A 244,249-nucleotide genomic window follows, 5' to 3' on the forward strand; every position below is an offset into this window, starting at 1 on the left:
AGGATAACAGTCCTCCTCAGTTGACCACTCCCGGGCGGAGGAGAGAGGGGGGTGAGGGAGGTCGGACTGACACCTATTCCCCCCCGCACCTGCTGTCAACCACATCGGAGGGGCGCACTCAGCGGAGGCGTACTTTCGCCTCGGCCAGCTGTCGACCACCGCGTAGCAGCACTTACACGCAGAGCGCCGCCCATTTTGACGACTCGCGCGCGTCCCGCGAAGACCTCCTTAGCGTCACGCAGCGCTCACCGCGCTGGCGTGATTACGAAACTATCGCAGCGAGCGTCAGCCAAGCCGCCGCGAACCCGCGTACGGGTACCGCACCCCGCGACACGGCGTGATCCGACGTGCTGAGTGCGGAGTTGACTGCGAGGGGCATTCCCGCCGTATACGCGGCTGTCAACGAGCGAACGTTGTTGGACGTGTGTTCTGGAGAAGGAAGAAAACAAAATGTACGTGAAGGACGACGTACAGCGCTTCACAGAACGTGCTTGCAAGCTGTGAAACGATGACGTCATTGGTTTGCTGCGTTATTATATATATTATATTATGGGGTTTTACGTGCCAAAACCACTTTCTGATTATGAGGCACGCCGTAGTGGAGGACTCCGGAAATTTTGACCACTTGGGGTTCTTTAGTTAACGTGCACCTAAATCTAAGTACACGGGTGTTTTCGCATTTCGCCCCCATCGAAATGCGGCCGCCGTGGCCGGGATTCGATCCCGCGACCTCGTGCTCAGCAGCCTAACACCAAAGCCACTGAGCAACCACGGCGGGTCGTTATTATATAGAAGACATGCATACGCTTATATATACGCTTATATAGCGCTTATGTATACGCTTATAAGCCTCCTGCACTATGCGTAATCCAAGTATGACGAGCCACGAGGGACGGTAACTGCGATAATCACTCACTTGGCCAAAGCAGTATTTTTATGTCGACGCGCATCAACGCTGAACGAGAATTCGATGACCGCTCCAGGACAAGCCACTCCGTTTCTTTGGACATCTCAGATGGAAACCGACATTTAAAGATAATGCTAAAGAGGAAAGAGGAGAAGTTAATGCGCCTTCAGCGGCCGCCGTAAATTGACGTTGCCGAGCTTAAGCGGCGTTTCCGCATACAAGTAGCAGCGCTCGACCGTTAGTGCTATAGTTGATTGACCACTTGTGTTTTTGATGGAGTCGGACATTCTGGAAATGACTTACTCACTGGCTGTTCCACAGAGTGGGGAATTTCGTTCAGCGCTTTCGTAAGCCTTCATTTCTATGCGTAATTGTCGCGAAGCAGGCTGTATCGTTACGGAGTGCAACAGTTGCTGAAATACGCTGCGCCCACGAGGCAGTTTAGACAGCCGCCGAACATAGGCACTTGTGCATGTGCTGTCGCGAACAAAACGATGTCGACAAAGAAGGACGATATATGCAAGAAACAAATCTGGCACAACGAATCGCATGATTAATGTCGACGTTATTGCGATTAACATTGAAGCAACACGGTGAAGCACCCTAATGCCGCCACTGAAACGCGTCATGCACGAGGCGTATACAGATGCAGCCTGCCTCCTCTCTCCCGCATCCCTCTGGGCACGCTGCGCCACCTAGCGGCGCCGCCACGAAGTCCGCGCGTGGCGCGTGTCTGAATACACTTTCAACGAAGATTGTCTAAACATATACGACATGAGTGCATCTTCCCTGCTGTCTCCGCGAAGCTGGCTCCTTTCTCGGCTTTGTCAGAATTGGAACGAGACTTAAAATGGCCACTGTCCGCTTAGCTACCTATTTATTTATTTATTTATTTCAAAGTACCTTACAGGCCCCAAAGGGAGCATTGAGTAAGGGGGGCGTCATTGAACAAATGACAAGAGAAAACATATATATGAGCGCTAAAAAATGTGAGAGCTAAAAATGTTTGTAATGATCACATGCTTCCAAACAGTGTTAAAAAAAACGCTAAATCAATACAAAGAGTTATCGGGAAAGGAATGAAAAAGGCAAATCACTCTAACATAAAAGGCAATGTAACACTTGCGCGAAATAACGTACATATCGCGAGTACATTAAGCAAACAAAATTGAAACCACAATAACAAGAAAGTCACGTATTATATGACATGACATATGTACAGATGAATATATTTGTTATGATGAAGACTGCAGGTTCAGTAGTTGTCTGAATTTATCATTGCTCATTTGAGCGACAGTGCTATTAGGAAGCGAATTCCATAACCGAATCGCTCATGGTAAAGCCGAGAAATTAAATGCGTTAGTGTTGCCATAAATGCGAGTGAGGCTTAAATCATTATAAAGTCGTCGTGATGTATATATATATATATACCATATAACCATATATACAGTGACTATCGAAGCACATTCAAGATAACTGTCACGTGCGCACCTGACAAAGAAGTACGCGGACTATAAGTGCAGCGCGAAACCTAAATTTGTCCGTATTTTAAACGCACAGACGAAGACTTATCTGTGTACTGTGGCGCTCGCACGGTCAACATTAGACTACGGTACGAAATGTAAAGCTGCATGTCTTCGCGACCTTGGCTGGCGTGCCTCTATACACGTTGTATAGATGCAGCACGTGAGTAGGACGCAGACAACGGACGACCCGCGCAAGCTACGCTTCGCAATGGCAACAAACATCTCCAAAAGTGATAGCGGTTCGATTACGCCACCGGAATGTCCCAAGCGGCGCACAGCCTCAAAAGAAGATGGCTTCCCTTGTGACCATGGCCGCCATCTTCCGTCGATCCGGCTTACCGGCACCTCATCCAAACACCGCGAGGTCAGGGAGTCATACGCGCAAGTCCGTGCTAGTACACACGTACGCGCTCGAGTGTCGTAAACAAACACGAGGTCCCAAGCGCGAGGTTTGGTCGCGAAATCGTGCGCGAGACTTCGACGCGGCAAACGCACAGGGCGTACCGTTTTAAGTGGCAGCGAAGTGGGCGGTGAGAGCTGGGCAATAGCCGGACGTTCGGCAAATTGAACAGCGTGCGCACACAGTGTTGGCATTCGCATGTCTTCTTTCACGTGATCGGTGAATTTGCTTGCGACAGCGCTGCACGAGTGCTACCGCAAATGATTGTAGAGTTCGGGAATCATCTGCACGGGCCGAGAGACCTTTCTGCCTCTTTCGCTTTGCAACTGTAGTCTGTAACTGCGCGCATAAGCGTGCCACGTACGAGTTGCGCCGGCTGTAATGAACGAAGAAAAGAAAGAACGCCGGCCTCTACGCAAATGGATTGATGGCGTTTAAGTCCTGAAGTTACCCACGGAGGCTCTCAGAGAAGCTGTATTGGGGGACCCCAGCTCACGTGTTAGATCACGTGGGGGATGTTTGCACTGGCACAGAAAGGGTGACACACGAACGCTCTTAAATTCCAATCCCTGTCGGAATTGAACCCACGACCTCGAGCTCAGCGGAAGGTTAACGCCAGAGCCATTGAGTCACCGAGGCTTGAGCTACGCAAATGAAACTTGCTTTCACATCGGTGTGTCCAAGTCGTCGATGAAATAGAAAAAAAAGTTACCATAATACGTGCCAAGGATAATTGACTTGTGCTAAGGCAGACGCCTTATAGAGAAGATCTGCGGATAGTTTAGTGGGCGACCTTTAGCGTGCTCGAGAATTTGACGTTCGGATGTTTTGTTTTCGCTTTCCAGAGTCCCAGTTCACTCTTTGTAGTCGATATATACTTTCGGGAGACCTAAATGTGGCATTATGGAATTTTTTGGTTCAGCACAATATGAGCGAGGCTGAAGGTGAAAGGTTGTAGGGAACGTTCAGAAACGTCCCTTCAAAGTAGTTTTGGCGATGAACCTTAACACAGTTCTTTCGCTCATCCAGTATTGCAGGCTGAACGTGGCGTTTGAAAGCGTTGTTGGGTGGCATCCTTTTTATTTGACAGTTTACTTTCATGGCCTTCAAAAACTATTACGAAATTTCGTGACTGAGCCATCGATGTAACCATGTACGCGGCCATTGTGCACCTCATGTAAAAGTCCTAATGTGGCCTTTTTGAGGGCAAACGACGGCATGTTAGCTTTCTTCGTGATTCCTGGGATGGTGAGGCGCATTTCAAGTTCAATTGCCGTGGTGGTGTGATTCCAGCAATATCCGTCAAAATACGTCTAAAAACTTTACATCTATGATCAACGACAGCTGCTGAACTGGTTGCCCTCCGTGCGGCTCTTCAGCTCATTCAGAAGGAACCACCCCATCCATGGTCAATCTTCTGTGATTCCAAGGCAGCCCTCCAGAGTTTGCTCTCAGCACTGCGCCATGGATCACATGAACAGCTCGTCGCAGAAATCACACAAGTCCACCATCACATAGTTGATGAAGTACACGATATATCAGTGGCTGCCTAGTCACTGTGGCACACGTAGCAATGACCGAGTGGATGCAGCTGCCCGATCTGCCCATGACGGCGTCAACTGCATTGCCATTCCTCTTTCGAGAGCCGAGGCATCGCAAAAACTTTCCGCACTTGCGCGTCACCTAACATTAGTTCAATGGAATTCATCCGACTTCACAAGTGTACGCCTTCATACCGCGCACTCTAATTTACAGCTATGTATTGCGTCCGACCTTCCACGACGTGACTGCACCCTTCTAGTCCATCTATGGCTTGGAGTAGCATCTCCAAATGTGCACTCATTTCATATCCGAATGGGCAATAGCCCACTTTGCGACTTCTGCTAGTGCAACGAAACAATTGCGCACCTTCTTTGTGAGTGTCCTCATTTCAACCCACAAAGAGCAGCGCTAGACCAACTGGACAAGCGCCGAATAACGGGAAACATCCTTGGAAACTGGTCTGCACGAACACCAGCACGAGCCGCTATGAAGGCCCTGCTGCGTTATTTAAAAGACACCGGACTTTGTGAGAAATTGTGACTGTACACTGTGTGACGTAGCATGGGACGCTGACACTGTGTAACCTAGGAGCACCCTCACAGACTGCGTGACAGTGCGCACAAAAACAGCTTTGTAGTGTGTGTGTGTGTGTGTGTGTGCGTGTGTGCGTGTGTGTGTGTGTGTGTGTGTGTGTGAGAGAGAGAGAGTGTGTGTGTGTGTGTGTGTGCGTGCGTGTGTGTGTGTGTGTGTGCGTGTGTGTGTGTGTGTTTTCTTTTTTTTTCTCTCTCACCTATCGCATCCCTTTGCCTGTGGTGGTGGTGGTGGTGGTGGTGAATTGTAGCAACAGGCGGGTTTAGCCTGGCGAACAAGGCCGGCAATTGCTCCGCCCGAGCGTCTCGCACAATACCGCTGAAGGGTTTCACCATATGTCCATCAGACCGGTCTCCCTTAAAAAGTCGATGAGGAGACGTGAAGTTTCTTTGCGGGCTATAACTGATCCCTCGGGAAATATAAGGTCTTGCAGGCGTGCATGCGGAAGGTCCTTGTTTTGCAGATTTTTCAGGAGAGTGTCTCTTTCATCTTGGAATTGCTGGCAGGACCACAAAAAGTGCTCAATGTCTCCTGTCTCGTTGCATGCCGTACAGTTCGGAGAATTGATTCGCCCCGTTTTAAATAACCAGGCCGGTGTATAAGCAGATCCTGTCCTTATTCTATATAGAAGTGTGGCTTCCTCTCGGTGCAATCTCTTGGTTACGCAGGGCATATGCGGTGGAATCCAAAGCGACGCAAAGTGATTTCGAACGTCAGATTTTTGCACTTGATTACTCTTTGGAGCCTTGATTTTGGGAGGATGATAGAGTGCTGCGTATGCAAGCGCATCAGCTTTTTCGTTTCCTGAGATGCCAATGTAGGAAGGAATCCACTGAAACTTTACGGTGAAGCCTTTGTTGTTGAGTTCTCTCACGATGGCTAGTGATTTGCGTGGGAACTTGACGGATGGCAAACCACGGCATATTTGCTGTAATGCGGCCTTTGAGTCCGTAAGGACCACCACATTCTGTGGAGGCAAAGTCTTTAGTTTGCGCAGAGCAGAAGCGATTGCTACGCCTTCCACAACTGTCGACGAGGCTATACAGTCCAGACGGCCAGACCACGTATATCTTAGAGAGGGAATACAGAATGCAGCTGCACAGCGGTCTTCGTCTGCCTTGACAGAGCCATCTGTGTATACTTGTAGGTGATTCGGGTAAATCGTGCTCAGGTACTCCAGGACCAATGACTTGGCTTCTGCAGATGGAATGCAGCTCTTTGATTGCAATCGTGGTACACCTAAGTTGCATGTGATGTCCTCGAATGTCCAGGGTGGTTCTATCCTTTCCCTCTGTCTCGAGCAGCGCAATCCTAATACGCGAAGCGTGTTCAATGCTGCATAAAAATGTGAGCGTGGCCTGTTACCTATACGTCTTAAGAGGGCTCTACCGGGCGTAGACTCACTCAATCGTAGGAGCTGGATCATCAGAGCCTGGGAAGCCTGAAGTCGTAGAGGGCGTGTCTCAGCTTCGTAGAGCACTTTCTCGTTTGACGCTGGCTGAGGGACTCCAAGGCAAAGTCGGATACCTTTTCTGTGGATGGCTTCTAAGCGCTCGTATTGGCTGTCTGAGGGTGACATCAGAGGTAGCTGATACAGGATTCGACTGGTAACCAACGCTGTATGTAGTCGTAGCATCGACGTCGGGTGGTTGCCCCAGCGTATGCCAGCGACTCGCTTGAGCACGTGTAGCCTGGGTGACGATGACGCCACAACGTGGTCAACACCGCGGCGCCAGAGTAGCCTGTGGTCTAAGGTAACGCCCAGAAATCGGACGTTGGTGACTTGTCGAATCTGGTATCCGTCCAAATTCAGCGTCAAGCGTGTAGATTTTCTTTTCACTCCAGGAAACAGTACGAATGATGATTTCTCTGCTGATAGTGATAACCCAATCGTTGCCAAGTGGCCCTGAATGGCTTTTACTGCTCCCTGGGCTATTCGTGCAAGGCGGCGATGCTGGTAGCCGGAGACCCATATGCAGATATCATCGGCATATATGGATATCTTCACTGGTGTTCGATGGTTTAGTACTCTTGGGAGGCTACTCATGGCAATGTTAAATAATAAGGGAGATAAAACACTCCCCTGTGGCACACCGCGAAATATACGTATTTCATCACTCAAAGTGTCGCCAAGACGAACTCTGATGCGACGGTCATTGAGGAACGTATGTATAAAGTGCAAGAGATGCCCCGTGACGCCTATAACTTGCAACTCGCTGATGATGGCTCCTTGGGACACGTAGTCGTAAGCCTTAGAAACATCCATGAAAACAGCAAGTGTCGACAGGCCATCCGCACTGTAATGTTCTATGTGGCTTAGCAGGTCCAGCACATTGTCTTGAGCGCTTAGACGCTGCCGAAACCCAGTCATGCACGATGGTAGTTTTCGACCCTGCTCGACATACCAAGTGAGTCTTGTGCACGCCATCTTCTCCATTAGCTTCGCTGCACACGAGGTCAGTGATACCGGTCTGTATGAGTCCAGAGCTGCAGGATTCTTTCCAGGCTTCAGAACCGGTACCACCCATGCTACCTTCCATAAATGTGGAATAGCCCCACTGGCCCAGACTTGGTTAAAAAATGCCAGCAAATCACGCCGTCTCTCAACCGGTAGATTAGTCAGCATCTGATTACTGATAAGGTCAGGTCCCACCGCACAGCGACGTCGTAGGCTGCTCATAGCTAGTTCCAGCTCTCTGAGTGTGAAAGGAGCATCCATTAGAGACGACGATAGCAGCGGGGGTGGGTTGGTTGTGCCGGCTGACCTTCCGGAAGAGTATATTTCAGCGAAGGCATTCGCAAGACAAGCGAGTGTCTTGCCTAACTTCAATGCTAGGGCTTCAAATGGCTTGTTTGGTCGAAAGGTGCCAGCAAGGTTATTAACGACCCACCATATCCGTGGAACTGGCGTGAAGACAGATAAGCTTGCACAAAATGATGCCCATTGATCTCTTCTTAGTTTCCTTGTATAACGTCGAATTACTGCGTTAATCCTGTTATATATAGTCTTCATTGGTGGGTCGCCCTTCGTCCTCATCAGCCTCCGTTCCGCTCTTCTACGGGCAGCGCATAGATTTTTGAGCTTTAGATCCGGAGCGGGGAAGTGGTCGGGTAGCTTCAGATCAGCGGTAGCCAATCTTTTGCTACGTAACATGTCCGCGAACAGGTCTCCAGATGATTCGCTTAGGCCGTCCCTGTACGTAACCCAATGCGTCACAGGACAGGATCTGCGGCCGTTGGTTCTATATCCAGCAATGTTAACGAAGACAGGAAAATGATCACTGCCCATTCTATCTTTACTAGTCGTTGACGATGCGAGGATGTCCGTTGAGTGTAACGTCAAGTCAATGACACTGTAAGAGGCCGGTGGTCGAAAAAACGTTGGCTGTTTGTCATTTGCCACGCAGAGTCCCTCGGTGTTTAAAGCACTAACAATTTGCTTTCCACGTGCATCAATCGCCTTGTCGCCCCAGAGAGTATGGTGCGCGTTGAAGTCGCCACATATAATCCTAGGAGCTGGGCAGCGGCTGCAGAGGTCTCTTATAAGTTCTCGCATCGAGACCTTCAGGCGAGAGCTCACATACACGGAGGCCACGCTGAGGCTTCGGTTTCCGAGCCGCACTTGTACAGCAGTGACTTCCAAAGCACTGCTGCAAAGGTCTTGCACTGGTAGAACGTAGTGTGGTATTTCGCGTCTCACATATAGCATGGCGCTTCCGTTCGGAAATGTCGGAATACTTTGGTTTCCATGTGCGACATAACCAGCAATTGATCTGGAACTTGGAAGACCAGCCTCGGACAGAGCCAATATCGGCACAGGCATGTTACGCAAGAAAAGCGACAGTTCAGGTAAATGGCATGCAAGACCCGCACAGTTCCATTGTATAATAAGTGGCACCTGTGGACGAGATGGTGAACATTGTGTCCTGACCGCATCCATATTGATAGGTGATTTAAAGAGAGGCAGAGCTGAGAATCACTGACTTGAGAGCCAGGACTACTTCGAGCATTTCCTTCATCGAGCTCGCCGGCATCTTCTCTATGTGTGATCGCAAGGCCTTGAAGAGAGCACGTAGCACCTGCTGACAGTCCATCTGTGGTGTGTTTTCATCGCAACGCGATTGGGGTCGCTGCAGTACAGACACATAACTTCGCTGTTCCGGTTGTTCAGCAGTCTTCTCGTCTACGGGGCCTCTGTTCATTGATTTGTCTGTTTTACCCGGTCCGCTGCGCGATGGCACCACTGTGTCCTGGATTCCTGGAGAAGGCTTCAGGCTTGGAAAATCAGTTTCACTCTTTGAGCTCCATCTCATTTCGTCTGACTCTCTTTTACTTTCTGTCTTTTTCTTCGTCGTATTTTTCTCATCGTTTCCTGTTGGCCCCAAGATAAACGTTTTTTTACGCTTTATTGCCGCTGCCCGCATAGGACACTTGCTATAGCTAGCTGGATGACCACCACTACAGTTTGCACATAGAAAGTTCTCTCTGCACGCGCATGTTTTGAAATCGTGGGGTCCTCCACATCTCTTACACCGCTGCTCACCACGGCAGTACTTGGCCACATGTCCATAGCGCTGACACTTGAAGCACCGAGGTGGTGTCTCAACGTAGTCAATGGTCTCGTGTCTTGTGAAGCCCAAGTTGATCTTCTCTGGGCGGTCTGTATTTGGAGCGAACGTAAGAACCACGGAGCTGGTTCGCCTGGACTCCCAATCAGTTTCGGAAATTTGGACGCGTCGCGTGACTCTCCTTGCATGGTAGACTCCTTGTGGTTTTAGGTATAGCAGCAGTTCCTCGTCAGTGTACCACTTCGGTACTCCTCTAATAATGCACGTGTTTTGCAGGTACGAATTGGGCACTCGTGCTGAGATTGCAGTCCCTGAGATTGACTTGCAGCTGAGAAGGGAATTCACATGCTCTTCTGTCTGTACATCTAGAAGCAGGGCTCCTTGAGCAGTAAATCGGCTCCTAACTGGCGATGCGCCAAGAATTTTTTCAATTTCTGTAGACAGAACAATCGGATTTACTTTTTTCAGGTCGGCTCCTTCTGTGGCAGGCGTAACAATCACTGGGATTCCGACGGTCCTCTTCTTGCGGTGACGCACAAGCCTGAAGCCTTCATCGTCCAGATCTGTGATGTCAGCTATGTCACAATCGTCAATAAGCGTAGACTAGTCGTCTGTTTCTGCAGCCTTGTATCGCTTACAGTTACGGTTGCTCTCGGGGTCAGTCGGTGGCCGCTGTCCCGGTGTCAGGTCAGGCGTAGTCATGACGGAGCTCTCGCCGCTACCAGATCGGGCTCTTCTGCAGGCTCCTATCGAAGCGGCGGGAGGCGAAGGTCCCCCCGGCCTCCGGTAGGGAAGGTACCTTGGCGAGTCGTCCGACGTCTTCGACAAAGCTATTTGACAAAACGTCGAAAAAATTTAAAAACACTAGGGAGCGAGACAGCAGTGCGACTGTGTCGAACCAAACTTCTTCTTCCTCTCATCCCTTTGCCTCTCCCCCGGTACAGGGGGAGAGGAAGCTTAACAGGAAGGAAGCTTAACCAGAGGTTATCTCCGGTTGGCATCCCTTTGCCTCTCCCCCGGTACAGGGCAGCCAACCGGAGATAACCTCTGGTTAAGCTTCCTGTCTTTCGTTTTGCCTTTCTCTCTTCCTCTCGAAATTTCGTGACATCTTTGGCATTATTATTTTCATTTTTGTTACACTGTATGTGTGCAAGGTGGGTAACATTGGCGGTAATTTGGCGGCACCTTCATGCAAAAATAACCTGGCATGCGCTGTAGTAGATCTCACTCACTCACTCACTCACTCACTCACTCACTCACTCACTCACTCACTCACTCACTCACTCACTCACTCACTCACTCACTCACTCACTCACTCACTCACTCACTCACTCACTCACTCACTCACTCACTCACTGGATCAATGTTTTTTTATTGAAATGAATATTAGGAGAGGCTGGCGCCTTTATGGTGGCGCCGGCTACTCCTTGTCACTTGGCAAAGGAAACAAATTTGCGTAAAAAGGAAGAATAGCGACACAAAGTATGACACTCAGTAGAACACTGGATGAATAAAAAATATACAGTCCAGCAGTACATGAATCGCAAAGTTTTGTGCATGAGTTCAATACTCGTACGCATATATAAAGCCAGATATTTTGAACAGCCAAAACACACAACACATGTAATACACTGCCAGTACAGAGCAGAGTTATACATATTGCGTAAAAGTTGCGACCACCACATAAACCAGTTCTGAACCACGAACAACATTTATGTTACTCGTTTAGCGTATTCGGATCATCTGAAACTTAATATTTTCCCAAAATGTTAGTGCTCTCTAAAAACTTTTTCAGAGCAAGAAGTGCTTTTTTCCGAAGGATCGCAGTTGGCCATGCGCCAAGTATCTTTTTTAGAGTGAGTGGTATTCTGTCTAATATCAACAAGTTTGCTTGCAGTACCCTTCTTTGTGGATCGTATTTCGTGCACTCGAGGAGATGATAATGCACATCTTCGTCTGGATGGCCACAAGAACACTGCACAAGAAGTGTTTCGTAAATGCAGTACCAAGACGCAGGCGGAGTACCAATTAATATTTCAAATTTTCTGTTGTCTCTTGAATTTTCCGGCATTGATAAGATTATACATGGGTCTATAAAGTCTAACTCCGAGTTCTTATTTTGCTAATCAAACCAGTTAGTTTTGCTGAGGCGACAGGAAATCTGTCTCAGGATCACACGGACTTCACTACGCAATAGGGGAAGATTCGTTGTCTCTGCGTTATTGTGCGCCCGATTCGCAGCTGCGTCCGCTGCAGTATTACCAGGAGTATTGCACTGCCCAGGTATCCACTGAAATGCAATGAAGTGGTTCATTGCGCTTGCTTTTGTAAGTTCTTTGAGCGTCTCATACAATAGCGAAGTGTTCAAAGAATTTTTCTTATTGCTGTGTAGTAATGTGAGCGCGGCTTGCGAACCGATAGAGATAAACCATTTTTTCGAATGCTTTTCTGATGTTATGAAACGCAAAGCACACAGGATTGAAAACAGTTCTACCACGGTGGAAGATGTCTCTCGGGATCCACGTGGCTCGGCAACTTTACATCAGCCATGTCACGTCGAATACGCCTGTTTTAGTCAGGCCCGAGAAATGTCAATCCGGGCCGAGAACGAGCCGGAAGAGCTACCGCACCCGGTTACCAGCTTTCGGGACATTACCCGGATGTACCGAGAGGAAAGGTGCAGACTGCCAGAACCGCACGCCAAACTCACCAGGCAACAACAGACGATCCTTCGCCGAGCGCAGGCTGGATCACTTGCGCATCCCGTACTGATGGACCACATGTACCCTGCGGAATACGATATGCTCTGCCCTTTTTGCGGAAGAGAAAAGGGCACCATGCCTCACGTCTTGGCAGAGTGCACAGAACTCATGACCCCCCTCCTCCCCTTTCCACCAACAACGCCAATCCCCAACCCCTTGAGCGATGGGAAACCTTGTTATCCAGCCCCGCCCTACCGATTCAGCTCGCACTGACGGACAGGGGCCAGGAGCTGCTGGAAACATATGGGTCCCGTAACTAGGGAACCACCCCGTCTGGTGCCTGCGTGCACCACCGATTTATTTCGGGCCCAGTAAATGTTGCTTCATCATCATCATCAGAGAGAGAGAGAAAGAGAGAAAGAGAGAAAGACATTCTTTAACGATGCTGCAGTAAATGCTTCCTAGGCAATGCGCCTAGCATACTACTCGATATGACGAGGGCACCCGCGGTGGTTGCTTAGTGGCTTTGGTGTTGCGCTGCTAAGCACGTAGCCGCAGGATCAAATCCCGACCACTGCGTCCGCATTTCGTGTGCTTCGATTCGGGTGCACGTTAAGAACCCCAGGTGAACAAAACTGATCCGGCGTCCCCCACTACAGCGTGTTTCATAATCGTATCGTGGTTTTGGAACGTAAAATCCCGTAACCCAGAGACGACGAGGGTGACGCGCGAAATAAACAGTCCGTACACAGTACGCCTGCACACAGCGCACGCAAGCATGCGCAGAAACGGACAACTCTAGTGTTTGTTAGAAGCCAGTGTCGCGTACAGGAAAGCTAATACAGCATTCGTTGCGGGCAAAGCACCCTACCAGAGCGGCTTATCAACCACCCTACCAACGCATTTCACTGAGGAAAAGGAGAGAGAGCTGGAGGCGGCATTCCGGGGCACGGAAATTAAGATGGTAGTAGGGGGGGGGGGGGGGGAGGAGTAGGTTACATCGTTCAAAGCTCTTGGTTTTAAATGAAAGGGACAATAGTACAGTGCCATGTAGCCATGAGCCATGTAGCCATGAAGCATATATATATATATATATATATATATATATATATATATATATATATATATATATATATATATGTAGCCGTTGCCTGCGTAGCTCGTCGTAACTCTGGCACAATTCTATCACTTCAGCGACAGGGTGAGGACTCTTCGATAATAACATTTGAAACGCGTCGTCCTGAATACACTTCATTATGTGTTTGATCTTCTCCTCCTCTGACATCGACGCATTGACCCGTTTGCAAAAGTCAACAATGTCTTCAATGTAGCTTTTGAAGTTCTCTCAGGCCTCTTGGGATCGTGTGCGCAAACGTTGTTCTGCACGAAGCTTTCTTACTGCTGGCCGACCGAAAATTTGGGTAACGTTGGTCTTGAAGACCAACCACGAAGTGAGGTCAGCTTCATGGTTTAGAAACGATAGTTTCGCAACGTCCTTAAGATAGAATGCGACGTTTCTTAAATTGGTAACATCGTCCCACTGGTTATGGGCACTCACTCGTTCATAAGACGAAATCCAATCTTCAACGTCTTTGTCACCTGTGCCGGAGAAGATAGGGGGATCTCGATGACGCAAGGCACCGGCACAAACCAAGGTGGCCGGCGCCGTTGGAGGAGCTGGAGGAGTGCGTGTGTCGTCGGGCATGATGGGGGGTAGAGCGCGACTCCGAAGTTCCAGGGTGGTCGAAACCCAGCACCTCCTGCTCCAGACCGGATCGCTACCGAGCCCGAAACTGATGAATCGCATGTACCCCGAGACATATCCGACAGATATGTGCAGAGTCTGCCGGAGGGAGACCGCAGACTACACGCACATCTTGTGGGACTGCGTTAAATATCCAGAAGACGCTAAATCGAGAACACTCCCACCGCGGCTCGAGGCAGCCGCGAAGAGCTACGACCGAGACGATCAGCTCTGGGCCGTCCAGCAGGTCCTCGAGGCGCTCGAAAGGCACGGACCCAGCGAGCCGGCAACGGCGAGCGGAGACCCGCGCCGAGTAACGGCGACTTCGAGGATGACGTAGGCCCTCGTCGGGGCGCGCGAGCGCCCAACTGCAGGCATAAATAATGTTTTCTCCAATCCAATCCAATCCACCACTTGCTAAGAGATTTATTAGCAACGGGCGCGAATAGGGAGCAGTCACAAGCGTTCAGCGAAGAACAGCAAGCACGAGCTCATGCCGGTAGCGATGCTGCTGTGGCGTAGGCAGGCTACTCTGCTCCTTTCTGTGTCCGTGTTCATTTCGCACTTCAAGCCAAGATCACGATACCGTATCAACTCGCCCAACTGTCTATCCTTTTGCATTACATACTCTTCTTCGTTACAATATATATATATATATATATATATATATATATATATATATATATATATATATATATATATATATATATATATAACTAAATGAAATTAATGGGAGTTTCTTGTCAGATAAACACAGGACAAGTATTTAACAAACGATATTTGGACCGTTAGTCAATATGGATATTTGTCGGTGCGCTCTAATACACATGTTTACTTAAGGCAAGTTTATGAGCAGGGCTGTAATGAATAGCTTATACGCAAGCGTGCATGAGCATACCAGCAATGTAACTGTACAATCACACGGAAAAGAGAAATCACAATCAATACAAACACAAATAAAAAATCACTACAAATACAAAACGATATATGCGTACTAAAGAGAATAGAAATGCCTAACATTTAACACAATGTCACACACACAAACGAAACTACAATGTGCCCATGCATTTAGTACTACAAAGCGTCCCAGTGGAAAACATTTTAATTAACGCGCTAGAAATAGGACACGAAGGACATAGACTTAGTATTCACAGTAGTAATTTAATTGCTACACGACTCACTTAAGATATACCGGATATGATAACTTAAAGTTGCATGCAAGTGTCATTTCTAGTGTAAGTCCCAATTTTAGTGCCATTGGATTGATTTAACCTTTTTCCGTACACACTTCTGCAGGTAGGAGGATTGCATTCCTTGTGTTACGGTGCGGTAAACAAAGCATACTTAATGGTAATGGAAAAAAAAACCGCTGTTTTATAATTTTGCTGTGAGATGAACGCTAATATCCGAGTATATTCAAACCATTCGGTGCTTGGACAATGAGTAAGTGAAAGCGTTATAATCCTCAAGGTGCGTTTTTGAAAACGTACAATGGGTGCTATGTATGTACATTAACTAAGTAAGGCAACATATTTCGCTACAATAATTAATTGTGAGTGAAACAAAGAAAAACTAAAGAACGAAGTACGTTATATTGAAAGTAACCTCTGGCCTTAATAGGCGTAAAACACGCAAAAAGTGTTTAGATTCATTGTTAACTTTTTATTTCCAATGCAAGCTTTCATTCATTACGACATCCAATATTTGAACGCGAAAATGCGATCAATGGGCTTGTTATCAACATTCAAGTACAGCAAGCTAAAATCTACACTTTTTCTGGAATGAAAAATAACGCATTAAGTTGTTTTCTTTTTTTATAGTATTTAATATTAGCTTGTTACGAGATAACCACGTGGTAATCGCAGCTAACTCTGTCGTAATTTGTACTCGTATTGAAGGCGAGTTAGCTTGAAATAATAATTCGGTGTCTCCTGCGTATCTCAGAGTTTTGCAGAAAGATAAGGCCCGTGGGAAGTCATTTATGTACAAGGAAAGCAATACAGAGAACCATAATGGTTCTCGAGGTACCCCACAGGTAACACTTTCATAATGAAAAGTTAGGAGATGGATTCACTTATGGGGTTTTACGTGCCGAAACCAGGATTCGATTATGAGACACGCCGTAGTGGGGGAGTCGGCATTAATTTTGACCACCAGGGAATACTTAACGTGCCCCCAGCGCACGGGATACGTTCTTTTTTTTTGCATTTCGTCCCAATCGAAATGCGGCCGCCGCGGCCGGGATTTGATCTCACGACGTCGTGCTCAGCAGTGCAACACCATAGCCGCAAACCACTGAGGAGTTAGGAGATCAATTACTAAAGAGTTAGGAGATCAATTACTATGCGTTGATTCTGGTTTTTAAGCTGAAAATAAAAGCCTAAATATCTTGTTAGTAAAACCATGAGATTCCACCTTTTTTATTGAGATGAAATTCGAGACCGTATCAAATGTTTTTTTTGTGCGTGCGTGTGTGTGTGTGTGCGCGTGCGTGCGCGCGTGTGTGTGTGTGTGTGTGTGCGCGCGCGTGTGTGTGTGTGTATGTGCGTCTGTGTGTGTGTGTGGGTGCGTGCGTGCGCGCGCGCGCGCGCGCGCACGTGTGTGTGTGTGACTATTACATTGTTATGGAGGACTGAGTTAACTGTGCCAGTGTAAAGACTATAATAATAATAATAATAATATTTGGGGTTTTACGTGCCAAAACCACTTTCTGATTATGAGGCACGCCGTAGTGGAGGACTCCGGAAATTTTGACCACCTGGGGTTCTTTAACGTGCACCTAAATCTAAGCACGCGGGTGTTTTCGCATTTCGCCCCCATCGAAATGCGGCCGCCGTGGCCGGGATTCGATCCCGCGACCTCGTGCTCAGCAGCCCAACACCATAGCCACTGAGCAACCACGGCGGGTCCCAGTGTAAAGACAGCTGTGGATGCTGATCTATTGGCAATAAAGGCGAGTTGCTCCGGATAGATTAATCCGTTCTCAGTAAGAGATTGGCTAAGAGGAGACCTAATTATTCTTTGAATAAAAGCGTATTGAGAATGCTAAATACTGAGATTGGTTGACAACTTCTCGGGTTGTCTCAGTTCCTAGATTTGTATACATGGACTGGTCACGTAACATTGAGTATGCATGGGTCAGAGCCACTGTCCAGTCCACAGATATATTATTTTTTTTATAAGTACTGCAATCACCGCGCGGTAATTTTAGCAGGGTGGTACAAACTTAATTAATACAACGGTATGTACAAGAAATTTACAGGTTAATAATACAAAAAAGCTATGATATATATAAATGCAAAGCACACAGGCTAGACAACCACTAGGTTACACCAAAGACCTAAAACACTGTCACTTATAACATGACACAAATAAAACAATGTCACTGTAAACATGATAAGAAAGAATTCAATGTTGTCGCATAGATGGCGTTATTTTTTAGGGGTTCCAGTCCACTATTTTGCGTGGGAATAATGAATACTTGAAAGAGTTGCTACGTGAAGAAAAGGGAGTTTAGTGAAATTCTGTCTTTGCCGAAGCCGATAAGGTGGGGGTTATCTTCTGTTTCTTTTCTTTTCTCTTTTCTTTTTGATATGCAAGGATGGAAAGGATCTGACTCCCGGGAATTGAGCGGAAATGCTATTGCCGATATTAGTCGAAAAAAATTGAAATCGTCCGCCGTGTGCACTGAAGGGTTTTTAGGAGTAATGTACTCTCTGTTACATATACCCGTTACTGCACACACAAGCTTCCATATGCATGGATTGATGGATGTTATGAGTGTCCCCTTTGGAACGGGGCGGTGGCTTGCGCCACCAAACTCTTGCCGTACTTGGTTGACATCAGCGCCCCTGTTGGACAATCCTAGCACTGTAATACTGTTTCATAGCTTTCCTTAGCAACCCAAATGACTTAATTCTGAAATACTTAAGTTGCAATTTATAGTAGGTGTTTGTTTTGTTCCCATCTATTGTAGAACAAATCTTGTTTTTTCTTTGATATTTCCGGAATGTCACGTGTTATTCACGGACGCATTGCTGCCTTGTAATTGCGGCCTGGATACTCGTGCGTTGCGTGACTAACTACTTTCATTGTACAGTCACCAAACTTTTCTCATAGAATGCTCACATATCTTCGCATAAACCTTCAAAATATATACAATTGAGTAATTTGCGCGCAGTACCATTCGAATGAGCATGACAAAAAGGATATAAATAAGTACGTGGTATGAACATAAAAATGGGAAAGTGGTCAGCAATGGTGACGCCGTACACTCCATTGGAGATAGTGATGTTAATTTCACGAATCATGTGGTCAGGCAGAGAAAAACAGTTGTCACTTATTCGCATAGACGGCGTGATCACGTTCATTAGGTTACCTGCATGACTGAAGCAGCAAACCATAGTCGGGGCATTCCTGCATGGTAAAATCACCACAGGAAAGTAATGGAAGATAACTGATGAAAGATAACTAATGGATGATAACTAATGGAAGCTGTCCATGACAGATAGCTTCCATTACAGAAATGAAGCCTTCTACAGTAGCGCTAGGCAGGCAATAAACTACGTCTTGAATAACGCCACATTTCAAATGTGCAAATAGAGCTTAGCATTCAGGCTGGCTTCTGGACTTTTAGTGATACAATAATACTTAGCACCTTTCTTTAAGAGCAGACCAACGCCACCGCTAAGTGAAAGACTGCTTCTAGGATAGCGATAACGATGGGTATCCTGGTATATGCATGTGCAAATTCACCCACTTTCAGCCATGTTTCAGTAATAGCGATTACATCACATAAAATAATGACGCGACAGACAAATACGCAGTTGGTCCAGGTTTCTTCGTGCACTTCTAACGTTACAATGTTCCACTGACACGTTTTCGCGCTCAAGTCATGCCTGATCGATTCTGGCAACATCAAGCATCATTGCTCAGGTAATTTGTGATAATTCTTCTGCACATTTTATGTGCAACACCAGCGAATTTTCTGTCTTTCTCACGAGTATTTAACCCAGACACACGTGAGCTTTCAGTTATTTTCACGCTTCGCATTCAGTGCTTTGCCAGCAGTACTTTGGTAGCTGGACATATGCGGTCATTGATATGGATAGGAGTGGCATCGTCAATGCCTAGGATTGATTAAATCAGTCTGTGTTTCATCGTTGCACGCATGAACTTATTTCTGGAGATACGGGAGATAAACTTTGCGATTGCGTTTCATTGCGCGTTGTTCCTGGTTGGAAATCCGTGTACAACCTATAGGTCAGATCCGTTAACAACAGCTTCCAGGTGAGCAGAAATCGTCTTGATCACTGACGCAAGGTTTGCTCTTTCTTGTATTCGAATCCCCTTGATTTCACATTGTTATAGCGGCTGTATTGTCGTAACTCTGTCAGTTCTTTCCTTGCTTCTCAGCCATGAGCCGACCTATTATCTTTCTTGACTTCTTTGTTTTCAGTTTCGTTGATTCCGAACTCGTTTCTCAATATTCCTCTGAACTTCGTAATCATCAATCCCACAAATACTTTAATGGATTTCAGTTCATCTTCCATCGATTTAGACAAGTATTTTTTTTTGAGCGCGTCATGCTTACGTTCAGTCGACTGTCTCATCGGTTGTAGCTCTGTTTCTATTATTGCCCTTAAGTCATCCTTAAGTTCGTCATTTTTAGCTTCACCACGAACACTTAAGTACTCCAACGCTAGGCTAAGTTGTTTTATTGTTATACGAGGTTTGTCACTGATGTTTCTGGCAAGGCACACTGACGTGAAAGCACACGCGGAGCAGTTCAGTCAGCGCTAACACTCGGCTTCTAAATATGACAAAACGAAGCCGTATCGCATAAGCAGGCACAGAAGTGACGTTTAGTTGCTGCTCGACCAAGCGACTGCCTGGACTGCTCCGAAAAAATATTAATAAAAAAACAAGGTATACTAATTTACTTCATAAATAACTTAGTGCATCGTAATCTCAATTAACAACCAACCCGCCAATCGGTGGGCAATATTCTGCGATTCGAAGGTGGCCTTACAATGCCTTCTGTCATCTCTTCGTCGCGGGTCGTGTGAACAACTAGTGTCGGAGATACGAGAAATGCACCATCGTATGATAGCGAAAGGACACGACGTCGTGTTTCAGTGGCTGCCTGGCCATTGCGGTGTTTCCGGCAACGACCTCGCTGACGAAGCTGCTAAGAAAGCCCACGAAGGAGCAACTCTTGTTTCTGTACCTTTATCGCGGACCGACGTAGCCCAACACCTGAGCAAGGTAGCTCACCGTATGACATTGGAGAAGTGGCACACACCTGAATTCACCCAAGAACGTTTGCATTCCCTCGACCCCTCTATGCAACTGCGGCTGTTACCAGGGCTTCTGCGAAATGAGGAAACAATGCTGTGCCGCTTACGCTTGGGCGTCGCATTCACCAATGCATATACGTTTTTGATTGGAATGACTGATAGCGCCGACTGTAATGCCTGCGGTATCGAGGAAACTATAGAACATCTACTGTGCTACCGCCCATCTTTTCAAAACGAAAGACATGACCTCTGCACAGCTCTCAGTCAGCTAGATAGAACACCGTTCACCTTGAAGAAGATCTTGGGTCCATGGCCTCGCATATCGTAGCTACAAAAGGCCACAAAAGCTCTGCTGCGATATTTGAAAGCTACTGGATTGAGTCAGCGTCTGCGATCCGGACTGAGTGACCAAACGATATACCCAGTAGACTTTCTCTTCTTCTTTTAATCGTTCCGTCCCCTTTTCCCTTTCCCCAGTGTAGGGTAGCCAACCGGGCTCAGTCCTGGTTAACCTCCCTACCTTTCCTTTATCATTTGCTCCCTCTCTCTCTCTCTCTCTCTCTCTAGTGCATCGTAGTGGCAACTAGTGATTAAACCTGCCATTTTATCCTTAAATCTCGCTGTACGGTCCACGTGAACGACGTTTCACGAAAGCGCATTCATTTGCTCTCAACAAACCAGCCATCAACGTGTTCGATCAAGTCTTCTCTCATCAGGACGTAACAGCGTTGGAGGTGGCCTCCTAAGGGGCGAAAAGGAAATACGATACGGGCTGCATATATGCAGAAAGTAGGCCGCCGGTATGAGTCCTTGGAGCGAAAGCGAAGTCATTGTGACCTTCGCACTTCTTCTTGGCGCGCGAGTTCAATAGCTTTGACCTCCGCCTCGAGAGAAACCCTATCTCCGTGCTAACAGCGTGCGCGAAGGAGTCTTCACACTTTCGCTCAAAGCCAATTGGCTTTCGCACATCGCTATATTTCGCTCTCTGTACAGAATTTGGTGAACAGAATAGTCGGGGTAGAACTACATGGGAAACTTATTTGCAGCCTCCAAGCTACAGTACGATAAACCATTAAACGAATCAACCTCTAATAAAGGCAATGTAACTGGCAGATCTCTGTCTCCTTTATCGAAAAGAAGTGGCAGATATTATGCATATCCAAGCTACAATCTGTGGCAGGATAACGCAGGTCCAGGGCCCGCATTCACAAAGGTTTGCATTCGTAAGTGTTCTTGGCCGTTGGCCGGTCTTCTTCGCTAATAACATGTCCATCGTCAGGATTGGCTAGAATTTTCCCTTACGAACAATTCTAGAGTAACAGCTTTTCGTGAACACAGGCCCAGGAATAGCACTCAACGCAAAAAAAAAAAAATGAAAGGTGGAGATTGTCAAGGGATAGAGAGAGGGAGAAATTTTTATTGAGTGCCAGGGATGTTTGCCTGGCCTGAAGATTTGAAGACCGCTCTTGTGGCCGCAATGAGTGTGTCGACGCGCAAAACATGGCTTAAGTCTTCGCGCACATTGTACACATTATATTAAGAAGTAGTTGGTATTATCGGCGACGTTCACACGAATGCGGTTTAGACATCTGCGGTCGTTTCTTGAAAGGCCACTCGGCATGTGAATATCACATTTTGGGTCTACAATTCTAATGCGTCCGTGCTGTCACCGCGCATAACACCAGCGTGCAAGTAGAGAGTGCCATGCAGCGGCACTCACGAAGGTTGATCCTTCCCTTTTAGAGCGTGGCACGGGTGCCAGTTTCGATGAGTCGCCATGCGCCCCTCTAGAAGCCCGACCGGCTTCAACGTTGCCCGCTATGTTGAAATGGGCAGGTACCACTGTAACACGATGCTGCAGTACAGCCTGCAAGCCTCTGTATGTAGCCTAACAAACATATGTCAGTAAGTCCAGGCGGCAGTGATGCAAGGGCTGTGAAACAGGGCCTGTATTCACAAAACGTTCTCAAACTACAACTGTTCAGTAACATAAAATTACGGCCAATCCTGGCGCTGGACATAACGTTATCAAAGACGGTGAGCCAATGGCAAAGAACCCTTATGAACGAAAAGCTTTGTGAATTCAACCCCACAATCCGAATTCACAAACAGCTCGTGAGGTGTACTGCACTTGGTCGTAACAAGTAAAATTTTCGCAGCAAGCATATTATTGGCGATAGCGGCCCGTCCACGAAGAACACTTTGAAATCAAAAGCATTAGTAGTACGGCCGTAAGGTCCTCACAATTTTTGCGGTTCCTTCAGCTATGGAAGAAGCAGACCGTTTCTGCAACAGCGTTTGCAGAGTCGTAGTTAGGAAAACTTCGAAGGAAGAAATCGTGATCTTGGCACAGCTTCAAGCAATGGCACCGGTTGGCTTAAGGGATGATGCAGTTTAGCGAACACCCCCATGGTATGCTTAATATCAATCGAAATTGCACCGACGCTTCTTAATAGGGTGTATGCCAAGTACTGGAAGTAAGCTTTTCCACAGTATTCTCCACATTTACATTTGGTTGCCACACAAAAAATCGCCGACCTCCCGTTCACGGCATAATTTAGCCGCAGTTGGCTTACAAACAGTGAGGGTGTAGTAAGGAAGGGATGGTGGAAAGAACAGCGGCAACGGCTCGTACGCTCGGTTTTTATTTCTACGTCTAGATCAATGTCCGCCATATTGTGCGGGTCAAACAATGCGTGCGTGTGGGGAAGCGCACTCACAGAATTTCGAACGCCGGGCCATTGCGAAGTTGCGTCGCAACAGCTTTGCAACCTAAAGACGGCGGAAGTTATAGCCTACAGAGCTGCGGACGTTCTTGGTATGCATATGCAACAACGATGGTCAAAATTTTGCAGACATTTGCGGCATACTTGAAAAAAAAATGTCGGCGGAAGCCATCTCACGATGATTGTCGACGTTAATGCGATTAGCAATCAGGCAGTGCAGCGACACAACTTCTTTCCAACGCCGAAACGCGTCATGTATGAGGCATGTACTGCAACCGCGCTCCTCTCTCGTGGTGCCCACTGGACATGCTGCCATCTGGCGGCGCCGCCGCGAAGCACGCGCGAAGTCTGGAACAGCGTGCTAAAGCGTCGGGCTGCTGAGCTTGAAGAGCCCGTGTGACGCGGCTTCGATTCCGCCCAGAACCGGATACATTTTAAAGGATTCTTTTATTAAAATTATTGAAGAGGGCCCCGCGAAAGATGTGCTAGTACGTATACACGTACCACAAAATGAGTAAATTTCCCAAAGACTACTAATCGCATTAATAATTTAACTGGTGTGGCTGACGCAACACCCAACAGTAAAAAAAAAACAGCTTTTTCTTTATGTTTGTTGCTTCTGTTTGAGTTGGTTCACAAGCTTCTGCCCCATGTACTTCATGTTTCTTCAGGAGGCGCCTAAATGTGGACTTGGCAGGACAAAACAGTATGTCAACGCAGTTGACAACAAACAGCGCCGAGGATTACCGCCTGCGAGTGGTCTATCTGCAGAATGCGAAAAGATTCTTCGTTCATTTGATTATAGCCCACCCCTTCATCCTTTTTTTTGTGCTAATTTGTTGACCGTTTTCCGGGTGCAAAGTGCCGCCCAATGAATGTGCGACGCTCATCGAAGTTTTATTCTTGTGTTGTTCTCCCCCCCACCTCCCTTTGTTTTTTATTATTTGATCTCCTTCTTAATCTCTCTCTTGTTCTTCGCTCACTATTATTTTTCTATCTACCTTCTCTCTTGTAGAGCCGGCAGGTACAGCGTCCCTCCTGGTGACGGTTGCCAGCTAATTTCCTTTCTCTCTTCGCTGTGTTTGTTTTTATCTGTGCAATAATAATAATAATAATAATAATAATAATAATAATAATAATAATAATAATAATAATAATAATAATAATTGGACACTGGGATAGAGGAAGGCGACTGTAGAGAGTGATGTGGAATATATTGCGGAAGTTTCGAGCTAATTCAGAAATGCTTGCGTTCTTCTGTGCGTAGTCAGTAAATATTTAGGGTGCCTCGATGCCAGCGCCGCCGCTGGCATCGAGGCACCCTATAAATATTTGCTTCTCAGAGACCTCAGCGTCACGGTCGGGATCAAAGGCAGCGATCGCTTCGCAAAATCGGGTTCCCGGTTGTCGATAACATCGCACACATGCTCACGCATCCAATCTGTTGACACTGGAACGGTGACACGCATCGTAAGTGCGTGCGTGTTCAAAAACTTTCCCTCGAATTTCGAAGAAATGGCTAGAAATGAGGTCAAGTCGACTAGGGCGGCGAAGCAAATAAGGGGCTAAAAAAAAATGCAATTGACCCCTTTCTCTCTCTCTCTCTCTCTCTCTCTCTTTTTTTGTAGGCTGAACAACTTTCTCCAGCGAGACCTCTTGTAGAATAGCGGCCTGGAGAGTCCGCTTATATTCTTCCTACGGAAGCACGGAAAGGAACCCGAATGTGGAAAGCCACTCACTCCCAGGAGCTCTTTTACAAGCACGGCTGTCGTACCGTTGTTTAGTGTCGGAGGTCAGAGGTCGCGATTCGACTGCCGATTGCCGATATAGGCGCGCACCACTGGTTCAGTGTTGACACTGCCGTCACGGCGGTGACACCTCGTCAATCCACGACGCTGCGGGCGATTTCTTTTTTTTTCCTTCGAATTTCGAAAGAAACGGGTAGAGTCGTACGAGGCTGGAAGTCGACTGGCGACGAAACGAAAACATACAGCTAAAGAAAAAAAAAGCACGCAAGAAACAAAAAAAAGGCGTCCCTTCTCTAAGTGCGGAACACACTTTCTCCGGCGAAACCTCCTGAATACGGAGACCGTTTACTTCCTCGTACACGGAAGCGAAGAAAAAAGTAAGGAAGGGGAACGAGGGTGGGCTACTCCGGGGGGGGTTTCTTCCGCAGCAAAGCGGCTTTCGTGGAGGTCCGCGCGTTGTGGGGGGTCAAGGCGTGGCGTCCTTGAAGGGGGGGGGGGTATACTACGGGGTGGGGGGAAGCGGGGGAGGTTGCACCTTTCCAGCCGCCACTGCCGCTTCCGAGCCGCACAATCCGTCGTCACCGCCGCCGCCGCTCCAGCGCCTGCCGCCGCCGCCGCCGCTCACTCGAAACCGCTCTCGTCTCGACGAACGACGACGACGAACGACGACGCCGCAAACCGGCTTGGCGCGTCGAGGGGGAGGGCGGCGTGTCGTCGTTCCGCTAACCCAATTCCAGCGGCTCGACTCCGACGCTACTCGGCCGAATACTCTCACTGTGTGCGCCGGCCCCTTGGATAGCCGCCGTTCGACGACGGGCGAGAGACCGTCTCGCCGCAGCCACGCGCTTCGCCGACCACGACGACTGAGGACGACACGAGAAACACCTCGCAAGGTGAGCAGCGCACAGTGGTGGCCGCGGTCGTGCCCCCCCGCCTGGCGTGGCCATCTTTTTTTACTTTCCTTTCACCACGACACTGGGAGGACCGACGATGGAGCGCGCGCCGAGCTTCTTCTACGCTTGGAGCTCTTGCGTGAGATGCGCGCGCGCGTGGATGATGTGTGGATGTGGATCCTGCCCTGGCCCCCCGTGGTTCCGAGGAGCGCGAACCCGGAGGTTCTATAGTGCTTTGTGGGCGGAGTGCTCCGGTGATTGTTCGCGACACTTCTGTAGATATCTCGTGTTTCGCGCGTTACTATAGATAGAGAGAGAAGAGGCCAGTTTTCGTGTTGCATTCCAGTGCTAGACGAGTGATGCTCAGTCCTTGGACTCGGGAGCGAAGGAGGAGCGCGAGGCCAGCGTTGTGCGCTTTTATCGGAGTTCTGCGGGAATGGTTCGCAACTAAAGGTGTTATCTTTCGCGGTTCTTGCGGAAATATCAAGAGAGTCTTTAAGTTATGCGTGCGCGATATGCAAGATGGCTCTGTTGTAGACTGCTCCACCGGGGCTCGACAGTGACGCACGAATGCGAGCGTGGCATAAAGACGTACGGGCTTTGCCGGAAAGCTTCAACGGCGATATAGCGTAGCTTTCGGAAATGTCTGGCGTTGCGGCTAGAGAGAAAAGAAGTCCCGATATCTTCGCTTTACTCGTACGGCCAGTTTATTTTCTTTCGCGCGGGTCGCCGGTGGTAAGACAGCGCTGCGGAATATCCGGCGTTGTGTAGAGCTGTTCTTCGTTCCTAAGAACACCGTACACAGTGTAAGGCGGAAGAGGGATCGTGCTATAGGAGGAAGGTGTGCAGACCGAAAGCCGTCGAGATACGAATGACGACGATTTTGTCCAACGACGCGAAGGTTGTACATTGTTGGCGCTATCGCCGGAAAGTGGCGCTGGTGTCATCGGCGGTGGGATAGCCTTCCGGAAGGCCGTTTAATCCACGCAGTGCGCGTGGCATAAAGGGGGACAAGGATGGAATCGATATGGCAGAGCACAACGAGCTCGCGCTTCCAACTGTTATACGGAAGGAACGTGCTTTTCCGAGAGGTACGTACACGGTGCGCGTACAGCTTTGTCGCTGGCTAATCGAGCCGAACGACGACGAGCTAAAATGGGACAAGGATGGGGCGATCGCGCGTCCGTATGCGCAAATAGCTGTGAGATCTTGCACGCGCTGTAGAGAAGCTCGGAGGGTAGTCGTGAGGGAGTAGCGTGCAACCTATGGTGAACCACGGCCGGTTAGTTGGACGCCGGAAAGAAAGAACCATTCTGTAAGGAAAATAAGCGCTGGTTAGAAGGCGCGCACAGGTTGCCGATGGGGGCGAACACCAAGAGGACATCTGCTTTCTTGGGATGTAGCATCTAATATTACCGCTTGAGGGTTATTGACGTTGGTATCCGCACAGGCATGAATACGATGGGTGAGGGAGTGAAACTCGTGCCAGCAAGAAACTTGTGGGCCATGGGGACAAGAGTCGCTTCCTAAACGTCACGGATTGCCTGAAGTTATGCCGCGCACTCCTTTTTTGTTTCATCGTGAGAATAGAATATTTCTTCCATTCACAGCTTTCTTCAAGAAGGAGAAGAGAGGGGGGGGGGGGGGGAAGGCAAGCACCCATGGCTTTAACTACCGGACCATGCAGAGCGAGTAAACATCGGAACAAATACAAAGTACCTACTGTATATAGACGATTGTAAACCAAGGCGGAAATAGAAAGGCTACGAGGGGTGCATTCTTAACTGAGCTGGTTTATTGGTCATTGGTACAGTATGTATAAAAGGACAGCGTAGAGAAAATTTTACGTTGTCTATATGTTGAAACTTCGTTGGATAGCAGATCCCAAGCTAGCGCACGAAAGGAACGGTTCCAAGGGGTCGTCCAGACAACTGAAACCGAGTTATTAAGCTGGAAGCCTCCACGGAGCATACGTAAGAACAATTTAGACAGGGTGCCACACGTTGTCCTCGTCCGAATTGACTTCAGCTTCGCGGCCCATTTGTTGGTGCGAAGCATGCGCTCAGCTGACCAAGGCTGAGCTCGTTAACTGCAAAATTGCTTAACAATAGCGGACAGACGTAAACGTTTAACAATGGCAGACAGACGTCAATGTACACGGGGTCAATACGACCGACGGGCACTTTATACGACATTATCGTCGCCATGGAATGGACTCCGGCATTTGTAGACCAGCTTGTCCGAGGAAAGCTGGTCCCGCAGTTGCAAGGGCACGATGCCTTGAGGCATCACGTTTGTGTCCCCGCGGATGAACAGTGTGAACGTCGCAGCAGCAGCAGCAGCACCGTTTAAGGAAGTCAAGGGAGGGAATGACTGATACCGTCGCGAGGGCGCGCGTGTTCCTACCTGCACCGGTGCGTGTACGTCGTGCTGCCCACGCAGTGTGGGTTTGTAACACGCGTACCCGCTCCGAAGGTCGCCATCGTGTGCGACCGAGCCGGGCTCCATGGGGCGGCAGTTTCGTCTTTCGCACTCGTATCTCGCGCTCAGCGAAGTATCCGGCGGGTCTAATTATCACCCGGTTTCGATCGAGTCATTAGCGAGAAATATCAAATTAGTTCGCGCTGGTAAAGTAGCCCTTCAGAACACCGCTTTCGCCTAATGCAAGAAAACGTTGGTTGGCATAGAGGAGAGAACTGAAGGCCGAAAAACTTTCTCTTCCTCAGTTTTATGCCCGAGCCCCAGCTTCGGTACGCCAGTGTGGTGCCAGAAATTTCGGATTGTTATTATGTTTTTTTTCATATTTGGCTTGTTTTAGGATTTGCGAAGCTTCCCAGATGCTGTCTTTGGTTCGATTACAACGACATGTCATCTTTCTTCACCGATAAACAATTAACTAAACTGGAGGAGTTGCTACCAAAATTCATGTGACCTCATGAGTAGCTGGCGCGGAAACTTCAAGATGACGTTGCCACCCATCTTTCGCTGTTTTGTTTTGCTCCCGTTTTTTTTTCTCTTGTTATTGGGTTCCCCAAGCCATTGCTTATAGTAAACGTGGGCTTAGTTACCGCATTTGGTCCTGGCCGTGGGAGATGTCGAATAAGAAAAACGTGAAATGGTTTTACGGTTGGTCAAGAAGAAAAAAAATATATATGCATAATACATATATCGGCATAACTCTGAAGAAAGAAAACAGACCTTGCGTTTGCTCTTCGTCTGGACTTTTTTGTATACAGTGCTTATCTGCATGCACCCGGCATTGCCGGCGAACTAATATAGACGTATAACAGGTAATCTCGGGTCGTAATAAAAGGTTGTTCCCATTCTCCGTCCTCCCCGACACCTCAGCCTACCATTTCTAAAATCAATCCAACGAGTTTTGGGGCTTAAGGCAAAATTAGAGCAATTTTAAAAGACTCTGCGTATATGAAACCCCGAGTCATCGTGTCGAACGTCGTCGCCTTACGAGATCAAGCAAACAGAGTGTGTTGCTGTTAAATACTTTACTCATCGTGCGAAATATTAATCGGGACTCCCCGGGGAGCCTTTGCTTACACACAATTGCTTTCGTGAGCTTCCGTACGGCACACAACGGTTGAGTGCCAGCATGCGCGACTTCATACCAGAAGTGTTCTGCTCGAACTATCAAGCCACATGGCACGAAGAACCGTACATGCACCGTCGACATCAAAGAGATGGCAAAGCGATATCAAGCATGCGACGCGACATATTTTTGAGATGCTCGGATTTGGTCAATTTGTCTTTCTCCAACGCAACTGGTTGCTCGGAGTACGGCCGTACAATAATTGTTTATTTATTACAATACTGACGAGCGTTCGTGACGGCAGTCCCGAGACTGAATGCTCTGCTCTGCTGCTGTTTGTTGCTTTTAGTGCCTTCTCTATTGAAACGGTCAATTAAAGAGGTGTTGACCATCAGGAGATCGTGCCGACTATACTTCTTTTTATGCGAGAAATATTGAAATTTATATCACATGTCGCCGGTCATCAAAAAGGTAAAAGAAACACATCGTAGCTTCTCATACTTTGCACTTTCTGAGGTGATAGTTTGTTCGAAGGGCACAAAACACTTTTATCCTTAAGGTTGCAAAAACTACTTTTAACTGTAGACGATAACGAACTGTCACTATGCACCTGCAGTAAGAGAAACAATAGTCGAAAACAGTGTGCACTTTCTATCCAGCTGGTGTGCACCGATGTATGTTTGACACGAGAGTTTGAGAGCGATATGACTATTGAGCCTGGTTCACAAAGCCTTCAAACGCCCCATCCCGTCACGTCACGTCGCCGTCACGTCGCCGTCACGTCACTGGCATCCGTCACAAGATAGCGTTTCCTTGACGGATTCGCCTCCAACAATGGGACGCCGGCGACGTGGAGGGCACCGGCTAATGTCACCGGCATGCTAGTTTGGATGAGAAGCCAGCAGGCAAACGCTGTCTCGTGACGTACGCCGACGTGACGGTGACGTGACGGCGACGTGACGGTGACGTGAGGATGACGGGACAGGGCGTTTGACGGGTGTGTGCACAGGCCTTACAGTATATTGCGTGCAGTCTTTGCGTGCGGTCACGTCCACTGTTTCGTGCAGCTTTCGCGCTGACCGTCGTCGCGTTTACTTGCCGAAAAAAATGTCGTCGAAAAAGGAAAACCCAAAAGAATACAGAAGCGGGCGAGTTGGAAGGTGTACATATTGAGTAACTCACAAATTGACAATGACAGTAACAAAATGTGCGCAGTCAAGCTGTGCTTCTTCCGTCGTCGTTTCTTTCTTTCCTTGTTTTGCCGTTGTCAGGTTGTGCGCTGCTCAAAATGTAAAGAAAATTTGATTAGACCCCGTCAACGGCTCGATCTCACCCCTTAAGAGTCTCATGTCTTGTCTCACGTTGACAATCTTTGTCTCACGTCCAACATGAGACAAATCAGCACGCGCTTAATCGTGTATACATTTTAACTTTGTTGGTGACGCCTTCCACATAGCGCGCTCGCATTTTATTGGGGCGCCGAATCCCGTTGATATTCACTGAACGGAGAACACGTCGATCTAAGAAAATGCCCAAGGCTGCTTCGTGTCACTGCAGTAAGAGCGCGCGAAACCGCGCCGCGCTTCCCGAATCGTCACACTCACCGTGCGCTCGAGACACGCGAGCGAGCAATTCCGATTCTTCCGCAGAAGGCGTGCCCGCGCGCCTTATACATATCGAGGGCAAAGGAGAGCTTCGATGGCGCTCCGCAAAGCTCGTTAAGGAGAGAGACCTGTCGAAGTCGACTCGACCGTAATGAGGAAGCGAACGAACGTAATCGCCGAGCGATGCGCAACGTTCCTCTTCCGGCATCGAACCGGGCTGAGCAAGCGCGTATATAGATTGGTGTCGCAACTTACCCCTAGCGGCAGCCAGACGAAGCACGTTTATGACGTACAAAGTGGCGTCGCCCGGCGTCGGCGCGCACGTTTGGCTCCACGCGACGACCATGTTGCGATGCCGCAGCATACACGAAGTTTGCTTCGTGAGGCTACCGAATTGAGCGAACGCCTCAAGGGTATGCGTTTCGGTTTGGAAACCAGCGTGGTGGACCGCGCGTCCTGAAATAGACGCGCCGACGTCTGGCGACGCTATAAATGTCCCGTTAGAAATGCCGTCCCGAGTGGTTCCCGCTTTGTGTTTTTACTCCGTCAAGTGACGCAAGCACGCCCAAGACTCCTTGGCCTATACAAAGAAGCACGTTAGGTTAGTTTAGTTGTCGCTTGTGTCTCCTCGTTATGCATTCGTGGCGCGGGAAGCGACGGCTCCATCCTTCACCGGCAATATATCATCTGTCAATGTATCGGCGCCGGCAGCAACGGTGAACAGGTTTTTCGTGCATACATAAGCGTGGCCACGGATACATATATGCGTATGATGTGTGAACTCGGTTTGGATTGGGTTGCACAATTATAAGAGCGAGAAGGAAATGTTCCATTCGGACGTAATTTGCATCAAGATGTAGAGTCGCCCACAAATGTTTACGGGACGCGGGTTACGCGACAAATGCAAACTTCTGTTCCCTTGAGGGGCGCCGTCTTTAATTTGAGGCATCACTTTCTAGATCGCAAAAAAATTACAACCGATTGAATAACCGAATTTCAGTCTCTGTATCGAGGCTGTGCGGAAGTTTGATTCTTACGCGAACCCCATGCAGTGTAAACGTATGTTCCCGAATCTACACTGAATAACAGATGCTGACCGAGAGGAATTATGAAACATCAATTTCCGTTCAATTAAAGAAACGCGCTCTATAACGAAATGCTCTCGCCACGTAATACCTCATCAGTGCAACGGGAAGTTACCGCACCCGTTCCTGTAATGGAACCGCACATAGATAGATAGATAGATAGATAGATAGATAGATAGATAGATAGATAGATAGATAGATAGATAGATAGATAGATAGATAGATAGATAGATAGATAGATAGATAGATAGATAGATAGATAGATAGATAGATAGATAGATAGATTTTATTGGAAGGCAGATGTTTTTGCCGGCGTACATACCACCGCTGATATGCTACTCAGCGAGGCCGCAATTTTTTGTTGTAGTCCTTTGACACTCAAGTTTATTGTGTAGTATTTTCTTTTTTTTTTTTGCTTTCTCGGTTTCTTCGTTGCTTGAGAGTAATGTTTTCTTAATGTTTCACTTTCTATACGCTGATGCAACTTTCCGTTCGTCTTGACTTAACCTTGCTGCCTTAGTGAAGTCTTTTGGGGGTCCCTCGGGCTCTACTTCATGAACACTTGCGGGCGATGTTGCACAGTTATTTGCTTTCCTATTATGTTTTTTCTTAATCTCTCTCATAAGCAACTTAAAGAGCGCACTCGTTAGTGAAACCGCCCTTATTGCGGGGATGTGTTGCATTGCATTGCTTCATGCGTCATTATGTTTTAGTCACACAATGATGTATTGTTGCGGAAAACACCGTGACCTGTCCATTGCTCAGATTTGAAATATCACCTGAATATGTCAGTCAATTGCTTCTGCGCCACCTGATGACGTAGGCCTGCTTGGCTGCATGCGTACAGCGTTTCTTGTAAAACTGCGAATGGCAAGATTAGCGTAGTGAACGTTGTCTGAGCTGTTCTTTATGGACAGCCTAATATTCGTGTCACATGTGTAGCTCCCAAAGTCCCGTTGAATATAAGGACTCTTAACGCCTTTACCGAACGCTGCTACAAGAGTGGTTTTAAGTATTGTTTGACTGAAAGTTTGACGGAGGTCCGAGAAACGCGGCTTGAGCGTACAACTGTCGAAACATTGTCACACGCTGTGTTTTTATTTTGTTCGTAGTTTTCTTTGCGAATGCCTGGAACGCTAGTGTGTGAAAGTTGCTTTCGGCATGTGACGCATCAATTAAGACATTGAACACTTCGATATGTAATTGCGTTAGTTTGCTTTAATTTTATTTTTCGTGGCAAGTTCGTATATTTTATATACTAAAGCTTGAGCACATTCGTGTATGTGTTGTACCGAAGGGCCCCAGCTATCATTAAGGAAGTTCGCGTGTCGGCCAAAGGCGACTGAGAGTAGAGAGAGAGAGAGAGAGAGAAAGAGAGGGAGGGAGAGAGGGAAAGGCAAGGGAAAGACAAGGAGGTTAACCATAGATTATCTCAGGTTTGCCATCCTGTAGCGGGGGAGAGACAAAGGGATGCCATAGGTGAGAGAGACATTATGACATTCTATATGTGAAGCTGTAATCTATGCGTATCTGTCAACCGTCGTCAATTTCGATAATGGTTAAAGATGTGCAAGGCTCCATATGGTGTATGCTGCAAGATAGTTATCAACTATTTATACTCCGATTATCACAATGCCGTGCTAAGGAGTGACCTGAGCTGAAATGAACATGGTTTAACGTTATTTCCAAAGCTGACAAGGTAATCTGAGGAGGCACGGCACTGTCTAAAAGCTGCTACAAGCAGCTTGACGAGGCAGAGGAGCCGTACTACAGTCATGGCAAAAAAGAAAAGGCAAAAAATATTTCGAAGTAAAATGCATACAAAATTAAGTTTCCTTCTACGTCAGCGCACGCGTGAGCGAAGGGCTCTGTGCATATGGAAACACGACGGTAAATGGCTTGTTGGCATTCTGCCAATGTGTTCTGCACTGCTTTCCGTAGCTGGATGCACTCCGTGAGGTAGCCGCCAAGGGTCTCGAGAACGGCTTATCAGCAGCAGCCCTACCCTCCTCTCCCCCGCCTCCCGCATCTGCCTACATTTCATCCGGAGAGCTAATAGCCATAAATGTCTCGCTCGTCCCCAGTACGAGGAAACCTCTTCAGCTGCGCTCATCTGGAGCAGATCGTAGATGGGAGAGAGGACGTCGCGCGCGGCTTGCGTTTCTATCTGCCTTCCGGTAAACCAGTTTGCGTAGTGCGCGAAGGCATTCGCTCTGCACGAGGAATTTCAATATGAGGAACGCGACAGCTTCCGTCCGCGCCAAGAGCACTTCTTCGATAAGCGAACGCGATTCCAACACTGTCAATAATTCTTAGCGGCATTTTTTTTTTTTTGGCGACCCTGGTATTTCCTGCACAGCTTTCAAGAGCAAACGAAATCTCTTCGAACGCGGAGACTGCGCCTTCCTCTCACCCTCCGCCAACCCTCTCCTGCTGTTTCCATCGCTTTTCCATCGCCGAGTAAGAAGCTGGATGTACGTCACTGGCTGCACGTCTGAAGCATCAGTCTTCGCGGGTAAGGAGGTGTCTGCCTGGAGACTCGTACAGCGAATATACCACTCGTCAACGCTACGAGTCGTTTTCCTTTAGCTAACGCTGTCTGACGCCGAATGAGTGCGCCAGTATTAACTCTACAGCCTTGTGGTGTTTACAGGAGAGCAAAATGTTCTGTGCGAATGTCAAGCACACATCGATGATAGGAAAGGTTCCGCAACTTTCCATAATTTGCTGCAGCAAGATGAATCGAGCCTTTTGTGCAGATAACTTTAAGGCAACCGATACTCTACGACCTCGGTCTTGCGCGCCGCAGGCTTACAAAGCAACACAAGCAGTTACCGCAGTTACTGGAATCAAATGGCCTCAGCGACCGATCGCGTAGGCGCATTCGGCAGCATAGCGTCCGTCCCCCTTTGTTTCCATCTTTCCTTTTACTGCCCCCAACCCATTTCCGCTGTGGCCTCAAGCCATTCAAGCACAAAAGCATGGTTGATACGCCTACCTTTCTTTCCTCCCCATGTGTTGTGTAGCGCGTTTTAAATGCCGGAACGTAACGGATCGCATGCTCCCTCTCCAATACCCTTCTCCACCCTTTCCCAGCTTTCCTTTGTTTCGGTGCTACGTCACTGGCTGCGTGCCTCTGACGTCAGTGCCGCACGGCCTTGGTGGCGAATCGGTGTCTGTATATGCTACTTATATTCGAAAAGCAGACAGACTTCCCAGACTTCAGACTTCTGTCAGATTTCTGTCAAATCAACATTCAACAGACTTCTGTCAAATCCAGAAGCATATGCGTGCCCCTTTGTCTCCGCTTTTCTTCGCGCTGCGGCTCTTTGTACCAAGCACATATATCGAAATGGATAATGTGGTTTCCTCACTCCCAATAACTCGTTGCAGCCAGGTGACACCGGTTCTTTTTTCTTCGCGCTCTGCATTCTTAAAACGCCAAAAAACGTTCGGATGCAGACAGTGTGCCTCGCTGTGTTCCTTTTCTCGCCGCCCCTTTCCTTTCGTTGCCCCCGCATCGCCGATTGCAGATGCCGAACCGCGTCAGCAGAACCCTTGCTTCACGCTGTTCAGCGGCGCGAACTGTTCGAATGCGTGGACCGGCGTCCGTTCGTGCCAACCGGAACGGGACAGAACTGCCTCCGCGACACGGGAGCACACCGAGCAGCCTTCGCAATTCAAGGCGAGATCTCGAGCCGGCAGGCGGGCGGGCGGGCAGAGGCATCTCTCGCGAGCAGCAACCGTGTATGCACTGGAAGAAGTCGGGAGTGCATATACCGGACGTCCTTGGAAGGGGGAAGGAAGAGCGCACGCTCTGCGGCGTCGGATCAGTATTCCGGTCAGCCTCCCCCAGCCACCGCCGCCGCTTTTGTCGTCCCCTCGCTGTATGTACGGTCCCCCTCAGCGTTGACACGTCCAGCTCAGCGGACGCGTTTGCCTCCGCAGAGTTGAGCGTCCACTGCGCGGCTGTCACGCGCACGGGCTCGTTCTGCGCACCTCGAGGAATGACCGCGCGTACCGCTCCGTGCGCGTTGTGTGTGCGTGTGAATGCGTCCGCCTTGCGTCGTCGTCGTCGTCGGCTGCGACGAGTCTCGAAGGCGATGCGCGCAGCCCCCGGCGCTATAAACTCGCCCGAGGTCATCAGCCGGCCTCCGACATACCCTTCTCCCTCGATTTCTTTCCTTTTATGCGAAGCATACCAGCCGCACAACCGCGCTCTTCCTTGCTGCGCCGCGCGCGGCCGCGTATAGCTACCATATGACGTCATAACAGCTGCAAAAGCGGAGGCTCAACTCGTGCGCTCGCTTGCGGCCGCGTAGCTACATAGCCGGGTCTCAGCTCGTGCGCTCGCCTGCATGAGTTGTTTCTTCGTCTAGCGCCGAACCAAGTATAGCCAAGCAACAGCAGTTCACCAGGCTAAACAGTCGTTCAACAACTAAAATAAAGGCTAGTATGCTTCGCATCCTGGCCTTAACCTTAGCTAAGCCACAGCCATATTTTTTTTAGTTTGCGCTTTTTGCTAGCGGTCCTTTGCACTTTGCGGAAAGCTGTCTGCAGTTGTAGAAATGTACGATGCAAAAGTGTATTCTCCTAGTTCAATGTAGCACTCGAATTTAGGGGATGTACGACACCGCGGGAAGTATTCAAAACAGTAAGCGAAGTCCCCCCTTCCTCCTGCGGCATTCAAGAGACTGAGGAGACTAATGGTTTTGCCAACTGAAACAACTCCGTGCTGGTTTTCTTTTCTTTTTTTTGGGGGGGGGGAGGGGGACACATTTCTAGTGCGGACGTTGAAGAGTCAGTATGCGCATGATTCTCGGAGGTATCGCTTCAAGGATCAGAAAGCACGCTTAGCCACATCGCTTTGCGGTAGCTGTTCTCGTGCGCTGATACAATAGTCCAGCAGAGATCGTAGTGGTGCCGAGCGAGCCGCCAAATAAATCCGTTAATCTAATCGTAACGAGATGGAAGTGTTAGCCTGCCTGGCACACAATCACGACGCTGTCTCCGCGTCGGTGTCGAAAGGACCGTCGCCAACGTCACAGCAGTCGTACCTGCGACCGTCAGGGCTGAAAAAAGAAGCGTTGCCTCCTAAAATGTTTTTACCGCTACCATTCGCTCGTAACCACCCGTGGTCCACCATCCACCTCCGGTGAGATGGTCCGTGACGGCATCGCCTCGCCGTCAGGAGGGCTGCGGTGCCACGCACTTTGTCCGCGCACGCGGTGTTAATAATAATATACGGGGGTTTTACGTGCCAAAACCACTTTCTGGTTATGAGGCGCGCCGTAGTGGGGTGACTCCGGAAAATTTCGACCACCTGGGGTTCTTTAACGTGCACCTAAATCTAAGCACACAGGCGTTTTCGCATTTCGCCCCCATCTAAATGCGGCCACCGTGGCCGCAGGATTCGATCCCGAGACCTCGTGCTCAGCAGCCTAACACCATAGCCACTGAGCAACCACGGGCGCACGCGGTGTTGGAGGTCAAGCACAGTACGCACTCAGTTCACGCGCCGGGCTCATCCCAAAGGCAACGGTCATTGCGAGGGCAGCCCGCGACGGCCGTACTCTTCTCCTCCCACCCGCCTCATGTCTTATTTACATTGTCGTGCTTCAAGTCCGGCGGCATCGTTAACCCAAAGCATGGACGGCGGCGGAAAGCTCGCTGAAGAACGAGCCGCTGCGGTCTGGCACCATAGTAGTGTATCCTTCGCAAGATACGTGTCCGGACTCCGTAGCGTCTCTACACCCGCGCCCGGAGAGGGAAAGCTGACGTAGCGAGAAAAAAACAAAAAAAAAAGCAACGAAACGAAGAAAGGAACGCGACAAACCGGACTCTCACTGCGAGTCCCACTGCTTGGTGTCGTGCCCCGCGGTGAGAAGAATGCAACCCCGTCGCCGCCTCTGCGATGCCAATAAGCTGCGACAGCGAAGCGAGCGGAGGGGCCTTTCAAAGCGGTGCAATAGATAACTGTATCGGTGGGAAGCGGAGAGAGAGAGAGACTGGTTTTTTGTTCGCGCCGTCGAAGTTCTCTTTCATCTGCCGCGCCGGTTTGAGCTCGATCCCGCGCTCTTTTCTTCGCGCTCGGTTATCGCAACGCCGTGGTGTACACGCGTGCTGTACAGTGCGGTACACTTGCCGAGACGACGACGTTGCACGAATATTCTCGATTTCGTTGACTGAAATCGCGCGCGCGGTTCGTTCGGGGAGCTCCTCCGAAACACTTCTACGTTGCGTAACTCTTCAATCGCGAGCGTATAGCAGCTTTAACGCGTGTTTCGCGAAGTCGTGTGCAAACCCGCGCGAGACGAAACGTATACAATGGCGACGAACCCCGTCTGTGCCGCAACTCGTCCTCTCCAGTTTAGATAAGGTTGTGAACAGGCGCATTGCAAAAAAAAAAAAAAAGACAGCTACCGTCGAGAAATTTCGAAATAACGTTGCCAAGAGCGTTCGAAATGAAACTTCAGCCATTCGCAGGGATCGTACAGAAGAAAGACGCTGCCTCGAACCAACTTCACTTCGCAAAGTGTTGCACGTGTAACCATGGAGGGTCCTTCAACAAATATTGAAGGAAACCCCTGATACATAACCGAGTCTCGCAGTTTCCGTATCAGAGGACAAAAATCCCAGAGGATGCGGGCCGCTTCGTGGAACGAAGGGGGCTGGACTGGTTCTCGATAGGCGACCTGGGGTTTCCTTAAATCGTGCTGAAATCTCTACCGCGCGCGCAAGATCCCTTCCCGCCGTTTTTATTTCTTCTTCCTCTTCCTCTTCCCTTTGCATTTCACACCCACACTCTTAAAACGGTTGCACCCTTTGGGGTGTATATTTGTCCCACAACGATAATCGTCATCTGCCTTGCTTGCCTTTCCTTTCTTGAAAACTTTCCTGTCGAGAATGCTGCGTCACACTGATAACGCGCATGCCGTTCGTGACTGGGAAGTACCAGGCTCGCAGCGTTAAAGAAAGGAAACGCGGGCAGCACGTATGGCGATTTTTGTTGTGGGACAAGACACGCCCCAAAGGGTGTAATTTTTTCTAAGAGTGCAGGGAAATTCGGTCGCACTGCACTGCATGCAGCTGATGGAATCGAACCCGCGATCTCGTGCCTCGCGGCACCGTAAGCCACGTGTTTCGGCCACGCTGCGACGGTGGCCACGCAGGCGCTGCCAGAGCACTATCGTGTAAAGTTTCGTCACGACATCGCATCTCCGCCACCGGACGTAACTTTTCTGCTCGTCCAGTCGCAAAGCCAACCGGCCGCAGTCATCGTTTTGCATCAACTGTTGGGCGCCCGTAGGGCCCGATGCGATCTATACATACATTCAGGGTGCACTGCCCTTCAGGGTGCGTTGAGAACAGAGGAACTGGCTTACTAAATAAAGCACCAGGTGGTGCTGCGCGAGCCGCAGTTTCCTAAAAAGATGTACTAGAGAGAGAGAGAGAGAGAGAGAGGTGGTTGGTGGTGGTACAAACTTTATTTAGAGAGAGAGAGAGAGAGAGAACTCTGGAGCTATAGCGTCCGGGGTATATATAGTTAATAAGCACGGCGTTTTCGGTCAGTATGAAATCATTGCTAGTACGTGGATTTCGCCTAAACTCCGTCCTACCGGATTCAAACGGCTCTGCGACTCTCTAAACTGATCACTTCCAGCAAAAAGATGCTGCGCTGTAAACGCGACACCTCGCAGTGATTATGCATGCACCCAGAGTCTTATTGCCTCCTGCGTTTAGACATGTAAAAAAAGAAGGGGGGGGGGCGGATTTCTTCAAAATTTAGGCAAGTAAAGGCAGCTGAAAGGAAGTAAAGACAACGTCACAAGAACCTCTGAAGCCACAAGCATGAAGATCAGACAAATCCATGTATGCAGCATTGCCATTTGTTGGGCGTGTTGGTAAACTGAAAGCATATGTAGCGCCAGCAAACAAGGACGGAAGAGAGACGACACCACAATGCGCTCCATGTATACACTAGCCGCTATTCCAACGTCAGCTGATCGATTCGCAGAGACAGGGTTCCCTCTATAGAATAATTTCGGTATAAAACTCTGTGTTACGAATTACATGCATGTATACGGGGCCTTCGCATTGGGGCCGTCCGGAGAAGGCGAGTGTATACACCGGAGCTATAGGGATGCAGCGTGCGTATCTATCGCACCGTATCCAGCGTTCTCAATGCGGTGGTCCTTCGGGAGATACGCGCGGCAACTTCGCGGTATAAATGCCTCGTGAACGAGAGAGATAGCGCGCCGCTGAAGAAAAGGAAACCTAGACGACGAGTCGGGCGCTGTCGGACCAGATCTGCCCTTATAGCTAGCACCATCCTTCCCCTTCCTCCTGTCGGACCATGCACGCTGTAGTTCCGTGCAGCGTGTACATCTATAGCGCGCGCTGAGAAGCCGGAGACGCCGAGGGCACGGGACAAACTACTGCGCTGCTCCGAGCAGCCCTGCGGTATTTCGCTTTCTTTTTTCGAACTCGGCATCTGTAACCGAAGCGGTGCCGTATCGGCATGCCTTACCCCAAGACACGTAGCTCATCGAGGTGGCGAGTGTATTTTAAACCGAAAGTGGGTCATCATAATTATGCAGGCAGCGTCGTCCTTTGAGGCCCTTTTGGGTTGCCGCGTCGGTCGTCGGTCCAGTCTTGCCTTACGCGCTACCTTGATGCTGGGGCGACGCTGCATTTAACTGTGGCCAGAGACCAACGCTAACGCTCTTCCTTGCTGCACGGGGATTATACATCGTCGAAGGTGTCGAACATATATGCGTTAATAACTCATAACTAGGTCATTTTCCCGTTACTTATCGCGAAGTCGTGCTTCGAGCATTACCGAGGCGAGAAACGACTCGCGCTGGTCAGTCCCGCCGCATACGTTACACGCGCTGTCTCGGGCGCTTTACGCGTCGTTTTCACTCGACAACTGTGATACGGGACCGAGCGAGGGAGAGAGATGCGTGACGCATTTGATCACTTCGCATACCCCCCCGGAAAGCGTTCGTATATACATCGAAGGTGACAAACGTCTTAATAACTCGCAACTGGGTCATTTCTCGCGCATTAGCGCGCTAAGTCGTCCTTAGGCTCCCGGCCGGTCGTGTCGAGTCCGCCCCTACAGTTTGACGGCCTCAGCGTTACGCTGCACTTAACTGTCGAGAGAGGGAGAGGAGGCCGCGGGCGCATGGCGGTGCGCGTTCGCGCGCGCCTATGCGCGAGGCCTCGCGTCCTTGCTCCGCTTACGGCGACTGTCTCGACTGCATCGCTGAGCGCTCCTTCGAGCCGCCGCCGCCCGAGAAGTCGACGCAGACGTCGTGCCTCGCCTTAAGCCTAACCGGCGGCAGCGCGACGACTTTGCGTCGCTCGGTGTATATCGGCGACGTCGCGCCGAGGAGAAGGGGGTGAGCCTCCCAGCTTTAGCAGCACACCGCCTTCGATTACGGCGTCGCGGAGAGCTCGGCAGAACCCGCCGCGCCGGCGTCCTTGCGACTCCGGCGTGAAGGTTGGCTCGAACCGGAGAAACGGTCGTGGTGCGGTAACGCTCGTGCCCTCCTCTTGTGTGTAGCGATCGGGCGGGCGCTGTACAGAGCCGCGATGCTGGCGGCGGCACCAATCGCCTCGTCTCTTTCTTTTTTTATATTGAGAGGCAGCGTGCCAACGACGACGCGCTCGAGCCGAAGCGAGCGAGGACTCATCACAATCTAAGCACGTGGCGACGTCAAACGCTCTTCTTCTTGGTGTTCGGTTTTTCTCCGGCTTGTTTCCTTCCCATTGCAAGCGCCGTGCCGCTAAAGCGATCTGTGGAGGAGCGGGAAAGCAGCGGCGAGGCCTCGTTCGTGGTCGGAATTATAGTGACGTCACGGGCACTATCGGCGATGACATCGCGGACTTAAGATGGAACTCGATCGAGCAGACGGCATTCGGTAACTAACTCGCAATGCCGGTACACACGCTTCGTACCTTTGCGACGAAGTCGTCTGCTGCATTCCTTCTGCTTGAGACGCGCTCGAAGACCGTCGCGATTCTTCTCAACGCCCGCTGTGAACGCTGCTATGGACTACGCAGCGAATGCATTATTCAAAGATCTCTTTCATCCCTCCTTGCTCTTCTTCCTTCTTTCTCTCGCCTTTGTGAGGACGCAAAGACGAGCGTATCGTTTCTCCTTGGGCGTTACCTCCGGGAAAGATACGTGATCATTTTACGAGCTCAAGCGCACGGCGTGCCGCCTGGAAAACAGTGAGCCCTTGTGTCTCTATTTTTTACAATGCGTTTGCCTGCATAAAGGGCTGCGAGTAGCCTTCTTTGTTTGCCGCAACGTGCTGGTTCCGCGAGGCTTAGGCGCTGTGGAATGCTTCCGTTCGGCAGACAGAAGGCAGTCGCCAGACGGAAAACAGCCAGTGTATAGACTTACTATAACTTCACTCTTCGCCATTCTGTTCGCTTCCCTTTCCCCCTTACGGTAGAAGATTAAGAACTGATAATGCCGGTGACGCGAACAAAACGAGCAGTCATTATCTGGCTGCTCTGAAAGTAGAAAGAAAAAAAGAACAGAAAAAGAAAGTATATGCAAATCAGCACATGAAATGCTAATCGACGTCGATCGCTTTCACGGAAAGCGTGTCACAGGAACCGGAAGTGAAGTGCTAAGTTTACGAGTGCACAGCGGCGTTATCTCAACGAAATGTTCGCGATTGTGCATTTTATATAGCGTACGCGGTCGCCCGTATGTGTATATATGCGGTTCACCTTGAAACAGATGCGTGTACATGACACAAAACGAAGAAGCGACAACAAAATAGAGACGATAAACAACCGCTGCGCTTGTCTCGACACTTATACAGACTACTCACTTATAGTGGATTTCACTTACATCGCCTCTTTAGAGCTTCCTACGAAAATCGCTAGGGCAAACAGTGGCGCTAGTGTCTACGGGAGTCGCAAGTATACGGGGGTTAAGCCAGTTTTCCACTAGTGGTTAGTACTCGCTTTTTTGCCTAAACTTCGTGCTTTCGGCTTCAAACGGCGGCTTTGCGATTTCGCAAATCGATCGCTTTAAACAATGCGCTTCATAAATGCAACCATTTGCAATGATTACGCGTGTACGCAAAAATTTATTGCCTTCACGCATTTCGAAAAGAACGTGATCTCTTGCGAAACTTGTAAGGGCAAAGCGTCATAAACGAAGCCACGCGAACGTTTCGAGCAACGAGCACGAACATTAAACATGTCCCCCTGTATTGCTGTCATCCAAGCATGGTAGCCGAATCGATCTCAGCGCCCTCTCTAGTAATTGTTCTATAGTAAACTCTACGCTCCTGTCCGACGGCGTTTATTAAAGGCCGTCAAATTAGGTTCGCCGCTCGTCGCAAGTTCTTACTTTCGTAGTGTATCACGTAGACAGCGACGTACAACTGTCCATACAGTCGTGCGTTCTGTTCTATCTAACGAGGGGACAAAACCGACGCGTCGGCTATCTCGAGCGAAACTGGCCGGAAGGGCCGCGTCCCGCAGCGGAAGTCTGCTTGACGCCTTGCCAGAAGACTATCGCAAAGAGAACCAGAAGTACGACGACTTTCCCTTGTGGGGTGTGAGACTCGCCGTGTGTATACGCTAAACTGGCCAGGTCGCCGCGTAACTCATGCGTCTGCAAGGCCGGACGCTGGGCAAAGTCGTGCCAAGGTCCGAATTGCGCGATACACGGGGGAGTCGATCATTTACAGGCTCCGGTCAGGAGCGGCGCGCTGGGTGAGGCTCGCGGTGATTAGCGTACGGCCGCGCGCCCTTTCTGGCAGCGGTACGGAAGCTAAATGACAGAACTCGCTCGAGTATCGCGCCGTTAATTCTATACGGCGCAGACAACAAAGGCGAAGGGGAGAAACGAAACTATACGGGAGCGGTCACGAGCTGACTATCAAATGACCCTTCGTGTTGCGTGGGTCGGTAAATCCACTTGGAAAATCTTTTGGGCGCGGGCAGGCAGGGGACTCGAGGAATACGTGCAGACACCGTGGTGCACCGACTTAATTCTCTAGAAATTCACGCACTCGTATGCTGTGTTCATTAATCCGGCACTCGTGCTGGAAACGTCAGACTATTTGTTAGCGCCTAACAGCGGCGGCTACGTCGGCCTCTTGTGCCACTCCGCCGGCGCTAAGATGCCTGCCGAGACCGAAGTAAAGAACCATCGTACACTTTCAAGCATAGCCTCCGAGCTCCAAGTTCACCACCCGATTACACAGGGCATGTTCTGAACCATTCAGTTTCATGCTCTATCAGAAGTGGAGGAAGAAACAATGCAACAAGGGAGCATCACGTCAGAAATTCGAAGCCTAAACTATATGTATATATATAAGCGAAATGCTCATAGGAAATAGGTCCTTACCACGTGATTGGCAAGCGGTAATTTCTAGGCGCTGAGCGCGCCGAGGGCACGGATGAGCTGCTTGTAAAGGGGGGATTGGATGGCGAAGGTCCATTGTGATGAGGGCTCTACTAAGCGCCCCCACGAACCTAAACAATGCCTTGAAAGATTGGTCAATTGCGTGGGGCCTAATTGCCAAGAGTCGAGGCGCAAGGTGGACCCCGAAGAAAAGGTGGAGATGCGTCAGAGGAGGTTGGCTTGTCGTAGATATATATAACTGTCTGACGTCGCGCTCGCTCTCATAGTATTTCCTCTCTCCACGCTCTGTGATCCGATCGACAAAGCAGTGCGTAGGCGTGTTCGATTTTTTTTTCTCATTTCGCTCCTTATTGTGTCACGTCTTGTTAGGTTAACGCGCTCTCCCCGAGTTAAAAAAAGCTTCCGCACGAATGATTTGACGTTTGTAGATTGACAGCATATAACGCAAAGCGTGCTGCAAGGTTGTAAGTCCCCAGTGTTTATAAATGCAACGTAGACATATTCTGGAACAGTAGTCAAACATTACCTCGGTCACTCTTTAAGTGGCACTCTACATCAGTGTTAGTTCCATCCCAGTTACGTATATTGCAGCTGTCATGTGGGACAGAGAAGTCGTCAAACGTCGGCTGCCTAAAAGTTACTTCGCTCAGAGCATTTTGTATGCAGTATGTCTGCGTCCTTGACTTTGTTGTGAGTCCTCTAGTGGGGCGAGGCCAAGGCGCAGAGGATCTTGCCTACGCAGCCATAAGTCACTCCATCAAATGAAGGGCGGGCAGAGTAGGCGTCGTCGCGCGTAATGCCTCAAAGGACGACAGGCGCCACATTGCTAAGGTATCTCCCAACGTGGAACTCATTATGCAAATAAAGTGGCCTTCGGGCGTCTCACTGCGATGGTATGTTCTAGCTGTTGACTTCGCCACCTCCCGCATTACTGTAAACAGTCAAGGCCATTCGTTAAGTTTTTTTTTCGCCTTCGCCTTGGCTCTTAGTACAGGATGACTCAGCAGGAAGACAGGCGGTGCTATGCGAAGCGAAAAGCAACCGATTCGTTACATTTCTTCACTACGTGTTTTTATAGCATACCGATCACTTTGCAGCTGTAGGGGACAGCTCAAAATAAAGCACTACCGTGACATGCGAAGAGCGGCATGGTGTACTCACGGAGTCGCAATTGCTCGAGTTGTGCAAACTAAACGCTCTTCAGGTGAAACCATATGTTTCACAGTCCTCTGATATATGCCTGTCTCCATACGACGCGAACTCTCCCACCAGCCTGACCCGCCACTGTGGCATAGGGGATGTGGATTCGGTTACTAAAAACCGACGTCATGAGTTCGACTCCCACCTGCTACCGTATTCCGAAGCCGGAATGTATAGTAACGCTCACTGTCACACTGTACGTTGATTTGATGAGAACTAATAATTCAGAATAGCGTGCATCAGAACGAGTTGAAATTCAATCTCGAAGCAAGGTTCGACAAGCGGCAACGACATGACGCAGTGAAGTTGCCCCAACCCTCCCTCCCTCCCTCTTAGATAAATAAGCTAAATGCTCGTGACATATATCGTCCGGCTGCGTAAAACACGTCTTACGTTTTCCCGTATTCGGTATTCGGTACTTCGTTTACCGAAAACCGAAAGAAAAGAAAAACGAACACTTCAATCATCCCGCCTCCCGCTCCCTCGCCTTTTCACTCTCTCTCTCTCTCACTCCCTCCGAAATTTTATCGGTAACATGTTACGTACTTCGCTATTTATTATAACGTTTCAGCCAAGCCATTTCACGCTTGTAGAACAAATTTTCCTCGATCGTCTATTAGCTCTGCGACTGAAGAAAGAAAAGAAAAGCAAGACGAGTGGAATAGAATTCAAAGTTTGCACTCTCGCTTTCAGTTCCCGAATCTGCCGCGTAGCTCTTTGCACAAACCGGATAGCGCTAGGCTATCTCCTTACGAAGCCGTCCCCTGCGCGACAGCGTTTCATACCATAGAGAGAGAGAGAGAGAAAGAGAGAACACAGAAATGAAAAAAGAAAAAAAGAAAACGAGGATGAAGAAGGCGCCAAATGGCATCGCCGTTTCTCCGTGCGTCGCTGCAGCCGTCTTGGCAAACAAAAGGTTCCTCTCCTTCGATTAACTTTTTGAAGGAAGACGCTCGGCGACCAGGATGTTCTCGGAACCAGGCGTTGACGAAGCCTTCTGCGCTGCCTCAGGTCGGCCGCTGCTATGCATAGCGCAAAGGTCGTGCCAGATGCGGCGACGCGGTATCCAGCGCCCCGCCGGTGTAAACACTTTACGTTTTTTTTTTTCCTCTTCCGGCTTGGCGTCGGGATCCGAACGGAGGATGGCCCGGCCATCTTCGTCGCTGTCGACAAACTCCGCGGAGCTCCCTGTTATGTACATCCGGCAAATCGCACGCGCGCATGCGCATTTGGCTCCGGGAGCGACCGAAAAACGTGACGTTAGCGTCGCGCCAAGAAAAAAATACGAGAGAAAGAGAGGGAAAAAGAAAGAACGATGCGCGTCTAGAGGGGCTTCGAAGGCACTCTTGGAAACAAATCGAAATTGAATTACGTCGCGCGCGCATTTGCATAGTTTATGCATGCACGCGGTCCTCCAAGCCTCACGAAGTGACTCCCAGTGATGTGCCCTGGGAAGAGTGTGCCAAGGCGGAGCGTGAAACGTCGAAGTTTTTGCCAGTTGCAAGTACGGTGAAATGCGAAGTCTGCATATACAGTGAAAGCTCGTTAATTCGAACTTCAATAATTCGAATTTATGGATAATTCGAACTGTACGATTTGGTCCGGCCAAGCTCCGTAGAAGTCTATGTATAAAAAAGTCCGTTAATTCGAACGCGAGAAGGTTCCCTCACGGATAATTCGAACTACGCTCGCCTGGCACACGGCCAGAGAAACGCGCCTACTGCCTACACACAAGGCTATATTGCCTCCGAAACGGAGAGAACGGCGAGAGAAGGCAAAATCGTACAAAAATCGAACTGACGCGGGGTCAGCTAGAAGGCGGCGGCGGCGGCCGCCTCTCCGTTCTACGTAGCCTCCGAGACTTCTTACCCGTTGCGAATCTCGGTGTGCCAGGCTTTGCAAATCTTGTACAGCTGTTAATGTTGTGCGGAGATGGCACGGCAAGCTCCAAAACACAGCCAATCAAGTACGTCGCAGCTGCGCTTGCAATCAAGAACCAACGAATCAGGGCCTTCGCCACGTTCACATGTTCAGCGTCTTTGTCTCGGCAGCCTTCATCGGTTGTGCACCTCTGTTTTCTGCTTAGGAGGTATCGGCCGTCGCTACTCATTGTGATGGTGTTAAGCCTCGGCTAACGTTCGTTTCGGTGGACATCGGTGGTGTGGCACAGTCGGACCCAGAGCATCGACTTGAAGATGGCGTGTGCCCGCGACACACGCCATCACTTTCTGACACGCCAAATTTCTGACATGCCCTCCTGCTTCCAAATCGCAGTGTACTGTTGCCCTCCTTCACTTTCGTTAGTTCGAACTTTCGTTAATTCGAACTGAAGCGGCTTCCCCTTGCGGTTCGAATTAACGAGCTTTTACTGTATACTTTCCAAGTATAGTGTCCGTGTGGGTCATATTGCAGTGATCTGGGTGGTTGCGCTTTGCATTTATGTGGCGCCTTCTTCTTTTATTTCGCAGTATTGCCAAGCTCAACTTAAGCACCAGCGCGTTCTTCGGCGTTCTCGGCGTAACGTCAATTGTAATAGCACAAATGGTAAAAACAGTCTCACGGCCTTAAATTTAAGAGAGCCGAAGAAAGCGCCGCGACGCAATGGCATTTTTAGCGAGTTCTCATTATCGTGTCGCATTGCATTTCTGCTTCAAACAACACTGCAGTTCAGCGTATGCAGCTGAACATCCACAGAAATGTGTAGTTCGACGTAACCTATGCAACATTGTATGGAAAGTCAATGTGTCGATGCTGTATCCTTCTTCGTGACGTCATGAGGACGAATTCGAAAAGCATACTTCACCGGTTGCTTTTTCTGTCGGTGACAACACCACGGCTTCGCAAAAAAAATTAGTGTCAGTTCTCTCGAAAGGTGGCGGCCACAATGGGACTCGTGACAGATGATTCTGCATTCATCAGGCTCAGTATTTGGTTGTTATCTATCTATCTATCTATCTATCTATCTATCTATCTATCTATCTATCTATCTATCTATCTATCTATCTATCTATCTATCTATCTATCTATCTATCTATCTATCTATCTATCTATCTATCTATCTATCTATCTATCTATCTATCTATCTATCTATCTATCTATCTATCTATCTATCTATCTATCTATCTATCTATCTATCTATCTATCTATCTATCTATCTATCTATCTATCTATCTATCTATCTATCTATCTATCTATCTATCTATCTATCTATCTATCTATCTATCTATCTATCTATCTATCTATCTATCTATCTATCTTTGATACTATATACCTTAGGGGCAGTATTCTCGAGCGATAGTTTCCGGGCACGAGATCATCTTCGCGAGATTTCGCGTGACTCGGAACCAAGCTCGTCGTCGAAGTGTTCGGTCGACGCCGTTCCTGGCGCTGCGCAAAGCGATCGCCCGAGAACACCGCACCCGATTTAGGTTCGACAAGAATTAAAGACGAGGTCCGTTTAAACGCACGTTGGGCGTCGTCAACGCGCTAAGCGTTATGACAAAGGAGCGCTTGGCATCTCTTCCGAGAACTCGTGACACTTAAGAAGTGTTGCAGAAATTGCGCCCACTCCACACCATCATCATCATCATCATCATCATCATCATCGTCAGCCTGGTTACGCCCACTGCAGGGCAAAGGCCTCTCCCATACTTCTCCAACAACCCCGGTCATGTACTAATTGTGGCCATGCCGTCCCTGCAAACTTCTTAATCTCATCCGCCCACCTAACTTTCTGCCGCCCCCTGCTACGCTTCCCTTCCCTTGGAATCCATTCCGTAACCCTTAATGACCATCGGTTATCTTCCCTCCCCTTAAGAAGTGTCGCAGAAACTATAATTAATTCGAGGTCGCTGCTATACAGCGTCTGCAGATGGTGCAATCCCGACCAGCGAACGCTGACCTTAGGGAGATAAGCTGGTATACTTTTAACGCGGTTCCGGCTCGGCTGCGATCGGCTCACAATGCCTTTATGAACACTCTATTCACGTCACGCGCGCCCGAGCTGTGACTGGATGAAAGGTCGAGCAAGTTGCGTGATGTCCCGTATAACCGAGTAAAACGACGCGTTCCGAGCCGGTTAGTCAGCTCCGTCTGGCTGGAACAAACCGAATGACGCACGGTACCAGATGCATGGATAAGCTGGAAATATAGTAAGCACACTTCGAAGCCCTTCTCGTATACTGCGAACATTGTCAAGCTTATACTATCCTCAGACTTGAGGACGCATCAGAAACGAAAATGGCTTTTTTAATGTCGGCGCTTGGCACATCGAGCGCTGCGCTACGAACTTTAGAAACCCGTTTTTTTTTAAGCATCGCGGTTAGATGCGGGACGCAGGATGTGCGTATGTGGCGTGAAAGTAATCGTCTCCTAAAGTATTTCTTGTTGTAAAAACTTATTTTTTGTTTCTTGGCCTAAGCACGGAGGTGAAGGCGTAACATCGTCTGGTAGTACGGCGTGTTGATTTTAAATCGCGGATTTTCAGGTCAACTCGCGGGGGATGCTTGAAACAAAACTAATCACGACTCGTTCTCGTTTGTATGTGACGACTCAACGGTCTATATCAAACTGGTGTCGATCTTCACGAAAGCTGACGGGAAGAACATGTTTAAACCACTTCCGTATAGTTCCGCATCGCACTCGACCTTTATATCCGGGATCGATAAGATGCCAATCCCGGATATATCCGGGACGAATATTTCACCTAATCGATCACGGGTTAAATCTTGAAAAGTATTGAAGGCACTGCGCGGTATGATACATAAGGGGCCACGCGAAGATGTAAACTTCGCGTGTGCTTTTTTAAACCAAAATCATTCATTTTCGTTATCGGCCGCAAATCTCTCAGAGCTTCGCGGTCTTTCTTTTCGTCGCCATTACTACCCGGCCTAACGTGGCTTCTTTGGAAATTCAAATGTCCCAACACTTCCGAGAAGCGAAATAAACAGCCACAGTTCGACCCTTCACGGCTGTAGTGACGGCGTCGAGGCACTGCGAAAGGCATCACGTAAAAAAAGGCGGGTGTTGGCATGAGGAACGGTTTTGGAGCGTGCCACTGTGGCGCGAGGGCCTCCCAGTGTTGCTCAACGCTGCGGCAAAAAAGAAAGAAAGAAAGAAAGAAAGAAAGAAAGAAAGAAAGAAAGAAAGAAAGAAAGAAAGAAAGAAAATATTGCCGGCGCCCGACAGGTCCGGGTGGGGCGTCGTGAGAAAGCATAAAGCGGCCAATATATATGCGCTTGATTTAGCCGCGTTGTCGTAGCGTAGACAAAGGCTACGAAGGCCGACGCTCTTTACAAGGGAGGGGCGGGGGGGGGAGGGGGGGGGGCGATTCCGGAGCCAGTGCATGCCGGGCCGTGTCCGTTGAAGGCGTGTGAGAGGCGAATCAACCCTTCCTCGGGCAATGCGCCACGACGCGACGTATATATGTTCGCCGGGACAGCGGTCACAGGCAGGGTTTCTTTATGCAAGGTCCGTGTGGGCGTATGTGTGTGTGTGTGTTTACGTTTGTGAAGCCTCAAATGGCGACAGCAGCTGCTCCTAGGGTGGTGCGCCACTGTATAGCTGTACCACCGATGAGGGGCAGTGCAAAACAAGCACCAGAGGGGGGGCTTTAAGCGCTGCAGCTTTCCGTGGCTATTTTAGGGAAGAGAACGTTGAGCCGGATACAAAGACCGGCGCGTCCTGGCAGCAGTTTGGCAACAGTTTGAGGAAGAGGCGGGAAACGCTAAGATGGAGGAGCCGCTTGGATACTTCGGGCGGGGGTTGTAATAGTTGTAAAATCCTGAAGAGGCTATATCTCGCGTCGCTCGCACGATAGCAACGGCAGCGATAGGTTAAGCGAAAATTTGCGCCTCTAAATATCTGGCCAGCGACACGCTGCAGCCATTGTTCAGAGAAACTTAATTCATTCACTAGAGTATATGAACGTGTGAGAGTTTAGGAGTCACGTGACAGTTTACGCGTTGTGACGACGCTAATAGATACGCTGTCAAGTTAGGCATAACTTGAACGTACGAAGAGTTAAGTAATTATCTAAGTAAGGAAATAGATATGGAATAAATTGGGAAACTGAATGCTGTAGAGCCTATAGATGATAGGGGAGGGGGTGGGGGGGGGGGGGTAGGTGTTCGGATGGCAGTTCGAAAATTGAGAATGTATACGAAGGAATCTTACGTTGTCGTCGGACCAGAGAGCTAAGTCAATCTGAGAGACACGAAAATCCACGTCATCCATCGCCAATTACGCGAAAGAAAAAAAAATTACCTTCCGAAGTCTTCTCGACAGGGTTAAATGCGTACAAAACCCACAAAAAACACCGCGTGCTACAAGACGAAGAGACTACAAGATGAAGTAAAGTTTACCGTCGCTTACGAAACTGCACCACCTCGCAAACACATGCGGACAAGGGAGTTTTGTTTTTCCTTATTCTTTTCTTTTTCGGCAAATATTTACGCGCACGCGAACGTAAGCTATCCACGCTTGCCCGTCTGTATGGGAGTCTTCTCTTTCTTTCTTTCTTTCTTTCTTTCTTTCTTTCTTTCTTTCTTTCTTTCTTTCTTTCTTTCTTTCTTTCTTTCTTTCTTTCTTTCTTTCTTTCTTTCTTTCTTACGCGATGGAGTTGGGCCTGTTCATCCAAGCGGCAAAAGTGCCTCCACACGGTGAGTTTCAACACAACACTAAAACGCGGCTGCCGTGATCGTAAGAAGGAGACGTTTCAATATCTTTATCCTCCGCCCTCTCTTTCGCCCGTCTTGGTGACACTATTTACCTTTGCACAACATTCCGGGAGAAAGTGATGGTGACCATGCATGCGAGGCAGAACGTGTTTACTTACTTGGCTGCCTCGTCGGCCTCAGCACTTTTCCAACATCGCCAGATCCCCTCTCAAACGGCGACTGGCCAAGGTTTGAAGTTTGTGCTAAAAAAGAAAAAAAGAAAAACTGCATGTTACAGCGATATCTCACGATACGTCGCTGCACAGACTCGTTTCGTCATACCTTTCGTGTACATACTTGGCATGCCACGCTGAAGGAAACACGTTATATCTCCAGGATGTCGCCGAGATAGACGTACCCTACTTGAGGGCTTATTTGACGGAGCGACCGTCACCCTTTGTGGACAGAAGCTTGGCTGGCTATATATATATATATATATATATATATATATATATATATATATATATATATATATAGACAAATACTATGGTATTTGTCTACAAGCATTGTATAGAATGCTTCGTGCACCAAGGAGTGTATAATGTTTAGAGGAATTGCAAAAACTGCTAGACCGGTTGCTAAATCTTTTGGGTAAGCTTCACGTAACGTAAGCGTTTTTGGAACACTCTAATATATGCTATATCATGGCGCAAATAATTTACCGACGACGCCACACCTTTGCCTGGGTCTGTGTGAGTGAGGAATAAAAAACAAATTTACCAGCAGTGTGTAAAAGGTATCTACTGTAGGTATACTTAGATAACAAAGGACTATGAATGCTGTCGTTTGGCGTTTACCCTCAGATGAAGTTCCAAATTAAAAGATCCTGCTGAACAGACAAAAAACGTCGCTAAATCTAGTGACAAAATCGCTAAAATGACAACGCTGGCTATTGCCAGATGGGCGCGTAATCGCTATGCTTCAAAACGCGGGGCGCCGAGTACGTATAGTCTTGGGGTATTTAATTAACCGCTTCACAAAAGCTTCGTTTCACGAAGGCACCAACACGCGCGTTAGATGTTCATGATTTCCGTCTTCTTCTTGGCCCCATGACAAGGGTGAGGCCGAGGTCAAACAGCTTAGCCCGAAGGCGACGGCAAAGCGGGAACAATACGGATCCAGTTTAGGGCTCACAACTGCCGTCGCTGCAATAGCATCCTCTGATTAGTCTCGACCGTACAAACATACCGTTTAGACGCCCAATCTCAACGACGCATTCAGCATTGGCTCCGCCTTCTCCGCCCGTCAACCTTGTGCCTGTTAGCGGGCGCTGCAGCTGCGGCAAATGCTCGCCGAGAAGCGCAGGTCCTTTGTGTTCCGTGAGCCCATTCCAACACGCGCCATGATGGATCAGTACGCGTCATTCGCACCGTGAAATTCTTCCCTTTGTTGCCCGACGCCCTTGGCCACAGAATCAACGCCACGAGCGCGAACACTATGGGTCTTAATGTATATTCGCAGCATTCATCGGCTTCGTGCTCTCAGCGTCACTCTTATTATAGGCACGATCAAACACGTGATTTCTGTGCTCTTCAAGGGGAGTATGGTAGCGCGATTCAAAGACGGGACAAGAGAAGACACAAAGGGACACACACAGCGCTAACTTCCAACACTGCCGAGCAGATTGATGCCCTAGGGGATACATGTATCAGCAAACCATCATTGGCTCTCTCTGAAAAAGAACTGAAATTTCTGCGCATGGCCTAACTAATCACAAAATGTATCGCTATGATTGTTAATCTGTTCACGTGGCTGTGATTCATGTTCTCTGAGTGTATAAGTACGACCTGGTTTTCGACAATAAACAGTGCTGGAAGTTAGCGCTGTGTGTGTCCCTTTGTGTCTTCTCTTGTCCCGTCTTTGAATCGCTCTACCATACTCCCCTTGAAGATGCATTACCAACACATTGCAACCCTCTTGTTCTGTGCTCTATAGGAAGCCCTTCGCATCCAAAGAGCGCCTTCCTCGGCTTTCATCTCCGGCATGCCGCATGGTACCGCTCGCGCTATATAGCGTAAGATTGCGAGCAAGGCCTCGCTGCAGCGCTGTCTCGTCCTCGAAGTTGTCCTTGACTCTGTTTCCTTAAAGTTCTGTTCAGTCTGCCTCGGGGCCCGGCCGCCATGACGCTTTGAGGCACAAAAGACACGGCGCGGATGAAACGCCTGTAGCGACATTCCCGCGCGTAACGCTCATTACGCGCCCGCCTCACCTGCCCCCCCCCCCCCCCCCCGACAACCGGACAAGGCGCAATGTTTTCGTGACCTCCTTTTCGTTGCGGGCTCAACGCGTAATTACGATCGTAACCCGAGATGCCTATGTTGCCGTCGACTATACTCGAATGCCCGGTTGTCGCAGGTGTTTGACGGTGTTTTTTTGGTGAGGCTTGCTCAGCGTCTTGACAGAGGTGTCCCACATGGTACCGTATTTGCTCTATGGCTGCACCGCAAAGTTATGTTTGTCTTCTGTTTCTTTGTTTGTTGTGCTTCATCTGAGCTGATTTGTAGCAGTTTTGCATGAACGTGAGCGTAGGTTCCGCCTCGGCTTACATTTAACTGGCAGTGTAATCGGCGCATTTTACCGGTTCTTTGAGCGTGATTCAGGCTTACAATGGGCTAGAATATCGGTCTGCTGTTTCTACAGGACAAAAAGGTTCCTTGGCTTGATTTATCGTGCGTCCGCAGAACGGTAAAGTTGCATAGGTGATAAAGAATGCAACACTTCTCCATCTGCTTTGATAATTATGCATTTCTAACGAGAAGAAAACGCTTCTTGGCACCAACCAGCGCTGTCTGCTCTTGAATGCAGGCGAAAACGTCCCTTAGTGACCCTGAGATAACTTGGCATTCAAATAGGTTGCACGCGCATCTGTCCGGATGATCAATACAAATTACTAAAATTTCACTTTTGTTGACAAATATCCAACTACGCAGTCACAGTAATATACAGGTGGACTCGCAGGAAAAGTCGCTCTGAAAGAGCACACTTTGTCGGTAAAGAAGATAATATAATGACAACCGATTTTACGCTACGGGTTTGTGATCGATACTGTATAGTTTCTTTCTTTGTCGTTTTGCCGTGGGAATCGTAAGAAGCTTGCCTATCGGGACCGACGCCGCCGTTCCTTATAACCGGAAGTTTACTATATCCGGAGTGGCTATAGCGAGCCACTTTTGAATTTATCCTCGGCAAAAAGGGGTATCTAATAGTCTGCCCTCACGGGACCTCATCTTGCGTGATAAATCTGGCGACGTCTGTAGCCGAACATCGAACCTCAACGTGCGCCCACTAATCACGCACAAACACGGTACTCTGTTCCACCTACGGTATACTCCCTCTGGAAAAGTGCACTACGCTTGCTTTTCCACTCTCGCGGCCCCCTCCAACCCTCCTCACCCCCCCCCCCCTCGCGCGCAAGCCACACATACACGTAGACCTTGCGTCATGCCACGAGCCTGCCAGCCACGTCGCCGCATTAAGCTCGGAGCTCGCAGCGGCAAGGCGACTGCGGTTCGCGGTGGTCCGGCCCCGGCCGCAGAGACGAGGCGAAACATCGCGGCCCACGATGGCGCCGTTGACAGCGGCCCGAGGATAGGCGTCGCCGTCGGCACCGCTGTCGCCGTAATGGGTCCCGCACGCCTTGTCCCAAGAATGCGGTGGCCTGTCGCGGCTGCGGGCCGATCGGGGTCACGGAGCCGAGACGCATGGCTGCGGCTGCCGCCAATCCACGCCGCTCTCCCCTGCTACAGGCCGCGGTTCGACGCGTGCTCACTCAGCACCTCTCCTCCTCCTCCTCCCTTGTTGTCTTAGAGTCTCTAGTCCGTGTACCATCTCGATCTCCCTCTCTCCGGTCCTCCTCTTCCTCTTTCGTCTCCGTCGCCGTCCTCCCTCAGCCGGAGACGAGAAAAGCGTGTGCACGCGACCGTTGCTCCTGCTGCGTGCAGCTCGCCTTCTTCGAAGGACCTCGGAAGCTCGCCCCCCCCGTGACACGCTATCCTGAGATTCTGGGAAGACGTGACGGAAGGGAAGGACGTCTGCCATTTATGCCGAGAGGGCGCGCACCCAGCGGATCCCGGGTTGTAGCGCTGGCCGGGCTAGCGGCGCGGTCGGATCTCTCCTTAAGCGTATCGACGGTCTGCACGTGAGGGCGCTTTGATGCAAACAGTTATGGATTTAATGCCCGCGAGAAGCCAGTGACTAAACTCGTGTACAGCGCTTTTCCTGGGGGAGGGGAGTGGGGATCTCCACCAGGAGGATCTGTAGGCCAGGCTCTTGTCTACTTGTAGGCCAGGCCCTTGTCACTAGATGAGTGAGGAGGGATGGGGCAAAGGCTAGAACGCTAACCAGAGCACTGTATACGGTTGCTTACACTGCGCTGAGTGGTGGGAAAGCAGGGTGCAGAGAGTGCATGGGTTCCTGAAGACCTTCTTGGTCTAGCATTCCGTAAATGGTGATGCGCATGCGGAGTAGACAAAGCTTTAGAAGCTGGACGCAGCATCCCGTCGTGCCCATCGGCATCGTCGCTGACGGGCTTGGCAAATTTTCGTCCCGACCTTGCGTGTTCGCGCAGAAAAAAATTTGCCTCATTCGGCGTGACTGCGCTTCGAGTGATCGGTTAATTCGGCCCCGCTCTAGAGATTGGCTAGCCTCGATGCTTAGTAGCTCAGATGCTGCATAGTAGGGCGACCGATCCGGAAAGACGTCGGCCCAGGTTTCGATTCCCGGGTCATGGCAAAATAACTTTCCTTAAGCTGCGAAGCTTTCTTTTTTTTGAGAAACCCGTCTGAGAGAGAGAGAGAGAGAAAACAAGGATAGGAAAGGCAGGGAGGTCAACCAGAGCAGCATCCGGTTTGCTACCCTACACAGGAGGTGGGGGAAAGGGGAATAGAAAGAGGAAGAAAGGGAGAGAGTAAGCACTGAGTACGTGTGGGAGGGACACCATGCACAAGGACACTAATAAACGGTCTCTTAAGCCGGTGCACTTCAAGTGCCGCACTAGCGCACGAATCGCTTTTCGAGCCAGCGACGGGTGTGGCCACGGTCCGAGTATCTTTGACTCGGTGAACGGTCTCGAGTCCAGTCGGCGTGAAGTTGTCCGCAGAGAGAGGCGTTGGGCTCCCTTTGTAGCTTCGTGCTAAGCTTTCAGATAGATGCTAAAGTTCTCTTGTGTGTGTGAGACTTTCTCCACGGCTGTCATCGTTTGCCTAACAGCTGACTGCACACACGCCTCGGTAAGGCGACGAGCGCGACAGGGAGTGTTGCATTCGCCGTTACGTTGCGTGCCTCGCGGCCCGTCGGTTCCTCCAAGGCCGCGGATTCGCGCCGAACTGCCGTGACACGCAACGCGGAGAGAGATTCCCAGAAGGCGGCCCGAAGTCTGCCGCTACCGGCGGGGGAGAACAAGAAATGAAAACACGGCCTTTTTTTTCGCTTACGCCGGCCGCTTGGCTCCGATGTGCAGCAAACCGTCGGATTGCGCCTGTACGAGCTTTTTTTTTTTTTTTTTACACGTCTGGAGAGACTTTGGGAAAGGCGTCGCGGAGGCTTCCGGCACGGAAGTGCTTTTCGCCATGAATAACGGAGAACTGATTCACACCAAGCCCCGACTTCTTGTACGTCGGCCGCTTTCATCGTCAAAGCACGGCCTTCTGTAAAATAATCTACGCCCTTAAAAGTGCATAACGGTCAAATCTGTCTTTAAACTCGCACCTCTACACCAAAGAAGGGTCAAGGGTGTGAGTTATAGACCGATGTACAGTCGCCCAAATCTTTAACTGGTGTGCGGGAGCGGCGACTTTTCCGGGCGTCAGCGCCGTATGACGCGGCGAGGCTGGAAACAGCCTAGTAGACGATGGGCCCAGCTGAGCGCGCTTTGTCCGCATGCGCTTAGCCTCAGACTGTTTCCAGCCTCGCCCCGTCAAACGGCGCTGACGCACGGAAAAGTCGTCGCTCCCTCACACCAGTTAAAGATTTGGGCGCCTGTACACCCCTGTTAACATATAAAGGTACAAATTATTTTAGTTTACCGAGCTCTCCCGGCTCTGTAGGGAAATAAAAGCCAGCACCTATATCTGTCACGTCAAGAAGGAGAAAGCTAAACGTGCAGGCTAATGCGGTGAATGCGGCGATGTGTAGTGTATATGGCCTGAAATAACGACTACCTCAGGAAGGACAGGGCTAGTTTGTTCGCAGCTTGATAACCGCGCCTGCCGAGCATCAATGGAGAGCTCGTCCGACATATGTGGTGCGCATGATTAACCGCTGGCAATTGCACATTAAACACGACACGTAGGAATGAAATTCATATGGAGTAGAGTGCCGGGCCTTCAGCAAGGTTAACACGCCCGGTCTCCTTTAAATTAACGAGCTCCCTTGTCACTCCGTGAGTATACGCACACGCGTACGGATACTTTCGAAAATGCTCCGCTCCCTGGGCGACAAGGAATAATGATATGGGTGCTTTGTACTTTGTTCTTATTCCTCCCTCCCTCCCTCCCTCCCTCCCTCCCTCCCTCCCTCCCTCCCTCCCTCCCTCCCTCCCTCCCTCTCTTCAGAAAAGCGTGCGACGTGATTCGGTAAAACTCAAGAATTCGTCGCTTGCTTTATTTCGAATTGACAAAGCAAGCCGCAGGGCGAGTTGGTGTCTGAACATGTTCCCAGGGGTGGGCAGCGCAACCTGGACGAAGGACAAAAGCAAGTGGACGATACGAGCGCAGTACTGCGCTGGTGTCGTGTACTTCCCTTTGTCCTTCGTCCGCGGGTGCCTCTGCCCACCCCTGGGAACATGGTTTATTCCGTCAGGTACATAGATGCGAAGCTGCTCCGATGCTGCAGGTTAAGTGCCAGGACTGAAAAGTCTTTGGCACTCTCCCAGCTCTCCGTTTTGCAAAGACTGCAATGTCGGAGGGGGCGACGCGGAGCCCTTCTTCGTCCGTCGTAAGGAAGACGTTGCTTGCAAACTCGAAGATGGAACGGATCTCGCGTGTGACGCGTGGGAATCACCTGTAGCGTTTCCCGAAGGACACAGAGCGTAACGCATAGCATAGCGCCTTCCCTTCGCGTTTCTGCGAGTAAGCCTGCGACGATGACGCAGCCTCCGGCCTCTGAAGAGGAACCGTCTGGCGGAGCAACTGACCTTCCAGGGTGCCAACACCAGCCGAACCGATGCCACCGTAGCCGTCGTTGTGTATATAGGCAACACAAAGGCATCAGGTCGCGGGCACGAGATGAGAAAAAAAAAAAGAACGTGAAACTTTACGTGGGAAAGCTGCATGCGACTTCCATAAGCTCTGCAAGAACCGCTGCATGGGTAACAGCAGACTCGATTGATCCACATTCGCGCTGGCTATATATACCCTGTGCCGCCTGTGACAGAGATAGTATAAAGGCAAGTGGATTGGACATGACTTGAAGTGCGGTTGGACAACCTAGACTGTACGCTTTTAGTGGTGTAGATTAGTTTATGGTGTAGACTGCAGAAGGTGAAACTGAGAAAGAAAGACATAAATAGGACATAGTTTATCTATAAGCTGGAGGCGCAGATGAGCTGGAATATTCAGCGCCGCCTCCCAGGCGGCCAATCGTTTCGGTTCACTTCGAAAACCGAGGCAGTGCCCTTGTTGCCTCCTAGGGTCGCATTCGCAACCGAGCACTTTCGGGGATATTATAATCTTAGCGCTCGCCGATCGGTTAAGCCATCGGGCAGTGCGCCGGTTCTTCCACGTGAGGCGTCACGCCGAACGAAAAAGCGAAAGCGTCTCCGATGGCAGTCGACCGCGACCACGACTCCCGGAGCTTCCAAACAGCACTAACGGTTAGTTCTGGGTTTGTCGCTGCACCATTCATTAGTAAAAGCTTTTTTTTCAGACGATGTACAGGAAAGAAGACAACATGCGGTTGCAGAACAGCGTTATATGTCAGAAGAATCGAAATGCACAAGCGAGTTATTTTGAACCGTTCTTGCCTTAATTTCGCGAACAAGATAGGTTGCGGTTCCGTTTTCGTATGGTCTACGTCACGAAAAGACGGATAAATCCGCGTGTCACCGCTAACCCACGCAAGCGGTTACACGCCCGCATGGGCTCTATAGGCGCAACGAAGCGGTCGCCACACAGATCCGCAAGTTTTAGGGTCGACGCGACGCCAGCTTCAAACACAGCTTCCTCTGTCCGCCGGCCATACGCTAGGCGTAGGCGCTACATCGCCGTAACCGAGTCGAATGTGATGCACACTACAATGCATAACCACAAGGGGTCGAGCCGGGGCAGCACACGGAGCAGGGCTCTGAGTCACCGCGACGATACTTCCATTAACCCTAAACTTTCTTTTCGTCCCAGTCCACGCCGGAGGGGTCACCTCGGCACTCTCGTTGTCTGTCGTCTCGTTTGCAATTCAAAGTGTTCGCCTAACCCCTCCTCCTTATCTTTCACCGCAATTCAGAGTGTTCGTGTAAACCCCCCCCCCCCCCCCCCGCACCCCCGTTGGCCTTATCTTTCACCGCATATTCGTCTGGAGCATAGTAGGTCCGTGCCGTCGCCCATGGTTAAAACGCCTCTATAGTTTTCATTATAAGGCCCCGGCGGCGGCCGCGTCTCCCCCTATCCCTTCCTTGCCCGGTTGCGCAAGAAAGCGCTTTGTCATCCCTTCCGCGCGTCTTTTGTGCGCCTCGGCGTTCTTGAGACGTCCAGCGGGCGCGTCCGGCGAAGCAACGAGGAACTCGCGGTCGGCAAACGCGCGTCACCGCGAAGCACACGCGCGATCTTTTGTGTCGCGTTTCTTCCGGATGACGCGCGACCTCACCGAGGAAGCTCGTTCCGCCCACCCGCTTTCTTTCCTTTTTTTTTGCCGAAGGAGATCAACCGCGTAAGCGTACGGAAATACGTGTAAGCAGCGAGTGGCTACGCGATGGACACGAGCACGTCGCAGGCATTCCAGCGTCACTACTGACTCGTCCCAGGCCGCGGCAAGGACGATACTCGTGGGTTGCATGTTCTCGCGCATTCCTGAGCGCGAGAGCGACGCGTCGTAAAGAAGAACCAGGAATAACTAACGGCTCGCGCCACGTTGTACGCCTTCGTATGCGCCTTCGTATGTGCGCGTCTTGTCGCGTGCCTGACCTTACGCGAGAGATGCCACGCGGTACTGAGAGCGGTTGGACGTTTCTGTTGGCGTCGCATGCAGCGACGGTGGGGCCGCTTCTTCCTTGCGTCCCTCGGGTGGCGCGCTGTGACAACGTAATTCAAGCGACAACGAACGGGAATGACTCGGCTGCCGTTTGTGCAGCTTATGCTTGAGGTGGGGGGCGGGGGGGGGGCGAGGGCAAAGGTTTTCATGACGATTTTGGGAGCGTGGAGGCTGCGAACTAAAAGAAACGTAACTATTCATGTTTTTCGGAGCTTGTGGGCGTATCCTGTGAGTGGTGTGCTGCGCAAGTCTGTTGTATTCTGTTACAGATGGGTAGGTGTGAACCGATGCAGGCGAACAGTATAGTCGATGAGGGCAGCTATAGGGGCTTGTTGGTACGGCATATCTTACTTTGTTGTAGCGCAAGCTGAACAAGGACAGCAGAAAGGCACATCTGCCACACAGCGCTCTAACCTCGCGGTTTTTCATGCCATATACCCCGAAAGATACCCCAGTGCGGACTGCCCTGCCTGTGGACTAAGGGCAACATTGGACCATGTGTTGGGGGGGTGTGAAGCCATCGGCTCCTCCTTCAGCGAGGATAGGTGGGCTGCGCTCTTGGACAGCCCCGAACTCAACGACCAAACCCTGGCCGTCCAGAGTGCCCGCGATCGGGCCGTCAAGCTCGGCTTGGCGGTCCCTACGTGGGACTAGCCGGGTGGCGCGGAGTCTCCCCTGCGTCTTCTCTGGACCAAAATAAAGTTACTTCACTCACTCACAGCGCTGTGTGTCAGATGTACCTTTCTGTTGTCCTTGTTCAGCTTGCGCTACAACAAAATAAGATAGGACAGTATAGCTCAGCTCGTTTACGTGAGTGACGTCACAGCGGAGGCGTGTCCTGTAAAATTAGGTTGCGAAGCTCGGAAACAGAGACGGAAGATGCAGAGCAATTATGTAAGATGTACTTGTGCCGACTTTCTAGACGCCGTCGCCGATTATAGTTTGATTAAATTTACATTAAGATTGAATGGCAGATATCGCACTAAGGTATCCGCGCTGATTAAAAACTCCAAAGGTCGGCAGACTCGGTGCGTCAAGCTATATAGAAAGAAGTCTACTTATGAACATTTGACATTTTCGAACTTCAGACCTAGCCCGCGAAGTCCCCTAAAATACGTTTTTGAGCGATCTTATTCTTACGCTAGTACGCCAGCAACGTACGATCCCACCGTGTAAATCGACGCTGACCTCATTTCACGTCGTCCTTTCAGATTCGGCAAGGGCATGTTGACGCGCTATCTCCGTGCAGAAGAAATGGGCGTAGACTAGATTAGCCCAGACTTTAGTAACACCGAACATATACATGTATACAAATAAAAAAAAATATATTGCTAGAGGGAATTGAGGCTGCTTGTGCCCAGTGGGAGCAGCAAGCAGTACGGTTCAGCCAGTATGAGAATGATGGTTGGGGCATACATTTGCCTAAAATTCGCCCTTGTGGCTTTCGAACGCCTTTGTGATTTTGCAAATTGTTCGTTTACCGCAAGAACATTGCTTTATAAATTCAACAATTCGCAGTGATTCTGCATCTGCGTGTGGTTGTATAGCCTTCTGCGTTTAAAAAATATCGGACTGCTTCGAAATGTAGATAGATAAAGGCAGATAAAGTCTATGTAAACAAACCTCCAAGCCAATGCCTCCGCGCTAGCTCAAGGCCCCGTGCATTTCGATCCATGACGTCGTGCTACGTTGCCCGACTGTCATAGAATGTAACGGGGATGCTCCCAAGTAAGCCGCGGTGATTTTGACGTCACCGCTTTCGTCGCGCCAGGCCTGGCAATGGAAATTTCGCTCCATGACGTCATACTGCAGACTGCACAGGCCTGCTGTATATAGGAGGCGCTGCCCCAGCACACACCTTAGATAAATACCTGTCCTATATCCATGATTCTCGCGGTAGCTGAACTGTCCATCGGTTATCCCTCCTCCGATGGTCATCGGCATGACCATCGGTTATCTTCCCTCCTCATTGTGTGTCCTGCTCTTGCCCATTTCTTTTTCTTGGATGACCCTATGTGAACATTGCGTGATCAATCAAAGTTGACAGGTGGTTCCGAGTGAAAAAAAGGAACATAGATAGGCTTTTGCCTATTGAAGTTTAGCTCAGCAAGGTGCCCATAAATTTTCGCTGTACACCCATGTTTTATAAACGAAATACTGATACGCGAAACAGAAGATTGCCACGACAATTGTACGACATGTATGTTTTATGGCCACACCGTAGTGAATTGAAGAATGCAGTAACGTCAGAAAGACGGCGAATCGCAATGGCACGTTACCGCGGTGTTTGCGCCTATGAAGCGTGACTGTGGCAAAAGCAGCAGCAGCAGCCGCCAATCTGCGTCCCCCGTCGAGTGCACGCCGACGTGACGCTAATGCGCCAGAAGTTACGGCGTCCGCGAAGGCTGCTCTCGTAATCGGGCGCCGAGGCGCGGTTCACGCGACCCGTAATTTCCGTCGGCGTAACGAAGTGGCCGCCGGGCAGCATGTCGCGGAGACCAAGGTCCCGACTCCCCCCCGTCCTCTCTCTCTCTCTCTTTCTCTTTCTCTCTCTCTCTCTCTCTCTCTCCCTTTACTAACAGCGTTCCAGGTGTGGATATGAAAGTATCTTTGGCCGGACGCGAGGTTCGTTCAGCAGTTTGTTTGCGCCTCGCCTGCAATAAGTTCACTAGCTCGCGGAAAGGCTATAGACATCTTTCTGCAAAGTTTTTCTAACATGACCTCTATGGACAATCTACTTCGCATACGAGGGAAAATACAGGCTATAGTGACGGATTCCTTGCTGCTACACTTAGGTCAGTCAAGTCTCGTAGTCATTCTTTTAACTGTTCCCGGTCACGTGGGACTGATTTGTTTATGTATTCCTTTTTTTTTAATGCGAAAGCGTCAAACGGCTCATTGAGCGAAAAAGCCGGCATCTGTCATCTGGTGCAGCAAAATGGGTGGCAAAGTCCCATTGACGGCAACGCCACGTCACCAGCGCCTCTACCGAGCAGAGCGGCGATGATGATGATGATGAACTTAAAGCGAACACCAGAAGGGGGGGGGGTATTCTGCAAGAGTCCACCTAGTGGACTCTTCATTTCCGACGCTGCTAATCGAATGCAGCTGTACGAGAGAGGAAGAGACGAGTGGTCCTACCCAATCAGCAGCGGCCGAAATGGACAATCTAGGTGTAGCAGCACTAGGTGGACTCTTACAGAATACCCCCCTCCCCCTGCTACCTCGGTAGCGTGTTGCAAATGTGGCGCGAGGGGGAGAGGGCATCACCGCGACGCCACGTCACACTCGCCCTCGCTCTCGGAAGCCTCTGTCATCCGCGCGTTCCTCATCCGCGCATGCTCACATCTGCGTTCTAACTGCGCCTCGGTAAGGCCAAATCAAAACGCCCCAAGCGTTTCAGCGCGCTTACTTGCCCGCGAGGTAGTCGTAACACGAAGAACCGCTCAGCGGTGTTCAGTCGGGCATTAATTCTTTCGCATTTCCAACTCGTAAGAACTGCTTAGGCGTCGTCGCATTAAAAAGGATTGTTTAGAAGCTTGTGGCTGACTGCAGTCACTTTCAGCAAAGACAGGTGGTGGTGGTGGTGGTGGTAGAAACATTTTATTCAGGAAGCTAATGAGAGAGTTGCTTGCTGTGCGCCTGAGTGGCAGCCCCTATTCCGGGACGCCATTGGAGGTGGCCGCTGCCCGGATCACTTTCAGCAAAGACAGGCAGCGTAACATAAGCCGCCAACTATTTCTGACCGCGACTGCACGTGGATCGATTGGTTTATCTGGGCCAAATTTTAAACGTTGGCCGCGACTATGACGTCACCGGCTTCTCCGAAAAAAGTAAATTGCTCAATGACCAAAAAATGAAAACACGAGGTGATATGAGAAAAGGTCCAGTAATAGAGCTGTTTTCGGCGACGGGTCTAATTAATCGAGTCAATTTAGAAAAAAAGAGGAATGAAGTAACAATAGGGCGCGTTCTGCAGTTTCTGAGATTAGACGCCGAGTCAATCAACTCCGTCCATCCAATAACACAAAAAATCGTACAAGTCCATCACGATCAGCCCGTCTCGTAAACAAGCTGCAGCCTGCTCTCCACACTCGATGCCTTTTGTCTGAGGCCCGCGCCATCACCGTCCTGTTAACTTTTTTTCTTTCTCATTTTTTTCCGCTTTCGATACTTCGGTGTAACGAAGACATAAAGACTACAGCGTGTGTGTACGGAAGACCCGCAATTAGGTCTTCAGCCGCACGGAGGACCGTGCATTAAGAGCCGCGACGTCCGATGGCGTGCACAGAGGGGAGGTATACGACGCGTGGTTCGTCTGCCGTCCCACGCTCCTTGACCGCGCAGCGCACGCTGTAAGTGGTTCCGCCTACACGCTGCCGGCCCCGGCCGCTCACGCCTTCCACACACACGCAAACACATGCGAGCGCTGCCCGTGTGGCCCGGCTTCGCGCGCCGGCGCCGCTCGGCCGCGCTCCAGCGATCCTTATACAGTCGGCCCAGTGCCGCTCGTCGAGGGATAGACACACGACGGCGGGCGCCCTTGGTGTGCCGCAGCTGCTGTGCCCGCGAGGGGTTGGTTGGTCGCCGGCGCGCTCGGTCGCATCGCCCCGCGGGAGGGGAGTCGCTCTAGATGCACGGGCAAGGGTTGATCGATCTGATTTATTGATTCGTTTGGTTGAGTTGATCGATCGATCGATTGGATTGACAATCGATTGATCTATCGAGTGAGTGAGCGAGACAGAGAGACAGAGAGAGAGAGAGATGAATATAAAAATGCAGGGGTGTTAACCAGTCAAGAGTCTGGTTTGTCAAGAGTGAAGAGTCTGGTTGTGAAACACATTTCACAAAAGCGACTATAATGCTTGCGCATTCCCACACGTCAGCAGTCTTAGGTGCCTCTGCCGAATTTTTTTTCTGCCTTTTGTGTAGGCGAATGGGCAGCGCAGGAATAACGCCACCAAGCCGAACGCGGACACAAGAGAGAGAGAGAGAGGAAAGGGGAAAGGCAGGGAGGTTAACCAGAGGGGAAGATCCTGTTTGCTACCCTACGCTGGGGAGAGAGGGGAGGGGGAGGTAAAGTGGGTAACAAAGTAGAGATAAAGAAAAAAAAGGAGCGTAGACATACAATCACAGTCGGTCACTGTCGCCGCACACTTCCACCACACAGCACAGTAGCACTGGCAGCACTATAAACATCTGTGTTCAGGGTATACAGCCGCTTGTCCAATTCTGTCGCCCTCAAAAACTGCAACAGTGCCCTCGTCGCCCTGCGCTGCGATGGCTTGTGATGGTGGCATTTTAAAATAAAAAGCTTACGAGTATACCTCTTGTAGCCGTAAGTGTGCGCGTTGTCGTAAGGGGGGTGCTGCAGTGAAGCGCTTTCCCGGTTTCTAAAGTGCCTCACCCAGGGATATCTGTTAGCGGTCTCTTAATCTAAGTTTGAATCTACCTTATTCCACATGCTGGCCAGGCTCGCATTACCGTTGCTAAAAATTTATGCGCGGGATGGCACCGTTTCGCCGGCTCTCGGTGTTTCTTGGCTGTTTACACGAATCGCCCAAGCGGGACCCGCTATCTGCTCGCTTTCCGAGGGAAAGTAGTCGCCGGCACGACTTGACTTTTCTTTTTTTTTACGGCGTTGTTTCCTCGTTCGATAAAGCGTATACATTTATACGCGTATGTCGAAGGTTGCTTCTTTGTGCGGGGCCACACCCACACTATAACATGTAACATGGGAATGTAAACACAATAAATCATTCCACCAACACAATAACCCGAGTGCGGAGCAATGGGAGAGTCGGCTTACCAGCTGCGAGCTCACGGCCCAAAGGGCCTTAGTGCAGCACGCTAGTGAGGTAGCTAGGCTCAGTGGAGCCCTGGAATAGGGGCCCACCCTTGCTGGAAGAGGCTCCAAGTCGCCGGCGCCCAAGACGACCGAGACCTCGAGACGCTAAATCCTTGAAGGAACCAAAATAAAGTTTCTCTCTCTCTCTCTCTCTCTTTGGCAGACCAGTCAACTATAGCCTTTCCTCTCCTTTAGAGGGCTTTGGTCGCCATCTCGCAAAGTACACGGACTCGCATTACAGTTTCTTGTGATGACACTGCCGTCGAAGAAATAGAAGTGCACGAAATTCCAGCGAGAGGGCATGCGTCATCTCTCGTCACATTCCTTGCCACACTATGGAAAGAAATGGTTAAAACAGGTCGCGTACCTCCTGTGTACTGTGTGCTGCAACAAAAATTAACCCTTTGATTACCCTTCCTAGCGTTCATTCATAGCGAGGGTCTCGAAGCTGGCACAGTTGATACTATTAGGCAGCATACGAGGGTTCATTAGTCGTGTGCCTGCGCCTAAGTTCACGTGTTACGCGGCTTCATCGGGCAAAAAAAAAAAAGGATGTTCCACATTCTCCCGCCATGGTCCTCAGTGGCACTGGCGAACACTCACTACCAACGCCACCATAATTATCATTCTAACAATAATAATAACCATCACTTTATTTTGTGTCCGTTGCAGGACGAAGGACATTCCCATAGGTCTCTCGTTAGCTCCGTCCTGCGTTTGCCGTCCGCATTCCTCGCCTGCCCTCGGCTTCGCTTTCTTTCCCTTGGCACACATTTCGCTTACTCCGCTATAGACCACCGGTTATCCCTTCTACGGCATCACGTGACCTTCGCGACTGCACTCCTTCCTCCTATAATTCCAACTTGAATGTCAAATGCCTCACCTTTGCTATTTAAACCATGCCCGCCACCTTCCTATCCCCTAACGTATCTCCTGTACCATCGCGAAGACAAGTATATGCCTCCCAGACTACAGCGGTAGCAAAAAAAAAAAAATTACATGTATTTCTCGCGTGGCCGTGCATAGCCTCGAATCGGGATAGGCACTTCATTGGTCCGACACGCGCACGCGCATTGAAACGCTCGATATCACACTCCACGTCTGTGAACTGCAAAAGAGAGAGAGAGAAAAAAAAAGGTTCTGCATTTTCCTCTTTTAACGGTGCTTGGTGCTCTCTAAACTTTTGCTGGCGATTGCAAACAGCTATCAAAAAGCCTGCAGTATTTCCCGGGGAGTACGCGCGCTAAGGCCGTTTCTCACTTTTCGTGCCTGTATAGTGCCTATAGTGCCTGCGTGGTGGTGGTAGAAACATTTTATTGCCAATGATATGAATGGTGGGGGCGAAGCCCCCTACATGGCACTTGAGTGCTCCCTTACTATGAGGGGGCACCCTTACAAAGCAAAGGAGAGTCCTTGAAGCGCAATCCTTCTTATTGCACTGGAGATGATCCGGCACTGGTCTTGAGCGGAAGTGCAGGTCAGAAGAGTCTCCCAGTAAGACACCGCCACGGCAGGTGATGGGGGATGAGGGAAGGTGGGGCACGTGAGGAGGGTGTGCAGGAAGTCTCCTGGTTTGTCGCAAAGTTTGCATGTTGAGGGGAATTGGTCTGGGTATCTGGCTATAGTAGTATGGGGTATGGAGCAGTCCGAGTTTGTAGTCGACGCCAGTGTGCGGCCTGCTCTATGGTGAGGGATGGGGCTGGGGGTGTGTATTCCCTTCGTTTGTCCCGGTAGTACGAGAGAATATCACGGAAGGAGAGCAGGCACTCCCCGGCCCGTAGAGGGGGCTCGGCTCCCACTGCCCGGAATGTGAGACCTCGGGCGAAGGAGTGAGCCTCCTCGTTGCCGGGGAGGCCAGCATGTGCTGGCGTCCAGATTAGCGTTATGCGGCGCCGGGGCTGCCAGGAGCGTAGTAAGCGCGCAGCGGTGCGGGATATGTAGCCATTGGCATAGTTGAGAATGGCAGATTTGGAGTAGTGATAATTTTGGTGGCAGATGAAGAGATGAGAGCAAGCGCGATGGCTGCCTCTTCTGCCTCTGTGGTGGAATTGGTGATGATTGAAATGGAGGTTAGAAGCTTTGCTCGATTGTCGGCTACCGCCAGGGCCATACGGGAGCCTGACGTATATTCCGCTGCGTCCACGTAGACCACCTCATGGTCCTCGCCATACTGTTTGTGGAGGGCCCGAGCCCTTGCTCTTCGGCGGTTCCCGTCTCGCTCAGGGTTCATGTTCTTGGGGACAGGGAGTATGTTGAGGTTAGAGCGGAGGATAGGAGAAAGGGGGACGCTCTCGGTAGGGTGTGTAATAGGGGTTAGGTTTAATTGGGATAACAGAGTGCGGCCAGGCTCTGAGTTAGACAGACGGGATATTTGTGCCGTAAAGGTGGCTTCTCTGAGTTCCTCAAAGGTGTTGTGGACACCGAGTTTGAGGAGTCGGTCATTGGATGTGCTGGGAGGAAGGCGTAGAGCTGCTTTCGTGTAACTCCGTAGGAGCGCGTTTACTCGATCTCTCTCCTTCTGTCGTAGGGGTAGGTAAGGAAGAGCATATGCGGTGCGGCTTATTATGTAAGCCTGGGTGAGGCGAAGCGTGTTTTCCTCGCGTAAGCCAGCCCGGCGGTTCGCTATGCGGCGAATCAGTCGGGTGGTCTGTTGAGCGTGTGTTTGGAGAGTTTTTATGACTTCTCCGTGCGCGCCATGAGAGTGGATAACTAGCCCTAGCACTCGGATTTTTGATACTAGTGGGATGGGGTGAGTACCTAGCGTAAGGGTGATGGGAGGAACGACTGAATCGTGTTGCTTGTGGCGGTATAGAAAGAGCTCCGATTTTGAGGGGGAGCAGGTCAGGCCACGCTCTCGTACATATGTGTCGATGGTGGTTAGTGCCAATTGTAGGTGTTGTTCTATTTCGGCGTTACTGCCTCGGTTTGTCCAGACAGTGATGTCGTCGGCGTAGAGGCTAAAATGGATGTCGGGGATTTTAGCTAGTTGTTGAGGTAGGTGAAGGAGTGCAATATTGAATAATATAGGGGAAAGGACGGCTCCCTGGGGCGTACCTCGTGCCCCGATTGTGATACCTGGGAGGCTGTGGTCACCGAAAGTAAGTGTGGCTGTGCGGTGGCTGAGGAAGTCTCGGATGTAGTTGTACATTTTGGCTCCGACTCCCAAGGTTGTAAGGTTTTGTAGGATAGCTGAGTGTGTAACGTTGTCAAATGCCTTAGTAAGATCCACACCTAGAATAGCTTTGGTGTCGTTGGTTTGAGAGTCTAGAATGTGATGTTTTAGCTGTAGGAAGACGTCCTGTGTGGAAAGTGCAGGACGAAATCCAAACATGCAGGTGGGCATCAGATCATTGCTTTCTAGGTAACGGCAGAGCCTGGTCTGGAGTACGTGTTCCATCAATTTGCCCACCGAAGATGTCAAAGAGATGGGTCTGAGGTTAGAGGTGAGCAGAGGTTTTCCGGGTTTAGGTATGAAGACGACTTTGGCCTCTTTCCATTGCGATGGGAGGGTGCCCTTTTGCCAGCACCCGTTAAAGTATTCGGTAAGGGCCGTAATGGATTCGGCGTCGAGATTCCGGAGTGCCTTGTTATGTACCCCGTCCGGACCGGGGGTTGAGCACGTGTTAAGTCTCTGGAGTTCAGCCTGAACTTCTGCTTCTGTAATGGGTTGGTCGATGAAGTCGTTAGGGGGGCCTGCATAGTCGGGGTGTGTTAAAGGAGGGTGTGTGGGGAAGTACAGGTTTCGAAGTTCTTGAAGGAGTTCCAATGGAGGTGTATCGGAAGTATGTATGAGTTTGGTGAGGTTGTGTCTTTGTGTAGTCTTAGACTGTGTGGAGTCTATTAAGTGTCTAAAGAGGTTCCAGGTCTGAGGTAAACTCATATTGCCATCTAGCTTGTTGCATAGTGATTCCCAGTTTTGTCGTGAAAGAGTCGCTGCGTGTGTCTCTATCTCTTTATTGAGACGGGCGAGGCGGCGTCTAAGTGTCCGGTTCCAACGCTGCCTTTGCCAGCGTCGTTCTAGGCTTGCTTTAGCTTCCCATAAATGTAGAAGGTGGGAGTCAACTGTGTCGCTGGGGTAGTCCTCCCATAGAGGACGAGTTACGAGTCGGACATCACTTTGTAGTTGTTTGGACCATTCGGTGATGTCCTTGATGGGGGCAGAGGTGCGGGCTGCTCTACATGATCGGAAAGAGTCCCACGTCGTGAAAGTGGAGCCTCTGGGAGGTCTGCGGGGTAGTTGAATGTTTAAGAGAATTTCGATGATGCAATGGTCACTACCCAGATTCTCTTGTGTGTTGCACCATGTGGCGTGAGGGAGGCGATGTGCGAACGTAAGGTCTGGCGTAGTGTCTCTACAGACGCTGGTTCCCGTGCGTGTAGGAGAGGTAGGGTCGGTGAGTAGAGAGAGACCGGTTTGTTGCGCTGCTAACCACACACGACGGCCTTTCGGTGTGTCATGTGGGTAACCCCAAGCCGTATGCGGGGCATTAAAGTCTCCTACAACGAGTAAGGGGCACTTGTTTGCTATGCGCTTCGCAAGTGTAAAGATGCGTTCGAAGTTGCTTTGTAGGCACTTTGGGTGGCTATATACATTTAGGATGAAGAGACTGTTCGCTCGAGCGTGTTGCGGCACAAGCTCAATTAGAAGGTGATCAATGTCTTGAATCGGTAGGGTATGTGAGATGGTGGTGATTGAGCGACTAACTAGAAATGCTACCCGGGAGGGTAGGGGAGATGTGGGCAAAATAGGAGTATAGCCAGGGAGGGTAAGTGGGTTGGAGGGTTCCTGCAGGGCAAGGATGTCGGGCCCCGTTGCGCAGGACAGCAGTTGGTGGACCACATGACGCCTCTGGCGAAAGCCCCGGCAGTTCCACTGCCAGAGTGTAAGATTACGGTTTGGAGCTGCCATCATGAGAATCGATAGCAGGGGAAGGAATAACGGGGGGGTGGGAGTCGTGAGCTATGACAGGCATAGGGTTGTCGTTTCCCTCCGTTGCTTTAGCCTTCTTGCGTCTATTTGGGGTGGGGTCCCGCTTCGGGAGGGCGGTTGAGTAAGAATTGAGCTGGGACTCAAGATCGCTACATCGGTCAGAGAAGCCCTGGGTTAGCACGTCTAATCGTTGGTTAAAAGAAGTATTATCTTGCGTTAAGTGGATTACCGCGTTTTTGAGCGTTGCACATTCCTGGTTGATGTGAGTAATAGCGGCCTGCAATTTTGCCTCAAAGCGAGCAGCGAAGGACTCAAGCAGGGTTGGAATGTCGTCTCGTGAGGTAGCGGTGGGGGGAGTGGGTGCTGTGCATGCAGTTGAATTTGCGGAGGGTTCGGTGTCAGCTTCCATTGCTAGCAAATCAGGAGAGGAAGTAGGGTTGGAGTGACTGGGTAAGGTATGGGTGGTGGGTGGGTTGGGGGTGGGAGGCTGGTATGCGGCAGGAGTGGGAGCAGGTGGAATGGGAGATCCAGAGGCAAGAGCACTTATCTGGGTTTCCAGTTTGGCGATATGTTGATGAAGGGCGGCGGCTTCTTTCCGGGCTGCTGTAGCTTCTGCTTTGGCCGCCGCTGCCTCCTCTTGGGATTTTGCAAGGGCGTGTTGCAGATTGGGAGTCGCCGTCATGGATGGCATGTGCTTGTGAGAAGAGAGGGGAGTGTCCCAGGCTTGCTTCAACGGCGCTGTCCAGGCTTGCTTGTGTTGATTGGGCGACAACTGGGGAAAATTGTCCCCGGATGTGATCAATTCTTGATGCCGCGTTTGTGGGTGGCTCGGCTGTTCCCGTGTCTGGTGAAGGTTTCGTCCCTTGCAGGATCCCGTGCCGGTAAGGTGAGGGCCCTCGCACAGAATGCAATTAGGCGTGCAGGGAGGTTCTTGTTGCGGATGTTGTATCCCACAGCGGGGGCAGAGATTGGTCTTGGGGCTTGGGCATACGTCATGGCGGTGACCCGGTTGTCTGCAATTTGTGCAGGCTTCCGGACTGCCGCGGTATTGGGTGCAGCGGTGGATGGCTCCCATGTATTTGATGGAGTTCGGGACTGCGCTTGCGTCGAAGGTGATTAGGATGGAGTGCGTCTTTCCCATGCGTCGGGCTGCTAATATGGTGTGCTCTGGATTTCTTCTGACCAGGTCTTGGTAGAGTTGCATTGGGGTCTCGTCGTCATAGGCGTTTGCGATGACTCCTCTGGAAGCCCCCGATGGGGGTGCCACGTACGCTGCGCATGGGTAGGTTCGGTCTCCAATGGTGAGGGAGGTCAGCGTCTTCAGAGTCTCGGCAGTTGGGAAATGTGTTGTTGCCATGGTGAAAGTATTGTTGGTGGGGTGGATGCGAAGGCAGAAGTCGTCCGGTAGAGTGATTTGGAGCTGGGTCTGCACTGCCTTACTGAGTCGAGGTGTTGGGATGTCAACGAGTCGCACTTCACCTCGCGGGCGAACGACCACTCTAATAGCGTTGGGTGGGAGTGGCGGCAGTTGCTTGCTGCGTTGCGCTGTGAGGCGAGCCTCCTTGGTTGCAGGTGGTAGGCGAGCCGGCGTCTTGCCGCTGCTAGTTGCGGCTGCTGCGTCGGGCGCCGCGTTCCTGGCGTTCGGGTTTGCTGCCTCGGAGGTAGCGTTGTCTGAGCGTTGAGGTGGTTTCGGCGAATTGGCCGGTCGGGAGGCATAGGCTTTATATATAACTGGTGTCCAATCGTCTGACTGGAGCTCTTGTGCGGTTACGGTGTGTCCTTCAACCGTTACTTCCATGTTAACGGCTGGCGTCGCAGGCGGAGTGGCGGAGTCCGAGTGAGGCTTAGCTCGACGGCTGAGCGTCTCTCCGGAGCTGGGGAGCCGGAGTCCGGCACCTCGGGAGGCCCGGGCGGGGGGCGACGGGCAAAGCTCGCGCCTCGGGAGGCCCGGGCAGGGGGCGACGGGCAGAGTACACGTCGGATAGGTTCGGAGTGCGCGCCGACGGCACGTACGCTCTCTTCGGGCAGATTTCGGGGTCCGGAGAGCGCCGACGGCACGTCCGCTCACTTCGGGTGGCTGTGGTCGACTATAGTGCCTGCGTGCTCTCGTTATCGTTGGAGCGTGCGCAATGCGAGGAAACTGCAAAAGCATGGAACTGTCCACTTTTTTTTTTTTTTCTGCGTGTCTTGACGCGTTGGCCTGATACGCCCTTATACCGATCCGTACAGCGCGGTCCAGCGAGAAAAGCAGCGAAAACAAAATTACGCACGTTCCGCGCGACATGTGGCAATCCGGGTGTACACACGAAGCTTCCTTGTGAACCAGCAGGGCAAAATGGCGCGCAAGAATGACGAGAGACGCGCGCTGCAGATTACAGAGACGAACGCGTCACCCAGCCACCGTTGGTGGACGCCTTCACAGCAGCAACGGGGGAGGTTTTGTTCAGCATTAAAACGGTGTTGAAATCGCAAGACACGGCGTGCTCGACCTTGTAGAAGCGAGTAGCAAGCGAGATGACAGACGCACGGCGAATCTCACCGAGGAACGCGCGTCCCTGAACTTCTATCTTCATCGTCAACTGATGCGCGCGCTCACTTTTTATGCGAAGCATACTAGCCGCACAACCACGCTCTTCCTTGCTGCGCCGCGCGCGGCCGCGTAGCTACCATATGACGTCATAACAGCTGCAAAAGCGGAGGCTCAACTTGTGCGCTCGCTTGCGGCCGCGTAGCTACATAGCCGGGTCTCAGCTCGTGCGCTCGCCTGCATGAGTTGTTTCTTCGTCTAGCCGAGCCAAATATAGCCAAGCAACAGCAGTTCACCAGGCTAAACAGTGGTTCAACAACTAAAAATAAAGGCTAGTATGCTTCGCATCCTTGGCTTAACCTTAGCTAAGCCACACAGCCATTTTTTTCTTTTGTAAGTAGATTGTTGTTTTGCGACGCGTCAAGCATCTTAAAGCTTTGCATGAGGGAAATGCGTAAAGGCGTGTTTCTTTTTCTGGCTTTTATTGTTATAGGAATTATGTGGACACTCCACGCGAATTGTGGTCGTCACCGTCGTTGTGAGGTTCCGTATGGACCTTTTTTGTCTGTTCTGAGGCAGCAGTGCGATCATGACCTCGGAAAAGTTCCGGTCAGGCGTTTTTGACACTTAAGTTAGCCAAATAAATATAACTCTTCTGTCCTATAGTATGCTATATAGGCGCATGCTCTTTTCGTGTTCAGATATAAGGAATGCGTTCCATGTGTCGAGCTCCTGCATGCAGCTTTCTTGATGCGCTTAGGAGTAAAATTCCCTTTTCAAACATCAAGCGAAACTGGTGCCAGCTGGAGAGTTCTATATAGGTATAGGCTACTGTAAATTTTATTGTTTCAGAGTGCTTATAAACAGAAGTACTTTGGGAACTCTGCAAACATAAGAAAGGGTTTCTATATTTAGGTATATGTGGATTAGATTGTCACAGCATTCTATCACTAAAGTTGCTCGTTCCAAGTCTTACATTCTTGACAAAATTCTTTTTCACGGTGTGAGCACACTAACACCATGTGTTGGAGGCTGCCTGGTACATCACAATATCGGCATAGGTATGAGAATTTGGTGGGCTGCATCCGGCGCATGATAATTCCATAGGCATACGTATATATTTCTTTCTAGTCTGCAGAGGGCGGAGGCTTCTTCCTTGCTTAATTTTCGATGTGGTAGAGGATATTGTCTTCTTTCCAGTTAGTAATGTTGCAATATTACGGGGTGGTTGATGGGAATTTCGTCCACCCTCGTCGCCGGACGAGAGAAAAGAAAAAAAAAATGTTTTGAAGTTTTGCTTTGGCCGCGTATTGAGCAAGCATTTGTAAGAAACTCGCAAGTTTAGTATGGAGCAATATAGCTATACGGCTGTGTTTTAAAGACAGGCAGCACTGCTTCGACGGGGGCTATGTATGTCAACTTTACATTTCACTACGTGATTCACGCTCAGCTCGATAGAAGTGCGCTCGAAACAAAAAAGTTTATTTCAAGGACTTGTGGATCTCCAACGGGCGTGGACAATTCAACGAATGATATACACTCGCTCCACTATATACGCTATATACGCATGATGTACGCTCCACTATACACGAAACATAGTGGAGCGGCGCGCAAGCTGAACTTCAACTGTGGCTGTGGCAGTGTTGGAGACAAGGAGGTGGTTGTACTGACAGCACCGGCCCTGATGCGATGATGCGTTGCAGCACCACGACGTCATCTTTCACCGTCGCAGCAGTGCAGACTCCTAGCCGACCTCCAACGCGGAGCCGTTATATCGCGACGTCCGGTATACCGAGAAACATAAATGGCGGGATACTGTTAAAAAAAAATAATAACACGCACAGAAGTTGTCTATTCGAATGAGATATATATGTTAGATAACTTTCGTTTTGTAATTTATGATCATTACGTTTCGAAACAAATTAGGGGTTACCACACACATTGCGTTTGGTTTTACATTTGATATCGCCCACGCCAGGCAAAAAACCGTTCCGCTACTCTACTTAACAGCTCCAATGTAAGATGCCCGGCCCTGCATGCCTCTTCTTCTCGCATTCAAAGCAGTAATTGAAGAAGCACGAAGTTCGCAGTTATAATGTGTCCTCGAAACTGGTTAGGAAAGCGCGGTTGCTAAGTAGGCGGGGTGTCGGAACTGATTAGACGCACAGCGCTGTCGTGCTAAGCGGAGGACATCGAAAACAGGGAGAAGCCGGCGCACAGTATATATACGTGCGGGAACGAGCACGGCAGTAATGCTGGGCAACTGCAAAAAAAAAGAAAAAAAAAGCAGGCGGACTCAATTCCATTTGACATCTACGTACAGAAAAAAGCTTTCTTCGTGCGAGTGGTTCGCGAACCATGCGTGTTCGCGTATGAAGCGTGGTTTTCGAGGTATATATGCTATATATAGAGCTTAAAGGGCAGCGCGTTATACGAGGAAACGATTTTATTATTTGCGGTGAATTCTAGACAGGCTGGATATTATATACACATATTAATATGCATGCAGAACATCAGGCATAAATTATTCCAGTGCAACTGCGGATTGAGACGCGCTATAGCTCGCCAGCGAGAAAGAGCATGCTATGAAACTCGTCGAAGCATGAGTCCTTGGCGTTCGGCGTTAGAGGCCAGACACGTAAGTAAACGTGCTTCCAACTCGGTAAGAAAGCTTCGCTTTAAAGAAACAGCCCGGGAATCGCGCTAATGAATGCCACTCGCGTCGTGTCCGGAAGAAGCGCCTGCAGCTGAAAGGTGCCGACCTATAGGGAGCTTTAATATTGTCACGTGGTGGTGACGTTGAAGAACACAGTAGCAATACTGTGAACGACAAAACTAATTTTTATTGGGCGAACCTGTGCCCACAGAACAGGCTACACTTATAGCACAGCGATAGCGGCGAACACGGTCGCCCGATAAAGATAAGTACACGTGTCAGTATAATAACGTCCGCAAGCGACTCTGCCTTTTTGTGTTATTCTGCACACTCTTTGCATTCCTTTCTATGCGCCTGGCCTAAAGCGTTCCCTGATTCTGGATCCCCTATTCCTAGAAGTCCCGCTTGTTTCGGCATGCTCTTGCAACAGCAACGAGGGAGCCCTATTCGGGACGTTGTAGAATTGCTGCATATCGCCGGCTTCGCCATCTTGTCAGCTCTGATTGGCTCAGAAGGCTGCTGCGGACGCTCTGATTGGCTCAGAACACCGCCATTGCAGTTTTTTTTAAATCTATCTCACATACAAGCGAACTTGTGGCTTATGAGTAAAGAGCAAGGCGCAATAGACCGGGACAGAAGAAGAACACAAACGACAGGACCGGTGCCTCCTGTCGTTTGTGTTCTTCTTCTGTCCTGGTCTATTGCGCGTTGCTCTTTACTCATTCAAGCATGAACCAACTAGCCCAAGCAAGAGTTTTACGTGTGACTTATACCGGTAGCATCGTCGAGCGAAGCACCGTTGACTCTTTTTCAGCAATTGCAGTGAGCCTAATTAACTGTAGTGGGGGACACAAAAGGCCTCTCTCAAAGAGCTGTTAACTGAGCTTACCCGCGCATTTTCTGATCTCTGAAGTCAATATGCAATTTCTACCGTGAACAGAGAGGCTGCATTGACCTGTCTGATGGCATAATCGATCGATATGGACATTGTTCTAATCTCTTCGTGGAAAACATCAGCAAAAGTCCCTATACGGTGTATAGACTAATACAATCTCGGTATCTTAACATGTTCGCGTACTAATGCTCCGTGCGTCTGTCATACAACGTTTGCGCGACTGTTGATGTTCCCACTTGATTAAGCGCTTTCCCGCGCGACAAAGATAGAGACTGGATATATTGCGGAAATCTTACGACGACCTCAGTAACGACATAAATGCAGTCTGTTGTTGAGCACCATTCCCCGACCACACTGTGTTGCCGGAGATCGTTAAAATCGGTTACCACCTTGATACTAATACACAACAGTTCAACCACAGCTTCGCATATTACAGGTAGCGTGCCAACTGAGATCTTGAATTCGTTGAAGTTGTTGTTTGACGTCAGCTCTGATATCCGACCATCGAGCTAACTACCGAGCGTCCCACTTAAAGATCGCGCTGCAACTTCGCTACCGCGGAGCCTTGGAATACAAGCTGCCGCACAGACGGCGAAATAAGACACGCTGTAGATACGGTAACTAAAGCGTCTGCCACGTTACCTTTTTTTTTTTGCGTAATGCAAGCGTGCGCCTGCTCTCGCAATTTCGCGAAGATAAAAAAGCGAGAAGCAGGTAAAAACCCAGCGACAGACCCGTTACGTAAGAAAAGGTGACATTTCGCAGCGCAGACTTCGCTACCGAGGCCGAGGGCGCTCTCCTGCTTTCTGGTCTTTCTGATTGTTTGCTCGTTCGTTCGTTTTTCGTTCTGTTTCATTTTTTTTCTAAGAAGCGGGCCAGTGAGCAAGCCTGGCTGCGGCCTACCGGAACGAGCTTCCCGGACGCCGGTGTTGCCCTGTTGCATGTTTACGGCAGAAGGGAGGTGAGCGGTAGTACTTACGCGGCTTGGCTGCGGATCAAAGCAGGTGGAGGAAAGAACGCTGCTACACATTCCCAGGAGAGGGAGAAGGAGCACCAGAGGTCGCAAGTGTGAAACCGGAGGGTGAAAAAGAAAAAGTGAAGCCTATGTGCGTCTGTGTGTGCCCCTTCTTCACGGAGGATGTGAAAGTCAGCCGCGCGAAAACGACTTTCACTTTCGCACTCACGTGGAAAAGCCGAGCGCGTAGCAGACGAACAATGGGTCCTCGGAGAACAGACGACGGCCACTTGCATCACGCAATATGCTCATCCCTTTGTTGTTTGCTCTGTTTGTCGACCTTTTTTTTCCCCACCCCTCTCTCTCTCTCTCTACTTTCCTTTGCTTTTCTGTTCTTTCCGTCTTTCTTTGTTTTGCGGCGTGATACAACTGCCACAATGCACGCCGAGAATCCGCGTTCTTACGCAACATGTTTGCATATTTTTCGCGGGGATCATCCCGCCCCGCCGGTTTCGACGACAATGCTATCGCGGGATTAATCTGGGCCCCGCTATGGATGCAGGGGGAGGGGAGATACGCCCACGCCGTTGAGAAGAAATAAATGGAGTCATTGACGCCTTCGCGGCGCAGGCCGTGATGGAGGCGAAACAAGCGTCTTTCGTTCTCCGGCGTTCGCCGAAGAGACCCCCCCGTCGCGGTATCGACGCATTGATCTCTTCGCGAGGAGGCCTTCACCTCGCATTCAGCACTGTGCGCAGGGGTCGGAAAACCATCCTTTTCGAGATGCAGGTGTGCTAAGTCGCCAGTTTCGCAAGGTGGTGTCGGAATTGGCGCCATGCGAAGGTCAGTTCATTTTTAACGGCGACGGGCCATTATATACACCACAAACTGCTTGTTGCTTAGCGCCTTCTTTTTGGTGGGTCTTTCGGTCCGGGGTGCGGGCGAGGTATGAACTGACGACTACACCGTTACGAGCTAGGTGTTTTTATCACTGTGCTACTGTAGTTACTATTATGTATATAGTTATTGCTGCTTTAGGTAAGAAAGGGTACCTAGAGTTTCCGTCATTTTAACCGAGCAGATGTCGAAGTGTACCTCCGGGCTAAGTGAAAAATAGGTGTACTCATTAGCATAACATGCTTATCGCACCATTTCATTACTTTCGGGGTGTTGTGCAACACATAAGCCTTAACAAATTTAAGAGTGCTCGGGCAATTCAACATTTCAAGCAAATAAAAAGCCACGCAGGTTTATTTCCCCGCGCTTTGCGCAAAGTGAGTATTCTAGCACGTCAAATGGTCACAGTAGGATGTGCCTGCAATCCTGCTACTTCACGTACGGTATACGGCGCCCCATGTGAAGTGGAGAGAGAGGGCCTTATTCGTCTATTTCTTGTCCTGCTTTGTTGCTGTTTTACCACTGGCTTCGTTTAAGTTGTTCCAACTCGGTGTTCTATAGTTCACCTGCCAAGTGTCCGTGACAGTTGCTGATGTATTTGAATTATTCCAGCGTATATTACTTATCTCCTATATTTTCTCGATGCAGACTTATACGTTTGCCTTATTTGTATTAAGATGCTCTATTAATGCGTTCTGTTGGCATGTAGTTAGACAAACCTGCCCTTGTATATAGTACCTCCTGCCTGGGCCAGACCTATGGCTCGCAGTATTCCTAAATAAATAAAATCAATCATGGCGTGTCAGCCAATCGTAGTTCTTCAGCCGCAGATTCTTTCAGGCGTAGCGTCGGCACCGGTTCAACACTATGTGCTGCATGTCTAACACCGTTTCAGGCTGCATCGATTGCAATACCCATTCGTGGATCTACGCGGGAGCAAACTAATACCGATAAGAACGCCGCATTTGTTGTGGAGGTTGCATTACCCGGTCGTAAAGCGGGAGTACGCGACTGTATATTGTCCTCGTCTGCCCTCCCTGCCTTTCGAATCTTACTGCTATAGCTTGGGTTAAGTTGTTTCACCTTGGTGCTGGTTTATAGATAAACAGAAGAGCATGGCGTCCGCCTATCCCTGCAGCTGGAGGCGCCAGTGCACTGTTTAGGAGCTCTATTAGTCTGCGTGGTAACGTCGGCGGATAAATACCAATGTCATTGCAAATGTTTTGCACGGAAGTCGTAAAGAAAGAGAAAGAAAAAATGACGGTGCGCCCGGGAAGTGACACTTCTGCTGGCAATCTGCAGGCCCGTAGTTCGAATCCAGTTGTAGTGCTGCGCGGCCTTCTTTCTTTTTCTCACTTTATTTATTTATAAGCATCTCGGATAGCTTATAGACATCTCGGGTTACCTTGGCGGATATCCGGAAGTCGAGAGATTGGGATCGAAGAAAAGCTACCGCTGCAAAAGAAAACGTAGTCTGCACTGGGCAAAACACTCATTGTGGGGAAAGGTTGAAATCGAAAAAAAGAAATAGTAATAATCACCCTTTAAAATGAGTGTATTAGTTCGCTCAAAGACCCCTTTCTGCGGTTGCAAGGGTATGTGTTAAACTGAATACCATCTGAAGTGACATCACAACAAACATGTAGCATCAGCTCAATTAAATGTCGTTACTTGAGCGTTACTTAAACTTGGCTACTCATAGAAAGCGACGGATCCAGAGTGCTCGAACATAACGAAGGGGGCGGAGTAAGCGGGGGATCAGTACAAGTACGTCCTCCCCTATGCACCAGCCGTCCTCTAATACGTGCCGTTGAATTCAAACAATGCTCTCGGTTCACTTCAAGCCCGTATACACCTGACCACGCGCGTCACCACCTCCATTACCACTGCCGGTATGCGAGCATGACCGACAGCTCTCCCGGAGGCCCATATACCTCTGTACGTGTGCGAAGTGGTTGGCCGGGCAATTTGCAGGCGCTCGGTAACCGCTCCTCCCCTTCGACCCCGATTGTGTCGGGGCACGATCTGCTCCGCGGCGCTTGCCTTTCATCGTCATCGCCGTGTGTACCGGCCCGAGCATTTATAACGGAGACGTTGCTTCCGGTGCGTTCGGTCCGATCGCACCCCCGGCGGTGAATCTGCGAATCCCCGTGGGGTCAAGAGGTCACCGCGGGACTCAGATGAGCATCACGAACGGCGCCTTTATGCACGCATTGTTGGGATTGGTATACCAGATGGCCCTGTCAGCTGGGCAATCTCGAGGTTCGTTTAAACCAAAGGGCATCGAACTCAGTAGACTCGCCCAGTGCCACGAGACGACTTTCGATTGCAGTTGAGACTCGATGCTGCTCGAATTATTGGAGCTTCGTGACCGGCAGGTGATGCTCTCGAATGGGGTTTGCAAGCTGATTTTAACCACCACGCAACTCTCCACGAATAAACGAACGGCGCGTTTATACACGCATAATTGGGATTGGTTCACCAGATGGCCCTGTCTGCCGGGCAATCTCGAGGTTCGTTTAAACCTCGAGATACTCGCACAGTGCTCGGCATACTCGCACAGTGCTACGAGGCGACTTTCGATCGCAGTTGAGACTCGACGCTGCTCGAATTAACGGAGCTTCGTGACCGGCAGGTGATGCTCTCGAATGGGGTTTGCAAGCTGCTTTTAACCGCCACGTAACTCTCCACGAGAAAACGAAGAACCAACGTTAAGCGAACATCAGGTAATGCAGAAATAAAACTAGACCTTAAAAACGAATAAAAAAGCATGAAACAGGAAGCCACGTGGAAGTATAGCCCGAAACAACACAGAAGCGACTCCTCCTTGTGTGCATCTTCGTTGCGCTTTAAAGTGGGTGAATCTATCTCTAATTAACGGATGTCTGCAAAAGTGGTCTGATTAGTGTATAACCAAATCAGTCAATTCAAAGGACGGTGACATCAATGACTAGAGCACTGTCGCTCAAGGTCGGCCCATCGACGGAGTCTTAACACAAAACCATACGCAACTGCGTAGATACGCGCTTTTACGAGTATATTTACTGCACAGTACGACAGTCAACTGTTCTCACTAAACGTTCCTTCAACCCGTTTCCTACTCGTGTGCGCCGTACGTGCACTTCACATGAGGCTGCACAAACGGCGCCCGGCATGCATGCGAACCGGTCGATGAGCATCGAGCGCAGCCTTGTGGCAGCGACGTGCACACACTCTGCGCGAGATTACAATGAGCACTGGGCTTCGGAATTACCATTGAACGTCTCCGCGTGACAATCGAACGAAGCCGAAGCAACGCGTAAGCGTTGAACGCTCTTTGAGGGGGGCGATCTGGTCGGGAACTGCAGGGGGCCATGTGGCTCCCGAGGTGGTCGCGCATAACGAGCCCCACGCAGGCTCGTTCGTGAAGTGACCTCGAGGCATGCGAGCCAAAGCTATTATGCGGACCGAGCAGTAGCGACTTCTCGAGAAAGCGTTGACGACGACCGTCGCGGTGGATCCTAGTACAACTCGACCGTATGAAGCTGGCTGCGTATCCCGGGGCGGGGGAGCTGAAGAGTGCAGAGCGGATCGGGGGAGGGGGAGGACAGCTGTCGTGAGGACGCGAGAGATTGCTCGCGCTTGCGCTTGCGTCACAAGTCACCGGCGCAGTTCACTGGGGCAACCCCCGGCCACATGCAAGCGGCGTAGCAATCTCGTCTCGCGCCAGCGAATCTCAAGGTCCCGCACTCCGTTAAGATGGTCTTTTCAACGATGCCAACGGTGGGGACATGTGGGACACTGTACCGACTGCTCTCGTTCTTTCTCTCTCTCTCTCTCTCTCTCTTTCTCTGAGCAAGCAGCATTGCCTTACGCGTCGGAGCAACACCCGCGCTACCGCCACGATGACTCCTGGTCGACGCGAATTCTTGCAAAAGCTTTCTCCGTGCGGTGGCCGAAAAAAAAAAAGGAAAATTGCGGTCGCTGAAAGTGAATGAGTCGCCTTTCGTCAGTCCCGGTGTGACAGGCCCTAATGACGGCACTACGTCAGAGCTGCTGCCTTTCACTCTTTAAAGTGAAAATGTCAACCCTACAATCCCGTCTGCAGTCGCTCGATTATCTCGAACACCTAACTAAAGTTTCTACCTTCCTATACTCGTAGCACAGAGTGCTCCAAGCTGGCGTAACCAGCTTAGTTGGTAGAGAAACTTCTCTACCGCCATGGTTGCTCAGTGGCTATGGTGCTGGGCTGGTGAGCACGAGGTCACGGGATCGAATCCCGGCCGCGGCGGCCGCATTTCGATGGGGGCGAGATGCGAAAACACCCGTGTACTTAGATTTAGGTGCACGTTAAAGAACCCCTGGTGGTCGAAATTTCCCGAGTCCCTCACTACAACGTGCTTCATAATCAGAAAGTGGTTTTGGCACGTTAAACCCCGTTATTTAATTTAATTTTGGAAACTTAAGCTGCCGTCGTCGTCGCTTCTCCTCTTCCATCAGAGACGGGACGCCATAGACGTTTGCACTTGGAGAATAGACTTTATGTACACATTATATACATCGACAGCTATTTACAGTGAGTCTGACGTATCAACTCGTCATAGCCGATAGTGCATAACACCGTTCGTACGTCAAGACCCTTCGGTTACACTGGGACCGGCGCCTTAACTCGGCAGAGTCGAAAGTGCAGAGCACCTTTGCTGCGTCCGGAACCTCCGTGAAAGGTCGGAAGCCAGGTTTCAACCCTTCAGTTGCTCCTCCCGAATCCCCTCACGGCAAATCCCAACACCCAAGTGACCTGATTGAGTCAACTGGGCTGTCACTCACTGGTCAATCTCTCTCTCACCATCTCCCTGCGTTCCCCGGAACATTCAGAGAGATAGAGGGAGAGAAAGGAACAGCCAAACAACAAATAAACAAATAACATCCCACCCATCCTGCTCTGCGAGATGCATGATAAAATCTCCCGACGTATATTGAAGAACACTTACGGGGAAAGGAACACCTGCGTCGCCCCGTCCTCGCGCCTTAATTAAACATCGCGTCCTGCGTACCGCAAAGGGCACCCCTGCCGAGGCGCACCCACCTATTCACCGTGCCGTCTTGTGCGTGGTTCGTCTCCTCCGGCGGGCCCATACAACTGTAAGTGCAGAGATGGATGGTGTCTCCGGTGCCAGCCTGTCTTTCAAGAGACCGCGCATCGGGTCACCGACCCCTCTTTCTTCGAAGTTGCCCCTTTGTCCCCCCACGCATGCCCATTGACGCCCTAACGACGCTTCGCCCGTAGTCCGTCCCAGGCAAGGCGCCTCCGTCCGCGCTTCCGGGCCAAAGAGCCCCCAACGTCGCACTCTTTCTCACGTTTCCAGACCGCACGTGCGACAGCTTACGATGCCCCGAATTAGCGACGCGGGCGCCCTCTGCCGCCAAAAAGAGAGAGAGAGCAAAACATCTTTATTAATAATATTTGAATGGCGAGAGCAGTGTGGGAGGAACCCTCAGTCCAGGGTCCCTAAGCTGATTCCGGCGATGTTTCGAGCCCGTCGTATCACGGCTCGGAGGACCTCGGGAGGTCCGTCGCGGAGGGCATCGTCCCACAGCTATTTGTTGCGTAGGGGGTAAAGGAGAGTTGGCAAGGGAGGAAAGAGGGTTGCAGTGCACTCAGTCGTGACGTGGAAGATTGTGGGCGAGCTGCCACAGTCAGGGCAACGATCTGCATAACAGCGTGGGTAGAATTTATTGAGAGAGACAAGATTTAAAGGAGCGCCTCCTGACTTACTAACCAAGCGCCCAGCTGGTTTTGCTCTCGGCGAAGCCCGAAAACGGCGATCTTCCACAATTCTGGAGCGGAATCACTTCTCAGCCCCCATGCCGTTTGTCAACAGCCTTTGCAACCTAGCTGTAACTGTACTGAAGCGTATCAGTCATTCCCCACTTTCGGCGCGCTCTTCGGCCACGTTTTTTTTTTTTTTTTACTAAACTTTACTGTTGTTGTTTACTAAATTATGCGACGCTGGGAAAACTTGAAATACGGAATATAAACGCGGAAGCCGACGATAACGAGGTAGCGTGTCCGCAGAACTGCTATACGTTTTTTATGAAGGTCGTCCCCCTGCAATGGCGTGAATAACGCAACGAGGTAAGGGAGCGAAAAGGATAACCACAAGGAGAATAAGGCGGAGCTGCGTTTCACCTAATGTGGTGGCATACTTTTCATCACAAGCTTGTGCCACATCGGCTCAGTTTTATTTTTTTCTTTCTGGGAAGCAAGAACCACTACTAGCGGAAAAAAAAAACATGCAGAACTCGCAAAATAACATGTTGAAATGAAGTAGCTATTTGTCGTTCCCTGTCCTCTTAGAAGAAACACTGAAATTATAGCGCACAATAATAACGACCAATGAACGCCATCAATATATGCGAGGGAAGCAGCACGACGTAGGACTGGCGTCATTTCAGAAGATCTAACTCGACAGTATGCCGTTCAGCCTAACTATACGGCAAGAAAAATGTGATACTAAAGAAAAAAGAAGAATAGAAAAAGAGTTCCGTTTCGTGCCAATCAGGGTTGTAACCATATGACAGGAATGTTCAGGCAGGTCGCACGCACTGTTGTCCCAACGTGTGTTTGGTTCCCTCCCCCGTCATTTTAGCAGGGCAGAGGAAAGTGAACTTGGAAGACTGGCTGGGGGAGCCTTTACACCGGCTATCGGGTGTGCTCGGGGCTCGCCGCAGTTTTTCACCGGACACGCTGTGCCTAAAGTGTTTCCTTGCAGTGAGGATATACGCCAGACGCTCGGCCATTCAATGTGTAGCTTGTCCAGCCTCACATCCGGAACGTCACCGCCTCGTTCTCCAGGAAGCCGGATTTTACCTCAGTGCCACGCCCAGCTATGATCGCAAGGTTCACGACAACAGATACCACAGAACATTCAAGTTTACACGTGGCGCTGGCCTTACAACGCATATAACAAAGGTCAGAGTGCGTGTAAAGCCCAAAGGTCAGAGTGCGACGCAAGATTTCATAAAAAGTAGTCTGCTGTTGAAAGGCTTTTTATTTACAAACAACATTTAAGCGCTTTCAGTTAGCAGTAGCTGTACCAGTAGCAGCAGCAGCAGCAGCAGCAGCAGCAGCAGCAGTAGCAGTAGTAAAAGCAGTAGTAGTAGTATTAGTAGAAGTAGTAGTAGCAGTAGTAGTAGTAGTAGTGAACTAGGTATTGGTAGTAATAGTAGCAGCAGTAATACGTAGTAGCGGCATACGCAATTAATGTCCAAGCATTTATAGTATATTGCCACAACTGGCACTTCTTAATACTACTTGTTAATGCCGACCTAGTTATTTACTCAGAGCTCCCGACTAACCGCGCCTTCATTAGGTGCCCCTTTTACTTACTAAGGATCTAGCAACCTATAGCTTGCGTGTATCGGAAACTACGGGACCCTTTGTTGGCATTACACTGTCCTTATTCTCTCTCTCTCTCTCTCTCTCTCTCTCTCTCTCTTTGTTTTGTTTTGTTTTACTGAGCTGTGTGGTGGCACGGCGGAAGGAAGAGGGGATTATCCAGCGACGACCTTCGCGCGGTCGAGAGCGCGCGTTTAAAGCTGCGACGACGTCCGGGAAAAGATCTGGGGTGGAGTTGGTGAGCAGGCTCGATCTCTTGGCTGCCGAGGCACACACCCTGTCGCGTTGCGTCGCGTCGTGAGTCGAAACGGGTTCTTAACGAAAAAAAAAAATGAGCCGCCTCGTTGCCTCGTTAATGAAGGCCTGCTACACAGCCCGGTTTAAAAGGCTTTACTTTTCGCCCGGCGCTTGCGGTGAGCCCCTTCGTGACACCAAGGTCGACCTGTCCTCACCACGGGGCGAGCAAAAACACTTTCGACCGCGGCGGCGTCGGCCGGCCGCAGATTCGCGCGATACGTATCTGCTCCAATCCCCGCTTCCTCGAACGATGAGAGCGAGCCGGCCGCACTGCTCAGTGGACCGACGCCTATGTACCACGCCCCGGGTGCAAAGGTTGTGTGCAGTGCACAAAGGGAATGAGCGTTGCAGTGCGAGGCGACGGGACGTAGGTGTGGACGAATATGGACGAAACGACAATGGCAGCGCTACCACAAGGAGAACAGCAACGACTATTACTGCGCCACGATGACGACTACAACGACAGTGACGACGACAAGCAGGATGGCGACACGACGGCGTGCGCACAATGGACCGCGGTGTCCAACCTTGGGTGCGGACTTCTTTTCCTTTTTCGACAGCTTCCCGGAAGGAGGGGAAGGCGGGGAACTCTTTTTTCACCTCGTGTTATCGTCATCACACACACACACACACACACACACACACACACACACACACACACACACACACACACACACACACACACACACACACACACACACGCACACACGCACGCACGCACGCACGCACGCACGCACACGCACGCACACACACACACACACGCACACACGCACGCACGCACGCACACGCACGCACACACACACACACACGCACACACGCACACACGCACGCACGCACGCACACACACACACACACACACACACACACACACACACACACCTTCGCGCGACAGAGCATTAGGCAACGAAGTTTGTCCGACGCCTTGTTTCTTCCCCTACCCGCCGTGGTTGCTCAGTGGCTATGGTGTTGGGCTGCTGAGCACGAGGTCGCGGGATCGAATCCCGGCCACGGCGGCGCGAAAACACCCCTGGGTACTTAGATTCAGGTGCACGTTAAAGGTCCCCAGGCGGTCGAAATTTCCGGAGTCCTCCACTACGGCCTGCCTCATAATAAGAAAGTGGTTTTGGCACGTCAAACCCCATAATTTAATTTAAGAGGTGGTATACCACTGGCAGCGCTGATTCTTTATCCGAGTGCCTGAGTGTCCTGCGTAGGGCTGTTCCAGTTCAGTTCAGTTTATTGTCCTTAAAGACCCCCGGAGGGGGCATTACATAAAGGGTGGGTTTAACATAAGTTCCACATTTGGTACACTTCATTAGTTATATTCAATGTGATCAATCACACGCTGTAGGAATCACACGCTCCTGTTTGTTCTGGCATTAAGCAGTTTCCACAGTCCAGGATACTCTTGACTCATCCCCATTGTCCCTTGTCGCGTGGTCGTGATTCAGCGGCTTGGTGAAGCGGCAGGAGGGGTGACCGGTTGTAGCCAGTGAATCGCGAAAAGACAGGCTTGGACTTACAGTAGTTACATTATTTCGGCCGTGCTGCTTTGTTGGGTGAGAGGGTCAAACACTGTTATTGAGAAACTCAGCCCTAAGAAGTAACACGCCGGAGAGGAGAAACACGTTTCACAGGTGCATTCGTTGTTGTTTCTTTACTGCAACAGCTATTGTGTACCTCCCATCACGCAGGTAAGAAAATGTTACACAACTACAGCCACGGAGTAAGGTTGCTAGCTGGAGGTTTCAGTTTATAGAAGTAAGAGCACTAAACGCACTTAGTAAACGCGCTACTGAAGTGCAAAGATTCTCCTATTCATTCAGGGAGGACCCCTGTGGACAAACACCTTCTGGAAATTTTTAAAAAAAGGAAAAGAATCAGCTGTTCACATTTTTGCTTCAATTTTAAGTAATTAACGCATCGCACTTCGATTTGCTAGGAGCGGAGTGATATCAGGGTTGTCGTCGCGTGGCTACAGCTGGCTGACGCGCTTGCACCGCTCAGTTTCGCAAATCAATGAATGATAATGCAATCGCTGCTCGCTGGTGCTCTCTGGTCCCTTTCAACTGCAGCTCTCACGACAAAGCAAATGCGCCACCTGTTGGCAAAAGACTTGTCTAAACGGGAGAAAAAAAATAAAAAAAAATGAAGGGAGGCTCACGCTATACCTATCGAAATCTTTCGAATGCCGAATAAAGTGCCAGTCAGTCACCTTCCACACTACGCGACCAGACATCTGCACTCAGCGGATTTTGACCGATCCGTGCATTCGTGCCCGTGTGAGGAAAGCTGACAGCTGTAGAAACGCAGTGCGAACCATTTTTTTTTTTTTGTCACCGATGCACGCAACAAAAATTGAGTACGCGCGCGACAGTCCTTGTTCGCGGGGAATACGACGAGGAAAGTTCTGCGCAGCGCGTACGCCTGCGCCATTCATTCGCACGGAGTAAAAAAAATTTTAAAAATCTTCCACTTCGACGCAGACACAAACACATAGCTTCGCGTTCCCGGCAGTCAACGAACCGAAGCGAGGGCAACATCAACTTCGAAGTTGTCGGCCGGGCTGTTGCCGTCTCCCCCGGGGTGTTTCGTGTTCAGTGCGCTGAGAAATCGCTGTTCGCACGCATTTTGTGCGAGCCGAGCAAAGAAAAAGCCGTTTCTTTCCGCCCTACAAAGGCGTACGCGTAGGATCGCCGCCGTTACGTCATACGGCTGCGAGCTTTCCCACAGTTCTGGGCGGTAGATTGCTAATTATTATTCGTCTCTGCTTTGGAAAGAGCAATGGGGAAGCGGTGGTCTCACTGCTTAGTGAATTAGGCGCGAGCGACTTTCACGTGACAAGTGCCGGACGTATATACTGAGAAATGTGAAAACAAAATAAACACGTCCGGCGGCTTTAAGGGGAACGCAGCGCAACGAAGGCATCGCTTGTGTCGCAGTGACCGAGACAGACCATGGCCCACGGTGCAGCTCAAAAAAAAATAAAAGAAAGAATAAAATGAAAGAAATAAGGAAAGACAGAGAAAAACACACTTAGCCAAACGAACGCGAGAGCATTTATTCAAATTAGCTTGTTGGCTCAACAAGTGGCAACAATGCGGCCGCGAGAGCACTATCTCCGCTTCGCAGGCTAATTGTAATTTATGTGCGTTTAAGTAAGATAGGCGTACAATAGAAAGCGATGTCGCCATGATCGCCGGAGGAGAAAGTCCTTCGCTGAGTACACGACGATTACATAGTAGTTACTAAGTCAAAGACAGTTGGAGAGAAAACCGGAATACATGAGCATGCTACAACGAGACCACTGCAAGATAACGATGGTCAGAAAATCGGAAAGATAGGGAGAGGGAGAAGTGAAGAGGGAAAGGTAAGGCGGTTAACCAAGGAGAAATACGAAGCATCACATAGGCTGTAAGGTTGGTGTCTTTCTGAAATGTGCACCAGTGAAATGTGCGCCAGCTCTCCCCACTTGTAATTGTCTTGTACGCGGTATTCGCACAGGATTCCGTGACCTCAGTTGGCTATGGTATCTATTCCCAGAAAGTCGTGCGTGCGTGTGTGTGCGTGTTTGCACATGAAGAAACACGAAATCCAATACCCATGTATGCCCTAAGCCGATTTTTTGAGAATTGAATTCTGAGACATCACGTGCCAAAAACCACGATATGACCTTCACATAAAAAAAAAAGAAGAGAAGCACCGAAACAAATCATTGACTGTTTTCCGTTCACATGCAGGAATTGAGACAGAGTAGTCTACGTCGCAAATTTTCGTCGACTGTAAGAACTCATGTGCGTATCAACAAGCTTACCTGCTGAAAGGTTCCATCGACAAACGAATTTCAGGCTCTGCTCATGCTGCAAGTTTCAGCGGTGCCCAAATTGTCGTTGGTACATATATATATATATATATATATATATATATATATATATATATATTTTCATTGCTCAAGCACCACGCGAACACTGTCCGCACCCTCCGTTATTTATTCGATCTTCACAATTTTGCGTCGAATGCACCTGAGTTCGACACACACGGGCGTACACCGGATCCGGGCGAATTCGGCACTATGCGTTCACATTTGCGACACTTGGTATCCCTTTTGCATATATAGCGTTTACGTGTGTACATGCCAGGGTACACGTTTCGGGGAGTGGGCATGGAATAATTGCCACGGCGCATAGCACCACCCAAGGCACAAGGAACAAACAAATAACGCAAAAAAAGTTATTGCAGATCCCACGCTCCGTGGGAATCTATGCAAGCGAAGCTTTCCGTGGTGGCTGCTTTGATTGGTGATAATTAGCGGTGACGTCGACGGCTAAAGCTTAATTTCTTCAACGATTAGTCTAACACGAGAGCGGTGAGTTGATGTTAAACGTTACCTTGCACGCACCACTGCTGTTTGTCTATAGTACACAGCGCATACATCGAGAGGTGTTTTCTTGAGGCGTTGTTGTGTGCCATATTTCATAACCTCCGAGAGGTTTGAGCATAGTCATTGCTTCACATGGCGGATCGCATTGTGGCAAAATGAGTCTCGCGTCGCCTTTCCTCTCTGACTCGCTCCTGTCACGTATACACACGCTCTGAACGAGCCCCCGACGCGGTGTGCCGGACAGCAGCAGCTACAGCAGCCACAGCAGCAGCAGCAGCAGTAGTAGTGGGAAAGTCGAATGAAGAGGCGAAGAATGCTTCGCTTTAAAAAAAGAAGTACGGCGACATGTCTCACGCGAATCCGGATCGCTACGAAAAGAATGCGCGCCTCACTGTATCGATGGGTATGGGCGAGGACGGAAGCGACCGCAAACGGCACCCTTGCGACGCGCCGGAGGCAGTCTGTTTTTAGTAAGCGTATAGGATAAATGGCCGAGCGATAGACGGAGACGCACTCTCGAAACCGTGCGAGGCGCGACTCCGAATAGCAAAGTTGGGAGGCATGCGATAGACGAGGAAGCGATGGGCATACGCGAGGTGAGCTGAATGCACGTGGCTGGAATGCTCTTTGTTGTTCGCGAGGGAGACTGCATCTGACATTCCTTTGCGCGCGCAGAGAGAGAGAGAAACACGGTCTGTGAAGAGGTGGCCACTCAGCCTGCGGCGTTGCCGCTGTCCGGTAGTTTGAGCGTGAAAAATGGGGAGGCGGGGAGGCACACTTTAAAAGGCACACTTTAAAAGGTAGGCTATTTGTCACAGCAATGAATACTTTGGTTTCCCGAGTACACTACAGAAATATCTTTACAAAGATAGCATGGTTCCATTGCACGACACTCAAGTTCTTAAAGGTGCATGCAAGGAAGTTACTGAGTTGTACTGACTTTTCACGTGTTAGATGTTACTTTGGCAAGTCTGTAGTACCACGGCCGCTCGATCAAAATCAAGACGCGCACAGTGGCCATGGCTGTACTTCCGTTCTAACATCTTAGACAAACTACACCTGCTTCAAAATACATGCTACTGCCAGGCAGCAAGGCGCGGGCTTGCACAGTCGCGTGTGCTTGCCAGAATTTTGTCATGTGCTGACCAAGTGGTGATCGAACAGGGGCTACCCCAGGCTGTAGCCAACGTCCTGACGAAATTGTACTATGTCCACGACAGGGCAACCGCTGTGCGGCCTATTTGAAACAAAACAAAACAAAAAAAAACATTTAATTCTGCGACTACTACGTGCCAAAAACCGCGATTTGATTGTGAGGTAAGCCGTAACGGGGGACCAAGGATTAATTTTGAACACTTGTGGTTCTTTAACGTGCACCTAAATCCAAGTACACCAGCGTTTACTGAATTCCGCCCCCATAGAAATGCGGCCGCCAAGGCCGCCATCAAACCCACAAACCGAGCTCAGTAACGCAACCCCGTAGCCAATGGAGCGTCCGCGGGGGGATAACTGGGCGGCCAAATAAAGCAGACGCTGTCCAGACGAAGACTATTTCCCATTGTCGAAACAATGGCCCCGGCCGAGACGTCCTTTGTTCGACCACTGTGGAAACACTTATAGGCGCCTACGCTGATGTGATCGTGCGGTCTGCGGTGCCGGATGTCAAAGTCAAGGTGCATTCCTCGGCTCCCGGAGACGTGTCTAGGCCGCTGAGGAATTCACTTTTCCTTAAGCGGCACCCGTGCTCTGTGGAACTTCAGTCCCCGACTGTAAACGACAGGACGTCCTACGCATTCGCCGAAAAGCCAAGTTGGTAGTCGAGTCGAAACCAAGTTCGTGAATCACATTGGAATCGCTCAGAATGCAACAGCGACACATCTCGTAACTTTAAAAAAGCGAATATGATTAGATTAGTAGACAATTTAAATAGCACGCGTGCAGACGATCCGCCGCTGCTTCAGCGCATGTCTGAATTACAAGGCTGTATATATTTGTCTGCCGTCCAGAATCAGAACGTTGAAACAAATACTCTATACAATTTTACGGGCCGAAAGCACGATCTGATTTATGAGGCACGCCGTAGAGGAGGACTCCAGATTATTTTACTGCGATAGCGCTCATATGGACATTCCAGGCGTCGGCGTCACCGTGATGTTCTCTATAAAGTCCAAGGGCGATAACACCGTCGCCCGGCGCCCTACGATGTATATGCGAGTGAAAGCGTATAAGGGGAGCCGACGACTGTTTAGACGACCGCGGCTGAAACTCGCCCGCGAAAAAGGGAGGAAGGCGGGGAGGCAGCGCGTCATCTTCCGTCGCGCACGAAGCACCCAACGTTGCAAGGCACAGGCGGAGGGGAGGGGGGCGGCGTTCTACTCCGGCTGCGAATTCGTATGTGGCTGCTGCGCCCGGCCGTATCTTGAAAGCGATCTGCGTTGGGGTGGAGGAGAGGGGGTGGGGCATATTCTAAGTAAAGCCCCTTAAACTTCGTAAAGTAGTGCCACGCTTTGAAGAATGCCGCCTCCTCCTCGCGCGCTCTGGCCGAGACTGCCGCCGCGTTGCTATTGGCCTAATAGCACCACGTGGGCCCATGCGCCTTGCTTCAGCGCCATTTTTGCTCGAGAAGCGTCTACGGAGTGGCGAGGAGCGCATGTTGGGGCCATTGTTACGCTCGAGCAATGTAGGTAGCGCCACGGTCGAGGAGGGAGAGCGAAAGAGAGGAGAAACGAGGAGGAGCAAAGGCAAAGGAGGAGAGTGGCACTACTTTACGAAGTTTAAGGGGCTTTAATGCTAAGAGTGTCGACGGCTCCTAGCTTTGTGCGTGCTGTGTGTTATGGGCGCCTAGTCTGCGTTGAAGCGATAGACAGCACGAAGGTGACTTCGCTCGCTGCTGCTACCGCGCTTCCTAACGCCGGCGCTTTGACAGCGATGGTCAGAGGTCATCGAGTGTGATGTGTTCATGTTTGCTGTGCGTGCTGACACCATGCTTGTCAATTTAGTTAGCAAGCGAATGTTGACAAGTTGATACTGCCGATAAAGGTACTATCCTTACTTCGTATGGCTGTCTGCTAATTTGCTATCGCAACCGATGTTTTGCCTTTCGGCCGAAACTCGGACTTTTTTTTTTTCGACTACCCGGGGTTTCTTGAGCGTGCACCTAAATCCCAGTGCACCGGCAGCTTTTTTTTTCTTTTTATTTAGTTCGCCCACACCGAAATGCGGCCGCCGCAGCGGGACTCGAGCCCGCGACTTCGAGCTCAGCAGCGCAACGCCATATCCACTAAGCTACCGCGGCGGGTAGAGAATGAAAACTAGTCGTGAATGAGCATTCATCAATCGTCTTTCTCGTTTTCATACTTTTTCGTGGTCGCCTTATCGTATTCACGAGCATTTGTCGAATTTCATGGGTCTTCCAGACGCCATGTGCGCTGATTGACTATATCTATTGATCGTTTTTATTAACCATGTCGTTGGTCAAACAAACAAACAAACAAACAAACAAACAAACAAACAAACAAGCAAGCAAACAAACGAACAAACAAACAAACAAACAAACAAGCAAACAAACACGCACATAAACAAGAGCATGCATGCGCACGCACGCGCACGCACACACATAACATTCAGGCGTGTACGCAGAAGAGTCAAAACATGCGCTTTGTGTACCGTCCTAAACAAAAAAAAGAGGAAAAAAAAACAGGAATGGACCTCGCTCCTCTACTCGATCATCCTGCTTATCACGACGTGCTCGCAACAGCCCCAGCCTGACCCCTCTACACGGCCGACGCGCATCGGTCTGTTCTCGAAGAACATTATATCGGTCGACACTTACGCGCGACCCCTGACGGCCGCCCATTTGGCCGAAACAGGACTATTCGACGCGGAGCATGGGGCGTCTCTCTTTTTTTTTTCCCTTCCTCTTTTTGTCAGAACGCCCAACTCCATGTTATGGTCTGACATATTGATGGCATCAATAACGGCAATCGCGACGTGGACGCACTCCTCAAGCCCTTCTTTGTCTAGCGCGTGCGCGCCTCTATATTATAATGCACTGCCGAGGAAGACATCCCTCCTCCGTCGGCCGCAGCCGAGTGCCCTCTCCCTCCGTTCTTTATATATGGTCTCAAGACAGTCAGTGTAAGCCGAACGAATCAGGGCGCGTCTTCCTTCTTGGCCGGGACGAAAAGAGAAGGACCGATGAACCGTGCGCAGCATTTGTTGGGCGCGATCCGGGGGCCTGTTCGGCCTGTTGGGCGCGCTCGCGCCTCGACAAACTAAGCCTTCTCGGTTTCATTTAAATCCGTGCAGTAATGCGCAGAGAAGGCACAAACTTGCCGTTGTTACGCGACAAGAGAAAGCATGTCTGCCCCCTCCATTCCCGAACGACGTCGAGTGTAAACTAATTCGAAGGTGATGGCTCCAGGTTGAAGTGAACTTGAATGACACGCTTCGACGAGTCTTGCGAGACATAAAAGAAAAAGGGCCACTCAAGGAAGAATTTATTATTTATTTTATTATTATTTATTGACTTGGAATAGAAAATTAAGAACTTACTTTTTGATAAATCTCTCGAAAAGTAAGTTCTTAATTTTCTATTCCAGGTCAATAAAGAACGCGCAAGTTGTGCCCCTCTTTATAAACACACATCCTATTCATCTATCAGATCAATGTTCCTTCCTTGGTATCAAACTTGATTCCCGCTTAAAATTTAATTTGCATATTAATGAGCTACATCGGAAAACTTCCTATGGTATTAGGGTATTACTAAAAGCTAGATGTTTCTTTGACTTGACTACTTTGGTCACCTCATACTATGCATTCATTCACAGTCATCTAAATTATTGTATTGCTTCCTGGGGTCAAACATATCATTGCCACCTTTCTTCCCTCCAACATGTACAGAATCAAGCCATTCGCATTCTCGCCTGGAGCAACCGACGTTCACATGTCACTGATCTGTACCGGGAACTGCACGTACCGAATATTGACAATCTAACCAAATTTAATGTCTGCACATTTGCTAACCAAGCAGTTAAAGACAACAACCTTCTCAAATTTGTTCTTATCCGACACCTTACTAACTCAAATATTACGCGCTTTTCCTCCAATAACAATTTTATACTCCCTAAGGTACGAACTAACTATGGTTCACAGAGTAGCATTTGTTTTATTCAAACTTTGGAATTCATTGACTTTTAACATTAAATGTGCTTTTAACATTAAATGTGCCTTTTCTATATCATCATTCAAACATCAGCTTCGCAATCTCATGTTTAACCTATAGCTCCGTTTATTGAATATGTCTTTTAAAACACAACTTCAATTCTGTCGTTTCTAATACTGTTTGCCTCGTTTCTTACTTCTGCTTAAGCCTTATCCCTACCATTTTATATTTTCCATTGTATTATTCTTTTGCATCATTACGTATTTGCATTTGTATTTGCATTTTCGTATTTCTTTTTCCTCGCTGCGTTTTTGCTGTCAAGTAGTATTAGTTTCTTTAACATTATAAAAGGTCCCCGTACAATGTTTACACTATGGGACCTTTTCCTGTACTAAATATCAATATTTTTGTATCTGCACCAAGTATTCAATAAACTTCAAACTTCAACCATTATATGCCATCCAGAGGTGCTATGACGGAAGGTCCGAGTTTGTCAAGGTTTGTGGGCGATCGACGCCCTCAGATGAAGGAGCTAATGGTGTAAGGACATAACGCTCAACACTTGGCACGTCTCCAGTTTCATTGGCTTATCTAGGTTCACTCTTGAGTTATCATCATTTGGGTGTCACCTCGTGGGCGGCCAAAAAAGAAGGAGTCACGTGGGCAAGCCATCGGTGCCTTTGATTTGTTTATCGTTCCACCCAGTGCATGACCGGTGCAGTAAGTTTTAGAAGAAAAATGTTTTCTAGTGTATTTTTATGACGAACTTCATGGTAGTTTAGAAGCATTTCGATGTGTTCAAGATGTGCACTGGCTGAACTTTAAAATAGTTTGCAACGTATTACACTTTGCGTTGTACGGCGAGGGAACGGTGGATAGACAGATAACGTCCGAAACAGGAGGTACACTCTCGATGCGCGGCGAAGCAAGCGGCTTGCGCCGATCGCGTAGGTATATGGTTATATTGCGCTCAGTTTTACACAGATGATATTAAGTGAAGGACGGGACGTGGACAGATGTTGCGCAACGTCTGTCCACGTCCCGTCCTTCACTTAATATCGTCTGTGTAAAACTGAGCGCAATATAACCATGAACGTTCACCAACTAGTCCCCTTCATTGCTTTACTAAGTGTAGGTATATAGCGGGACAGTTGCGATATCGCATTGATAATAATACGGAGCGCTGACGCGTAACATGGCCCAGTCTTCTTCGTTTGAAACGAGGAATCGGCTTGCGCAGGGTACGCTCCTGTTGGCATACGTGGCTTTATCTCGACATTTGATTGTCTGCTTCTTTCGCAAGGTCCGCGCTATCTTTGTTCAGCGATTGCCGGCGAGCAACAACTCTGGCGAGCGAGAAAGTCGGAACACCCTGCATAGCGCCCTAGAACAGTGTCAACGCATTTGACGACATGCATTGACGAAAGGACAGCGGCAGTGCTACCACAAGAACAGCAACGACTATTACTGCGCCGCGATGACGACTACAACGACAGTGACGACGACAAGCAGGATGGCGGCACGACGGCGTGCGCACAATGGACCGCGGTGTCCAACCTTGGGTGGGGACTTCTTTTCCTTTTTCGACAGCTTCCCGGAAGGAGGGGAAGGCGGGGAACTCTTTTTTCACCTCGTGTTATCGTCATCACACACACACACACACACACACACACACACACACACACACACACACACACACACACACACACACACACACACACACACACACACACACACACACACACACACACACACACGCACACACCTTAGCGCGACAGAGCATTAGGCAATGAAGTTTCTCCGACGCCTTGTTTCTTCCCCTACCCGCCGTGGTTGCTCAGTGGCTATGATGTTAGGCTGCTGAGCACGAGGTCGCGGGATCGGATCCCGGCCACGGCGGCCGCATTTCGATGGGGGCGAAATGCGAAAACACCCGTGTACTTAGTTTAGGTGCACGTTAAAGAACCCCAGGTGGTCGAAATTTCCGGAGTCCTCCACTACGGCGTGCCTCATAATCAGAAAGTGGTTTTGGCACGTAAAACCCCACAATTTGTTTTGTTTCTTCCCCACCCGTGCGGCGCCACGTGTTCGCCCTTAACTCTCTCCGGCGGCCAAACGGTGATAGTTCCGCGCAGTCATCGTGTTCCACCCTGCAGGTCCGGCCCGCACCGCCGACGGGGAGGAGAGGGATTTCTGGGCCGGCCGGCGAGGTACGGGCAACAGGTGTGCGAGAAGGGACGGAGTGTGTGTGTGTGCGGGGCGGGTTAGAGGGGGGGGGGGGTGAAACGTGACCCCGTCGCGACCTCGGACGAGACGGCGTCGTCGTCGGCTGCGCCACGCGGAAGGAAGCGCGCCGCGGCTATTTCGAGCGCTTCCTCCTACCGCTTCCGCTCGGCCGAGAACGCGCGGTTGGGCGCCGCTGCTGCGCAGTGGCCTTTGCGAGGGGTGACCCGATGGGGGCCGCCGTCATGCCGTCATGAGCTTCGCTAAAGCCTCTCCGGTTTTTTTTTGTTTTTTGCTTTGTCCGCTTCGCATTTCTTGTTTTGTTTTCACTTTCGCGCGCCCGCGAAGGGCTGCACAGTTGACCTACGCGGGACGGAGGCTCCGCTTGCCTCTTCCTCGATCGTGGCCGTCATCAGACGCACTCTGACACGCACTTTCCGAGTGGCCCGGCGAATCGGTTGTAGTGTGGGCGCAGCACCTCATTTCGACGAGAGCGCCGTACGGCGCGGGTCCGTTATAGACGATCAGAGTGTATACAATCACAGCACAAAATCTGCGCCGCAAACTCGTTTGTGCGGCAGTAAATGCTCGCCCCATATTTGGCTTCACTTTCGAAGAGTACTCGTGGACTGCCCCGTGGCGCACATGTATTTTGCTCTGTCTTGTGGCCAATTAAGAGTGAACATACTCCATCGCGGGGTACGATGACCCTCGAAAGTGGAGTTACGCCTGTAATAAGCACTTATTCTCGCGAAGGGCCTGTCAGTACTTTCCTTCTATTGAATTGTAAACGGTGCAACACTCGACGCTGCAGACAACGTACACGGAGCGGCTACAAAGCTAGCGCACCAGGACTGTAGCGGTTTAGCCGACAGGAGGCGAACGCGACCCGGAAGCTGCGCACCCGGCGAAAGCCCAGAGTCCACAACTGAGGGTACTGTTGACATAGTATAACAGGTACGAGCTCTTTGCCGCGTAAGCTCAGAGTGCGTGACCCGAAAGACGAGATATTACTTCGGGTTCCAGCGTCGTCTGGTGATTCGTTGCTGCGTCGAAGCTCGCTTCATCACGTGATGGACAGCGAACGACTGTTGCGGCTGCCGTCTAGCGCAGCAGATTGCGCGGCGCGGTGTTCACTTGAATCACGTGGCCAAAGTGGACGCACATAGTGGCTGGTCAGCTGTCGCTCAAGAAAGATCGATGCCGTCAGCTCGCCCGCGCAGACTCGCCGCCGGAACGGACATTGGAGCTGCGCATCTCTCATCACGAGCTGTATAGCTTTGACTGACGATGAAGACTGGATTGCTTCGCACTGATTGAAGGCCGCGACGTCGTTTCACTCGCCGAAATTACTCGTTGTGTGCGATGGCTTCCCGATTGATCGCGATGACTGGATGACATTTCGTCAAGGCTTTACTGTATAGCTCGATGACTTGGCCTGCTGATGTGGTCTTTCAGAGAGATAGATACGCAAGTTGTATGGAACGGCAGAAGTCGTGGCTGAGTGGGTAAGTGGCCTGGTGAATGGCTGGGAGAAGTGGAAAGTGTCGGAGAGGGAAAGCGGGCACAAATGACTTAGTGACGAGTCGTGCAGGGAGATGCTGCTTAATCTATAGTATCGCGTTTCGCCGAACCGTTCCACGGTGAACGTGAAGCAATAAGTAGGCGAGATGAACATGCAGCAAGCGCTTAGGCTGTTTTCACACGAAAGAATAAACAACACACAAATTAAAAAGGAAAATGAGCCCACAATGTGGTCTGCACTAGATAGCATTTTTAATAGCTGCATGGAGCCAATTTAGGCATGACGTATACATCTATGCGAACAATCTCTTCAATGCCACTACTCTGAAAGGCCCTACTAAGAAGCAAGAAGTACAAAGTTCCAGAGACGTCGCGCCATCGGAGGAGGGGGGGGGGGGGCTGAAGAGGGGGGACGTGCAACCACTGCCCTCCACCTCCTCAAATTTTCTGTGCTTATGGATACCTGGCATGAAACGATGGTCGACGACACCCGTCTGCCTTGACCCTTTCCCCTATTCAAAAATGTGTCCTCCTACAAAAAATTCCTGGCTATGTCATTGCAAAGATCACAACAGCAGCGTTTGCTTGGGGTGGAAGAGGGATGGCGATCAAGGTCTGATGAAGATTATGAATGGACTACATGAAATACTACACTGCTGTGCAGTCAACTGCAAACGTTTACAGACCATGGGATCTCAGAAAACGTTCAATTTCGCAGCAGCTTGTAACAGTAGTCAATAAAACCGAATATCACAGTGTTGTTCCCGTTTACTGGTAGCAGCTGTAAATGTGAATACTAGGCTGCGTTTTGAGTCTGCGCAGATATTCAGCTTTTTTTTTTTTCTTCAGATTTCGTGTTCCCTAAGATTATGTGGTTGACTGTGCGCACTTGTGGTACCTTCGACGACACGCATTGACGAGCTAGTTAGTTCGCGTGCTGTCGGTAAACAAAGCAGTGAAACCTTCTACATCTTTGGTAAACGCCTCACATAGCACAAGACTTTTTTTTTCTTGTTGTTCGTGCTCGCTGTGAAAGTGTTGGCATCTTCGTCCATGCAGGCTACTCCTGTTGCCTCCTCGAAGCCAAAATTAGGGCTAACATGTTTTTCGCACTTTATTCGACGATATTGATTAGAGGTGTGCGAATAGCGATGTTTGAGACCGAATCAAATACGTATCGAATACTGCCAGAGCGTATCGAGCCGAATATTGAGTACAGTTAATATAGTTTTCGAATAATGAACAGCTGCTTTCACCGTTACCTTAAAACACCTTAGCAAAAGATATCGTATGACACACACCCAATAATCTCGTATGATCATATGAGAACACAAATGAACTATGCATGTTCTCATACGATCACACGAGGTTATCGGATGTGTGTCACATGTGTCATATGAGATTGTTTGATAGGGTTTAATGTCCCCATCATAGTGTTAATAACATTAGCAAGTTTCTGTCATCACATCGCACGTTACGAAGAATTGCTTATTGAAAGCCCCTACTCGGAGGATACGAGTGACCGCGATTTAGCCGCTCAAATCTGGCTCCCTGAACCGCGAGCCAGTTGCACTACAAAGCTCCTCGTGTTTTATGCTTACTACGACCACGGGGATAAAATGTATGTTGCTTTCGCTCAAATTTTATGCGTGATTGAGCACAGTTGACGATTCCGAAATATGTTAAAGCTATTCGAGAAAATACTCGCATTTGGGTAGAGTGATCATTATTTGATTCGAAGGCTTCCGTCATCGAATAGGACGTCCCATCCGCCATTCGAAACTTTCAAACATTCGCGTCTACCTACTGTTTCTTCCACCATCGAAATCTCCGTGCTGAGAACGCCGAACCCCGTCTTGTCGACCCCGCTTTTCCACGAAGCTTACAGGCTATCACAGCTGTTTTTTGATCTCGCGCAACAGGCAACTATCGTCCCGTTTGCTCTTGGCCCACCGCAGGCCAATTCGCGACGCCAAGACCGCAATCGATTCCTCGTCGAGGCTGGCACCCACTAGCGCCGACACTACATTGTTTGTTATCGTCGCCCCTAGAGACTGCTTCTAATCCCTCCGCCACCCGTACAGGCTAAGTGAGGGACTCCGCCGTGATTCATTAGTTCGCACTGACTCACGCACTACATAGGCCCGCGGGCGAGAGACAACTCTTCAAGCCATCGTCGTCGCATCGGCGAGAGAACGAATCGAAGCTGCGGAAGAGAAGAAACAAACGAAAAAACCGCAATCATGCAGCGCTTGCGACGTCACGAGGTTGTTATGGCGCGCGCAACGCCATGCGTGTACGCACACCTGTACACCTTCCGAAGAGAGGGGCGGGTCGCGACCCCTTCTGGTGTCGTGCGCGCGTCACGTTCTTTCCGATGGCAATTATCGGCCGAGACGCGCTCCCCCGAGCGGATCGCAGAGGTGAGCAATGGCGGTGCCTGCCTAGGCCCGTCACCGACTCCGGGAAAGGGCTGGCGCGTTGGCCAACATTGACGCAACCGACGAGATTCCGCATGTCTTTTTCTTTTTTTCTGTCTCGCGCGCACGCATGATAGCAATATACGGACATCCCTGTCGCGCGAGCTCGGGAGCGATCACCGAAGGTATATATATATGGAGACGAGTCGAACAGCGCTGCTCATTGTCTGTGTAACACACCCGACGAGATCGAGGAAGTCGTCCGTCGCGAGCCCTATATACGGTTTCGAGTGCGCGCTTGGAAGTTCGAAAGAAGAGAGAGATTATTACACGTTGCGCGGGTGATGTGCACGCCTAGACTACGCGGAGCGGCTCTAGGTTACTCCCGGGCCGCTTAACCTCTCGACCGCTTCGTTCCTTCTCCGCGAGAGGTCACTGCAGCGGGTGTCTCGCCGACGTATACAGCACAGGTCAGTATCATGATAGCCCGTTCCCAGCCGACCGCGGCCGTTCGACGCTTGCGGAAGACCGCGAGATTGAAGCGCACGTGGATTATATGGATCACGACGGGCGCTTCGTTCGAGAAGATAGCCGGCTCTTGTCCCCACGCTCTCGAGACCCCGGTTCCTTCTTTCTGAGCCTTGCGCTCGCCACAATGTTTATACATCTGTAGGTGCGAAGGTGGATGCACTTAGGCAACTGGGACGCTGCCTGCAGGCGATCGAATGAGCGGAACCCGAAGCCGTTCTCCACACATATGCATACATATAACTCTTGATCCCCGTTCTTGTAGCTGTAGGCCATGCCGAGCGGGTTGCTTAAAGGTGTACAGGTCAGGCTAATGCGTGGCGGAAGTAGCAACAAGAGGCCGCAAAGAAGAGCAACGGGTGTATCGTATAGAGGGAATCCGGATTAGCATACGCGCTGAAGCCCGCGGCGCTCCGTAGCGTGCATACTAATCTATCTCCGCATGGGCGTTTCCGAAACTTCTCAGCCACACGTATTCGCATGCGCTACCGCGTCGTTTGGAATAGAAAGCCGATGGCCTCCAGATCACTGGAGCAGGCGCCTTGCGCAGCCGCATGTTTCATTAACGGCATTCCTCTTCCATTGGCGGAAGTTTATTCAGTACCGCGCTGGGCCTTGTCTCGCATTGCATGGGCACACAGCTAGGCTGTACGCACGGGACGCCCATAGTAAGGTGGAGCAGGCTTTGTTCAGCAGGCTCTTTTCCTAAAGCCGCGTGAGAAGATCGCATTCAAGGTTCACTGGCTCGTCATCCAAGTAGTAGCACCTACCTTGCGATGTTAGTCCTGCAGTTGTTTCGTGATCGAAAGCTACAGCTGTCTCGCAGCTTGTAAACAGAGTTTGAAAATTGAAGCCACTGTGCGTGTGATGGAAACTACGCGTATATACCACCGCCCACGCGTTGTCATTGTATGAAGGATCATTTTACCCATTCCACTTCTCAAAAATTGGTGACTTGGCTTGCCAGCGCGAACATACACACTTGTCACCCTCAACGTCAACTATAGTCACAGTTCTATCGCGCAGGCGTTTTTCACTTATTATTCAGTGTGCGCAGCAGCAGGAAAGGTAAAGAGACAGGACGGCTCATGATCTAGGATAAGATCTAGATCATGAAGGATCATGATCTAGCGGATAAGATAAGGTTAAAAGCCAAGCAAGTTCGTGCATTGTTGACATTTTGTAAAGGCATGGGAGAGCCTATAGGTGGTGGCTTACAGCCCGGGCACTTTCTTACTAGTACACCACAACATGTTACTGAGGTTTATATTCCTCCTGGGAATGAATTTCTCAGCGCGCGTTGATAGGTTACACCAGCGCATGAAGGATGCGGCGAAGGGAGCGATGTAGACCTCCCGTCGACGTGACTTCCTCGCCCCATATTTTTGAAAGGTTGCGGCATGCGTCGAAAAGGCGCCTGCCAATTTAGTGATTCGTCGTGGTGAAAGTCGCATCACGCGAAATTGGAGCGCAACTCCGAAAGTGATCAAACCTCCCGTACTTAGCAGCTACTGAACAAACTCATGAATGGCGTACCTTGCTGAGTCAACTAGCGCACAGCCTCTCCATACTTCAATATCCAGATTGAAGCCCGATAAACTTTACACAAAGTTTACAGGATCGTTCTTAAAAACTATGGAGCTATGGTTCTTTCGTGGGTAGCTTCAGCAAATCTATTACTAATGCATAATTAGTATACTCATTAATTTTAATCAGGAGCACCTTTTTTTTTCTACTAATGGGGCTCTCCAGGACGAGAAGTGAAACTCGGAAAGCCTTCTTCTTTCTTTAAAGTTTTGTGTAATGTGTAATGGCCGTTTGGGCTTTCAGACGCTAAACAACGGTCGGCATAAAAGCCCACGGAAAGATGGCGTGAGGGCGTGAAGATGGGACGGAGGTTACATAACGCCTAATGTCCCCAACACGAAGGATTAAACTTCCTGCCTCTCCCATTGAACGCGCTCACTGTGTCCCTCCCGTGCCACTCTCGCCTTCGAAGACGGGTCAGCGAAGAAGACCCCTTCTCGGTTACTTCCTCCAGGTCACGCGGAAGTTACCCCGGGTCGCGCGACACCGCGACAGACGATGCGGCAGCGGCAACAAAACATATATGTAAAAAAAAAAGGCGCCGGTGACAATAGCGACGACCCCAGAGTGAATCCGAGAGTGACTGACAAAGAGAGAGAGAGAGAGAGCGAAAGGGAGGGACAGGCGTGGAGAACTGTGACATAAGACACGGCTGACGGCGCTTGCGTCCTCTTTCCTCGACATTTCTACGTCTTTTCTTTTATTTATTTATTTATTTACTTCCTTCCTCCTACCCGGCGTCACGCGAGGCGTTTTCAAGGGCTTTTCCCAGCGAAGCGTCCCACGCTCCACCCAAGCGAGTTGTTCCGCGAGCTCTTCCTTCCGGTGGGAAAGCGTTTGATGGGAAAGGGCTACTGCCACACCACGACGACGCCACCTAGAGTCACGTGTCGTCGCGCAGAGCGGCCTGTGACGAGGGTTCGTGCGTAGACAGGGCGCGGAAATGGGTCGCAAGCTATTGGGCACGTTTTGCTATAGAATGCCGAGGCATCTCATTCAAGCGGTAGATGCGGACGTAATTTGCCCGGTCTTTAATATGACGGCGTGGTAATGTACTTCAATGGGATCTGCTGGGATATATTATATATATAATCTCTTAGACGAATAATATCCAATAACAGTTTGGAAAACTTGCCATAAAGGTTGTCGAATACCATCGGTTAGAGCTCCATTTCATTTCATTTTATTACCTTAAGAACCCCATTCGGAGTATTACATAAGCAGTGGTCAACATGTATAAATAAATAAAAAAAGGACAGGTGTGTGAAGTGCAAGTTTGAACAGTTTCCAGAAATTCTGAATGGCGTAATGCTGTCTGTCTATACTACCACCACGGAAGCGCTGGTTGACGGCTCTGTTCTCTACAGAATTACGCGCTGAAACGACAAACATTACCTAACAACCATACCCGCAACAAATTTACGTCGTCAAGCGCAGTATTCCATAATAAACTAAATAGATTTCTCGAAGCGTTTGGCTGTGTTCGCTTAAACTTGCAATCGTTGTCGACGGTTCTCGCACAACCTTTCGTTTGTTTGTTTTTCTTCCTAATTTAGTTATTTAGCTTGTTTTGTAAAAAAACAAACAAGTTATGGGAGTGCTCAAGAAGAAAAGAAAAAAGTCACGTACTTACCAATCACTCATTGAAAAACTACAAAATTTCGTGAACAAATGAGTAAGCAAATAAATGCACAAACGCTGAGCGTATGCTGTTATAAATTTTTTGTAATACCAATTTTTTTATTTACGCTGTCAGGGAAAGGCTCAGTGGAAAGGGTAAAATGAAAGAGCGTGCTGACTTTTTTCAAGGCGGGATGCATATATACATCATCTATCCACTAATACATGAATGTGGAACCACGAATATAGGACGCCTATGGGAGCCCACGCCGCAACTGTGCGCTTACAATAGTCGGGTGCGAAGACATGAAATAAAGGATTTTCTTATCTCTAAGAGAGTGGAAATACGTTTAAGTGAATTTAAGCTGCAGTGCACTTAATGTGGCCAGATTCCTCGGACGCCGGAGTGGGACGGAAGCGAGAGCGAAGGGGGAGAAGCGCTGTAAATAGAAATGGGATCCAAGTTATTATTATTTTTTTTTGTATGTGAAGGGAAACCACCTTCCAGGCTCATCTTTGTAAATTTTCGCTTGCGTTTCGGCATTATTCTATGCGCTTCCAACATCACATACGATGCAGCACCATGGTCTTGTACATGGTCAGTGCGTTTTGGCTTGTCTGCGGCTCGTTAGCCAACGCTTTCAGAAGTTCATTTTAGCTCGATCGAGAGAACTTCGGATCCGTAACTGCTCGTGCGTTCCAGGAGGGCTGCGATCTTATAACAATCCAAAACAAGAGAACCGGTCGCTTGCCCTAGCGTGATTGACAGCTGATTGCGCTTGCGCTAAAGGCATATCTCCGTCAAGGTGACCTTGTTATTCGTGGCGCATGGTAATCGCACTGACGTCAGCTTTGCTTCTCGTGACAGGGCCAACGCGCCGACGGATAGCAATCGGGGCGGGAAGCGATATGACGATTCCGTTCCAATTTCATTCCTTATCCCGCTTTTCGTAGCCGGCTCTAGCGGCACCCCGTTTCCGGGACTACCACATAATAAGGAACCAGCAGTCGTTGCCACAAAGGACTGATTTGCAGCGTTGGATGATGAGGGGAAAAAAGTCGGGTGGGACTAATGCTCACATAACATTTACCTGTCCCCGCTGCAGCACGTGCACATTGAATAAACCTTTGCATTTCGAGGAGGATAATGTCGCTGATAGATAGATAGATAGATAGATAGATAGATAGATAGATAGATAGATAGATAGATAGATAGATAGATAGATAGATAGATAGATAGATAGATAGATAGATAGATAGATAGATAGATAGATAGATAGATAGATAGATAGATAGATAGATAGATAGATAGATAGATAGATAGATAGATAGATAGATAGATAGATAGATAGATAGATAGATAGATAGATAGATAGATAGATAGATAGATAGATAGATAGATAGATAGATAGATAGATAGATAGATAGATAGATAGATAGATAGATAGATAGATAGATAGATAGACACGGTGTTCAGGTGTGCTAGAGATGAGGCCGAACCGGAACATTCATCCCTGCCTCACGTGGCGATCACTCAGGTTTGCCGGCCTTCATAAAAAAACCACAGAAGTACTCTGATGACTTACCCCTGCTGCGGTATCTTGCTCTCAGAGAAAAGTCTTCGATACAGATGGCAAGAGCGGGTGAGAAGGGCCGGTCGTTGCTCTTCAAGGGAAGCGCAGTCACACACAGTGGGCGTTCCATTGTTTCTTCGGGCCACAGACCGGGGTTGCAGCCAGCACTGTCGGCCATTACACTCGAGGATGAGTAACCGCTCGTAAATGCAACGCCCTCAGGCGCAAGCGACGGAGCAGACTTGCTTCTTATCGGGAAGACCAGGTAACGAGTTCGGTCGCAACGAGCACTCGAGCGCGAGTGCAAGTGATGAATCGGCAAGATTAGGCGAACGCCGTAGCATGAAGGTCACGTGACGGGCTTGTTTGCTCCAGTGCCGTGTTGCATCCGTTTTGAAGAAAAAAAAAGTAGTTGAAACATAGCGGGGCTCTTTTGGAGGTATAGCACGGGCAGCTTTGTCGGTGCCGTGTTGCATCCGTTTTGAAGAAAAAGAAAGTAGTTGAAACATAGTGGGGCTCTTTTGTGGGTATAGCACGGGCAGCTTTGTTGGCACAGCCATTAGCAACGTTTACATGAACGAGACATTAGCTCGCCACATTTTTTTTAGCGCGTGGCGGTAATCACTATGCGACAGCGTTGGTATCCGGCGCCTATAGGAGAGCACACGGCAGCAACCATCTCTTTATCCCTCAAAGCGATACGACAGCGTTTAGATAGACCGCGCGAGACGACTTGCCCCGTCTCGAACTACTCTCTCTCCGGTCGCTTCAATACGATTCGCTTTCCTAGCGCTTTGCAGCCGTTCGAATGAATGTGACGCGCTAGAAATGTGACGCGATGCGACGCTTAATTGTCACGATCATGTAAACGCCGTTCCTGCCGGATATTAACATCGCAAACTCTTTTTTATGCGAAGCATATTACTAGAGCTCAACCCAGCTCCTCAGGCGCGGCGGTGTCGCCTTCAATACCACGTGACACTGTGACGTCACGACAGAGGAGAAACGGGGCTCCAACTCGCGCCGTCGCTCGCGGCGTCGCGGCGGTATATAAGCAGCTGCGCTTGCCTCTGCTAGACACCCACGAGGTGAGATGCCTCCTGGAGATAGAGCTGCTCGTTAGAGTGAGAAGCGAAGGTTGCGGCGTGCTACAGAGACTGTTTCTAGGTGGCTTTGCTACGGCGCAGCGACTACGCGCCCCGCATTGGACGCAGTGAGCGTCGAGCAACGCAGCGTTGGGCGCGACAACGAAATGTGCGCCTGAGCAAGCGCCGCACGCCTGAGCCGACGACACCGGCTTTTCTGCGACACGAGCTCCTTAACACTGTCGCGTTAAAATAAAGGCTAGTATGCTTCGCGTCCTGGCATTAACCTTAGCTAAGCCACAGCCAGTTTCTTAAACCCAGCCCTTAGGTTTGACATCTGCTATCCGTTTGTTTATTTTTCACTCGCCTAATCTTTCAGTGGGTTTAACTAGCTTTTCCTTTTTCTTTCTTTCACGATATCCAATCGCGTATAAAGCCTTCACCCCATTTAGAAGTAGAATGGAACGAGGGAGGAAAGCACGTGACGTCAGCTTATCCGGCCCGCTTCCCGAGTTAACCGCATTCCAGTATGACACCTATACACACACGACGGCTGGACGCGGTAGCCAAGAATTCAAATCTGTTTTTAAGCGAAGTTGCACAATGGCGTTGCCCGGAGCGAAGTCCATACCTGATGCGCAGAACCTGGTATAGCAGGGGACCGCCATCCGAGCTTCTTCCACGCAGGCCTAATTCTCACGCTTGGCAAAGTGCCGGTGGGTAAGCGTTCGCAACACCGGAATGCACTTTCGCAAATCTGCGCGAAGCAGCAGCTTGCGGATTGCACAGCCCGCATCGAGGCCACCGCTTCCCACAGTTTCGTAATTGTGGCATCCAAGAAGAAAAAAAAAAAGAACGGATAAAGGAAAAGCGCCTCAAAAACAGTCCATCGTTGCGGCCAAACGACGACGGCAAAGGAAAGCTCCGTCGGTGCTCGATTTTGAGTGAATGTGTCACTGAAAGATAAAAAAAAAAGAGTGAAGGCAAAAGGAGACACCGATACCACTATGTCGACGTTACACGTATCGGAATCCACGGAATGAAAGTAACATGACCCCGAACGTCTCTCGGTGAAAGTTGCTGAAAGAAACGAGGAAAAATGAAGTGCGTGTAAAAAAAAAGGGAAAAATACACACCCGATATCAGTACGCCGACACATAGGAATCTGTGGAATGAAAGGGACATGACCCAGAATGTCCTTTCGGCAATCAGAACGAACCTCAAAAGGCAGCCGGATCATCGACGGGCGGCCTTCACCGGCCGCTTTCAAAAAATTTGTCCTCCCACGGTTCCGAGTGGGCGAGGCTTACGTACCTCCGAAGCGTGCCACCGCACCTTCGTCTCCGATAATCCGCTTGAAGCACGGAGCAATTGGATCGCAGCGACGTCTTCGTGCGCCACGACCCAACAACTCTGTATCATTTAAGCGCTACCACTCATTATCTGCGCACACGGTCCGAATAATCTCTTCCGACACAGCCACTCGCCTTTTTTTCTTTCTCCCAACTGATTGCGACAGTCTAAAAGACGAAGGCGAGCTTTCTTCCAGTTGCTCCAAATTCGGAGCCCCACGCGCACTTTTCGGCAGAGTGGGCCGCAAATCACTCGTCCAACGGGTCCGTTGCCGCGTGTGCAGGTCATCATGCCTCCGTCGAGCGGCGTGACCCCCCCCCCCCCCCCTCTCGCTTTCACTAGCATGACAGAACAAACAAGAACCTATACACTTCCCCTCCCCTTTAGCGAGGACCAAGCAGCAAACCTCCATTCCTCGCCTCTCCTTTCCTTTCTCTCGACCTTCTCTCTCTCTCTCTCTCAATCCCCCCCCCCCTAATCGGAATCGGTGTTCCCGCGTAGACAGTCCGAGCGTGCGTCCATAATTGACAGTGTCTCCCTTATCCGGAGAGACTGTGTCCACGGCTGCGGTGGCCATTGCCCTGTTATCTATCTAGGAGGTGCCCCCTCACGTTTCCGCACCAACCCGCACCTCTATATAAATGCACCTATATAACATCACGCGCTTTATCTGTCGTGCTCACCCGCGGGATCACATTGCGAGGCACGGGAACGACATGCGGGCGGGCGCGCGTTGACTGCTCGCGTTTGCGCTGGCGCAGTGGGCATGTCACTGTCTGGGACCGTTTAGTTCCGTGCAGCAGCTCGTTTACCTAGGTTCGGCTGCCCTATTTTTGTATCATATTTTGCGGCGTTTAGTGCGCACGCGTTTTGTTATTCTGCAGAAACGAGCTCCGCTAAGAATAACAAGCCCTATCTTTCTTTTGTTAATGGTCACAGCCCCGCTGCATGATGAATGACTAAAGAATTGACGAGGCTGATGGGGGATCAACTTTTGAAGATGGAGGTGAAAGTTTGATAAACTTTTGAAGTTCTAGAAGCTGGTGATGGAATCGTCGTGGTCTGTGCTGTTCGTGCTGTTTGTAATTACGCTGCGAGCTGGAAACTGAAGGTGGAGAAATGCGATCGTGCTAGGGAGAAAAAGAACAAACAAACAAAAAAGAACGTTGGAGTTTTGTGACTCTAGATCAACCTGAAAAGCTTTCTTTCTGTGTGTGTGTGTGGAATTTAAGAAACGGATGATTGAGGGGATGCTGTGAAAGGCAATCAGTACGGCAATAATTCCAGGCCAAGTGCTGATTCAGCAATCGTTCTAACACAATTTTTTTGTCTCACTTTGGTTGCCTTCACAAAGGCATACTCTACATTAATTGGAGTGACTGACTGACAGTGGAGCATGCGAGGTCTGTGGCACGGAAGAAAACATCGACCACCTGCTGTGCCACTGTCCACGATACACCCCTGAGAGACAAGAACTTGCTAAAGCTTTCCAAAAACTGGACAATCGGCCGCTTTCAGTGCAGGTGCTGCTGGAACACCGCCCCCATCGCCCGTCGGCCCAGAAAGCGGTGAATGCACTTTTGTGCTTCTTAAGGACGACGGACTTGTGCGACCATTTGTGACTATTAATGCAATTTCTGTAAGGCCACACAAGTCATCGAACTCACTGCAATTTCCTTCCCTCCTCTCTCTCCCTGTTATCTTTGTTTTCCCCCTTTCCCATTCCCCCGGTGTAGGGTAGCCAACCGGACGTGATTCTGGTTAACCTCCCTGCCTTCTTCTTATCTCTTTCCCTCCTCCTTTCTGCGCCGTTGCCGTCACGGGTTCAGTGTGTGCGTAGGTCTCTCGACGTGAACGTCATGGCGTCCCGCAGCGAAATGCTGGCGCTTCTCAAACACAAGTGCACGGGATATTTATCACCGACACATCGCGTAAGAGTCTGATAGGCATGCTAATCGATTTCGCCGCTTGTTTTTAAGGATGCTAAGGTCCCCAGGATTGTGCCATCCGCTTCTCGAAGCCACACGTTTATCATGGGACGTTAGTAAAGTGTAAGCTTAACAAGAAAGATATGGAGCTTTTCTTTAGTTTCTTTATCTACAGTTTGGCGTGATGGTTCTTTGCTGATACTCTCTAAATGGCATTGCCTAAGCATAGAGTCGAACGCCTTTATAGCGAAGTGCTTGAGACCTCCGGAATCATTCGTTATATAGGTGACTTCGTTGTAAAGGCCGCGCACCACACAGCTCATAATAGGAGCGGGACAGAATTATTCCTTCGTTATACATGTCATTTCGTTATACATACATTTCATTTCGCTGCAGAGGCTCTCGACCTACATCAAACAATTCAATGCCAACAGATCATTCCTGAATGTATTTTCTGACTGAAAAACTACAGCGTGCAAGATTTGGTCATCAGCTCATGTTAAGCTATTAGCTCTGTTAACCTGGCGAAACTTGACTTTATCTGACATTGGTAACCGGTATATGGCTAGAGCAACAAACCGGCATCACACCAGCATTTGCCTAATGCCGGTGTGATGGTTAATTTCTGCTCGTCACTGACTGTACTGACCTGAGGATACATCAAATAATTCAATAGCAGGAACTCATTCCTGAAAACATTCTGGGACTGAAGAGCTGGAACGTGCAGACAGTTATTACTGAAATACCGGATTATATCTTTACAATACATGTAGTTTAAGCCTGGCGATCGAAACCTGACAACATCTTATGTTATGTAACCAGTGGGGCCAAGAATAAAACACCCTCAATTGCCTAATGTCTTTTATACATACAGGTTATCGCGTTATACTGCAGACCACGTGTGGACGCCATATGTAATTACGCACGGAAATGAAGATTGCGAATTCTTGCTTTTCCCACCTCGAAACTTGGTTAGCCAGTCGGGAGTGCTAGTTGGGTGAATCGGTTTACTATAATGAGATAGGTTATGCGATTCATAGATGTTGATAAAAAAATAGGACGGGATACACGTAAACCACCACTGCGTGTTGCGTCACAGATTCGTCTTCCCACGTTTATTAATTAATTAATTACCTAATTCATTCATTCATTCGTTCATTAATTTTATTAAGCGCATGATATTTCATTTCCCATTCATCTTAGATGAGCGCATTTGTAAGAATTGTCTGAGACTATTTGCATTCGCTTCTCCGGCTGCTGCAGGAAAAAAAAGAAAAAAGAGGCAGGAGGGGGGCGGGGCTGTCGCTTTTTCCTGGGTCAGCTTTTTCCCCATTTTGTTGCAGCTCCTCTATATCTAAACGACGCATGGAAATGAAACCTTTTCGTTTGATTTGATTTGATAACGCACCTAGCGGTGGTTAGCTGGCCCGAGATCTACCTTTCGGTGCGATTCACCGCTTCGTGAGAGGCAGTGCGTACTTGACGCCAAAAAAGCGAAAAAGAAGTAGAAAAAAAAAATCGTTCTCCCGGAGGCGTGGTGTGCGGCGAAGCCCCCTTCCCGGCCGTTTGTTGTCGTCGTCAATAGTCGTCGACGGCAGCTGCTGCATGCAGCGCTAAGAACCGGCACCGAGGCTGTTTTTTTTTTTTCTCTCTGCATCGACAGGCGGCTGTTATCGCACAGCGCGATTCAAGGACGCCATTCTGGGTCAATCAGCGGTGGGAATCGAAGAGGGGAAAGCAAGCAAGAAAGGGAAAACGCAGCGCATTCTGAAGCGAGAAAATCGATTCGACATCCAGTTTCAGGCTCGGCGTTCTGCTTTCGCACAGGTTTAGCAGGGAAAGAAGAGGGAGAGGAGGAAATGGAAGAAAGGGCAGCACGCGCGCACACACACACACACACCGGCGGTGCAGTAGGGTGCCTAACTCTCGCTGCACTTGATCCCTCGCCTCTCTCCCTCCCTCGGTGTAATAGTAGCGCCGCGGTACACAACGGCGATCGCAGTACGCCGCGGCACGCCTCGGCTAATTGCCACACGACGTGAAGCACGGCCTGCTATAGATTTCCCTCTCTGTTTCAAGGCGAACGCGGCGGCGACGTTCAAATAAAGCGAGAACGCAAATGGACGCTCGCAGCGCGCCAAACGGAGAGAGAGAGGGAGAAAGAGGGAGAGATAGAGAAGTGAGCTGGGGTGAGGGAACGCGGCTAATGCGGGCGAGGAGAGAAAGTGAAACAGAGAGAGAGAGAGAGAGATGGGGTGAGGGAACGCGGCTAATGCGGGCGAGGAGAGAAAGTGAAACAGAGAGAGAGAGAGATGGGGTGAGGGAACGCGGCTAATGCGGGCGAGGAGAGAAAGTGAAACAGAGAGAGAGAGAGAGATGGGGTGAGGGAACGCGGCTAATGCGGGCGAGGAGAGAAAGTGAAACAGAGAGAGAGAGAGAGAGAGAGAGAGAGAGATGGGGTGAGGGAACGCGGCTAACGCGGGCGAGAGAAAGAAAGTGAAACTATACGATGTCTCTCTCGCACCGCCCTCCTCCCCTGCCACCGAACACCGGCCTTCGCTCGCTTCTTCTACGCGGGGAGCTGACGTGGGGTTGCGCAACGTGTAACACAGCGGTGGTCAGTCGTTAATGGGCTGAAGTTTTATGTACACCGCCCGCCTGTCGTGTGCACTGTTCCCCGGCGGGAGAAGAAAAACAAAAGATTGCCCGTTGTATCGATTCGAGACGGGGACACGTAATATGACACGCAGTAAAAGAGCGTTTCGCGGTATAGGGTTGATTACCTCGCAGCAGGAGTGCGGATAAGGCTTTCTTTTTTTTCCCCTTGTCGTTTTGTTCCCCATGCCGGTGTTCGACCCACGGTTGTCAGTTTTATTTTTCGACGAAGTCGCCAGGTCGCGGCAACAAAATTCTGTATTTAGCAAAAAAAAAAAGAAGAAGAGTCACGAAGTGCTGATAATGATTACTTGCTCGAAATTTTGTTTTTCTTATATATATTTATATTGCTCGTAGGCGTCCTCTTTATTGTCTTTAAATTGTAGTTTTACATTTCCTACTGCAATGGCGAGTAAACGGTCGAAAGGTGCGAAAAGAAAAAGAAATTTCGAAAATTGCATCGGATCTGGAGATTAGGCTTTGCCCAGGAAATCACTTTTGACACCCTAAAATGAGTCCTTAACGTGCTCTACGGTACAACTTTAGAAGTAACGACAGCTGGAGACGCATGCATCTCTTTTGGGATCACATGAGGGGCGGGACATCGAACGCCATAATCCACTGAGGGCTTTCACCAAGCAAGTTTATCGGCTATCTGCTTCGCTAAAAGGATCAATAACGAAACGTCGCTCGATGTCTAAAAGTCTAAAACTTGCTAAATTTAGCGAATTTCTCGCTAAGTTATCGACACTGGATATGCAAGGAATGATGAATTTCACACCACGTGACCGACAGTGTTGTAGCTTCAATAAAAAAAATACTTTTGAGAATTTCTTACATTTGTTCGGCTGTCTCGTCGTGCTTTCTCTATGACTCACTTCGCGTCTTTTTATCCACTAGTGCAGTATTTAAGTCTCGACCATGGCCTCAGAGATTCCTCCGAGATTTCACCGGCCAGTGCAATCTCGGATGCCACGTCTCAACCGGTACAAATTAGCGCAGTTTCTCACTTTTTACTTCTTTGCGCTCGCTTTTCGCTTGCCGATTTCGAAGAGAAGGTAGCGGCAAAGGAGAAGACACTGTATCGTGGGTTATCGATTAGAATAGAAGTCGAAAGAAGTTGAAAAAAAATAAGAAGAAAGACATGAGAGAAATACGAGGAAAAACGAACCGTGATAGATCTCTGCTTGCTCCTTTAGACTCGTCCGGCATCGCCAGCATACTAAGTAACCGTGGTGTACAACACGACGTTCGCCTGTACGAACGCGTATATTCGCCATACACGTGTTAGCTGCAAGCATATGAGCAGGTACCGCAGTTTCTGTACTATAAGCAGCCTGAGCTGTGCAGCCATATGAGTTGATTTCGCCAGAAAACAAATTTACAAGAAAAAAATAAAAATCTAAAGATCCTGATGTGCCTCAGACCCATCCATACTACACGTAACTATACTTTCAAGTGTGCGGTGAACTCGGCATTTGAGTACGTGATTTTGATTAATGAAACGCCCTCAAATATCCATCGCGGCGCTGTGGTATACCGAGGCGGTCTAGCGTAGTATACAGCCACCACTGCATACCTATTGCTTCAGAACATTTGACGCTTACCAAAACTAACAGCCAATCTCGAGCGCAGTCAGGTATCTTTATCGATTCACGTCCTCAGTAAGAAAGGAGAAAAAAATGGGCAGGTCCGACGCCTGTGTCGGAACCGTGAGACCGCGAAGCTTTCAAGGCATTTGCACGGACGTTGTTGCCTTTATGCTGATGTCTGGCATTGTTTGCTGCATAGCGCCGACGTTCTTATTTTTTTTTTTTTTGGCTTTCCGCTTCTTCGGCATCTCTGGTGGTCTCGTATCACCACCACTAGGGATTTCTGCCACAACATTGTCCGTAAACACTTTCATGCGGACACGTTGCTCGGCGTGATTAATGCGTTAACAACCACCAAGCAAACCCGGAAGAGTATTTAAGGAAAGCTTGGTTATAAAAGGGGCAGTATTTGTAGTTTCTTTATCGTATAGTGGTGCCTTCTGTTCCACTGCGACAGGTATTGTGCCAAGCAACAAAAGAGTTCAACCATATACACGTTGGAAAGGTTCAGCACGAAAAGGACACATTGAGCTAGTTTAAGCTCTTTATGAGCCAGTTTTGCGAGCTGAGCTGTCATCTGCACGCACTCGTGCTAATCCAATCGATACCTCTGTCATTCTTCCTCCCCTACTCTGCTCTTCTGCTGCACTGCTGATTTGTGTTCAGGTGTTGGCTGCGCTCCATAGACTGTTACGGTGACAGCCAACCGGCTTTCCGCGTCGCTGTCAATTTCCGGGTTTCCGCCCTCAATCCTTGGCTTTCCGGCCTCTTTCTACGTTTTTTCGCGCTATGGAAGCTATCGTGACGATTCACTTCACTTGCGACTGTCGGGGGCTGTAGCGTGAAAAGCGCGCGCAGTCAGAAAAAAAAAAGAAAAAAAGGGACGAAAACGCACATACATGCTTGCAAACGCAGGCAGGCACGCAGAGTCTGAGTGCTTCTTACGGTGGCTTTGACACTGAACTGTTTGGCCCTCGGATCCGACAGTATTTGTTTTTGTGCCCGTAACTTCCTTCCTACCTTTTCATCTCCCCAATATCGAGGACCTTGACTTCCCTAAGTGAATCTCGAGGAGGAACGCAGCACAACCTTTGCCATACTACGGTGTACAATGCAGTCCTAAGCAAGCAACGAGGTGTAAAAAGAAGTTAGTGCGGCGCAAGCACCTTTTCACTGTCCATACTATGCAGTTGCCTAAGGTTACACAGATATCCCCGGATTCATGTCTCCCTACTCCCGAAACTCCTCGCAGAATGTGTACGAATGAATGAATGAATGAATGAATGAATGAATGAATGAATGAATGAATGAATGAATGAATGAATGAATGAATGAATTGGCTGACCCTTGCCCCACTACCGCCCGAACCCTCAGTCAGCGCACATCAACAACCGCGAAGCGGTCGCCCGCTTCCAGCATCGCTACTATCGACTCCCAGTCTCCCCCCCGAGTCATTATCAAATCATCCATCGTGTGCAGGCACACAGGAACTGGCGCTCGGCTTCAAAATAGCGGGTGCAATGACCTCCGCCCGTCCAGCTCAATCGTGAGAAACAGTGCACGGGACCCTACGAGACGTGATACACGAGGCCAAAGAACATAACGGGGAGGCACTCTGAGCTACAGTCTCGTTCGGTGCGTTCTCCAGCAGCGGCGTCCAAACGCAGGCGGCTCTGACCGGCGCTCAGGGTGCATCGGCTCGCCTCCGGTGCTCATCCGATCGAGACGTGGCAGGTTAGATTTCCTCCTATAGTGCGGATTTCATCTCCATGTACACCCGCTTTACGAAGTCTCCGTTCGCATTGTAATGATGCAAGTTTCCCAGTGGGGAAAAATCACAGGTATAATATCAACTTAGTTCGAAGAGCCGTCGCTTTAGTTTTAGCCATCGCCTGGCAACGGGCCGGAGCTGGGATACTTCGCTCACGCTTAACGCTCGCCGGCTACGCTGGATCTCCGGCGGCTTTCGAAGTATGACTTGATAATGCGGAAGCTTGGGCGAGTTGGTGATTCAATATCGACATGTTTGCACAGCGCAAAAGAGGAGGACTGAAGGAGGCGCCTGTGTTGTGTTCTTCCTTCAGTCCTCGTCTTTTACGCTGTGCAAGACATGTCGTCTTTCGAAGCGTGCATGCTTTTGTTGTTACAAAGCGTGAGATGGGGTGCAAGATGCGGCGCGCGGCGTATATGCTTGAGCTCCGGGTATACCTCCTGCGCTCCGCGCTGAGGGTTTGCCTCGCCAGACTTTATACAGCCGGACTTTCCTGTGGAAGCTGTGCTTTGCGTTAAACAAATTGCTGGTGCGCCCGTTCGCTTGGAAGGCTGAGGTCGGCATGCTAAGAGCCGCGACACGTAAAATTTATTGGCCCTGTTTTCCTATAGAGCCGCTTTACAGAGTACGTGTTGTCCTGTGTCGTTGGTCGTTAAAGAAACGAAAAAATAACAGACACGAAAGGAACTCGCGTGTCGCCGTTGCTTACAGACGTGACCGTCGCCCGAGGGACCTTCGGAGAAAAAAAAAAAACCTGTGATTTGGCGGGCGGTGCTCGCTTGTCAGTAGACGTATCTCGCCCTCCCTCTTTTTTGTTTCTTTCCTTCTTTTCTTGATTTTGTTGTCCAAGGTTACGCGCAAGCTGGACGCGTACGCACGTATTCACTTTCTTCGGGCACGGACTGGGGCCTGCTAATCTCGTGCCGGCTATTTGCTCTGAATACCAGAGCGGAACCAAGGACCTCTACGGAAAAGGTTGAATAATCTTTCGTTTTCGCTGGAAACAGCGCAAATATGACCCGCGGGGCTCACGGTGCTTGTGCACTCGTTCTTCAAATAATAGAATTTTCTAGAGCGCGTAAAAATTATTCGCTTTCTTTCTTTATTACGTTCCATAAGCGTGCAAAGGCCACCTGCGTTAATTTGCAAGCTAAGCATATAACAATAAATTTTCTTCGTCGCCTTGGTTATGTTCACGCAGAGTACTCGAGGTGAAAAAGCTATTACGCTTGTTGTCTTTCTAGAGACACGTGAAATTAGTAAGCCCGTACTTTCTCTTCTCATTCAAATCGGCTTGGTTACTGCGATCAGGGTTCATCTTACGTTCCCTGAGGCGTCTCATGCTACAGTGTTTGTGCTAAAGCTATGGCGTTTGCTTTTCTCATGTCTTCGTGATTTCTCACTCCTGCCTTTTCTTTTTTTTTAATACCGCGAACTCCCACGGACTCTCTCTGGTCATTTTGTTGTTTTAAGCAATGTGCCGTTCATTTCGTGGAATGAAACGTAATCACTTTATAGGGTGACTTACAAACTCGCTTCCCACTCTGCTTGCAGGAAGGCCATCAAGTGCGGATATCCGGCGAGCGCTCGGCGGCTGACGAGTTGCTTCCGGAGAGGATCTCGGAGTCTCATGTCTGCCCACTTGGCACAAGGTATGTACTTGGGCACTGCTTCTGCTTCTCCCGTCCTGACAATGAAACTTACTCCTAGAAAAGAGCTATAGTGGGCGACAACCTAAGCATTATAAGGTTATATGTAAACGCTGTCCACCTCAAACACAATTGCGTGCGCCAGCCAATTAAATCCGCTTGTTTACCTGACGTCAAACACATCCATGTGTTTAAAGCAACCATTTTCAGCGTACAGATCGGTTGAAGAAAAAAAGAAATAGCGCAAAAGAGACGAGGAAGAAAAGAAGACAGGAACAACAGAGGAGCGCTAACTGCTTCCAACTAAATTTTTATTTGAAAATCGTGACGTAGCGGACTCTCACTATATCGCATCGGAACGGCAATCTCTTTGTCGGCAAATGCCTCTCAGACGGGCAGCTAATTAATACACGTACCCTCGAATATAGCCGCTCGGAAGATTTCCAGTATCCCCATATTTTGTACTCTATGTCTCCATTTCTAGCCTATTTCTAGATCGGTCTTTGTGTCGCCGATTTCAGGATGAAACCTGACTCTCTAGGGCAAATTCTATGAGGGATTGTGATCTCAAGACTCAGCTAAAGGCAGCTTAGTAGCTTGAAACGAGTAGCTTCTATTTTACAATTAGCCTAGCATTTGCATTAGCAAAGCAAAGTCGTTAAGCTGAGAGCGGACCGCAGCTAACTCGGCTGTTGTTTGTTATTCTTAGGTTTTCACCGACTATAGTTCTTTGAACTGCCCCATGGAAAACGCCGCGTCCTAATACCCGCTTGTAAGGACGGTCGCCTTATCGCTGCGTGGAAAACGAGAAAAGGATTTAATGAAGGATTGAAAGGGCGGAGAATGAAAGGGCGTGTCCCTAGCGTGCTGCTCCACACTGGGGTAAATGGGAAGGCAATAAGACAGGAAAGTAAAGAGGATGCGGAGAGAGAGAGAGAGAGAGAGAGAGAGAAAGAGAGAGAGAGAGAGGGGAAACGCAGAGAGGTTAACCAGAGGGGAAGATCCGGTTTGCTACCCTACGTTGGGGAAAGAGGGGAGGGGGAGGTAAAGTGATCGAATAATACAACGAGATGAAGGCCTGCTATCGGACGCGGTATATGATCAGAGTTTCTGACCAACAGCGCAAGGTGACGCAACCTATGCGCACACACACATACAAAAAAAACACACTACTTGTATACGCACAGTACATGTGTACATGCAACTACAAAAAGGCGTCTGTAGACACAAACTATACAAGTATCGTATAGTTTTAAAAAGCACAGCTCATAGTAATCAGCCAATGACAATGCATCGGCAGATCAACGGTGCTTATACAGACCAGCTTCGCGCAAAAAAAAAAGCCTAAGACAGCTTTTGCTATGCATGTAGCCCATTCCCGGCATCTTCCCAGGCACCCAGGAGAGCTCCTTCAGAAAGAGACCGAGTGTCTGAAGACACAATAGCCTTGAGTGGGCTCTGTAACACGGCAGCTGTGTAGTCCAGCAGTTGACAGTTTTTAACGAAGCTAACAAGCACATGAGTAGAACAGTCCGCAATGTAACCATTTACGGTATAATTCGAAGCTCAACTGAGAACATGAATGGAGAGAAGCTCACGTATGAACTGGCACAGTGTCGGCGCTTTGCGAATGGGCAACAGGAAAAGCGAAGCGAGATGGTAACAAGGTATTGATGCTGTCACGTGATGCGCGTTACTTGAACATGACGAAGGAAAAAGTCGACTAAGTCCTAGCGCAGGAAGCTCGCAAGAAAGAAGCTAGGGGGAGCGACGATTTGGCGATTTCTAGCGCACTCGAAAGATTACGAAAGGCGCTTAATAATATACATTACCGAGACTAGAAGATCAATGGGACAGTAAAAAATATTAAAAATATAAAACAAGAAAAAAAAAACCGCCGCGACATCCCATTTGGCGAAGCACTGAGTGGCTCTCAGCGAAAGTTCTCGGTCCAAAGCGGGCAGTTACGTCTGTTAACTAACCTGCAGCTGCATAGTAATGTAATAATAATAATATTTGGAGTTTTACGTGCCAAAACCACTTTCTGATTATGAGGCACGCCGTAGTGGAGGACTCCGGAAATTTTGACCACCTGGGGTTCTTTAACGTGCACCTAAATCTAAGCACACGGGTGTTTTCGCATTTCGCCCCCATCGACCATAGAGCATAGTAATGTCGGCGCGGACAAATGCAATGAAAAGACAAAAAAAAAGTAATAGAGAAGGAAAACTATTTCTTCGAGCTTAACCCACTCTACTCGGTGACCTACAGACCTAAATGAAAGCGCATTCCGCCACCTCCGTCCTTGAACTTCCGTAACGACCGTCCGAAGGAAGGCAAACAGCCATAACGAGAGAGAAAGGAACGCGCCTCGCGAAACGTTAAACTATCAGCCAGAGTCCTTTTCGTGACGCAAGAGCAACAGTAAGAAAAAGAAAAGAAATTGCGCTGTAAGGGAACGTTCGGTTCGATCGGAGGGGGAGAGCAAGGCGAGAAGAGCAGGAGGAGGAGAATGAGGAGGAGGAGGAGGAGGAGGAGGAGAGAGTAACGTCTTCGACGTCGCGTACACATCTGGCAGACGAATTAGCGCGAAGCGGCCGGGTCGCTCCTGAAGTACGCAAGCGGATGTAGTACGTCTGGTCATCCTACGCAATGGGGTCGCGCGCGCGGTCGGGTCAAGCGTCTTCGACCCCGACCGGAGAGCGGCAGCTCGCGTACACGCTAAGCCTAATGAGCGGTTGTATAGTATAGCGCATTAGCGCGTAGTATACCCGCCGCCGTTTCGAACGAGGAAGGGGGGAGGAAGAAGGTGTTTCCCAAACCCTGACGTCGAAGACGTGCCGAAGGGCTGCCAGAGGGCGCCTGGCACGAGTCCGCGGTCAGCGCGGCGGAGGCGTCAATATCGGCGACCGTCACCTTCACCGCCGAACCGACCGTCACTATACCGGATTGTCTTGAGCACGCGCGCGTGCGGTTGCCCACTTAAAACGCAGGCACGCCGAGGATCCGGCGGCCGAAGGAGACGCAGCTGCACAAGTCCGCCGGTGCATCGACGGGGGCGACAACGAGCACTTCTTTGCCTGCGCGTGAGGTGCGCGCGCCGGGCAGGCCTTGACCGTCGGTTCCTCAGCGCCCTTGACTCGCCGAGGGCGCGTATTCGACGCCCCAGCGGTAGCAGCAGCAGCAGCAGCATCAACAGCCGAGACCGCCGCCAGACCATCCTGGCATTGACGGGACCCGCCCGGGATCTTGCGGACGCCTATTCACCGCCCGTCTACGCGAATTCCTCCGACATGTCGTCTGTTCCAGGGTGAGTGGCTCGGTTCTTCCGAGACGCGCTGCTTCTCGCTTCTGTTTTGTAACCCGTGGGCGTGCTTCGCTGCCTTCATTTCACTGACCCGCCGTGGTTGCTCAGTGGCTATGGTGTTGGGCTGCTGAGCACGAGGTCGCGGGATCGAATCCCGGCCACGGCGGCCGCATTTCGATGGAGGCGAAATGCGAAAACACCTGTGTGCTTAGATTTAGGTGCACGTTAAAGAACCCCAGGTGGTCAAAATTTCCGGAGTCCTCCACTACGGCGTGCCTCATAATCAGAAAGTGGTTTTGGCACGTAAAACCCCAAATATTATTATTATCATTTCACTTTTGCGCAACGTTCTGCGCAACATTGCATGCGTAGCGTCCAGACTAATTAATACGGGGATCGATGATAGCGGGGAAGAAGTATGGTTTATAAAAAAAGAGATCGAATTTGAAGGTGATCGAAGTTTGGGAACCCGTTGCCGTTAGTCATCGCGTCGTCACGTTGTGGGTCTCTCACTAAATCGGCTACATGATCATGCCCAGCGTAGCGCTACCGTGCAATCAAATTCTCCTCGGGTTCACGTCGTCTTCATTCCGGTACATATGCAGTTTGCTCGGCAGGGCTCAGCAGTTGCGCGGTTTCCCGGCGAGTGAGACACACGGCGCGTATACGCCCATCGGGTTCACGCTTTCTCCAATCGACGCGATGTGATGAAGCTCAGTAACTATAGTCTGGCGTGCGTCGCAGTATTTCCTGGCCTCCCCGCGGCATTGCGTTCCGTATTTAGCCTTCTTTGCTCCAGAGCGAAAGAAAAAAAAGTTCAGTAACCGTTATGCGCGGTCCTAATTTGCACTACATAATTGTCCTTTGCGCACGACTACATGTAGCGTTGTTTATACGGTGTTATCTTCATACTACGCTGTACACATGTCCGCTAGCGTGAGCAAAAGGTCACTTATGCGAGAAAAAAAAAATTGACAGTCCATAGCAGAGCTAAAGAAACCACGACGAGCGACGCTTGTGATCTCTTTCTGATATTTCGGTCCATTGCTGGCGCTAAAGTAAGACATGAATCAAAACCACCCACACTTCCAGACTTTCACATTCCTTGCGAGCCTTCTTCTTTTTCTTTTTCACGCGACAATGCGTACTGTCATAGGATCGCCAATATGTAGCTTGTAGCGCGCGCGCTTTAAATTGATTTGGCGAATTCCATCGGTGACGGGCCGTCGAGGCAGCAGTTGCGACTTTCATCCGTTGAGGGCTTTGATTTCTTTTGTTACTGTAGCTTGTGCGCGCAAACTCTGTTCTCTCCAGCGAACATGCATTCGCGAAACGAGGCAAATAAGTCCCTACGTTCAGGAGGCTCTGGGCACCGGAAATGGATAGCTGTTGCTTAATGCTTCAGGCCCCAGAAAGGCATTTACTGCGTCAACTCGACGCTCCTATGTTTTATGGTCCCCTGCAGGGCCTCGCACCCACGACGCAGTCATTAAACACAATTTTATGCCGCACACTACAGTTGCGGTATTATAAGAACTGCGTGGCACCAGGAAAGCGCGAACGGCCGCATCCCCGGGTTCAAAAGGTCATTGCCGGTTATTCGCGGTTGCACGTTCATCGCTGCCGGAGGCGCCCTCCGTGGGCACGCGTGCATCCGTGACTGCGACAAAGCTTCAAACAACCGTCTGTGTATACTTACTTGCTAAAGGGCATCCATTGGACTCTTGAGCTTTCGGCGCAGCGCTGCCAATGCGAAAAGTACTCTGGTCAACCTGACAACGCGGGAGACAAAACCGCCATTTGTTGACGCATTCGCGCGCCCTTCAAATTTCAGCTCACAGTCGGGGAACCGAACGGGCTGAATTCGAGTGCGGAGCAACGTTAGCTTGATTAGTAAGATCTTGATGAGGGCTAGTTGGTTCATACTTAGAACTGAGGTGAAACAGCGCGAAAAAGACGAGGACACAAGGAAACAAATGCCACATACAAGCGCTGTTTGTGGTGCTTGTATGTGGTACAGCGCTTGTATGTGGTATTTGTTTCCTTGTGTCCTCGTCTTTTTCGCGCTGTTTCACCTCAGTTCTAAGTTAGCTTGATCCTCGCGCCAGTGTTATACCCACATCTTAGTGCCACCTTTGACGCCGCTTTACCTTAGTTTTCGGTGGCCTTCTTTATGAGCCCACATCCGCCTTGACACCTTCCGTGAAATGGCAGCCGAGTGAAGAACTAGTTCGAACAGTTTCGTCGCGGATTGCACAGCGTCTCGAGTACGCTAGCGTCAGCGCGCGACAATGCGTCCCTCGTCGAAATGAACGCCGAAGAGCTTCGTGAGCGCCATTGCTCAGACCTAGTCGGGGTAATGCAACGATACTCTTCCAATCCTTCCCCTTCTTTCGCGAGGGTTGCAATGTGGGCTTGTCGGTAATGCGTCTTACACGAGTGGTCCGAGCGAAAGGGGCAGCCCAGACCTGACGGTCCAATTTTCTTCGTCGGCACGCATGCGGGGACACGGCCTTGCAACAGGTTTCACTGGATAACATGCCGTGCTGTACGCGCTGGCCTGCTCAATTCACACGCCACGTTGCACGCGTAACGCAAGGTGTCTCCGCGATGTATTCTCCGGGTGCTCAGCGTGTGTACTGCGGCGCGCGTCCATGTTGCAACCCGACCGCAGAGCCGGCCACGTCGTTGCCTCAGGCCGAGATACGCACGACGAATTCAATTACGCGGCAGCCGGCCGGCCTGAGTACCCTGCGCAGATGCAATATGAGCTTGGCGAGCGCCCTTCCTACCGCACGACCTTGGTGCGGAAACTGTGGACTACGCCATTAATGATAGGTGGCTTCGCGTCGTGACCTTTTGGCACCCGTGACGGTGAGGACGGGCAGAGCTACGGCATTCCGCTGCTAAGCGCAAGTTCGAGGGTACGAGTATACCACCCGCAGCGGCCGCATTCATGTGAGAGAGATGAGTGCAAAAGAAAGAAAGAAAGGACCCCCCCCCCCCTCCGTATAGCTGGACTATTCAGGTACCCGCTGAGGAAGCCCTCGTCGTCAAAACTGATCCGCGTCCTTCCACTGTGCAACATCAATCTCGCTTCCCTCGCAAACTCGCTCCCTGAAGTTGGTATAGTACATTGATCTTTAAATCTAAACTCTCCAGTGGGCCATGCGCAGGACGACGAAAGCAAATGCAAATGTCTTCGTATGAGCATTTGTCGCTTTGTCTGATCGAGCTGGAGCAACTGACATTTCAAGAGGCCAGAGCATTGATACTTAAAACATAGTCAATGGTTACCATGATCTGTCAGTCAACTGCTAACACACGGTGGAACGCGGAGTGTGGTGCAATTAACTGTTTTTTTGTCTGCTGTACGATTCCGTGGCGCGGATAGGAGCCTATATTTAGGAGTTCTCGGTAAGTCTCCTTACGAACATTTCAAATGTCGCACGAAGCGAGACAATGTACATCAGAGACGCCGTAGTGGAGGGCTCAAGGATAGAAGGGACACGTAAGAAATAGAAATACATCATCTGTCTTAATACATCACCCTTCTGCGTCACAAGTGATCTAGCGCTATAATCAGAGTAGGCATGGTAAGTCAGAAAAGACGCAAAAAATAAAAAAAAAGAAATTGAAGGACGGGTGGTGACGTCGGCCTCATGATCCCGCACCAGCTCGCAGTGACGTCACGGATTTTGACGGCGTTGGCTCTAACTTAGTAAATTTTACATCGGTAAAGATTAGCTGAACGGTATCCTAATATATAACCAAAAGACCTAACTTAGTAAGTCTCGAGAACGTCCACACAGCCACAGCAGTCCGAATAGGAAAACATTCTTTGAAGTCTCTGACGTAGCACTGACGCGCCGGAGCTGGGATTTCAGTTCGAAATTAAATGGAGAGGAGGGTTGGGAACTTATACTTTCCTTGTATCTCTTATTAGTCTGAACACCACCGGGCAACTAAAAAACGAAAATAAAGTTTTTTAAAGCACACTTTTTTGTAAGTCTAAACTACCACTATACCGTTGTTGTGCCATTACCACAAGCCCGGATCCCGAATCTGCAAGATGCAGAATCTATCCCGCGAGCGCCATAATTCTCCCTTCACAAGTCAAGATGCTGCGCCTTCGTGCGGGAGAAGCCTCGGCGGAGCAGCGTGTTTTGACGTGTCCGCGTGTGCCCGACGGCCCGGCGCCGCACCTCCCTTGCCTGGAGGTCACCGCGCGCGCGAACTTTGAACCGGGTGGCCAGCGCGGTCGCTGGTTGGACCCCTCGGACGACCGTCGTGTGCTGACTTTGTATTGGGCCGTTTCAGTGACAATGGTGCTCGGGGATTATAAAAGCAGCACCGCGCTGCCTGAGAAACAGGATCTGCCGACCCCACCGGGAGAGAGTGTCGTCCCGACTGGGGTGAGATGTGTAACGCGTTTTCGCCGGACGTCGTCGTGCGAGAACAGTCGCGTTTGTTGTGAGCACTCGGCCCCAGTGCCGACCCGTTCATGTCCTGTATGATAACCTGTATATAATGTATAAAGTCCCTTTTGTTATTCTCATCGACGCCAGGCTCGGAGTCATCGCTACCAACGCTCTGTCACGAAACGGGTGACGAGCGCTACGGGACCACAAAGCCGTAATCGTGGTGCAGCGGTACAAGTTCGTAACACTGGTGGCACCGGTTTGGATACCGTAACACTGGATGGCAGCTACGGGATTGACCGGCATCAGCTACCTCGGCGCGGTGAGTGCCTGAAGTTTACCTCAAACACCAGACTTTCTCTGACACAGGTTATAGTAGCTCAGGGATTGACTTGGTGTTGCATTGTGTTTAACCTTGTGTGTTTCAAGCCTAGTAAGAGTGTTTTGAAAACCAGGGGATGCTGAGAGGGTAAACAGGGCAGTGTGTGAAATACTTGCATATGTCTTACTAGTAGTGTTATAGTAGCGTACGGCAGGTATATTCAAAAAGGGTAAACAGCAGGAGGACAGTGTGAACGATGGAGAAGTACAAGGTGAAGGAACTTCTCGAAATTTGTGAGGAGTTGGGCATTGAGTTGGGCTCAACCAAAAGAAAGAATGCGATCCTTGAGGTCATGAGGACTGGGGACGTAACGGCTGAGGAAGCCGCTGAGGCCTTGGCGGGTATCAATGAACGTCGGGAAAGGGAGGAGAAGGAACGTTGCGAGCAGGAAAGGAGAGAACAGCAACGTCGCGAGGAGGAAAAGGAGGAAAGGAGAGAACAGCAACGTCGCGAGGAGGAAAAGCAACGTCGCGAGGAGGAAAAGGAGGAAAGGAGAGAACAGCAACGTCGCGAGGAGGAAAAGGAACTTCGCGAGGAGGAAAAGGAGGAAAGGAGAGAGAGGCAGCGACGTGAGCACGAGCTTAAAATGAAAGAGTTGGAGATCCGAAATAACTCGCCGGCGCCTAGTCTCACTTCTAATGTTCCAAGAATACGCGATCAACTTCCACCCTTTGTCGTCGGAGAGGATATGGCCAAATACCTCGTGAAATTTGAGCACGTGTGTGAACGGAATAGCATTGAGCGATCCCTTTGGGCACAGAATCTGTTAGCGTTGCTTCCTGGGGAGGCATCAGACGTAATAACTTGCTTATCGAAAGAGGCGTTTGAGAGCTACAGTGATGTGAAGGAAGCGCTACTGCGGAAGTACAAATTGTCGCCCGAAGCTTTCCGGCAGAGGTTCCGGTATGCAAAAAAGGGTAAGGAGTCGAATGTTGACTTCGCGTTTCGTCTAAAAGCCGACCTGGTGGAATGGCTGAAGGGCGAAGAGGTTTACGACGACCGCGACAAAATTGTCGAATGCATCGCGTTGGAGCAGTTCTACCGTTGCATTGATGAGGATGTCCGGCTCTGGCTGCAAGATAGGCTAAAGGAGGTTAAGCTAAACAAGGCAGCAGAGTTAGCGGAAGAGTATTACACCCGCCGCAGCTTGCACAGCAAGGCAGTGCGTGTAGAAAAAGCAGATAGAAGAGATGTGTTTTACGGGAAGCCCGACGAACGGAAGGAAATCACGCGTCGCGAGTTTCAGGACGACGAGTCCCTTCCCAAAGAAACTGTAAGGGATGGACAGAATGCATCTCAGAATGATGACGATGGTCCGAAACAGCGAAACGAAATGACGCGTTCTTTTGAAAAACGGAGACCGTTAACCTGCTACAATTGCAAAAAGCAAGGGCACATCGCTGCAAGCTGCCCAGAGAGAATTGCTTTTGCAACGATACGGGAAACTCACAAGAACATACGTCTATTGGAGCCCTATGTGCAGGAAATTAAGGTAAACGGCAAGAAGTGCCGAGCACTGCGGGACTCTGCAGCAACTATGGACGTTGTTCACCCGTCTTTCGTCTCCTCGAGTGATTTTACGGGAGAGTGCGTTAGGATACGGCAAGTGGCCGAGAAGGAGAGTGTCTGTTTACCGATCGCAACGGTTAGCATTGAAGGAGAATTTGGGAAACTTAACACCGAAGCCGCTGTGTCAGCCGCCCTCCCGGAGCAATTTTCCTACCTTTTCTCAAATAGCTCGGAGCAGCTGCTGAGGGATCAGGGCAAATCATTCTTTGCCGACGTGGCGTACATGGCCCCCACGCGATCCAAAGCGCGCCCGCTATCGAGGGAACTTGACTTAGCGTCGGGAAGCGAAAGGCGGTGCGGCACACGGACCGATCACGGTAACTTGAGTGGCGAGCAGTCACGGGAGAGGCAGAGCTCGGAGGCTGGCCTAGACGAGCGGGTCCTGGAAGTGAGTGGGAGTGACGCGTGCAGTGCTAGCCGCGATATAGACTCGACGCCGCAATTAGGCGACGCGGGCTCCGCACTCGCTCCGGTTTCCGCCAGCCGGCAGGAGCAGGCTGCAGTTGAAAGAAAAAGTCTGATTCGCGAGCAACAGGAAGATTGTTCATTAGCCGATCTGAGGAAGAGCGTCAAACGGGGAGTGGAAAAAAAGGGGGTTTCATTTGGCAAGGAACCTGGCTTATTGTACCGCCGCTACACGGATAAGCAGGGTCGCAAATATAAGCAGCTTCAGATTCCGCGAAAATATCGCCGGGAAAAATGAATGACCTCATTTGCTTCCTCAGAAGTATGTTTTCGGTCCAAAGCGATTTCAAGGGGACCATTCTATTTGTCATTATTATTGCTGATTATTAATTGTTTCTATTTTGTTGTGTTGATGATTTGAAAACTGATTGTTTGAGCCTTGTGTGCTAGATCGTACACCTGCCTCTTGTTGCAGCGGGAGAAAAAAGGGGAAAACAATTTAGTTAGGTTGATTTGAATTATGGCCTTGTCTGGTGTTTGACGGGAGACAGAGGGCACTTGTTCGTGTTGGGTGTTGCCTTTTGCCGGTCGGTTTTGCAAGCTGCAGAACGACCAAGCGGGACCAGTGGCGAGAAGCAAGGTCTTAGGAACGACCCGAGCGGAGCTGGTCAAGGTGCCTTGGCGACGACGTGGTGAGCAGAGCTCCTGTCCTGGCGAGTCGGACCTGGGCACGTGATGTTACCTGGCGTCCCGACACTGGACGTGAACTTGGACGAGCCTGACGAACGTGCGCGCCTGGCATCCGAGCCACGTGGAGGCAGCTCGTCTTCCCGGCGCCTTATCTGAGGGCGGGGATGCTGTTGTGCCATTACCACAAGCCCGGATCCCGAATCTGCAAGATGCAGAATCTATCCCGCGAGCGCCATAATTCTCCCTTCACAAGTCAAGATGCTGCGCCTTCGTGCGGGAGAAGCCTCGGCGGAGCAGCGTGTTTTGACGTGTCCGCGTGTGCCCGACGGCCCGGCGCCGCACCTCCCTTGCCTGGAGGTCACCGCGCGCGCGAACTTTGAACCGGGTGGCCAGCGCGGTCGCTGGTTGGACCCCTCGGACGACCGTCGTGTGCTGACTTTGTATTGGGCCGTTTCAGTGACAATGGTGCTCGGGGATTATAAAAGCAGCACCGCGCTGCCTGAGAAACAGGATCTGCCGACCCCACCGGGAGAGAGTGTCGTCCCGACTGGGGTGAGATGTGTAACGCGTTTTCGCCGGACGTCGTCGTGCGAGAACAGTCGCGTTTGTTGTGAGCACTCGGCCCCAGTGCCGACCCGTTCATGTCCTGTATGATAACCTGTATATAATGTATAAAGTCCCTTTTGTTATTCTCATCGACGCCAGGCTCGGAGTCATCGCTACCAACGCTCTGTCACGAAACGGGTGACGAGCGCTACGGGACCACAAAGCCGTAATCGTGGTGCAGCGGTACAAGTTCGTAACACTGGTGGCACCGGTTTGGATACCGTAACACCGTGCTCGAAACTAATGCACCGTTTCTCTTCATTGTCCCATTATAACATTGACAGCACATGGTGTGCTTCTTACCTTGCACAAGAACGCTCGCGGTGCGCGAGCGGTTTCGCATTTCTGACTTCATCGGAATGCTGCCGCCGCCGCCACTGGGAATCGAACCCGCCATCTTGCGCTCCGCAGCACAGCGCCATCGGCCGCTAATTAGCCGCCAACCACGACGGGTCAGAAGACGCAGAAAGCGGCGGCATAGACGCGGGGCCGCCTTTCCTTTCTCCTGTGCCACGGAGGCGGAAAGCGAATCTCGCTCGCTCCAAGGTCGCCGCGGTCCCTGACAGAATTCTTCTTTGACGGCTGCACGCGCCAATCTAATTGTTTGCTCCTCGAGCAGAGGAAAAAAAACTGCTTGCACGCGCCAGCGTGTGGCCCCATAACTTGTAGTTTCCGTCTGGACGGTTGGCCTACACGTCGCACTAAAGAAAACTCGGCCGTACACTTCCAAAGAACGAGCACTGAATGACCATCAGACGGTAGAGGACGACCGAGAAGGCGCACAATACCCGTATACGGTATGCGCGCGCTCGGAGTTTGCAGAGGAGACGAAGCAGGGTTTCTCTCGCGTACACTGAATCAACAAGAAAAGAAAGAAAGAAAAAGGAAAGTGCGCCACAATGACGCTAAACGAAGCGCGTTAAAGTAAAACGCTTGGTGAGCATCCGGGAAGTCGATGTTGGTACCTGGACGCAGAGGATAATGACGTCACTCTCCCGAGTCCGGCACCCATGTGAGTCAATGCCACGGACCGACCTTGTATAATAGTGATCGAGCGCCGGATTCCGATAGAGCTTCTATAGGATTCAAAGCGTTCGGAGAAAGGAATTCTTAAACGTATAGCCTGCGGCGTTCATACGGCGAGGTCTTGCGTAAATATTTGAGGGAGCCAAGGCGAATAGCTCAGTGAACAACTACGCCGTCTTGCGCGTTCGCATCTTGCCGGCGGGAGCTAGTTTACCGCCTTATCTTCACTCGCACGCGGTTAATTTAACGTACAGGATATGTCACCCGCTATAGTAAGATCGCGAAGTAACAGAAATAGTTACGCGTTTGCAACTTCCCGCGCCTTCTTCAAGTTCACAGGGCACGCTGCATGTCAAGTCAAGTCAAGTCAAGTTTATTTACAACATGTACAAAGTACAATGTTGAAGGGCACACCTTGTCTGTACCAGGCCTACCTAGAACCATGATATGACGGAGCCCTTCAATCATATAAGTTGCGAACTTTAGCGTAGGTTCCGTGTTCTAGAACCGTGTCATAGTTATTGGCTAGAATTGACTGCGGAAGACGTGTTAATGATGGCAACCTCACTTGTGTGGTAAAAATCAAGGTAAAAATCGAGTTCGAGGACCCCAGTGGTGCTCGAGTCCCCGCAACAACAGTCAGCGATTAGAGCGCGCTGCCAGCGCCGATCGATTGCAGCCTGTTACGTCATGTGTTCAAGCTCTGCTGACGAATGAACATCACGGTCATTTTGTTTTCACATCGGCGACCGGCAGCACATATTCAGTCGAAAATTGGAGCTCGCGAGCCTATAAATATATATCATATTTAGTGGACGATAAGGGAGCGGAATTATACCCCAAAATACGGAGCTGTAATATACAAGTTGTCTATAAGCAGTCTAAATCTGTTCGTGTAAAAGAGTCTACGGTAGATCTACGACACAACTCAACAACATTACGAGTCCATTCATTCTGGCTGAAGCACCCACTGCTCGTCGAATCATATGCCATCGCAACCAGCGTTAAATTATCGAATGGGGAATGACCCCAACGCGTAATGTTAGAGTACGGCCTGAGATGCCGCTGTGCCAATAAACATCAAACTCATGTACACACGCAAACTTCTAGGGTAGCCTGTCAGCGATACCGGTGCGCCGGTTAACTCACATCGTTACGTTGAGCGGCCAGCGCGAGGACACAAACGATACGCTAGTCGTATGCGTCCCATTTTCTTCCTGCATGCGTCGCGGTACTCGGCTACAGTCTGCTAAGACGCAGCTGTTCGACACCGCGCACCTTCCCACGCAGGCAACGCAGTCTGCCCTGGTGCAGCGCTTATCTCTTTTCGATATTCACTGCTTGCCACGGGCCGACGCCCATGCGAATACAAGAGAGTCATATAGGCTCCCCCGCGTGGTTACAGCATCACCGTTTGAGCAGCCCTACATGTGGACCTGCCCGCCTACGCCCCCCCCTCCCGAGTCTGGCATTCTTGCTCACTGCTTGACCACAAACAGTTTGCCTGTCCTCTGTGCGCCGGACGAAGGCGGTGGACAACCGGTGGTTTTCGCGACGTGCTTCGATAATCGGCCATTGTCCGAAGTGGTTGTGTCCGGAGCAGTGCAAGCGCATGTGGAACGAAGTGACAAAATCTCCCGAGCTATTGCATACGTACTGCTGACAGACGATGGCTTCATGTGGGGTTTACGGGTTATCGAGCGTAGGAATTCAGCCTACTGGTTTGTTCGACCCGTGAATAAGTCCATTGTTGGTTTAACGTATTTCCTGTCCTCTGAAGTGTGTCCAGCATGACGCAATAGATGCAGAAGACTATACTATGCGGTTGCTCTAGAATTAATTTTATCTCTGTAAATGACCCCGTGATGCAGTGCATTGTTCATGCAAAGCATTTTTTTTTTTTGCGAATCGCGGCCCGTATCACATGGCTCGCATTCGCAAAACGCTCTTACGTTAATGCTGTTCGTAAGAGCAAATGCCAGGCAATCCTGACGCTGGCGATATTATTAGCGGGCAGAGATCACTTGCGAACCATAAGGCCTTGCGAATTCTGCCCGGCCCCATGGCTCGCATTCACCAGAAGTTATTACGCTAGGATTCCTCGCAAGAGAAGATTCTAACCAATCATAACGGTGAACATATTATTAGCGAACGTGTTCAGCCAACCATAAACAGCATACATACTGTATATGAATAACAAAAATGCTTTGCCAATTCGGCGCAGGGGCCGAATTCCCAAAGCTTCTCGTCCGGAAGTGCTCTTTGCCATTGGCCGTTCGCCTTCTCTCATAATATGTGCAGCATCAGGATTAATTGGCTTGAAGGTTCTCTTACGAAGAATTCACTCGTAAGAACGTTTTTTTCTTTAGTTCGACCTCAGTTGTGGGCCGAAATTTGTCTAGGCGGAAGTCGTAGCCTCGTGCTACTACTCTCTGGGCGACTACAATTTTTTTTTCGCCACCCGTACAGTGCAGTCAACGGGGCTTCCGTGCAGCCATAACTTCCCTGCCAACCGGGCTTCCGTGTAGCCATAACCTCCCTGCCTTTGCCTCTCTGTCTCTCTCTTACGTTTGCTCGGATTATACGACGGGTCTCGCCCGACGTAACGAGACGTCTTCGTTGCAGCCACCTGCTCCCCGTGCTCGCCGCCGCGGTGATGCTCCCCGTGGTCTTCCGTGTAGCTAACCTCCCTGCATTTGCCTCTCTCTCTCTCCTACGTTTTCTCGGATTATACGACGGGTCTCACCCGACGTAACGAGACGTCTTCGTTGCAGCCACCTGCTCCCCGTATTCGCCGCCGCGGTGATGCTCCTCGTGGTCTTCCGTGTAGCTAACCTCCCTGCCTTTGCCTCTCTCTCTCTCCTACGTTTTCTCGGATTATACGACGGGTCTCACCCGACGTAACGAGACGTCTTCGTTGCAGCCACCTGCTCCCCGTACTCGCCGCCGCGGTGATGCTCCTCGTGGTCTTCCGTGTAGCTAACCTCCCTGCCTTTGCCTCTCTCTCTCTCCTACGTTTTCTCGGATTATACGACGGGTCTCACCCGACGTAACGAGACGTCTTCGTTGCAGCCACCTGCTCCCCGTACTCGCCGCCGCGGTGATGCTCCTCGTGGTCTTCCGTGTAGCTAACCTCCCTGCCTTTGCCTCTCTCTCTCTCCTACGTTTTCTCGGATTATACGACGGGTCTCACCCGACGTAACGAGACGTCTTCGTTGCAGCCACCTGCTCCCCGTACTCGCCGCCGCGGTGATGCTCCCCGTGGTCTTCCGTGTAGCTAACCTCCCTGCATTTGCCTCTCTCTCTCTCCTACGTTTTCTCGGATTATACGACGGGTCTCACCCGACGTAACGAGACGTCTTCGTTGCAGCCACCTGCTCCCCGTACTCGCCGCCGCGGTGATGCTCCTCGTGGTCTTCCGTGTAGCTAACCTCCCTGCCTTTGCCTCCCTCTCTCTTACGTTTTCTCGGATTATACGACGGGTCTCACCCGACGTAACGAGACGTCTTCGTTGCAGCCACCTGCTCCCCGTGCTCGCCGCCGCGGTGATGCTCCTCGTGGTCTTCCGTGTAGCTAACCTCCCTGCCTTTGCCTCTCTCTCTCTCCTACGTTTTCTCGGATTATACGACGGGTCTCACCCGACGTAACGAGACGTCTTCGTTGCAGCCACCTGCTCCCCATGCTCGCCGACGCGGTGATGCTCCTCGTGGTCTTCCGTGTAGCTAACCTCCCTGCCTTTGCCTCTCTCTCTCTCCTACGTTTTCTCGGATTATACGACGGGTCTCACCCGACGTAACGAGACGTCTTCGTTGCAGCCACCTGCTCCCCGTGCTCGCCGCCGCGGTGATGCTCCTCGTGGTCTTCCGTGTAGCTAACCTCCCTGCCTTTGCCTCCCTCTCTCTTACGTTTTCTCGGATTATACGACGGGTCTCACCCGACGTAACGAGACGTCTTCGTTGCAGCCACCTGCTCCCCGTGCTCGCCGTCGCGGTGATGCTCCTCGTGGTCTTCCGTGTAGCTAACCTCCCTGCCTTTGCCTCCCTCTCTCTTACGTTTTCTCGGATTATACGACGGGTCTCACCCGACGTAACGAGACGTCTTCGTTGCAGCCACCTGCTCCCCGTACTCGCCGCCGCGGTGATGCTCCTCGTCGGCTTCCGTGTAGCAATAACCTCCCTGCCTTTGCCTCCCTCTCTCTTACGTTTTCTCGGATTATACGACGGGTCTCACCCGACGTAACGAGACGTCTTCGTTGCAGCCACCTGCTCCCCGTGCTCGCCGTCGCGGTGATGCTCCTCGTCGGCTTCCGTGTAGCAATAACCTCCCTGCCTTTGCCTCTCTCTGTCTCTTACGTTTTCTCGGATTATACGACGGTCTCGCCCGACGTAACGAGACGTCTTCGTTGCAGCCACCTGCTCCCCGTGCTCGCCGCCGCGGTGATGCTCCTCGTGCCTTCCGCGCCGGCCCAGCGGGCTCCCGGAGGGCGCCCCCTGTGGCGGCCCCGAATCTCGTTCCCGTTGGACCCGAGCTCGCCGACCGTGTCCCGCGTGCCCGTCGACATGCTCGACGAGGCGGCCAGGGAGGCGCACCGCATCATCGTCAAGCAGAAGGCCATCGAGAAGAACCACGCCGCCAAGGGTGCGTATATATAGGCACGTGTTTTCGGTCACCTCCTTCTTAAACTCGGCAAGGCGCGTTACAGACAGGACTTAAGACGAAGAAACGTGTAAAACAAACGCAGCACTGCTGCCGATCTCTTCGTCCATACGTCATCTCTGCAACTCGCTTTAATAAGCTTAATATGGATGACCAACGTACTCGTCAAAGTTCACATCTTGTTCCTTCCGTCGCGCCCTCCTCTCCCCATCCCAACTGGTGAATTAGTATCGAGTGAGAGGGACGTCCTAGAATGTGGGGTCGGGCCCCACGTTCGCCCTTGTGGCCATCACCCTTTACCTTTTTTGGAAGTTTAACCACAAGCGATCATCAAAAAAAAATTGTCGAGTCCTTTCTTCGCACTTTACATTATAATAAGAAGATTTTTCGATTCAGATACGCTATCTATATTGACAAATACTAGACATTTTCCCGTTTCTCTCCAACTACTGTATTTGTCCACCCGCTGCTGTAGCCCGGTCATTATGGCGTTGGACTGCTGACGCTGCCAATTCGACCCCGGCTTCGGCTGCCGAATATTTAATGGGTGTGAAATTAAAAAAAAAAAGAACACTCGTAAGCTTAGATTTGCGCGTAGGTTACAGAACCTCAGATGGTCAAAATTAACGCGGAGTCCCCCCACTACGGCATGCCTCGTAATCAGATCGTGAGTCAGAGATTTATTCTGATGACACGGGAAATGTGTGTAACTGTTATACCACCGACTTCTCCACAATCAATGGATTGTCTAATGATGATAAGATGAAGTAATAGGGAAAAAAACGAACAAACGAACGATACGACAACAAAGCACATTTCGTAAGCAGGTTCGAAAAAACAACAGTTAATATAGAAAAAGAAAAGCACGCAAATAACTATATAAACCCCACAGAATGCTGCAACATAACACACAAGGACTTTCAGATCATCGTTTTTGCACGTCAAACCGCAGAATGTATTTAAGTTAACCTACATTAATGTATTTGTCGAAATACTTAATCGCAATGTACACCTTACGACGCGGATGAAATACAAACCACGTGACGGAAATTGCAATCACACTTAATGTTTGTTCGATCCGTTCGTTCTCTCTCATCTCTGTTCCGCTATGCTCTGATCGCACCGCAGCGTTACCGTATATCCGGGTGGTGCTTTGTTGCAGGTCTTCGGGTGTCTCCCGTGCCGCTGTGCCCAGCGTCGGCCCGGCACATGCAAACGAGGGTGGCCAAGGACAAGGCGATAGCCATGGACGAGATGGCGCACCTCTTCGAGGAGACCACGCGCCTGCTGTCGCACAAGTGAGTTTGGCTATATACAGTAAAATCGTCTTTACTACAAAGTACTTCGGTCCTCCTAAATCGTTCGTTATACAGGTCATTCCGTTGTATAGGCGTTCGTTGAACAGGAGCTCGACAGTACTCTATTTCACACGTACAAGGTGACGCTGCGAAAGCCACACGCAAGTAGTGCCATCACAGAAGTCTCACTCCGCGCGTTTTTGCAGCGCAGTTGTTTTCGATCTGCGGCGCTTTCTGAAGATCTTCATGCATAACAAATACAACTTGCAGGCGTAAGGACCTCTGTTAGCAAAAACATGCCACGTATCCGCTCATTTGGTGGCCCCCACCTCCTCCTATCAGAAGTTCGGGGGCCGAATTCACAAAACTTTTCGTTCGCAAGTAGTCATGTGCATTTGGCCAGTCGCCTCCGCTAATAATATGTACATAATCAGGATTGGCTGGTATTTTTCTAGCGTAAGAAAATTTTGTCAATACGCGTCCAGATTTGCCACGCCTGCCATGCAACAAGCACGCCATTCATTGCGACATAAAGCATGACACAAACTTATATTAATTTACATGACGCACGCCCATATCTTTCAAAAGTAAGCGCTGCTTTTGTTTTTGGTCGCGAATGCAAGCGGCAGGAGAGATCTCTCAAACCTTCCACGCGTCGTATGCCATGCGCAGACGGTTTTTATACAGCCATCCACCGTGTGTAGAATACGTAAGCCGTATTTGGCGACGATTCCTTTCTTCGGATTCTAATCATTTCTGATGATCTGACGCGGCTAGTGGCACATCCGGGACTGAAGGAGGCGGTGCGTCACGCGAGAAAATAAGGAAGGGCAAATACAAAAAAAAAGAACGGCAAATGTGAAGAATCATTACGAAATGCAAATCGCGATCACGCCAAAGTTGTGCGTAAGGTGCTTGTGGCGCGTAACCTCTTCTATTTAACGACACGTTTATTTGTTTGTCTTGTGGAAAACAAATATCCAAGGCCACAATATTCGAATATCGTGCAAGATTAATGATTACGTTGCGCTGAGTTTGACACCAAAAAAAAAAGAAGACGAAGAAGGGAACATGGATGGTAATCACGAACGTGGGCACCAACTATAGCCCCTTCCATTACTTAATCGTGCAACATAAACAACGCCTGTAAGCAGCTTGCTGCCGTTGGATCGATTGTATTAATACAGAGCCGGCATAACTTAAGGGTTCTTTTCCATCACTTCTATTCCCTATCTTTTGTTATCATCAGCCGCTCGCGACCGGCCAGTTTAGATGATTACGAAGGCGCCGCGACGCTCACATCCCTGACGAAGCGTTAATAGTAAAAGAATTACAATAAAATCATTACATTTTCCTAAACCTGGGCTCAGTTTTTATTACGATAGCAATTATATGGACATTCCAGGCGCATTTATGCCGTCGCCATGGCCGTGATGTTCCGTATAACGTCCAAGGGCGATAACACCGTCGCCGCGCTACCTGTGGTGTATATTCGAGCGAAAGCGTGCGAGGGTAGGCGACAATCGCGGCTCAATTTCACCGGTGCGAAAGGGAGGAAAGCGGGGAGGAAGCGCGCCGTCTTCCGTCGCGCGCGAGGCACCCAACGTTACGAGGCACCGGGTGGAGGGGAGGGAAGGGGGGCGTCGTTCTACTCCGGCTGCAACTGCGTATGTGGGGCCTGCGCGCGGTCGCGCCGCCGTATCTTGACGATGATCTGCGTTGGGGGCAGATTCTAGGAGCGTCGACGGCTCGTAGCTTTGTGCGTCGTGTGTGTTCTGGGCGCACGGCTTGCGTTGAAGCGATAGACAGTGCGAAGGTCGCTTCGCTCGCTGCTGCTACCGCGCTCCCTAACGTCAGCGTTTTGACAGCGAGCGCCCGCGGTCTTCTAGTGTGATATAATCATGTTTGCTGTGCGCACTGACACAATGCTTGTTAAATTTAGTTAGCAAGCGAGTGTTTACAAGATGGCACGGCCGATAAATGTACTGTCCTTAGTCCGTATGGCTGTCCGCTGATTTGCTATCGCACTCGGTGCTCCGCCTTTCGGGCGAGACTGCAACTTTTTTTTCCCCCCCGTGAAGTTTTTCTTTTTTTCCTCATTTCTATTCATTGCATATTATACCGAACGCGTTGTGTGGTTAATCCAAGTCGCCGTGAAAGCGCGGTTTCGCGAGGGCAAAAAGCAATGAAAAACGACATAAAAAAAACCGAGAACACTCGTGGTAAAATGCTCCCACATGGTTAGCTTTTAGGCCTAGTAAAAGAGGTATACGGCCTCTGGCCAGCTAGTAGCTGTGTATTTCATGAACGGTGGACTTTTTTTACATATAAGGGGGTCACTAATACGTATTACTGTACCCTAGTTTGAGCACTAAACCTGACGCCATTCTCTGCTACGAGAAAAAGTGAAGTGACATATAGGGTGCGGGGTTACCGCTTTGCTTTTCCCATGCGTTACTACAGCTTGTTCTGAGCAGTCGCACAGATCAGCTCTCGTTGACGAGGTTAGTGTAGTGTTCTTACCCTCGTCTCTTCAGACGTAAGACCCCGCTATGAAGGAAAGAGAAATGAAGTAGTTGCCGGCCTATAAGACCCACGTTGGCCGAGAAAGTTTGGCGGAGCCGCGAATAAGCCGGAATACAGGCGCAGGCAGCGGGCTTTAAAAGACTGCCGTCGGATTGCCCTCCGCAGGATGAAGATGTTCTGGGAGGACGAATTCCACGGCCTGGTGAGGACCGACCTCGCCGGGTCGCGGCTGGAGTTGGTGCGCGAGCGTTGCCAGCGGCTCAGCAACCACGTGTGCCGGCAGGGACCCTTCCGCGAGTCGGACGGCTCGTGCAACAACCTCGAGCACCCCGACTGGGGCGCCGCCTTCTCGTGCATGCGCCGCCTGCTGCCGCCCAGATACGCCGACGGTGAGGACGACGACGAGCCTCGTCCATCCTATACTACGATGCGCCATTCCCCCACCCCTTTATTTTTTTATGTGTGTTTCCAAACAGTGAAGTTGGCTTCCCCACACTACACTTACGTGGCACACGAATGCCAGCTGCGGTAACCGGCAGACCTAGGCCTCATAAAGCAAAACGATAGAAAGTTGGGCGAGTTGGTACGGTAACATGATCTTGGATTGTAGCGCGAAGTGACATGGACGGAGACTAGCTCGTCCTGTCTGCTTCTAGTCTTTGTCCGTGTCACTTCGCGCTACAATCCAAGATCATGTTCTAATAAAACAAAGCAGGTGCTTAAGTTACTCCCCGATTTAAGCGCTTCTTGGGTCGGAAAAGAAGCGCAACCATGCGAAGAAACGACCGGACCTGAAAGAGCGTCTCGCGTTGTCAAATAGCGTCAACAAAGAGCGTTGACATTTGGGGTGAAAAGAAGTATGCCCGCAAGGTATGAACATTAGCAGGGGCGGGTAAGGGGGACGACCTCATCAAAACATACAAGGGTAGGGTAAAGGGGCGGGTTAAATTTTATCGGACGCTCTTTCCTGTGCGGTCTTTTCTTCACACGATTTCGCAACTTTCCCACCGAAAGAAATATCCGTGTCACATGCCCTGCAACAAGTAGTGGTACGTTAGATTTAACCGCTGTTCGCGGTCCTTTCAGCCTTGATGCTAACAGCTCTCTGAACCTCGCTCCGAGAACTCGCTGTCATTATCATCATCATCATAAAAACTTTATTGTACCCACTGAGGAGTTTGGAGCACACAGGCTCCCGGGCCCCTGCACAACCCCACTGCACTCAAGCGTTTATGTTACTTCGATCCATAACGCTGGCAGCCCGATCAGTAGCCATGGTTTGCACGACCGGGTCTCCAGAGCGCAGCAGGGTCTCCCAGTCCTCCCAGGTCTTCAGGTGCTCTAGGCCCCGCATGGGAGGATCCGCCGGGCAATGAGAAATGAAGTGAAGAGCAGAAGCGCGAGGTTCGGGGCGGAGAGTACAGGCTGAAGTGAGGGAAAAGTGGGTGATAGTGAGAAAGAGTGAGAGTAGATGGGAGAGTGTGTGTTTGCAATTGGCGCCCCGCCTGCTAAAGCGACACCGTATATGCGACGTCGCACGCTCCTTCCGCGCAGGGGTGTCGGCCCCGCGCATCTCGGAGACGGGCGGCGACCTGCCCAACCCTCGCATGGTGTCCACCACCGTGCACGTTGACCTGGACCGGCCCTCGCGGGACACCACGCACATGCTCATGCAGTGGGGACAGTTCCTGGACCACGACTTCGCGCTGGCGCCCATCTCGAGCGTGCCCGGAGAGATCGTCGACCTCGGGAGTGAGTGTGAACGCAGCGGCAACCTCCTGCGTGCATAGTATAGCACAGCAGGGCATAGGATAACATAGTGTAGCAGAGTATAGTACGGAATGGCATAGTTTTGTATGCAATCAATAAGTAATGTGGTTTTATGATCCAAGAGAACCTCTTGGCTGTCAGGTATGCTGTTGTGGTAGGCTCAGGGTGATGCTTTATCGACAGGTGTCCTTTAACTTACACCTAGATTTCGCTACACGTGTTTTTATATTTCGCACTAGATACTTCTAACAAATATGTTGACGTACGTAAACAGTATCATCATATAATAACCGATGTGACAAGAACACGAGTATCTGTATCAGCAAAAGTATCTGTAAGAGTATCTGTAAAGAGTAAGAGTAAGAGTATCTGTAAACATCTGTATTGATGTTTTCCGCTTTAGCGATAAACCACATGGACCGCACTTCCGGCATGGCGTCTATTCCGCGCCTGGCTGTGCCTTTATCGGTGTAGAAATGCGTTCCACGACGTTTGCATTCCAAGGAGACATTCATGGGCGAAGCTCATTCAGGCGGCGAAAACGGCGTAGATATCGCGCGTATTAAAGTGTAGGCGCGTCGAAACCGCGTCGTAAGACGCGTTACATGTGGTTTGGCCGACGCGTCGAGTCAACCAGAGACACCCGCCGACGCCGTGACAAAGTCGTTTCGCAAACGGTGACGACGCGTGTTCCTCGTGCAGATCCGAACGACGTGATCGACTGCTGCTCGACGGAGACACGCAGCTCGCCCCGCTGCTTCTCGTTCGACATCCCCCCGACGGATCACTTCTTCGGCAAATACGGCGAGCACTGCATGAACTTCCCCCGCTCGGCCAGGTGCCCGCTCTGCAGCCTCGGTGAGTGATACCCGTTCTCCATCTGTGATGTAAGTGTTCGTTACCATTCGTTAATATCGTTAAGAAAAGCGCGGGAACTGGCGCCGTGATCAAAGAGAGAGAGGGAGAGAGAAAACAGGGATGTTAAACAGACGCACATTTCCGGTTTGCTACCCTTCACAGAAGTGGTGGAACAGAAGTTAGGGATATGGGGGGGGGGGAGGGAGGACGAGAGGAAGAACAAATAAAAACAAATAAACAGCAACAGAAAGATGGTGATGCGAGCGAGTTGGACAAAGTTCACGCCAAATTCTGTTGTTTTCTTCTAAGCGCAACTACGAAGAGAGGAGCGTTGAACACCGGTTGTCCTGCTGACAGGTTTACTAACGCTCTTTTAACGCTGTTTTATTAACACTAACGCTCTTTTATCGTCAGAATCGGTCACTCTGCAGGCAGGATGGTAATAAAATAATAGAACGAAACTAGAAGAAATTTGTACAAACTGTGGTCGCAAGGAAAGTCAAACAAGAACACAAGAAAAGCAAGAACTTTGCGAATGCATTTCGCAAAATCGGTGTTTCAACTTCCTTTGCAAAATCTTTTCTCTGTTTTGCGTTTTCTCATTGCTTTTTCTTTCGGTAATTATTTTTCTCCAGCAACAAACTCTAGGATTGGTCGTGTCGTTGAAGGCCGTCAGCGCAAAAGAATATGAGCGTGATTACGTCGCGGTGTTCGTGGCGCTTGCGAAGCTTGTGCTCCCGACTTGCCGCTTAACTCCGCGGCATCTCTTCCTGTACCGCTGCTTCACCACATCACATGCGTTGTGCAGAGAAGACATAACGAGGCGCAAGGTTGGGCACCCACATTTAAGTTTGCCGACGAAAGCAGTGGCAATGAAATAGGAAATGGGCTGAACGCGTCCATTCGTGCGTCCGTTGGCAACCACCACCGTCATCTGTGGCGCCGCGGACAGACTCGTGACGTCAGACGCGTGCGCCCCGCCAGGGGTCAGGATAAAAAATTCCCCAGGCTGCGCGGGACGATGCGCAGTAAGCCGAAATAGGAGAATAAGCTCTGCAGCGCGCCGGGTACCGTGTTCACCGAAAAGTACTTTCCGCAAACCTATTCGTAAGTGCAGATGTCAGCGCATCATGATGCCAGACACATCATTAACAAACGCGGCGAGCGAATGCCAAACAACACTTACGATCGAAAAAGCTTTGTGAATTTGGCCCTTACTGAATCCGAGTCTATCGAAAGTTTGGCGATGCGGCACCAACCAGCCCAACGCTAAACTTTGGGAAAGGACTCTGTCGGCGTGGGTGCGAGTCAGCCACACTCGGTGACAGCGTAAGAATTCGGTATAAGCTCCACTCAACATAACTGCAGTGCACATTGCCCTCCTTGTCTCCAAGCTCCCCCCCCCCCAAAAAAAAAAAAAAATTTGTTCCCGAGGTTCTCAGACTAGAGAGTTTTAGTGCGTTCGGTATTTAGTTACACGCAATGGGCGTTTGCGGATTACCGGGCTACCGGTGGCGTATAAACGCGAGCGGTTGGGTTGGTAGCGCAACCTAGTGGCGCACATCTCGACCAGACAAACGCAGAGCTATTATTGCAGTAACCAATTGTATGCTACTTCGCTGCTGGTGAAAATTTCTGGTAGCGGCGCAATCATGAACACGGTGCCTTTTCAAACTTTTTCGACAACAACACTCGTGGAACACGAGGACGCATCTATAAGGGATTGTGCTTAGACGAAACATCACGAGATGTAGCTACCAGCGTTCGGTAACAAGGTAACACGCAAACGACAGTGCGTAATCCGGAATACCGGGCACGCTTAAGCAAGCTTCCCTCCGCGCCGTGACGTCACGCAAGTGACGTGACGCAATTCGCTGGCGCCATCTGCACAAGTTCTTTTCGACTTGAACAGCGGTGTATTTGCCGCTGCATTCTTAGGTTCTCGCCGACATTGCAGGAGCAGCTCGTGAGCGGATGCGTGCGAAGACTATAGGGACACAGGGTTCTGCAGTCATGGAATCTTGAAAAGAAACGGCAGTTACGAGATAGGCGATGCGTTCTCCCAAAAGGCTTTCTCGAAAGGCCTCTTACATGATATGAGCACCGCAAACAGGAAAGTACGGTGCGTAGATAACGCGCTGCGGCGATCGTGTCTGCAAAGTATAAAACTGCGTCACGGTGCAAAAACAACCGAAATTTCAAAAGGAAAGTCCGCGTGCCTTTCTTCTCGAGGGAGCCATGCTTCCAAAAAGTCAAAGAATATTCGCTTCCTATTGATAATTTTTTTTTTTGAAACTCTTATACCGGGTAGCACGGAACACGTTAAATCGTGCTTTCTTTGCGCCCCCTGTGTAGGCCCACGGCAGCAGATGGACTCTCTGACGTCATTCATAGACGGATCCCAGGTGTACGGCAGTTCGCTCGACGACAGCCTCAAGCTCCGAACGCTGCAGGGTGACGGTAAGTTCAAGTTCGAACTTAATTTTTTTTTTCAGCGATATCCGGATGGTCTTCTGGCCTAGAAGCTGCTCGAGACTGCTTGAATGGGTTCCTGAAAACCCTCAAATTCGTAGCATACAGCAACAACTTAATCTATACGCCCGAGAATTTCATAGATGAACATGAAAATAACAGGTTGTACTCACAAAGAACGGTAGACAAACACGTCAACGCCACAGTCGAAAATTTCGTCGATCAACGCAAGAACTAACAGGCTGTACTTACAAGAAACATTGGGCAAACAAGCTAACACTAAATAACGCTATAGCAACTGTAGGAAACTTCATCAATGGCTGAACTTTTTTACCTAAGATCCTATGCGGTAGCAGCTTCTTGAGTATTGGCTCTCGCTTAGAGATGCAGCAGAACTGCTGGTGGTGCAAATTATTCGTTCTGAAGGAGTCAACTTAGACTATTGATAACCAATTTATGTACTCCTTCCTAGTGAGTTGCGTTGAACCTTACATCTACGTGTCCGCACCAGAAAGCTCACGCGGCGATTCTGCGTAACATTTATGCTTTTGCAGCGGACCGGTCATCCTAATAAGAGGCCATCGTACTAAAAAAGGTTTTAGAAGTCCATTACCTAGTGGTAATGAACATGCCACCTACGACGGGATGGAGATCTTATGAACTGAATCGCAAAAACAATCGCAACAACCTCATTATTGTTGCATACAATAAATACTGAAACAGTTTCGTATAATGCTCGCGAAATACAGCACGGACTGCGAAAACGGCACCATTAATTATCAAAATAAGAATTTCAAACAAAATTTAATTATTATTATTAGTTTTTTTACTAAGCCACATTCTCTGGAACACACTCTCTCTAGAAATACACCACGTTCCTTTTCTTGCCAAAAGTAGGGGCGACAATCTGTAAATTCCTATATGGGGCTTCGAAAACAGATGAATAAAGGTAATTTTATTGCGGTAGTGTTCTACCGGACGTTAGTGTTGTGCGGTCGTTCGATTCCCCCGTACTCGCTGCGCCGAGAGGAGGAAAAAAAGACAGGCAGTGGAAACGCACTGGGAGCATATAGGAACGGCCGGATCGCTTCACAGAAGCGCTGACGTCATCGACGGAACGTTTCCGTCGCGTGGAGAAGGCACTGGTGTTTTAGAGAAAGAGAGAGTCTGTCTTTAACGAAGAGTTGTTGATGATTGCCTTGTGGATAAACCGGCAAGCTACTCCAGGTATTGGGCAAGAAAACATTATATACACAATGATCGCATGAACACACAAACGGCACGTATGTGCACCAGATGCGCACGCAGGCTCAAACTGTCCGCAAAGTCTCATTAAAGCTTGTAGTTAAAAAAAATAAATGCTTTCAATGCGCACTAAGCGTAAGAAGTGGTTTTTTCCAAGGGCTAGGAATGTCCCGCAGTTTCAAGCTCGAGTCGTCACCCGTGACACAAGCACTCAAGGTGGCGCTGCATTCTGCGCGATTAGAATTAAGGGTCCTTATTCACAAAATCTCCTTACGCTGCAATTGTTCGGAAGTAAAAAAACTTGCAGCCAATCCCGACGCTGGACATACGATTAGCGAAGACGCGCCCGCGGCCAATGGCAAGGAGCACTTACGAACAAAAACCTTCGCGGGCAATCGGACACCACGATTTGGACCACACTACCCAAGAACGAGTCTCTTTTAATCTCACATACGCGACGGGTTGCAAAGGGTCGACTACACCATTTTTTCTCATCGATTGGCTCTCCTTTCTTTTCTTTCTCTTTCCTCGCTCGCAGGGCGGCTCAAGTTCGACGTGGGGCGCCGCGGCGACATGATCCTGCCGGCCAGCTTCCACCCGACCGAGGACAAGTGCAGCCGGCCCGAGCTGGGAGACCTGTGCTTCCGCGCAGGCGACGAGCGAGTCAACGAGCAGCCCGGCCTCACGGCGATGCACACCCTCTGGCTGCGGCAGCACAACCTGCTCGCCATGCGGCTGTCGCGCGTCAACCCGCACTGGGACGACGAGCGCATCTACCAGGAGGCGCGCCGCATCGTCATCGGCCAGATGCAGATGATCACCTACAACGAGTTCCTGCCCCTCGTCGTGGGCAAGGCGTTCCACCGCGAGTTCGGCCTGGAGGTGCTGCCGTACGGCTACACGACGTACAACCGCCAGATCGACCCGTCCATGCTGAACGAGTTCGCGGGCGCCGCGTTCCGCTTCGGCCACACCATCCTCAACGGGGACTTCATGCAGATTGACTCCAGGGGCCGCGTGGCCCGCATAGCCCTCCAGGTGAGCCTCGTCGGCGGGGCCCATTCGATCGGCCGATTCGGTCGAGAGTCACGTCTCTCTCTGTCGCTCGAAAGAGAACTTTGTCGCACGAGGTCGGCGTTAATTCTAAGAGACGCGGAGTGTAACGGCATTCGAAATACCTGACAACACAAGACTCGCGATGGCTACGCCCTCGAGCCTGTAAGGTGGGGCGGAAAAGACCCTCAACAAGTTCGTCCTTGCGCGTTCTGCTGGCTGGCTGTTGGCCAGTTAGGATGCAGAGTCGTCAGTTTTCTAACGTCAAGTGACATAATGCATTCTTAGGGTTTAGAAGCAATATGCAAAGGAATAGCAGAACTCGTATAGTCGCGAGAATCGGCTCCAATAAAATGCCTTTTAGGCCAGACCACGAAAATGTATGAAGAGCTATATAGAAGGAAAGTCTATGAATCTTTATTTACTTTTAATATACCACTGCTTGCGTAATAATTTGAAGTTTCTTGCCCTCAGCAGCTGTGTCGTTCCACTTTATGCGTCAGAAATCTCGATTAGCGGATGGCGATAGACAATAATATAAAGCGTGAGAGTGAAAAGGAAAGGGCAGGGGAGTTTAGTGAGTATAAAATCATCAGTGAAAAATAAAAATGGCACGTGGCCGCCTTTTGGCGACATTTTCAAGGATACTGAACGCTATACTTAAATAGCCTTTCACCCGCCGTGGTTGCTCAGTGGCTATGGTGTTAGGCTGCTGAGCACGAGGTCGCGGGATCGAATCCCGGCAACGACGGCCGCATTTCGATGGGGGCGAAATGCGAAAACACCCGTGTGCTTAAATTTAGGTGCACGTTAAAGAACCCAAGGTGGTCGAAATTTCCGGAGTCCTCCACTACGGCGTGCCTCATAATCAGAAAGTGGTTTTGGCACGTAAAACCCCATAATTTTTTTTAAATAGTCTTTGTATTCGAAAGCAGTGGGCATCGCGCCTCTTTTCTTAATGCGAACTCGGCCCAAAGCTATTCAAACGGGAGTTCAGCGAAATACGACGTCGGGCAAGCTGGTGCATAGATGTGAAGCTGTGGGAAGTGAACGGCGAGAAAGAACAAACGAGCAAGAAAGGTGCCAACTTTCAGCTAATTACGCTGGTGCTTCTCGGAAACGAAATTAGTCGCGAGTTAGCTCTCAAACTAGGTTCTATCTTCTTGCGTCTCGAGCCACACACCTCGACAATTCAAAGGGTGTACCTCGTACTATGGGCACGCCAACTGTGACATTTCCTTTTCCTCTCTGCCAACAGGAACACTTCTTCCGGCCGTTCGAGTTCCGCGACGGCCTCATGGAGCGCGTCATCCGGGGCCTGGCGCGCCAGAGCTCGCAGCGCTTCGACAACTTCATCACGGACGACGTGACGAACCACCTGTACCGGCTGAACAACGAGTCGTTCGGCCTGGACCTCATCTCGCTCAACATCCAGCGGGGCAGGGACCACGGGATACGCGGCTACACCGACTACCTCAAGGGCTGCTTCGGCCTGCGGGTCACCAAGTTCGAGCACCTGGACAGCGCCATGCCCAGGCCGGTGCGGGAGCGCCTGCAGAGGCTCTACGCGTGAGTGCCAGCACCTCGCGGCCCTCCAGCCGCCCACAAAAGTAATCTTTAAGTTAAGACCGTGGCAGGTCGTATATATATATATATATATATATATATATATATATATATATATATATATATATATATATATGAGAGAGAGGGCTGCGTAGCAGGGGGCGGCAGAAAGTTAGGTGGGCGGATGAGATTAAGAAGTTTGCAGGGACGACATGACCACAATTAGCACATGACCGGGGTTGTTGGAGAAGTATGGGAGAAGCCTTTGCCCTGCAGTGGGCGTAACCAGGATGATGATGATGATGATGATGATGATGATGATGATGATGATGATGATGATGATGATGATGATGATCCGAGTAACGTCACACCAAGTGGCGTGGGATGCTCAGGGCTGGAAAATGTATCGGTGGGGGAGGAACCGCCGGAGCGAAAGTAAGTCCCCGAGGGAGGAGGGTCGCATTGATTCGCTTCCCCTTGTCGCCCCTCTTTCTGTGGTTATCTGACGACCGCGACGGTGTGCCACGGGGCGCTAAAGATGCCGCCGAACTGGATCCTCGGCGAAGAATATTTGGCAGCGCGTCGTCGTATACGTGCCTAAACGGCTCGGCAACGTTAGGCTGCCAAGAGTGGCGGGGAACGGCAGCATCATTTGGCCCGGATGAGGGAGTTCAGCGCTCGGTGACGCAAAGCGGAACGTCGGCGACAAACTTCGGTTGCTGCTGCCAACAAGCACTTCGAGAAGCATTTAGTTAATGACTTTCCTTTTTTCTGTGCGGCTCGCGACGTGTTCGTTCGACTGTTGCTCCGTTCGGACGCACGAAATTATTGCTGACTTCTCAGACAGTCACATATATCCTATCAATAAATAACTTGGCACAATTCGTCGCTCTATCGAAACCGTTGCCATCCATTCACTTACTTAGACAATTATATGCGATGGTTGCTGCGTAAATATTTAGGAGCGCGATACTCACGAAAAGTTATTCTCGCGGCTACGATACTCAGCCTGGAATTGTGGGCGTGCATTGAGGCGGTCTGATGGGGGAGCTTAAACTGCATCTATCTATTTTATAACGGAAGTTTCAGGCACCTAATCATTCCCCGAGTCCCCTACTCCACAGATATTCACTATCTGAAGCATCTGTATGTATAACACACATCGGTCCTCTCGTACCTACATCTCGATCCAGTGAACGTCGACAGCAGAAGGAGGCCACATTCTGGCTTGCATGGCTTCCCTGTTAATCAACGCAAGATGTAGCTGTTTAAAGCTTTTGCTTTTTGCTTTCCTTTGTTTGTTTGTTTGTTTGTTTGTTTGTTTGTTTGTTTCACGTCGCATTTGATGCATGAGTGAATATCGATCTGAGGCATCTCCCCAGCTGCTTGCCCTCTATGTGTTCGATGTTATCAATGAACTAAGGTATTTATTCGTACCACTCAGCCACACGGTTTGAACTCCAAAGCCAAAGCTACAAAAATTTAGTCTGAGAACAGCTGGCGTCCAGCAAAAGAAGGGCAAACGAGCTACATCACACAGGGGCGGCACGCATGACACTATATATCTGCGTCAGCATGCAGTAACAAAATAATAACATTTCAGCCATCAAGAACGCAAGGTACAGGGCGAAACACTGAGGAACTAAAGGTGTCTCGTAGATAAGGTGTACCGGGCCCGAGAGCACCGGCAAAAAAAAAAAAATTCTGGCTGCTTTCAACTGCGCGCTGTTAATTGAACGTATACAATCGCATCCGTGTTTTGCGTTCATTAATACGTCGTGCACTCCCCGTGTGTCGCCCATCGCGCAGGCACGTCAACGACATCGACCTGTTCACGGGCGGCGTGTCGGAGTACTCGCTCCCGGGTGGCGTGGTCGGCCCCACCTTCGGCTGCATCCTGGGCATACAGTTCTGGCGGCTCAAGTACGGCGACCGCTTCTACTTCGAGCACGGAGGGCAGGCCGGCAGCTTCACGCCGGGTAAGCACTCCCTCCCATATAAGTCTTAAAGCCTATGCGGCCATCTACGAAAGAGAGAGAGAGAGAGAAGAAAGAACTGTCGTTCTAGGGTGGCAGTTGGGGTAAGTTGGTATGTCATGACTTTTTCAGGCTTGTAGCGCAGCTAAGAACGAGCAAAAAAAGGAAAGTGGAAAGGGTAATGAAAAGGAACGGAGAACAGGGTGAGGAAGGGGTAATGAAAAGCAATGGAGAACAGGGTGAGCACTCACCCTGTTCTCCATTGCTTTTCATTACCACTTCCACTTTCCTTTTTTGATCGTTCTGAGCTGCGCTACAAGCCTAAAAAGGTCATGTTGCTCCAGGTTGGCTTATTCTTCGCTCTTGCACGAGCAGATTATGCCCGCTATATGTCGACATTGGTCGTCCTTACGCGGACATGTCACGATCAAATCAACTACTCGCGTCTGAACTTTGCGAGCCTACTAACAAAAATAGGCCGGGAAAAAAAAAAGAGCGAAGAGAGAAAGTATAAGAGTGTCAACCATGCAGTAGTCCGAATTGCTATCGCAAGCGGGGAAACGGGAAGAAGGAGTAAAAAGGCGGGAGACAGCACTTTGCACGCAAGAGATGTTTCGCAGCCCGCGTCTATATACAGAGGGTCGCACAGGCCAGTGGGATTCAAGGACTGTGGCGGCACTCGAAGTCCTTTCCTCGCAGTAGACAGATCAGTGCTCAGCGTTAAGAGAGAGAGAGAGAGATATAGATAGATAGATAGATAGATAGATAGATAGATAGATAGATAGATAGATAGATAGATAGATAGATAGATAGATAGATAGATAGATAGATAGATAGATAGATAGATAGATAGATAGATAGATAGATAGATAGATAGATAGATAGATAGATAGATAGATAGATAGATAGATAGATAGATAGATAGATAGATAGATAGATAGATAGATAGATAGATAGATAGATAGATAGATAGATAGATAGATAGATAGATAGATAGATAGATAGATAGATAGATAGATAGATAGATAGATAGATAGATAGATAGATAGATAGATAGATAGATAGATAGATAGATAGATAGATAGATAGATAGATGAACGCTGAGGCTACGAGCGCAGTGTGATGCAGGTTTATCTGAGGACGAGCCATGTTGTTTCCAGTACCGACTGCTGCCTGTATTACAAAACAGCGCTCATACGGAAAGAGGTGGGGGGGGGGGGGGATACCTTTAATGAATGTTATGGGAAGCGGATTTCTTTATTCTGCATTTCACACCAACTGTGTATGCGTGTAGTTGTTGCAAGAGAGCACTGTAAGCACGTCTGCGGTTGACGCAAGGGAACTGCAAGCAGAAGGTCACTGCGGCGTTGCGCTTCTGCCCTTACTGCAGGGGCCCTGTGCGCGGTTTCGTAACACGTGCTGCTCTCGTATTCCGTCTCTTCCCACGTGTTGGTAGTGTGTAGTACGACAAGTATTCTTGCTCTTGCAGCCCAGCTGACTGAACTGCGGAGGACGACTCTCTCCAAGGTCATCTGTGACAACAGCATAGGCCACGAGTCAGCGCAGCGGGAAGTACTCAGGACGGTGTCAGAAAGGTTCGTTGATCGGCCGAGGTCCCATGATTATCCAGCCCACGGTTTAATACACACCCGTAAGCGCCAGCTTAGTACGATCGCATCATATTTGCCTCTTTCCTTGTAGTTGGTCTGCAAAGCCTCAAATGGTTAGGCACAGTGAGATATGAAGCCTTGCTACGAATTATCCTGCAGAGTGTCGTTATAAGTGCATCATTAACAACAGTAGGCTTGCTACAAACACGCTGGTGACACCCACGGCCAGATTATATGGTTAAACAGATATTTTTTTTCATGCAAAGAAATTATGTTAGATCAAAATAACTGTGCGCCATCCTTCGAAAGAAATGTTCGTCTGCACGTCACTGCTCTTTACAAAAATGTATCTGTAGTGAACAGCATACTTCTATTCGTTCCAATCGGCGTTTTTGAACCAATAATTGTTTATTGGATCCGCTGACATGCTGGAAAAAAGGGGAAAAACGCCTTTGAAGATCCTAGTCGTCGTTTTCAATGTAAAAAAAATCTGTTTCTGCAGCACGCATTTTTTTCCTTTTTCGAAGAAACGTTCGATTACAAGCGTGCTATATTTATGTGCGAGCCTGGATTTTCGTTGCATTATCTATAATTTTAAAGTACCGCTCACAGATGGGAGCTAATACGCCTTTGTTTTCCTTTATTTTGCGATCACAGATTTGCGCCTGAAGAGGCTGCTTTGTTGCACTAAGTATGTTTGTGAGGCGGAGCCTACTTCGTAATCTAGTCTAGCAGGAAAGCAACCACTCACTGTAAGCAAAGGATGTTTTACAACGCGACCGTGCCCTTAACCAAAGGAATATTCAATCCGCATCTGAAACCAGACGAATGGTCGCCCATGTCCATGGTACAATCATACTGTTGCCGCATATATTGGTAAAAAAGTGGCGCCGATATGTGCGATACCCTTTAACGCAACCAAAGACGAAAACTTGTAAGCGCCCATGATGTCCATTTTAAGTTTCGTTAAGTGACGTCATTATTCACTATGAGGCGTTGAGATAAAATTCTTCCTTACGACGTTACGCCTTGTTCTATGCGTTTAAATTAGCATGGCGACAAAGGGGCTAGCTTTGCGCGTCGGGGAAAGTACGCACCGGGGAAAGTACGAAGGAGCGCGAGAGCGTCGCAACGTAACGCCACCTAGTGGAAAGTGTAGGTAACGTTGAGCCAAGGCGGGAAAGAGAAAAGAGGCGAAGCGTCGCGGAGGACGAAAATAGGCGGACGCGTGCCTGATTGAGCTCCTCAGGCAGTTATACAGATATTGTTTGCGATACAGACGTACTGAGATAACATCGTCCCTCGCTCCGTACGCTGCGAGTGCGAGTGAAAGCGTGCGACGGTGAGGCGACGATGGTGGCTTAATCTCGCGTGCGCAAGGGTGGAAGCGTGCCGTATTCCGTCGCGCGCATGACAGCTCGGGGAGGGGGGGGGTAGGGGAGGGAAGCAGGGCGTTGTACTTCGACCGCGCACGGTCGCACCGGCCTTATCTTGAAAGCGATCTCCTTTGGGGGCACAGACTAGGTGGGCCGACGACTCGTAGCTTTGAGTGCGCTGTGTCCTCACCGCCCAGTTTGCGTTGAAGCGTCACTTCGCTCGCTGCAGCTGCCGCGATTCCTCACTCCAGCGTTTCGACAGCGAGCGTCCGCGGTCATCGAGTGCGACGTTTTCATGTTTGCCTGTGCGCACTGACACCATGCCAGTTAATTTAGTTAGTAAGCGAATGTTTACGTGCAGGCGTTCTACTCCGGCTGCTGCTGCGTCTGTCTTGAATACTATCTGCGATTCGGACAGTGTAGGCGTCTAGGCGCACCGAGTGCCGATGGTGTCGTGTGTGCTACAGCACCCATAAGCTTGCGGCTCACTCGCGTTCACGAATTGAAGCGCCACTGTAAATATTTTGGTACTGTTTTCTTTATTTTGTTTTTTTTTTTGTTTTTTGGTTGGTTGGTTGGTTGGTTGGTTGGTTGGTTGGTTGGTTGGTTGGTTGGTTGGTTGGTTGGTTGGTTGGTTGGTTGGTTGGTTGGTTGAGCCTGAAATTGTCGAAATTATATTCTAGGGGATCTTACGATCTGATTATGAGGCACGCCGTAGTGGGGGACTCCGGATTAATTCTGACCACCTGGGGTTCTTAACGTGCCCCCAAATGCATGAGCACGAAATTATCACGTGCGTTGCCCGGCATTGCGAAACGCGGTTACAACGCTAAGAGAGATTAAACGCAAACTCTAAAATGCACTGGACGGGCGTTGGTCACGAAGTCACCTGACGGGTGATACGAGTGATGCGGTCTCGAACTTTGCCGCGAATGTCAGATCAGCACTGTGGCATTTCGCGCTTGCGTTTCGTCGTGCCTTAGCATTCAACGCAACCGTATTTCGCTATGCTAGTATAACCGGCCGGGCCAGCTTTTCAGCGAATAGTGAGTCGACAGTAGGCTTGGGAGAGGCGTCCGAGAGACGTCTTAACACGTGCGTTCCTCGCAGCAATCCCGAGGTTCCGTGCGCCACCCTCCGGGGCCTAAACATGGACGCCTGGATCGAAGTGCCACCCGGAGCCGCGACGTAGCCGGGCCCGGGCTGTTTTGGGTGGCCGCCGCCGCTGGACGGCTCGTCCGCCTCCTCTCTCTCCTAGGAAGACCGCGCCCCTCCCCCGTCGCTGGTGCCATACCGCCTGCCGCTACACACAGTCACTTCTGCCCTCCCCCTCCCCCCGCCCCTCACGAGGACATTCAAGTGCTCGCGTCGCTCCCGTGCACCACGTGACATCGCTATCACTCTTGCGACGCGCCGACCTCCCGGCACGGACGTCGATGACGACGACGGCTCGAAGGTGCGCGGGACCACGTGACAGCGCTGCGTTTTGGGAGGGATGTGCCACGTGATGCACTGTGCGCCGTGCGTGTGTCTTGGTGTGTGCGTGTGTTTGTGTCTGTTCGTGAACGCTGCGCGTTGTTGGGAACGTGTTACGTGTTGGGCGAGCCTGTGCGCGTCACTCGGAAGAGGAACTGCATGCGTTGAGAAGACGGTGGTGTCGGCGAGGAAACGACACACCCTCTTTTTTTTTCTTTCAAGTGCGCGGTTGAACTCTCGTAATCGTCACCCTCAGCAGCTCCCATTTAAGGATTCGAGACATCTCTCCTCCCCCCCCCCTTTTGTTTTGTTTTTGGCTCAGTTCGAGGCATAGGTATTATTCATCTAGAGGACTGTTTCTGTGCAGAGAAAAACGGAACTGCCGTGATGTGTTGAGAAGTGCCCAACTGACTTTTGTAGCAAACCTGGGGATGCCGTTACGAACTGTCCCATTCAGTTCGGATTACGCAAACGAGCCCACGGACGATTTTGCCCCATGCTGCGGCACGTGAAGCACTACAAGCCCTTGTGATAGACGGGTGTTAACCAATACTGCGCGCATTTCCGAGACAGCGACATTTCCGATCACCGGACAACAATGGTCGAGTTTTCCCACAGTCACCACAATTTGTGTTTCCGAAAGCACGTGTTTATATGCGTTCAGCGCTGATAACAGGGCAGGGAAGAAAAAAAAAGTCAACCCCGATCCTCCCTCAAGTGCGCGAAGCATTCGGGCATGCAAAACAAATAAACTGGACTTGTGTGAAAGCCGCATGCTCAACCACAATGAAATGACACTTCGCGAACGTCACTTCCGTAGTCGAGTTCGGCTTACGTCATGACCGCAGAACCGGCTGTGAACTTCAGCAAGGTCAACGACGGCCAGTGTAGGAATGCACAAATGATTGCATTTTCCTTATACTGCTAGCATGGCTGCCGCGAATGAGGGGTCGTGACCACATGAAGCTCGGCGATAACTATAGCGACGTCCTATCCCTGTCATTGCGGTACAACAAGGCGCTTAGACTGCGCCTAATGCATAGAAAACGACGTTGGACTATACTGGCGCGTTCAGTACGTGGAGGCTGCGGTAAAACATCCACGAGGAGCCATGCTATGACGATGCAGAAGTTATTGTACGACGTTTTTACGAAAAGTACAGATGTCACTCGTTTCAAGTTACGAAAAGAAAAGGTTATCAAACAACCGTCCCTGCCCTTTGCTCTTTTCTTCCTTACTGTGGCACGTTATCTTGAGTCACTGAAGATTCGCGGTCGTCATTGGCTGGTTTCATAATATGACGGTTGATGACCATGTTGAAGACCACGTTGACGAGTGCATCAACAGACTAGAATGCAAACGAGTTGACGAAGCCAGGCACCCTTGACCGTGGCCTCCGAGATCGCAACGGCGACCTGCCGTTGCGATCCCGGAGGGTACGTCGTGTCTAATAAGCTTCTTCGACCTAAGGCCCTGAGTATTGTTCCAACGAGGGCCGTACCTTGCTCTTCTAGCTGTGACATTTTGCCCGCACCGGCATCAATAACCTTCCACAATGCGAGGAAGTTCTTGCGTCTGTCACTGCTGATGAATGTGACTCGCGACTGCGAAGCTCGAAACCTTTGCGTTCACATGCACCCATGACCCTGGCATTTATGGTCTTTGCCACAGGTCTGACCAAGTATTAAGGCAGCCTGAAGGAATAAGCTGCACTGCCTGCCGGGCTTTGATGCATAGCGAAGAACGTCTACAGCACAGCACCAAAAATGGCAGGCACTTTGCCGTCATATTTTAGCGTGGCTGCTGACAGGCGCTCGAAACTGAATGCGGATTCCCAAGTCAAGCCAGCTCGAGTTCGAGCAGCAGCAGCAGCAACAACAACAACAAAAATGTTTCCCAGCGTTTTTTTACTCTCTCCCCCTCGACCTCCCCCCCCCCCACCAACGCACACGATATAGATGTTTTTTTTTGTACTTATTTTAAGAGCTACGCACACGAGGCCGCGATCGCACACTGCCACTTCAGAAATTCAGGGACTCCATTTTGGTGTGGTGTCTCACTCCAGATCTTGAAGAAGGCACCTTTAGTTTTGGCACATTGCTAATAATAATGTAAGTTCTACGGTATGACCGGATGTCGTCAATAGATGGATGACGGCAGCCAAGCTGGAAACAGCGCAGACAAGGCGCTTCGTTATCCCGCTGCCTTGGACATCAGTCGGGTCTGCACAGCCCTCCACAAGAATCTTCCCTTTGTTCTTGTCAACGTTCCTCAGCGATACTGCCATTAAACTTCGTGCTCAGCAACGAGCAGCCCTTTGTTATATATTGTTTTTCTTGGTGAGAAGGGCCAAATATGTGTGTGCGTGTTCTGTTCGAGTTTCAATAAAAGATGGAAAAGCAGTGAAGACGGCCTTGAGAGCTCAAGTAAGGCTCATTGCTACTGCCTTTCCAGAGCATCATCAATGAGTCTGTTTCGTTCTTCAGTGCGTGGCACCCCTGCGTGCGCCTAACAGCTAATAACGTTTTCCTTTAAAGCAAAGCTTTCCACGCGAACCCTCCCGGAATTTCATGACCATGGCTGCTGGGTGCCGCTGCTCTCTTACCGAATAGATCATACTTAAAAAAAAAAGTCGCAATTTTGCCCGAAAGACGAAGCATCGATTACAATAGCAATTAGTGGACAGCTACACGAAGCAATGAGAATAGTTTTATCGGCCGTATAAACTCGTAAACATAGGTATACTAAATAGACTAACAAGCATGGTGTCACGTGCGCACAAGCAAACACGTACAGATCTCACTCGATGACCGCGGAAACTCGCTGTCAAATCGCTGCAGTGAGGAAACACGGCAGCAGCAGCGAGCGAATTGACCCTCGTGCTGCCGCTCGCACCAGCGCGAACTAAGCCGCGGAAACATAACGCAGCGCGGATTCTGTACCCGTCGCAGATGGCTTTCAAGATACAGCGTACCGGCCAGGCGCGCGCGGCCACCCCGGCCGCCCGGAGTAGAACGCCCTCCCCCCTTCCTACCCGCCACCCGTAGCCTTGCGCGCGACGGTAGGCGGTGCTCTTCGTGCCCGCTTTCCTCCTTTGCGTCCGCGAGAATGAGCAGCGATCGCTGACTCACCCTTGCACGCTTTCGCTCGCACGTACCGCGCACGTATCGCCCTTGGACCATAGAGTTTCTCCCTATAACACCTAGAGGGAAATCTGGCGCCACCGTCTATGGAAGTTTCTTAAGGGGCGCCGTGCCGTCGTGGGAATGACGGTATATGTGTCTGCGAGGCTCGTGTTGGCTAGTGTTGTAAGAGGCTTCGTCTAAAACACGGATATGGCTATACAAATAACGCGTTCTGAAAGTAAAATCTTCATAAAATGTTTCTATTCATGCATATTACATCTTTACTCACCTGCAATGCATGACCAAGCGAAGAAAAGCAAGAACAGACGACAAACTGTTTCAAAGCGTGCGCTAATCTTGTCGTCTGTCCTCCAACTTTAGTGGCCCGCTGATACTTTTTACGTTTCATATAATTGTACACGCAATAACACGTCCTCATAGTTAAACAAAACATGTTTTTGCGTAATAATAACGCTAAAACAGCTTTTTGCGTGCAGTTTTAGTAGAAAATGAATCATTGTGACAGACGGAACGGTGCTTACCAGGCACGTCTTCAAGGTGCCCTGGCTCTCCGAGAACGACGCCAATCCGAAGTCGCAATATATCGGCATTCCCATGCATTCCACAGCGCAGCAGCGCCACATTTCCCTCTAGGTAATCTAGTGACTTGGACTTTATACGGAACCTCACCGCAATTCCGACGGCGATATCGACTGCAGAAATGCGCCTGGAGTGCCCATATAACTGCTGTCGCAATAAAAAAATCGGCAATGCACATCTTGCTGTTACTGTCGACGGCAATGCGCTTAGCGTTGAACGAAAATAGCGGCACAGCTTATTGCCACCGTCGAAACGCCTTATTTATGAGATGTGTACTGCAGCGGGACTTCTACCTCGGGCTTCTCTATGAACACTACATGCGCCATCGGCACAGCCGCGAAGCCTGGGCGTAGCCTCCGAAACGCACGGCGCGCCGGCGCATGCGCCGAGAAACGCATCATGTGACAGTCGGGCTCTTATTTGGCGCTTTTTGCGTTTGGACATGCTGCGCCATCTAGTGACGTTGCTGAGAAGCCCGCGTAAAGCCTCCGAGACTAGAAGCGCGGCGCGCCGGCACCTACTACCACTGATAATCGTTTGCCCCGCTTGCTGCACACCCTGCAGCACATACGCTGTGACCCAAGCTGGCGAGAAGTTAGTTGAAGAGCGGCACGTACCCAGTGCGTTCACAGGGCAGCTCGCTAAAGCGTCGCAGTTAAACATTTATTGAAGAATCGGCACAAACCCAGCCCACTTGTGGAGCAGCTTGCCAAAAGCGTCGCGCTGCTGACCTTGAGTAACCCGTGTGACGTGGGCTCGATATTGTCCAGCGCAGGAGAAATTTCAAAAGATTTGTTCCGATGGTACGTTCGGCTGGTTGAAATCGCCCATCGCGAAACCGGCTGGTCGAAATGCAGGCGGGCTCCTCTGCGGCGACACTGCGCGCTGCTTCTCGCTGCGCCCCCTATCGGCAGCGCCGTAAAGTCCGCGCTCGGTGCGCGTTTGATTCCGCCGAGCATAGGAGATATCGTTACGTCACGAAAGAAACGAGGTTTACTTAAAAAGAATCAAGGGGGCGAGCCTGAGACGTGGCAAAACGTCTTTCTTCTCTTTCTCGTGTTCTTCGCCCACACTTATTTTTCCACTCATGCGCTACATTTACCGTAATAATATTAAAAGTATCTTTTTTTCCGTCCTTCTAGGGCGGCACATTCCCAGGGGCAATTTCCTAGTTACCGAAGTAGGACTCAAATACGTCGTTCGTTGAACAGTGGCACACACCTATTTGCAAATGCCCAGTGACTCAAGTTGCTATCAAAGGTCGAGATGCAGGTCGAATCGAAAAGTAGAGTGGTGTACAGACGCCGTGCTCCGCGTCGGCGTCAAATAGGTTCGTTCAAGAGCGGCACACAGGCACGCACCGTACCACATCACCCAGAGACCCAAATTAGTCCGGTGGTGTGTCTCGAATCCTGCTCCCTCTGCACAGCAGCCCGCCGCACTTACCCATTCGACCATGGAATACCCAGAGAGGCACATTTGCTGGGAGGCCGTGTTGGCCAGCTCAGACCCGGTCGTCCAGACCAGGGCCGTGGAGTGGGCCACCCAGGTCGCCGTCAGCGACGAGCTCATGGCCATCTATAGCACGGAATCGTCCGCACATGCGTTCTGACGAAAGTAAAGTTTTTCCATCCAGGGGAAACGGTAAGGGACAGAAATAGATCGACACACGCTAGCTTCCGGGAAGTGCGTGAAGTACCCTAAGAATGCTAATTCTTTACAGATGACTGGCGACCTCAATTCTATTAGCAGCCTATCATATGATCGGTGGGGTATTCGTTGATGATACGTTTTGTATAAGAATTAATATTATACGTGGCACGCAACCAGTGACACATACCCAGTGCACCAATGTTGGCATCGAAGAGATTAATTGAAGAGCGGCACATAGGCACACACAGTGCCACATCACCCAGTGACGCAAGTTAGCGTTAAAGAGGTTCACTGAAAAGCTGTACTTACCCAGTGTCACACAGCTTCAGTGACCCAAGTTGCTCCAGCGCAGAAGCCCGACGCTCTACCCATTTGACCATTGACGACCTGGACGACCATGGAGGACCCAGATGACCCAAGTTGACGGGAAAGAGCCCAAGCGTGGGCATACATGGAGACATAGATACAAAGAGGCATACCGCAAACTGGATGAACTTCCTAAAGGATGCTAATAGCATTGAAAAGAAGAATTCAATCACGCGCCTGCTGGTGAGATCGAACCTCGGTTGGCCAGCAAGGCAGCCCAATGCTCTAACCATAAGAGCGCAAACGCATTTACGTTTCTTTATTGTTCAGGCCCCAATTGCACGTGTATACTTTTATCGCGCGAACACCAACTAGCTCCTAAGGTTGATCGCCGTGTGTGTCACACTGGGAAGCACGGGTGCGCAAGAGCACACGAGTTTTCTCTTACGCCGAATACGCGCGACGGGAAAGGGCAGATTTATAGTATTTGAATAACCGCTTCACTTGAGCTTCGCGAATTTAGATAGATTCCAAGTTGTGCGTTGGATGTGCATAATTCTTCTTTCTCTTTTTCTTTTCTCCGTAAATAGAAAAGTTATGCAGGGGGTCACGTATAGCAGTGATGGCGAGTGTGCAACGGCGTGGTCGGTATCAAACATAAATGCAATGCAATGCAGTGCACCGCAAGCGTGACTTTGCTTCGAAACGCAGTGTTCGATGATCACATTATATATGTTATCTTGCGTATACATTATTCAGGTCAGCAAAAACGCACGTGCACGGCACCTTATTTTTTTGTTTTTTTGTAACCATAGATTCATTTTGTTCCTCAGGTCGCGCTTTACCCGCTCCACGTTAGACGGAAGTTCAGAGTTTGCACGGCTGCAGCCGTGAACGCTGAGGCCATGACGCATGCAGCGCAACCTGCGTGGCGTGCCGCGCTAACAGTATGATTTAAAACGTAATTATTAGCGATCATCAAATAATAGTTACCTAGTCAGCTTGCACATGTACCTCCCTGCAACATACAACTTCATCGCGGTTTTTTGTTTCTGCTTTTCTTTTTTAGTCAGCAATTCGTGATTGTTGCCACTCACGTTGCCTATTTTACTGCCTCCACGTGGGAAGTCAGCTAGAAGTTTATTTATTGTTTATTGTATTATTGTATTTGCATACGCGCCTAAGGGGGTGAGGTTACCTCAAGCCGCGTCTGTGCGGCTTTTTTCCCTCATCCACCTCCATTTACCACTCCTCTGTACATGTGTGTGTGTAAATGGAAATCAATAAATCAAATCAAATCAAGTTTGCGCGGCTGCGGCGGTGAAAGCTGAAGGCGTGGTCCATGCAACGCAATCTGGCGTGGAAGCCCCGAAGCGTCCGCGTGACAAAGGGCGTGGATGATGAATCATGACTCTGAACGGCCAGCAAACAAACTCCCAACACTTCCAACGAACGAGTGTAAAAAACTCGCTTATAGATCTTCGCTGTCTTCCACGTATCAGTCGCATCACGTCGGCACACAACCGCGAAGGGCGTTTATTGCGATGGCAATTACATGGTCACACGAAGCGAATTTTCTGCTATAATGTCTGTAATGTCAACAATGTAGATAATGTAGCCTTGAAGAAGACAAGTCCACTTGTCGAAACGTTGGTTCCTGCTTCCGCCTTGTTCTCGTTTTGCTCATTGTCTATCATTTCCATCTCCCTCCTTCCCCGTGTTTTACCTATAATGTAGATAGACATATAGCGAATGCTATATGTCTATGTCGTATATGCGGGTCATATTGCGACAATATTTGCATACGCGTCGGTACCATGACAGCGCGACAACGCCCACGGCAAACGCGCCTAGAGAGTTTGCGTAATTGCTATCGGAATAAAATACCTAAAAAGAAAAACAAGAACGATGAAGCAAATTACAAAAGAAAATCGATGGTGAAATCGGTTGGATTCGCAAAAAAACTTCTCCATGGTGATGCGTATGTCCACATGGAAGTGACCCAGAATAGAAGCCACGAAATATAGCCGCGCAGAAGTCTTCAAGGGCAGGTCAAGCTGTCACCGTTGGACTTGCAAAGCTTCCGGGGAAGAAACGACAAGAGCCGAGTAAGAAGTTCTCGAGTGACTCTAATTCGCCGCAGAAGTTCAATATGGAGAAATAGCCGGATTACGTTGGCATAGAGTAGGCTGTTAAGTGCCTGTGGCGCATACCTGTTCACTGGGATTGGTCCAAGATCGGAAACAACAAATGTAACAAATCGGCGCATTTCAATAAAAAAAATAGAATGAAACCAAATTTAAGCATAGGTGGGCGAGCATCGAAAAGGAAACAAGTTGTAGAGTATGGAGATATAGGAACGGTGCACGTATATAGTAGTGTACACCTTTATGCGCCAGTTTCATACACACCATCCCGGGGGTAGGCCAATGATCTATTAGCACAAATACAAAAAAGTGAGCAAATTTACACGAAAATGGCATGCAACTAAAGTTGAGTACAGGTAGGCTGATATGAAAATGAGAGTTTGGAGTCCAGAATATTGTAAATTCGTGCTGTCCAAGAAATGTGTATCAACGATGATGGTGATGATGATGATGAGGAGGTGCAGACCACGCGCACACCGATTTAGCGCCTGTAACTGTTAATGTGGTGGATACTGAAACCAGATAAGAAAGTTAACTCACGGTCCACTTGGACAGATTGCACCAGGCTTTAATATTCATGTCATACTATCAACCGGGGCCTCAACACAAGGCTTTAGCATCAGGGATGTTTCTCGCGCGGTATTCGATGGTTTAACTGAAACGAAACGATTACTGTGTTAATTTCTATTCTACTTATTGAAATACTTAATCTGCATACTTTCTTTTATATTTACTGACTATTTCAGTGAGGTTATCTGGTTGTCCGAATTCTTTATTATGGTGGTCTTTTACACCTCGTTCTCGAATATCTCATATGCAATTAGGGTTCAATTATTCTGCCTGCCTAATTACGTACTATTTCTTCTTTTAAGCGTCGTTATTCTGGCAAGCGACTTTTGTGTAGTGAATTACGTGCGTAAATATGAGTATTTCATAGGTCATTTACAACTTGGTTCCAGTTAGTTTGACTACATAATCACGTACGTACTGTTCTCCTTTTTTTAGCGTCGTTCCCCTTGCATTTCATTTCTTGACGGTCCATTACTCGCATAAATAAATGCACTGCGTTTCCTCCGGCCACCTGATTCTCGACCCATCACTCTTTTGTCGGTATACACGCCACAGAGCTTCCAACAAATATTTACGCAAGGGAACTCTGGGTGCTAGAGTCTACCGGAGTTACGAGCGTGACGGTTGAGCCAGCGTGCTGGATGATGGACAGTGCGTGGATTGGCCTAAACTTCAACCTTCTGGCTTCCAACGGCTTTGCAACTTTGAAAATGGATCGTTTTCAACAACAACAACAATAAAAAAATCACGACATATATGGCTAAGATGGTTGGAGCGGAGAAACTGAAATTATTGTAATGTACTACCCTTCTATATAAAAGCAAGCGGGGTTCTTCACTACTTACGTAACTTCATGTGTCTGTCAACAATGCGTCCGAGCACTATAGGGTAGCAAGTTATAAAGCTGACCTGCTCGCGTTTCAAAGTCATAAAGCAGCCATATCAGAGAATGTTTATACCTCTAAGACATCGCATGTAAAGGGTCAACAGCATTTGTTCAAAACACAAAATTGGTTTGACCGATTCGACCACATCGCGATCTTGCAGGACAAACAAACAACTTGTTCCCTTTGCCGTTAGAAAACTATAGCGTGCATTGTGAGAAATGTGACATCGTTGAGTTCGTAAGTTCGTAAGAAGTATTTTAAATTCTATCACAGCCTTTAAGGAGTACATTTGTCTAGTGTCCTATATGAAGGACGGTTCATAACCAGCCATTGATTGAGTAACTTAAAAAAAAAATCTATCAACACTGATGATTCTACATCCTGAAGCCTCTGGCAGGCTTTTTATTAAAAACATTTTTTTTAAATTTCTAACATGTCAATGTTTTGGCATATCTGGATTCAAGCTCTAAGCATCGCTAATTATTTGTCAGTAATGCTTTTATAATTCAGGAAATTCCGATCTTTATAAAGTTTTTTGTACAGATGGGTGCAGATAGACTACAATGCCCCAGCATTGTAGTCACAGCTGTTCTGGCTTGTTACACAGACGCCTATTGATGTATAGCTTTTGTGAGTAACATGGCACGTATTACGAAATACCTTTTTTTTTAATTATTAACAAGGCATTGCGCTATAAGTGCAACAATTCGCAGTGGTTACGCCAGTTCACACAGTATAGTACTAGAAAACTATAAGTGCTCCGAAATTTGGAAAGATAGTGATAAATTCCACCATGAAAACTTCTAAAGACATAAGCACGAGTATTTGACAAATACAAACACTAACCACGCCACTTCTAAGATACCTGGACGAGTGAATCTCCAGAGTGGCCTGTAAACCCGCGGACCACTTTATGTGTAAAGAAAGCGACAGTGGCAAAGCGCGCCCAAGTGAGATCGCTTCTGAAAAGAGTCCCGCGTTTTTCATCCACGTTAGTTTAGGCATGTGGAAGAGAAAACATAAACACCTAGTTAGCAACAGTTAAATAAGATAAAACACACCATTGAATGTAAAAGTTTACTTATTTTGCGGCTTTTCCCTTCCGCGTCCGGGCAAACGCGAAACCATCGCACGTGGAACCTGCGTCAACGATTCAGCGTCTGTTCCGAGCAACCAAAGGCACTGTCAAACGCTGGCGGACTACTTGGCGCCGTAACACATGTGCAGCAGTCACGCGAACACAGGTTTCCGTTCATTGACACAGAAAGTTGTCCGCGAGTACAGTAGGAACACGAATAGCTTTCTTCTTTTTCGTTCTTTTCTCTTTTGCTCTTTCGCCCCGTTTTCGTGGTCATCGTTGGTGTTGGACTTTCACCGCTGATGCAAACGCTCTGATGAAATTGCCGTCTGCCCACGCGCAACCGAGCTGGGGACACGTCGGTCGGCGAACGTCAACTATTTACGCGGCATAGTTCTTTGAAACGTGAGTCCTATCGCGGGAGAACCTTGGGGCGTCCGAAGGTTTAGACACTGTAGTGGAACGCCCGAGAAGAGAGAAGTGGTCCTCCATGAAAAACGAAAAAGTTAACACTGTCTTCTGCAGCCCTTGAGGGGGCAGCCAACCTTTTCTCCCGCCACCTTCTCTACTTGTGGTGGCTGCGGGAAAGGAGGATCGGCGGAAAGGAGGATCGGAAAGAAGGCAACACGCGCATGACGAATCTGCTCACATGCGCATATCCCCTTATACTAGTGCTACAGATGTGCCGGTTAACGGCTCTGTTCTCTACACAGTCTACACATTCACGCCATGAAACAAAAAAAAACGCTGCAAATACCCTCTCCGCAACAAACATACGCCTTAAGGAACATCATCACTCTAATAAGACGAATAGCTTTCCAGAAGTGTCCGGCCATTCGCTTACGCCGACAATCAACGCCAAATGCTTATGCCTAATGTTCCTTTCTTGGGCGTTGGGGGGAGGGTTATGACTGTCCAACTGGCCGAAATCGCCGCTAGGGTCCAAGGACTCCTGGCCGTCGTCTAGGTGGGAAGACTTAGAGCCTTCCCTACATCTGTTGGACAAATAAAGTTTTACAATCCAATGGGGCAATACTATGGTACGTGCCGCAGATGAAGAAGCGCACGACCATCGTCATCGGATCGGCGTGCCATCGGCAGCGCGGCAGGAAGCGATCGGCTCGTGGCTGTGCCGCAAACCGTGAGCTCGAACGGCCGCTCGACTGTCGGCTCTCCCCATGGGCGGAGGACAGCTCGAAGACGCCGCGGCGAGCAGCCGTCGCCAGCAGCAGCCACCAGCCGGGCCGCCGACGTCGGCAGCAGCGGCTGACGCAGCCCTGACGGCCGACGCGCCGGGCCGCGGAGGCCGGGAGGCCGCCATCAGCCTCGACGGTGACGGCTGCGGCAGTGGCTGGGACGCGCCGCAAGCGACGACCACCACCACCCCCGGCGACGGCAACCACCCGCTGGTCTGGCTGGCCATCCTCAAGGTGGGCCTCATGGCGGACCCGGCCTGGTGCTCGGGCGCCATGCACGAGCGGGCGCGCCGCCTGTGGCTCGCCTTTCACCGGCTGGAACCGCCGGACGGGCAACTCAGACAGGTGAGGAAAAGGCTGGCCCTAGCAATCTGTGCTATACGAGATAAGTTGTAACAGACGACGCCGCTTTGAGCACTCGAATGCAATTCAGAGCTACAACAGAACTCCTGCGGTCCTTGCCGCGCCGTAGCCCGTGCATGTTGTTTGTATGCATGTATGCTTTATTTCCACAAAAACTAAATACAGCTTTGCGGGGGTAAAGTGGGGAAAAAAGCTGCTCGTAGCAGACAGACGAACCCGGGCGCTCTGCATTTGCTTCCTCGTCTTAGAACGCGCCAGCCGGCTAAGTTTGCCGAATTAATGAACCTTTGCTGGTAACGTTTCTATAGTGACGGCCACGTTGGACCTTAAAGCCAGGAAATCGTGCATACGGACAGTATTTTCAGCTTTTCACTGTCCCTGCCGGGAGCGCCTCCTTCGAGCCCTTGCAACAACGAAGCGCTGTGCTTCGTAGACGACACCGTAGCGTGCATCACGGCGTTAAGTAACCACTGCCTAGCTAGCGCGCATCATGTTCGTGCGTCACAACACTACCCGTCCCTCCAGTGCGCGCATCGAGCAAGTTTTCAGCGTCGCTGCTGAAACCCTCAAAAGAAACCGAGGGAAGATGACCGATGAAAACTTAAGACTACGGGAGCGCGGCGCTCGGCGCGCGGCTAGTCATGTGACCAGGTGGCGACCCAGGTGCTGAGAGCGCATGCGCCAAGCTGGCGGCAGCGGCGGCGCCTTGCGCTCGGCTTGGCGAGACACGTGATGCGTTGCCAAGGCTACAGCGCAGCTGCAGTCAAATGAAGGTCAAATACGCGGCGACGGCAAACTCGGCTCGACGAGGTTGGTAAAGCTTTCGCTTTAATAGCAACTTGCCGCAGTTATCCGTATCCGTATTACGCGTAAGATGCTCTAACCACTTCAGCTATCGCGGTGCCGTTTCCCCACGCACTTTCTGGAGTATTTATGTGTTACTGCTAAGACTGAGCCTCGGATTGTTAACCAGCGTCGCTGGTCACAAACCTTGGCGGCGGATGTGGAACATCCTTTCTGCCGCAGCGTCACGAGGGAACTAGTCAATAAACTCACGCATGTTACCAGGAGGCATCAATGTTGTCGAATTCCCGACCCTCGTTATGTAATGAACGAGAAGAAAGAACCGTGACACCGGCTTTTGATCATTTTTTTTTAAAGAAAGAGGACACTGCTGTCACAACACACACATATGCAAGGCGAGGACGCCAAGAGAGCAGCTGTATCCTGTTCCTGGAGATGTAGTTCAAGAACTGCGAGAACATAATCCAGCTACACCAATCTATACAGCTTATTAAAGGTTGGTGAATGCAAGCCGCTATCACTGCCAGCTCTCAGGGATCTTGGATGCAACGTTAGTGTCATGCTCGTGACGACGAACAAGGCGCAGTCAAGTGCAAGGGGGCCATAACGTAAAACTACTCCGAACTGTTTCTTTTCAATTTCTGCAATCAGCTCTCTGCGATTGGTCAAGCATTTTGGGGACCACCCCCACTTCGCGTGTTTGTCACGCGACGTCACGAAAACCGCAAGAATTCCCTTATCCGATATGGCGGGAACGCACTGGCTATGCATAATTAGAGCGAACAAACGGAAAATAATTATATTTCCGGTTCTATGTCTTTTTCGCCTATTGCCCTCCGCGGTATTCGTCATAAGATTTCGGGCAGTGCCCACGTTGCTAGTCTGTCATGCGACGTCACATAACTGCGAAAGATCACCACGTCGCAGTGACGTGTACGCATGAAAGCTGCATTAACATGCCGAACAAAACTGAGTTTTCATTTGAATAGCCGAAGACTGCCCCGTTCCGAAAGGAATGGGCGATTGCTGCTCGCCGATACGACATCGCTCCGCCAACTGTTCTTTGCTAAGGATTCGTTTTAGCGGCATTTTTAACTTTCCGTTGGACGCCGCTGCGATTTTTGACCAGTCCCCGCAAGCTATTGGCAAGGGAAAGCGGACCAATCGCAGACTGGCGCCACCCTCCTCATCCGGTTATCTATATTTTCACTGCTCTTGCTCAGCTCCATCGAAATCCTCTCCACTTATGCGTGTTCCTCGCCTATTGTGATCCAGTCAGATAAAACCTGTCAAGGTAAGAAACGTTAGTCGCTTTGAAAGCAAATAAAAGTATCCTCTCGTAAACGAGGATGCAGAGAAGCAGTCAGGGATCTTTCAATGCTATCGCGTTCCACTCTTAAAGGCGAAGCTTAAACGTCCTTCAAATTTGTTGCCCTGCAGTTTCATCGGAATGAACCCGTCGCAACCGGGAATAGAGCAGCCGCGGAGGCGACATGACGGCTCCTGAGGCAACAAATGGCTAGTCGCGGCGCAAGCGCCATCTCTTTACAGTGAGCGAACGAGCCGCTGAAAAGGGTACTAGAGGTCTTCCTGCTTGATGTCACGGCTCAAATCGCGGAGGTTATGTCAACTGTAGTTTCATCTCAGGAACTAGTTCCACTGCATCGAAAACGCCGTAACGTTTGTTGGCGGTGTCTGTCTGTCTGTCTGTCTGTCTGTCTGTCTGTCTGTCTGTCTGTCTGTCTGTCTGTCTGTCTGTCTGTCTGTCTGTCTGTCTGTCTGTCTGTCTGTCTGTCTGTCTGTCTGTCTGTCTGTCTGTCTGTCTGTCTGTCTGTCTGTCTGTCTGTCTGTCTGTCTGTCTGTCTGTCTGTCTGTCTGTCTGTCTGTCTGTCTGTCTGTCTGTCTGTCTGTCTGTCTGTCTGTCTGTCTGTCTGTCTGTCTGTCTGTCTGTCTGTCTGTCTGTCTGTCTGTCTGTCTGTCTGTCTGTCTGTCTGTCTGTCTGTCTGTCTGTCTGTCTGTCTGTCTGTCTGTCTGTCTGTCTGTCTGTCTGTCTGTCTGTCTGTCTGTCTGTCTGTCTGTCTGTCTGTCTGTCTGTCTGTCTGTCTGTCTGTCTGTCTGTCTGTCTGTCTGTCTGTCTGTCTGTCTGTCTGTCTGTCTGTCTGTCTGTCTGTCTGTCTGTCTGTCTGTCTGTCTGTCTGTCTGTCTGTCTGTCTGTCTGTCTGTCTGTCTGTCTGTCTGTCTGTCTGTCTGTCTGTCTGTCTGTCTGTCTGTCTGTCTGTCTGTCTGTCTGTCTGTCTGTCTGTCTGTCTGTCTGTCTGTCTGTCTGTCTGTCTGTCTGTCTGTCTGTCTGTCTGTCTGTCTGTCTGTCTGTCTGTCTGTCTGTCTGTCTGTCTGTCTGTCTGTCTGTCTGTCTGTCTGTCTGTCTGTCTGTCTGTCTGTCTGTCTGTCTGTCTGTCTGTCTGTCTGTCTGTCTGTCTGTCTGTCTGTCTGTCTGTCTGTCTGTCTGTCTGTCTGTCTGTCTGTCTGTCTGTCTGTCTGTCTGTCTGTCTGTCTGTCTGTCTGTCTGTCTGTCTGTCTGTCTGTCTGTCTGTCTGTCTGTCTGTCTGTCTGTCTGTCTGTCTGTCTGTCTGTCTGTCTGTCTGTCTGTCTGTCTGTCTGTCTGTCTGTCTGTCTGTCTGTCTGTCTGTCTGTCTGTCTGTCTGTCTGTCTGTCTGTCTGTCTGTCTGTCTGTCTGTCTGTCTGTCTGTCTGTCTGTCTGTCTGTCTGTCTGTCTGTCTGTCTGTCTGTGTCGCTCCAAGCATGAATCTTTTCACTGACCCTGTCGTGCAGATGGCGGTAGAGGCGGCGCCTCCATGGGAGCCCCTGGCCGCGACCCTATGGAAGAGCATCACGGCTGTGCGCGACCTGTGGGAACAGCAGCCGCCGGCAACGGCCACGCACACAACGCTTGCGGCGGCCGCGCTGTTTCTCTGGCAGGGCTGCACCCAATGGCCAGCGCACGAGGGCAACCGCCAGAGGGCCAACTGCGGTTGCACCTGCTGTCCCCACCAGGGGCCCTCCTGGTCCGACACCACGCCGCTACGAGCAACGTAAGCGCTCCGTCAGACGTAGCTGCTCAATGTGCTCGGCTGACAGAAAAAACACGCTTGTAATTATCACCGCGGGACACGCCTTAACGTTAGCTGCGCAGCGTCTAGGATGGAGGTGCGTGACTTTGAGCTTTCTCCCATGAGACAGTATTAAGCTTCGGGTGAAAGTTTCTTGTTGAAGGCGTACGGCGAAGAGAGACAGAGACCGAAGAAACGGGAAAGGCAGGGAGGTTAATCAGATGGGAAGATACCTTCCGGTTTGCTACCCTGCGCTGGGCAGAGCGGGGAGGAGGAGATAAGGTTATAGCGAAAATTTTCGTTAAGGCTTGCACGGTTACAAATAGCGCTCGTTGTGCCTTGTTGCATGCATGGACACCGCGACATGTCATTCCTCGCTGTTTTTTCAACACGGGCCGCGGTGAGCGCCATTCAACAAACATGAGGACGAGAAGGGCGACCTCCGGGACAGTCGTTTTTCCTAGGGTGCCGAGTCTTAGTTCAATATGTGCGTTTAGCCGACGTATTCATAAATCTTGTTTTTAATATTACACAGAGGCGTTACCTTATTCGGTGCGAGTATGAGAGCGTTGTGACATTGTGCGAATTGCCAGACGTGAGAAGTTACATCTCTGCTTGAACGTGGTTATGACGTGGTCATGACTAGCGTCCTTGCATATGGCTACATACAAGAACGGTATTCACGACTGTGCAAATAAAGCTGTTTAAAATTAAATCCTCGTAGCGGGTCTTGTGCTGTCTCGCAATGCCTCTTACAATAAAATTCGGGCAAACTCATCTACGATGACTGTCCAAGTGGGTTAACAGCATTCTTTTGAGACGAAAAATTTAAATGATTGGAGATGAAATGAAAACCTTGGAAGGATCTTATTTTTTAGTTGAAGAGCGCCGTGAAGGAGGTTAGGCTCACATTTCTATGCTGCGGCATACCTTCGGGATCGGTCCCCATTTTTAGACCGTGCCGTCTTCGGGATCGGCCCAGAAAGCTGCTACGCCTCCCCTGCAGAGCCGATTGAGTGAGGTGTGACGGTGCGTCCACTTGACGTTGTCGCTTTTGCAGTCAAACGCCCTGCGCGTTGCTCGCGTATCTACAGACTTGGGCCGCGCACGTGGCGTCGGTGCCGTGACAGCACGGCGCCGCCAACGGCGAAAACACGCCTAGAGTTTCAACACGATTGCCACCGCAATAACGTATAGCTACGCGGATCTTGAGCGAAACCGTTGGGTCAACCAGTCAAAGCGTTTCGTTTTCTTAGTTACAACCACATCAAGTCAACGGTAATGAAGTCACAGATACCACTGTGGAAAATTAATTGTTGCTTTTTGATTGACATGTAGAACTAATAGATGAAATGGGGAATGGAAGTGGACGAAAAGACAGATTTTGCCGCCGTGGGGAACCGAACCGAGGACTTCCGCATAGCGCGTGCGGTGTTCAACCATTTCAGCTATGGCAGCAGCTTGGACAGACGGAACATTCCTTTCTCTCAGTTGCAGCCACATCAAGTCAGTAGAAACCAGAAACCACTGCGGGAATTACATTTCTTTAAAATGTAGAAATTATGAAAGGTGGGAATGAAAGTGGACGAAAAAGACAACTTGCCGCCAGTGGGAACCGAACCCAGAACCTCCGGATATCGCGTGCGATGCTAAACCAGTTGAGCTATACAGCGACAGCTGTCTCTACGCCATCCTCCCAGGATATTCGCGTGCCTGGTCATTTGTACGACAAGCCGCCGCTTCTTCCACTGTCATTTCATTTTTTTCTCCCTAAGATCTACGTTTCCAAATGACATAGCTAATTTGCCCTGCCCTTTTCTTGGCTTCGTTGCCCATTGACTTCATATATATGTGCACGTTAGGCATAGCATTTCTTCTCGTCTTTCCAGTGCCAGCGACTACGAGCTCCCTGCAGACAAGGGTACTCGGTGGCAGATGGACTACGACTGGGGACTGGGACAGGCGAAGTTACTCCATGGTACGGCACGCGCGAGCGCGAATGGCTAGTTACGTCGACTGAAGTGGCCTTTTGTAGTGGCCTTCTGAAGTGGCCTTCTGCAGTGGCCTTTTGTAGTGGCCATCTGAAGTGGCCTTCTGTAGTGGCCTTCTGTAGTGGCCTTCTGTAGTGGCCTTCTGCAGTGGCCTTTTGTAGTGGCCATCTGAAGTGGCCTTCTGTAGTGGCCTTCTGTAGTGGCCTTCTGCAGTGGCCTTTTGTAGTGGCCATCTGAAGTGGCCTTCTGTAGTGGCCTTCTGTAGTGGCCTTCTGCAGTGGCCTTTTGTAGTGGCCATCTGAAGTGGCCTTCTGTAGTGGCCTTCTGTAGTGGCCTTCTGTAGTGGCCTTCTGTAGTGGCCTTCTGCAGTGGCCTTTTGTAGTGGCCATCTGAAGTGGCCTTCTGTAGTGGCCTTCTGTAGTGGCCTTCTGTAGTGGCCTTCTGCAGTGGCCTTTTGTAGTGGCCTTCTGAAGTGGCCTTCTGAAGTGGCCTTCTGCAGTGGCCTTTTGTAGTGGCCTTCTGAAGTGGCCTTCTGAAGTGGCCTTCTGCAGTGGCCTTTTGTAGTGGCCATCTGAAGTGGCCTTCTGTAGTGGCCTTCTGTAGTGGCCTTCTGTAGTGGCCTTCTGCAGTGGCCTTTTGTAGTGGCCATCTGAAGTGGCCTTCTGTAGTGGCCTTCTGTAGTGGCCTTCTGTAGTGGCCTTCTGCAGTGGCCTTTTGTAGTGGCCTTCTGAAGTGGCCTTCTGAAGTGGCCTTCTGCAGTGGCCTTTTGTAGTGGCCATCTGAAGTGGCCTTCTGTAGTGGCCTTCTGTAGTGGCCTTCTGCAGTGGCCTTTTGTAGTGGCCATCTGAAGTGGCCTTCTGTAGTGGCCTTCTGCAGTGGCCTTTTGTAGTGGCCTTCTGCAGTGGCCTTATGTAGTGGCCTTCTGTAGTGGCCTTCGGTTTCAGAAGTACCGAAAGTAGGGCGAGTTGGTATGCATTCACATTCATTAAAGATGCAAGCAGCGCAGAAAGACGCAGACAATGGGCAACGAAAACAGACCAGACTATCTCTGCTTTCGGTTTGACATTTACCCCAAACGAAACTTTTTCTACCACCGGTCGCAGGCGTTGTGACGTGAATGCGACAAGCTGAAGCATACCATTACGGTGATAATACACAAGGAAGGCGAATCGCAATAATGCGACAGGAGAGGTCTACTTCGAGAATGGGTTAGCCACATCACGCAGTGCACGTAAACGCTGGCGTATCGCATGGAGGGAGAGAGTGAAAGAAAAACGAGACGGCTACCACCGAGTGCTCCCTTCCGGTCACCAACGAAGCGCAAATCGCGAGAAGCAGCTTCTCCGCTTGTTTCGGACCAAGTGCGACGCGCCACCCGCAGACGCTGTCGCATAAGCGTTAGCGTATCCACCGTGATGCGCTAGGAAATACGACACGCTGCATACCGTCGCATTGATGTAAACGCAGGTACAGTGAGCGACAGATCAATAATGCATCGACAAGTGCTCCTCGAAGGGAACAAACACGTAAAGATAAACCAGCGAATCACCTCAGTATGGGCTCCATCTCTTTGCTTGCAAGCTTTTTCGGGTCTCTTCGATTTGTCATCGCGGACTGCACTGGGCGGACTGCCCGTAGCGCTTCTTTCAGCCAATGAGCGTTGACGGTCGCCTTCGTCTCGTGGCAGCCTCGGACAGTCCGGGGACAACTAATCGAAGAGACCCTCCAATCCGCATGTCCCTGCGTACATACCGTTTCTATCGTGGACATCCTTCTTACATCCTGCTGGCAAGCCTTTTGTTGGTGAGGTTTATTAGTGACACTCAAGTTTGCGAAGAAATTACCGGAGTCACTCAGCCGTCCGCAGTGCATCTCGGTGCTGGTGCACACGGTCACGTGAATAAGTTCTGCCGGCGGGGCTATGCTGCGAACAGGTCAAGGGTCAAGATCCCGTTCGTGCTCCCGAGCGCGGTCTTCACCGGAGCTTTCGGTTGTTCGTGCGTGTAGCGCGTGACTGCCGTACGCTCTTTGTTCCCGAACAACTAAACTGCTCTTAGAGCAGGAAACATTTGTGAGAAGTATTTCTGGAAGCGTAGAGGGACCAAATGCAGGAGCATCACGCTCTTCTAAAAGGCTCTCCAGCACTCCTGTACTGGCACCGGTTATAACGTAACCGAACGCGTCCAACCGATCGAAACTTCTTTCGTTGCAGTTTTTGTTTCGGTTCCGCGAAAACGGTTCAGTTGCGGTTTAACTCCGTCGCCAAATAAATAAAAATAAAAACGGTTTAAACCGGTTCAAGTTCTCTAGCATAACCGAGGAATAATTACAGAAAAACAGCGCAAGTTTGCGAGAAATGTCAACGCCGCTGCTAAACCACACCGAAAGATTACGCTCGTTCTTCAGGCCTGAGCTTCCTTCTGCGAACACGAAGCATTTTGCTGCGGCAGGACTACAGTGAACTAGAATATTCTAGTTCACTGTAGGCAGGACCACCACCAGCCGTAACCTCCGAGATCCGAGCTGCACGCGATCGTGAACGATGATGATGATCGCATGATCGTGCAGGATCACGCAATCGGGTTCCCGCTTTGTCCGCACTCTTCGCGCAGCTGTGTTTATGCAAGGCGCCATCTTCCAAACCACGAAGCACGATCTCCGGGTATGCCACGTGTCGCGCGCCGATACGTATGATCACACATTTATTAAGTGATTACGCGACTACGGTCGGTCTTCTTGCCCTCTTGTAGCGCACAGCGGACTCCATGAACAGACCGCGAACAAACATCGAAACACCACGCATCTCTGGAATGGTGCCTTCCGTAGATGAGGCGGCGACGGTTGCGTAACATTAGCTGAGTCAGTGTGCAGCGCCAAGTCAAGACCACACAGTGGAGAGGAGTCAAAACACAAACTGTATAAACTGTTTTAATATTCCTTCTTCCAAAAGTAAAAAGCACAATAAAATTTCCCCGCCTTGTAACATATTCCGCGATTTCGAAAATTAATTCAGTCATTTGTCATGGCAGCACACGACACCATTTTCGTAGTCCTACATTGTTGAAGCATTGTAAATATTGCACTGTCTTCACAACACGCTTTCTCATTCCTTTTTCCCTGTGCAGTATAAATGTGAACCTTCAGATGTTCCTCATGCTTTAATCTCCACGACGCGAACTCTTTTCACGGTATGTTTACCCGCAAATGTGACCATAAACAAAGGATGTGTGTTGCATAAGCTGCCACATATAGGTTCCTCGTTCATTCTTTTTGTCACCTTCTCACTTATAGTAGTACTACCCAACTCTGCCTGTACCAACCAAACCCATGGCGACCAACGATGTATGTAAATGCTACCGAAACAGCAGTCACGTTAAACTGCTCCACCCGTGCACACTGCTCCGTATTCTGTTCCCTAGGGAAAGCCAGCGAACTCCGCGACAGGTCGACAGGGCGACAGAACTGGACAGGCGACTGTAGCCTGAACAGATGTTGATAGTGCTACAAGTGTCAGTGTGCTGTGCGATGACAGTGTTCGGTGACAGTGACCGATTGTGATTGTGTGTCTATGCTCCTTCCTTTCCTTATCTCTACTTTGTTTCCACTTTACCTCCCCCTCCCCTCTCTCCCCAGCGTAGGGTAGCCAACCGGATTTTTTTTTTTCTCTGGTTAACCTCCCTGCCTTTCCCCTTTCCTCTCTCTCTCTCCGCGACAGGTTGTATCACATCTCTTATACGTTCCTCCCGCGTTTGCGCAGCCGTGTGGGCGACCGGGCCGTGCCCGGCGACCCGCTGCTGCCCGAACCTCGGCAAGCCCTGGCCCTGGGAAGGGGCCGAACTCCTGCTTCCCCTGGTGCTGTCCCACGGCCTGTCCTGGGCCGCCCTGGCGCGTGCCGGAACCGCACCGTGCGCCTGAGCGCTCGCCTCGCGCTCCTCACATGGCCAACCGGAGGCCCCCGTCCACGGGCAGCACCTGCCCGGTCACGTAGCTGCTGCTTGCCAAAAAATGCACCGCACGCGACACCTCCTCGGCACGGCCCGGCCGTTGCAGGGGGATGCGGCCCACCACTGCTTGCAAGTGTTCCGCGCGAGTCATGCCAGTGTCTATGAAACCTGCGAAGCAAGGAAGAAAGAAGAAAAAAAAAAGATTGTCACATGTGTTTTGTTCATTGCAAGTGCATAACAAATGTGAAAGAATATATATATGTAGCAGCGAAAGCCACCTAATCATCTGTGTTGCGTTTCCGCTCATTTCTCTCGACCCATACATATGTAGGAGGTGAAAAAAAGGCCTTGTTCTTGGGCTAGTTGGGCCAGGAGGACACACGCACGCACACATAAGCGCCACTACCTGATTGATTTCAGAGGAGACGGTCGCTGCTGCCGCGCAGAGATGGCGTCGGTAGGCAAAGACATCTGTGTGCGTGCGTGTGTGCCACTGTAGTCTTTGTAGATGTTACTGTCACTCATAAAGAAAAGTCGCAGTTTCGCCCGAAAAACGAAGCATCAATGCCGATAGCAAAGGCAACTACACGACGCAAGGTTTGTAGTTTTATCGGCAGTTTAAACTTCAGTAAGCATTCGCTTACTAATGAAAATTAACAAGCATGGCGGCATGCGCGCATGGACAAACGTGAAGAGATCTTGCTCGAGACAGCGGAGGATCGCTGTCGCAACGCTCACGTGACGAGAAGCGCGGCCATGGAGGAGTGAACGCTTGGTGCTGCCTCTCGTTTCAACGCGTCTGCGGAACCAGAGGTCACGCGACCTCCAGCAGCAGGGTGCGCGGGCAGACGGCGCACGTGAAGCCCCCATCTCGGCTCGCCCGATTTTGGCGCCCGCCAGAAATTTCCTCCAAGATGGGTGCGCACAAGCCGCGCGTGCACTCAGCCGCGCGGACAGCCATGCGCAGCCACGGTCGGGCTCGAAAAGAGGACGCGCACTCACCTGCCCCCCCGTACGGCGCGCTCACATGCTCCTTCCTCCTCACCCAGCTTGCGCTTGCTTGATCATGAAACCTTCAACATTGGGCGCGCAGGAAGACGGCACGCATCAAGGTACCAGTATTCTCGGCTCACAGCGCGGGGAGCGTTATCGCACTTGGACTTGATACGGACATCACTTGCGACGACGGCGAAAAGTCGTTTGGAGTGTCCCTATGAATTCTGTGGCAATAAAACTTTTACATTTACGCGTAGCGACACAAGAGTCTCCAATGAAACGTGCGCTGGCTCACGCTACTAAGCTGGTTCTTGCTGCCAAACTATTCCTGTTGCTGCTATTATAGAGCTGCGCCACCAGGAAGCGAAGCAGGGCACTACACCATGTTGAGGCATGATAACGTGTCTTTGCCTCTGGTATATTCAAGTGCTAACACGCACACTTTTTGTGCCGCGTTTATCGAGCTCTCCTGCTATGCACACGCCACAGCGCGACCGTGTTGATGAAACGATTCAGCCGCAGATACTTTTTTTCTTTCTTGACTGTTCATTGTGTGATAAAAACTGATTTTCCTGTACGAGTTCACTTCAATGTGTGCATCTCTGTATTTACGACATATACCTGCTTTTGCTTGCTGTACCATGTCTTGCTGGAAAGTTATTCATAAAATTTGGAGGACGCTTAAGCTTCGCCTTTAAGAGCGGAACGCAATAGCGTTCAAAGACCCCTTTGCTTTTCATGCTTCCCAGCAACTGCAGCTTATATAACCGTAACGTTTACCAGGAAACGCTGGCTGCGAACGCTATTCACGAAGGCGAGCTTTCTGGTAGAAACGCGGCCTCTCGTGTGAATAAATCTCCTATTATTGCTTCGAACTTTTAATATTTCAGTCTGAGAAGAGCTAACATAAAGAACGTGCGCTGTCGGAGTTTTTCCCCATTACATTGTTTTTGGGCTACCGTTCTCAAAATTCCGTGGAATAACTTTGTACAGAATGAAAGATAAGGTGCGAGCAACATTGGTGGTAGAAGAAGAGTGGTTGGGTATGCGTAGTTCGGAATTTGATTCGAAAATGTGAGACTTATGTACATGAAAAGCACGAAAGGAAGACGCGACACACACAGGTGCAAACTTGCAGCAATCTTTATTTAGAGCAAAGGACCCACACATATATGCAACTTTTTCGCATACATCATCGCAGCCTCAACGATGTCATACCAACAAGCCCAAATCACTGATTCGAAAACGTTTTATGCGAAGCATATTACGAGGGCTCAACCCAGCTCCTCAGGCGCGGCGGTGACCATGAAATCACGTGACACCGTGACGTCACGACAGAGAAGTGGCTTTGGCTCAACTCTTGCAAGACGGGCTGGGTGGGAATCGAACCAGGGTCTCCGGAGTGTGGGACGGAGACGCTACCACTGAGCCACGAGTACAACGCTTCAAAGCGGTACAAAAGCGCCTCTAGTGAATGCGGTGTTGCCTTAGAAACGCGCTGTTTCTAAGGCGTGCGTCTCTTGCTCAGGCGCACATTTCGTTGCCGCGCCGAACGCTGCTTTGCTCGACGCTCACCGCGTCCAATGCGGGGCGCGTAGTCGCTGCCCTGTAGCCCATTGTCTTACACCCCTTGGCGGGTCGACGGGAACGCTGTCGCGTTCCACTCTTGAAGGCGAAGAAGTAATGCATGAGTTGTTTCTTCGTCTAGCCGAACCAAATATAGCCAAGCAACAGCAGTTCACCAGGCTAAACAGTGGTTCAACAACTAAAATAAAGGCTAGTATGCTTCGCATCCTGGGCTTAACCTTACCTAAGCCACAGCCATTTTTTTTGTCGAGGCAACGACCGTCTCTGGACGCCGACGCGGGACACAATCGCCGGATTTTCTGCGACACAGGCCCCTTGAAGGGGCCCTCACCAGGTCTGGCGATTTTGAGCTGACAAACACAGAGCATACAATGCGCGCCAACGATCGTGTTTACAAAGAATTGCATCGCTACACGCCGCGGAAATGTCTGACATTTCAATCCGAACTCCGTTTTCCCGTTCCCTCGCGGCGACGGCGCTCCAAGCCGGACGGTGACGTACTCGGGTCCGCAGTGTGACGTCACTCGTGGTGACACGTGACTTCGAGAATTATTCAAGGCAACATCTGTTATTTGTGTGATCTGTTGCTTGAATTCACGAATGGAAGTTTAGAGAAACAATAAAACACACAAACGGAATATCTGGGTGTTTTGTTTTACTTCGCACCGAAGCAAGATACATGTACTTCTGCTTCGTCTGCTTGTTCGCACGGTCGTGCACTCACGTACGCATGTACCGAAACTATGCCATTTTCTACCGTGTTCCAGCGCGTGATCATGCTCTGCAATCAGCTTGTTCTGCCTCAGTATTCATGTAACACTGAATTATACCGCTATGTGTCCTTGTGCACAGCGCGCAAAATCGTGCGCTGCGCCAAACCAGACAATCACAACAGCTCGTGCGCATCGCCGCAAAAAAAAAAAAAGAAAAAAATTACCGACGATTACGTTACTTCCTAATGCGAAATTTGAGCGCAGCAAATAAGCTGTTTCACCTTTTCGATAGATTTTGCATGCATGAAGAACACAGTCTGAATTGACACAAGTCCGAGTTGGGAAACGCACACCGGAGATTCTCACGGCACGTATCCGGAAGCGGTTTCACGTCATTTTGGAACCAGAGCCGATCACACACTGAACACACACTTCCAAACGGATTGTCTGTAAACTGTCGCCGGAAAGCATTTGTTGCACCCTGACTGTTTGCGAGCCTTTGTTTGCGTTTGGCCTCGGCCTCGGCCGCGCGAACGGTAGAGTCTTCTCTGCGGCGGCGATGAGCTTCTGCTTCAGCCTCGCTTACTGCTGGTTGCTCTCGACGGCGGCGATGAGCCTCCGCTTCGGCGGCGCGAACGGCAGGGTCTTCTCGGCGGCGGCGCTTAGCCTCTGCTTCGGCGACGCGTACTCCTGGATCATCTCGACGGCGGCGACGGTAAGCTTCTGCTTCGGCGGCACGCACCTCTGGATTCTGACGGCGACGGCGCTGGGCCTCTGCTCTGGCAGCTCGTTTAGCAGCAGCAGCAGCAGCAGCAGCAGCAGCAGCAGCAGCAGACGGAGGACTTCCATCGGTCGTCTCGCTCATGGCTCAGAAAGAACTGGCAGATAATTTCGCAGTGGCGAACGGCAGCGGCAATTTCGGCTCGGGCGGTGCACATATACAGATCCGCCGCCACCGATCTGGCTCTCTGATTGCCACCGCACAGGGGTTGCATTGGAGGAGGGGCGAAGAAAGGAATTAAGTTCGAGCCGGCGCTTTGACAACCGGAGACTCGCAGGAAGAGGGGGGAGGGGGGCGGCGTGTACACCCAGCGGCAAACGATGGGGGCAGAAGCGCGCGCAGCAAGCGGACAACACGATAAAGGGAGGAGGGAAGAGATAGCAGCGACTGACTGATGCCGCTGACGCCGATAGTGAGTCAACCCCAGCTGCGGAGTTGGTTTCAGGGACAACGCCGCCGATGCCGACACAAACAATATGATACCCTCGCTTCCGCAGCGCTAAGAACCAGGTCTAGCCGTGGGAAGGTGGTCACGTATTCGTCGACGTGCCGGGGCCTACGTGAAATAATCGGCGCGTCGGCAACTGAAGAGCACCCTATCCGCCACACAAGAACAGGGGGGGGGGGGGACCCTTTCCTCCTCTTTCTGCGTGGCGGCGACGGTGTTCTATGCAGTCACGTTATCTTGACTCTCTAGCGGCGTCAGCGGCATCCAGCGGTATCAGTCGGTCGCTGCTAGCGCTGGGGGGATGAAAGGGGGGCGGAGCTGGTTACGAGGCCGACGACAACGCCGACGACGACGCGAAACCCAGGAACGGACGCCAAAGAGCTGCGCTCTAAAAGAAATGAAGGCGGGGCCCGTGATGAATGCGTCACGCGATCCTCGAAGTTTGGTATGGGAGAACGCAGGGAAGGAATTTCGCTAGCGGCGGCTAAACGGGGCGAGTGGAGAGAGTGTCTCGCTATGCAGTGGAAATCTCCTGAAATCATGGGTTCGCGGCACTGAAATATTTCTGTCTTGGCTATTCATGAGCCGATCTGAAAAAAAAATTTCCGGCAGAACGCTTCCTAGAAGACACGTAACAACTTTCAGCGTATAACTAAAATTTCCTAGGGGGCCTGGTGAGGGGCCCTTTAACGCCTTCGCGTTAAAACTTCGAGGACGCTTAAGCGTTGCCTTTAAGAGTGAAACCTGATGGCATTCAAAGATCCCCGACTGCTTCTCACGCTCCCCGGCAACTGCAGCTTATGTAACCGTAAGACTTGTCGGGAAACGCTGGCGGCGAACGCTATGCACGAAGGCGAGCTTTCTGGTAGAAACGCGGCCTCTTGCATGGGCCTATCCCGGAGGTAGAACACAGCAGCGCCTCCCCCCCCCCCCCAAAAAAAAGGAATCACAAAATTTTTCAGGTTTCTGTTACCGTTTCACACTTGTAATATTTAGGTCTGAGAAGATTTAACATAAAAGGCATATGTTGTCGGTGTTTTGTTTCATGACATTTGTTTATGGACTGTCATTCTCAAAAATCCGAGGAATAACTTTGTCAAGAATGTAAGACACGGTATGACCAACTTTAGTGATAGAATGGCGTGGCACTGTAGCCCATAAATTTTTAAATATATGTTAAATATATATACATAAATATATGTTATATATTAAAGTGTGGGATATACAGTCGACCAAAAAAGTTTACGGACCACGAGATCTCAGAAAGTTCTAAATATACGAGTAGCCTTTAAAAGCAGCCAGTAAAACCGGGCATCCGAATGTTGTTCGCACATACCACTAAAGGATGAAAATGGGAACACCAGGCTGCGTTTTGAGGCTGAGGAGATATTCAGCTTTTTGTCAAATGTCATGGTCCGTAAACTTTTTTGGTCGACTGTACATATACCTAAATATATGCGGATATTTTAGCTCATAGACAACTCCGCCGACATCGACAATGGATTTTCTGCAACACTGGGCCTTTACGCTATCGCGTTAAAATGCAAGAATGCCATTACTATTATTGCATTGCGTTCCCAATGTGCAAAATACGACAGCTTACCCCATGCTTTTGTGTTCTTGGGCAGTTGTGCATTTATTTCCTGCAATAAATCCCCTGTGCCGAAGTGCTTGAAACGTGCAGTTAGGTGAAAATAATGTGTAATATCGCACTTCTTTGTAATGGCACGTTCTTGTCAAGACTTCTGTGCCCACTGCCGTTAAAATGGTATGAGCGCATTTTGTTGTCGCACAGTGCGGGCGAGTGATTGGAACATGCCGGCGTTATAGACGGCGTCAAGGAGCTTGTGTAGACATCAAACCTGGTTTGGAGGCCACCAGCATTACAAGGCTATTTTCTGGCGCCAATCAGGCCGCCGAGGCCATGTCATACCGGCTCTTGCTCCAATGCCTAAAGGGACACTAAACAGGAAATTTTTATCTGAGTTAAAGAAACGACCCTTTCACAGTACCAAATAAATTCCTGCAGAAACCAACTCACGAATTACGGTCGATCTGAACGCGATTACCATTGAAGCAATTTCGCGACATACCGTATTTCCACGGCCGAAACGCGTCATATACGAGGCATGTACTGCCACCGGGCCCCTGCCTCGCGCTTCAGCCTGGGCACGCTACGCCATCTGGCGGCACCGCCACGAAGTACGCGCGTTGCCCATGTATAGAAAAAAATATCATCCAATTCCAGGGTTTTACGTGCCAAAAGCACCATGTGGTTATGCGGCACACCGTTGTGGGGGACTCCGGATTGACTTTGACCACATGGAGTGCTTTAACGTGCACACAATTAACGCACGGTACATGGGCGTATTTTGCATTTCGCAGTGTGTGTGTGTGTATATATATATATATATATATATATATATATATATATATATATATATATATATATATATATATATATATGTATTGCCACTAAAAAGTGGCGCACACCCAGCAGCATATGCGCATGCCGTGACTGAAGCTGGGCCGATGGTTTTTGCTTCAAACCTGGTTTCCTCAACACAGTAGCACGGTGCGCTTCAGATTGGACCATGGACTATCCAGTGACTAGTGTGTTCGAGGAAGGACTCGGCGGCTTCGACGACCTCCTGCAGGGCGGATTTGATGAAGCCATCCGACCCTACAGAGCGCCAGATGGTCGGAACTACTGCTGTAATCGTCCAAACGCCGGGGCGCCAAGCCCAGAGGGTGGAAATCCCCGGCCGAACGCAACGTCACCCTCCGCACCAGGGACGGCCGCACCGTCCCCAAGGTAGGCTCCATCAGGGTCCTCGGCATGATCCTCGAGTCCCGCGGAACCAACACCCAAACGGTGCAGAAAGAAGCTCACGACCAAGACGTAGAACGGCATACGACTCGTACGCAGAGTGTCTGTCACCACGGCCTCAAAGAAGACAACCTGCTACGTCTCGTACACGCGTTTGTTCTCTGCCACTTCACCTAAGTCGCTGCCATGCACAATTGGCTAAACGCTGAGCGACATAAACTCAACGCCCTCATTCGAAAGGTAGTGAAACGGGCCCTCCGCCTTCCAATCACCCCTTCCATACAGAAACTCCTCGGCGTGCACAACACGCCAGAAGAGATCGCCGAGGCTGAGGAGCGAACGCAGGTGACGCGACTCACGACCACCAAGGCAGCCCCCACATTCTGCGCGAACTCGGCTTCTCCTCGACGACCATAGATCCACCGAAGTAGACGCCGGTTCCCCGCGAGATCCGAGACTCCATCACGATTGTTCCTATTCCACGAAACCTACTTCCTGACCACAACAGAGGCAGGCGCCTTGCCTAGGCGACCGCCCTTCTTCAGCACATTGGACATGAAAGCCGACGACGTCACGTTCGTGGACGCCGCCGCCTACAGCAAAAACCGAGCCTTCGCGCGGTCGCGGTCTCATCCATGCAGCGGACCCTCAACTCCGCCACGATCCTCACCTGAGATACCGAGGTGGTGGAGCAAGTAGCCATAGCCCTGGCCGTTCTCGACGGCAAACGGCAAGTGATCTACAGCGACTCCACACCGGTCATCAAAGCCTTCGAACGTGGCATCGTCTCTGACCTAGCTTTACGCATCCTCCGTAGCGCGGAGCACTCTCAAGCACCACACTGTCATCTGGCTCCCCGCCCATCTCGGTTGGGTGCCGGATGGCCGACTTCAATGAGATCGCCCACAAAGCAGTATGCGCGCTTACCGACCGTGCCGTTCCCGGGAAACCCCATCTCGTCGAGCTAGAGGACAACGGGGACGCGCTCATTACGTACAGCGAAATCACAAAACACTTCTACCTGAGGCGCCGCACCTTTCCGCCAACACATCTCAAACTTAACAGGCCGCAGGCGCTATCACTACGCTCCCTACAGACGCACATGTACCCAAACCCTGCCAAACTACACGTTCTTTATCCCGACGCGTACCCCAGCGACACGTGTCCCTCGTGCGAAGGCACTGCGACACTCGCGCACATGTTCTGGGAGTGCAGAAACGCTCCTCCCGTCTCTAACGTCCCTCCGAAGCTCACAACTCGCCGACCAGCAATGGGCCGTCCAGCAGGCTCGCGAAGCGGCCGCCAGGTACTCCCCGTCGGTCCCTACGTGGGAGACGCCTGCTATGTGCTAAGTATGTCCTGCAGGACCATTTCAAAGTTTTCCAGTCCAGTACCCAGTAACCCAAGTTGGCGTGAAAGGCATTAGCCGAGGAGAGACGAACGTACCGATATAGAAAACTAGGCGAAATTGACCAAGAATGCTAATCCCATTAAAAGACCACTCGTATCGCAACTGGAGGCTTGATAAGGGTGAAACGTCACAAAATCTAAATACAGATGGTGCCGCCGCCTTGAAGTTTCAGCAAGAGTACGCAGTCGATACTTGCCACTCCTTAAAGACAGCATCCCTGCAAAGTATCTCTTGCTGTGGAGCGACCACCTTTCAATATGCAGAACGCATGTGCTAGTTATCTCCATAGTTTCCTGAAAAAATTACTAGAAGGAACTGTGGCAATAGTGTCTACAAGAGCTACGAAAATCGCAATTTAGCCGGCATGGGAATGATGGTTAGCACATATATTTGCCTAAACATGATCCTTCTGGCTTCAGGTGGCTTTGTGACTTTACAAACTGATTATTTCCAACTGAACCTTTAGTTACAGACGACACCATTCATAACAATTATACACGTTCACAGTCTTATTGCCTTGTGCGTTTAGAAAAATAGGATTCCTTCGAAATTTGGGCCAGTAAAGGTGGATGAAACGTAGTAAGGCAACAAGAATGTCTGAAGCCACAAGCCGGACTATCAGACAAATCGATCTACTAATTAACCATAATTTCCATAGCAGCTGAAAGATTGCAACGCTATTTTGCAGAGGGACGTTGGGTTAGTTGGTGTTTGCTTAATGACATATTGTAGCGCGAAGGCACATTTACAAAGAAGAGACACAGACAAACGTCACAGGCGATGTGACGTGTGCTGTGACGTATGTGTGTCTCTTCTTTGTAATTACCCACTGTGGTTGCTTAGCAGCTATGGCATTGGGCTGCTAAGCACAAGGTCACAGGATCAAATCCCGGCCACAGTGGCCGCATTTTAGTGGGGGCGAAATGCGTGGGGGCGAAATGCGAAAACACCCGTGTACTTAGATTTAGGCGCATGTTAAAGAACCCCAGGTGGTCAAAATTTCCAGAGTCCTCCATTACAGCGTGCCTCATAATGAGATTGTGGTTCTGGCACATAAAACCTCAAAATTTAGTTAATTTTTTTCTTTGCAATTGTGCCTCTGCATTCCAATATGTCGTTATCACAGTGCTGGAGTTCCCTCTAGTAATTTTAGTCCGAAACTTGATGGCTATCGCTCACGAAATGAAGCATTTCCTCACAAGCAACCATACTGCAGAGAAGCCAGCTTTGATGAACGCTCTTCAAGGACCCACCAAGACGCAGACTACTTCAAAACCACATGGAAGTTAATGTATACAGCCAGCCGCCTGTATTAGAGTTCCCTCCCCATCACATGTTTTGCATCACTGCAATTTTCATTTGTTCACACTAGCTTTCAAAGTGCTCTTTAATTTTACATTATAAAATTTGCAATTTACCAAATGATTTTTCATGCTTGAGAACTGCTTACTGTCACTGTTTTGCGACACAATGCTGCACTAAGAGGTATTTTCTTACCGTTACGTTCTTCGTCACTTTGCACTTCTTGCAAAAATATTCTGTGCTTGTTATTTTGCTACAGTGTAAGGTAAGATAACTAATTTCAAGCTAGAAAATTGCTCTCTTGTTTTGCCGCACGATGCAAGATGCGTAATGGTTGTGGTGTTTAGGTGTGTCAAGAGCAGCAAGTGCTCAAGCAGTGAAGGAAGAAATTCAGAACTGTACTCCCAAGAGAACTCAAGATAATTCCATCAGCAGTGAGACATTTGGTAGGCACTGTCACAAAGTCACCGGCACACGTCTCCGCGTTGCCTCTCCTTCCCCGTACCCTTTACTCTATGTGTGGCTAGGTAAATAGGGATAGCAGCCTACCTTTGTCCTAGCAGCCTCCCGACTGGTTCCTGAAGTAATTGTTGGCGTACAGCGCAAGGCAGAGTTGGTTTGGAAGTGTGGGTGAGCGGACGTACCTCAGAGGTTAGCCAAGGAGTAGCCTGCAGGCTATGTTCACCAAGCTGGGTTTCTCGACAAGAAGACGAACGCGGGTCCCAAGTCTGCCCCCATTTTCAGCAGTGACCACCGCAGCAAGGAACCGGCAGCCCAATCTGTCTTCATATCGGACTCTCGACCACTGTTCCCGCCAATAACACCATGTGTTCCAATGCTCTCAGACTTCCCATTGGCCCTTTTCTACTGCGTCTATTCATTCATTTATATGAACCATTGTGTATTCTATTTGTATATGTACTTTGCAAGGTTGTGCTTGTCATGTTTATTTGTGTTTGCATTTTTTTCATATAGTCGCGCTTTTGATTGCATACTTTATTATCGATTGTAAATCCATATATGGTAGGTTTTGCTGTATGTTTTGGCGCAGGAGAGTTCTTTGTTTTTATTTTGTCAACACTTCTTGCTTTTAGTTAAACTGTGTGAGTGTTTACTTTGTTTCTAATGTTGAGTATCACATAAGCTCCTCGTAATTAAGCTCTTCAGTATTTCTCGTCACCTCCCATGTTATGCCTCCGGTCTGTGGCAGATCAGGGGTGGACCTATCGCTGGTCAGCAGTCTAAACTTCCTTCATATGTATGCAGGATGGCTTTGTTTGTAACCCCATCCTTTTCATTATGGAGAATGCAGTAAATTAACCATAATCTTTTGATAGACGTATACAGTCAAACCTTGATACAACAATAACATATAACGAATTAAATCTAGATTGTTTCTCACTAATTTCAGCATGTAACAAATATGCACTTACAACGAATATTGAAAATAAGGAGGGTATTTGCTTGTCGAACGACACTTCGACATAATGAGATTAAACTGTATACAGAAGTATATATGTGTACAAGTACTATAAAGAAAAACACAATAAAGCCAAAAGTTCCTGTCAGAACAAAGAGCAAGCCGTAGCAACCTAGTGCTCTTCTTGCTTAACAAAAACCTCTTCCGCAGCAGAATGTCTCAAACTTTGTTTACTCACTCCAGCTACTATTACTCAAAGCAATCAAGCAATGCCCAATCATGTAAGCTCCTGCGGTTGCAAGACATGAACAAGTGTGCACGATTTACTGTGCAGCAGCCTAGTAAATAATAAACATGGCCCCAACCACGGTAAAACTTATTCATTTTAAAGGGTCCCTAAACCACCCCTGATAAAAAAAAAAAGAAATACTATTGTGCTTCTCTTCGGTCTTTGCTTCACAAGTGAATTGACACCTCTTACTCTTATAATGGCCACCTGCAGGTGGCCATTACTAGGGCAAGAGCTGTCAATTGGTTCCCATATGAGAGACATCAGTACTGTAATAACCTGTCTGCTAGCAAACCTTTGCCATGCATCACACGCCCACCATTCTTCATTGTCTAGCTTGCCTGTCGTGCACAATGAACTAATTTCTTGCTGTGTACTGGGGTTTGAGTGGGAACTCTGTGTAGTTGGAAACTGTGGACTCCTGGCAATAGAATGCTGATGGTATTTTCAAATAAGAAAGTTTGATACTGATGTAGTATCCACATGGTCCACATTCGGCACTGACGAGGTGTCCACATGTCTTCTAAAGAGATACGTCATGAGGAGGAAAGAGCATCCCTGGGAAGGGTAGCGAAGGCGAGAGAGAAACCGCTCGCTAACCTTTAAGCTCAGAGCTGCTAGGGGTCCTTTAAAAGATGTTTCAGCTCCCCCATGAGAGCCTTGTTCGCAATTACAGCAAACGGCGAAGTATTTTAAGTGCATGCTGTTATGTGCAGAGGATACTGTGAATCATGCAACAGCATACCTGCTAAATAAAATGGTATGCATTACATTGGAACCACATGACAACTATTTTGCATACAACACAACAACACTTTCATTATATCAATATTTCGTACAAGCAGATATTTATTATACGGTTATATCAGCGAGGAAATTTTTAGATTTACTTCATAACATGTAACAATTTGTTATATTGGTATTCATTATACAACTGACTACCCCTTTTCGACCCTGACGGCACCTACGAAATTAATCGAATTATCCGGCGGGTTGAATTAAACAAGATTCAGAAGAAAAAAAAGATGAAGACACACTACTGATTCCTTTGGCAGTATTTGCCCGATCATGATATGCCCCTGAATCTAACACCCGCCCGCTTTCTATGTGTCTAAAGTAGAAAACTAACGTACCGATGACAGTAACGACGCTAAACAAAGTAGAAATCTAGGCCCCACCGAATATTTTAGTGAGGAAAATGCGCAATATATTTTGCACAGTGGCAGACGGTTTTCTAACGGCGGCTTTGCCTCGTGGTTTTTAAAGGTACCTAGGCCGCAGTGCAATTATATTATGCGGCAAAGCATGCACATGTCACGAACTCAGTTGTTTGGTCAAGTTTTCTTGGGAAAAAGGAAAGGGGTGCGTTGGAATCGAGTAAATACTGTAATCAGACGCTGTGAGCTATTGTTGTTGCTTGAAAATCTTCCTAGGGCAAGCTGAAAATATGTGCTTCCGACTAGAGATCATGTGTGTTCAACGCATTCACTATCATCATCATCACCACCACCATTTTATTTTTTGAAAGCAATACAACGAAACATGATCCCCAGAGCTCTGCTGAGACAGACGCTTCCAGTAAAGGTGTCGCTATTGGGGTCGCTATAGGAGTCACGCGCGTGCATGCTGACCGGTCGGGTTCAAATTATCCGGCAACAGCCAACTTCAGGATCGAAATAACGTAAGTTTGGGCCCATAGAAATGCATGGACGCCGGATAACCGGAGCCGAAATTACTGAAGTATACTGAGCTTTAAGGGAACAGGGTAGGCCCTATACCTGCCATGTATTTTAGCCAATGCTTATGTACCTTTTTCTCCATAACTGTATAAATTACAATTCTAATAATATCATTGTGATCGGAAGCTTTTCCTGTTTGTAATGTAGCAGATTTATCCCTTAATATTGCGACACATCTTTCTCGTTAATTTTTTACTGCACGCACCTAATTATCACTCAGTACTAGGCACTAAATTCTGTGTTGAACAAAAGTATTTCATTATACAACAATAATTCTGCTGAAGTATATTCCCCAATTTCTGATCTAATTGCTGTCCATAAATTATGTTCTGAGCACCTGCGGTTGCTGAGATAAATGAACAAATGCATTTAAAAAATAAGTTTTAGGATAATTGCATTTCAAGTGGAAAAGGGGATTTATTAGAAAATTACAAGGAAAGAACAACAAATTGATGAACTGTTTCAATAGGCACTAGTCAGATACTCATCACCAGAATCACTTTTTCTTTCTGTGGTTAAGACGTCTTGCCTGCCAAGCATCTTTCGTCGCCTGCCGTGCAGCCCTATCAGCGAAGTACTGTTGACACAGGTCAACGTAACGTAGCCCCTGCACTGTGTAGCGCCCTGGTGAAATTCGAAAGGAGCTCAGCACATTGACTCGCGCTAAACTGCCATCATTACATGTGAGCACAGCATCAAGCGTGGACAGTTTCTATGTTTGATGTCCAAGGAAAACATTTTTAGAGCGCGTTTCTACACAACGTTATTGAAAGACTCGTTGGGGATTTGCGTTTTCCCATGAAGGCATTTAGCAAGTAGCTCGGGCTTAGCTAGCTGCTGATAAATGGGCTTCACAGCCTCGAGAACTGCTGCTGGAAGGTGTTCCTTATGACCATATGGTTCACCGTTTAACAGGGCTTCGTGGAATTTGCACAAGGTGTCGGCGTCTTTTGGGCAAAGGCCTTGGGATGCATTGGTATCCATTGATGCTATGTGAAAATATGTGGCCCAGACAGCCTTTTGCATGTTCTCTAAACTACCTTATGGCCTCTTCTTATGGCCAAACCATGGTAGTTCTGGAGCTTGTCAATGAAGGCATCGCTCAGACATCCCCGGCCAGATATGCATTTCCCGTCAGAAAGCTTGATGTCTTTGCTTTCTTTCTTCAGTTCCTGCAGTCTTGTGCCCGTTCTTTTCTGAACGTGCCCAATGCACCCCAGCTTGCAAACTGTCATCTCTCCACATGACTTTGATGCTTCCACTGCGAGGAATCTCTTGCTGTCACCATCACTTCGGCAGAAGCCCAGGAACAGGGGCATGATGGGCCACCATATAGGTCTCGGAATATGTAATTTTTTTGGCGAAAAGAAGTCGCACCGAGGCAAATAAATGATCGATTCTTGTTCAGAAAAGGCCGTGGATTTCAAGTTGAGCCAAAAAAAAAAAAAATTCAATACGTATTTTTGCTTACCCTGTTACATTAACTGCGCCAGAAAAAGAAATCACAATAAAAATTTTCTTATCATCATCATAATTATTTTTGTGATTATTATTATTATTATTCACAGGCGCCAAATGGAGCATTACACGAGAGGCAGAAACAAGGTATGATTACAAAAGAAGCAATGCCAGTTTCCCTGCCTACACAGGAAAATGGCCAGCAAAAAAAAAATGTGAAGCCCACATGCTCAGCACAGACGTAGCTTGCTACACAACCTTCTTTACTGAAATGCAATTATATAATGAATTTACAGTGCAATATAGGAGAGCTTCCCAACAAGTTTTGTGCCCTGGCTATATGATCAGTACTGAGGAGCAGGAGTAGGTCATTTTGAATTTTTGACAACACAACAGCATCTTGCATGGTGCATGGAGGGTGGTGCTAGAATTCGTGAAAGATTTCAGGAAAAGGAAAAGGTGCGTTACAAAGTGAGCGTATGTGGGAAGAATGCAAAACAGCTGCCATGAGGGCATGTCAGGGTACATCTCCCAATGGCCCTGTGTAATTTGGTTTGCCGAGCCTGTTGTGTGTGTCACGTGCTGAAGTCTGTGATACGAAGACTCAATCACGCCCCTATACGACTTGCCTATGCATTCCTAATTTACACGATGTCACTGACATTGATATTTAGGTTCCTAGTATTCACAAAGATGAGTGAAATGTTTTGTTTTTGGCAAGTGGAAAATTAAGAAAGGCTATACACACCTGGCACTGGACATAAAATAGGCTGTTTTACGATGGTGATACACACCTGGCTGAACCATGTTGACTCTGATGTTCCGAGAGGCAACTTCTTTGGCCAACGAGCGGGTCAGACCCACTAGGGCAGCCTTGCTGGCAGAATAGACAGTTTGGCCAACGTTGCCTCGTTCACCAACAACACTGCCCACATTAACGATGGAGCCCTAGAAAGAAATAGAGGACACACAAAGTTCAAGATCCAACATCACTATTGCAGCTTCCTAGCTCATTCACCCACATGAAAACAAGATGCGGCGATTGTGCGAAGTGTGCTAACAACATGCCTGTTTGCAACAGAAGTTGCTTACCGGATCGAAGTTAAGATTAACACATTCACTACAATGTGGTTCATGGGTGAGTCACGACACTTATTCCCACTGTGTGGCTATGCAAGGCTTTCCTGTAGTGCACAAGCTACATCTTTGCTAGAAATCAACGAAGTGAAAAGATCATTACTGCTAATAATCGGATGTGTTGTGGACCCATCTCTCAGCACCAAGAGGAAGCATCAAAAGTAGAGCGAGAGCTTTCTGTCTTCCTCTGCTGAGACGCAAAGTACAATTTTGTTCCGACTGCACAATATAACTTGCTGCTTTCATTCTACCAGGGTCCCCAAATAACTTTTCTTTCTGGTCACCAATTGGATATGCTACCCAAGGTACTAGTTGCGACATAATGCAGCATCATTCCGAGGGTACTTGGATGTCAGCAGCGGGAAGCTTACTTACACATCTGTTAAGGCAAGCTATGTAACCTTTCTTACTATAGTGTTTTAGAAAACAGCACAAGAAGTGGTGCATCCCTGTGAATACCACTATGCACACAATGTTCTAACTACTGGAAGCAGGTAAAATGCGCAAATTTCAGTCCGATTGCTATTAACAGCAATCAAAGATTTTGGAATGCTGCAGTGACAAATGACAAATAGTGGGAAGAGTGTGAGTGCAAAATCTAGCCCTTTATTGGGCAACCTTCTAACCAGGAAGGCAAGTGACAATCAAACCACAACGATAGTGGTGAGTGAGGTCATCAGCCAACAAATCTGCGCTCACGAGTCCAAGTCTGTCTGCTATTTATACATTTATCAGCGTACATGTATAATGTGCACACTTTATAGAAAACAGAGTTTATGTTCAAAAGCAAAATTTTTGATTCTTTGTCCGGTACCTGCCACCACACAATTTGTACATTAGTACTGCCACGGTAAATGTGAGTGATTGTCGCAGTACTCACGCAGCAAGATGTTCCTTTCCTGTCTAATTATACATCTTTGTTTCTTTAATGTAAAGTTACAGCTTTCATGTTCCAAGGCAGAATGTTTCCATGCACTTTGGTTTTTCTTTTAAACTGTCCCGCACACATTAGTTTGCTTTCCGCCGGTGACCACTTTTCGCCAGATTATCACTGTTGTCCTGTTATCGCTCGATGCAAGATATGCCTAGAGTATAAAAAATTTCTTGAATGTTGTCATTGATTCTATAACGAAATCCTGTCTAATTAGAATGCACATGCGACGCGAATACTGTTGTATACATTCTCGAACGTGCATGAGCACCAGCGATTATTCTGGAAGGTATGATGATACGCGTACGAACACCCAGCAAACTTGACTCGTCAATTTAGGTTTACTGACCAATGACTGTACTAGTTGCTACCACTGTGATTTGAGCGTAGTCATTCTTCGCACGGCTTAGCCTAATAGATTTTGGTAGTGATTATTTCATCACCACAACGCGACTAATTCATGGCTCCAGCAACACAACTGGCACAACGCACAACAGTAAATGCGGGTATGTTTGTCATGGTTAATTACATAACTACACAGCGAGGTGAGTTTATTGTTTGCTTCTCGGTTATCCTCGACGTCACACTCTCTTATAGAGAAATGGATGGCCTAATTTGCCCAAATTAACACTAAAGGTTGTGGGTTCATCTCCCACTAAAGGTCGAGGGATTGACTCCTTATCAATTTCGGCGCCATCATGCCAGATGACACAGCGCCGGACATCGGGTTTTTTCGTCCCATGAGCCATCTAAGGCTTTCGCCTTAGAAGGATCTGGAAATTCGCTGGTGGGTGCATTTCCCATAAGCATTATTTTTCTACTGCATGGCTGTAAAATGCATTTCAGAGAAGCGCATACAAGCCTTTGTTAAAATTTTTGTCTGCTTTCACAGTGTACATTGGCATAACACTCTGCACTCACAATCAATGCTGCATGATCTATGAACAGCAGTTTGCACAAAGGCATGCAAATAATGTGTGATTGCAACTGTATATAATTGTACTATGTGATAGCATGCACCCATAAGTTAAACTTGTGATATATGAAGCAGTTATTCCCCAGAAAGTGTTAAAGATGAAATTCACCTGCACTGTGAAACATGTGGAGTGAGACTGCTATGACTGCACTACCCGCACAGCTTCTGCAACATTGCCTGCAAAGCATAAACGGAGCCGAGAGGAATGCAATAATTTCTCTTCACAGCCGCCAATTTCTGTGAGAAGGCTCATCTGGCGTGTAGCTTTCTTATATCTCCATGTTCCAACCACGGGCTGCCTCCAACCACAGATGGCCTCCTGGTAGAGCGCCTGTTGCAGCAGTGAAATGCATACGAGAGCTGCCGCCAGACACCTATCAGTAAAATAGGCACAAGCGTGCTCCCAGACATGTACTTGGCCAACATGAGACCTCGACACTTGGGAAGAACACCCACCGGTAAAGAAATCTGCGGCATTTCGGCACCCTTTCTGAGATTTCTGTGTTGCTTTGTTTGTTCTGGTTCTTCCACAACAAGCATAGCATTCTTTGCGACACTCGCTCAAACAAACAAAAAATTAAATTATGGGGTTTTACGTGCCAAAACCACTTTCTGATTATGAGGCACGCCGTAGTGGAGGACTGCGGAAATTTCGACCACCTGGGGTTCTTTAACGTGCACCTGAATATAAGTACACGGGTGTTTTTGCATTTCGCCCCCATCGAAATGCGGCCGCCGTGGCCGGGATTCGATCCCGCGACCTCGTACTCAGCAGCCGAACACCACAGCCATCGAGCAACCATGGCGGGTGACTCTCTCAAACAACACACCCCTGGAAAGTTGGGCAGCTGGCCAGGGAGCCGCTTGCACCTGTCTTAACATAGCGTTGGATGTCAAATGGTAGGTACTGAACCATGCACCCCCCACAGCTGAGCTGGGTGTCGTGCCGACTGGGCCATGGCTGCAGCTACCACTCACTCACTAAATTTGGATGAGCGCCTCAGGCAGAAGTTGTTCTCACCTGTCGGCGGCGCAGCATGCCTGCCTTCAAGGCTGCTTTGGCGCAAAACAGTGTGCCAATGACATTGGTGTCGAGAAGATTCCGGATCTCAGCCTCGCTTGTTTGGGCAAGCAAGCGATCGAGGCCAATGCCAGCTGCAGTCACGAGGTAGTGCACAGGGCCGACCTGCTCTTCTGTCCAAGCCAGGGCCTCCCGCACACTCGCTTCATTGCGGACATCACATTTACGTCCGTGCACAATGCCGGGTTCCTGAAAGAAAGCGCGTGGAAGTAATACAGCTACGTTGCAACTTCGTTTGGAGAAAGCATGTGAAAATGAGGCGATTCTGCCATTATACAGTCTATTTTGTTTTCAGGGACTGTGCAGAAAGAATTTGTAGGATGGAAGTTGGGATAAGAGACAAGAGAGGAGGTACATGAAAGCGACAGTGTGCGTGCTTTTTCTCTTTTGAGGCCCAGAGGATGTAGAGGTTGGCAAGAAAACATTTTCTTACAATTATTTCCTTTCATTTGAACAAAATTATTTATTATTTCAGAGTAATCTGTAACTAAAGCCTATGATTTACAAGATAATCAATAATTGAATTCCTGTTGGTGCCACCTATGAAAGGGAGAAAAAAAGAAGCAAAGAACTTCAAGGAAGATCGGCACATCTTGGTGAAAAGTTGGGTTGACAACAAAATTTTAACAGCCGAGCTGTGACAACGGTGTATCTCTGCTGCGATACAATTACTTTCGAGTCATCAAAGTGGATTAATTCTGCCCACTCATTCTATACAGGGCATGTGCTGTGTGGATAGCAACAACACACAGAGCTGGCCAGTTGCAATCCAGAGGGTGTGAAATTTTTGTTAGATTCTGTACATGCACTAAATTAGCTTCTGAGCACCAAAGCAGCAAGAACACTACTGTAGATTTTAGCTTTTGAGCAATGGTAGCCATGTGACAAATTACTAATGTGTACAACATTGCAAAGTTCTATTTTTCTACCTTACTAAAATACAAGAAAAAAAGAACAAGAATAACCTTCAGTACACCATAGGAATGAATTTCAATGCGAACTGGAAATGGCAATGTTATAGGGGCACACATACTACTGCTTACAAAGCAGTTTACATCAAATTGGGAAGTAAACAGTGACAGATGTTCACAGCCCCTGGTAACTTGAGACAAAATGAGAGCTCAGTAAGCCATAGAAGCTTTCAAAAATCTGTTCACCTTGGAACAGTTCTTTACTACCAAAAAGCAATGAGAAGGGTACCTTGTTTCTTTTCATGAACAGGCACACTCCTTTTTAAACCTCATTTCCACTCCCAGAAAGCCCTCGTAAGATGAGCTCATTACTTTCACCCTATATATATATGACACAGTTTCCCGATTTACCAAATTGGAGCATGTACCTTATTTGTAAACCACCCAATACAACTGAAAGCTTTCCACATATCTCCCTGCTTTCAATTAAGGAACACGATACTCATTAACAACCTCCCAACCATTTTGGGATCACTGAGTGACGTTTTATACCCACCATATTCACCCATACCAGTCAAAGCACTCTGGGACATTCACACTTTATCTCTTCAGCCTGCAGTGGCATAACCAGGAATTTTTTCTAGAGGGGAGCAGGCGACGCCATGTTACAACAGAGATGTCGAGGGAGGGGTCACAGTGCCCGGTGTTTCCCCCCCCCTCTCCCCTCTGGCTACGCGCCTGTCAGCCTGCAGTCTCTTGATCACTCTTCCTGAGAAGCCAGAGAAGCAAGACCTTTGCATCCTTCTTGACTGACTAAAGTTTCCATAACATACGCAGCCTTGATGTGATTGTAATTGCAGCACGTTGCATGCTCTTTGTTTCAATGTTTTGATATGTTTATACTTCGCATCAGTTCGCATTGGCCACTCTCCATTCAGATCTACTTCTGCATGTCCCCAAGTAAGTTATCCTGGACAATTTGCGACCAGATAGAAAGCGCTCATCACCAGCCAGCAGCACCGACTTGCATGCCCAGTAATTTAATGAGAAAAAACTAGTGTTACATGCCTGGCCGTCTTTTCCACTAAATCATTATTTAATTTCCGAACGACAGAAGGCAAAAGGCAGAACTGTTTTATGATGGCATAAGCTCACAAAGCTGCTTTGTCATGGCCCTCACTCGTGACCTCCTCTGCAAATAATCAAGCTTGGGTTTTACAGATGCGTGAAGGCTAACAAAGTTTTCTGTCATCGCAAATCACGAGATGTGCTGGTGTGTAGTATAGACCACTGGGATCGGGGACACCGAGACCGTGCTTAACCACTGGTAACATTTAAAGGATGAATCTGAAAGCATGACCTTCATGCCACTTTTTCAATCTCCGAGACATTGGTGAGGACAGACACTTTTGAGTGCTAATTTATTGCTATTCTTCGCTGTGGACTGGGCAGTACTGGACATGCAGAAAGCCTGTTAGAAAAAAGGTGGACATGCAAACACGGACACAAGTTGAGGGAAACGGCCAACACAAACATTTCGCTCTACCTGCGTCTACGTCTGCACGTCTACCTTTTTCTAACAAGTCCCTACAAACTAGCTCAACTCTCTCTTCTTCCAGCAGGTCAGCACCCAACAACGTGAAGCATCTAATGTGTTGACTAGTTGATTCAGCATCTTGTAGCAGAGTGAACAAGACGATCGGCGAATAGAGACAAGGCAACACAGCTAGCTCTTGTTTCACATGTCCCGTCTCGTCTGTGCACCCTTTCCGTCTCGAGCTACGAGCACTGGTACAAGAATTGTTTGACTGTAGACCCAAGTCGGTTTCTCGGGCCACTCAGAGATGATGTGGGCAACACATGCCAGCCAGCGTTGTGTGTACAGCGTACCAATGCTAGTTCTTTCAGGGCCTCTTCGACGTTCTTCTGGTCCCGCGAGAAGACGGCCACGGGGCTGCCCGCCCTCAGGAAGCGCAGCGCCACGGCGATCCCGATGCCGCGCGTGCCGCCGAACACGCATGCAACCTGCGCCATGGCTGCATGCACAACGCGCAAGCGCTATAAAGCACATAAAGCCCGAGGGGGGCCGCATTGCAGGTTGTGGCCGCTCTTTTCACGGTATCGTGACTCGAGACGGGCTGGCGCGGTGCGCGCCCGACCGAAGCGACAGGCGCGCGAGTGCGCAGTACTGCGATTTATGGGCAGCGCAGCTGTGGACGTCGTAAATTACAATGAGCGCCAGTCATTGCAAGAGGCGCGCGCGTGTGTTGCACGCAGGCACCACAACGCTCCGCTGCTCTTCGCGCGCTCGCCCGCTTTTTCGTCGCAATTATCGGCCGGCACTGCTCCTCCAGGTGAGATTAAGGGCGCGCGCCTCATCAGATAAGGCTCACAGTGTCGCGGAGGCCGCGACGGCAGCGCGCGACAGTTTACTGTGTCAAGACTGGCCTTGCGTAATCGATGCTAATCGGCCGTCTTGCGAGTCTTGCATGCACTGCCGTTTTACAACCGCCGCACAAGGCGATCGTCGGCTTCTGAACTCTAGGAACTCAGCGTTGGCGAATTATATTGGTCATAGTGAGACGTGTGGATACTGACAGTGCAACTTCCGCATCACTTCTTGCATAATAATCACAACCGAAGCGCTACATTACAAGAGTTTGGTAAAACGAATCAGTGTCATCCTTCCGACTTAACACGCGGAACACGTTCGAGGTCACTCAAGATGCCATGTCGGTGGCATTAAAAGATAAATATAGGCACTAGCGCTTAACTTTGCCTAAGCATACTGAGTGCACCGCAAGCTAACGTGCAGCAGTTGCCATGACGCTGTGAATCGGCAGGCACCGCTGCGCCTCCGTCTCGCATTTCCCACGCGTGCCAAGGAAAGCGATCAAGCAAACGCGTCGCTCGCTTTGTGTCACGTTAAATACGCGGACACTTCATGTAAATTTTACGCACCAACAACAACTGCCGCTACGGTAACTGAGCGCAACCACTGCAGCAGTAATATTTTCGTAGTTTACGTAGCACACGCCATGCCTGCGGGAACGTGCACGAGCGTATCGCAGGCATCAGCGGCCAACAAACCCGACGAGTGTTGCGAAACCCGCGTTGTTTTTGAGGGTCCTTGCTTGCCTGGTAGTAGCGTGACAAGTCCGTGCGATGACGTGCCACGATTTGTGGCAAAGTTTTGGCAGCTGGCGTGTAAAGAATAATGTCGTGTACTGTCTCTCGAGCTTCTGTGTATGTATGCCAGTGAGGCAGGCACTGTGGTTATAAATCAGGCGGTGCTGGCCAAGGCGGCTACGAAACTGGCGTGACACCGAGTGACCGAGTCGTGCGGAGAAATGCCTCTTGCGAAATAAATGGCGTTGTTCTGAATCGTAGGGCGTCATTTCGCGTAGCTCAATTGGCAAAATGTGTTGGCGCAACGTAGTCGCGTCGAACGCGCGGAACCGCGCGACATAACGTAACCGTATGCTTGGTGAACACTCCGAGAGGCTGCTGGAACCGGGGGATGCCATGGAAAGACTCGACAAGGTAGTGTTTATGTTGATTGTTTAGGCTTACGCCGCTTGTCGCGCTGCGAGGATTGGCTTTGCATGGCGTTCCCTTGGACACAGGGAAGCGCCACTCCCTTCGCATGCCACGCGCTGGCCAAGACACGCGGCCCATATTCGTCCCGGGCGCAGCGCGGATGGCCGCGTGGTAGGGAGCCGAGCGAGGTGCTAGTGCGTAGGCCTTGCGTCTACGGCGGGGGCCACCCGGAATCGCCGGAGGGCGCCTCTGACCCACTTTGCGTACGATCAAAACAAAGCGCGCACACAGCCGCGCGTTTTTCCCACGGCAAACCTGCGTCACAGGTAAAGGCCAGTGTTACGCAGGCGTCGCATCTGCGCACTGCACTCTGTGCGCGGTGTATACTGCACGGCCGTGATTCTGCCTCGAGGGCGAGCGCCCGATGTCGATCTAGCCCGTTTCCTTCGTCGGGAAGGGTGGCGGCAGGCAAGGGTGACTTCCTTTCTGCATTGCTTCTTCTCTTCCCGTTCGGGTGACGCGAGGCAAACTGTGCGCAGTGCACCGATCGCCCCGCAGTGAGAGAAGTTGAGCGGGGAAGCCCGCTTGCTTTCACTCGCTGCGATCACATGTAGCGCGCGTGCAGTGTGCGCCACTGCGTCGTCCCGCTACCCCGTGCGCATATTTCGCGTTAATTAATGCCTCGTGCTATCGCTGCGCTTGTGAATTTCGTCTGTATAGCGCTCTGTAGTATATTGTTTCCAGTTCTTTACGTGTGTTCGCAGTCTTTGCCGCGGTCGTGTCCTGTCGCAACGAAGACGAATGCATGAAACGTGTTCATTGAAACATACCCGTTTGCCAGAAAGAAAAAGAACGAGAGAGAGAGAGTGCTAGCGAGTTATGACGCACTTTCGAGTTCTTGTTGTAGTATAACGTACGAGAACGTAATATTTGGGCAGCATTTGATTAGAAAAATGCCGATTTGCAGAGCGAACGGTTCATTTTTAACGGCTCCGTAACTTCAGTGTGTGCTCAGGGTGTCCTATTTTAAAGGCGGCAACCTGTAACTAAGAATGTTGATTCCAATCTGGTGTTGTTGTTGTTGTTGTTTTCTCTTTCCCACTTCTGTTCGTGTCCCAAAACTCGTGCTGAAAAGTGCGCTTTACAGTATAGAAGTTGCATTTACAAGTACGTTTCGATGATTTATTAATTCTGTTGCATGGGGGTTTCATCATCCACCGAATGCTGTTTCATTAAATACTTGTGTGCTCAAACGTTGCATGTGACGAGTTCCACAGTCGCATTGGTTATCATATGCGTGTTTCTGAAGGCTGCATTCTTCGCACTATGAAGCTCGCAATAACAAGCCACTGACTAGATGAGTTTGTATCTGATTTCGGTTCATGTGGAAGTGTTTACATGGATTTGGTTACAGTGGTGTGCTAGGTGAAAATTCAGTTGGTCTCTTTTGCACTGGGGAAAACAAGTTATTAATCTGGATATATACACTCGTTGTTGTATGTGTAATATGAACATTTTATGCCCTTGCCCCATGGGCACATAAAATGGCATTCAGTAGTGAAAGCCTTAAGTTCCTGAATGACATTTGACCCGATGATGTTGATAACAGCGTCTTCTGAAATGACTAATTTAAGATAAAAAGATAAACATGCACTCACAAGTTTAACCTTTCTCGAGGCGAGTGAAATTTAGAAATAAGCATACTATGGTGCCGCTAGCTATAGTTTTTTGCTGTCTTTTACAATGTTGCAACCGACGAAGCACTATGGCAATGGGGATGAAATCGTACTTGTTGTATGCTTGTTGCCAACATTTAACATGACTCCACTTGCAGCAGTATATCTTCTACATTCTTTTTTTTTGCATTATATAATACTTGATGTGCTTGTTTGTTTGTGGTGTGCGGCCTGAACACCTGAAAAAGTTTGTTTCCAGCAAAATAGGATGTTGTTTCAAATAATTTAAGTAAACCACTCTGAGCAAGCTATGGTGTCGAGAGTATGCATTTCTCAGTCGCATGAGTTCTGGCGAACGCCTTCAGTGACAAATGGCATTAAGGTGAGTGTCATTTGATTTGCCCATGTGACACCATGCAAATGACATTAAATCTTAAGGCATTAGGAAGTTAATGCAACTTTCTGTGCCTGCGCAGCACAGAAAATGCCTTATTAACAAAAAAGATCCCGAATAAACTTAAAATTAGTTAACACTGGTGAAATATTGTTTAAAGTATTCGTGTCTATTTCTTTGGTAAGAATAGCCTAATTAGTATAAGTACAGGATCATCATGATATACCAGCAAGCCCAACGTGCAACTTAAGGAAATTAGGGCTGCCGAGTATTCCTTTCAGCAATTTCATATCTAAATCATTAACTCAGTGATGACACTGACATTACAAAAAAAGAAGAAAAAGTGTACTATCAGTGTCTTACAAGCCCAGCGGAGGGAGCATTGAGTAATATCAGTGTCACACACAGCCACTTTCGATTCCGATCGAGCCAAAATTGGATTGAAATTCTCAACCGTGTTTGGCTCCCTCCCGCAGATTGCGCAGAGGAGACAATTTCACCTGACAAATTCGATCCCGATCGAGCTCAGTTGTGATCAGAGGTGTACTGTGACACCCGTGTTAGGGGGGAGGGGCGGTGTTACAGAAACATAGATATTAGAGCAAGAACATGATACATCAACTCATAAACATATGAAAATATACACGAGTGGTAATTGTAGCAAAGGCAGATCATCGCCATACAGGCACCCAAGAAATATGTAATCATTTTGATATTAGATATTTAAAGAGAACACAGATTTGGCAGTATTTTCACATATTCTGGCTGCAAAAAGAATCTTCAAATATTTGCACATTCAGCTTTAACTTAGGTTAATTACGATGTAATCCTGGTAGTCCATATTGCTACATGCTCCGCTGGGGCAGGCAAACTTTGGTGAAACCCTTGATATCACGGCGAGCTGGTATGCAAATTTTGATGCTTTGGTAGCGCCTGTATTTCATTTATTGTTTAGCTCTTTTCTGATTTGCCAAAGGACATTGCTGGTGGTAAGCCGGGCAGGTTCACAATCGCGAAAATGTAATGCCTTGGTTAACCTACGTTTGTTTAGTCTTTCTTGGAGAGCAGACCTACCTTTGTCACAGTATACAGGAGATGTAGCAGTAAAGGGTTTTAGCGTGTCTGTAAACATAATGCTGCTTGTGGAATACTGGGCTCCCGGAGATGTGTATGACAGCGACGACGTGGGAAGCGACATCTGGTGACGCATTTTCTAAACAGAGAGCATGCAAAACCAATGCTGCAGTGACCTAAATACTGTACTTCACTGCTGGTGCAAAGAATTGGTAGCGACAAAATCGGCAACATGAAAAACTATTGTTATTTTCTGTTTTGATAACCCTGATGCAACGCATAATTGTTGTTCAGGTGCATCGTGTTTAGACAAAATGGCATCAGATTTTGCATTAGATTTGCCACTGCCAGCCATAGCTCTGGAAACCTAGTATTCCGCAAATGTTGAGAAGTTTACGGACCAACTAAAACTCCATATTATATTCTATAGATGTGCCGCTTTGAAGCTTAAGAAGCAGCGAAATGTTTTTACAGAGTTTCTCTTATTGCAGCTTTATTTCATTTCTGAAATGCTGTGGATTAACAGCTCTGAACATATTTGCCATTTATGACAATGCTTCCTTCACAAAAGATAAGTAAATTGCATAGAGCGGTGGCAGTCAGTGTGTGAAGGTCCACTTTCCCTTTTCTTTCACGGCTCAGTTTTTGCCGTTGACGTAATGCGCGCCTTATCACCAGATAGCGATTTGTTTGGCTCGCGCAGTGAATCTTGCAGCGCATGCTGAAGATTGCAGCATCACTTTGGCAAAGGGCCACACGCCAAGCAATGGAAAACGTCTGATGACCGAGTACCTTATCACAGATGGGGTCTTTCTGTGTCCGGTTAATCTGGCAAGGGATGGGGCAAAGTAGCAAACAAGTGTCCACTGCCCCATTAGTTGTTTCCTCGTGGTTGCGCAAGTTGCATGGAGAAATGAAATGCCTTGAGGTAAGGGGAAAGGAATGTTCTATGGCGGCTCTCTCAGCTGATGCATTATTGAAAAGTGCCAAGTGTGGCTTGTACGTTCATTCACCGGTTTCCTTACTTTAGTTGTGTTCATAACACCACTAACTGGAACTGCTTGACGTGCTTCAGTATTATGAGTGCATGGGAATGTGATGATTGAGGGCGAGTCATGTAATTTATCATGTTGCAGTGGAAAGGCTACTCATTTGAACTTGTGAATGAATTAATAGCTTCCCTTGTAGCACCTTCGAGTTGTATGGGCTATAGTTGGTTCAAGCTTTAGCTTGAAGCCCACTCTGATGTTGCTCATTCAAGTACGTGAGACAACTGCCGGGTCCATTCGAGTTAAGTTTGTTGCATTTGAGAAAGAAGGTAAATTCTAGCAAATCGAGGAAGCATAATTTTAATTTACGACTTTGAATTCTTGCCAAAAGTTTGCAAAAGTTGGTAACTGGTAAAAAAAAAAATAGAAGCATGAAGTTAACGAATCAGGATTGCATCTGTTAAAGAATGTAAAGCAGGCAAATTTCATGTATGAACTTACTGCTTATGTGGAATCGATACAATGTTTGCAACACTTTTGCAAAAGTCCCATTGACAAATTAGTGATAAATTTCAGAGTGTTGTATAGTAGAGCAAGTCTGTCTGCTTTAGGTGTATTATTATGTGCAGTTTACATAACTGTTGTGTCATATTTCATTGTTAAATTACAGTCGTAAATGTGATACGTGAGCATAATAGAAGATCGACTTCCTGGAGTTGGGAAATTTTAACTTGTTCTTTTAAATGCAACAAACCTCATCACAATCAGTGAAGTGGTTGCTGAGAAAAACAGTTTCTCCATTACCATGTATTTTGATAATTTCAATGTGTCGATAATTTATCCATTACTATATATTTAAATTGGAGCTCCCGAGCTAAATCTTCCTCTTTAAGAGCGACTTTGCAAGTTTTATTTGAAATGTTTGGGATCGTCGTTGCTTGCTGTTTTCAGGCTGCCAGTGGACAGGTTGCTGGAATGGCAGACAGCTTCTGCAAATGGGAGCTACAGGGGAAGGAAGGGTGTGCAGTACTTCAGATTACTCGGCAAAATCTTTTTTCTTGGTACTCTGTCTCACTAAAAGTTAGATTATGTTATGAAAAGCTTTGTTATGGACAGTGGCTGCTTTTTCAAACAAGTCTTAGGGGAACTTAAGCGCTTGTCTTGTCATTGGCTTCTCCTAGAAGGAAGGTTCATCTCGGGCCCAATTCCAGTTTCCTTATTCATATACATGTGAAATGCACCCATTCGACTACTGGTGTACTAATTTGAATGATATTTAATGATATTTGTTCCGTTTAAGAAAGCTGAATTCTACCGACTGTAGGAAGCAAAATTTCAATTTAGGGCCTCAATCTTTTTTATTTACAATATCGTTAAAAATTGCAAGTTTTAATTTGAACCAAAAGATTACATATCTTTAACTCTTCACCATAAGCATATACCGCATTTCCAAAAAGCTGCATCTGGTGAGCATCGGAAGCAGACAGATTTGACATTAGTTTAGGGCTTACGTGAAATTGTGACTATGTTTAAGAGGGTTTGACAGAAATCCCACTCGCACATCAGTCATATATTTTGGAGAGGCGTTTAATAAATCAATTCAGCCTGCTTTAACTGTCTCGGTTGCTGCAGTTTAGAGATAAATATAGCTTTTCTTCCAGAGTTGGAGCTGTAAGCTCCATGCTTTAGGTTTCCAAGACATTGCAATTTTCTTACATTCTTTTTATATATGACGACATCAATCACCCTACTCCATATGGTTGGTAGATTGGAACTTCGTTTCTTTTAAATGTAACAAACCTCTGACTTCAGTGCAGTGGTTGCCAAGCAAAACAATTTCCATGTATTCACTTAGCCTAACGCTTCCTCTCAAATGGACACTAAGAAGAAAAATAATTGGACCTCTATTAGCAAATTACTACTATTCTGGAATGCTGATATAACCACTCTTACTGTGAGAGAAGTGTTTATTGGCCAGAAATGACACAAAAGCAAAAGACTAATGGCAACACCACCATGAAGTTCCAGGGCCTGGTTGCCATGATGTCATCAATATTGGAAAGCTCTGTTATTTTTTTTTCTTGATGATGAATAACTACATTGTATTCTAAAGGAGCCATATGCTACACTTAGCATGTTTTGACAATAGAGTATAGAATAATAATAATTTATTAGTGTAGACTAATGTAGTGCTTCTCTTCAATTGCCCTTTGATAGTTATTTACTGCAAAGTAGCAAACATTTCCAAGTGTGCTAATGTTGTGTCCTCGCTAAGACATTATGATGGTTTAGTTGATGCACCTTTGGTAAGGAAATTTTATGGGCAGATTAACACTGTACACACATACACAGCTTGAGCCCAGCCTTGTATACATGTCTCTGCATAGCATTCATTTGCGTGTTGAGTTCCTTTACTCGAGCACTCACATTAACGTGATAATGTTTGGGGATGTAATTTTGAAGATTACGTAGATCCACCCATTTAGGTAAAAAATGCTATCATATATGTCTTCTAATTTTATATACTGAATGATATTGTGAACCTATTGAACATAATATACAGTGAGTTTGCATTTGAACAGCATGTCATGTTGCCTTGCCTTCAGGGTAATGAGAACATGTTAGTGATGCTGGAATTGCAGGAAGGGAGCATAAAGGTATGCCATTATAGTGTGCCATGTAGTGGTAAGAGACTCGTAGAGTCTCTTACCAGAAGCGCTCTGTGTTCTATTAAAGGGACCCTGAAACGATTTTGGCGATTTTCTACAAACGTACTGAGTCGTTAGAGTAGGTTCTTCTGATCATTAATTGATGCATCTAAGTGCTCTGCGTAAAGCGTGTAATTTATTATAAGGTTTTAAAAATACACATCGCTGCCGATCGCAGCGCACTGCTCGGCGGAATTTTAAGCCGCCCCTACCCATATGATGCAAATAACCCATATTACGTCACATGGGCGAGCTATCTGATTGGCTGACCAGGGCGCGTGGTCGATAATTTTTCCAACTTTATGGTGAACAAATGATGCTCGTAATAGTTGGAATGTTAGTTACTTTGTTTTTGTAAAAAGAAAATAACTTAAAGAGAATACACAAGAATAGTTTTTTAGTACACTTCAGCACTTCCGGCACACAGCAAGTGTCGTCTGCTTGTGTTACAACGTACTCCATTTTGACGAGAGCTCCGCGGTCAGAGTCGGTCTCAGTCTTTTCGCGAGCACTATGATTCGACTTTGTTGCCTTGTGGACTGCAAACCTAGCGACCTGCAAACCGCGAGTCCAGTATTAGGGCAAACGCAAGCGCAAGGGGACAGGGTCTAGCCGCTTGACTGTGCCGGGATGAGCCACGAGATGAGCAGAAGGGCAAATGTGAACGGTCTGCACGGTGCAGCCACCTGGTGGCACAGAGCTCAACCATACACAGTAGCAGCAACGAAGTGTATTCTTTGCTTCTGGTGTGTATTTTTCGCAGGAGTGTAATCATCAACACGTTGATTTATAAATGTTTAAAATGCTTTACACTTGGTTAGAGCAATATTAGCGCTTTGTTTGACTGGTTAAGCGCTGCGCCAGCAAGTGTCTGTACCGTGCAGACCGATCAGGCTGCTAACGTACGTCTACGCTAAAGTTCCTTCATCAGCTTGAGTTTATGCCTCCAGTCATTTGCCGAAATGACCAGCTTGCCTGTTTTTAGCGGAGTACCGGACACGTTCAGCGCTACGACAGAATGCTTGCAACGCACGCTGCTTCGATAGCTCTCAGTCGACGGCCAAGCGGCTAGCGGAGAGGTCTCGCGCGGGAGGGGGCGTGCTCCTAAACAACCGGAAGTGAGCGATGTGACGTCGCTTCGTGACGCTGAACCAGTGAAGGCGGAGCTTAGCGCCGCTCGCTCGGCGAGCGAGTTGAGGAGGAAAAGCATAGCTAGGGAGGAGGGTAACTTCTAATCGCTTGCAGCTCCATTAATACGTAACGCTTCACTTAAATTGTGGTGCGAATGTTCTACTTAAGCTGTACCCTACGCGCCTACAAAATTTGTCCGAACCGTTTCAGGGGCCCTTTAAGTACAGTATGCTCGAAGAGTTGTATATACCAACATTGCAGCACACTTGTTGTCAAGGAGAGCCGCTGAAAATAGGTATTGCTGTGTTTTACAGCATAAGCTATTATGGGCTCATTCCAATGCCTGTTTCGGTTGGCGATGGTGTCTGCCGCCGCTGCCACCCATAGCAGTTATCATCATCATCATCATTTATTGGACCCTCAAGGACCCTTTACAGGGTATTACATAGGGGGGGGGGGGGAGTCATAGATATACATAAGGAATGAGAAAAAAATACCCAGTTCCAGCCGGGATTGAGCCTAGGCTCAGCTACCCTACCAGTGAGCCACACTAGCGCTTGCTAGCATTCCACTGAAAAATGTCCTATAAATGCGTCCTAGCGTGCGAGGAGACAAACGAAGTCGCACGTGTGCCGCATAGTGTCAGTGTGTGTACATTTTGCATTGCAGTTGCATATTATTACACCATGTAGAAGGCCATGTAGCAGATGCACAGGTAGCGGCACAAGGCAGTTACGGAAAGTTTAGGTCAGAAAAAGAAGTTTAAGGAGATGTATACAAGAATGCTAGAAAATACATTGTGTACCTGAATAAATCAAGCTGGCTATCTGGCATCATCATTATCATCATATTGTGCCACCTGCCCTGCGATGCGAGATATGCACCGCGTAGCATCTATGCGTGCGCCCTTTGCATTGCAGTTGCATATTATTACACCAGGAGGCACGTCGTGCAGCAGTTGCATTGGTAGCAGCACGAGGTAGATAGGGAATTTTTGAGGAAGAAAAAGGAGATTATGGAGATGTATAAATATTGATGTCATGAAAAACATTATGGCATACCTGATTAATTCAAGCAGGCTAGGTGACTGTTTTTCACTGTCGAGTTTCAGAAAGAACACCACTAGATCATCATCATTAGTGCAAACTTTGCATTGCAGTTCCATTATATTCCACCAGGTGTCCCAACATGTAGATGTTAGATATAGCAGTTGCATGCTGCACATAGCTGGACCTGTTTAACTCAAGCAGGCCTGGTGGCTATTTGTCACCACTGCATTTTGAAGGAGATGTCAATAAACCATCATTACCGTCACCAGCAGCAATATACCGTGCCACAGGTCAAGGGATATGATATGTGTGCCACATAGTCTGGACACCTGTGTTTGCTCTTCAGTACATGTTATGGCACCTCCTCTCAAGGTACGAACCGTTGCTGAAGAAGCGAATCGTAGAGCTACGTGAGCGGCTGCAGCCAGGCAGCATCGGGCTGAGCAGATCATTGGGCAGAGAGCAGGACCAGCCGCAGCTTGCTGTCAATGCTGAGCAGACAGCTCAGACCTTTCTTGGAAAAATGACGCGAACAGTCTTTGCCGCACGCAAAGACCCTGTAGTGCGTGGTGCCAAAATGGAGCTCCTATGGAGCTGCTTCTCCAGCTTATGCTACGACTGTGCTGCATCTACTACACAGGCCTGTGACATTCTGTTTTTTTTAAGTTGTTGCGCAAACACTACGCTTAGACGAAATTAAGAATTTGCTGGAATCTGCCGAGTGCTATTTTAAATCTATTAGAAAGCTCAATTATTCCTTTTTTAGATCTGCTATCTGCTAAAAGCAATCTTCTTGCACTAAACACCCTAACATTCACTAGTCAGACCCCAATTTATCGAAACCTAATTTTCCAATATTTACGATTTAATAAAGTCCCTTGATTCCCCAAAATCTTCATGAAGAGTGATGTGTTAAAAACCTCTCCTTGTCTGGTCTTTTAAACGCGCACACACACACACACACACACACACACACACACAGCGCGCGCGCACACACACACACACACACACCAAAGTAGGCTGAGAAGTTAGGAGCCGCATAGTGAGCAATGGAATGACAAATGGTACACCTCTCAATCACAGACAGAAAGACTGCAGTGTGGGTGGAGCTAGCAAACAAGGGTAGCTGCTATTCAAGTTGACCTAAGGGGAAAAAAAAAATAAAGTTGGGCTGGCTATGTAATTCATAGGGCAGATAGCCGATGGTTTCTTAGAGTTGCAGAATGCATGCCAAGAAAGGAAGCTTAGTCAAGGACAGCAGAAAACTGGGTGGTGTGATGAAATGGGTAAACTTGCAAGTGTAAGATGGGCTCAACTGATGGAAGACAGGGGGGGTAACTGGAAATCACTGGGAGGAACATTAGTCCTGCAGTGGACATGAATGGGCTGATGGTGATGGCAATATTTCGTAACAATAATTTCCTCTTTAATATGTTCTTTTCTTTTTTCATTGTCCTTCATGTTGAGCAACCGATTCTGATGAAAACCTGTTGTGGCATGCTGGTGATGACAGGTGAGGAGAATGTACTGGTAAAATAATCCTTATGAAACCGGGCCTTCAATGCATGTTGGCAGTTGTCCTGCTGAGCACATATTACATGGAAAGTAAGGGCACACATCAAGAGCATCTTTAAGCAAAAATGCAGACATATTGATTAAGGCTATTACCACCATTGCTTCACACAAGGTGCCACGCTGGTCGTCAACCGAAAACAACTTTGTATCACTCAATAGTGAACCATCTTCTCAAGCTTGTGTAAATATGTTAATTGCACTGTTTGTTCTTTAAAAACAAGTCACATCTTTAGAATAAATTGGCTAGGTTGAACTTCAAGCTTGTTTTGCGCTGTTTTGAGACCCTGCAAGTTGCTTATCTGGGCTTGTTTTGCGATGACTATTCACTTAGCTAGACTCATCGGGCCACTCTAGAGCCATGACTTAAAAAAATTTTTTGATTTTTCTTGCACCCTTATCACTTTCCATCTACCAGGCAACTTAACAATCATTTGGTGATGATTTGCGTAATGAAAATCTCCAGGCATCATTAAAGCGACCTGAACCAATTTTCTTGATTTTGTGCAAGTGTACTGAGTCGTTAAGGTAGGTCCCTATGTAGTAAAATTGTTTGACGGCCACAGTTGTACAAAGGACTTTAGTACGGAAGCCCAGCGCTCTAACCATTAGGCCATGGCTGCTTTTTTCTTCTCTTTACTGCATGGAAAAAACACAGTAGCTCTTTACAAGCGTTGAGGTTTAGGTACACGCATAGTTAATACTCAGGCAGGCAGACGCGTGTGTCTAACAAAGACATCCATTCAGACTGAGGCTCAAGAGCCCCAGCACATAAGTCACCGTTTCTCCCAAAAATACATTTCATTGTTTACGCCGTTTCTGAATGTCTATTGTGCATCCTACTTTTCCAGAGACTGCGTAGGCTACTTAGTACGAACTTGCCACATGGGGGATCGTTGGGATTTTTGAAAGGCAAAAAACAGAATTGAGAATGGGGTTACATCAATGTCCTTCTTTAAGATTCTCTGAAGGACGTCCCAGAAAAAGATAGCATCCCTCCAATATATAAAGCAGTGCTATATAGTCTCTTGATGTGGACATAGCCGGCAACAAGTGATTTAACACCTGAGCAGCTACATTTGGTGCATGTGTTTGAATACATTTGATATCAACATCTCTAGTATGGGTCACAATAAAGAGGCGCAGGAAACGGTGCATCTACTATTGTAGCAAACAGTCTTTTTCCAGAAACATTAAAAATGTACTCTAGGCTGATAAAAACTTTTAGAAAATGTAATGTCTCAACAATCCCTTTTAAGAAAATTCCAAAAAGCAGCTGGTATGTGTACAGAGTTTGATGTCACAGTCAGATGAGGAAGGTATTGTATATTTTGTATTTTCTTATAATATCATTGTTCGTCTCCTGTACGCAATGCCCTCTGGGACCTGTAAGGTATTGTAAACAAATAAGTAAATAAATAAATAAATATTGTACAAGTCAAAGTTTAGAACAACAGAAAGCTGAGCTAGTTGGTAAGGATTCATTATGCATAAAAAGGTGAGGCATGCAGACAGAACACAAGAGAAGAGACCATGGCATTTGTGTTATCCACTTCTCTTGTGTTCTGTCTGCATGCCTCAACTTTTTATGCCTAATGAAGTCAAAGTTGCAACATCTCTTGCAAGGATGCTTGCTGCAGCGGGTGGAATAGAATAGAGCATCTTAAAAATTTTCTTTGTGCAAGAGACATTTCAGAGTTGCCAAGGCGATGTTTTTTTTTCTACCCAGCAGGCATATCCTTGCTTGCTGCATCGCACCAATATGTCGCACCCGCATATAGTTTGAACACCATTCGAGGAGTTGTCATTGTCTGCCCAACTTGAGGCTCATACACACTAATAGAAGATTGGCCAAGAAATGGGTGGATTATGTCAAGTTATAACCACAAGTAAACTTTCAAAAGGGCTTAGAGTGAGTGCTGTTGAAAAGTTAAACTGCGTGTTAAAATAAAAGCAATAACAGTAGGAAGAACCGATAATCATTGATTGAAATGCACACATTAAATGGAAAGATACAAATTTAATAGGGCATTCGATTGGTCTCCATAAGAAACTCCTGGAATGTGGAGCATCATTGTGGCCGAATCCCACAGTAAAGGCCCCAAATGAAAGAGTCCAAGCGTAACGCTAAACTTTGCTACTGCTGTCGATGCTTCGTTCTTCATGCGAAAGTGCTGCTTTTTCCCCTGCTAACTTCTATACTCTTAACGCTATTAGCCTTACATTAGAAAACTTACTGGATACATGTTTCAAGCAACTGTTTGCCTGTGGTACTCCTACTGACCAGATGCAGTCAAATCAAGCTGCAATCAGTCTATGGCAGGAGCTCGTTTTCTTGCATATGCCAGTCAGTGGGATTACTTTATCAGCAGCTAGCTTTGATTCTAAACAAAACAATTTGTATTTTTCTTGTAAGCTGCTATGTTTCCTTGAGTTTAAGGAATTTGGAAAAGCTTGGCATGGTTACTCAAAGAAACAGTGAGGATATCAGAATTCGATGCGAGGCCAAGCCAGCTGTGCATTTGCCCTTTTGTTTGTAGCTGTGTCATCTGCCCAGGAAACAGCCACAGTGGGTCACTAGCCATGGCGTTCCGTTTCTGTGAACTTCAAGTCACAGGTTTGACTCTCAGTTGCGGCAGCCGCATTCTGACGGGGGCGAAATACAGTAATGTTTGCATGCGCAGCTTTAAGGGCCCTGTAGAGAACTTCGTGGGGAGCAGAATTAATCTATAGCCCCTTCCTACACTGCATCTGTCATGGCCCGCAGCGCAGCTTCAGGTCTTTAACTTGCCATTGGTATTGTTATCATTTGTCCAGGAGCCGAGTACTGGAAGCGAGCTGGCCTCCAGTGGAGGAGCGGGCGTGTCCGCGGTGGTGGCGGCAGGGGGTGCGGCGCCCCCCCAGCCGCCTCCGCCGCTGGCCCTCAAGGATGTGCAGTGTCCCATCTGCCTCAAGGTGTTCAGCCGCAAGTTTTCCCTCGAGATGCACTTCCTGATCCACCAGGGACTCAAGCCGTACAAGTGCCAGTTCTGTGGGCGCTGCTTCCGCCAGAAGGGCACCCTCATGCGCCACAAGGTTTGTTTGTCTGTTTGTTTGTGCTCTCGTCTGCTCCGTTCGTCCTGGGACGGCTGACCCCACTAGACGAGTGATTGATGTGGCGTGTGCTTGTTTTGCACTGCCCTTATGCCTTCAGTCAACAACTGCATGGGTAGGTTGGGACAATTTGGGGCTTTTTTGCGGGGCAGACAAACGACTAGGTGGAGGCTCTCATTGTCTAGAATAAACGTGCTCTAAGAATAGAGAAGGATGCTGGGACAGGTCCAGAGAACCAGGCAGCCTCTCGCCAGACAGTTATTCCAAGAAAACACAGCCAACAGCACTGGCACCACACGCTCTACTTTCGTCGGCCGGACATTTTTATATTTTTCACAGTGCCTTTGGAAATCGTCAATGCTTCTAGAGCAAACTTTCCCTTGCCTGGCTGCTGGCCTGACAGCTTTGGGGTTTTAAGTCAAGGCTGAGAGTTCTTTATTTGAAGCTTTCTTGGCTGGGACATGTGTAAGCTTAGGCACATGTACTTTTCTGCGTGTGTGCCCATCGCCACTGTCATGTATTCTCACTACAGCCACAGTGCATGAGGACTTAACTGCATTCCTCTTGTCATTTTCGGTGCTTTTGCACTGTTCGTGAGCTCCTGCAGTTATGCTAGAGCTTTGCAAATAAACAAACGGGCGTTTCTGTGAACAATTCAGCGTAAAGTTGTGCAGTTTCTTTAACTCGTCATTGGTATTGTTATCATCTGTCGTCGGAAAGCATGTGAGCTAGGAACTGGCAACTGACCAATTGAGCCCATCGGTTGACCTTGTTGCCCTTATTCTTCTCATTCTAGGGCTGTAGTAACGTCCACGAAAATCCATTTATCTTGTGCCAGCAAGCATCTCTTATCCCTTTGCCTTGTGTTGCCCACAGGCCATCCACAGTCAGACACCGTCGTACCGCTGCGGCCTGTGTGACAAGAGCTACCGCCAGAAGAATGTGTTCCTGCACCACCTCCGCAACCGGCACAAGGTGTCCACGGACGTGCTCGACCGGCGGCGCTGCCACATCAAGAACAATGCTGGCGGCGGTGTCATGGAGGCGGTTCCCGCAGCGCCATTACCACCGCCATCGTTGAGTTCGGTGTGCCTGCCTCCGCTGAGTCCGCCCGAGCCACCACCAGGCGAGGCCGCGCCACCCGTGATGTTGCGCATCTCAGAGCGCCAGCAGGCCCTACCGCCGTCCTCCGCCGCGTTGTCCATGTGGCAATGCCCCTTCTGTGCCTTCGAGAGCGCCCACGACCCCGAGATCTGCCGCTCGCACCTGCTCCAGCACGTGGGAGAGCCAGCAGACTGTCCGCTCTGTCCGCGGCAGCTTGCCTCACCCCAGGAGCTGGCGGCACACCTGCGCGATTTCCATGAGAGCGCAGGCTTGGCTCCCATTCTGACCAACCAGGCTGTCGGTGCGTGATTCGTGCTGCGCTGTTGCCAGCATGCTTAGTTTGTGCTTTACACTTTCCTTCGGGACAACCTAAGATTTCAGTTCAAGCTGCAGCCACAGAACTGCATTGCACTTGCTGTGCAGCTCTGTGCAGTTTTGTGGAATAATGTTGGGACGCTCACTGAACAAATAACAGCATTGGGATATATTTGAGGATGGGCCATTAGTTGCTAAAAGTGCATGCTAAATGACATGTCTGGTTACAGAAGTGGCAGCTGATAAAGGCAATGCAGCTTCACACCTGTAACTTTTTTTTGGCCAGGCTGTCGTATATTTCCTGTGGTGCTTTGGAAACACTGAAATTCAAGGTGGAAACTTTTAACTGATTGAGGACAGCGAAGAAAAAAAGCTCTTTTTCTTTACTGATGACGAATTGTTCGTGTTGGTAGGCATCAAGAATTTGCGATAATCAACTATCTTAAATCCACAAATTCACTTTTTCGCTGATTACTGCAGGGCACATGTTGCAGTTGTGAAATTGAAGCGAGTCACTAGCTACCTAAGGCATGTCTACTTACCGTAAAAATTGGAATATAGGTCGAACTTTTTTTCAAAAAACCATCGCGAAAAGTCGACCCTCGACTTATATACCAGACATTGGCAGAAAAACTACGGAAGTCTTGCAACAATGGGCGGATAAAGTAAACAGCCACCTTCGCCATCGCCATCAGCAGCAGCGCGGCGTCTATGGCGGCGTGGCGACGCTGTGGCACCAGCATTTTGCATTTCCATTGTCGCAAAGTTCTATTAATTAAAGGCAGCACTTTCATTTTGATCAAATTGAGCGGGAGCGGAAGCCGACGTCAATTCACCGTCGCCTTCAAGAAAAAGGCGATTGAGTACGCGGAAGCCCACGGCAACCTGGCGGCACAAAGAGCATTCGGTAGTGGCAGAGGCAAAAGCAACGTATTACAACTTGCAGCAACCAAAAGAAAACGTCATTTCGTGCCGGATCGCAGCGGACTGCAGAACTGGAAGGCAAGGTTGCGGAGTCCGTCCGCAAGCTGCGTGTAATATCGCTGCCTGTGACTGCCGAATGCATCCATTTGAAAGCGGTAGAGATCGCACGCGCCTATGGACTGGGCAGCGAGAAGCACTCATCATCCGACTCTGATCAAAGACGTTGCTCTGATTCGGAGTAGTGCTTGCGCACTTCGTGCCCTTCTGTGTACTGTACACCCCACGAATTTTTAACAGTATCGCGCGACCATCGACCCGCGTGTTTGTCAGCACCTTATCACCACGGCACGGAGCGGCGAAATAGCGAAAGTAAGGGCATGTGTACACATGCGCGTATCTTGTTTGTTTCGCTGCTCAGTGCCATTAACCCTTTCGCTGTCACGGACGTACCGGTACGTCATCGCGCTTCCGCCCCACAGTGTCACTGACGTACCGGTACGTTCTCTATCGTGCGTTCAAAATTTCGCGCCAGAGCGCAAAGCTGGGGCTCCTGGATTGGCCACGCTATCTGTTGACTCTGTCTACAAGTTCGTACATTCGCCCCGACCTCTGTGCATTCGCCTCGACTCCATGTATTGGAGAGTACGGCGCGACTGCCACTCTCCACTTTCTCTTTGCTGAGTGCCGCGGTGGCTCCGTGTTCGCTGTATCATGCGTCGCGCGCGTGTGGTTATGGGTTCAGGGGTTGTTCTGCCATCTTCGCTGGTTTGAAGGTTTTTATTTTTGTTCTGTTGGTGTGCCTGCTACGGCGCGTCAAGTTCAGGCGCACGTGCCGTTGCCTCTCCGAAAAGAGTGACTCGTTGCTGCTTTCGCTCTCTCGCCGCACCCTCGCTTCCGGCTTGCAGCAGTAAACGTAAAGCCCTTTGAAATTTGTTTAGCCTTTTTCCATCTCCCTCTGTCTTCTTGATCACGCAACCTCCCATCGCTCTCCGTTGTGCGGGCGACTGAAAGCGCATCCTCCCTACGCACGGTAACTTTCGGATGGCTCAGCGCGCGGGACCTTCGTCTGCTCATTGGAGCGGTGGCTCAATTCCGATTCAGAATACGAGCCGAGCTCGGATTCGGACTCGGACAGAGTCGCATGCGAGGAAGAGGGATCTGCATCATCAGATTCGGATGTTGAACGGATATTATAGTCAGGCTGATGATGATTATGATGTTTACTAACAACAGCTGCAGAACACTGAAATGTGCATATTTCATTGACTATGTTATTTGTATACCAATCATAATCAAAAATGAATTGCTATGTTCATTCCCTGTTACGCTCGTTCCCTGAAACCAAGCCGACACTGGGGGTGCGTCACGGCCAGAAAGGTCCGACAGCGAAAGGGTTAATAAAGTGTTGACAAGCACGCGTGTCGATGGTCGCGCGATACCGCTAAAAACTTGGCCCAGCTGCACATGCGAGCAGCATTTAAATAAATACTGTCACCATTGTGCAACCCCCTGAGTCGCCTTTGTTTCACGGTAAGGGTGTCATGTCTTTCGGTACTTTTGCCATTGAAATGTTTTTTTTTTTTTCATTTTGAGAATTCGTTAGTTGGGGGATCGACCTATATTCCGGTCCGACCTATAGTCCGGTTTTTACGGTAGTATCGCAAGACTCGCATCAGTTTTGAGAGACGGGTTTGCAAGCTTCCTGTGAAATGCATTGACATTCCACCTGTTATTTTCCCATAAGGCCTTCCTTCTGCGTGTTGGAACAAAATAATGTCAAGCAGCAATGTATTTCATGGCACATGCTTCAGTTGCTTCAGATGTGTTGCAGTTGCATCTTTTTTTACTGCGTTCTGTGGATGCAGCAACGGCAGGTCGTCCCCCAGACGTGACCTTCACCTGCATTCCGTGCCAGATGGAGTTCAGCAGTGAAGAGGACTTTGAATGGCACGTGCGCACGCACGTGCAGAGTGTTCTCTCTGAGCCGCCCGTAGCAGCGCCACGGCCCCCCCTGCCGCCCAGCACATCCACCAGTGAGGGACCCCTCGACCTGACCGAGGCGCGACCGGCTGCAGCGCCACCTTACTCTGCACCGCTTCCGATCAAATTGGAGGCAGAGACTTCGCGCAGCTTGTCGTCCTCTCCACGGTTTCCGCACAAGCAGCAGCAGCAACAGCAGCAGCAGCAGCAGCAGCAGCGCCGTCAGCTCCTGTGCGTCGAGTGTGGGAAGCTGTTTGGCTCCAAGGCGCTCTACCGGTACCATGCGCAGCTGCACTTGGATGTCCAGGGGGTGACATTCAGGTGCCCGCAGTGCCGGCGGCGGTTCTCTCGCAAGGGGGAGCTGCTCGCACACACACGGCAGCGCCACCTGCGGCGCTTGCCGTGCCTTCGGTGCGGCCGCCAGTTCAGCTACCGGTGTCTGCAGCAGGCGCACATAGCTCGGTGCCAGGGCCCGCCATCGCTCTGCATCCCTGTGGTGGACGTGCAGGCGGCGCGCGGTGCACTCGGTGCCAGCCTCCTCGGCGTCATTCCTCTGGTGGCGCCTGATGGGCAGGAGGCCAGCCCGCTGCTGGGAGTCCCCGTACTGGCGCCGGACTGCCTGCCGCTCAAGAGCCGGCTCAACGGGCTGCACATCTCAGCACGAATCGGGCTCTAGTCTTCCACCAGCCCCCCCACTGCTGGAGTACAAAAAGAAAGGGCCTCCACCAGGGAGCAAGGATGGACAGAACAGGGGTAAAGAAAAAACTCCTCTTCATGGGCACAAGCGTGTGCCGGCGACCAGATAACGTCACAGAAAAAAAAAGTGTAAGGCCTGTGGGGCAGAGGAATTTGGACTGATGGCATCTAGCAATGTCACAGAACTATAACATTTATGTACCATGATGAGGTCACATTGCGCTGGCACCACCTGGCGACACGAACTCAAAGCAAGTTTCGTTGCTCGAAATGTTGCTGCACATAGCACGGACAGGAGGCTCAGGCAGGGGAGCGCAGGTTGGTGGCATCTGGTGGAATTGTACACGAGCTGCCAGCCCTGTGGTGATATCGCTCACCAGCACCAGGTGGCGCCATCATGTGACAGGCTTTAGGTGCTCGGGAGCATTTGTGGCATTATCTGGTCGTGCTGGAGTGTGGAGTTTCCTCCGGCCCCAATCGATTCTTGCTTCCTGGCTTCCGCCAAAGACTCCCACTGGGGGCCCCGTGCCAAAGGCGTCTTCCATCCGCCGTCATCACAGTGCTCCTCCCCGCCCGTCCAGAGAATTGAGAGAGCAATAACTGTCGCGATGCACTAGGAACGCCATTCGACCCGGTGAAAGAGACTTTGCCAGCCCCCTGCTCTACCTCATTGTTTTGTTACACTAGACTGCTGCAGCGTGGAAGTGAGAGAACGCAGCAGGCTATACATGAAAGCAGGGTTGGGAACCTCCCATACAGATTTCCGTGGCAGGCCGTTGCCTTTTCATTGTCACCTACATGTAATGATGCTGCTTCCAAAGGCAATGTAGGGCACAGTTGCAAGCTGTTTATTTCTATACTGTATGAGAGTGGTAGTAAAGTAATGGCACTAGGCTTTAACCAAGTGTTGCCTAAATAGCAGCAGCAGCAGCAGCAAGTGTATGCAACTCTTCCAAATGTGTCACTGGCTACTTCGGGCTGAAATTTCACACATTAGCTATGTGTTTACTACTTTGCAGTGGGTTAAGTTTGGCGCCACATCTTTGTGCAAATACTGGGCCTGTTTCATCCATGACAAGTCCAAAGTGCATGTGTATCAACCCCTGCGCTGCGGCGGAGCGATGGTGCGGTTTGTCATTTCGGCATTGAAGAAATGATAGATGGCACCACCGTTGCTTTGCAGTGTAATCAGCCTTCTTTTCTTTTTTTATGTAGCATCGCAACAGGAAATATGTGCCTCAGATTTATTGTGGATGAAATAGAGGGCAGGTAATGCAAGCGAGTATTGTATTACGCTGAGCCGACTGCGAAATGCTGCCACAGCGCGAAATTCGGGTGCAAGCAAGGTAGTGGTTTCTACCGAAGATCCATATGCACTCCTCTTTAGGTGTAATGGAATCAAGCAGGTTTTACAGAAAGCACAGCTGAGCACATTATGTAAAATATTGTTTTTGCAGACTCTCGCAGCACACAGCTTCACTTTTCCCAGGGCTGTGAGATACCATCTTGATGAAGTTGTTAGGGCTGGGCGATTAACCGTCTCTTTAAATAGTTATTTTCTTCCAGTCAATCTTCAGTTGCACTCCCGTCATTTAGGTCCGAGTAAGTGCAATTAGTGGAGCATGGTCTCGCGCCCTCAACTTATTGGTTTCCTTGTTCAAATACCTGCACACTATTGCATCAGAATGCAGGGTTTAGTTCATTTGTCCTGTACTGTCTGTAGTTGGACTAGTTATTATCAAATCATTGGGCAGGAGGAACGAGAAAAACCACATAGCATGAAGAAAAGAGTGACACAAACAGTGCATCGTTTGTATCATCCACTCATTCCCTTATGTTGTTTTTTGTGCGTTGTGCCCACTTTCAAACTAGTTTAACTTTTTGCTGGATGCGCTCTTTGTTTAACGGTAAGAACTGTCCAATTCTATACACATAATGCCCCCCCTCTGTTCTTTAGGAGGCTTATTGTCAAAGTCGGCATGATCTATTGATATATATTTAGGTTGGCTAAACCAATTAACAATTCAATTAGTTGGTAACAGAATGTTGCTACATTGCACTTAATAAGTGCAAGACTATTTTAACAACTTAGTAAAGCCTTTCGTACCTGATAGTAGGAGGTACTGCTTCTTAAAAGTATCCAGATATAATTCAAATTAATTGATTTGGTACATTCTGTGTGGTGCTCCCTGATTCTGACGCAACCTGATAACATTCTTTGAAGTGCCAGTTTACACATTCTTCTGCCACTAATTCTTGCCACTGTTCATGCTGCAAGTTTCAACCAAAAGTAGTGTGACAATAGTTCTTATTTTATTAGCTCTGTGCAAACAGAATGTTGATGTGTGCAGGAATTCCATGTTACTTTAATAGTCCAACATGACATTACTTGAAAAAAGATATATGTAGTCAAGCACCTTGGCTATGTGCTTAGAATTACGTTTACTTCTGTATGCTATCATATTGTAGATGTTTATCTTCTGCTTGCTTTATGTATGATTTCTGCTGCTTAAATGAAACCTTGCGGTGCTGTTAGAGTGTGTTACGTCTATCAAGATTGTCACATGTGACTGAACTTTAATTATAGTTATTTATCGAAATCTGCAGTTATATCATGGCACAGAATGTGGAGCACAATTGGAATCTGATTATCTGTAATGTAATTATTTCTCTAGCATTAGTACAATTGTACTTGGTTGAGAAAGCAGTGCAGATTAGGGCTGATGCTGTTACTAAAAATAAGGAAGTGTCTCATGGAAGCAACATCATTTTCCCCAAATGGTAACAAGTGTACTTGAGTAGAACTCGTTCTTGGGCATGTTTGGCGCACTCTTTCTAGAGTAAGTTCAGTGAGACGCAAATGGTCACACATACAAAAAGATACTAGACAAGCGGTAACTGAAAGTAGTTGTTAGTTAGCGCTCATCCTTTTTGTATGTAGAGTCGTCTGCTTTGCGCTAAACCTACTTTGAAAAACGAGTACACCTACAAAAGAATCGAAAACTGGGTAGATCGGAATGCTTCCGTTCAGTTGCAGCTCTAAACAACTGTTGGCAAGAAAGCAATCGCTAGGCACGCACCGTCTTTCCGTCGTTTCGACTGAAGGACAGCGTTTGTCAGTCTTCTGCTTGCCATCCGAGTCCTTCGGCATCGTAACACCACGAGCGCACAACTTTACCGCCAGAACTTGCAGACCTTACCGGTCCCACTTGTTCCCATGCCGCAAGAAACGCTCATGCGTTGGGAAGAGACCGCTTGCTTTCAGTGCAGCTAGCGATCGCGTTGTGCCCCACTGCCTCTACCACACTGCGCCGAACTTGAGTGGCGTCCTAGTGCACCGCGGCGAACAATTTTTTTGCGACTGCTTTCTTTCGTTGCACGAACTGGAGAATCTCCTCAGAGAACAAATTATATCGTTTCATTTTTTTGTTGTTTGTTTCTTTTTAGCTTGTGTGCCTTTAGCTTGCGCGGCATGTCGTGGAGAAGAGAGAAGAAGAAGAAAAAAAGATTTTAGGAGGGGCATTATTTATTGCGCACACTCCTCAAGTGTCTTTTTTGTCACGCAGACTTGCATCCCCTGTGGACAAAAAAAATATATATATATACATGTGAAAAAAAAAGAAAGCCTTCCCATTTTCCCCTCATTGGGTCGGCACCTTCTCATCCGGCCTACCAGGGAGGTCACACACATCATGGCCAGGCCCGAAATAAGTGCTCATATCACACACTCGTCGCAGTTGTTTTTTGTTGAAACGGTGCTGCTGCCCACTGCACTTTTAAGTGAACTCTGGTTTGGGCCTGCACCAAAGGGGACACATAGGAGCACTTGTACTAGACCGGGCCAGTATATGGTAAAGGACTGTCCTTGACTATATTCCGGTTAACAAAGTTTTTTGTATCGCAACGAAACAGACTTCGCTCTACCGTGGCTTGTTTGGATATGCATACTTGTTTTGTTTAGCTTTTTTTTTCCCTTTCTTTTTTTCACGGAGGCCGTGTACAACAAGCTGTTTTTGGTCGCAATGAGCTTTATGAACACCTTCGCGAGCCGCTTGTCATTTACATTGTGCCGCGTTATGCGCCGTTGACATCGTTGGCAGTGCAAGAACTGTGCTGGCTGGGAGACTTGATATTCCAGCCATGGTCGCTTGTTGCAAGCAGTTGAGCTGTATAGAAACGTGGCTTGTCGTCTGCGAGGTTGTATGTTGCCGCCGGTCCCTGCTTGGGTGTTTTGGCTCTGGTCGTTGTAGGACAGTGTTCTCAGTGAAAGCGCCTGAATAGGAGTTACAACCTGAACGTGACTTGTGTGAGACTGCTGTTTGCAGGCATCGTGGATGTTGACTCTGTGAGGGGGGTGCAAGCTGGGCCCGATTCGTGAAGCTTTTCATTCGTAAGGACTGTTGCTCATTGACCGGTGCCTTCACTGGTACAGAATTGATCATGACAATTCAACGGCACTAGATCTTGCAAATTGCTTGTGCCATCTCTTGTTGCTAAAGCTCTCAATTCATAAGAACTGATTCTCTTTTGACTGGTGCTTTCACAGGTTCACCATTCACTTCGACAATTGGCCGACACTTGCTCTTGCAAGGTGTTCCTGCGGGCTGTTGTTGCAAGCAAAACAGCTTCACAAATCTGGGCCTTGCATTGCTGATGAAAGGGCAGATTGATGTAGCACGATGTCTAAGCTTGCATTAATACGCTTTTTGTAAGTGCTTGCAAATTAACTGATCAAGTGATTCTGTGATGCACCCATGATGAGTTGTATTGGCCCAAGTTTTTAATAGAATTCCTCTGGAGGCCTCCTTAATTAAGGGGAGGTAATTGGAAGCACCGATGCAGGAAGTCTGCAAAAATGCGTGTGATGTTTTTCTTTTTCTTTTTTTTTCAGAGCTCAGGTATCTTGAAAGGCTTGGTGCCTACCATTCCACCTTTTATTTTTTTTTCTTACTATTAGTTTTGTTTTGCTTGAAACGTCAGCTTGATTTGGCAAGGGTCAAAAGACGTTCTTGAAAAGAGTGCAGGCTATACCTGTGCATTTTGTGCATCACATCATCACCACTTCATAGAGCTGCCTACCCGTCCTACAGAGAGGTCAGGCAGCTCATTAGAGGGCAGAGACATCAAGATTTGGCCTCACGTTATCCTTAAAAGGAATTCACGTGCAGTAATTGACTAAATGATGGTTCACAGCAATGAACCCTAAAACATGGCGCCTCTGAGGGTTCGTCTTGATTTCTCAAACTATCTAGCATCGTGTAATGGTAATCTACAGCAAAGCATTGTTGAACAAAAGTGCACGGTTGACAGCATGTGTCAAGGACACACTAGCGTATGTGCAGAACATGCAGTAGTATGTGTGCGTACACACAGTCTGTTGTATACACACAGATGCGTGCAATAACATGTACGCAATATATGCACCTGCGTCCATATGAATACATTCATGTTCACATGTGTACGTATGTTCGAGTGCATGTACATGTGTGCGCTCATGTGTACATTTATGTGGACATGCATACTGCATACATATGTGCAGATATGTGTAAAATGTGTGTATTATCCGTGGCGCAAGCTTACGGGGTGCAGTTTCTGCAAGAAACTTGAATCTCTGTATAGTTCGGGAATGCAGTCCTTCATTACACACCGCTGCAGGCTGCAACTCTAAAATCTTTGCCATGTGCGCAGGCCTCACAAACATTTGGTTTCTTTGCAGAACCTGTTGTATGTAAACCTTTATTGCTGACAGTAGAGCAGCCTCAAAAGTGGAGGCTGGAAGTGAGAGAGCTCCACTTTGCACGTGCGCATAACGTGCACCAGAGCCAGCATCAACACCAATTGTTTCTGTTGGAAGAAACAGCATCGTCGCATTGAGGATATGACGTCTGATGTGAAAATCAAAACCACTCGGCAGAAGGGGCCAGTAGGAAATCTTGCGCCCATCTAGGAAACTTGTGTTATACTCCAGGTTTATTGGTTGCACTTCGTGTTATTCCCTCCAAAAAGAACAAGAGCTGATATCTTGATGTCTCTGTCCCATCAAGTGTGCTTTGCAAGGTACAAACAAAATGGGGCCTCAACACGTTTTGTAGGCTGAGAGAATGCCTTCCGGTGTCGGGGCGGCATGAGGGCTGTTTTTATTCCCCCCCCCCCCAACATGCGAACGGCATTTAGCTGAAGGGTAGCACAAGCCCAGACAAGGCATGCGAGTCACAGGCATACCCAGCAATTCAGAGCAAAAGTTTTCATTTCGTCACCGACAGAGCCTCATGACGGCAAAGCCTAACATAGCTTTTGAAACCTTAGTTCTGCTGACCACGTTGTATAGAGCTACTTGTAACCAACTTGCGTAATCATAACTATGAACTGTGCTTCATCATGCCAGTCTGTGCCACGTTGTTCTTTGTGAAAAATACAGTGACACCAGACCTTTTTGTGCTTCTGACTCATCTTTGTGCATTCATTCCTTTTTTCTTGTTTTATCATTTAGATTTTAGATAATGCAACACCCAGTGCGGTGCCTTATTGCAGTGAGAGGCATTCATTAATGTTGCCATGTGCCTCGTTCCACATTACGCTACGTTCAGTTAATGATTCAGCGGAACCTTATCCAAGGAAGCCCGACCCTCTGGCGTAATTGGGAAATCGGTTAGATGTGCCCCGAAAAATCTTCCGCGTGTTCAAAATCTGAGGAAGTTGAGGCGGACGCCAGAGGCTGTGTAGATAGAATCTAGCACTCGTAGGAATGGACTTGTTTGTCTCAACATTGCTGGTGGATGGCATAGTCTGTTTTACATGCTGCCTTTCAAATTCAGAACAGGAAGTCAAACAAGGCTGAGGATGACAGAAAAGTGGAGACTTGAAATGATCAAAAGTGGAGCCATCATTTTGGCAAGCGAGCTTGCATTTGTCAAGGCGAAGACAAATCAGAAGGACAGAAAGTCGGGCGAATTGGTATGGCTTTATTTGTTGGCAATGAATGGGACAAGAAAGCACAAGGACAATGGAAGAAAAGAAGAAAAAATAGAGACAGAGGCATTTGCATGTGGCAGTTTTCGTCATGCTCGAGTTTTCTCTTGCTTTTTGTGTCGCAAGTGAAGCTTCAAGACACAGCAATTAGAGTGGTGTCAAAATGCTGTCGTCAGACATATACAAAATGGCATTAAGTAGAATTTAGCCACCCGCGTTTTTAATGGTACTATACAACTACTGCCATCGTTTACGGACAGGAAGTCATTTGACTGCTTTTAACAAAACTAGAGAATGTTCCCTTTCTTCAACACTGAAAAGTGCACTCGGCGGCCGCGTTATGCAAAAGTAGCACCGATGGGAAGCAGTGATGGGGCGGGATTCCTTGGCTAGTCAGTGCAAGTTAGAACCATTATCTGCAAATGTTATAATTTCTGATTTCGGTTCCCGCTTTTATCAATCCCAATGGTAGACCTGGAGCAGGCTTTCTTGCTCCGCACCGGACTTTGTTTTCCGTCACAGCGGCCACATTTCGATGGGGGTGAAAAGCAGGAACACCCGTGTACTCAGATTTAGGTGCACATTAAAGAACTCCATTTGGTCGAAGCTAATCCAGAGTCTCCCACTATGGCATGTCTCATAGTTGTCTCATAAATATCACAGAATGGCTGATTCAGGTTTGGTTTATGCACTCCGCTTGATCTTCTTCTATAATGGACATTGCCGAACTGTAGTGTATATGCACACTAATAGAAATTGCTGTTCGGTGTCTCTTATTGAGCCTCAGTCAGCTTGGAATGAATTGGTCATAATGGTTGGCAGTATTGCGGGTGATTTGAATGGCCTTTTCTCTTTGATAGAGGTATTTAAACAGCTTCTTGCAGGATGTTCCCTAGTGGCTTGTGCAGATGTGTGGAAGATGTCTGCTAGTTCAGATTTTGGCTAACTTATCTGCTTGCCATCTCTAGGTGGCAAGCATTTGAAGTTTAATAAGGCTGCACTAACACGACATTGTCGAGCACATTTTCTTGAAAGATAGCTGACGTAGGCACTCTGTATACATGAGGCATGAACCTAAAGGCCTAACCAAAGAATTGCACTAAATGAAAGGTTGCACTTTATGAATTGTCTGACACAGTTGCCATGCGTCAACATGTGCAAAGTGTCAAAGGCTTAATTTTTTAGCTGAGTGGAGCGACATCTCCCTGACTTTGGCGTTAGCTCCCACCTGGTTTTCTATGGAGCACTGTTGCTTGGCTTACACTCATTTGTGCCTTTGTTAGATTTGGCAGAATGATCAGTGAATTGAAGGTATTTAATTTTACCAATGCAATTGCATTGCTTCACAGTTATGCAGCATGCGTGTCATGATGCACGGCTAGAGACATGTTCTTGGAGGGAACGCTGAAAAACTTCCCTTGTTTGCCTTCGAGACTTAGTCGGCTGGACTACGCTTTACACTTGTACCTGCAGTTATTTATAAATATTTTATTGAATCATAGTTAGATATTACTTATATTTGGAGTATTTTGTAGAGAGGCTTGTTAATGAATTATTTAAGCAAAGCCATTCACAAATCTGAGTTTGTTTGTGCCTTGGGGAAACATTTGCAAGAGCGCCCGAAGGTTTACAAAAGTGTTGGGTTTGGCACGTCTTGCACCGTACAGCCGATATGTGCCGAGAATAAAATTGCTTTGAACGAAAATGGGTTTGATAAGCGACCGTCGCAGTTATGAAATGCGGCAGGTCAGACTCGCTGCCTTGTCTGGATCTGAGTGTGCCCCCTTCATCATCAATCAAGGGCAAGGTTATTCCATGCCCGAAACACCATCTGCGCTTTCTAGTCTAACAAGAGTGTTCAGCCACAAAGGAGGCATCGCACACGGACACACACGGACACACACACAAATCGCACATGCGTGCATCTACACAGCCACGCACGCTACACACACACACACACGCACGAACCAAAACTGACCAAGTACCTGAGAGATTGGCGCCCGGGTGGTGTCCGGCTAGCGTTCCGGTGAAATGAAGCCTGTTGTCTTGTTGTCTGTTCATGTCCTGCTGCTACTCGCTGTTGTGAAGGGGAGGCAATCTTGTGTAAGCGGGGTGCGGGAGACAAGTGTGTCGTGTATGGTGGGGCCGAAGAGCCAAAATCATGCCTTGTTCTGTAATACTCCTCTTCTGATGAAGCTGTTGTTCACTCGATGTGTCTGGTGGTGTTAGGAGAGATGTTCTCAGGGTCATAACAATTTGCTGTTTCTCGCGCGCACGCGCATGGTCGTGCGAAGCAGAGGCATTTTTTTAACTTGTCACGTACGACGACGACGACGACGCCCACTTTGTTGTACATAGAAGGATTGGTATATATTTATTGTTGCCACACACATACTATGTTTTTTCTCTCCCATCTATCCCTTCCCCCTCTTTTTCTTCCTTTCTCAATTTCTCACATTCTCTCTTTCACAAACACACCAATGGCTTGCTTTGTTTTAAAGGACATTTCTTCACTTGGAACAACTCATTCCTAAGAATACTTTTTTGTTGCCCGTGCTTTTTACATTTCCTCCCTCCCTCATAAAAAGAAAGTTATTTTTACCATACTCGTGTTTTTGCATACTTGTTTCGTAAGAAAAAAAAATATGAGATATATTGTATACTTGAAGTTATATATATATATTATATACATGCTATTATACACACACGTTTTACCACAATCGTGTTTGATACCATGGTATAGATTTACATAAAAACGATGTGCATTTTGGAGTGTGTGTGTATGTACACATATATTTTTTGTATGGCAAGATCAGTCCACAGCTGTGTGGGAAAGCTTTTTAACAAGTGTTGTACGAGGACGCACGTGGCGAAGCGCCGAGAGAACAAATAACAGGAATAAAGCATTCGCTCAACAGCAGCTTCGTCCAACTCTTTCTGTGGTGACTGGCTGATGGCCTTCACTACTGCATGATTTTTTTCTTAACCGGCAGTCGCACCTTGTAGCCAACATGGCAAGTGACATATTTGTTATTATACATGTCAGACCCTCTTGAAATGCATACTAAGCAGAAACACCCAATCATTTTATGCTGGTAGAGTGTTGTTTAATAACTCTTTAGAATTTATTTTCTGTAAGGAGGCCAAATACGAGAAAAAAAGATAGAAAAAGGAAACTCCCCTTCCCAGGAGCCAAGTGGCCACAGGCATCTGCACAGGGCCAGATACTTTTACTGTATTTCTGTGTGTTTGGCCAGTTTTTATGCAGCAGAGGTTTCCTTGCTTTACTTTCTTATGTTACTTTGAATGCATATAATCTATCTAGAACTAAACTAGCCTTTGGCTACGTCCCTAAACAATGATTGTATCTCCTTATACGATCCTTAAAATAAAGTACAATTCTACTTGATTCAGTCCAATTCAGTTAGGCCCAATCCGCTAGGACACGTTTCAGCATTGGATGTCCACTATTATTTTAACATCTGTTCTGGCCTCAATTTAGGACTGACTCAAGTCAGTCGGCCAGGGGTGTTTTAAAGTTAAGGGGAACGTGTTAGACTGCACATATTGCTCAAGTATACTGAAGGGCATTTGAAATCGCTTCAAACTTTTGACATGTAGAGTTATACATACAGGTTGCAAAAAAAGCAAGAAATGGCAGAAGCCACAGTGAATGTTTGTCTATGTGTGCTGCATGTACAGGGGGGAATGGTAAAGTTAGAAGGATAACTGGAAGCCAGAAATTATAAGGAATTCAGATGTTATAGCATGCTTGAGTAGCTACAACACGTTGCAACCATGCAAAGAGGGACGAGTTAGATGCCCATGCCATTTTGCTCTTTTAGTGTACTACTTCCTGTTGTGCCTCGCTACACAATAGCTTGGGTGGTCTGCTCGACTGGAACTACGAGTTTATAGGAAGTAGTAATGCAAACAGGTGTTCTCACCATTATAGTTGAGCCAAGTTGAAACTCTAGGTTAAAGCACTCTTTGTTACTGTGCTGAAACTCCACGGCAAAAAGGTCGCTCCTTTCAGCCCTACTGTTGTGGCTTACAGCAATTAAAGGCTTTGATGGTTTTGAAAAACGCGATAAGATGACCTTCATTTGTGTCGTCAACAAGGTGAGGTGAAAGCACTGCAGATTTATTGAATTCTACATCCTACGTCTCCAAACAACAACAAATGGCGATTATTAATTTTGTAGCGAAATTAGTTGACTGAAATATTTCCTTTCATATGTTCTGTACTAAACTTGGCACTCTCCTTCTACCTTTATTTTTTAATAAGCACAAGTGGTTTACTCTTGTATCCACTAAGTCTGCAAATGTAGTGACGCTGTAAACCTACTATACCCATGGGGTGGTGACCAAGGGAAAATTAACGGATGTTTCAAGCAGGAGGATGCACAAATGGTCTCACTATCTGCCAGGCACCTGCAAGATAAATTTCTGACAAGGAATGGCTACTTACTCAACGTGATCTATTAATATTTATATATGTATAAAGCCTGGTCTACGTCGTAGCGCACATTCTAGTACATTATGTGTTTGTGTTGCAATCGTCTCGGCGCAAACCACAAGTGCATTTAAGTTCTATGATATTTTGCAGAGAAATGTGCTTAGCAGATTTTACTTGGCACATATATATGTATTGTACTGTGGATGAAGCTTTCCTTGTTGTGTTACTAGGAAATGCAGAGTAAAATGTAGATTGATTCTTGGTTTCACAGAAGAGGTATATGTCCCTATGGTCTCTACGGTATATATGGTGGTCGGACCATGACCAACAACTCAAGCATCGATTTTGATCTTCACGGCAAGATTATGTCCTTGTCTGGCAACAGGGGTGCCTACTTACTACGGTGCTCTGTAGAGGGCGCTGCATTTTTTAGCCTTTAAATAATAATTGGCCAGTTTTTTTGTTTTGTTTTCGTGTGTGCAGGTGTTTTTCGTGTATATTTGGTTTCGTAGGATAGTGAGCACATCCTTTTGCGCCACGTGTTTCAGCACGTGCAACCATGTGGGATGTTAAGTCTTTATAGCCTTTAGTAGTTTGGAAGTTGCAAGACTATTAGCTATTAGTGGTTGTATGTGTGTGCATTGGTATCGGGAATATTGCTTTGGTAGGATAGAGAGAGCATGGCCGCCTGTTTGAACAAGTGTGAGCACGTGGCATACCTTAATGAAGTCTTTGTGGCATTGCTTCTAAAACATTGGTGAGAGAGCATTTTAAGGATTTAGAGTCTGTGCATATCAGCCTTTCCTACAAGGCATGTGCTATGAAAGCTTCGGTGTTTGTATTAGAAAAAGCCAAGTGCAACACATGGCAAGAAAGACGGTAAAGCGTGCAGTGTGCGTGGGGACCCTCAAAAGGGGGGTATATGAGGGGATGGATGAGAATAGAGAGGAAGTCGAGTCAATCGGCAGGCACTGTCATGTCGACGCTAGGCTAAAGAAAATGGAGACCTTCCAGGATGAGCTTGTCAGACAGGTCGAAGAGCTCAAAAATTAGCTAAACATGAAGTGTGATGCATGGAAAGTGGTGGACAAAAAGACAAAGCAACCAAGGAAAAGCTGAACAGGGCCGCCATAGTTAACGAGAATGGTCATGAGAACGGAACGCAGTCTTGCGACGTGAAAGTGTCAGCAAAGCATGTGGAATGCATGCAACGTGCGGAGGCGGTAGCGGGAAAGAGCTTCACCTACCTTGGATGCGGCCACAAAGGGAAAGCAGGAATGCAGGGATCAGTGTCCCTTGTCAAGTCACAGAGAAAAAAATGACAAAGGGAAGTAGGGAGAGGCCTCGGCAGCAGGAGAAAGGGAAAGCGTGATTATCGCCGGCGACTCAAACCTGGCTATGTGCTCAAAGGCAATTACGGAGAGGGCGAAAGGTGACAAAAGAGTGGCAGTAGGGATATTTCCAGGACGGACATAGGGTGCTGTCATGAAGCGAGCAAAAGCAATTCGCAAAAAATGCCCATGGGCGCAACCTTGTCGTAGTAGCAATTGGACTAAGTGACGTTCTAAACAAAATGGACTGGCCCAGCGCTTGGCGAAGTGGGTAGACGACTTGCGCTAACTGTCCCCTCGGGTGCAGATCGTGGTGTGCATGGTGCCGGAGGTGCCTCTACGTGACAGTAACGTACAAAAAGTCGTAGTGGCTGCTAATGAGGCTATATGGACAATGAGCCGAGAGGAAAGTTTCGAGGTTCGAGGAAGGTTCCCAAGAGCGCCCCCGCTTTTGGGAGCAACTCAAACGCCCCAGGGCCAGTGCTTCGCCCCGTGCTTTGCCTGTTATTGTTGATTGTTGTTCTGTAAATGTGTTGAACAAACTATACTTCAGTTAAAGACTCTTTCCTGCCCCCTTTGTCCGGTACCCGCCGTAGTCACGACTCACCGTGGGTTTGAGGTCGTAGCTTTGATTGCCAGGCGGCTGCTGCAAAAGTGCTAGCGAGCGACTGCTGCTTCACTGGCGCGGTGCGATCCAGAGAAAGTAAAGTCCGCACGTGCGAATTTGATTGAAAACCATAATGTAACGTCTTCAAAGTGACGGCTTTTCTGCATAGCAGGGTCATTATATCGGCTAATTTCGGTTTCGGTAAAATGTACACTAATGTCTTTAGCTTGGTCTGTCTTCGAGAAGTAGAAAACCACGAGCAAGCAACACATCTTGTACAGTTGAGCTTTGCTTAGTTTCACCCACTCTTGAATTACATTGCAGAGTAGTATTTCCTGTCATGCTTTTTGCTGTGCTACCTTGAATATTTGCGTAGAGTTCTCAAAAACGTCGAGTTTACTTCGCCTTTGATTTCATTCAAGATAATAGCTAAGCTGTAATCTTCCGTATCGACCATATCATGTGTTGCAACACAATACTACGAAATAATATAAAGCTGGAAAGGTCGCCGAAAGTTGCCACATATTTATTTCTTGCACTAGGGAAACAGTTACAGTATCCTTAATGATAATTTATGCAGATGTCCAGCCTATCACGTGCTCGTAAATTTTGGTCTCCTCACAGCTGTAGGTCATCAGTTTGCCAATCTCCAACTTGGTAGTAGTGGCATTCGTATACTCGGAGAACAAGCCACAAAGCAATGATATCAGCAAAGATACATGTTGCCAATGGGAACTGCATGCTTTTGAGGAGGTCTCTTAATTACTGCGATGTTTCCAGAAGTATGCAAATTACTTCACGGAAATTTGCACATTTGCAAGCAAGACTACCGTAGCATTTAAATACAAGCTTCATAGGAAAAATTACACCACAATGAAGTTGAATTAACCGCCACTGTTACGGCAACTGTGATTAGAGCTACCGGTTCGTTGAGCTTGTAAACCTTCAACTCTGCCCTTTTTTCCCCCTTTTTTTTACAGCGAAGCTATATATGGCTAGGGTTCCATGCACGTATTTGTCATGTTTGTGCGTCAACAATGAAAAAGGTGAGCGTGGGCTGATCCCGGAGATAGTGCAATACCGGGCCGACCCGCGGTGGGCGTGAAGCAGAATTCAAGCACTCCGCCCGTAATACCAACTTGTCAACCACGGACGTCTCTTCAACGTCTATAATTAATCCAAACATCAACGTCTTGAGGTCACGTTCACGCTATGTCTCGCGTACGTGCCGTTTTTATAATAAAAAGCGTGGCTGTTTATAGGACTTACTATCTACATGATTGCTAGGGCTACCAGATAACGTATACTGGATGTACACAGGATATCATTCAAGCACCAGTTGGTAGCTATGTGTTATTGGTGCACCCCGTTTGAACAGTATCACCTAAAGTTCGTCCACACACACACAAACACACACACACACACACACACACACATACACACACACACACACACATATATGTATATCACATGGCATACAATGTATTTTGTAAGTAGCTGACAACTTTTTCTACCACACATGTATAGTTGTCCTCCCAGAGGCATTCCTTTTCAGTTTCAATATGACGAACATGTTTTCTGACTTGCTCAATTTGTAGTTCATGACTATCATGTTTGCATCTACTTTCATATTTGCGCGTTTAATTTACTCTTAAAGTGTAATGTGGTGTGAGGTCCCAAAGAATAAGAGGTCCCAAGAATAAGCGCTCACGCCCGCGGGCGGGCGTCACCGCTTATGCTTCACGTGAATTATGTGACCTTGTGTTGCGTTCTCCCCCTTGCACTTGTCACATAGCGCCTACTGAGGACGTAAAATTCAACATAGCAAGCAATATGCAAATGCCTTGATACACCAGGCAGTCTCGCGAGCTTTTATTTCTCAGCAATGTTTCTAAAACGTTATGTTATTTTATATTTACGGTCCATAGATAAAATATAGGGTAAACTACACAGTAATGTGAATGTACGAACGCATTTCAGCGCATTTAATTTCGCAGCGCATTTCAGCATTACACTAACATTTTAAAAAATGTAGCGAATAGCCAGCGCAGACATTTATATAACATCTTTTCAACGTAAAAAAGGGACTTTTGACAGTACCACCAACATTATTTCCACGTAAACTAGAGCAATCTCAACCTCTATTGGAGGTCTTGAATCTCCAACTGATACATCTAATGTGCCTCTAGGAAATGTTCGTGGTTTATAGGGCTACTACTACTACTACTACTACTACTACTACTACTACTACTACTACTACTACTACTACTACTACTACTACGACTACTACGACTACTACTACTACTACTAATAATAATAATGATAATAATAATAATAATAAATTAAATTATGGGGTTTTACGTGCCAAAACCACTTTCTGATTACGAGGCATGTCGTAGTGGAGGACTCCGGAAATTTCGGAAATTCTCCGGAGCCCGAAAATTTCTGTAAATAAATAAATAAATAATTTTTTTTCAAGTCGGTGGGTATACTGGAATCGTTTGTGAACCGCACATTGTTAAGAACGGCCCGCTGACGTGCAAGTTTTGCCAGCCAGTTGCGACAGCGGGCGTCAACTTTTCCTGGAACGCCACCGCGAACCTCTAGCCACGGCGTCACTAAGTCGACTGTGTGTGGAGAACAATACGCGCGTCCTCGACTCTCCGTCGCTGGAGCCAAGATGGGTGCGACGAAGCAGGCTTTGTGCCTGAACCCGCCACCGCCAACCTGGTCTGCTGTGTACGAGGGAGTCCCCGAGGGAACGTAGTTCGAGGCCCCTTCCCACGCGCCGTTCAAGACGCAAGACGATGGGCAACCGGCGGGCGCGCTGCGGGGGTCAGCTCGGGGAATAAAATGCGCCTTTATTGACGTAAGCCCCGAGTTTTGCGAAGACCATCTGACCTCTGTTGGGGACCGTGAACCTGTGCGGAAATGTGTGTGTGTAAGCCCTCCCGCCTACGGTGCCTGGTCGTCTCGCCTACGGTGCGTGGTCGGCTCGTCTACGGTGCCTATTCGAACGTTTCCCTCATCTTGGGATCGAGGGAGGACCGAGTGTTTATAAACTGCTGTTGCGCGGCTGCTCAGTGTACTTTCTCTCGCAGTCATGCTAGACTGATGAACTGCAACGTCCTTGTGTAGATACTGTAAATAAACCCATATTCCTCGTTCTCGATGACAAGCAGTCCTTCCCTTCAACAACGTCCTCAGCGTGGACGACGGCATGGGCCAGCTACCATCTAATTCATGCCCGACTCCAATCTTGACAACTGATTACGAGCGATGGGATTGACCCTCCAATCCTCACAACATGGACTCACAAGCAGGAAGCGTTGCCATATACAAAAACGACAAAGTGTATGTACAACCATACACGCTTGACCAACATCCTCTTGACTCGCAAGAGGATGATGTCGCTGACTATGGGGATGTCTGTGCCGTACAAATGAGAGTCAGAATTGCGATAACCACTGTGTATATCTCCAGGCACACCCAAGTGTGATATCGAGAAGTTCACGACCAGGCACTTTGCAAGTGTTGGCCGTGATGACACTACCTCTGTGATCGTCGTTGGCTACTTCAATGTGGACCTTTCAAAAGCATACAGGAAATGGTTCACTCAGTTTGCGCTAGGAGAGTTTGGTTTCACCACTACAAGTCACTCAACTATTCAACGACGGTCGTGTACAGACTTTGGCCAAGGATCTGTCTAAGATTTTAACCGAACCAGTTAGTGTATATGTCACAGTAATCACAAAGATATCGTCATTACCATTACTAAATGATGGAAAATAAATGTATGTACGCTTGTCTAACCCTGTGTCATGTGCTCAAGCTTCGCTGGTCATCCACCTTCACGATGGATTGGCTCCTCAATTTTTTTTTTCACATTTGAGGAGTCTCGAGTTGTTTGCCAGTAGAAGCCAGGACCCTACTTCGGAACTTTTTCTTTTTTTTTTCGGAGGAGAGAGGGGCGACGCAGTGGTGTGTTCGAAGCTTGTGATAACCTCCTCGTGAGGGCATGGCTTCGTGGATGTAATAGCTTTAAGCCACAGTGCGTGGCCACAGAAATGGAGCAGACGGGACTGTCTTGGGAGCCGAAGAGCTACCTCAAAGGACTACTTGTTATCGGACAGAGCCGTAACGTTTGCTCTAGTAAAATTTGCGAGTTTCTGGCCACTACGCATTTTTGGTCCGACTACCAAGAATTACAGAAGTGCCCCCTTCGAAACAGTCCGCAAGCAACAAAAGCCTTTAGTTCAACATATCTACAGCACGTTTCAAAAAAGAGCCAGCACGCGATATCACAGCTGAAATCTCAATGCGTTTCTAGTAGTCCACTCATTCTCTTGGGACCCTTTCAACTATGACGCCGCTAGACTGGACTGTACAGCTGTAGGCGTGTTCAGAATACGTCATCGAAAATGAACAGAGCGGGCGTCGCCATGCGGAGTGCCGACACAAATGCAAGCCTGACGTGAGATGTAAACATTTATTTTCATCATTTAGTAATGGTAATGGCGATATCTTTGTGATTACTGTGACATATACACTGACTGGTTCAGTCCCATTCCTATAGCTGTCAGGCTATTTTACAGCGAAGCTGTTTGTGGCTAGGCGTCGGGGCATTTTTCGTGTGCGTGTGCGAAAACCGTGGGCATATCCCGAAGATAGTGCAATACAGGGCCGACCCGCGGCGGAGGTGAAGCCGGCTTCAAGCAATCCGCCAACTTGCAAAAACAAGAAGTATTTTAATGATTGGCAAATGTAGAGAGATCGGCCAGATAATGGAGCATCTGGCCTGCTACTCTACGTAAGGGAAGGGGAAGAGGGGAAGAAAAAGGGTCACAATGGGGGATGATAATGGGAAGAACGAGGTGAAGGACACATTACACAACTGGTATCACAGGCGTGAGTCCAGGCCCGTGTCACCTAGGAAGCGTGAAAGTGCACGCATTGTCTCTGCCGTCTGCCAACTCTGTGGCCATGCGCCTAGCAAGAGGTCCTCTGACAGTGGTCCATTGTGTAAATGTCTCAATTTACCTGCCATTGTCAGTCTTTCGCGCGCATACTCAGGGCACACCACGAGCACATGTTCTATAGTCTCTACAGCGCCACACACTGAACAGTCCGGGGAGTCTGTCCGTCCAATAATGTGCAAATATTTGCGCGTGAAGGCGACGCCTAATCGCAGTCCGTGTATCAGGCATGTATGAGGGCGTGGAATTCCACGCAGTTTAACATCTTGGTCCAGATAGAAGCCGTATCAGATATTAAGCTGATGAGAACTGACACTACACTTTGACCCGCGTCGGCCATGTCTACGTTCGCACCGCCCTCTCTTTGTCGGCGTTCCAAGCGCTTGCGTATCGCCTTTTCTTTCCTTCCGCTCTCCCGTGGTGACGTCAAAACGACACGCGTGTCTAGTCTCCTCCGGCTCCTCGGGGTGGCGGTCCCGTCGTCCACGCGAGTGTATATAAAAATAACGCCAAGTGAGTTCGTACCAAGTTCGAAATTCTGTACCACATCTGTCGTGTGCTACACAGCTTCGCTGGTCATCTGCCTTCACAGAGTGGACTGGCTGATGATTTTATACGTTTGCTCGATACTCCGTGCGTAAGTTGCGGACGTTGTACGGGTTTGCATCTGCGACCGCATCGCGCTTCGCAAGCGCAGCGAGGTATACAAGACGGACGCAGAAATAGGGCGTGTCAGAATGTTTACTTGGAAACTTTTGTATAAAGATATCTTTATACAAAAGTTTCCAAGTAAACATCCCTATTCCTAACATGGGGCTGATTTGATTCAGCAGTTAAACATTAAAAAATGAAGAAGCAGCGGGAAGAAACACGAGTCTACTGACCAGCAAGCGAGACTAGTTAAAGTAGACTACTCCAAATAGCAAAAAAAAAAATATGATCAATGGGAATTAACTGGTAAATGCTAGAGAAATGGTCAGCAGTACGCCGCACGTCTTTGAGGTGCCGGATTCATGATTTAAACCGCGTTCACCATTTTGCAGGGTGTCGTTCAGGAGCTCACTCGACATTCGTCCTGCCTCTCCGAGGAGCGAAGTGCAAATTGCGGTGGTCCGAAGCAGGCCAACGCCAGTTACACTATATGTAAATATACATGTAGTCACATCATAAGAAGCCGACAAAGGGTGATACGAAGAGGGCCATTATTTGTAGTGTATTAATTCATATAAAGAAATTAATTCAATTTGGAGCTAGATACATTTGCCCCTATGCGGTTCTTCCTGTCAGTTGGCTTCGTCTGATGTGACAACAAACATCAGGCCCCTCGGTTTTCTCTCGCCTGGTTCAACACGCACGCACGCACGCACGCACGCACACACACACACACACACACACACACACACACACACACACACACACACACATATATATATATATATATATATATATATATATATATATATATATATATCACATGGCATACAATGTATTTTGTAAGTACCTGACAACATTTCGACCACACATCTATAGTTGTCTTCCCAGAGGCGTTCCTTCTCAGTTTCAATATGACAAACATGTTTTCTGACGTGCTCAAATTATAGTTCATGACTATCATGTTTGCATCTATTTTCCCCATTTGCGCGTTCAATTTACTCTTAAAATGTGATGTAATTCAATGGTATACATGTACCAGGTGTGAGGTCCTGAAGAATAGGGACTCTTCACGCCCGCGGGCGGGCGTAAGCGCTTATGCTTCACGTGAATTATGTGACCTTGTGTTGCGTTCTCCCCCTTGCACTTGTCACATAGCACCTACTGAGGACGTAAAATTCAACATAGCAAGCAATATGCAAAAGCCTTGATAAACCAGGCAGTCTCGCGAGCTTTTATTTCTCAGCAATGTTTCTAAAACGTTATGTTATTTTATATTTACGGTCCATGGATAAAAGATAGGGTAAACTACACAGTAATGTGAATGTACGAACTCATTTCAGCGCATTTAATTTCGTAGCGCATTTCAGTATTACACTAACGTTTAAAAAAATGTAGCGAATAGCCAGCGCAGACATTTATATAACATCTTTTCAACGTAAAAAAAGGACTTTTGACAGTACCACCAACATTATTTCCACGTAAACTAGAGCAATCTCAACCTCTATTGGAGGTCTTGAATCTCCAACTGATACATCTAATGTGCCTCTAGGAAATGTTCGTGGTTTATAAGGCGACTTCTACTACTTATTACTACTAGTACTACTACTACAACTATTACTACTACTACTACTACTACCACTAATAATAATAATAAATTAAATTATGGGGTTTTACGTGCCAAAACCACTTTCTGATTACGAGGCACGTCGTAGTGGAGGACTCCGGAAATTTCTACCACCTGGGGTTCTTTAACGTGCATCTAAATCTAAGCACACGGGCGTTTTCGCATTTCGCCCCCATAGAAATGCAAATAGTAATATAATAATAATAATAATAATAATAATAATAATAATAATAATAATAATAATAATAATAATAATAATAATAATAATAATATTGAATGAAATCAAGATTTCACTCTAGCGTTTCCGAAATGAAGACCACATTAGGATTGGATCTGCGACATATGCGAAGGGAGAAGTTAAGGCTCAAACTATTGCACCGAATACATAACAGTCAGACAGGTATCAATCGCTATAACTATCTCCTGGAACCAGATTACATGTCGACTCACTGTGATAACATCGAAAAGATCTCACCCTATAACTGCAGAACAAACACTTTTTACTACTCTCTTTTCCCTAAATCAATTAGACAATGGAACACTTTATCAAATCATATAGTAAATGTGTCAAATAACGAACTATTTTATTCTATGCTGTGACGGCGCTCTTGTAAAACAAATGTATGTGTTATATATCTTGAAACCTGTTTGTTTCACACTACTTGTATGTCTTTCTCTAGATGCTATTGTAGTGCTTCTCTTTTTCTGTATTACTGGTTATATTTTGTTCCCCCTACGTAATGCCTTTATGGCGATGTAGGTACTCTGTAAATAAACAAATAAATATATATTTTTTTCAAGTCGATGGGTATACTGGAATCGTTTGTGAACCGCACATTGTTAAGAACGGCCCGCTGACGTGCAAGTTTTGCCAGCCAGTTGCGACAGCGGGCGTCAACTTTTCCTGGAACGCCACCGCGAACCTCTAGCCACGGCGTCACTAAGTCGACTGTGTGTGGAGAACAATACGCGCGTCCTCGACTCTCCGTCGCTGGAGCCAAGATGGGTGCGACGAAGCAGGCTTTGTGCCTGAACCCGCCACCGCCAACCTGTTCTGCTGTGAACGAGGCAGCCCACGAGGGAACGTAGTTCGAGGTCCCTTCCCACGCGCCGTTCAAGACGCAAGACAATGGGCAACCAGCGGGCGCGCTGCGGGGGTGAGCTCGGGGAATAAAATGCGCCTTTATTGACGTAAGCCCCGAGGTCTGCGAAGACCATCTGACCTCTGTTGGGGACCGTGAACCTGTGCGGAAATGTGTGTGTGTAAGCCCTCCCGCCTACGGTGCCTGGTCGTCTCGCCTACGGTGCCTGGACGGCCCGCCTACGGTGCCTGGTCAGCTCGTCTACGGTGCCTGGTCGAACATTTCCCTCACCTTGGGATCGAGGGAGGACCGAGTGTTTATAAACCGCTGTTGTGCGGCTGCTCAGTGTACTTTCTCTCGCAGTCATGCTAGCCTGACGAACTGCAACTTCCTTATGTAGATACTGCAAATAAACCCATATTCCTCGTTCTCGATGAGAAGCAGTCCTTCCCTTCAACAACGTCTTCAGTGTGGATAAGTTGGACGACGGCATGGGCCAGCTACCATCTAATTCATGCCCGACTCCAATCTTGACAACTGATTACGAGCGATGGGATTGAACCCCCAATCCTCACAACATGGACTCACAAGCAGGAAGCGTTGCCATATACAAAAACGACAAAGTGTATGTACAACCATACACGCTTGACCAACGTCCTCTTGACTCGCAAGAGGATGATGTCGCTGGCTATGGGGATGTCTGTGCCGTACAAATGAGAGACAGAATTGCGATAACCACTGTGTATATCTCCAGGCACACCCAAGTGTGATATCGAGAAGTTCACGACCAGGCACTTTGCAAGTGTTGGCCGTGATGACACTACCTCTGTGATCGTCGTTGGCTACTTCAATGTGGACCTTTCAAAAGCATACAGGAAATGGTTCACTCAGTTTGCGCTAGGAGAGTTTGGTTTCACCACTACAAGTCACTCAACTATTCAACGACGGTCGTGTACAGACTTTGGCCAAGGATCTGTCTAAGATTTTAACCGAACCAGTTAGTGTATATGTCACAGTAATCACAAAGATATCGTCATTACCATTACTAAATGATGGAAAATAAATGTATGTACGCTTGTCTAACCCTGTGTCATGTGCTCCAGCTTCGCTGGTCATCCACCTTCACGATGGATTGGCTCCTCAATTTTTTTTTTCACATTTGAGGAGTCTCGAGTTGTTTGCCAGTAGAAGCCAGGACCCTACTTCGGAACTTTTTCTTTTTTTTTTCGGAGGAGAGAGGGACGATGCATTGGCGTGTTCGAAGCTTGTGATAACCTCCTCGTGAGGGCATAGCTTCGTGGATGTAATGGCTTTAAGCCACAGTGCGTGGCCACAGAGATGGCGAAGACCGATTCGTCTTGGGAGCCGAAGAGTTACCGCAAAGGACTACTTCTTATCGGACAGAGCCATAACGT

The 244,249-nt window shown here is 49.0% G+C and overlaps 4 protein-coding genes across 8 annotated transcripts; 3 read left to right on the forward strand and 1 right to left on the reverse strand.

Annotated features, from left to right (window-relative positions):
- The first annotated feature begins 25,344 nt into the window (after positions 1–25,344).
- On the forward strand, positions 25,345–159,571 carry LOC135907789 (peroxidase-like). The gene is made up of 14 exons (XM_065439523.2): positions 25,345–25,646; positions 120,724–120,821; positions 123,812–124,128; positions 137,633–137,862; positions 139,043–139,178; positions 141,870–142,093; positions 143,259–143,456; positions 144,177–144,332; positions 146,688–146,792; positions 148,588–149,087; positions 150,361–150,671; positions 152,478–152,647; positions 154,134–154,239; positions 156,741–159,571. Exons 3-14 carry the CDS (start codon positions 124,112–124,114, stop codon positions 156,820–156,822), a joined length of 2,235 nt encoding a protein of 744 aa, XP_065295595.1. The 5' UTR covers positions 25,345–25,646; positions 120,724–120,821; positions 123,812–124,111; the 3' UTR covers positions 156,823–159,571.
- Positions 159,572–168,538: 8,967 nt separating this feature from the next.
- LOC135907795 (uncharacterized) lies at positions 168,539–179,159 on the forward strand. Its single transcript, XM_065439537.2, has 4 exons — positions 168,539–169,013; positions 172,665–172,924; positions 174,832–174,920; positions 178,691–179,159. Exons 1-4 carry the CDS (start codon positions 168,651–168,653, stop codon positions 178,846–178,848), a joined length of 870 nt encoding a protein of 289 aa, XP_065295609.1. The 5' UTR covers positions 168,539–168,650; the 3' UTR covers positions 178,849–179,159.
- Positions 177,844–202,158, reverse strand: LOC135907796 (carbonyl reductase family member 4-like). 3 transcript variants are annotated; one of them, XM_065439538.1, is made up of 5 exons: positions 202,026–202,158; positions 200,778–200,923; positions 197,917–198,165; positions 194,646–194,799; positions 177,844–179,045 (listed from the first exon to the last, which is right to left on the reverse strand). In XM_065439538.1, exons 2-5 carry the CDS (start codon positions 200,919–200,921, stop codon positions 178,867–178,869), a joined length of 726 nt encoding a protein of 241 aa, XP_065295610.1. In that variant the 5' UTR covers positions 200,922–200,923; positions 202,026–202,158; the 3' UTR covers positions 177,844–178,866. The 3 variants fall into 3 exon arrangements, with proteins under 3 accessions (XP_065295610.1, XP_065295611.1, XP_065295613.1); XM_065439539.1 differs by having other exon boundaries at positions 201,978–202,117; XM_065439541.1 differs by lacking the exon at positions 202,026–202,158 and adding an exon at positions 201,849–201,963.
- On the forward strand, positions 200,932–231,021 carry LOC135907793 (zinc finger protein 775-like). Of its 3 annotated transcripts, none has more exons than XM_065439535.1 (4): positions 200,932–201,241; positions 215,838–216,095; positions 216,990–217,518; positions 220,322–231,021. In XM_065439535.1, exons 1-4 carry the CDS (start codon positions 201,119–201,121, stop codon positions 221,110–221,112), a joined length of 1,701 nt encoding a protein of 566 aa, XP_065295607.1. In that variant the 5' UTR covers positions 200,932–201,118; the 3' UTR covers positions 221,113–231,021. The 3 variants fall into 3 exon arrangements, with proteins under 3 accessions (XP_065295607.1, XP_065295608.1, XP_065295606.1); XM_065439536.1 differs by lacking the exon at positions 200,932–201,241 and adding an exon at positions 202,294–202,430; XM_065439534.1 differs by lacking the exon at positions 200,932–201,241 and adding an exon at positions 202,442–202,753.
- The last annotated feature ends 13,228 nt before the right edge of the window (positions 231,022–244,249 follow it).

This window comes from Dermacentor albipictus, chromosome 6 (assembly GCF_038994185.2).
Source record: "Dermacentor albipictus isolate Rhodes 1998 colony chromosome 6, USDA_Dalb.pri_finalv2, whole genome shotgun sequence".
NCBI classification, from domain to species: domain Eukaryota; kingdom Metazoa; phylum Arthropoda; class Arachnida; order Ixodida; family Ixodidae; genus Dermacentor; species Dermacentor albipictus.

Excerpts from the sequence above, each read along its gene's own strand:
- LOC135907796 (XM_065439538.1), bottom strand. The coding sequence starts at position 200,921 with ATGGCGCAGGTTGCATGCGTGTTCGGCGGCACGCGCGGCATCGGGATC. Across the intron at positions 198,166-200,777 it reads CCCTGAAAGAACTAGCATTG|GAACCCGGCATTGTGCACGG; the intron begins GTACGCTGTACA and ends GCTTTCTTTCAG. Across the intron at positions 179,046-194,645 it reads AGTCAACATGGTTCAGCCAG|GTTTCATAGACACTGGCATG; the intron begins GTGTGTATCACC and ends CTTGCTTCGCAG.
- LOC135907789 (XM_065439523.2), top strand. Across the intron at positions 143,457-144,176 it reads AGAGATCGTCGACCTCGGGA|ATCCGAACGACGTGATCGAC; the intron begins GTGAGTGTGAAC and ends TTCCTCGTGCAG. Across the intron at positions 149,088-150,360 it reads TGGCCCGCATAGCCCTCCAG|GAACACTTCTTCCGGCCGTT; the intron begins GTGAGCCTCGTC and ends CTCTGCCAACAG.
- LOC135907793 (XM_065439534.1), top strand. The coding sequence starts at position 202,493 with ATGGCGTTCCCTTGGACACAGGGAAGCGCCACTCCCTTCGCATGCCAC. Across the intron at positions 202,754-215,837 it reads ACGGCAAACCTGCGTCACAG|GAGCCGAGTACTGGAAGCGA; the intron begins GTAAAGGCCAGT and ends TCATTTGTCCAG. Across the intron at positions 216,096-216,989 it reads GCACCCTCATGCGCCACAAG|GCCATCCACAGTCAGACACC; the intron begins GTTTGTTTGTCT and ends TGTTGCCCACAG.
- LOC135907795 (XM_065439537.2), top strand. The coding sequence starts at position 168,651 with ATGGGCGGAGGACAGCTCGAAGACGCCGCGGCGAGCAGCCGTCGCCAG. Across the intron at positions 169,014-172,664 it reads CGGACGGGCAACTCAGACAG|ATGGCGGTAGAGGCGGCGCC; the intron begins GTGAGGAAAAGG and ends CCTGTCGTGCAG. Across the intron at positions 172,925-174,831 it reads ACCACGCCGCTACGAGCAAC|TGCCAGCGACTACGAGCTCC; the intron begins GTAAGCGCTCCG and ends TCGTCTTTCCAG.